This window comes from Oncorhynchus mykiss, chromosome 9, assembly GCF_057628025.1.
Source record: "Oncorhynchus mykiss isolate SJ-2025 chromosome 9, ASM5762802v1, whole genome shotgun sequence".
NCBI classification, from domain to species: Eukaryota; Metazoa; Chordata; class Actinopteri; order Salmoniformes; family Salmonidae; genus Oncorhynchus; species Oncorhynchus mykiss.
This window is the reverse complement of record NC_143030.1, coordinates 43,951,798-44,240,155: the sequence shown is the minus strand read 5'-3', so window position 1 is coordinate 44,240,155 and position 288,358 is coordinate 43,951,798. Positions and strand designations below refer to the sequence as shown.

Here is a 288,358-nt window from a genome sequence, read left to right as displayed (position 1 = left end):
AGACCAGTTGGGCAGAACTCTTCCCCTAAATCACCCCCTCTCCGCTCGTAATTCCCCCCTGCCAGGTCCCCCACCTCGGCTAACCCCTCACCGCCTCCCACCAACTTTCGCCTCTCTCTTCCATCCACGTGGAAGAAGAGTAAATTGCCCTTTGTCAAGACTTCATAGACCAGTTGCTGAAACATCCGGCCAATCCCTTTCTTTTATATTACTGTATATATATGACCATTGTCATATACAGCTCTATTTCTTACAATGCATCCATTCACAATGGCTGGGGGAAAATGAAAATAAATAGCATATTTATGGTCATGATGATTGGGCCTTTATCCAATGTTGATGACACGTTTCAGAAATGTGCTAGATTATTTTTTTTAAACAAACAGGTTGATTTATGTTAGGATATTTTGTCATCATGATGTTTGGCTTTGTACTCATGAGTCTTATCCAACAATACAATGCAAATTCCTTATTTACGGGCTACTAACCAACTGCTATTTTATTTGTTTTTTCGCATTGTTTGTAACTTATTTTGTACATAAAGTTTCTGCTACTGTCTCTTATGACCGAAAATAGCTTCTGGACATCAGAACAGCAATTACACACCTCAAACTGGACAAAGATTTTTTTCTTTAATGAGTCCTGGCGCAAAGGATATGCTGCTTTCCGGAGACCAGGCCTAAATCCCCGTCATTTGCATGAAGAAAAGGCGGAGATACAGCGGGAGAAGGTCGTGATGACTTGTGAGGATTCGGAGGCGAGTGAGTGAATAGCCACTACCATCGGTTCTATTGGCCAACGTGCAATCACTGGAAAACATACTCGATGATCTAAGGTCGAGACTATCCTACCAACGGGACATTAAAAACTGTAATATCTTATCTTACGTCATGGCTGAACGACGACACGGATAATATATAGCTGGCTGGGTTTTCCATGCATCGGCAGGACAGAGAAGCTACGTCTGTTAAGACGAGGGGCGGGAGTGTATGTCTATTTGTCAATAACTGCTGGTACGCAAAATCTAGAGGTATTGCTCGCCTGAGGTAGAGTACCTCATGATAAGCTGTAGACCACACTATCAACCAAGAGAGTTCTCATCTGTATTATTCGTAGCTGTCTATTTACCACCACAAACCGATGCTGGCACTAAGACCACACTCAACGAGCTGTATAAGGCAATAAGCAAAGAAGAAAATGCTTATCCAGAAGTAACGTTCCTAGTGGCTGTATAATGCAGGCAAAATTACATCCGTTTCACCTCATTTCTACCAGAAAGTCATGTGTACAACCAGAGGGAAAAATTTGCCCTCAATTTGGCAAATCTGACCATAATTCTATCCACCTGATTCCTGCTTACAAGGAAAAACTAAAGCGGGAAGAACCAGTGACTCGCTCAATACGGAAGTGTTCAGATGACGCGGATGCTACGACAGGACTGTTTTGCTAGCACAAACTGGAATATGTTCTGTGATTCGTTCAATGGCAATGACGAGTATACCACCTCACCTCAGCTTCATCAATAACTATGTGGACGACGTCCCCACATTAACCGTACGCACATAACCCAACCAGAAGCCTGTGCATTGACTCGTTATTGCTATGTAATTTTATTCTGTTACTTTTTATCAACATTTTACTTTAGTTTATTTAGCTAATTAAAATTTTAAAAAATTAACCTTTAACTAGGAAAGTCAGTTACGAACAAATTCTTATTTTCAATAATGGCCTAGGAACAGTGGCCTGTTCAGGGGCAGAACAACAGATTTGTACCTTGTCAGCTCGGTGGTTTGAACTTGCAACCTTCCAGTTTCTAGTCCAACGCTCTAACCACTAGGCTACCCTGCCGCCCCAGAGCAAAAAATATTTTCTTAACTCTATTTCTTGAACTGCATTGTTGGTTAATGGCTTCTAAGTAAGCATTTCACAGAAAGGTAATACCTGTTGCATTTGGAGCATGTGACAAATACAATTTGATTTGATTTAAATAAATCACAAGGCAGATCCCTTCTGGGAACTTCTTCAACACCAAACTAGAGGTGCTGTATTTGGATCCAAACATTTCATACAACAATAACAACTGTGAAAACAAAATGTCCGCCTTATTAAACGGCTGCAGTCTATGGCAGAAGAGCTCATCAATTCACCATATGCATGGCCTGGAGCAAACTTCCACAGCTCACTGGCTAAATGAACATGCTGTGTCTGGCCAGATGTTTGCCTAATTTGCCAGGACTCCTATATGCTAGGCATTTTTTCCAACCCTGTGTGTGTGTGTGTGTGTGTGTGTGAGTGCGTGCCTGTGTGCTTTTGTGTGTGCGTGCGTACATGCATTATAATGAGTGCTAGGCCTATGTACTGCATATCCTGTAGAAAGAGACAGACAGACATGGTAAATCTTTAGTGAATCACCACAAACGTTCTATCTTCACCACTCTGCCCATTAGCACTGAGGTCAATTGTAATGTAAAGAGTAAAAAAAAACTTGCAGGTGACTATCATGTTGTACAGGCTCTTCAGAAAGTATTCAGACCCCTTGACTTTTTCCACATTTTGTTATGTTACAGCCTTCTTCTAAAATGAATTCAATATTTTTTCCTCCTCAGTAATCTACACACAATAACCTATAACCTACAAGGTGCACACAGATTTATAGAAATGTTCGCAAAGAAACAGAAATACGTTATCTACATAAGTATTCAGACCCTCTGCTATGAGACTCAAAGTTGAGCTCAATTGCATCCTGTTTCCATTGATCATCCTTGAGATGTTTCTACAACTTGATTGGAGTCCACCTGTGGTAAATTCAATTGATTGGACATGATTTGGAAAGGCACACACCTGTCTATACAAGGTCCCACAGTTGACAGTGCATTTCAGAGCAAAAACACAGCCATGAGGTCAAGGGAATTGTACGTAGAGCTCCAAGACAGATCTGGGGAAGGGTACCAAAAAATGTCTGCAGCATTTGAAGGTCCCCAAGAACACATTGGCCGCCATCATTCTTAAATGGAAGAAGTTTGGAACCACAAAGACTCTGGCCTCCCAGCCAAACTGAGCAATCGGGGGAAAAGGGCCTTGGTCAGGGAGGTGACCAAGAACCTGACAGAGCTCTAGAGTTCTTCTGTGGTGATGGGAGAACCTTCCAGAAGGACAACCATCTCTGCAACACTCCACCAATCAGGCCTTTATGGTAGAGTGGCCAGCCGGAAGTCACTCCTCAGAAAAAGGCACATGACACCCCACTTGGAGTTTGAAAAAAAGGCACCTAACGACTCTCAAACCATTAGAAACAAGATTATCTGGTCTGATGAAACCAAGATTGAGCTCTTTGGCCTGAATGCCAAGTGTCACGTCTGGAGAAAACCTGGCATCATCCCTACGGTGAAGCATGGTGGTGGCAGCATCATGCTGTGGGAACGTTTAGTCAGGATTGAGGCAAAGATGAACGGAGCAAAGTACAGAGAGATCCTTGATGAAAACCAGAGTGCTCAGAACATCAGACTGGGGCGAAGGTTCACCTTCCAACAGGACAACGACCCTAAGAACACAGCCAAGACAACGCAGGAGTGGCTTTGGGACAAATCTCTGAATGTCTTTGAGTGGCCCAGCCAGAGCCCGGACATGAACCCAATCAAACATCTCTAGAGAGACCTGAAAATAGATGTGTAGTGACGCTCCCCATCCAACCTGACAGAGCTTGAGAGAATCTGCAGAGAGGAATGAGACAAACTCCCCAAATACAGGTGTGCCAAGCTTGTAGCGTTATACTCAAGAAGACCCGAGACTGTAATCGCTGCCAAAGGTGCTTCAACAAAGCACTGAGTAAAGGGTCTGAATACTTATGTAGATGTGCTATTTAAGTTTTTTAAATATTTAATAGATTTGCAAAAATCTCTAAAAACCTGTTTTTGCTTTGTCATTTTTGAGTATTGTTTGTAGATTGATGAGGGGAAGAAACAATTTAATCAATTTTAGAATAAGGTTGTAACGTAACAAAATGTGGAGAAAGTCAAGAGGTCTGAATCATTTCCAAATGCACTGTATATCTAGTGTGCAACATAAGGCTGGAGATGCAACACCTGTCCCCTGATCCACTGATCCAAGGATTATTGTCAGGATCTGGCAGAAGAGGAGATCTGTTGTAGATTGGTAACAGCAGTGTGTTCCCACCTCGGCCACTTTCTGCTGGCTTTCCCTGTGTCTCAGACACCCCCACAAGCACAGACACCACCCCAGCCCAGATGCTCTCTGAGCCTGGACAGATGTGCCTCTGCCCCTCTGTCACTGTTGAGGAGATGGAGAAATGTGTGTTTGTTTGTACGTCTACGTGTATGCGAGATGTGTGTGTGTGTGTGTGTGTCACTTAGGATAAGGTAGTCTTTCTATGTAAGCTCAGGAATCCCAAACTCTCCTCCGCTCCCATGTGTCCATCATGGCACAGAGAGTGACAACAGGACACAGACCGAGACACAGCGAAGGACAAACATCGTTAGAAGGAAATATATCAAAACAGAGGGGGAGAAGGACAGCTTTAAGTGAAGAGGGTGAGAGGAGGGAGCAACAGAGAGAGAAAGAGAGAGACGAGGGTGAGAGGAGGGAGCAACAGAGAGAGAAACAGAGAGACGAGGGGGAGAGGAGGGAGCAACGGAGAGAGAAAGAGAGAGACGAGGGTGAGAGGGGGGAGCAACGGAGAGAGAAAGAGAGAGACGAGGGTGAGAGGAGGGAGCAACGGAGAGAGAAAGAGAGAGACGAGGGTGAGCTAGAGAGTGACTGTATAAGAGAGAGATTGAGAGAGAGAAAGAAAGAGAGAGAGAGAGAGAGAGTTACTGAGGTTGGACACAGACCAGGGCAGTTCAGAGATGCTTGGATGTTTTTTGGTGCTGGGTTTGCCTAATAGGTCACTTCTGCAGTGAGCATTACCACAGGGTAATGGTACATGACTAAAATACTAAACCTGTGTGTGCGCGTATATGCGTGTTTTTGGGGAGGGGTGGCACCAAGGCCATATGAGCTATACACATTTTGGTTACATTTCCCACCATTTCAATTTTTCAAATAATCTCAATATTACTTAATATCAGTAGACACAGAGGCCAAACATACAGCTCACAGACTATTGGACCCTGGAACCTGGGATAAAACAACCACGTCACTCTTCTTTGAAGACAAAACACAACAAATAGCTGTATCACTATCTATCCTACATTCCTTCGGTGTAAGAACCTTAAAGTAAGCTTAGTTGACCCAACACTTTAATGTTAATGTTATGGTTAAGACACACAAGGATTGATTGCATTTGATTTACCCTACATCATAGCTCAAAGTAAAGCTGAAAGACAATGCATCGATATACTTTTCTACTTAACAAATGCTATGAAGCTGCAATCTTACTTAGGGCAACTTGTGTCTGCCATCACAGTATAGCAGAGCATGAAGTGTCGGAAGTGGTTTCTCTACAGGTGGATGTGATGCATTAGCGTAATAGCCCTGTTCGCTCTCTAATAGCCAAAATGATATCCTTCTGAGGTGCAGTGTGGGGATCATTCATATCATTATAGCTCTCAGTGTCACCGGTGCTCATGTTGTTTTTCGGTTAAAGATGATCAAATCGGGCATTTAATGTGGACTAAATTACAACACACCCTCAGCAATTTGATCACTTATGCCCCGGTACTATTAGGCTGATCCTTCTTTAGTCCTAGCACGTGTGTATCATCCGTTAACATGATCTCAAAGTAGGCCCAAAGGTAAGAGGCAATTAGCTATATTTGTGAGTGGCTCTTAACTCTCAAGTTATTCTTTATGGCGCACGTTTTGCTGCAACATCTTCATTAACTTCAAGGACGTGATTTTAGCCAAAGACTCCTCAACAGAATTAAGATGAGAGCTTGATGAGCCCAACAGGGCTGCTAGTGCCCGAGAGTCTTCCTCGTCACAGGGAGTGTGACGGTGCGTTTGAGGGTGTGCTGATGACACGTTACGTATGCCACCACCATCACATGTTATAATGCCTCATAAACATTCAAAACAACTTATAGATGTTGCTTTCCCCCGTAACCAAACCAAACCTTAACCACACAAAAACTCGGAAACATCTGAGAGTATGATGAACAAAAGCAAACTTTATTCAGATCCCGACAGAAAACGGGCGGACCGAAATCTCAGTGTCCGTTCAAATTAAAAATGTCAAAAGATAAAAATGACAACATTGAGCAATACAGTATCTCATTAATAAACAAAGGTCAAGCCATTTTACATATCCCAAACGCTTTGTTTCGTTTCAACAACATGCTTCGTCACTCACTGCTAAAAAAAAATAGTGTTTTGGTTGGAACTCAGTTTGGAAAGGTACTCACATTGCTTTTTGAAAATCCCTGTGTTGTTCTTACACCTGCCACTGAGCTGGAGGCTTCAAATGAGCTTTTTCAGATATTTTTCAGCAGTGTTCTACTTACTGAAATGTCCAGCCGTCACCTTAGTAGTGGTCTCTGTCTGGTGCTACAAAGTAATGGTGAGGAGCCCAGTTGACAAGACATCTTTCTTTTCTCCCAGAGACAGGAACTGCATCCCAGTCACCGCAGCCCTGCTCACGCCTGCCCCTGCTCGCACTGTTGCTAAGCAACATGTTAAATTCCAGTGTTCTATATGTCCAAACAAATCATGAAGTCCTCCGTTAGCTGAGCCGTAGACAGCTCCTAATACAAGATGACGTCAGTAAGCACAACAACAACAAAAACAGCAGAGAACAATAAACAGTTAAAAAAGGACTGGGCAGAAAGCAGATTTCAAATTAGAAGAAAACAAAAAAAATGAAATTAACTTATACTTAAAAGATTTGAATACAAAGCAGAACAAAAATGGAAAAATAACTTTCTTCAGACAGGACCAGCCTGTTAGTTCTGTTTCGGCACAACCCAACCCATCCCACCCACACCCCTTACCACACCCAGGACCCTTTACCCCATCTACATTTCTTAAGCTCTTCTTCACACAGTATGAATGAGATACCCAGCTTTGTAAAGGCTCTGATCCTGTACTATCATGACTAGCCACACTACAAGAATGACGACTCCAGAGAGTCTCATCTCAGGTGACCAATCGTGGAGCAAGGAGACTTCTCTTTCAACCCAGTGTTGACAATGACATGATCAGCTTATCCCTGCCACCGGTAAGCTTCTCGAGGCGTAGTGAGTGAGCTCCTGACTCCTTCAATGCTACGGTTAAAAGCTCATAGTGAAGAATTATTGACCTTTTATGTGTTACGTAAACACAAGGTCAGAGGATTTAAGAATGATCCAAATGAGGCTTAGAGGAACCAGGGGGGACTCTTCTCCTTCTGTTAAATCAAATATCAAAGACTGTTGGACAGTAAAAGTGGCCTTATAAATATCACCCCACTCCATCAACGTCTGAAGTTAAACACCTTGAGATGAAGAAGAGAGTGGCTGACTAAAGGAGGAAAAAAAAACAAGTCTCTCTCTCATCCTCAGTTCTTTTTCTTCTGCTCTCAGCACAGCATGTCCCCAGTCTTACTGTTAATGGCCCGTGTGAATGTTTAGTCACATAGCACTCCTTCAGACTCGCTCAGTCTATCCTCCCCACGACCTCTTTTAAGAGCGGTGTGCTTGCCATATCCCTCCTCCAGACCCTGTTTCATTGCTGACAGATTTAATGTCCTAAAAAAAAAATACTGTAGGGGTCGCCATGGAAATAATTTCATTTAAGGCCCACTCTCTCAAACCTCCCCAGTTGCGTCACACTGGGTACTCTGGGTACCGTTCCCTCTCATTGCCAGGAAGGTAGAGGTTGGCCACCTCATCCTTTTTTTTTTAGCAAAGATCCCCATTTTAACGTTAACATTTTCAAGTTTAATTTAGGGCAAGGATGATGGATGGTACACACATCAACATTACAAAGAGGTGAGATGCTGTGTTTACAATTGATGTTGTTTTCTTATATCATTTCGCTCTCACTGGCATTATAAAAGGAAGTCTGCACTAACCTACAGTATGCTGGTGAGGTGTGTGTCTGTGTGGGTCTGTTGTGTATGTGTTTTTGGGGGATGGGGGGGTCATGAAGAAGACCAGTATAGACTACACAGAGTAAACCATGGAGGGGTAGCATTCTTTTTTAAAGGGGGCCGTCAGTGGGGGTGGGGAGGATGTTTGGGGAGGCCAGAGGGATTAAACAGAAACCCCTTCCTTCCCTCTTACTTTCCCTTCCCTTCCCCACCCCACACCCCCCTTTATCAGCTGGACCGGTCAATGGAGTGCCTCTCTGACCACCACTGTCTGGGTTCTACTCCCTTCCCTCACATGATGGAGCAGCCCTTGGCCTTGTCCTTGCCGAAGGTGGAGGAGAGGAGGTCAGACTTGCCGGGCAGAAAGAGGAGTCTCTTGGAGAGGCGTCGGGCGGGGCTGGGCTTGGTGGAGGGCTGCAGCTTGTTGATGCAGGCCAGGGCTGCAGTACGGAACACACTGTGGATGCTCTTCTCTGAGGTGAAGGCTGAACACTCCAGGTAGGCCTCCGCACCTAGTTGCTTGGCCATGGAGGACCCCTGCAACACGATGGGGAAGAACAAGAGTGAGATGGGGAGAGAGAGAGAGAGCGAGAGAGAAAGGGAGAAAGACTCACTTGCTCATGTGAGATGGGTGTCTGCTTCTGATTGGACAGCTCCATAAGCGTGCACACGTCCGTGCGCAGGTCTGTTTTACAGCCTATCAGGAGGATGCGTGTGCTGGGGCAGAAATCCAGGATCTCTGTCTTCCACTGCAATGAAAAGGACATATGACTGTTATAAGGTTGTTGTAATGTATCATAACCACAGCTGTAATGTACATTGTATACAGAGAGAATGATCACGATGATTGTGACGATGACAATGAGGAGGAGGAAGAAGAAATTGACAGCGGCAATGATGATGATGACGATCACAATGACAAGATCCTCACCTTTTTCAGTGCACCGTCAAATGAGTCTGGGCGGCTGATGTCGAAACAGAGGAGCACAGCGTCTGAGTCGCTGTAGCACAGGGGTCTGACGTTATCGTAGTACGGAGAGCCTGTAGGGTCAAACAGATCGGCTAGGGTCAGTCACAGGGCTTTCAAAAGGACAGTACCAAACTAATAAGGCTCCATTAGTTGCAATAAGAATGGTTCGTACCAGAACAGTATAAAGACTAGCGATGGGAGAATTTTTTGCTTGTTGATACAGTTACCTATTGGGATAATATTTTTGACTAAATATCGTATCGTTTTGACAATATTATTTTTCTGCTAGTTTGTTGTACCTGCACCAAAACTTTAGTATTTAAATAGGAAGCCAATTTGTTTTCAGCACTTTCCATGACTGATCGTTTTCTCATGGCTCTCTTGTCCCTCTACAGCAGACATCCGGTGTGCAATATATTTGGAACATCGAATCGCAATAAAAATCAGTGTATCCAATTGCAATACACATAGACCTGTGAGAATCGCAGTAAGCATCGTATACAGGCACTTAAGTATCATGATAATATCGGATCGTGTGGTCCCTGGGGCAATTTTCATCCCCACTAAAGACCAAGAACGAGGAGTGTTAGGTGCTTGGTGTATTGCAGGGTTGGGTGCTGGGATGCTATAGTAAAGGCCAGGGCTGGGTGCATGGATGCTATAGGCTAACGATGGCTGCTGGGTGCAGTCAGACAAAGATGCTTGAGTACTGCTCTCAGACTATTAACACAAGGAGTCAGTCCCCCCACACAGCACCGGACACCACCCACTCCCCCCCGGTAACTACGGCAACAGCCTTGGTAGACAATGCTTGAATCCAACCCTCTATTTTACTACCCCCCCCCCCCCAACCCTCTTGCACCCAAACCATTCTCCGCACACACACACACTCCAATTTTCCTCCTCCCTCACCCTCGGATCTACAGTAAGTCATTTCACTAAAGCCCCACGCCTTCCCACTCAGTAGAAGAACTCGCCAATAAATCACATGAACACACAAGCAGACTGTACACTATAACTCTATCCCAATCACACCCCTGCGTTACCCAAAAGGTTTATATTGAACCCTTTGTCTGTGCAGAAATCCCACTTGAAATCAGATAGAAGAAATAAAGATCTCTCTGTCAAGGGAGACACTTTCATAGATTGTTGTTCTAAGAGTGTATCGTATATGAAGCAACACACTGACATGATTCAATACACATGCTGTATGTATGCACAACGTCGTTAGCAAGGACCGCTAAGCTAAAAAGTAAATGCTTCTCGTGTTAGAAATTGAAGACAATTGCGAAGAAAATCTGTGTGTTGTGAGCGTTGTGTGTGTGTGCATGTGTGTGTGCGTGTGTGCGTGCCTATATGCTTTATGGGGCTACACATCGAAGTGTAAAAGTATGTTAGTATGTTATTGCTGCAAAGGGAGGTCCCTGTGGCTAAAAACAGATGCTTCACCGAATGTCCGTCCTCTGTTGTGCTCCCTCGTCGCTTCGCACCCCAGCCACAGATTCAGTTTCCTCTCCCTGCTCCGGAAACGTATTGAACACGAACTCAACCAGGTAAGAATGAATTAAGAAAAGCTTCACATGTGGATGTATGACCTACGTATGCCTCTATGGGTAGTGCGAAATGCATTTGGATGATATAGGATCCCCTCCTGCTACTGTCAGCGTGACACCGTCTTCAGATCCAATCCATTACTAAAAGCCTAACAAACGCTCTCCTGTGAGGGAGACAATTGTCTGACGTTCACAGGGAATGACTGTATGGACAGTCAAGTGTGTCGAGGCAAGGAACGAGGCAACTGATTAGTAGCGATTTGACTTGTTTTTCCAGTAGGTGACAACGTCAGCATTTGGCAGAGAGGAGCCCAGGGTGATGCAACACTGGGGAAACAGACATGATGATGGCTCTGAGCCCTGGAGCTGAGAGAGAGGATACAAGCCGTGATACACCTCCCACACACACACACCTCCCACACACACCTCCCCTACCTGGACGTGGACTCACACACACACAACACTGGGAGAAGGAGGAGTCTAAAAACCTAACGATAAACTGGTTGCTTGTTGATGGAGGCTGGAGAGGCAACGGGAAAGAGAACTAAACGAGTCCGATCCCTGAGAGAGAGAGAGACGGTGAGAACAGGCCGCCGCAGAGCTTGACCATGAACTCAGAGAGGAGCGGCACGGGGGGGGAATCGTTAGGCACAGCAACTCTGTTACACAACAACACAGCCCACTCCACAGCAGAGCACAGACAGCAGCCTGACCCTAAAGGGGACACACTGCCTCTCTTCACACACCCTCAGTCAAGGAAAAGAGAGAAATAACATGAGAATAAGAGCAACCTCAGAGAAAATAATTATATTATATATTATTAACCTTATATGCCGGGCAGAGCTTTAAAACAAGGTGTGAAAAATGTAAATGGTAATTATGTAACGGGACTTTCGCTACGGAGTGGACGAGCATCCAGCTCGGTCCATCTCTTTTGAAGTGAAACAGACCAAGCGAAAGAATGAAATCCTGTGATGTTTTCTATTATATATGGCATTTTGTACACGCTTTCCACTGGGCACAGACGTCAATTCAACGTCTACTCCACATTGGGTTCGACGTCAGCCGCCCAGACTCATTAGACGGGGCACTGAAAAAGGTAAGGACCTTGTCTTTGTGATCACCATTATCATTGTTGTTGCACACACACACACACGCACACTCTTCCCACCACTCATGCAGAGGCAACCCCCTGGCCAGCCCAACAACATGGAACTGGTTGGGAAGGTGTGAAGGATCCTACCCTTGTCAGTAGGTCACCACAACACTGTGTGTGTGTGTGTGTGTGTGTGTGTGTGTGGGCGTGCCCGCTATAGGTGTCATATTTGATGTAGAGCCAACAGGTTATTAGACATTCCTCTAGTAAGGGGGTAGGTGGTGAGAGGGGGATATATTTGTCTCCTGGGAATGAGATCCCTGTAGTGTCAAATGAATTAGGCCTGCATCATTCTATGCCTTCTAAACATAAATTGAAGGGAGAGGAGACCGAAACAGAGAACAGGCAGGCACACAAATGGTCATTTGCATTCAAATGTTGTGTCACTGTCTGAGAAAACTTCTCAAACCTCAGCAGCCTACCACATCACTCACTACCTGTGATAAGCAGCAGGACAACAGTACAGATCGCAATCTTAAAGGAAAACAATAACAAACAACTAACAACCATACAGTATACACTATGATGTTAAATAAGACTGTGAGACAATGGCCAATGGGCCTTTAGTTAGCCTACTGTTGTTTACGCAAACTCTCTGATTGCATTGTTTTCAGGGCGGGTGGGAAAGGAAATGTTAAACTGGAAAGAAATGACAAGTCAGGTTTTACAGTACAATTAGTCTGAGAACTTGAACGTTGACACAAATTTCAAATGGCGTGCTTTTGGACTTGAACTTAATTTCCCGCATCATAAACCTGCTACACAGGTAGAGCATATTGTATAGAGAGACACGACATACTATAACCTTTGGTATAAGCCGTTATTAAGGCTTATTATAACCTGGATGTGCTCAAATCCATGCCTCAATGACTGTAAGGTATATTGGATGTGGGCATGGGGGGTGCAGAGTGTAATGCTCACCTGACGTGTCCCAGAGACTGAGCTCTACGCGCTGCTCCTCCAGCTCCAGACACGCTGTGTAGTTCTCAAATACTGTTGGAACATAGGTCTGTGGATGCAGAAAGGAGCGAGTTCATTAGCTACGCATTACAGTACGGTCAGTCGTTGTGAAACAGTCACCCCAGTAATCATCAGTAGATCATCATTAGATTGACACAAAATTATCATCCCAGTCTGTAGCTAATGTCCTGTCTGTCTGACCAAATAAGGCATCTGAACAGTTGTACTGTTTAGAAAGGAAAACATTTCAAACATCTAGTCCTGCCCCTTGGTATTTGGACCTATTCACTTGTATGTGTATTGAAGTAGGATAAAGTGTAGCATTTGGTCCCATATTCCTAGCAAGCACTACATTAAGCATGTGACTCTACAAACTTGTTGGATGCATTTGCAGTTTGTTTTGGTTGTGTTTCAGATGATGTTGTTCCCAATAGAAATGAACGGTGATTAAATTATGTATTGTGTGATTTTGGAGTCACTTTTACTGTAAATAAGAATAGAATATGTTTCTGAACACTTCTACATTCATGTGGATGGTACCATTATTACGAATAATCATGAATGAATCGTGAATAATGCTTTCATGACTCCAACATGACACAATACATTATTTAATCACCGTTCATTTCTATTGGGAACAACATAATCTGAAACACGGCCAAAACCAACTGCAAATGCATCCAACAAGTCTGTAGAGTGAGCTCTACGCGCTAAGCACTCCATTTGAAATTAAGCACAATTTGACATTTCTTTCAACATTGAAGTTCTCAGAGGAATTGTACTGACTTGCATTTCCTTTCCAGTTTACTCAATCAATCTTTCCAAGTCCAGAAAACAATGCAATATTAAACTTCTATTCGTTATTATCATAGAATTAGAATTACATTTCTATTGCTATTGTCATCTCTTTATAGTCTGTGTATGTAGCCTATTCCGCATGTATTTAGGATATGGGTATTATAATTCAGTCAAACGTGCCAGCTGTAGACATTGCATACCTCAGGATAGGAATCCTTGGCAAGGACTTGCAACATCGCCGTTTTTCCGCATTGAACATCCCCAACCAACACCAGTTTACATCTCGCCACCAGAGGCTGGGTAAGTCTCCTTTCCTTCATTGTGAATACGATTTGGTTGACGAACACAATAAATTGATATGCGAAATAAAAACACGTGTAAATCCTCTGTGAGTTATCAGTGCATTCCGCCGGGATGCTGTACAGTAAGTACACCTTCGATGGAGCTTGCTGCCAGCGGTATGCGCCGAGTTATGACACTGCTGAACTTTATATTGTCGCGTCAGCCAATGAAAATTTGCGTTCTGCTCATTGTTGCGCAGCATGCGTTTCGGACCGCATAGGCTATGCAAGATCAGGGTTGGTAGTCAGTCAATTTTGTTCTAAAGTATACAATTACATATAGTCTATCTATGTCCAGTGCATGATGTGTAACAATGCTACTTCACCGCTTTACCAGCTTCAGTTCCATTTTATAGATTTGATTGACACCTTTATTTCACCCTAGCCCTCTATCTCACACACACACGCACACACACCAAATCATCTGAAGTAACCCTGCCATGAATAAATCAATAGAAAGTACCTGCTCACTTCTTCATGCCCAGCGGTAGCTTTTTCTGCGTAAATTTATACGAAAAATGCTGTTGTGTGGATTTCGGAAACAACGTTTCCTGACTCAAAGTTCAAGGGATCACAACCTCGGCAAGCAACTTTGGAAAGTGTTGCCAACCCTTGTGGCTTCGCAGACATGTGTGGACCCAACTCCACTACTTATATTTCACCCAGATCTTGAACAGGATTTTTAAAATGAAGAAGAATTACATTTATTTGTCTTCTCATCAAGTTCTATACATTTGGCAGGAAACCAATCGTTTGGACAGAGAAAGTGCTCTATGTAACAGAGATGGAGTATGCAATGGCTGACTGGGTGCAATGTGCAGGTGCAGCCAGTGTGCTGAAAAACACGTTTGTGTGGGAGTGTGTCATCAGTGTGTGTGTGTGTGTGTGTGTGCCTGTGAGTGAGCATATGTTCATGTAAGAGTTAGCGTGTGGTGACAGTAGCACAGACAATCAGAGCACACTTACTGCCAAGCCTGAACAGACGAAAGATGGCTTCATGACTCTGAAACACCACAGAACCTACAAAGTCTGCCATTTGGGGGGGAAGTGGAGCATGCCAAGTTATACAGAACATGAATGGGTATACACACAAACAGCCACATAGTGTTATGGCATGAAATGCCATAGTATAAATCAGCACATTATAGCAACTTGGATGGTCTTGTGCACACGGAAATTTACAGCACCGCTCGAAAGACTGGGCCGCAGAGAACCATTTCCATTTTAGTCACTGAGCGGACGCTCTTATCCAGAGCGACTTACATGTACATACTTTTTTTGTACTGGTCCCCCGTGGAAATCGAACCCACAACCCTGGCATTGCAAGCGCAATGCCCTACCAACTGAGCTACATGGTAAAATCCCACCTTTGAAAAAAGGACACACCGAAAATAGTGGACTGTGTTAGAATAACACATAGCCAAACATGTTCTTAAAATTGTCCCTGTTTTGATGTATACATTCTTATCATGTTGACTGTTTCTTTTCAACTTTAACACGGCACTTTCAACCTGACCTCTTTTATCCGTCTCTTTGCACCTCTCTCTGTGTGTCAGTGGGCTGCCCAGGAGGGGGTTGTCACAGGCTGCTGTGAAGCTGGTTTTACCCTGGCCAAGTGTCACCAATGTCAGGCAGAATGTGTAGCGCTCCCTCTGGCAAGGCTGCAGGACCGAGAGGTAATTATGGAGCCCAGAAACCTCCTTCCACCAGGGATACAAACCCACACTGGGGCTCAGGCAGACTCCCAGGATTTTAGGAGACAGAAAGAAAGATTAAAGGGGGAGAGGGAGCGAGAGAAGGAGATGGAGTGGGAAGGGAGGAAAGGAATACCCCCTTTTTCAGAATTTGAAATGTTCCAAGTGACTAGGTGAAGTAAGGACAGCACAGCACACAGGCACCTCAGCTAGTGACACCTTTTCTCTTCTTCCCAATTATTCCTGTCGGTGGCCGGTAGCATAGCAGATAAGCACGTTGGGCCAGTAACTGAAAGGTCACTGGTTTGAATCCTATAATTGACTAGGTGACAAATCTGTTGATGTGCCCTTGAACAAGGAACTTAAACCTAATAACTCTGGATAAGAGCATTTGTGAATTGTAAAAAAAGATTTACAATGGGCCTATATATGGTGTTGCCAAGGCAATCAATTTAGGTTGGCAAAGCCTCGAACATACACTACATGACCAAACGTATGGGGACACGTCGAATATCTTGTTCCAAAACCATGGGCATTAATATGGAGTTGGTTCCCCCTTTGCTGCTATAACAGCCTCCACTCTTCTGGGAAGGCTTTCCACTAGATATTGGACCATTGCTGCGGAGACTTGCTTCCATTCAGCCACAAGAGCATTAGTGCCGTTAGGCCTGGCTCGCAGTGGGCATTCCAATTCATCCCAAATTTGTCCGATGGGGTTTAGGTCATGGCTTTGTGCAGGCCAGTCAAGTTCTTCCACACCAATCTCGACAAACCATTTCTGTATGGACCTTGCTTTATGCAAGGGGGCATTGTTATGCTGAAACAGGAAAGGGCCTTCCAAACTGTTGCCGCAAAGTTGGAAGCAAAGAATCATCTAGAATTCCATTGTATGCTGTAGCATTAAGATTTCCATTCACTGGAACTAAGTGGCCTAGCCCGAACCATAACTAACAGCTCTAGACCATTATACCTCCTCCACAAAACTTTACAGTTGACACTATGCATTGGGGCAGGTAGCGTTCACCTGGCATTTGCCAAACCCAGATTCATCTGTAGGACTACCAGATGGTGCCGCGTGATTCATCACTCCAGAGAACGCATTTCCACTGCTCCAGAGTCCAATGGTGGTGAGCTTTAAACCACTCCAGCCAACGCTTGGCAGTGCGCATAGTGATCTTAGGCTTGTGTGCGGCTGCTCTGCCATGGAAACCCATTTCATGAAGCTCCAGACAACAGTTATTGTGCTGACTTTTCTTCCAGAGGCAGTTTGGAACTCTTTAGTGAGTGTTGCAACCGAGGACAGACAATTTTTTATGCGCTATGCGCTTCAGCACTCAGCGGTACCGTTCTGGGAGCTTGTGTGGCCTACCACTTCGTGGCTGAGCTATTGTTGCTCCTAGACGTTTCCATTTAACAATAACAGCATGTTCAGTTGACTTGGGCAGCTCTAGCATGGCAAAAATTTGAAGAACTGACTTGTTGGAAAGGAGGCATCCTATGACAATAGAAAGTCACAGAGCTCAATTTTATACACCTATCAGCGGAAGGTAGCTTAGTGGTTAGAGCGTTGGGCCAGTAATCAAAAGGTTGCTAGATTGAATCCCTGAGCTGACAAGGTAAAAATATGTTGTTCTGCCCCTGAACAAGGCAGTTAACCCACTGTTCCTAGGCTGTCATTGTAAATAAGAATTTGTTCTTAACTGACTTGCCTAGTTAAATCAAAATAATTTAAAAAAAAATCAGCAACAGGTGTGGCTGAAATAGCTGAGTTCACTCATTTGAAGGGGTGACCACATACTTTTGTATATAGCGTGTACGTTATTTATTCTGCATGTCTATTCCTCCTCTTTAAAACTGCCTTATTGCTCTTGCTTTTTATTTTCCCTATTGAACTTTGTCCTCCTCCCTGACCCGCTTGTTGACAACGCATGCACGCGCACCAGGGCACCGGAAAACGTGTGGCGAGGTAGAATTTTGCCACATCCCTTTTGATTTAGTTTAATAAAATATATCGACGCAAATTGTTAAAACGAGAAGTGCAGGTAAAAAATGTTTTTATTTGATATGTCTAATGACTTGTCAACACGTGCACAATTTCTCTGTCCTTCACATCCGGAGTGTTTCTGCAGATGCTTTGCGTATCTTGACCAATCAGATTCACGGAAATCGCAGGTCGGCCACAATGCAAAGCTCAAGGCGCGCTTTCCACTTCCCTCCGGTATTAAGAAAGTGTGATAACAAGTATCACTCCCGACCGACAAAAACAAAAACTCTATGTGCCTAAAGCAGTAGCGACCGGTCATGCTGTATTGCACAGAAACTATACAATTTTTCAGTCTGATCAATTGTAGGCTACTACAGTTTTTTTAATCGCTTTGGTACTATTTTCACAAGTTTGTGGTGAATTTTCAAAACTCTTAGTACAAAACTCAAAACTGGTAACGTGAGCACTTTCATTGGTTCATTTTGTTTGTACATCTTTCACCATCCAAAATATAAGTTTACTGTGAACTATAATGACTACATTGGTTTAATCACCAAAACACAACATAATGATATCTTCTCAATTTAGTTATTTAACAACCAATTGAAAAAGATTTAAGATACATGTTTCAAAATTGCCCTTTGAATGTAGTATGCTACAGTACTGTACATTACAGTACATTACACTGTTTTCACATTAGGCAATACACTTGCACTACCCATTAAAATTGACAGATCACATTTCCATCATTTCTATCCCATGTGTGATCAAAGGTGTGATCATTGAAGGAATCTTTCACAATATAATCAAATGAAATAAGCTGTCTTGAGCGTTTGGCCATACATAGGTTCTCATCGAAATCAACGTAAATATCATATAAATTGTTCATGCACCCGGAGAAAAACCTTTTGGCATGACAAAGCCAAGCCTGACATCGGTCTGTATTGAAATCATTGCATGCCTCATACATGGCCTGAAGGAGGGTGATACACTCATGGGGTACAGTGCATTCGGAAAGTATTCAGACCCCTTGACTCTTTCCACATTTTGTTACATTACAGCCGTATTCAAAAATTGATCAAATTGATTTACCCCCTCATCATTCTACACACAATACACCATAATGACAGTTCCTTTGGGAAAGTATTCAGGTCCTTTGACTTTTTCCACATTTAGTTACATTCCAGCCTTGTTCTAAAATTGATTAAATAAATACAAATTCCTCAGCAATCTACATACATACCCCATAATGACAAAGTGAAAACAGGTTTTTAGAAATGTTCGCAAAATTATAAAACCTAAAAAACATAAATACCTTATTTACATAAGTATTCAGACCCTTTGCTATGAGACTCGAAATTGAGCTCAGGTGCATCCTGTTTACATTGATCATCCTTGAGATGTTTCTACATCTTGACTGGAGTCCACCTGTGGTAAATTCAATTGATTGGACATGATTTGGAAAGGCACGCACCTGTCTATATAAGGTCCAACAGGTGACAGTGTATGTCAGAGCAAAAACCCAGCCATGAGGTCAAAGGAATTGTCCGTAGAGCTCCGAGACATGATTGTTTCGAGGCGCAGATCTGGGGAAGGGTAGCAAAACAATTCTGCAACATTGAAGGTCCACAAGAACACAGTGGCCTCCATCATTCTTAAATGGAAGAAGTTTGGAACCACCAAGACTCTTCCTAGAGTTGGCCGCCTGGCCAAACTGAGCAATCGGGGTAGAAGGGCCTTGGTCAGGGGGGTGACCAAGAACCCGATGGTCACTCTGACAGAGCTCTAGAGTTCCTCTTTGGAGATGGGAGAACCTTCCAGAAGGACAACCCTCTCTGCAGCACTCCACCAATCAGGCCTTTATGGTAGAGTGGCCAGCCGGAAGCCACTCCTCAGTAAAATGCACATGACAGCCCGCTTGAAGTTTGTCAAAAGGCACCTAATGACTCTCAGACCATGAGAAACAAGATTCTCTGGTCTGATGAAGCCAAGATTGAACTCTTTGGCCTGAATTCCAAGCGTCATGTCTGGAGGAAACCTGGCACCATCCCTACGGTGAAGCATGGTGGTGGCAGCATCATGCTGTGGGGATGGTTTTCAGTGACAGGGACTGAGAGACTAGTCAGGATCGAGGGAAAGATGAACGGAGCAAAGTACAGAGAGATCCTTGATGAAAACCTGCTCCAGAGCGCTCAGGAACTCAGACTGGGGCAAAGGTTCACCTTCCAACAGGACAACGACCCTAAGCACACAACCAAAACAATGCAGGAGTGGCTTCCGAACACTGGAGAGAGCTGAAAATAGCTGTGCAGCAACGCTCCCCATCCAACCTGACAGAGCTTGAGAGGATTTGCAGAGAAGATGGAAGAAACTTCCCAAATACAGGTGTGCCAAGCTTGTAGCGTCATACCCAGGAAGACTTGAGGCTGTAATTGCTGCCATAGGTGCTTCAACAAAGTACTGAATAAAGGGTCTGAATACTTATCTGAATGTGCTATTTCAGTATTTTTTTGTTTAGAATTGTGTAAAAATCTATATAAAAAAAACATTTTTGCTTTGTCATTACGGGGTATTGTGTGTAGATTGAGGGGGGGAAAAAAACATTTTTATCAATTTTAGAATAAGGCTGTAACCTAACTAAATGTGGACAAAGTCAAGGGGTCGGAATACATATATATATATATATATATATATATATATATATATATCATACTTTTTATGTTTCTACTTTACAGACGAGGTTCTCAAAATCTGTAGTAAACAAACCTGTGGACATGTAAAATCCTCAATTAAGAGCAGTCGGATTAAGTAATAGTAAAATGTATTTTAACAAAAGAAAAGAGAGTCATATCTGAAGTAATGTGAGCAGTGCATTGTGGAAGGCAATTACTTTATATGAACATGCATTGCAATGTGAAACTGATTAAGTGTGATGAAAAAAGTGACTGTATGATTTTGTGTGTTGTACTTAGTCAGCGTAAAATGTACTCACCGTTTTGAAACAACTGCCTTTTTGATGATCTGTTTTGAGTTTTCTACTAAGAGTTGTGAAAATATATCATATACTTTATCACCAAAATTATTTTTAAAATCTGTGACAACGGCAGCTGCATAGTCTAGCCTACTATGCTCCCTGTCCCTCTGGTCACTGGACAGGGTTAACAAAGGGGTAACGTTGTGTATTTATAGCCCATTTAGTTGTGAGAAAATGTGAATGGGATCAAATTTGCTTTATATTCAAAGTTGCTGGCTAGGCTATCTAGACTTTTTCAATCCAAAATTATTAACTGGAATTAATCAGTAAACACGATATCGGACATAGACTGTGAGTACACTTTTTATTAGGCCTGCAGTTGCATATGGCAGGACTACAAGATGCAAACCTGTATAAAGCAATCTCAGCCCTGTGAATTTTATTGTCCAATCATGTTTCTTTCTCTCTGTCTGTGTAGAGGAACCCCCCCTAGTACTTTAAAACATAATTCAGATGAACAAGTATAAGGTTGCCTCAGTTTGACAGTGTTTTCATCCTCCCCAAGGCCAGGAGTTTTTCCAGTTTTTTTAAAAAGCATGTGACCTGATTAAAAAAGCTCTGGTCCCATCATAGCCCATAATAACCCTTTTTACAACATATTAGTCACGCCATCACCTTATAATGTCCAGAGTTTTTCCTGGTTAGGTTACCAGGTCAGGAAAAACTACAGGCCCCAGATTTTGTTTTCTTTCGCCACACCACTTGGGGGCCTTTGGTGCCACCTCACACACACAACCACACACACACACACACACACACAAACACACACACACACAATGTCTCTTTCCCTGTCTCGTCATCGGCTTGGGCACCTCTGTGTGTTAGTTTCGTAATGATGTGTTGCACAACCTAGTCTGTTCCAGGCATGATGTGGAGAAGATCTTCACTGGGACAGTCCTGAGACTGTTTTATGAATCAATATCAGAGAAGATTTCTTCTTTCTTCTTTTCCCATTTAATGGATTAGATTTACCATAGTCATTTTTGCAGCCAGTAGTACTATACCTCTAATGCTATAGTAATAGTGGGGTGCACCTCTGTGGTAAGGCTTACACTATGGTCAACCCATTCTCTGGAACCCCTACAGCTCTTTGACCTGGAATGTCCCATTAGATAACACAAAGTGAAGGGGCTGTATACACAGCAGTGACATGTTCACCCACTGGGTTATCTTACTTATCAGACTCCACTGTTGTGTGTGTGTGTGTGTGGGGGGGGGGGGGGGGGGTGTTTGAGAGAGAGATACACTAGTATACTCAGGGAGCGAACATGTATAAAGCATACAGTCCAGTATGTGATATTTAATATGTGAGAAACGTAGTATGCTTTATATGACATCGTCCACGAAGGGCTGTAGATACTAATACTGTATATCAAGACGCCAAAGAGAGAAGCAAAGTTGAGGTTTTCCTGAATCAAAAAAAAAACCTGTTGTTTCTAACATTGGTAAGTGCTTATTTCTTCAAAATAGCCACCACCGCCACAATAAACTGTGTCGCAAGAAAATTATATTCCATAAGTCGCGCAGTAGGATGGGCACGACCAATAAGCAGAAGAAATCACATCCAGCATGCCTTGCAGCCACGGAATTTGCATAATATAAACAAGACGTGGTTGAGGGGGTTGCATTATGCAAATAAGGTATTGATTAAATGATATTCTATACACAAATGTAATCAGAAATTCAGAGGAAATGTTTAGCATTTATTAATTGCCTTTGAACATGCTACAGTTTTTACAGTAATTAAAACCTGTTATGAATAAAACAACAAGTCTATTTGCATTATGTTAGATTACTTCAAATATTGTAAAAAGGATGGACTGTGCACTACCTATTTGATGTGAAGTGGAATCTTTATCACTTTCCAGATTCAGACCTCGTGAAAATTGTCACTTGTTCAACAAACAAGTCACAATTGTTCACATTAGCAAATACTAATCAGTTTAGTGTATACTAATATGTGGGTGTGTTTCCCGAATAAATAAATGGCTCTCCAAGAGCAGGGCTGTAAACCACAATATTGGAATATGAACATCAAACTAGGCTGTTGCGTACCCAACACCTGGGTTGTATTCATTAGTCAGATTCCGTTGCAAAACATTTTGCGATGGGAACCAAATGGAAGCAAACAGAGCAAACGGAACGAAACGGGGAGGGACCTGACTTTGTCCAATAGAAACCTACGTTTTCGCTGCAATTTTTTTGTTTGTTTGGAGTTAACGGTTTCTGTTGTCCGTCTAATGAATACACCCCTGCTTTTTAGGGGTTGGGTAGGTTGTTGTTAGTGATGACTGGGGTTATGCGGAAGTCATTATGGATCAATTTTAGAATCCCAGGGAGGAAGGAAGCTTTCTGCGCACACTAGTGCCAAAGGCAGCGGCAGGAAGTCGTCCAAACAATGGAGTTGCACTTGCTGGTGTTAGGCTCTGTGCTGTCTGTCTCTCTGTCTGAGGGGGGGAAAGTCCCACATCACCTCTTTAAAACACCACTCCCATTTCCTCACAATGCCACCCCCTCCATCCTCCTTTCAAAACTATAAACCATTGTTTTTGGCAAAACAGAGCATGCCTATTTTTTTGGGAGGTCGTGTCAAGTAAACAGGCTGTGGCAATTCTAACATTTACATTTTAGACATTGAGCAGATTCTCTTTTCCAAAATGATTTACAGGAGCAATTAGGGTTAAGTGCATTGCTCAAGGGCACATCAAAATATTTTTATCCTAATTCGCTCAGGGATTTAAACCAGCATCCTTTCGGTTATTGGCCCAACACATTCATAATTTATACATACTGTGTGTGTTCTTTTAACCCATAAAAATCCCCCCCCCCCCCCCTAAAAATAACTTTGGTTTCTGACTACTATGATTTCCCATTGTAGACAATTCAATTGCAGTCAAATCAAATCACATTTTATTTGTCACATGCGCCGAATACAACAACCTTACCGTGAAAGGAGTCTTATGGCTTAGGGGTAGAAGCTGTTAAGAAGCCTCTTGGACCTAGACTTGGCGCTCCGGTACCGCTTGCCGTGTGGTAGCAGAGCGAACAGTCTATGACTAGGGTGGCTGGAGTCTTTGGCAATATTTAGGGCCTTCCTCTGACACCGCCTGGTATAGAGGTCCTGGATGGCAGGAAGCTTGGCCTAGTGATGTACTGGGCCGTATTCACTACCCTCTGTAGTGCCTTGCGGTCGGAGGCAGAGCAGTTGCCATACCAGGCGGTGATGCAACCAGGATGCTCTCGATGGTGCAGCTGTAAAACTTTTTGAGGATCTGAAGACCCATGCCAAATCTTTTTAGTCTCTTGAGAGGCAATAGGCATTACCATGCCTTCTTCACGACTGTCTTGCTGTATTTGGACCATGATAGTTTGTTGGTGATGTGGACACCAAGGAACTTGAAGCTCTCAACCTGCTCCACTACAGCCCCATCGATGAGAATGGGGGTGTGCTCGCCCCTTCTTTTTCTGTAGTCCACGATCAGTTCCTTTGTCTTGATCACGTTGAGGGAGAGGTTGTTGTCCTGGCACCACAATTCCAGGTCTCTGACCTCCTCCCTATAGGCTGTCTCATCGTTGTCGGTGATCAGGCCTACCACCGTTGTGTCGTCGGCAAACATAATGATGGTGTTGGAGTCATGCTTGGCCACGCAGTCATGGGTGAACAGGGAGTACAGGAGGGGACTAAGCACCCCCCCCCTGAAAGGCCCCCGTGTTGAGAATCAGCATGGCAGATGTGTTGTTGCCTACCCTTACAACCTGGGGGCGGCCCATCAGGAAGTCCAGGATCCAGTTGCAGAGAGAGGTGTTTAGTCTAAGGGTCCTTAGCTTATTGATGAGCCTTGAGGGCACTATGGTGTTGAATGCTGAGCTGTAGTCAATGAAAAACATTCTCACGTAGGTGTTCCTTTTGTCCAGGTGGGAAAGGGCAGTGTTGAGTGCAATAGAGATTGTGTCATCTGTGGATCTGTTGGGGCAGTATGCAAATTGGAGTGGGTCTAGGGTTTCTGGGATGATGATGTTGATGTGAGCCATGGCCAGCCTTTCAAAGCACTTCATGGCTACAGACGTGAGTGCTACGGGTTGGTAGTCATGTTGTGGAGCCATAAACACTGTTATTCTCTACTAGACACTGTTATTATGTTATGTATCCTGGCTGAAAGCAGCTTTCTGAATGACTGGAGCCATGAAATAGTTTGCTGTAGAATTGTGCAACATTGTATGGTAACATCGTGTACTGTACACTATGTGACATGTGCCCTCTCTCTCTCTTTCCCTTTCTCTCTCTTTTTCCCACTCTCTTATCCCTTTCATACGCAGATAAAAATACCACTATTTTACCATGCCTGCTTTTTTATACCAGCCTTTTGGTATATCTGAAAGGGGTAGGGGGTAAAATAAAACAAGGAAAAATAAAAGCCACCTAAAGAGCTAGCCATGATTCCTGCATTTTCACAGACCCTGTAAGCAAAATACAGGAATCAGGTCTGTGTGAATGGTTCTCTGCTTTTTTGCAGGTAAACCCATTAACACTTATTTGTTTAACACCTCCCTAATTTGAAATGCAAACACACCCCATGGTTTTACAACACCCCCCCAACTCCCACCCCTCCCAATTAGCCCGTTTCTACTCACTGTGTAAAAGGGGTATACCTGCAAGAAAGTGGTAAATAAGGTTCTATTTTAAAGGGGTTATATAAACATTGCCTCATATCTTTTTTTGCAGGTAATATACCACATCTTCTGTCTGAAATGGGTATCTCTGTCTGATTCCATCTGGTTGTAAAGATCCTCCTGGATGTTCTAGAAGATAACCTTCAACACAAGTTCACTTTCTCACTTCTCACATGGATTCCATAGACCTGCACAGCTTTGACGCATCAAAGGTGGGAAAGGTGCAGTAATGCGAAATCAATCAAGGTCCACTTCAAAGACAGCCTAGGTAGAATGGCTGTTCCAGAGCAGCAGTGCTCGAACAGAAGCACACTCACAGTAGAGGAGAGAGCACTCAACGCTGCAGAGCAGAGAGGGATGGACAGTGAGCTGAACAAGTCTGTGTTGTGATGTGATAACTCAACTCTCACTCAGCTGCTCTCAACCTTCAGCACATCAGCACCACTTCAGTCAGGTGCAGTCTACGACATGTACACCTGAAGGACAACATACTCAGGGTATAGAAAACAAACATGAGCCACGCTCACACGCACGAGAACACCAACAGTGCATGGGGGGCTATAGATAAGGGAGTAAAAGTTACTTGGCTTGGCTCAGAATGAGATGCCTGTTGGGTTCTGAGGAACCCCTGAGAAACACCAGTCATTCCGGTAACAGGAGCACATCTACCCAATCGATCTCCTCTGCTGAGAGACTGCAGTGTGGTGGGCATGGAGGAGGAGGGGTGTACAGAGGGCAATCCTGCAGGGATAGATTATCTGATGTTGCATCGCCATCTGATGGTCATAGAGGAAAAATTATTAAAGAACAGCAGTAAATAAAAATAGCGGGGATATATACAGGCGGGTACCGGTACTGGTTGTTTCCGGAATTTCCGGTCTAATTTCAGAGTTTAACGCGCGCTCAAACGTCAGTGAAACAACTGTGGTTGTACAGTCTCATCTATCTGTGGTACAGTCGGTTATCAAATGTAAAACATAATATTTAGCATAATAGCTTAAGAAATGTTAGCTGCTGATTATGACCAGGCCTCTCTACCGGAACTAATTGCCCCTCTACTACTGCCGACTTTTCCCCTTTCTCTCAATATTACCGGTGGCTGAACCATGGAGGAGGTGAGTAGTTAGCTAGCTAACGTTAGTCTGCTATTTAACTTGAGTCTGGGTTTATAGAAGAAGTTGAATATGGCGATTCTCCAAGCCCAGGAAGCAGCCATTCAATTTATCATTCACCAGCTTTTTCAAGCTTAATAATGTCAAAATTCGTTCGATACTTACCGAAGAATGGCGTTTCGCTCAGCAACGATCGTCACTACTGAGTTAGTGAACTGTATTTCCAAAAAAGGTCTAAATAAAGATGCATGTATCAGAAAAATGGAAACAATCAAAAGTATTGTTTTTGACCAAGTGAGCATGCATCTTCTGCAATTAATCATTACTGCCATGCACGGGTCGGATGCACTTGGTAAAATAAACTATAACGTTACTTAGATTCACCAAAAAGTGTTGTATTCTTCACACAACACACTATGACACCCACCATCTCAGCTTGTTCTAAAATAATTCAAGTAGTTAGAAAAACAAGATTAGCATTCCTGCAACATTCCTTTGTTTTAATATACTTTGATCTGAGAAATGAAGCTAATTGGCCAGTTTAATTTATAGGATTCAATAAATATAGTAACCAACAAATGATATGGACAATTTATTTCTAACAGTGAGTTAGACATGAGCCACCCACGGCAATCTCTCCCCAACAACGAGTTTATAGTATTGGTTCTCTGTCTGACAAGTAGTATGGAGCCGAGTATTGTTTTCTTCATCCTATGTAATGTAGTCCCAGTGAATTTGGTTGTTTCCCCCCCCCCCCCCCCCCCCGTACAGATAAATTATTCATTGAAGTTGTTAGGTTTATGTCCTGTCCTACATCCAGATATTACTATGTTCTGACCACTAGATTGTGTTGTTCCATTCCCCCCCCCCCCCCCCCCCCATGTTAAAAGGGATAATTGCATTGATTTCCTTACCCTGTAGGCAGTTTATGGACATATGACAGTAACCCATGCTTTGGTTTTGTTTACCAGGACACTGTAAAGTCCATTATGCCTCTGAAGAGTATGAATTCTTAGCAACTGAGTCGCTGTAAAATAAATTATCGTTGGCAACTTCAGGTTTTTCGGGAATACTTTGAAAAATAACTTGACACTTAATCGGTCGGATCTGCTGGCTAGGGGCACTCAACATAAGGCAATGAAAAAATTGCCAAAACTTGTAAATGATGGTTATGAAGTAAACCAAAACTTGTTTCTCACAAGTGTAGCAGGTTGTGAACTCTGCAAACAACATTTCCACTCAGAATGAGAACAGTAAATTACTGTAATTAATACATGCATTAACAGAAATGTATGTAACCAAATTATGAGGATTAACGGTACATTTACTACTGGGGACAAATGTAATGGGGAATTGATAAAAAAGAAACAAATTGCAAACATTTCACACAAGTAAGTAATGAATGTGCAAGAATTGGTGGGAGAAAGCTGAGCACATTCTGGAGAGCTGAGCACATGCATTCTGGAGAGAAATGCCCAATATCTTCGTGCCACACCGCTTCCCTTCTTGTCTCAACGTTGAAAATTATACTCAAGACACTATCGAAACACACATTTTGGATGCTTTTCACTGACAGCCGCAACTCAATCAGCTAGGCCTATTGCAACGTGCTCTGCCCAAATAGAGCTTGCCAGCTTGTAGTCCTAAACCCAAAATGAGTTACCTGGTTCGTTCAGCCATTCCTATGAAGAAATAATAGGGTTTTGGATTAAATGGCAAAAAGAAGGTTTGAGGTTAACATAGGCTTTGAAGATTTTATACGTTTTGTTCTATTACTTAAAAAAAAAAAAACAGAGTTACAGGAGAAAAGAGGAAGGATGAATGAGCTAATTGGAAGCTGGGGATGATTAGGTGACCATGATGGTACAGTGCCTTGCGAAAGTATTCGGCCCCCTTGAACTTTGCGACCTTTTGCCACATTTCAGGCTTCAAACATAAATTATTCAGCCCCCTTAAGTTAATACTTTGTAGCGCCACCTTTTGCTGCGATTACAGCTGTAAATCGCTTGGGGTATGTCTCTATCAGTTTTGCACATCGAGAGACTGAAATTTTTTCCCATTCCTCCTTGCAAAACAGCTCGGGCTCAGTGAGGTTGGATGGAGAGCATTGGTGAACAGCAGTTTTCAGTTCTTTCCACAGATTCTCGATTGGATTCAGGTCTGGACTTTGACTTGGCCATTCTAACACCTGGATATGTTTATTTTTGAACCATTCCATTGTAGATTTTGCTTTATGTTTTGGATCATTGTCTTGTTGGAAGACAAATCTCCGTCCCAGTCTCAGGTCTTTTGCAGACTCCATCAGGTTTTCTTCCAGAATGGTCCTGTATTTGGCTCCATCCATCTTCCCATCAATTTTAACCATCTTCCCTGTCCCTGCTGAAGAAAAGCAGGCCCAAACCATGATGCTGCCACCACCATGTTTGACAATGGGGATGGTGTGTTCAGCTGTGTTGCTTTTACGCCAAACATAACGTTTTGCATTGTTGCCAAAAAGTTCAATTTTGGTTTCATCTGACCAGAGCACCTTCTTCCACATGTTTGGTGTGTCTCCCAGGTGGCTTGTGGCAAACTTTAAACAACACTTTTTATGGATATCTTTAAGAAATGGCTTTCTTCTTGCCACTCTTCCATAAAGACCAGATTTGTGTAATATACGACTGATTGTTGTCCTATGGACAGAGTCTCCCACCTCAGCTGTAGATCTCTGCAGTTCATCCAGAGTGATCATGGGCCTCTTGGCTGCATCTCTGATCAGTCTTCTCCTTGTATGAGCTGAAAGTTTAGAGGGACGGCCAGGTCTTGGTAGATTTGCAGTGGTCTGATACTCCTTCCATTTCAATATTATCGCTTGCACAGTGCTCCTTGGGATGTTTAAAGCTTGGGAAATCTTTTTGTATCCAAATCCGGCTTTAAACTTCTTCACAACAGTATCTCGGACCTGCCTGGTGTGTTCCTTGTTCTTCATGATGCTCTCTGCGCTTTTGACGGAGCTCTGAGACTATCACAGTGCAGGTGCATTTATACGGAGACTTGATTACACACAGGTGGATTGTATTTATCATCATTAGTCATTTAGGTCAACATTGGATCATTCAGAGATCCTCACTGAACTTCTGGAGAGAGTTTGCTGCACTGAAAGTAAAGGGGCTGAATAATTTTGCACACCCAATTTTTCAGTTTTTGATTTGTTAAAAAAGTTTGAAATATCCAATAAATGTCGTTCCACTTCATGATTGTGTCCCACTTGTTGTTGATTCTTCACAAAAAAATACAGTTTTATATCTTTATGTTTGAAGCCTGAAATGTGGCAAAAGGTCGCAAAGTTCAAGGGGGCCGAATACTTTCGCAAGGCACTGTATGAGGGCCAGATTGGGAATTTAGCCAGGACACAAGGGTTAACACCTCAACTCTTACGATAAGTGCCATGCGATCTTTATTGACCACAGAGTCAGAATACCTGTTTAACGTCCCATCCAAAAGACAGGACCCTACAGAGGGCAATGTCCCCAATCACTGTCCTGGGGCATTGGAATATATATATTTTTAGACTGGAATATATATTTTTTTAGACTGGAGGAAAGAGTGTCTTCTACTGGCCCTCCAACAACACTTCCAGCAGCATCTGGTCTCCCCTTCCAGGGACTGACCAGGACCAAACCTGCTTCGCTTCAGAGGCAAGCCAGCAGAGGGATGCAGGGTGGTATGCTGATGAATTATGAAGCTTTTATGTGTTTTTTTATTTATTACATAAATGTTTAAAAATTCAGTGACATTAGCTGATGAAGATTCTCAGAACAAAACATATAAAATGTCTTAAGCCTGTTTACCACAGACTTTATTTTCTGTGTTTTATTTGTAAAAATCCATTAAATTCCCCGTAGGCTTTTCCCCAAATGTATTTCAATTTACTTTAAGCCTATTGGATGTGCCACCTATTGAAAAAAAGTGGGTTACCTTCACATGTTCGTCCAAAATAATTCCAACGTCCGAGCATTGCGCTATGCACCCGCCAATTCGCATGGTTGAAACTATCTCACCGGAGAAAGCATCCGAGCCATACTCTTTTAGCCCAGACAGCATCAGATACATGGGCACACATACTGAGACAGTGGAGTGCTATTTTGCTCGTTGGGCTGCTTTATCTGAGATTGATGCAGTTTTCTGTCGGTGTGCGTCTTGGTCAAATAAATTATCAATATTTAAATGTTTTATTTGGATGGGAAATGAGGTACGGTAGGGCGTGCCAGGCCAACTAAGGCCCGCCCATAACATTGTCCCTGTATCCTACTCTAAATAAAAGGTGGTGGAAAAACATCATGCACTATAAAAAAATAGACACATTTAGAAAGCCCATCCCACACATTGTCATAGTCCAAATCAAATCCCTACAGGTTCAGGCGTGTGAGGGTAGAACATTCTTCGACAGGATTCTTTGCAAGGCCTCGGCTGTAGAAAGGCGTAGAGCCGCACCCAATTTTCTGATTTCTACTCTGTTTGTGCCGTTTATGACCGTGTCCAAAGCTACAGCCATAATTGGTAGACGGTTCCGATTGGAGAATCGCTGTTTGCGTTACTGAGCAGTAAACCAAACTATTAAATCCAGTTTTTAGATGTTAATCCTGTCTCCCCAAATCAAAACCAAACAGATTCCATGTTCTCACTTTGCGCGCACACGTGTCTGTGTTTCAAACCTATTTGTCTAGCTAATCCGCCTTGCAGTATGGGCACAATGCTGCCCCAGGCGGGAATGTAGAGGAAATGTGCCTGCAAAGTCCGAACAAGACATTGCCAGCCATATTACATTTAGAATTTGTTTTTTTTGGGGGGGGGGGGGGGGGAACTGCGATTCTCCAATCGGAATCGTCAACCGATCATAGATGTAGTTTCAGACGCGGAACACGTGCTGCTAACAGGTACAGTGATTGGACCATGTGTTATCTCAAACGCAGTTGCTTTGGAATGCCCCTCCTAGTTTTTCTCATTAATTAAATATTGGGCTACTTTTTCTCATTAATTAAATATTGGGCTACTTGCTAGCTAACCTTTTAAAAACGAACCTCGGCGGCAGAGCTAAAGCTTGTGACCGAGGTCGGGTACAGGCTGCTGTAAGCAGCAGATTTCCGGCCCACCTTTACTTGCCGATACTTTCTTTGTTCTCGATTCAGAGTTACCGGTGTCTTCTTAAAACCCTTGCATGAGGCTTGGAGCTCAATTGAAATCGGATGGGATTACGGAATCAGTTTTTAGCAAACACAAAGAAATGGGCTACAGCAGTGCGATCTGTCTTATTTCTGAAGATATGGATGTTTTATAAAGCCCGACACGTTCAACAGTTGTTGATCATAACTACGGTAGGTTTTCCTCTACTCACTTTTCTTATAAAATATACTTCTCAAAGGTCAATGTAGCCCACTGGTGAAATGTTATGCACAATGGTAACATGGACTGGGTAAAGGTGCAACCATTTTCTAGAAATCAGGTTTTCTTTCGGGTTCGGGCTCATTACATTTCTGTGACATTGGACTTGAAATAAGTTTGGCTCGGGCTAAGCCGAACCGGACAAATGTTTTCAGAACGTATTTTGACAACCTTAGTGTAGAGGTCGACCGATTTATGATTTTTGAACGCCGATACCGACTATTGGAGGACCAAAAAAAGCAGATATCGGCCGATTTGTTAAAAAAAAAAAACATGTATTTAATTTATTTGTAATAATGGCAATTACAACAATACTGAATGAACACTTATTTTAACTAAATATAATACATCAATAATAACAATTTAGCCTCAAATAAATAATGAAACATGTTCAATTTAGTTTAAATAATGCAAAAACAAAGTGTTGGAGAAGAAAGTAAAAGTGCAATATGTGCCATGTAAAAAAGCTAACGTTCAAGTTCCTTGCTCAGAACATGAGAACATATGAAAGCTGGTGGTTCCTTTTAACATGAATCTTCAATATTCCCAGGTAAGACGTTTTAGGTTATAGTTATAGGAATTCTAGGACTATTAATCTCTCTACGATTTGTATTTCATATACCTTTGACTATTGGATGTTCTTATAGGCACTTTAGTATTGCCAGTGTAACAGTATAGCTTCCGTCAATCTCCTCGCTCCTACCTGGGCTTGAACCAGGAACACATCGACAACAGCCACCCTCGAAGCATCGTTACCCATGCAGCGCAAGGGGATCAACCACGCCAAGTCTCAGAGCAAGTGATATTTGAAACGCTATTAGCGCGCACCCCGCTAACTAGCAATTTCACATCGGTTACACCAGCCTAATCTCGGGAGTTGATAGGCTTAAAGTCATAAACAGCGCAATGCTTGAAGAATTGCGAAGAGCTGCTGCCAAACGCAGGAAAGTGCTTTTTGAATGATTGCTTACGAGCCTGCTGCTGCCTACCATCGCTCTATCAAATCATAGACTTAATTATAACATAATAACACACAGAAGTACGAGCCTTATGTCATTAATATGGTCGAATCCGGAAACTATCATTTCGAAAACAAAACGTTTTCTTTCAGTGAAATACGGAACCGTTCCGTATTTTATCTAACGGGTGGCATCCCTAAGTCTAAATATTTCTGTTACATTGCACAACCTTCAATGTTATGTCATAATTATGTACAATTCTGGCAAATTAATTATGGCCTTTGTTAGGAATAAATGGACTTCACACAGTTCGCTAAGAGCCAGACGGCCCAAACTGCTGCAAATACCCTGACTGCTTGCACGGAACACAAGAGAAGTGACACAATTTCCCTAGTTATAAGAAATTCATGTTCGCAGGCAATATTAACTAAATATGCAGGTTTAAAAATATATACTTATGTATTGATTTTAAGGAAAGGCATTGATGTTTATGGTTAGGTACATTGGTGCAACAACAGTGCTTTTTTTTCCGCAAATGCGCTTGTTAAATCATCACCTGTTTGTCGAAGTAGGCTGTGATTCGATGATAAATTAACAGGCACCGCATCGATTATATGCAACGCAGGACACACTAGATAAACTAGTATATCGTCAACCATGTGTAGTTAACTTGTGATTCTGTTAAGATTGACTGTTTTTTATAAGATACGTTTTTAATGCTAGCTAGCAACTTACCTTAGCTTCTTGCTGCCCTTGCGTAACAGGTAGTCAGCCTGCCATGCAGGCTCCTCGTGGAGTGCAATGTAAGGCAGGTGGTTGTGGGTTGGACTAGTAACCGGAAGGTTGCAAAAACGAATCCCTGAGCTGACAAGGTACAAATCTGTCATTCTGCCCCTGAACAAGGCAGTTAACCCACCGTTCCTAGGCTGTCATTGAAAATAAGAATGTGTTCTTAACTGACTTTCCTAGTTAAATAAAGGTGTAAAAAAAATTAAAAAATCTGCCAAATCGGTGTCCAAAAATATAGATTACCGATTTGTTATGAAAACGTGAAATCGGCCCTAATTAATCGGCCATTCTGATTTAATCGGTCGACCTCTACTTTAGTGGACACCCACCTGTCTCGATCAATGAGGGAAGATCAGAAGCGGACTAGATGGCAACGTATACATAGTTGGATTACTTAATGGAGCAAAACACGATTTAATTGAATCATGTTCTAAATTCAAACGTTCTCCCTGCAACTGGCCATGGGCGTTTTAGAATACACAGGTGACTTCCGTATCGGCAAGTAAAGGTTGGTCAAATCTGCTGCTTACAGCTGAACAGCAGCCTGTACACGACCTCAAACTCAAGTTTTAGCTCTACCGCAGAGGTTCGTGTTGACAACTTATTTTGTAACCCCCCCCCCCCTTCCAGTGACAAAGAACTACATCCAAAATCAAGAGTTATCCTTCACGTTGAAGGATGACATCTACGTACGGTATCAGTCGTTCAGCACGCAGAGCAAGCTGGAGGAGGCGACGCAAAAGATGGACCCGTACAAGATTGACATTGGAGCAGTCTACTGTCACTGGGTGGGGCTCCGTTACTCACCGTGTTTATCTGACCACCTGTTACACACATTCTTGCTTTCTTCTCCATCGGCCTAACTCGATCACATGCATCTGTTGTCCCTCAAGTGTCCATTTTTATTTATATATATATATATATATATATATATTTTTTTTCCATTCCTCCTTCTGTCACCCTCAGCCCAATCAGCATAACACAGTGAAGTCTGGATCCTTCCAGGCTCTTGAGAAGGAGCTGGTGTTTGATATTGATATGACAGACTATAATGATGTCAGAAGCTGTTGCACGTACTTGGATCACAGCCAGAAAGTGTATTTGTAGTTCTACCATCTTTACTATTATACAGATGTAAAGTATGTTTGAATGTACAACAGACTAATTCAGGGACGGTGCCTTTTGACGTTTTGTTGGGGGTGTGGGACTGTTGTCTTGTTTTGCAGTGCTGCAGACATCTGCCCAAAGTACTGGACTCTGATGACTATTGCTCTCTGTATCCTGGACAGGGCACTTCGAGGGGAGTCAAAAGAAAAAAAAGGTGATTTAATTGCCATTTAGCAGATGCTTTTATACAAAACCAGTCACGAATGCATACATTTATTTTATGTATGGGTGATCCAACTTTCCCCAGTATGCTCTAGTAGGACAGGACATACTGAGCAGCAAAGAGGCTGCGGACAAAGTGCTGGCCCTTGTGCCTGAAGATATCCTTTTCCTCTGCCGATTTTTATTACATGACACTATATGAAATGTGTGTGTAGCCATACATGTACTGTAGATTTGTCTCACACACACACAGCGTTCCGTATCTTAACGTTTAGCAGGTTTTTGCGATAAAATGCCTATCCTTAACGTAAACCACATGTCAGAAAGGAGCTGCTGCAGTGCTTCCAGACTGAAAAAACCCTGAGAAGCGCTGGTGTATATTTAAGACTCTGGTCCAAAACAAACGTGTAAGTCGCCATGCCCACACAACAGTGAAGACTGACATAAGCCTTGTTATAACACAATACAACAATGTGGTGATGTCATAAGCGCATGCTTGGCTGCCATTAACAACTCTACTTTCTACCACCAGACGACTGCCAAGGGCCATTACTTTGAGAAGGAGATCATGTGGCAGTACTGTTACCCTTGGGTTGATGTGAACGTCAGTAAAGGAGTCAACCACTTGCTGAAGAGCCCCTTCAGCGTCCATCCCAAAACGGGTAAGGGAAAAACTAATGAAGTGCATGAGTAATGGATGAAACCTGAGAGAAACGGTCAAAAGACGCTCTCATCCAACTGAAGGAGATACTCTTAGGATGTCATTAGCTCAACAACACCTTTTCTCAATTATCCTTACTTCCCCAAAGGGCGGATCTCTGTTCCTATTGACCTGAGAGAACTGGATCGCTTTGACCCCTGTGATGTGCCCACTATCAGGTAAGCCCTCAGTCAATTTTTCATAATAAGAACTTTGTAAAGAGAGAAATTCAAAATGTATTCCCAAAGCCTTACAAACTTTGTTTATGTGTGGCGTCCCTAGGGTTCTTCTCAGTTGGTACACTCACCGGTCCTGTTATCGTTTCTCCCTGTAGTCTGATCTGTGAGGAGCTGGATCGGCCCAAGACAGCAGGAGGAAGAGAAGGAAGAACCCAAGGAAAAGCAGGAGAGCGACGGAAGAGAGGTATTCAAAAAAGACAAGTGCAATTAATCACTAAGAACCAAGGGATCTAATATTGTTTTGTTCATTGCATGTTGATTTGACTAACAAAAAACGTTCTGGTTCCATAGACTACAAACGAACAAGCTTGGGGAAGTATGTGAAACTGTTAGATGAATTCCTGGAAGGGATGGCTCGCTCAAGGAAAGGGGAGTATCTTAAAAAGAGTGGTGGGTGTAATTTAAAGTCCTTCGTGGAAGAATACAATTGTTAGTATGAACATTTAGATCTAAACGAGTTGATGATCATGGATTTTTTTCTCAATTTCTTTTCACAGATCTTCAAAAGGACTTCTAGCCCTTAGCGGTGTCCAACGGAATACTGTCTGATGCTGGGATTGGTACCTACATTGGTTGGCTAATCTTAAACCATCCCGTCATCAGTTGTTTATAATATGACAGTTAAAGATGGAGAACACACATTAGATACACTGTAAACAAATGGTTTGTTTGAGAATTGTCATGCAAATATTTGAAATCAACAATTGAAAAATCAGTTGTGCAAAACTTTTATATTTTTATTTTATTAGGCAAGTCAGTTAAGAACAAAATCTTATTTTCAATGACAGCCTAGGAACAGTGGGTTAACTGCCTGTTCAGGGGCAGAACGACAGATTTGTACCTTGTCAGCTCAGGGATTTGAACTTGCAACCTTTCGGTTACTAGTCCAACGCTCTAACCATTAGGCTACCCTGCCTCCCCATATATAGCCTATTGTTTTCTAATTAAAATGACTTTATACTACAGTTTGTGTCAATCTATGTTGTGTCATGAGAGTCAAGGATAGAACAGGTACAATCAAGTCACATAACAGTACATGCCAGGGTATCAATGTAAAAATGTCCCATCATAGGGTCTTCACTTTTCCAATTATTGGGTTGAAAATGCATAAAGTAACTATCTAACAAGAAACTAATGCAAGGATACACCAGAGATGTTTTTTTTTATTTTTTTTAATTTTTTGTAAAACGACCCGGAAGAAGTTAGTGCAAAATGTGATATCGGGAGACCGAGGTCAGAAATTCTCTCTCACAACCATCTTGGATATAGAATCCTAACTCGGTGAGTGTGTCTGCCGCGAATCTAACTTCATCTAACCATTTATCGCAGTTTAAATTATTTAAAACAGGGCTCTGAAAGTACATGAGAAGTGTGGCATACCCCTCATGTGGATATTTATCCGTATCATTATCTGTACACAGAAATATTCACTGTTTATGTTATCGATCTCTGGTACAAAATGGGGGAACACGACTTTGCCCACATTTGCTAACGGGTATAGGCTTGGTTTCATGTGACACGACAGTTGAGAACACAGGACGAATTATAAGTTTTACGGATGGGGCAACTTGTGTAGTGTTCAGTGGAAGTTGTCAGTGAGCCAACCTATGAACATATCTTTGACAGCGCACATCCAGCTAGCAAGATTCAAGCGAAGCTTGTTCGGAAGTGAGTGTACCGTTAGCTAACCATCTACCTAATCTTTTACTGTTTTCTTGGACTATACAAGTTGGTAGCTATGATTGTTATTGCTGTGACGTTATATTAAACAGCGTTTTCGTCCAGTGTCCATTTGTCTCCTGATTTGCAGCTTGCCAGTATTAACTATCTAGATAACGTTAATCCATTTAAAGTGGCTAGTTAGCTTGCTAACTAGGGAATGTATCATTACATTAGCAACACGTGAAACACAGTTAACGCTTGAGTTCGAAATTAAAATGGCTTGTTGGATAACCACTAATTTATCCAGTTACCCTCACTGTCAGTAAGTACCTAACCAATGTTTGATAGTATGAGTCGGTCACATTGAGTATAATCTGCCGCCCTAGAATTTCGCTTCATCCGCAATAACATGTTGATTTAGTATTTAGCTGGGAATGATATGGATTTGAACACAGTGGGAGAACCTCAATTTCATACTTTTCGCGTCCTCTTTCTCAAAACCAATTGGATGAGAGGCAGAGGTCCCTACCATCTGACTTCCTTCAATGGTGTTTGAGGTGATTTTACTGAGACATTGAGTCCACATGCACACAATGCGATTATTGTGGATAGATTAATATAATAGTTTGATTAAAACCTTTACATGCTTTGCAAGAAGAACGATTCCCTTAATGTTTTACATGAGACACATCTGAAATCGGGCTACATGATGGCACTCTGATAAATGGAGAGAATCCCCAATCAAAATAAACGTTCTACCACAGCGAGCATGCTTTTTTTGACATATAAAGTTTGTGAACTACTTCTATGCATTAATTCAGTTGTTCTGAACGCACTTCACCCAGCACTGAAGAGGGAGGCTAGCTCAGCTGGTGTTAACACATACACAATCAAATACAGCACTGGGAATGCCAATTAAGGTGTTTACATGTGCAAATAATTAGAAAGATTGCACAGAAAACCAGGTGCATTAATCGGTGTATGCTTACTTTGATTTTGACCTAATGCCGATTTTAAGATGAACAGAGTAAGGTGTTTACATGATTGCATAATCTGCCTACTGCCATAATCAGTTTATCGAATTACTACTGTGCTGGTTAATGTACTCATTGAATCCAATTCCTACTACTACATTTTTTTTGTCATCTTCTCTTTATGGATTTACCTAGTCAATGGGAGACGTGGAAAAGTATCTAGTAAGTTAGTCTGTGTTTTATTCATGCCATGTCAGTTATTCCTGGTGAGTCATTCCTTGATTTCTCATTTCAGACACAAGCATGCCTGGTGAAGCCACAGAGACAGTCCCGGTCACTGAGCAGGAGATGCAGCAGCCACAAGTTGAGACTGGTTTGTATAGCATTATTACATCACACTTGCATGCTAAGATACTAAACTGCAAGGCTAATGGGGTCCTGGAACTCAAACACTGCAGTAGCTAATTCAAAAGTGCTTGTTGGATGTAGTGACTGAAGTCATATTCCCCCAGTGCAGTGGTGGCTGTTATTTGAGAGCTCTATATTAATTGAACTCACTCAGGAAGTGTAGCACCCATCAGTTGACACTTAGATAATCGAGCAGGTGATACTGCTGTAGAATGACACACTGTTGGGGACGCTCACTTGGAACCGTTTTCTCTGCGTCAAGTACAGCTTTACACATATTCTCATATATAGGGATATGTGGTGTCAGGTTTCCTTTAAGGGGAAGGGTGGGCTGATCAGCTGAATGATCATGTATAGTGAGGTCCAAAAGTATTTGGACAGTGAAAAATGTTTTGTTTTGCCTCTGTACTCTAGCACTTTGAAGTTATACAATTGCTGAGGTTCAAGGGCAGACTGGCTTACATTTGAGGGTATTTTCATCCATCTCTGGTGAACCGCTTAGAAATCACAGCACTTTTTGTACATGGTGTCCCCCCCATTTTAGGGAACCAAAAGAATTTGGACATCATTTATCATTTTTTTTTGGGGGGGGGGGGTGATATTTATGCCTCTAACTTTCTCTCTCAACATTATTCACAATTCAGTCATGATTATCTGTAATAATGGTAGCATCCACATTAATATAGAAGTGTTTAGGAAACATTTACAGTAAAAGTGACTCAAATGACACTACATTATTTACCATTTCTATTGGGCACAAATACTTTTGGTTCCCTAAAATGGTGGGGACTATGTACAAAGTGCTGTAATTTCTAAACCGTTCAACCAATATGGAGGAAAATACCCTCAAATTAAAGTTGATAGCCTGCACTTTAACCTCGTATTCTTGGTATCATTTCAAGTACAGGGCCAAAACAACAAAATGTGTCAATGTCCAAATACTTTTGGACCTCCCTGTATAAACCATGGCCTGTAGATTATAATCCCGGGGGGACTCTCTTTTCCTTTCTTTTTTTTACTTTGAAGTGAGTAGCCCTCAAGGATTATGTTTGGCCAGTCATCGACTCACTTTGCATCAATGTTGAAAAAAGGGTGTGGGAACAATTTTAGGGATTTGAGATGGCTTAAAAAATTATGGTTGTCTTGAATTTCACTGCAGGTCAAATGGGTTATCCAGGACCCCTTATTTACTGAAACCCACTCACTCACAACCGCATGTGTTGAATGTTACTGTACCGACAACTGTGTTGTAAAACACTTTCTAATGCATGGGTATCGCTGTAGTGGCATGTGCATGGACATTTTTTAAAGAAACATCCTGCACGCATTAATTATAACTGAACAAAAATATAAACGCAACATGCAACAATTTCAACCATTTTACTGTGTTACAGTTCAGTCAATTGAAATCAATTCAATAGGCCCCAATCTATGGATTTCACATTACTTGGCATGGGTGCAGCCATGGGTGGGCCTGGGAGGGCATAAACCCACCCACTGGTGAGCCAGGGCCCAGCCAATCAAGAGTTTTTCCCAACAAACGGGCTTTATTACAGACAGAAATAGTCCTCAGTTTCATCAGCTGTCCGGGTGGCTGGTTTCAGATAATCCCGCAGGTGAAGAAGCCAGATGTGGAGGTCCTGGGCTGGTGTGGTTACACAAGGCCTGCGGTTGTGAGACCTGTTGGATGTACTGCCAAATTCTCTTAAATGACGTTGGAGGTGGTAGAGAAATGAACATTAAATTCTCTGGCAATAGCTCTGGAGGACATTCCTGCAGTCAGCATTCCAAATGCATGCTCCCTGAACTTGAGAAATCTCTGGTGTTGTGTTGTCTCAACTGCAATTTTTTAGTGTCTTTTTGTCCCCAGCACAAGGTGCACATATGTAACGACCATGCTGTTTAATCAGCTTCTTGATGATCCACACCTGTCAGGTTGATGGATTATCTTGGCAAAGGAGAAATGCTCACTAACAGGGATGTAAACACAATTTGAGAGGAATAAGCTTTTTGTGCCCATGGAACATTTCAGGGATCTTTTATTTCAGCTCATGAAACGTGAGACCAGCACTTTATGTTTCATTTTATATATATATTTTTTTTACGTGTTTCATTTTATATTTTTGTTCAGTATATGTGATACTATTTTATTAGCAACCTCGGCATTAAAAAGTGTTACTGACTTATCATAGAGCATTAGGAATTCCTTATGCTTCTGGAAATATATATTTAGTTTTTAGACCAGCTTTTATGTTATTTACATTTTTTATATTCACACCTACATTCTCTTTGACCATGTTAGTGATATGGTTGGTAATGTTATGCTCACAATTGCGGGCCTTTTTATGGCATTGATTTGACTAAATGTTTGATGGCAAAGGTAAGCTGCTTCTGTGAAGTATCTTATGGCGCTTTATTTTCAAGTCATTTAAGAAACATTGGTTTTAAATGCAATTAGTATTGATGGTTTTCTTAAAGCATTTTCTCATTTCATTTACATGCTGCAGAAAACAAAATTCTGATTAGTATAACAAAGATGCGCCAATATGCAAGTGGAGATAATTGGTGACACTTTTGGATTTCCTCACTACCAAGCCCTGAACCAGAAGATTGAAGTGTTGAAAACCATGACGGTTATAAGCAGATGAATCGCCATGTTTCCTGAAGAGACAATGAGTTGGAGCTGGTGAAGGCCACAGATTTGCTTTTGAAGACCACTGGTCATGATGGCAGCCGAAGAAGGTGCTGAACAAGTGAAGACGATTGGAGAAGATTCTGGATGTTCAGTACCACAGGTGCCTGTTAATGAAGTGAATGAGAAACTACAGTACAGGGTTTATGGAGCGAGCCCACATAGTTTTGCAGGTGATTACTTAGTGTTGCTAGTGGAAACACCATAGGTGTTGGCTGATAAATGGGAACTGTTAGCTATGACCACAGGAGAAGACTTTCGGAATTCAAGTTAGACTGTTGGGAAAGCGGTAAATTGTTTTTGTTCAGCAAGGAAGACTGCGTTGTTCCAGAAAAGTGTTGAAAATCCACTTGGGGATTTGGGTTAAATTGCATGAAGTGGATGAGAAAATGTTTACATTTTGCTTTTCAGTTCTAGTTATTTGACTGTAATTCAGGTAAGGTTATCAAATTGCCTCATCACATCAAACAGAATAGCAACCTGTTAAATCAAAATTTTCTAATTCAACCGTTTTCACTAGTGGTTCAGTGTGCATGTGGTTCTCTGTGGTAAGATTCTTTTCACTCTGAAATATTGTGTCATTAAGGTTTGTAGATGTATTGAATGCTGCTCGCTCTTCAGAGGGTTTCTACCCACTTTCGGTCTCAAGGTTTTTCCAGTCACAATCTTGTGCATTTAGGCACTGCATGGTAACTGGGACATGGGCTCAAGTTTGGTTTTGTGGGTACACACAACATTCACCCATTCTTGGTTCACTTGTAGCAAACGGAAGGCTGATGTCTGCATCCTTGAACAACCTCACAAACACCTTGGTTCAACTGAATTGATACACTACATGGCCAAAAGTATGTGGACACCTGATTGTCGAACATCTCGTCCCAAAATCATGGGCATTAATATGGAGTTGGTCCCTGCACTTCTGGGCAGGATTTCCACTAGATGTTGGAATATTGCTGCGTGGACTTGCTTCCATTCAGCCACAAGAGCATTAGTGAGGTCGGGCACTGATGTTGGGCGATTAGGCCTCGCTCGCAGTTGGCATTCCAATTCATCCCAAAGGTGTTCAATGGGGTTGAGGTCAGTGCTCTGTGCAGGCCAGTCAAGTCCTTCCACACCGATCTCGACTGACTATTTCTGTATGGACCTCGCTTTTTGCATGGGGGCGTTGTCATGCTGAAACAGGAAATGGCCTTTCCCAAACCCATTTCATGAAGCTCCCGCCAAACCGTTCTTATGCTGATGTTGCTTTCATACAGACAGTTTGGAACTCAGTAGTGAGTGTTGCAACTGAGGACAGGTGAGCTTGTGTGGCGTACCACTTTGTGGCTGAGCTGTTGTTGCTCCTAGACGTTTCCACTTCACAATAACAGAGCTTACAGTTGACCAGGCCGCTCTAGCAGGGCAGAATTTTGTGTATTGAGATTGTATGGCTGTGTGCTCGTTTTTATACACCATGTCAGCAACGGGTGTGGCTGAAATAGCCGAATCCACTCATTTGAAGGGGTGTCCACATACCTTTGTGTATATATAGTGTAGATCTAGATCACAACCCCAATTCTAAAAATGTGCTCATTCAATTGTTTCCTCTTAATATTTTGTGTCATATAATCAAAACATTTGTACCCCAACTTCCTCATGTTGGTAAAAGTACCTGGTATAGGAGAATACCGTTACTGTAGTTAGATTTTATTAAACGAGGGGTTAAATCATTTTGATCATATGCTTCAAAAAAACGTTATTGTAAGCTTATCAACCGCTCCTCACACTTGCTGTGACTACCCCTGCCGCTCCTTCCGCTCCTCCTTTTCTTCCTATCAACTCCAGGGGTGTTGAGTTCCTCTGCTCCCCCTGAGATGGCTGTGTCTGACGTGACCAAGTCAGCCGCTTTGGAGAGTCCTGTGCCTCTAGGATCCGCCACTGTTCTTCCAGAGATCGAATCCCAACCGGTGTCAGAAATGGCTTTAGGAGAGGCATCTAGTGGACAACTTAATGGTGTAGAAGCAACACCTGAAGTTGAAGCAACCATTGTTGAAGAACGTAAAGAAACTGCTGAACAGGTCACCCAAGCACCAGAAGAGGTCATCATTCAAGATTCTGCTGAAGTTATAGAGGCTACCGTGGCAGCCACTCAAGATGCAGTGGCTGCAGAACCCGTGGCAGTGGCTGAAGAGACTCCGGTCCAAGAACCAGAACCTGCTGCTAAAGAGCCAATCGCAGACACTATTGATGGGATGGCACGTGTAACTCCAGAAGTCACCCCCGAGCCTGCAGTCGAGATGATCACTGAAGAGTTGGAGACTGTGAGTCTGGATCCATCTCTTGATGATGCCGTACTATGCACTGAAGTGGCCAGCTCGGACACTGGGGCCCCAGAACCTGAAGCACTGCCTGCTGATATGACCATTGACACGCTAAACGAAACTTCTGTTGAGAAAGGACCAATTGCGGCCTTCTCTGAGGCCGTCCAGACGAAGGTGATGTCAAATCGCGCAGGCCCGACCGTCTCCACCTGTCTCCTGTCAGGTGGGTCACTTTGTGTGCAAAGTTAGTTGCTTTTCCCCTCTTACAGCAGCTCCCCCTTTTCAGACATTTTGTCTCTTTTTTTTATACTTGCAAACTTCTGCGCCAATGCTGGGCCTATATTTGCCCTTTCAAATGTTATGTTTTGCCCCAAAAAATAGTAAAATGTTATTATGCTTGATGAAAAGGGCTTATGTTTAGAGAAATGAAGAGATTTTCAATATTACATTTTCTTTTTTAGGGCTTGTTATTATCTCATGAGTATCCATTGGCTCTCAATTTTCTCTTGCGTCACTGTTTAAACACAGCGTTTCACCTTGAAACAGGCCAGTCCATTTAGGCACTTAATGTAAAGAACTGACTTCCAGCAACTTCTTTGTCTTTTGTCATCAGATGTGGACTGTCCTTTGACTGTACTATTTCAGTCTCTCTAACTTTCTCTGGGCTTATTGGTGTTTATCAGGAAGAATGCCTCCTAGCCAACTGTGTTAATGTGCTCTAACTGCAGTATCTGTTTTTAACACTGGTATTTGTAGCCAATGGGGGTAGTTAGGGAGTGGTAATAGTTCCAGTTATGGCTTTTTGGTCATTGCGGTACACCTTTTTACTACTCACTAGCCACATTTAATCCATTGTGGGTTGTTTTTTAATTTAACATATGAAATTGGTCATGTTTCTATTAAATAACAATTGCATTTATTTGTCTATACTATAGCCTGACTTTTAAACTTTTTTTTATTTATATTTTTACCTCCAAAATGAACAACATTGCACCTCATCACTGCAAAAAAAAAAAGTAACGAATTACAATCTCATTCAGTCGATTGAACAATTTTGAGGTTATGGATGTTAGTGGGCTGAATTTGCCTTTTAAGTGTGAACCCATTAGGGGACTTAGGTCAAACAATGCATAGCATTGTTTATACCCACTACAGTTACTTAGAATTTGACCTGTCATACCACTGTCACAAATGTATTTTAGTGTAAATAGTGCCACGCTTTCCTCTGCACTGAGTGGGCCCTCACTTTTGCTCTCTGGTTATGAAATTGGACTAACGCTGTAGAAAATGTTTTGTGTGTGGGTCTGTGCTTGGACCAAGTAGATGTTGGTGTTTTAACTTTAGGTTGTCAGTTGTGGTTTTGCCTGAATACTTGAATTGTAGTGTGCATTGAGTTTGCTGCCCTGCAACAAATCCTTCCATTTTGGAAATAAGGTTGGTGTGGTGTTCATTTTCCTAACCCTGGAGTTATGATGTAACATTGTCTTGTGTGTTCTGATCTTTTAACCCGCATGGTTCAGGCTTTGACTTCCTTCCAAATTTTTAACAAACATATTTGTTTCATTCAGCCGCACCCTCTGCCCCTGCAAGTGTGGCTACCTCCCAGGAACCCCAGGCTGCTTCTGGCCCTGCCAAGCCCAAAGGCAAAGAGGCCAAGGGTGGCTCGACCCCAAAGGCTGTCCCTGGCAGAAGAAAAAAGACCTCGATATCTGCCTCCTCCTCTTCTCCTACCTCCCCAAAGCAAACCTCCTCAACACCCTGTTCCCCCTTAGCTACCTCACCTGGGGCATCTGGAGCTCCCAGCCAGGGCAACCGTGCTGTCCCAAAGGTTGTAAAGGCTGGCAAACAAGGAAAGGCTAAGAAAGGAGAGGCTTTCAAGCCTGCTGTTGACCTGCCAGCCCCAGCCCAGGCTCCTGCCCCCACAGAGGCCAAACCTGTTCCTATTGAGCTTAAAGCTGCTCCTGCACCAGTAGTGGCCATGCCAGCACCTGTTGCTGCAGATCCTGCACCTGCCTCACCCGTCTCTCCCAAGCCTGAGGCTTCCCCTGTGGCCTTCAAAGTGACCTCAAAGCCTGCTGCATCAGCCCCTATGTCATTTGCTGATGCTGTTGCCTCTAGCCCACTTAAAGCTGCCCCTGAAATGCCCAATGCCAAGCCTAAGCCTGTGCCCAAAGCTGAGGTGAAAGAGGTCAAGGCAGCCCCTGCACCAGCTAAGCCTGCTCTGGAGGATGATGACCTTCCACCTCTCATTCCACCAGAGGAGCCAGTAAAGATGCCAGTCTACTCACCCCCTAAAGTAGTAGAGGCTCCTAAGCCTGCCCTAGTTGCTTCTCCAGCTCCCCCTAAACCAGCTCCAGTTGAGCCTGTTGTAGCTGCACCAGCTCCGCCCAGGCCTGCGCCAATTAAGCCCGTTGTAGCTGCACCAGCTCCACCCAAGCCTGCGCCAATTAAGCCCGTTGTAGCTGCACCAGCTCCACCCAAGCCTGCGCCAATTAAGCCCGTTGTAGCTGCACCAGCTCCGCCCAAGCCTGCGCCAATTAAGCCCGTTGTAGCTGCACCAGCTCCGCCCAAGACTTGCCCAGTTGAGCCCGTTGTAGCTGCACCAGCTCCGCCCAAGCCTTGCCCAGTTGAGCCCGTTGTAGCTGCACCAGCTCCACCCAAGCCTGCGCCAATTAAGCCCGTTGTAGCTGCACCAGCTCCGCCCAAGCCTTGCCCAGTTGAACCTGTTGTAGCTGCGCCAGCTCCACCCAAGCCTGCGCCAAAAAAGCCTGTTGTAGCTGCACTAGCTCCGCCCAAGCCTTGCCCAGTTGAGCCCGTTATAGCTGCGCCAGCTGCACCCAAGCCTGCGCCAAATAAGCCTGTTGTAGCTGCACCAGCTCCGCCCAAGCCTTTACCAGTTGAGCCTGTTGTAGCTGCACCAGCTCCGCCCAAGCCTGCGCCAATTGATCCTGTTGTAGCTTCCCCTAAGCCTGTTGAAGTAGCCATTGTACCACCACCACCTCCAGTTTCAAAACCTGCCCCCACCACTGCTAAAATCCCAACCAAACCGGAGCCTGTGACCAAGAATGAGGGTATTTCTTCTTCCTCCTCTCTGTCTCCTGTGTCCCCTCTGTTTGCCTGCCAATGTTGAGTTCTGTGGCCCATTCACTGGCTTGCTCAAGTGTCTCTTCCCTTTTTCTTCTGGTTTGAGTTGAAGAAAGTAGAGATGGTAGTAGTCGGTGTATTAGGTTCGCTTCAAATGTAACCTCAACTGGCCTGTTTCAAAGATTACATGTAATTGGAGCTATTGATTGGTGAAATCAGTGCTCCCACTTTAGTGCCATTTTTGTTATTTTGGATTATAATTTCAGCGGCAATCAACAGTGGTCTCCCCACCCCTGGTTTGGTAAAAAGCTGAGAGGTGGGGCAGGAGAATGTAATCACTCAAATTAATAGACTGTGCTATGGATGCAAGGATTTGGCAATCCATGATATCAAAATTATAGTTTTAACCATGTTTTGAGGCCAAATAGTGTTTATTTACATTTTCTTGTTTACAAATATTGGAGTAAAACAAGCTTAATTTGGGTTCTGATGGGGTACGACAGTTGAACTAAGCTCATGAAGCATTTATAAGTCAAATTGATGTAGCAACTGCTGATTTCCCCTTGAACTGTGTACTTTCAAACCAACCGAAGGTTCCAGTTGGCATGTTTTGCCTCCCATCAAGATGCATGTTAAGTTCAAATCATGTAAATGTTCTCAAATTCCCTACTATTTTTAGACACTGTTTGGTGGCTGTTTTTCCCCACAATGATAGTTAATTGAGCCATAGTATGGAATTCTATAAAATATCCTTGGGGGGGGGTCATGTCATAAGTTCGGAGAGCCATCTTAAATCTGTATGACTAGGGCAACATTTTACCATAAGAATATTTTAACAGGGCCTCCCGGGTGGCGCAGTGGTTAAGGGCGCAGCGCCAGCTGTGCCATCAGAGTCCCTGGGTTCGTGCCCAGGCTCTGTCGTAACCGGCCGCGACCGGGAGGTCCGTGGGGCGACGCACAATTGGCCTAGCGTCGTCCGGGTTAGGGAGGGCTTGGTCGGTAGGGATGTCCTTGTCTCATCGCACACCAGCGACTCTTGTGGCGGGCCGGGCGCAGTGCGCGCTAACCAAGGTTGCCAGGTGCACGGTGTAGCCTCCGACACATTGGTGCGGCTGGCTTCCGGGTTGGAGAAGCGCTGTGTTAAGAAGCAGTGCGGCTGGTTGGGTTGTGTATCGGAGGACGCATGACATTCAGCCTTCGTCTCTCCCGAGCCCGTACGGGAGTTGTAGCGATGAGACAAGATAGTAGCTTGGATTGGATACCACGAAATTGGGGAGAAAAAGGGGTAAAAATTCAAAAAAAAAAAGAATATTTGAACCTTTATTTATAAGCAGGTCTGTTAGTTTGTACACTGACTTTCTTTTTTTTTTTTACCTCATCCACATTTAACCATTATTCTTTTAGTGCCTCAAATTACTAGGTTGAATTAACTTACCACCAACAAATGTTGGGGTCATTTTACATCTGAATTTGTATTGGTCTCGGTGCCTTAAACCGACTTTGCTCAGTTAAATGACCCATACAATTACAATTCTCCGGTCTTACACAGGCGCTACTGTAAGAGAACTGGTTATCTGCTGCTCAGGCATCTGCCTGTGACAGCCTGTATAATGTGACTAATGCTTGTTTCTCTGTGGGGTGCTTATAGGGTCTGGCACTGAATCGGACAGCGATGAGTCTGTACCAGATCTGGAGGAACAGGACTCCGCACAGACACAGCAAGCACAGGTAAGACCACCTGAGTGATCAAGTGCCCAGGTAAGACTGCCTGAACAAGGGTCTGGTAGGGCACAGATTGGATTAACTGCTTATATATTGTGTATACTGATACAGAAACAGTCCCTCCAGGATTCTGCAATCACAATTTTATTTTATTTATTCAACAACTTCCCAACGCATATTGTGAGGGATTTCAAATTTGACCAATTGCCACAATTTCTGCATTGAGTCAAATCGTCGCAATATTATTGCATAAAACTTCAATACAAAAAGAGGACTCGCAATTACAACCAATCACTGCTAAGGATGCACCGATATGAAATGTTTGGCAATATCTGGTACTTTCCTTGCCAAAAACCTGATACTGATTATTTAAAATTTTAGCGGCATTTTAAGCATTCTAGTACAGTTAAATAGTTGAAACACACAAACACTGACCAATAAGTTATTTTGTTGGCATTTATGTCCCCATTACCAGTAAAAAAAACAATCAAAACCTATTTATTTCACTTGCTGTGCTGTTTCGTTGTTCAGTCGTTTCATTCTCAGAGGATTTCATCATGCATGTCAAGCAGTGAAGTTTCAGCTCAGTTGGCCCGTGGCCTCTTCTATCGTGGGTTCTCTTCATCGGTGCGCACTGTCTGTTTCCATCTTGTCCAGCTGTGTCTAACATTTTACGTAAACCCTGTTTCTTGTCTGCATCGAAGTAGCGGTCCTTGTACCTAGAATCGAGAATGGTGGCGACACAGTAAAGAGGCTGAGAGAATGCCACCGAATCACTTGTTCACAGTCTCTAGTAGAGTACTTTTACAAGATTTAACCCCACGGTCTGTCGGCAGTTTTGTTGAGCATGTGTTTCAATGCCATGACAGAGGGTATCACGTCTGCTGCAGACGCAGTTGATGAGCTTATTTCTCCAGTCAGTTGTTCAAATGGAGCTAGGAGTGTGTTCATGTTTCCAAGTTTCAAACATGTTCTCAAATGCCATTGAAATGGCAGCAGCGGTATGAGAACCAGCACATTATTGAGCGTGCAATACGGCTTTCCTCAGTACAAAATCCTCGTCCACCCACTGTGCTGTCACTCAGCATGCTCATGGGGCTGACATCGCTGGTCCAAATGTCAGTCGTGAAGCTAATAGCAGTGACGCCCATAGCAAGTAGTTAATGGATGTGCTTTTCAACGATACTGTGTAACCCCGGTAGTGTGTACCAGTCGGCGAAAGCCAACATCATCCACAACAGAGAACGATTGTTGATTGTTGTCATGGGTAATGAATTTCATTATCTTGGCGTTGATGAATTTCGCCTTTTGAGTTGTCTCGCTTTAATGTTCTTAATCTTTCAAATGACTGGTCGACTTGAACTTGTTTAGTTGTTGGAAGCTTTTTTTTCCCCTGCTTTTGTTCTAGGTAGCCGCTGAACGTCTGGGGGTGATGCACGTTCAAATGAGTAATTAGGTTTGTGGTATTGAAAGATTTCACTTTCTCCCCTCTGGAAATAATACCGGCACAAACGTTGCATATGGCCTTTCTGTTATCTTCCTTTGAAACGTCAAAATAGATCCACCCAGCAGACGTTGTGGGCTAGGTTAGGAATGCTGTGTTGTACGCGTAGCTCTGTATTTGTTTGTGGCGTCATCACGTCATGTCTGCTACCTACGTAATATAGGTGTGCACGTCAGCTTTGACATCGGCGTTGAACTAGACATCGGGCCGATGTTGCCATTTTTAGCTAATATTGGCTGTTTCCGATATGCTTACCGATATATAGCGCATCCCTAATCATTGCACGTTTACCACATATGGTCCAATCTGTTAAATTCTTATTTTTCAGAGTAAATAACTCACGGACACTAGAGAAGCTTTAACCAAGTTTAATCATTCCCCAAAGGTTCTGTACAGCTGAAAACAGACAGCAAAAGATTTGACTTCACAGTTTTATATGCATCCTAATTAAAACACTCCCCTTTCTCTCCAATCCTTAATTTTAAGGCTCTACAGGATGCTAATAAAGAGGGTAACAGGATTCCAAACATTTATTACTCTCAAGAGAATGTGTCCTCATCACCTGACCTCAACCCCTCTCATCTAATACACATTCCAAAGCCTTTCTTCTGAGAACCATTAACTTCTAACATAACCCAGTCTCTTTTAATTTCCTATCTTTTATTTACGACGTCAATTATCAAAGTTTAGCACATTCCAACAAATGAAACCAGACGTCAACAATACTTTTCCCTCGTCAGCTCATTTTCGCCACAGTGGACAATCATTACATATTGCCATGCAAATATCACAAAGAAATCCCAGCGACATCCTGGGGGGACTGAGTAAACACTTGAACTGCACTCACAACATGATTAGAACCCCTGAGTATCTGTTTTAAGAATAGATCCTTGACTCTTCAGTGATGATTGATAACAGTGACTTTCGTTCTTCTGAGTCTACTGAAGCCAACCCCTCTGTCCTGAGAAGAGCAAAGGGATACTCTAATTTGTTTTGTTTTCACCATTCATGCCATATTCTTACATATGGGTAGAATTTTTGCTCGCACTCTGAAACCTTGACTGCCGTTAAAGGAGGATAAATGTATTTTTTTCCCCCCGCAGCTTGCAGCTGCTGCAGAAATAGATGAGGAACCCGTTAGCAAAGCCAAACAGAGCCGTAGTGAAAAGAAGGCACGAAAGGTAACTAGCTTTTTAAAAAACTATCTGGACTCCATCATATTTTCATTAGACATTCCCATCTTAAAAGTGTACGTTGACTTAATTTAAATGACTATGCCACCTTTAACTATCCGTATAAACAATGGATAGTCGAGGAGTACGGTTCCAGTCAAAATATAACCCATGATTTGCTTTTCTTCAGGCAATGTCAAAGCTGGGTCTCAGGCAGGTGACGGGGGTCACCAGGGTTACCATTCGCAAGTCTAAGAACATCCTATTCGTCATCACCAAACCAGATGTCTACAAGAGCCCTGCATCAGACACTTACATTGTCTTTGGTGAGGCTAAGGTAAGATCGATCCAGGATACCATTATAATTGTATTTTCTGGTCCCCTTTTAAATCTGAAATGCTATTGGCATTGTTCCATCTAGTTTAGACTGTTCTTTCACGATAGTATGCGGTTATCAGTCAAATATGCAGTGTAATATCCTTCAACCAAGGTGTTGGTGTTCTTGCTAAAGGATACCGCACTGATATCTCTGCCCGTTTCTCTCCCTTTGTGTCTCAGATCGAGGATCTCTCACAGCAAGCCCAGTTGGCAGCGGCAGAGAAGTTCAAGGTACAGGGAGAAGCTGTGTCGAACATCCAGGAAAACACACAGACACCCACCGTACAGGAGGAGAGCGAAGAGGAAGAGGTGAGGGCAATGAGGGGTGAAAAAGTTACTATGTAATAGGCAGGAGTTAATTTCTCTTCAGTGATGATTGATACAGTGACTTTCGTTCTTCTGAGTCTACTGAAGCCAACCCCTCTGTCCTGAGAAGAGCACTTAACTATGATAGGGTTTAGTTTGTACATTATCAAAAATCGGGCACCGTATGTTTTGTTGTACATTCGATTGTATAGTTCTGAGCCTAGTGGTTAGAGCGTTGGACAGGTAACCGAAAGGTTGCAAGTTCGAATCCCCGAGCTGACAAGGTAAAAATCTGTCGTTCTGCCTCTGAACAAGGCAGTTAACCCACTGTTCCTAGGCAGTCATTGAAAATAAGAATTTGTTCTTAACTGACTTTCCTAGTTAAATAAAGGTAAACATAATTTCCATGTAGTTTGATTGTAGTAGTCTCCCTTGCTTAATGGGGTAATTTATGGGCCCAATCCAAAAGCCCAATTCCCCTGGAGATGATAGTGAATTGCAGTGCGAGTTGACTGTCAAATGTATATATACTAACGTTTTGTCTCAATGCATAGGTTGACGAGACCGGGGTCGAGGTGAAGGACATTGAACTTGTGATGTCACAAGCCAACGTGTCGCGAGCGAAGGCTGTACGCGCCCTGAAAAACAACAACAACGACATTGTCAACGCAATTATGGTAAGTAATTTTTACCACACAATTCCCCTTGTCGCCAGACAAAATCATATCTGGCACAGGGTTCCCTTCACTCCAAATATTTGTAGATTTGAATTGTGTCCTGTGTCCAAGTTACCATGGGATCTACCAGCAGGAGATAATTTCTCTTCATTGATGATTGATACAGTGACTTTCGTTCTTCTGAGTCTACTGAAGCCAACCGTTCTGTCCTGAGAAGAGCAAAGCAGTGTTAACTATGATGGGGCTTAGTTTGTACATGCATCAACACATTGTTCTTATATTCACAGGAGTTGACGATGTAGGCTGCTGGAGTCGACAGGGTTCTGAAAAGTTGCTGATTTTAATCTATCGTTGGTACAATTTATACCCAAGATAGAAATAAAGATGTGGCTTGGTAAATCGATGCGGTTTCCCACTGTTGTCTTTCATTTTGTGAAATTATGCATCTGACACGTCGTCTCCAAGGAACACTGGTCTCCAAAGGATTTGTCTGAACAGGGATATTGAATACAGTTGAGTCCTTTATAGGTGTAAACTCTGCTCTGTTTTACTGAACTTTCAGAAGTCCTTTGTCTTAAATAATATTGTAGGACTGGATATCTTATCATTTCGGTAGTTCAATAGACATTCTACACAGAGGAGTGCACCACAGATTTAAGTCGGAAGGGTGGAGTTTTCATGAGCTGGTGCTGGAAATCTATCTACTGTTACTATGACTCATCAGAAGACGTCAAGTGAAAACTGCCCCTCTTGAGTTACTGATGGATCAAGGAAGCTGTGGCATGCACTCGGAAGGTTGGTAAATGGGAATACAAAGTGTAGTGTCTGATATTTTGGGCACCAAACCATTTCAAGCATTAGTATGCAATTAATTTGATACCCTAGAAATACCTGACTGATGCTTATGATAATATACCAGGCATCAACCCAGAGTGTTTCGAAGAGTAGGTATGTTAACCCCTGATACAGGGTGTTTCCCCATCATGATAAAGGCTAGGAAGAGCAACCGTAGATATGTGGTCAGACCAGGTCAACCACTTATTTTTTTAATTAAACTAGACAGGTCAGTTATGAACAAATTCTTATAATGACGGCCTAGGAACAGTGGGTTAACTGCCTTGTTCGGGGGCAGAGTGACAGATTTCTACCTTGTCAGCTCTGGGATTCGAGCTAGTAACCTTTTAGGTTACTGGCAAAACGCTCTAACCACTAGGCTACCTGGGGTCAAGTATGCTGCTATCTAGGGTTTGGCATTTTTCTTAATATACACTGCTCAAAAAAAATAAAGGGAACACTAAAATAACACATCCTAGATCTGAATGAATGAAATATTCTTATTAAATACTTTTCTTTACATAGTTGAACGTGCTGACAACAAAATCACATTATCAATGTATATCAAATTGATCAACCCATGGAGGTCTGGATTTAGAGTCGCACTCAAAATTAAAGTGGAAAACCACACTACAGGCTGATCCAACTTTGTAATGTCCTTAAAACAAGTCAAAATGAGGCTCTAGTGTGTGTGGCCTCCACGTGTATGTATGACCTCCCTACAACGCCTGGGCATGCTCCTGATGAGGTGTCGGATGGTCTCCTGAGGGATCTCCTCCCAGACCTGGACTAAAGCATCCGCCAACTCCTGGACAGTCTGTGGTGCAGCGTGGCGTTGGTGGATGGGAGCGAGACATGATGTCCCATATGTGCTCAATTGGATTCCGGTCTGGGGAACGGGCGGGCCAGTCCATAGCATCAATGCCTTCCTCTTGCAGGAACTGCTGACACACTCCAGCCACATGAGGTCTAGCATTGTCTTGCATTAGGAGGAACCCAGGGCCAACCGCACCAGCATATGGTCTCACAAGGGGTCTGAGGATCTCATCTCGGTACCTAATGGCAGCCCCCCAAAGAAATGCCACCCCACACCATGACTGACTGAATTTGCCAATCTTGGTGTTCTCTGGCAAATGCCAAACGTCCTGCGCGGTGTTGGGCTGTAAAGCACAACCCCCACCTGTGGACGTCGGGCCCTCATACCACCCTCATGGAGTCTGTTTCTGATCGTTTGAGCAGACACATGCACATTTGTGGCCTGCTAGAGGTCATTTTGCAGGGCTCTGGCAGTGCTCCTCTTTGCACAAAGGCGGAGGTAGCGGTCCTGCTGCTGGGTTGTTGGCCTCCTCCACGTCTCCTGATGTACTGGCATGTCTCCTGGTAGCGCCTCCATGCTCTGGACACCACGCTGACAGACACAGCAAACCTTCTTGCCACAGCTTGCATTGATGTACCATCCTGGATGAGCTGCACTACCTGAGCCACTTGTGTGGGTTGTAGACTCCGTCTCATGCTACCAGTGAAAGCACCGCCAGCATTCAAAAGTGACCAAAACATCAGCCAGGAAGCATAGGAACTTAGAAGTGGTCTGTGGTCACCACCTGCAGAACCACTCCTTTATTGGGGGTGTCTTGCTAATTGCCTATAATTTCCACCTGTTTTCTATTCCATTTGCACAACAGCATGTGACATTTGTCAATCAGTGTTGCTTCCTAAGTGGACAGTTTGATTTCACAGAAGTGTGATTGACTTGGAGTTACATTGTGTTGTGTTCCCTTTTATTTTTTTGAGCAGTGTATATATTTCACTGTGACCTGCTGCTGATTATCAGGCAGAGTGAGTGAGATTTCAGACACACAAAGAATTCGAACACATCCAATTTTGATAAACTCACATATACTGGGTGAAATACCACAGTGTGCCATCACAGCAGCAGTATTTGTGACCTGTTGCCACAAGAGATGGGCAACAGTGAAGAACCCATATTTATGTTCCCTTTTGTGCTTTAACTATTTGCACATCATTATATAGCCATAATATGACATTTGAAATGTATTCCTTTGGAACTTCTGTGTGTGTGTGTTTACTGAGCATTTTTTGTTTACCTATTTCACTTGCTTTGGCAATGTAAAAACATATGGTAGCTGAGTCACGTGAGTGAAGAGGCATTTTATTTAACTTGCCTAGTTAAATAAAGGTTAAGAACAAATTCGTATTTAAAATGACTGCCTACTCTGGCCAAACCATTCCCTGACCCGGACGACGCTGTGCCAATTGTGCGCTACCCTATGGGACTCCCGATCAAGGCCGGTTGTGATACAACCCAGGATCGAACCCGGGTCTGTAGTGACGCCTCTAGCACTGCATTGCCACTCAGGATCCCCAAGACAGAAGCACGTCATGACAACAACGTAGCAGTTGTAGGTATGCTATTTAGGTTGTCATTATGGAGACACCGATTTCCTTAACCTTTTCCATAAAATATTAACGCGCTGATGTGCGTCAAATACCGCGACAAAGCACAGGAAAACGACTTTAGGCGCCATAGAGCGCAGGAGATAAATTGGTTGAAACTGCCTTCTAATGTCGACTTTGCTTATGGAAAACCATATCAAGCAAAACATGCAGTCAGTCATTGGTAATCGAGCGAGGGACATTTCAAATTGAAGTTAAGTTAGTTCTGTTATGGGGAGAAGTCCACAATGAAACTGACATTACATGTTGAGAAGGATACATATGTTGGCCATTAAGTAGCCTAGTAATTTATATGCCTATGTAGGTTACTGTATCCAACCATTTAATTCAATGAATATGTTGAAATCACGGGCGGCATTGCAAATAAACGTGTGCCACTTGTGTAGCCTACCTGGTGCTGGCAAACTATTTAATAATTAGCCTCCATATTATTAATATGATTCAGTGATTGAAATTACAACCCGATCCTCAGTAGCCTATTCCAGCAAGCGTTTGGGCAACAGGAGCACTTCTTACCTCGTTATTTACGTTAAATGAGTCTCAATTTGAACTAAGCAAGCTGCTAAATCGTCCATTTTACATCTTGCCTAGGCTATCGGGGAAATGTAATTAGCCTATGCCTATTGAAATGACAAGTCAATCTCGCAAATATGCCACCTATAACGGTTTGTAGTTTTAACATCTGGCACAATTGACAAAAAATAGCCTAACATTTGTTATTTTTTAAATTACGTCAATAGTCCTTAATTCGCTCGATAACGTTATGTAAAAAATATATATATTTGGGGGGCTAATTGTGGCAACTCCCCTCTTGCTGCAGAAAAACAAAACATTTGGGCTAGTGTTCAGGCCTTGCCGTAGAATGTTGAGTAGTTCACTGGGCTTAAGAAAATGTGACTTGACCTGGCAACCCTGCTCGTGAAGGCTCTAGAAACGTCGAAGGCGCGGTAGCTGCGTCACAGCGTCAGGTCTGATTCGGAGTCCTCGAGGTGTAAGACAGGGTGGCCTTGCAGTGTGTAGAATACAATACACAGTTCTGTAGTTCGCGCACACTTTTCTACAGCCCATTGAAACGAAATCCCCACAAGGACAGTATTCTAAATTGAATTGTGTATCCCCAAGGAGACGGCGATCACAACGGCATTTGACATACAACAAGACATGTAAGTTTGAGGAATGGCGAACGCGTGCTCCTGTACAATTTTAGCCAGCAAAAGGACGCTAGCGCCAGTAGCTAGCTAACGTCGTTGGGTTCGTTATGCTGCTAGCTACCTAGCATACCAACATGCTTTTGCGAAAGACGGGAGGAACACCTAGCGATGATGGGCCTTCTTTCATAGCTATCTGTTAACTACCAAGCTAATTTACAATGCAAGTTCATGAGAATGCCAATGACCATCATTTGATAACTAGCGCTAGCTACTAACGTTAGCCAACTTAATATTTACTAGTTTTCTGTTTACTCAGTCCCTTTTGGCTAATGGGAATTTTGCCCATTAGTAGAAACTAACTAGTTAACTGGCTAACTATCTAGCTTACAGTAACGGAAGTTGGCTGGCTAGCTAACGCGTTAGTGTGGTCAAGTGCATGGCTCCGCATGGCGTGTTTTCCTGTCCATGTTCCAGTGAGCTAACGCTAGCTAACTAGCCAGGTAGCAAAACATATTCTACAACTGATTAACTTTATTAACTAGCTAGATTAGTTAGCATATAGATAAATCACCATGGGTTGGCCTTACCTACCTAGCTAGTTAGCTTACGTTAGCCACAGAACGGAAATCCATTCACGAGATGTAACGTTAGCGTTCAAAGAGCTCTATCTAGCCTAAGTAGTTAGCCAGCTTAAGAGGATTTATAGAAATAATGAACGATGCATCGTTTTGCTGGGACGAAATGTTTATTCATACCGTGCAAATGGTTAGATAATGTCCAGTTGCTCTCAACAAAATGAAAGACTGTTTATCCTACTGCTGACTGTAGCTGTATGGAAGCCAAGCGAGATTGCTATACAGCATGCTCATTGTTGACTGTCCTTAATAGTAGCTAACGTGCATTCGGAAAGTATTCAGGCACGTTGACTTTTCCCACATTTTATGTTAAAGCCTTATTCTAAAATGAATGGGGGGGGAAATCCCCCTCACCTGTACACACACTACTCCTTAATGACAAATATATAACTTGTCTGTAGAAATGTTAGCAAATGTATTTAAAATAAAAACAGCTGATTCTACAACTTCATTGGCATTCTCCTGTGGTAAATTCAATTGATTGGACATGATTTGGAAAAGCACACACCTGTCAACAAAATGAAAGGTCTCACAGTTGACAATGTCTGTCAGAGCAAAAACCCAGTCACGAGGCCGAAGGAATTGTCCATAGAACTCAGAGACAAGATTGTGTCAAGGCACAGATCTGTAGGAGGGTCCCCAAAAATGTCTGCAGCATTGATGGTCCCCAAGAACCATCAATGGGCTCCATGAACCATCAATGGTCCCCATCATTCTTAAATGAAAGAAGTTTGGAACCACCAAGACGCTTCCTAGAGCTGGCCGCCCAGCCAAACTGAGCAATCGGGAGAAGGACTTTGGTCAGGGAGGTGACCAAGAACCCGGTGATCACTCTGACAGAGCTCCAAAGAACCTTTCAGAAGGACAACCATCTCTGCAGCACTCCACCAATCAGGCCTTTATGTTACTATCCAGACAGAAGCCACTCCTCAGTAAAAGGCACATGACAGCCCGCTTGTAGTTTGCCAAAAGGCACCAAACGACTCTTAGACCATGAGGAACAAGTTACTCTGGTTGGGTGAAACCAAGATTGAACTCTTTGGCCTGAATGCTAAGTGTCACATCTGGAGGTAATCTGGCACCATCCCTAAGGTGAAGCGTGGTGGCAGCATCATGCTATGTGGGTGTTTTTCAGCGGCAGGGACTGGGAGACTAGTCAGGATCGAGGCAAAGATGAACTACGCAATGTACAGAGAGATCCTTGATGAAAACCTGCTACAGTACTCTCAGGACCTCAGGCTGAAGGTTCAGCTTCCAGCAGGAGTGGTTGTGCGACAAGTCTCCAATGTCCTTGAGTGGCCCAGCCAGAGCCCTGACCGGTCGAACATCTTTGGATAGACGTGAAAATGGCTGTGCGGCGATGCTCCTCCAACCTGACAGAGCTCGAGAGGATCTGCAGGGAAGAATGGGAGAAACTCCTCAAATACAAGTGTGCCAAGCTTGTGACTCGGCTGTAATCGCTGCCTAAAGTTCTTCAAAGTACTGAGTGCTTTGTCATTATGGGGTATTTTGTATCGATTGAAGGGGGGACAAAAACAATTGAATCCATTCCAATAAGGCTGTAACATAACAAAGTGTGGGGGGGGGGTAGTTAAATTAATGAAAAAATCAAATGTTTTTAAATGATCACAGTTGAGTTTGCACAGTGAACTTTGCATATGTGATTGGCATGACATAATGCCAGTTTTGAAGAGCTATAGATGTTTCAATCAGCTTTGACAGAGCATCAGTATTTTCCATCCTCTTTTGATATGATCACCGTGAATCTGTTGACAGCCGGGTTGCTTTTTAATAAATGCTCAGCCGTTTTCCGTTTTGGAACCATCTTGCCTTTACTGTACTTGCAGCAAATTGATTCCTTATTGGCAACCTGATACACCTGTCTTTGACGGTGAGCCTTTGTGTCACAACTCGCAACTGTGTCCCACCTGCTCCATGCAGGTGCTTCACAGCCGTTTGTCCCCGCCTCCCACTATTAGTATCACTGGGGTAGGAGTTACCCTTGGGTACAGCTGTAGGATCAGTGTAATGATTTAGGGTGATTTGCATGCAGTTTGCGATCCAAGACAACATTGCTGGAATATACCAGCAGGAGATTCTCCCTCTCCAGTGATGATAGTAGATACAGTAACTTTTGCTATTCTGATTCTACTGAAGCCAACCATTCTGTCCTGCGGGGGGGGTGGGCTTTTCTCAATTCACAAAATATTATGTAGTACGTTGGCATTCATTGAGTTTCTTGATCTGTGTTTCCAGGCATCCAGCGACTGCTAAGTGGTATGACAGACGGGACTCTGTCTACATCGAGTTCTGCGTAGCGGACAGCAAGGATGTCAAGATCAATTTCGAGAAAGCAAAGTTTGCTTTCAGGTGAGTTATGACATCTGTCAATGGAGTTTTAAAGAAAAAGTTTGCCGAACTGCTCTAGGCATCTGAAAATCCTTCTAATTCATTTTAAATATGTGCTCCGGGACTTTAGCAACTACTAAGTATATTTTAACCCTCCCACTTTGGGCTGGATGTGTCGGGGCCCACTTTGGCTTGTGAGTGCTACTTTCATAACTACTGGTTAAAAAGTATACATAAGTACCGGAGAATCCATTTTAAGTCAAATTTATGCTGAATTCTTTTCACCCCTCCCTTTACCAGTTGTCTTGGAGGAACTGACCAAGTCAAACACGAGAATGAAGTAGACCTTTTCGAAGCCATTGATCAAAATGTGAGGCACTCAATCACTTCATTACATTGTCACCCTGTCCTCAGATTGCATGAGGTATAAGTAATGGAACTTTATTTTGCGGAATAAAAGTGTTCGTGTCTCTTGTACCCACACACACAGGAATCCATGCACAAACGCACAGATCGGTCAGTGTTGTGCTGTTTGCGAAAAGCAGAACCTGGGAAGCCGTGGCCGAGGCTAACAAAAGAGAAGGCTAAGGTCAGTTCTAGTGTCTAATGTATTTGCCATATATAGTTAAATAAACATTCTGTGCTTAAGTATTGGTTGATAATTGATTTCGGAACACGCTGAATTCTAAATGCATGTAAGGAGCCAGGAAGATGACCTCCAAACGAGCATCTGCAAGCCTTTTTGTCATACGTGTTATCCTTCAACAGCTAACTTGGCTCAGCGTCGACTTTAACAACTGGAAAGACTGGGAGGACGATTCGGATGAGGAGCTAGGCAACTTCGATCGTTTCTCAGAGGTAGGAGATGGGGATATGGCGTTCAACACACAAGAAGCAATGGCTAAAGTAAGGGCCCTAGGGCAACTGGTGAACTTGCTCTTGATTGCTGTATGGACGGTTGGGCCAAGACTGTACAAATGAGTACATGGCAACATGATGATATTTGGCTCAGACTGTTCTTTGTGATTCTGATTGCAGATGATGAACAACATGGGAGGGGAAGATGACCTACCTGATCTAGATGGTGCTGATGATGTAAGAGCTACTCTGTGGAGTTAATTCTCTTTTTCTCCGTTTCACTTTACTTGACTTTGTACAAAAACACAATATGTTCACAATATGTTCAAATCTTAATTGCGACGGTCATATCAGCGAGTCACACAAATTTCCCCTGGTGGCACTGTTGCCACTAGGTTTCTCCAGTTGGTTGCATCAGCCCATGATTTGGTTGCACCAGTTTTTCCTGCGGCGGCATGCAATAGAGAAAATGAGTAATCGTCTTTATAAAGATATTCAGTGCTTTATTAACCCTTCTACAATTTCCGTGGCCCTGTGGAAATCAAATTAACGAAGAAAAAAAATCCATCATAATCCCTGTTTTAAGATATGTTTTTTGAGTGGGGTGCGTCTCAATCCGCCAATATCGGTCTTCGGCATCTGCCATGGTGACACTGCGAAAATCGCCCTTATCACAAATCGTTCAGTTTGGCCAAACTATTATGACCCCTCTGTGGAAAGATGAGACTCTCACGGAGTCACGGGACTTGTCTGAGGTCAGTACAACTACTGATGCCAATTTCTGTATGTATCGTCCAAACAATTTGGCCGACACACTACGAACACGTACATGTGGTTGTTTTGCTCTAGGACAACCATAAGGCTCATAAGACTCGTCTGAAGGTCCCTAGTACCAGTTTAAGAACTGTATGGAAGTACAGTACCTTCGGAAAGTTTTCAGGCCCTTTGGCTTTTTCCAGATTTTGTTACGTTACAGCCTTATTTTAATCTACACACTACCCCATAATGGAAAAAGTGAAAATGGGTATTACTGTTTTTATTTCTAAGAATTCAGACCCTTTGCTATGAGACTTAAAATTAAGCACAGGTGCATCCTGTTTCCATTGATCATCTTTGATATTTCTACAACTTGATTGGAGTCCACCTGGGGTAAATTCAATTGATTGGATGTGATTTGGAACGGCACACACCTGTCTATATAAGGTCTCACAGTTGACAGTCCATGTCAGAGCAAAAACAAAGCCATGATGGCATGGCACAGATCTGGAGAAGGGTACCAAAAAAATTATGCTGCATTGAAGGTCCCCAAGAACACAGTGGCCTCCATCATTCTTAAATGGAAGAAGTTTGGAACCCACCAAGACTCATCCTAGAGCTGGCTGCCGGGCCAAACTGAGCAATCGGAGAAGGGCCTTGGTCAGTGAACCAAGAACCTGATGTTCACTCTGACAGAGCTCTAAAGTTCCTATGTGGAGATGGGAGAACCTTTCAGAAGGAGCACACCACCAATCAGGCCTTTATGGTAGTGGCCAGACAGAAGCCACTCCTCAGTAAAAGGTACATGGCAGCCCGCTTGGAGTTTGCAAGACGGTACCTAAGACTCTCAGACCATGAGAAACAAGACTCTCTGGTCTGCTGAAACCAATATTAAACTGTTTGAACTGAATGCCAAGTCTCACGTCTGGAGGAAACTGTCACCATCCCTACGGTGAAGCATGGTGGTGGCAGCATTATGCTGTGGGCATGTTTTTCAGCGGCACGGACTGAGAGACGAGTCAGGATCGAGGCGAAGATGAACATAGGAAAGTACAGAGAGCTCTTTGGTGAAAACCTGCTCAGGACCGCAGACTGGGGCGAAGGTTCACCATCCAACAGGAGAATGACCCTAAGCACACAGCCAAGCAACGCAGGAGTTGCTTCGGAACAAGTCTCTGTATGTCCACATGTTAGCTTAGTAGAACCCAGTTTTCAGATTTGTTTGGCAAATAAATCTCTATTGAACAAATCTTTACGCACTAATCTAGGTTCAATTCACCACCTGAGTAAGTACAAACTCAAATGCTAGATTGCTAACTAATACCCAATGCTAGTATCCATGTATTAATCTAACAGTAAATGTAATCTCCTAAAAAACTTTGCAGTTGTAGCCTACTTCCCAGTGAGACTTATGCAATCACAATGGCGGATGTGCATTTCGCACGCTCTATATCTCAAAAGCCATAGGCCTTTAAAATATCTTTGTTTTAAAAGGGTGCTATTGAGCTCAATATTGAGAGTTGAGAAATGAATAAGAAAGCTGTGAAATGCCTCTTCAATAGTGACAACCGTATATCAGAAGAGATTCTCCCAGAGCATTATTCCCCCCCCCCCCCCCCCCCCCCGGGAAGGGCAGTGAGTGGCCCACTTGTCACCGCAGCAGTCCCCAGCCAAACAGGCACTGGGCCATGGCAGATACTTTCATTGCAGGAATCATGAAGATAATACTCTTAACTGTTTTTGAGCAAATCATGGTTTTAACCTAACCCCTTAGAAAAATAGGAAGTTTTGCATGTAGAATGTGCAGCTCGCATCCATACGACCAATTACAAATTGAACTTCCACAGCCAAGTAAACGGGTCGCAAAATGCGACTAAATTGTCAGTCAGGAGCTTTTCATATGCAACTTCTCATGCTTATTTCTATTCCTGTTTAGGATGAGTCTGCAGATAGTGACGATGAAAGTAAGTGAAATGTTTTCTCATCACACTGAGATTTCTAATAATTTTTATACTCTGACATCCCTTAACCCAGAAATGTTAAGTGCTATCCGAAGTATATTGTTGTTTTTATCACATGGCCATTTATTTACTTTCCATTATTAATATTTTTTTTTTCTCCCAGAAATGCCTGATTTGGAATGAAAAAACTCAAACCTGGAAGAGGGATGGAAGGAAGAATCAAACTATCTTGAAATTGAAGACTGGGGGAAAAAAATCTGTACAGATATGAGTCGGTAGCCATGTTTAAATCCATAGCCTCTGCTCCAGAGCTAATTTCCAATCAGTCCACTTAAGGTTGATATGCATAGTGTTGTACAGAGTAGCAGTCTCCACTTCCATTTGCAGTGCTGCACTCTTGGCGTGTCCTGTTTTTACTATTATTAGATTAAGTATTCATGATTTGTTACGGATGTACTGTATAGTCATCCTCAACCTAGAAAGCAATACATGTGAAGAGATTGTCAAGTGTAATGAAAAGTAATTAAACATCTCTTTTATCCTCCCCCACAAGGTTCTGTGTTAAGTTAGTTGAGCAGTGTACCAGAACAGTTGAACATTTTCTGTTTGGTTCCCACTTGTGAGCCTCCCTCCCCTGTGGCATATAGATAGTGATCAGAGAAACGGTTCCGTGTTTCAGTAGCTTAGCCTTTACGCTTACATGTTCCCTTTCTTCCTCACCTGTTATGTCGCAAACAGTTTATCAATGTTATGTTCATTTAGATTTGAAATGTTCTGGAATTCATTACAGGCATCTGACTTGATATGTTGCTCCCCACTTTTTGTTATTTGACTAATCCTGTATTACTATTTGCGATCCAACAGCAGTTGAGTTATTCATCACACATTTACGCAGGAATAGAGCATACACATTCCTATCTGTTTTAGGCCTTTGTAAACATCTGGATTTGTCTTGTACCCTAAAGAATATTCCATCTGTTTAGAGTTATGGCAGTTAAAATATCCCTTGTGTGGGGAGTGGGTTGTTGATATGAGATGGTAAACTTGTATAATGACCAAATTATATTTGCACTGTCAAGAAAATGTAAGTCTGGGGAGATGAATAGAAGCGTCGTTATTGGTGTGTATGTCAACTTGTCAGGTTATCACAGGCTGAAGAACTTAAATTGATGTTGAATTGCAGTGGATTTTTTTTATTTTTTATTGTCTGTCTTTTTAATAAACTAAGACTCATGTTTCACACGGTGTGTGTGTGTTTTGAAGACTGTCTATGCGTGTCAAAGCAGTTTTAGGGTGCGACATGGCTACTGAAATACATGAATCACTGTTTTTCCAAAACCATTTACCAAGAACAGGCTACTGTATAAAGCTGTATGCCTCCAGACATATTTGGACAGCTGTTCGCTGAAGAAGGAAAATAAATATCCTAGAAATAATTCTGCTCCGTGTTCAATATCTATCACCAATAATGTCATGAGCGCTTGGGTGCACGCTTGTTTCCCCCCCCAACCTTGCACTTTTAAATAGGCTACAATAGCCTGTACTAATTAAGCAAAAAAAGGTACAAGGGAGTGTGGTACATTGGTGATATACCATGGCTATGGGCTGTTATTATGCACAATGTGGAGTGCCTGGAAATGGCCCTTAGCCATGGTATATTGGCCATATACCACAAACAGCTGAGGTGCCTTATTGCTGTTATAAACTACTTACCAATGTAATTGGAGCAGTAACACATTTGTCAGCCAATCAGCACTCGTGGCTCGAAACATCCAGTTTATAATCAACATTTTGAGGATATGTTGTATCATCTGTTCTTTCGGGGTGAAAAAGTGAAATGATGGAGAGGAGAGTGACATGTCTGAGCAGCGGATGACCACCGGGTATAGGGGATGGGGAGGCCACTGAGAAAGATGGCCACTGAGAACTATGCTTATCTACAACAAGCATTAAATGTCAAAGTACATATAGAATCAGTATCTGTCTAATTACACTAAATGAGAATAGGGCTATATATAAACATTTAAAAAAAGAAAGCATACTGCGTTAAATTCCAGTGTGATGGGTGAAAAGTGTCACTAAAAATATAAATGTTGTACATACAATATTAAATCATTTTCAATTTCTGTAGGTATTTTTGTAATTGTAACTTTAGGGATGACTAAATTCATGTGAGTTGTCTGGATGTAATACTAATTGAAAACAAGTCTAAGTGTGTGTTAGTAAATTCACTCTGGAGATCTTATCAGATTTCAGATGTCCAATCATCTGACACGCAGAATACTTGATGCAATCAATCATCAAGTTTGCAGACTACACAAAAGTAGTTGGCTTGATTACCAAACAACGACGAGACAGCCTACAGGGAGGAGGTGAGGGCACTCGGAGTGTGGTTTCAGGTAAACAACCTCTCACTCAACATCAACAAAACAAAGGAGATGATCGTGGACTTCAGGAAACAGCAGAGGGAGCAGCCCCCTATCCACATCGAAGGGACAGCAGTGGAGAAGGTGGAAAGTTCCTCGGCGAACACATCACAGACAAACTGAAATGGTCCAACCACAGACAGTGTGGTGAAGAAGGAGCAACGGCGCCTCAACCTCAGGAGGCTGAAAAAATGTGGCTTGTCACCCAAAACCCTGACAAACTTTTACAGATGCACAATCAAGAGCATCCTGTCGGGCTGTATCACAGCCTGGTACGGCAACTGCACCGCACTCAACCGCAAGGCTCTCCATAGGGTGGTGCGGTCTGCACAACGCATCACCGGGGGCAAACTACCTGCCCTCCATGACACCTACAGCACCCGATGTCACAGGAATGCCAAAAAGATCATAAAGTAGGGTTGCAGAGGGTTGGAATCTTTCAGGGAAAATGGGAAGCCAGAGAATGAGGAATTTTGCTGAAATTCATAAAAAACTTTAGCTTATAACAGTGAACCTTTTTTTATGGGCTACTCATAAGGCAATTCTAGGTCTTGTGGCATATTTTGGTTAAACTATCCCTAATTCAATGGAATTGCAACCCTCTGCATGCACAGTGAATTTTTCCATCATGTGCATTGCACTTTTCCATCACATGTACAGCTGATTCTCAAGATCTTGCACACTAATGAGATGCTATTGAGGCCACGCTACTACACTGTCTGAGCCAAGGACAACATGCTTTCTGGTAAGTTTTGATTACAATACTGGGTGGGGTGAATATATTTTATTTGACATTATTTTTTTGTTAACTAGTAAATAATAGCCTACAGCAACGTGTGTTTCAATCCTTTCTAATTTAATAATTTCTGCAAGTTCGTTTTTGCTACCATGTGGGTTTTAGCTTGCTTGAGCCCGCTAACTGAGGAGTGTTAATGTTTCATAAAAAAATGTATCTTACAAAGGAGTTGTTTAATCTAACTGCTTAACTATTTGTACATGGAATTGTATGGTTTTTTTCTCTCTAATCCCCCCCCCCCCTAATCTTTACAGAAAATTGCCACGGGCACTATCTGATGTGTGGAGACATTTCGCTGCAGCTAATGTAGAAGGAAAGGCTGTGTACATTTGCAAATACTGTGCCAAGTAATATGTGAAGAATGCAACAAAAATGCAGAATCATCTGGCCAAGTGCATAATGTTCCCTCAGCGCTCACAACAAGCAACCTCTGACAAAAGTCCCTCTGCTTCTATTCGAGGTGAAAATTATGAATCAGACACCTTATCGATAGCAACAGCTCATGGTCCTCCTGAAATCGTATGTTTTTTTGCCTCAATGGAGGAACGTAGTCAGAGAAATGCTGATGAATGTCTTGCTCGAGCTGTGTATGCAACTGGTTCACCTCTGATGCGCACAGGCAATGTGCATTGGAAGAGATTTCTGAAAGTTCTTCGCCCAGGATACACCCCCTCCAACCATACATGCTTTATCTACTCATTTGCTGGATGCAGAGTTCAAGTGAAGTTCAAGCAAATCATAGAGATAGCAGACTATTGCGATCATCTCTGATGAGTGGTCGAATGTTTGTGGGCAAGGAATAATTAACTACATCATCTCCACCCCTCAACCAGTATTCTACAAGTGCACAGACACAAGGGACAACAGACACACCGGTCTCTACATTGCAGATGAGCTGAAGGCAGTCATCAATGACCTTGGACCACAGAAGGTATTTGCACTGGTGACAGACAATGCTGCGAACATGAAGGCTGCTTGGTCTAAAGTGGAGGAGTCCTACCCTCACATCACACCCATTGGCTGTGCTGCTCATGCATTGAATCTGCTCTTCAAGGACATCATGGCACTGAAAACAATGGATACACTCTACAAGAGAGCCAAGGAAATGGTTAGGTATGTGAAGGGCCATCAAGTTATAGCAGCAATCTACCTCACCAAGCAAAGTGAGAAGAATAAGAGCACCAGTTTGAAGCTGCCCATTGGGGTGGTGTTGTTGTCATGTTTGACAGTCTCCTGGAGGGGAAGGAGTCTCTCCAAGAAATTGCCATATCACAGTCTGCCGATATGGACAGCCCCATGAAGAGGATCCTCCTGGATTATGTACTTTGGGAGAGAGTGGTAAACAGCCTGAAACTCCTGAAACCTATAGCAGTAGCCATTGCACGGATTGAGGGAGACAATGCCATCCTGTCTGTTATTCAGACTCTGCTTGCAGATGTAAGAGAAGAAATCCATACTGTCCTGCCCACTTCACTGTTGTTTCAAGCAGAGGAAACTGCAGTTCTGAAATACATCAAAAAGTGTGAAGAATTCTGCCTGAAGCCCATACACACTGCAGCTTACATGTTGGAGCCTAAGTATGCTGGCAAGAGCATCCTGTCTGGTGCAGAGATCAACAAGGCCTATGGTGTCATCGTCTTGCCACCTTGGCTTGGATGAGGGCAAGGTTTTTGGCAGTCTGGCGAAGTACACTTCCAAGCAAGGGCTTTGGGATGAGATGCAATATGGCAGTCAACATATCTCACCAACCACCCGGTGGAAGGGACTTTTGTGGATCTGAGGCTCTTTCCCCTGTTGCCTCTATCATCCTCTAAATCCCACCAACATCAGCCGCCTCAGAGCGCAAATGGTCCTTGTTTGGGAACACACACACACGCCAAAGCACACAACAGGCTGACCAATACAATAATTGGTGGCCATCCGGGCAAATTTGAGCCTGACAACAAGCCATCCTCAACAAGGTTGGAAAGTGACCGTGAAGATGAGGCCTCAGAGTCTGATGTTCAAGAAGTGGACATAGAGGTCTAGGGAGAAGACATGGAAGCCTGAGAGGAACACAACCAAAATTGTAGTTTCCAGACTATCATTTTACAGAAAAAGTTTTGGGTAGATGATCATTGGGGATCATTCAATATTCCCTTTTGTTGTTCAGTGAAATGATCCTATGTGAAGAGTCAACTCATTTAATTAAAGTTCAATTCGTAACGAAATTGTTGTTTTTATTTCTATTGGACGGATTTAATCATTTGCAATTATGTCTACTTATGATAAGGTAAAATGTTTATGTTTCTGTCTCCATACAATATGGTAAATATATCCAATGCAAAAAACATTACATTTAAATTATATTCATATTAATTTGCATATATTCCCGTTAATTCCCACGGAAAGTTTCCACCTCTGAATATTCCCCAAAATGTGCAACCCTATCAAGGACAACAACCACCCGAGCCACTGCCTGTTCACACCGCTTACCATCCAGAAGGCGAGGTCAGTACAGGTGCATCAAAGCCGGGACTAAGAGACTAAAAAACAGCTTCTATCTCAACGCCATCAGACTGCTAAACAGCAATCACTAACTCAGAGAGGCTGCTGCCTACATTGAGACCCAATCACTGGCCACTTTAATAAATGGATCACTAGTCACTTTTAAATAATGCCACTTTAATGTTTACATATCTTACATTACTCATATCATATGTACATACTGTATTTTATACCATCTATTGCACCTTGCCTATGCCACTCATCCATATACTTATAAGTTCATATTCTCATTCACCCCTTTAAATATGTGTATATTAGGTAGTTGTTGGGGAATTGTTTGATTACTTGTTAGATATTACTGCAGTGTCGAAACTAGAAGCACAAGCATTTCGCTACACTCTCATTAACATCTGCTAACCATGTGTGTATGACCAATAAAAATGTGATTTGATTTGCGAACACGCAACACCCGTTGAATATGACAGGTCTCAGTAATAGTCGGCAAGAAAACGTAATTGAATTGTTGCCAGCAGCACAGTAAGTCACCATTGCTCTAGATAACATAAAAACAGCCTAACCAACTCTGCTAGGGCAAGTAAAATGGTCATAGTGAGGTGTTCTCTCATTTGTATCTGGAATTAGCTATCCAACTTTGCTTGGGTGCTTGACTGCTGTTGTGAGGTCAGAATGCTCGGATCAAACCTACAACCCTACTCCTCAGACAAACGAGATAGTGATCTGAACGCTCTGAGAGCGAAAGACACTGAATTTACGAATGGACAATCTGACAGCACTCTGAATTCACGAACGCCCAGAGCACACTTGCACTCCAGGGTGAATATACAAACACACCCAAAGAAGCGGTTGATGTGTTCAATGTGAGCTATTTTTATGCCTCCCTTGCTTAAGTTCCGTTTCAGCTTCTTTTACTTTCGGTTTTGTACACCAGCTGAAAATACAATACTTTTTTGGTTATGGAAAATATATTTCACTGCGGTTTAGATGGTACAATGATTCTCTACACTATACTTCCTTGTTTTGTGACATTAACGGAAATTAGGCGAACTATTAGAATTTTAGCAACCAGGAAATGGCGGATTGATTTCTGCATAGAGCATCTTTAAACGACAACCTCCCATCTCAATACTATCTCATCATCACTTCCTGTTGCATTCTGACCAGACACACTTTGCGCTCTAATGATTCCGAGGGAGACATCCCGTCGGGTCCTAGAGCCGCTGTTTGTATTCGGTATTGAATGAGAGTAATTAAATAGTTATGCCATGAAAGCTGTGGAAGACGATTAGGAAGTGTGAGACGAGAGGAGGTAGTGCGTTGAAAAGGGTTCAACAATAAAGGGGATAATGGGAAATGGCTTAACGAGAAAGCAATAGTTATCGATTAAAAATCAGTTTATTTTGAGTAAACAATATTATCAAATCAATTTTTATTTGTCACATACACATGGATAGCAGATGTTAATGCGAGTGCAGCGAAATGCTTGTGTTTCTAGTTCCAACAATGCAGTAATAACCAACGAGTAATCAAACCTAACAATTTCACAACAGCTACCTTATACACACAAGTGTAAAGGGATGAACAATATGTACATAAAGATATATGAATGAGTGATGGTACAGAACGGCATAGGCAAGATGCAGTAGATGGTATCGAGTACAGTATATACATATGAGATGAGTAATGTATGTATGTATGGTATTTGTTTTATGCTTTTCTTGAATGTGCCCATTTTGTGAAATGAAACTCTGGCTAAATAAAACTGAACTGAACACGGCATTTGGAAAGTATTCAGACCCCTTGACTTTTTCCACATTGTTACATTACAGCCTAGTTCTAATTTTTTTTTTTTTTTTTATCCCTCAATCTACACACAATACCCCACAATGACAAAATCAAAACAGGTTATTTGACATTTCTGCAAATGTATTAAAATGAAATATCACATTTTCATATGTTTTCAGGCCCTTTACTCAGTACTTTGTTGAATCATATTTGGCAGAGATAACAGCCTTGAGTCTTCTTGGGTATGACACTACAAGCTTGGGACACCTGTATTTGGGGAGTTTCTCCCATTCTTCTCTGCAGATCCTCTCAAGCTCTGTCAGGTTGGATGAGGAGCATCGCTGCACAGCTGTTTTCAGGTCTCTACAGAGATGTTCGATCGGGTTCAAGTCCGGGCTCTGGCTGGGCGACTCAAGGACATTCAGACTTGCCCCGAAGCCACTACTGCATTGTCTGTGTGCTTAGGATCATTGTCCTGTTGGAAGGTGAACCTTTGCCCCAGTCTGAGTTCCTGAGCGCTCTGGTGCAGGTTTTCATCAAGGATCTCTCTGTGCTTTGCACCGTTCATCTTTTCCTCGATCCTGATTAATCTCCCAGTCCCTGCCACTGGAAAACATCCCCACAGCATGCTGCTGCCACCACCATGCTTCACCGTAGGGATGTGCCAGGTTTCCCCCAGACATAACACGTGGCATTCAGGCCAAAGAGTTCAATATCTTTGTTTCATCCGACCAGGGAATCTTGTTTCACATGGTCTGAGAGTCCTTCAGGTGCCTTTTTGCAAATTACAAGCGGGCTGTCATGTGCCTTTACTGAGGAGTGGCTTCCGTCTGGCCACTCTACCGTACAGGCCTGATTGGTGGAGTGCTGCAAAGATGGTTGTCCTTCTGGAAGGTACTCCCATCTCCGTAGAGGAACTCTGGAGCTCTGTCAGAGTGACCATTGGGTTCTTTGCGACCTCTCTGACCAAGGCCCTTCTCCCCCGATTGCACAGTTTGGCCAGGTGGCTAGCTCTAGGAAGAGTCTTGGTGGTTCCAAACTTCTTCTATTTAAGAATGATGGCCAATGTGTTCTTGAGGACGTTCGATGCTGCAGAAATGTTTTGGTACCCTTCCCCAGATCTGTGCCTCAACACAATCCTGTCACGGAGCTATAAGAACAATTCCTTCTACCTCATGGCTTGGTGTTTGTTCTAAAATGCACTGTCAACTGTGGGACCTTATATAGACAGGTGTGTGCCTTTCCAAATCATGTCCAATCAATTTAATTTACCACAGATGGACTCCAATCAAGTCGTAGAAACATCAAGGATGATCAATGGAAATAGGATACACCTGAGCTCAATTTCGAGTCTCATAGCAAAGGGTCTGAATACTTATATATTTCTGTTTTATTTTTTACATTTGCAAAAAAAATCTAAAAACCTGTTTTCACTTTGTCATTTTGGGGTATTGTGTGTAGATTGATGAGGAACATGTTTTATTTAATCAATTGTAGAATAAGGCTGTAACGTAACAAAATGTGGAAAACGTCAAGTGGTCTGAATTTTACTTTCCAAATGCACTGTATATTATGTGGTGTAACTTGTGTCCTACAGAGCAGGCTTTTGCTGCAGGATTGGATAGTCTTTATAAAAGTTCAATGATGTTTTGCACAATGATAAAGTGTGTGTGTCTGTTCAAATGTAGGCCACTGTAGAACACACTTCCAAGAATTAGACAGGTGCAGGGTTCAACAAATGTCATATGAAATTAATAGAAACACCTGCACGCAGTTATGTTACCATGAATTTTATTGCACTAAAATAAATTCATGAAAGCCTAGAATGTAGGTTGTTCTATTCCTTTAATATAAATCTATGTTCTCATTCTGGAAATGTGCCTAATTCATTATAGGAGATGTAGTAGCCTATACCACAATATTGCAAAATTAAAACATTAATTTAATTAAAAGTGATTTGCTTCGGGATTTTGGCAATGAAGCCCTGTATCTACTTCCCAATAGTCAGATGAACTCATGGATACCATGTCTCTGCATCCAGTATGAAGGAAGTTAGAGGTACTTTCGTGAGCCAATGCTAACTGGCGTTAGTGCAACCATTGAAGTCTATAGTATCTACTAGCATGCTAGCTGATACCATAGACCTCTGGGCATTGCGCTAATGCTAGTTAGCAATTGCACTAACTCTCGTTAGCAACTTCCTTCAAACTGCACGAAGATACATACATTTTTTTTATTAATGAGTTCATCTGATCCTGGTGAAGTAGATAATGGGCTTCATTGCCAAAATCCCTAAGTAATCCTTTAACAGAATCATTTACCATGAAATGTTAGACTTTATAACAATGTAACAGGAAATGAATAGGTTAAAATTGTGGCAGTGTATAAGTATATTAAAAGTAGCAGAGCAGCACACATATGCACTACACTGAATTTGCAGGCCTTCAACACAAGAACCATATGGTGTGAGAGACCACATCCCTACTTTGTAGTGGGCTATCTTTATAAAAAATGGCACAAACTAATCTCATGATGTCTATACTCGAGACAGTCAAGTTTCAACTTTATTTCTCCCAAAGGACAATTTATTTTGAAGCAGATGAGCACTAGACAATAAAAACATAAAATCCACATGGATCTGAATGAGGGTAAAATGAAGATGTCACAGCGGTCCACCCCTTAATTTCAGGCAAAGGAAGCTTCAATCCAGTTGTAGGAGTAACATGTTTCTCCAGACAAAAACTTAAAATGTAGATGGTTTCAGTGTTGCTGAAATGTGTTTTGCATGTAGCTGAACGTTTCAGGCCATGCACTTTTAGCTTGGAAAATGCTCAATATGGTCCCTGATGACAGTGAATTGTGTGAGACGATAGGCCAAATACATTTGTAATCTGAAATAACACTGTGATAACTATTTTCAGTACCAGTAGGTTATGTATATACTCTGTGTCTAGTATTATACCAAATATACTTATCTAACTCGGTTTCCCATACTCATGTGTTTATACTCAAATTCATACGTACTTTTAATTACATTGTATTGATCCATACCTTCATTTTTGTGTGTAGCCTAAGTACATCAGATGACAAGTGTAATTGTATGATAGTTCGGCGGTAGGACCCAGAGCTCACCAGGCTGTGTACCCTCCATTCACTTCCTCTTGCGGCTCGATTTCTTTCTCTTCTGTAATCATGGCTGCGCTCAAACACCAGCCATGTTTGCTAATTTGAAACCCAAAGGTTAGCGAAAACCTGTTTATTATTTACATCGCCTGTACCGTCTCGAACCATATTTGTTCAATCGGAGGATCAAAGGCACCGGTGCCTTTGAAATCCAAGGATTACAAGGTTAGGCAGTTTTAATGTCATTTTATGGCGAAAACTTTTGTTTGTGAGGATAATGCTGTCTCACAATTTCTAAGGCAACTAACGTTAACGTTACAGCAAAAACAATGAGCTTATTACCTTGCTAACAAAAGAGCATCCAAAATGTTCAGTAACGCAAACAAGAATGAGACTCCAAGACGACCTACTATGTTTCGATTCTCCATAAGTTTTATTAGCTAATGTAGCTAGCTACCCGCTGTGACTGTTAATAGCTAACTAGTTTTACACTACGGTGTAACTTCAGTTGCTGATTTATTGTAAATAACCTTGAATTTAGCGGTATCTTATAGGGTGTCGATTGTTGAAACAACCAGCAAATTCTAGAATGTAAACCCGATTGCATTGAATGTAACTAGCTAGCTATATCTCACCTCACGGCATCCTTGGAGGATTGTTTTTGTTGGAGAGAAGGACATGAAATCAGATGTTAACTGCGCCCGGTGTTGCTAACCAGATAGGCCTATCTCGCTGGTTGGAAATTACGTTATTTAATGAGCTTTAGCCACTTATCTACTAGCGAGTTTTGAATTAAAGTTAATTTGAAAATATGTAGATACTGTTGTACACACATGAACAAACGTTAGCTAGTCAATATATCGACAATACCAAAACGAAACGTGCTTAATGCAACTGCTCGAGCAATTTTGTTATTGAATTTCACTAACATTACAAGCCCTGTTAAGCCCTTTTTTGTTTTCGTTGTTGACCGTTTTGATAAGCAACTGGATAACGTTAGCCACTGTAGCTAGATGGTTTAGCTATATTGACCTAGCTTAGCTAACAAGCGAACATTTACATGAATCAACTTCAACTGGACACGTCAAAGTAGCTAATGTTATCATGAAATAAATGTACAACAATAGTTTTTTTAAATTAAACATAGCCATAGTGAGAAACCAATTATTATTATTTTTTTAATCAGAGGGCTACATTTTGATTTACGTCGACGAACACTTAGCTAGCTACACAGATAATCTAGGTAGCTAGTTGATCTGTGGATGAGAGAAATTCATGGTCCATCCAAGGGGGTGATATCCGCGAGCGCATGGTCACGTGTGGCAGTTAGCCTAGCCAGTGTGAGATGGTAAGCAGAATGATGTACAATCGAATTACATTTTTATGTCATTCGAAAGTAACTAATACATTACTAACTGCTGTTTGTTATTGCATTACCCACATATTTGTGATATGGCCCAAGCATGTCGGTTGCAGTGAGCTACGGTAGTATAGAACGCCAATGTTTTCAGCTAGCTACTAGTGTTAGTTAGCTCTTCGTGCTAATGTTACTGTTTATCGTGGGATGGATGTTGAAAAACGCAGTTAAACATTTGGGTTTACGAATGGTTTGACGTTTCATACAATATGTACTTGTAATCTACGACATACCTTTTTATCAACTTGTGGTTATCTTGAAAACATATTTCTCAAACCAAAATATTGTTTTCCCGTTATCAAAACGGGTCCGTTGTGCTTTAGCTACGGTGGATCAATCCGTGGCGTTCATTGTCCATTATTTTGTTGGCCAGGGCATCCCCTTCGCTGCTCTAACTGCGACATTTTTAGGGAGCTATGGTAGGGCAATGTTTGATAATTAATTCCACACCGTGTCATCCATAGTAGTCCATCTCAGGCTTGCCAACGCCTGCAGTTCTAACCAAGTAATATTAGTGTATGGATCTAGCTAGCTACTTTGTTTTTAAAATAACATACAATTTTCTATTTATTTTATACTACACACATTTTATTTATGAAAACCATCCATTGCGTGTGTATTCTGCTTGCAAGAATAGCCTGTTTATGAGACAGCTGCATGGAATCTGTGTGATTTAAAAATACATTTTTTTGATATGCAGGTAAAATATTTTTTTCTGGTTTCTTTGTTTCTCTTTATGACTTGTGGTCTGTGCTACTTGTCTTTCTCAGATGGAGTCAAACAACCATTTCAACTATGGCAGCCACTCCTCCGTGTCTGCTAACTCAGGACTGAAACTCTCCTCAGGGGATTCTCTCTATTCTAACAGGTCCTCCATGAGTTTCCCTCCACAGGGGAAGAGTGAGTACCCCTCTAACCACATTTGCTGTGGTTACTTTCTGCCTCACTATTTCTATATCAATAACTGATTTATATTTCATCTCTCTCTGCCCTAGTCTCGTGACCCTTATAATGAGCAAAATATTGTATGTAACTCTAGACCAGGTGTTCAGTGCAAAAGCAATCAATATCTTGATCATACCACAACAAATTGATGTAACCTCACCTTAAATTCACTGGACATTTTATGATTACAGGATGCATGACCTGTGGATGCTGTGTGATTTGAACACACTGAACAATTAATAATCTGATTCACCCCTGACCACCTTTGCAGATATGAATGGCGAAATGAATGTGAATGGCGTCACTACTGTAATTGGGCCTAGTGTGCCTGGCTCCCAACTTCCAACAGCGTCATACCCCCACATGAGCAACCACCACCAGAGTAGCATGGGCTACGACTACATGTGGGGAGGACAGCCACAGTACAGCCCAGCCATGGGCTCGTCTCCTGGGCATGGTATGCACCAGAAGCAGCCTCCACCTGGGGGGATGCAGCAACAGAGCCAGCACCACTTCCAGGGTCATGGACAGTACCAACTGAACGGGGGCATGCCTGGGTCCCGTCAGCCACCCGTGGCTGCCCCACCAAACGTGACTCTTACAGGGGGCCAGTACTGGAACAGGGGTAACCCGGGGCAACAGCAGAGCAGCACAGCCATGGCAATGGGGTATAACTCACAAGGTGTGTACGGGTCCTACCAGAGCCAGGTGCACCCTGGGATTGCACCCTCACAGCATCACCAGCAGCAGCCTCCACAGTCATCCCCTCACCAACAGACACAGCAGCACCTTCACCCGCACCACCACCCACACCACCAGCAGCAACACCAGCAGCAACCTCAGCACTACAGCATGGTACCCAATGGGATTCCCTACTACCAGCCCCAGCACCCACCTCTTCCCGCTCCACAACCCCAGCCCCCATCCCAATCTCAGTCCCAGGCTCAGATGATGCCCCCTACCTCCCAAAATTTCACCCCTCCACGGGGCAGCCCACAGCACCACCACATTGGCCGGGGAGGCACTGGCAGCCCTCTCCCCCTGGGGGTGTCCTCTGTCCCAATGATGTCACCCTCGACAATGGCGGATAGTGGATCGCCCCAGAGCCAGACCAGGGAGAGGAGTCCCCATGGAGGTACTGTGGGGATGCCTGCTGTCATGCAAGGTAAGATTTAAATATTTACACAGGTGGCAAGTTTTCAGAGTAACCTAGTCCCTTTTTTTTATGGCACTACGGAAGTAAGTATCTGTTTCATTTTCATATGGTCACTAGAGCCAGTGTCTGTGGAAACGGCACCATAGATCACTGGAGTTCGAAATACCTATTTCAAAGCGATTTTTCTTTCCAAACGATGACTCAATTAATTCAATTAGGCCTAATCAGTGTCTCAGCTGTCAGTAATTTAATTTGCTAAGCAGATTTAATTAAAACACTGTTTCCATGACAGAACTGAAAACCTTTGCTGATATGAAAACATATATTCCAGTGTTTTCTCAAAGCGTCTACTTTTTCCACTTCATAAGTTAACTAAGCAAGTTTTCATTAAGAGGAGAGTGGGGTAAGTTGAACCGCTCTAGGAAACCATACACAAAAATTAATAATGCATCTAAATATCTCGGAAGCAATCACAAAGTTAAACTTATTTCCATTTTGATCCTCTTAAATAAATGCAAAAAAAAAATTAACAAACAGGCTGCACAGTAGACCTAGCCTACACAGCATTAAACAGTTTTTATTTCACCTTTATTTAACCAGGTAGGCTAGTTGAGAACAAGTTCTCGTTTACAACTGCGACCTGGCCAAGATAAAGCAAAGATGTGCGACACAAACAACAACAGAGTTACACATTGAATATACAAACATCCAGTCAATGACACAATAGAAAGTCTATATGTCTATATGCAAATTAGGTAAGATAAGGGAGGTAAGGCAATATATTTTCCATGGTGGCAATATAATTACAATTTAGCAACTAACACTGGAGTGATAGATGTGCAGTAGATTAATGTGCAAGTAGAGATACTGGGGTGCAAAGGAGCAAAAAAATAACAGTTGGGATGAGGTAGTTGGATGGGCTATTTACAGATGAGCTATGTACAGGTGCAGTGATATGTGAGCTGCTCTGACAGCTGGTGCTTAAAGTTAGTGAGGGAGATATGAGTCTCCAGCTTCAGTGATTTTTGCAAAACGTTCCAGTCATTGGCAGCAGAGAACTGGAAGGAAGGCGACCAAAGGAGGAATTGGCTTTGGGCGGTGACCAGTGAAATATACCTGCTGGAGCGCGTGCTACGGGAGGATACTCCTATGGTGACCAGTGAGCTTAGATAAGGTGGGGCTTTACCTAGCAAAGACTTAGATGACCTGGAGCCAGTGGGTTTGGCGATGAATATGAAGCGAGGGCCAGCCAACGAACATACAGGTTGCAGTGGTGGGTAGTATATGGGGCTTTGGTGACAAAACGGATGGCACTGTGATAGACTGCCTCCAATTTGCTGAGTAGAGTATTGGAGGCTATTTTGTAAATTACATCGCCAAAGTCACGGATCGGATGATAGTCAGGAGGATAGTCAGTTTTACAAAGATATGTTTTAGAGGTTGACCGATTAATCGGCATGGCCGATTAATTGGGGTCGATTTCAAGTTTTCATAACAATCAGTAATTGGCATTTTTGGATGCCTACACAGCCTACTTCGCCAAACGGGTGCTGATTTAACAAAAGTGCATTCGTGAAAAAAATCACAGTCGTAGCACCAATGTACCTAACCATAAACATCAATTCATTTCTTAAAATCAATACACAAGTATATATTTTTTAACCTGCAAGAAATTCATGTTAGCAGGCAATATTAACTAAGGAAATTGTCACTTCTCTTGCGTGCATAGTCCGGGTATATGCAGCAGTTTGGGCCGCCTGGCTCGTTGCGAACTATGTAAAGGCCATTTCTTCCTAACAAAGACCTTAATTAATTTGCCAGAATTTTACATAATTATGACATAACATGGAAGATTGTGCAATGTAACAGCAATATTTAGACTTAGGGTTGCCACCCCCGTTGGATAAAATACGGAACGGTTCCGTAATTCACTGAAAGAACAAAACATTTTGTTTTCGAAATGATAGTTTCCGGATCTGACCATGTTAATGACCAGTGGCTTGTATTTCTGTTTGTTTATTATATTATTAAGTCTATGATTTGATATTTGATAGAGCAGTCTGACTGAGCGGTGGTAGGCAGCAGCAGGCTCGTAAGCATTCATTCAAACAGCACTTTCCTGCGTTTGCCTATCAACTCCCGAGACTAGGCTGGCAATACTATAGTGCCTATAAGAACATTCAATAGTCAAAGGTATATGAAATACAAATGGTAAAGAGATAAATAGTCCTATAATAACTACAACCTAAAACTGGCAATATTGAGGACTCTGTGTTAAAAGGAACCACCATCTTTCATATGTTCTCATGTTCCGAGCAAGGAACTTAAACGTTAGCTTTTTTACATGGCACATATTGCACTTCTGCTCTTTTACACTGTGTTTTTGCATTATTTAAACCAAATTGAACATGTTTTATTATTTATTTGAGACTAAATAGATTTTATTGATGTATTATATTAAGTTAAAATTAAAATGGTCATTCAGTATTGTTGTAATTGTCATTACAAATATATAAATAAAAATCGTCCGACTAATCAGTATCGGCTTTTTTTGGGCCAACAAAAATCTGTATCGGTGTTGAAAAATCATAATTGGTCGACCTCTAGTATGTTTGGCAGCATGAGTAAAGGATGCTTTGTTGCAAAATAGGAAGCCGATTCTAGATTTAATTTTGCATTGGAGATGCTTACTGTGAGTCTGGAAGTTTTCCAGATATTCTAAGTCAGAACCGTCCAGAGTAATGATGCTGGACGGGCGGGTAGGTGCTTGTAGCGATCTGTTGAAGAGCATGCATTTAGTTTTACTTGAATTTAAGAGCAGTTGGAGGCCACGGAAGGAGAATTGTATGGCGTTGAAGCTTGTCTGGAGTTTGGTTAAGTGTCCAAAGAAGGGCCAGAAGTATACAGAATGGTATCGTCTGCGTGGAGGTGGATCAGAGAATCGCCAGCAGCAAGAGTGACATCATTGATGTATACAGACAAAAGAGTCGGCCCCAGAATTGAACCCTGTGGCACCCCCATAGAGACTACCAGAGATCCGGACAACAGGCCCTCCGATTTGACACACTGAACTCTATCTGAGAAGTAGTTGGTGAACCAGGCGAGGCAGTCATTTGAGAAACCAAGGCTGTTTAGTCTGCCGATAAGAATGTGGTGATTGACAGAGTCAAGCCTTGGACCTAGCCTACTAGGCATAGTTGGTTTACATATACAGTGCATTCGTAAAGTATTCAGACCCCTTGACTTTTTCAATTTTTTAAAAATGTTTTTATTTGTAATAATGACAATTACATCAATACTGAATGAACACTTTAATTTTAACTTCATATAATACATCAATAAAATTTTTTAAGCCTCAAATAAATAATGAAACATGTTCAATTTGGTTTAAATAATGCAAAAACACAGCGTAAAATTGCAATATGTGCCATGTAAAAAGCTAACGTTTAAGTTCCTTGCTCAGAACATGAGAACATATGAAAGCTGGTGGTTCCTTTTAACATGAGTCTTCAATATTCCCAGGTAAGAAGTTTTAGGTTGTAGTTATTATAGGACTATTTCTCTCTATACCATTTGTATTTCATATACCTTTGACTATTGGATGTTCTTATAGGCACTTTAGTATTGCCAGTGTAACAGTATAGCTTCCGTCCCTCTCCTCGCTCCTACCTGGGCTTGAACCAGGAACACATCGACAACAGCCACCCTCGACGCATCGTTACCCATGCAGAGCAAGGGGAACAACCACACCAAGTCTCAGAGCGAGTGATGTTTGAAACGCTATTAGCGCGCGTCCCGCTAACTAGCTAGCCATTTCACATCGGTTACACCAGCCTAATCTCGGGAGTTGATAGGCTTAAAGTCATAAACAGCGCAATTCTTGAAGAATTGCGAAGAGCTGCTGGCAAATGCAGGAAAGTGCTGTTTGAATGAATGCTTACGAGCCTGCTGGTGCCTACCATCGCTCAGTCAAGACTGCTCTATCAAATATCAAATCATAGACTTAATTCTAACATAATAACACACAGAAATAAGAGCCTTATGTCATTAAAAGAAATCCAGGTTAGCAGGCAATATTAAACTAGGGAAATTGTGTCACTTCTCTTGCGTTCATTGCACGTAGAGTCAGGGTATATGCAACAGTTTGGGCCGCCTGGCTCGTTGCGAACTAATTTGCCCGAATTGTACATAATTATGACATAACATTGAAGGTTGTACAATGTAACAGGAATATTTAGACTTATGGATGCCACCCGTTAGATAAAATACGGAACGGTTCCGTATTTCACTGAAAGAATAAACGTTTTGTTTTCGAGATGGTAGTTTCCGTATTTGACCATATTAACTAAATATGCAGGTTTAAAAAAATATACTTCTGTGTATTGATTTTAAGAAAGGCATTGATGTTTATGGTTAGGTACATTCGTGCATCGATTGTGCTTTTTTCGCAAATGACCTTTTGTTAAATCATCCCCTGTTTGGTGAAGTTGGTTGTCTTGTTAGGATAGAAATAGTCTTCACACAGTTCGCAACGAGCCAGATGGCCCAAACTGCTGCATATACCCTGACCCTGTTGCACAGAACGCAAGGGAAGTGACAATTTCCCTAGTTAAAATAAATTCATGTTAGCAGGCAATAATAACTAAACATGCAGGTTTAAAAACATATACTTGTGTATTGATTTTAAGAAAGGAGTTGATGTTTAGGGTTAGGTACACATTGGTGCAACAACAGTGCTTTTTTCGCGAATTCGCTTGTTAAATCACCCGTTTGGCGAAGTCGGATATGATTCAATGATAAATTAAAGGCACTGCATCGATTATATGCAACGCAGGACATGCTAGGTAAACTAGTAATATCATCAACCATGTGTAGTTAACTAGTGATTATGTTAAGATGGATTGTTTTTTATAAGATATGTTTAATGCTAGCTAGCACCTTACCTTGGCTCCTTGCTGCACTCGCATAACAGGTAGTCAGCCTGCCATGCAGTCTCCTCGTGGAGTGCAATGTAATCGGCCATGATCGGTGTCCAAAAATGCCGATTACCGATTGTTATGAGAACTTGAAATCGGCCCTAATTAATCGGCCATTCCGATTAATCTGTCAACCTCTATTCTTAACATATGACCCCCATAGTGATTTGTTCTTGCAATTTTTGTGACATTTTAGATTTAAATATGGACTTTTTTTTCACAGCAGTTTGGATTTTAGTGAAATACTTTTTCAAAGTAACTTTAGTTACTTATTCTGAAATGGATAAAATACCCCCATCAATCTACACACACTACCCCTTAATGACAAAGCGAAAACAAGTAATTGTTGTTTACAGAAATACCTTATTTACATTAGTATTTAGACCGTTTGCTCAAAATTGAACTCGGGTGCATCCTGTTTCCATTGATCATCCTTGATATGTTTCTACAACTTGATTGGAGTCCACCTGTGGTAAATTCAATTGATTGGGCATGATTTGGAAAGGCACACAAAATCAAATCAAATTTTATTGGTCACATACACATGGTTAGTAGATGTTGTTGCGAGTGTAGCGAAATGTTTGTGCTTCTAGTTCCGACAGTGCAGCAATATCTAACAAGTAATCTAACAATTACACAACAACTACCTAATACACACATCTAGGTAAAGGACTGGAATAAGAAAGTATAAATGTATGGATGAGCAATGACAGAGCGGCATAGGCAAGACTCAATAGATGGTATAAAATACAGTATAAACATTATTAAAGTGACTAGTGATCCATTAAAGTGGCCAAGGAACTCAAGTTTGTGGGCAGCAGCCTCTGTGTTAGTGATGGATGTTTAACAGCCTGATGGCCTTGACATATAAGCTTTTTTTCTTTCTCTCGGTCACAGCTTTGATGCACCTGTACTGACCTCGCCTTCTGGATGGTAGTGGGGGGAACAGGTAGTGGCTCGGGTGGTTGTTGTCCTTGATGATCTTTTTGGCCTTCCTGTGACATCGGTGGCTTAGGTGTACTGGAATGCAGGTAGTTTGACCCCGGTGATGCGTTGTGCAGACCGCACCACCCTCAAAATCAAATCAAATTTATTTGTCACATACACATGGTTAGCAGATGTTAATGTGAGTGTAGCGAAATGCTTGTGCTTCTAGTTCCGACAATGTAGTAATAAACAACGAGTAATCTAACCTAACAATTCCACAACTACAATCGTATACACGATTGTGAAGGGTAAAGGGATAATTAATATGTACATAAAGATATCTGAATGAGTGATGGTACAGAACGGCATAGGCAAGATGCAGTAGATGGTATCTAGTACAGTGTATACATATGAGATGAGTAATGTAGGGTATGTAAACATGATATTAAGTAGCATTGTTTAAAGTGGCTAGTGATATATTTTCCATCAATTCCCATTATTAAAGTGGCTGGAGTTGAGTCAGTGTGTTGGCAGCAGCCACTCAATGTTAGTGGTGGCTGTTTAACAGTCTGATGGCCTTGAGATAGAAGCTGTTTTTCAGTCTCTCGGTCCCTGCTTTGAAGCACCTGTACTGCCCTCAACTTCTGGATGATAGCGGGGTGAACAGGCAGTGGTTCGGGTGATTGTTGTCCTTGATGATCTTTATGGCCTTCCTGTGACATCGGGTGGTGTAGGTGTCCTGGAGGGCAGGTAGTTTGCCCCCGGTGATGCGTTGTGCAGACCTCACTACCCTCTGGAGAGCCTTACGGTTGTAGAAGTTGAGTGCTTTTGGTGACAAGCCAAATTTCTTCAGCCTCCTGAGGTTGATGAGGCGCTGCTGCGCCTTCTTCACGACGCTGTCTGTGTGGGTGGACCAATTCAGTTTGTCCGTGATGTGTACGCCGAAGAACTTAACTTACTGCCCTCTCCACTACTGTCCCATCGATGTGGATAGGGGGGTGCTCCCTCTGCTGTTTCCTGAAGTCCACAATCATCTCCTTTGTTTTGTTGATGTTGAGTGAGAGGTTGTTTTTGTGACACCACTCTCCGAGGGCCCTCACCTCCTCCCTATATGGCTGTCTGGTCATTGTTTGTAATCAAGCCCACTACTGTTGTGACGTCTGCAAACTTGATGATTGAGTTGGAGGTGTGCATGGCCACGCAGTCATGGGTCGACAGGGAGTACAGGAGGGGGCTGAGCACGCACCCTTGTGGGGCCCCAGTGTTGAGGATCAGCGAAGTGGAGATGTGAAGTTCCCTAAGGGCTGTCGTGGTATCGGCTTGAGGGAGGATATACACGGCTATGACAATAACCAACAAGAATTCTCTTGGGAGATAATGCGGTCGGCATTTCATTGTGAGGAATTCTAGGTCAGGTGAACCAAGGGACTTGAGTTCCTGTATGCTATTAGAATTGCACCCTGAGTTGTTAATCATTAAAACATACACCCCCGCCCTTCTTCTTCCCAGAGACATGTTTATTTCTGTTGGCGTGACACGGTGACTGTATCAACTCCAAAAGCATATCCCGGGAGAGCCATGTTTCTGTGAATCAGTATGTTACAATCGCTGATGTTGCTCTGGAAAGCAACCCCTGTCCTAATTACCTTGTAATCTAGAGAATGGACATTAGCGAGTAATATACTCGGAAGCGGTGGGGGGTGTGTGGGCCGCCGAAGTCTGACCAGAAGACCGCTCAGTCTTCCTCTTCTGCGGCGACATTGTTTTGGGTCAGCCTCTGGAATCCGTTCAAATGCCCTGGGTGGTTCAGACAAAAGATCCGCTTCGGGAAAGTCGTATTCCTGGTCGTAGTGCTGGTAAGTTGACGTCGCTCTGATATCCAATAGTTCTTCCTGACTGTATCTATGAACACTTTGGAAACAGTTTATTTTTTCCTTAGAGATAAACTAATCCTTAATGCAACCGTTGTGTCAGATTTCAAAAAAGCTTAATGCTGAAAGCACACCATGCGATAATCTGAGAACAGCGCTCAACCACCAAAACAAGCCATACAGATACCCGCCATGTTGTGGAGTCAACAAAAGTCAGAAATAGCGTTATAAATATTCACTTTGATGATCTTCATCGGAATGCACTCCCAGGATACCCAGTTCCACAATAAATGTTAGTTTTGTTCAATAAAGTCCATAATTTATGTCCAAATACCTCCATTTGTTCGCGCGTTTAGTTCACTAATCCAAATGCACAAACCGCGGGCACTTAAGTCCAGACGAAAAGTCAAAGTTCCATTACAGTTCGTAGAAACATGTCAAACGATGTATATAATCAATCTTTAGGATCTTTTTATCATAATTCTTAAATAATATTCCAACTGGACAATTCCTTTGTCATTGGAAAGGGAACGGAGCTCGTGCTCACGGCCGCGTGCGAGACTAAACTAAACTAAAGGCTTTCAACCTGACCAATTGTTGAAACAGCTCTTATTCTCCCCCCTTTCACAATAGAAGCCTGAAGCAACTTTCTAAAGACTGTTGACATCTAGTGGAAGCCTTAGGAAGTGCAATGAATATTGGATAGGCAATCTCTTGAAAAACTACAAACCTCAGATTTCCCACTTCCTGGTTGGATTTTTCTCATGTTTTCGCCTGCCATATGAGTTCTGTTATACTCAGGACATTATTTTAACAGTTTTGGAAACTTTAGAGTGTTTTCTATCCAAATCTACTAATTATATGCATATTCTAGCTTCTGCTCCCGAATAACAGGCAGTTTACTTTGGGCATTCTTTTAAATGGACGTAGTTTGGATCCACCAAGATTCTTCCTAGAGCTGTCTCCCCGGCCAAACTGAGCAATCGGGGGATAACGGCCTTGGTCAGGGAGGTCCACAGTTCCTCTGTGGAGACGGGAAACCTTGGAGAAGGACAACCATCTCTGCATCACTCCAATCAGGCCTTTATGGTAGTGGCCAAATGGAAGCCACTCCTCTGTAAAAAGCACATGCAAGCCCACTTGCAATTTGCAAAATTAGAAACCAGATTCTCTGGTCGAATGAAACCAAGATATTGAACTCTTTGGCCTGAATGCCACGTGTCACGTCTGGAGGAAACCTGGCACCATCCCTACGGTGAAGCATGGTGGTGGCAGCATCATGCCGTAGGGATGTTTTTCAGTAGCATGGACTGGGAGACTAGTCAGGATCGAGGGAAAGATGAATGTAGAAAAGTACAGAGATCTTTGATAAAAACCTGCTCCAGAGCGCTCAGGACCTCAGTATGGCAACTGCTCGGCATCTGACCGTAAGGCGCTACAGAGGGTAGTGCGAATGGCCCAGTACATCACTGGGGCCAAGCTTCCTACCATCCAGGACCTATATATTAGGCGGTGTCAGAGGATAATAAAATCAAATTTTTAGAGACTCCAGTCACCCAAGTTATAGACTGTTTTCTCTGCTACCGCACGGCAAGTGGAACCAGAGCGCCAAGTCTAGGACCAAAAGGCTCCTCAACAGCTTCTACCCCCAAGCCATTTGACTGCTGAACAATTCATAAAAATCGCCACCGGACAATTTACATTGACCCCCCCCGTACACTGCTGCTACTCGCTGTTTGTTACCTATGCATAGTCACTTCGCCCCAACCTACATGTACAGATTACCTCAACTAGCCTGTATCCCTGCACACTGACTCGGTACCGGTGCCCCTGGTACATAGGGGTGACAGGTAGCCTAGTGGTTAGAGCGTTGGGCCAGTAACCGTATGGTTAGGTAAGGTTAGGTGAAAATCTGTCGTTCTGCTCCTGAACAAGGCAGGTTAACCCACTGTTCCTAGGCCGTCATTGTAAATAAGAAATAGTTCTTTAACTGACTTGCATAGTTAAATAAAATAAAAAGTATAGCCTCGTTATTCTTATTGTGTTACTTTTTATTATTACTTTAATTTAGCCTACTTGGTACGTATTTTCTTCTTCTTGAACTACATTTTTGGTTAAGGGCTTGGAGTAAGCATTTCACGATAAAGTCTACACTTGTTGTATTCGGCGCGTGTGGCAAATAAAGTTTGATTTGATTTGGGGCGAAGGTTCACCTTCCAACAGGACAATGACCCGACGCATACAGCGAAGACAGCGAAGGAGTGGCTTCGGGACAAGTCTCTGAATGTCCTTGAGTGGCCTAGCCAGAGCCCTAACTCTGGAGAGAGCTGAAAATAGCTGTGTAGCGACGCTCCCAATCCAACTTGACAGAACTTGAGAGGATCTGCAGAGAAGAATGGGAGAAACTCCCCAAATACAGGTGTGCCATGCATGTAGCGTCATACCAATGACGACTCGAGGCTGCAATTGCTGTCCAAGGTTCTTCAACAAAGTACTGAGTAAAGGGTCTGCAAGGAAAATGACATAACAATACCGAGGTTATATACAGGGGGTACTGATACCGAGGCAATGTGCAGTGGTGCAGGTTAGTCGGTAATTTGTTAAGTGACTATATATACATAATAAACAGCGAGTAGCAGCAGTGTAAAAACAAGGGGGGAGGGTTCAATTGAAATAGTCCTTGTTGCCATTTTGATTAATTGTTCAGCTGTCTTATGGCTTGGGGGTAGAAGCTGTTAAGGAGCCTTTTGGTCCTAGACTTGGCGCTGCGGTACCGCAGTAGAACGAATAGTATATACTGTATACTGTAGTAGAATACTGTATACTGTAGTAGAACGAATAGTCTGGCTTGAGTGAATGGAGTCTTCGAAAAAAATGTGGGCCTTCCTGTGACACCGGATGGATGTCAGGAAGCTTGGCCCCATGTACTGGGCCGTACGCATTACTCTCTGTAGAGCCTTACGGTCAGATGCCGAGCAGGTGCCATACCAGGAGGTGACACAAACAGTTAGGATGCTCTCTATGGTGCAGCTGTCAAAATGTTTGAGGATCTGGGGACCCATGACAAATCTTTTCAGTCTCCTGAGGGGGAAAAGGTGTTGTCGTGCCTTCTTCACAACTGTCTTGGTGTTTTTGCACCATGACAGTTCATTGGTGATTTGGACACCAAGGAACTTTAAGCTCTCAACCTGCTCCACTTTAGCCCCGTAGATGTTAATCAATCAATCAATCAAATGTATTTATGAAGCTCTTTTGACATCAGCGCATGTCACAAAGCGCTATACAGAAACCCAGCCCAAAACTCCAAACAGAAAGCAATGTAGATGCAGAAGCATGGTTGATAGGAAAAACTCCCTAGAAAGGCAGGAACCTAGGAAGAAACATAGATGGGAAGCACGGGGCCTGTTCAGCCCACCTTTTCCTGTAGTCCACGATCAGCTCTTTTGTCTTGCTCACATTGAGGGAGAGGTTGTTGTCTTAGCTAGGGTTGCAGATTGTCGGAAACTTTATGGTACTTTTCCTGAAATGTTCGATGGGAACTTAAGCCGGTGAATGTTGAGAATTTTGCTTAAATTCATCAAGAAAAGTTATAGGAAAATGCAACGGGCACTATCTAATTTCACTGCAGCTAATGTAGAAGGAAAAGCTGTGTACATTTGCAAATATTGCGTCAAATCATGTGAAGAATGTAACAAAGATGCAGAATCATCAGGCCAAGTGCATTTAGTTGCCTCAGCTCTCACAACAAGCAACCTCTGACAAAAGTCGCTCTACTTCTATTTGAGGTGAAAATTATGAATCAGACACCTTATCGATAGCAACAGCTCATGGTCCTCCTGGAATCAGTTTTTTTTGGCTCAATGGAGGAACATAGTCAGAGAAATGCTGATGAATGTCTTGCTCGAGCTGTGTATGCAACTGGTTCACCTCTGATGCTCACAGGCAATGTGCATTGGAAGAGATTTTTGAAAGTTCTTCGTCCAGCATACAGCCCATATTCTACAAGTGCACAGACACAAGGGACAACAGACACACCGGTCTCTACATTGCAGATGAGCTGAAGGCAGTCATCAATGACCTTGAACCACAGAAGGTATTTGCACTGGTGACAGACAATGCTGCGAACATGAAGGCTGCTTGGTCTAAAGTGGAGGAGTCCTACCCTCACATCATACCCATTGGCTGTGCTGCTCATGCATTGAATCTGCTCTTCAAGGACATCATGGCACTGAAAACAATGGATACACTCTACAAGAGAGCCAAGGAAATGGTTAGATATGTGAAGGGCCATCAAGTTATAGCAGAAATCTACCTCACCAAGCAAAGTGAGAAGAAGAGTCTGAACATCAGACAGGATGGCATTGTCTCCCTCAATCCGTGCAATGGTTGCTGCTATAGGTTTCAGGAGATTCAGGCTGCTTACCACTCTCTCCCAAAATACATTATCCATGAGGATCCGCTTGATGAAGCTGCCCAGCAACACCCATTGGGGTGTTATTGTCGTCGTGTTTGACAGTCTCCTGGAGGGGAAGGAGTCTCTCCAAGAAATTGCCATATCACAGTCTGCCGATATGGACAGCCCCATCAAGCGCATCCTCCTGGATGATGTATTTTGGGAGAGAGTGGTAAGCAGCTTGAATCTCCTGAAACCTATAGCAGCAACCATTGCACGGATTGAGGGAGACAATGCCATCCTGTCTGATGTTCAGACTCTGCTTGCAGATGTAAGAGAATAAATCTGTACTGTTTTGCCCACTTCACTGTTACAAGCAGAGGATGCTGGAGTTCTGAAATACATCAAAAAGCGTGAAGACTTCTGCCTGAAGCCTGAAGCCCATACACGCCGCAGCTTACATGTTGGACCCCAAGTATGCTGGCAAGAGCATCCTTTCTGGTGCAGAGATCAACAAGTGTCATCAATACCGTGTCTTGCCACCTTGGCCTGGATGAGGGCAAGGTTCTTGGTAGTCTGGCGAAGTACACTTCCAGGCAAGGGCTTTGGGATGGAGATGCAATATGGCAGTTGCGCCAACATATCTCATCAACCACCCGGTGGAGGCCTCCCGGGTGGCGCAGTGGTTAAGGGTGCTGTACTGCAGCGCCAGCTGTGCCATCAGAGATCCTGGGTTCGCGCCCAGGCTCTGTCGTAACCGGCCGCTACCGGGAGGTCCGTTGGGCGACGCACAATTGGCCTAGCGTCGTCCGGGTTAGGGAGGGCTTGGTCGGTAGGGATGCCCTTGTCTCATCGCACACCAGCACCTCCTGTGGCGGGCCGGGCGCAGTGCGCGCTAACCAAGGTTTGCGCGGTGTTTCCTCCGACACATTGGTGCGGCTGGCTTCCGGGTTGGATGCGCGCTGCGTTAAGAAGCAGTGCGGCTAGGTTGGGTTGTGTATCGGAGGACGCATGACTTTCAACCTTCGTCTCTCCCGAGCCCGTACGGGAGTTGTAGCGATGAGACAAGATAATAGCTACTACAATAATTGGACACTACGAAATTGGGGAGAAAAAGGGGTAAAAATTCAACAAAAAAAACCACCCGGTGGAAGGGACTTTGTGGATCTGAGGCTCTTTCCCCTGTTGCCTCTATCATCCTCCAAATCCCACCAACATCAGACGCCTCAGAGCGCAAATGGTCCTTGTTTGGGAACACGCAACAGGCTGATCAATACAAGGGTTGAAGAATTGGTGGCCATCTGAGCAAATTTGAGCCTGACAACAAGCCATCCTCAACAAGGTTGGAAAGTGACAGTGAAGATGAGGCCTAGAGTCTGATGTCCTGATGTCTCATGTTTAACCTTTATTTAACTAGGCAAGTTCATTCTTATTTACAATGACAACAAGGAACTGCCTTGTTCAGGGGCAGAACAACATATTTTTACCTTGTCAGCTCAGGGATTCGATCTAGCAACCTTTCAGTTACTGGCCCAATGCTCTAACCACTAGGCTACCTGCCGCCGACATAGAGGAGGTCTAGGGAGAAGACATGGAACCCTGAGAGGAACACAACCAAAGCTTTAGTTTCCAGACTATCATTTTACAGATGTATGTTAAATGTTTTTGGGAGATGTGATGGATCATTGGAGATCATTCAATATTCCCTTGTGTTGTTCAGTGAAATCATCCCATGTGAAGAGTCAATTCATTTAATTAAAGTTCAATTCGTAACTAAACAGTTTTTTTTCTGTACGGAAGGATATAATCATTTGCAATTATGTCTACTTATGATAAGGTAAAGGGTTTATGTTTCTGTCTCTGTATAATATGGTAAATATATCCAATGCAAAAAAAAACATCTACAGTTGAAGTCAGAAGTTTACATAAACTTTGGTTGGAGTCATTAAAACTCGTTTTACAACTGCCACAAATTTCTTGTTAAGCTATAGTTTTGGCAAGTTGGTTAGGACATCTACTTTGTGTATACCATAAGTAATTTTTCCAACAATTGTTTATAAACCGATTATTTCACTTAAAATTCACTGTATCACAATTCCAGTGGGTCAGAAGTTTACATACACTAAGTTGACTGTGCCTTTAAACAGCTTGGAAAATTCCAGAAAATCATGTCATGGCTGTAGAATCTTCTGATAGGCTAATTGACATAATTTGAGTCAATTTGAGGTGTACTTGTGGATGTATTTCAAGGCCTACCTTTGCTTGACATCATGGCCGCTCAGCATGGAAGAAGCCACTGCTCCAAAACCGCCATAAAAAAGCCAGACTACGGTTTGCAACTGCACATGGGGACAAAGATCATACTTTTTGGAGAAATGTCCTCTGGTCCGATGAAACAAAAATATAACTCTTTGGCCATAATGATCATCGTTATGTTTGAGTATTTGGCTATGGTGTATGTAAACTTCCGACTTCCACCCATTATGCCATCGTTAACTTGAGTGGGTGACACCTGTTCTATTCATTTTATTTCTATGGCAGCACATGCAGTAATGAGCGGAGGAGAAGAGAGTGTGTCAAATGTACTGTCATCCAAAATTGTATATCTCACCTACACATCCTATCCTATCTCACCTACACATCCTTATTCTCCACCGCCATACCTCAAATCTAATGTGCACCACAATGCATAATAAAAAAACTCCTCGCCCCTTGCAATGATACAGCCACTATTTATAATGCCGCCTTTGCTGTCTTACTGAGGTGGCACGCTGGCATGCAGCAGATTGTCCCCAAGGTGTTTTTTAAAAGCGCCATCTGCTCTCCAGATTCCCTCTTAGAGTTACCTTGTGGCTGCTGTGTTGTCTTTCTGTCGTTTCTAATGGTCTCACTGTTGTTTGTGTTCCTGTTCCTTAGGGCGGATGAGTGAAGTGTTTAAGGATGTGGATAAAGGCTATAATGGGATGGAGAGGGCGTCTGTCACCCAGCTGGTGCCTACGATTGACTACTGCCAGCGCTCTGAGCAGCCGATGGCCCAGCACCATGAAATGGCAACTTCAGCGAGGGAGTCTGCGCCACCTGCGCCTCCACACTCGATGTCGTCCCATCCTCCGGCTGTGTCTGCGCCTTCCACCCATTCTAGGCTCTCTGCACCTACTGCTATGTCTACTCCTCCAATGGGTACATTAGGACCTCCTGTCGTTTCATCCTTCTCTGTTAGTCCTGCGCCTCCCCGAAACTCAGCGGCTCCCATGTCCTCTTCTCCTTCTCTCCTTGTGCTTGGACCTCCTCCCGGGCTGTCTTCGCCTCCTCTGATGAGCACAAGACCTTCTCCAGTGTCTTTGTCCACACCTCCATCAGTGGCATCTCCACCCTCGTCAGTGTCTGTAACTCTTCCCAAGCCACCTGCACCACCTCTTCTCCTGGACAAATCCTCTATACCTCCAGCTGTGTCTGCTCCCCATCCAGTCAGTGCTCCTCCCCCAGTGTCTGTGGCACATCAGACTGCTCCCATGACATCTGCCCCTCCTGCGATGGTCTCTACTCCTACTATGGTGGGTGCTCCCTCGCGCTCCATGTCTGCACCCATCTCTGCACTTCAGCAGATGGTTCAAGGATCCAGACCACCGCTTTTGACTTCCTCTCCCATAGCTTTATCTGGAGCTCCTCGAGAAAAGTTTTGGACTCCATCAATATCTGCAGTTGCACCTCCCCCAAGGGTTTCTGTGTCCCCCCCAGCGGTGTCTACTACCTTGTTGGCAGTAAGGCAAAATTCCTCAGCAGTGCCCGGTCCTCCTTGGGCAGTCAGTGCACCTTCTATATCAGTGTCCTCACCTCCTCGATCTGTGTCTACTCCTCCCCCAGCAGTTTCTGTTCCCTCCACAGAGTCTGCGTCTGCAGTGTCCTCGTCTCCAAAGGAGGTATCTATGCCTCCTTTAACAGGTCAAGGCCCTAAAGCTCAAGCCCCCGGAGTTTCTTCAATGTCTGAGCCTCCTGCCTTGGTGTTTGTGCCTCGTGCAGTGATGACTGCTCTTCATATGGTCCCCTCAACCCCTCCTGCTGTCTCTGCGCCTTCCCTATCCATTCCTGCTCCTCCACAAGCCCCTAAATGCATGTTTTCCGCTGAGCCAAAGGAGCGAGACATGGGGAATAAGAAGGCCATGGGTAACAAGAAGGAACCCTCTGTAGAACCACCTGGAAAACTAGAGGCGAGTTCTCCACAGCCTAAAGTCGACCCAGTTAGAACACCATCAAAGATGGATGCCACCAAGTCTCTTACTCGTCAATCTGAAAAACACTCACACAAACCCCTCACAGATATTCCTGGGACTCCTCCGCCTCCCAAGGACCAAGAGAACTCCTTTGGCGACAAAATGTGTGGGGCGAGAATGGACACCGCCCCCCTGAGACACTCTCCCCTGGAGAGAAGAGGTCTGGATGACACCTGTGAGACGGACGAGTCAACGTTTGAGGAGTCTGCGGACGAGTCGTCGCAGGTGTCCACGTGCCTCGACAGCACCAGGATGGAGAAAACCAGCTTTACTGAAGAGGATGACGCCTGTAACGACTCGTCACTCAATGACACATCTCAGTTTGGTGACACTTCTAGACTTGGCGCTAACTCTCGAATGGATGACACGTCTCGATTGGATGACAGCTTCCGTGTAGATGGTGAAACCTCTCGGTTTGATGATACCTCTCGCATGGATGAAGACTGCTCTCGATTGGATGCCACCTCTCAATTGGATGACAGCTCTCGCATAGATGGCGGCAAATCTCAATTTGACGATACCTCTTGTTTGGATGACAGCTCTCACATGGATCACCCCTCTCGTGAGGATGAAATATCACATGTTGCTGACACTACAATAGATAGCAGCTTCTCCTCTGTGGCGGATTCCAGGGACTTGACGCTGGATGATACCCAAACAGAGGACTCTTCCCAGGCAGAGGAGACCATTGACAGCTGCCTGAGCACCGGGGTGTCCATGCTGGATTCCTCTCTGAACAACACCTCTCAGATGGAGGACTCCTGTGTTGAATCCTCCCAGAATGACGTCTCCCGGTCAAGCTCAAATGGCCCTGCCAAACCACCCCCAGCCTACAAAGGTAAGATCCTTGCCATAGTTGATATGACAACCTGTGTTTGTATTTAATTAGCTTAAAGGGTTATTTCAACCAAATTACAAAATGACACATTGGTTTCCTTACTCTGTGTAAGCTGTCTATGGACAAGGTATGAAAGCAATCCAAACGTTTTGGCATTTGTGGCACAAATCTGAATCAAGTTATGGGACCGATTTTTATTTATTTATTTAATTTAATTTTTTACATTTATTTTAAATGATTTTTTTTTAAAATAATTTCCCAAATGATCTGAAATGTATTGTGAATCCCAACATAGTCTCTTCTTGATGTTTTGAACATGTGTGAAAAATGCGGTCGCATCTAAATCGCTGTGAAATTATTTTGTCAATAACAAAGCATATGGTTTTTACAGGTGTTTGAAGTTGGTGGACCAAAACCGAAAGTAAAAGGCTCAACTTGTGTTGGAGCCTTTTACTTTGTTATTGACAAAATAATTTCACAGTGATTTAGATGGTACATTGATTCCCTAAACCAAGTGCTTGTTTTCTCACTTAAACTGAAATTGAGTGTAGAAGTCTTGCAACCAGGAAATGACAGAGCGATTTCCACTAGATACAGCCACAAAGTCAGAACAGCTTTCCCATTTTGACAACAGATGCCTCTCCAGCAGGAGAAATCAGGATGCAAAATCACAGCCAATCACAACGCTGGTGGTTATTAACACTGTGAAACACTATCATTACACAATTACTGCAGATACAGTATGTTACGGTCATTTTCTAAAATTACAACGCAAATATTTTTAAAACCCTGTGTAGCATCTTTATGTAAGATAGTGTGTGGGTAGATGGTTGAAGAGTTGTTGGTTGGAACTTGGAAATTAGAGTTGATTAATTATCAACTCATATTTATCACAGCCAGCTATGGGAGCACTTATTTTGTCAACATACAGTGACTGTCAGTTCATTTGAGGTTGTTAACCATTAACCCTTAATCTTATGACCTCTTGACAGGGTTTGAAGGGGAATGTGAGTCGGAGGGCCAGGATATACCCGACTGTGCTGGCACCACCAAGGCCAGTGCCGTTAGTATCATGGCTCCCCCTGTTATGGACAAAAGCAAGAACACAGCGGCGCTCAGTGCCCTGGTGGGGAACCTGGTTGCAGCCCCACTCCTGCCCTTAGCCGCCCCAGCCGTACCCACCACCAGCCAAAAGACACCAAGGAAACCCAGGAAGCCACGCACTCCAGCAGCCTCCACTCCCGGTAAACCAACTTCTTTGTCCCTTTTTTCCTTTATGATATTTCTGTGCAACTCCAGTTCATTTTGAGCAAACAAAGTTGTGTACAATAGCCAAGCAAGGATTTCTGACTTTCTGTTATCATTCTCTCCAGTTCCTCAGGTCCCCGGGCAAGCACAGCGGAGGTCCGCTGTTAAAACTCCAAAGGTGGATAAGATAAAGGTGGAGAGGAAGAAGAAGCTTGAGAAAGGAGAGGTCGTAGAGAAAAAGGAGAAGGGACCACCAAGAAAGAGAAAGAAGACAGAATCAGTAGCAGTCACAGAAGAGGCTGAACGTTCTGCTGAAGGCTTACTTTCTGGTCAAAGTGGACCAGTCACTACCATCAATGAACCATGTCTGACCAGTGGCGAGACCCCGCCGACCATCAAACCCAAGAAGGTTAGGGTCAAGAATCTGGAACCGATGCCACCCAAAATAGCGAAAATTGATGTTAACACTAAACCCAATGATGGCAATAACGACAATGACGGAGATGACAGTTCCACTGCTGGTAATGAACACGCTAACTATTTTGATTCTGGAAATTATAGAAATTATTGTATATATTTTTTTGTTGTTTCTCTAGATGTATACTGAACAAAAATATAAACACAACATGTAAAGTGTTGGTCCCATGTTTCATGAGCTGAAATAAAATATCCCATATAAATGTTTCATATGCACAAAAAGCTTATTTCTCTAAAATGTTGTGCACAAATGTTACAACCCTGTCAGTAAGCATTTCTCATTTGCCAAGATAATCCATCCACCTGACAGGTGTGGCATATCAAGAAGCTGATTAAACAGCATGACACAGGTGCACCTTGTGCTGGGGGCAATATGGCTACTCTAAAATGTGCAGTGCCACAGATGTCTCAAGTTGAGAGCGCGTGCAATTGACTTGCTGACTGCAATGTCCCAGAGCTGTTGCCAGAGAATTTAATGTTAATTTCTCTACCACAAGCCGCCTCCAACATCGTTTTAGAGAATTTGACAGTACGTCCAACTCGCCTAACAACTGCAGGCCACGTCTAACCATACCAACCCTTGACCCCAACATCCGGCTTCTTCACCTGCGGGATCTTCTGAGACCAGCCACCCAGACAGCTGATGAAACTGTGGGTTTGCACAACCAAAGAACTTCTGCCCAAACTGTCTGAGACCGTCTCAGGTAAGCTCATCTGCATGCTTGTCGTCCTCACCAGGGTCTTGACCTGACTGCAGTTTGGCGTCGTAACCGACTTCAGTGGGCAAATGCTCACCTTTGATGGCCGCTGGCGCGCTGGAGAAGTGTGCTCTTCACAGATGAATCACTGGTTCAACTGTACTAGACAAACGGCGTATGTGTGGGTGAGCTATTTGCTGATGTCAACGTTGTGAATAGAGTGCCCCATGGTGGTGATGGGGTTACAGTATGGGCAGGCCTAAGCTATGGACAATGAACGCAATAGGATTGAATGCACAGAGATATCTTGACGAGATCCTGAGGCCCATTGTCGTGCCATTCATCCGCCGCCATCACCTCATGTTTCAGCATGATAATGTGCAGCCTCATATCGCAAGGATCTGTACACAATTCCTGGAAACTGAAAATGGCCCAGTTTTGACATGGCCTACATACTTACCAGACATGTCACTCATTGAGCATGTTTGGGATGCTCTGGACCGACGTGTATGACAGCATGTTCCAGTTCCCGCCAAGATCCAGTAACTTCGCACAGCCATTGAAGAGGAGTGGGACAACCTTCCACAGGCTACAATCAACAGCCTGATCTACTCTATGCAAAGACGATGTCATGCTACATTAGGCAAATGGTGGTCACATGCCAGATACTGGTTTTCTGATTCACGCCGTTACCTTTTTTTAAAAGGTATCTGTAACCAACCGATGCATATCTGTATTCCCAGGCATGTAAAATCCATAGATTAGGGCCTAATGAATTCATTTAAATTTACCAATTTCCTTATGTGAATTGTAACTCAGTCAAATATTTTAAATTGTTGCATTTATATTTTTTGTTCAGTGTAGTTATGACCCAATGATTATAAACTCAAAACCAGGGATAATCAACTAGATTCATCTGCAGGACAAATTTTTTTTTCAGATCGTCAGGTGGCTGGAACATAATTACAAATCATTTGTAGACTGCAAAATTGAACACAAGAAGCCCAAACAGATATTAGAGAAAAAATAAAAAATTCATACCTTGCTTAGGTTTTTCTCTCTGCATTGTTATGAAGGACCTGTAAAGTGAGCATTTCATTCTCAGCCTACACCTGTTTATGAAGCATGTGACAAAACATTTTGATTTGATTTGTATGTGACCACATATACAGTATCTCCCTATTATGCATAGGAATACTCTGAAAACTTGGGGGAACCATGCTCTAAACCGATGTTGATGGATGAGAGTAATTCTGTACAAATCTAATTCTCCTCTCTTTGTTCCTTGTACAGGTGACACCCCCAGGAGGAGGATAGCAACAGAGGAGCAGGTCCACTTCCCTCTGCTCCATGGGTAATGATACATATCCTTGTGAAAAGCTCCCCTAATTAGTGTGTCTCTGTGCCAAATATTTCAAATGTGTGGAAAGTGCAGGTTAGTGTTCACCCATAAATACAATACTCCTCGGTTTCATCCGACTGCAGGGATACTATGATCCTTCTACTGTGTGTTGAATGTGGCTCTTAACGTGACTTTTTATTGATCGGTGCTTTAGCTGGAGGAGGGAAGTCCGAGTCAGGAAGACTGAGGACCGGCTGAAGGGGGAGACCTGGTACTACAGCCCCTGTGGGAGAAGGATTAAGCAGTTTCCAGAAGTCATCAAGGTAACTGGCAGTTAGAGTAAAACATTTTTGTCACAGAAGTTTAGCAGCTACAAATATCTCTTGATACAGTGGGATATCTTTCCCGCAGGGCATTTACCACGTCACACAGAAATTAGAAGAGGACATGTTTTTAGTATACAAACAGCAGTTGCATTTGATCTTATTTCATTAAACCGTCAGTTGCTCATACGGTGCGTGGATAACATGTGACTTAGTGACCTATGACCTGGCTTTCTCCCATGTTCCCCGGCTCTATCACTGACCCATGGTCTTGTTCTCCTTCAGTACCTGAACAGGCACAAGGACACCGCTGTGACCAGGGAACACTTCAGCTTCAGCCCCCGCATGCCCGTAGGAGATTTCTACGAGGAGATGGACTCCGCTGAGGTGTGTGTGGATCTGTTGTCTGTGCTGACAGATCTGTCATCATAAATAGCTGTAGTAATAACTCAATGCAGACTGTCATAAGCCCTATTCGGACGGGATTAGTTTTACCGGGGGAGGTTGGGTAATGTAGTTGTGTGCACGAGCACAAAACAAATCTGTATTTTAACTTGTTATGGCTGCAATCCCACTAACGGGATAAGTGTCATCAACAACCGCTGAATAGCATAGATTACTACATTCAATAAAAATTACTACAAATATTTATATTCATGAACTCACAAGTGATATATAGGAAACACAGCTTAGCCTTTTGTTAATCCACCTGTCGTGTCAGATTTTGAAATTATGCTTTACAGCGAAAGCAATCCAAGCGTTTGTGTAAGTTATCGATCGCACGAACAAAACATTAAGTACACTTAGCATCAAGTAGCTTGGTCACGAAAATCAGAAAAGCAATCAATTTAATCGTTTACCTTTGATCTTCTGATGTTTTCACTCACGAGACTCCCAGTTACACAACAAATGTTCCTTTTGTTCCATAAAGATTATTTGTATATCCAAAATACCTCCGTTTGTTTGGCGCGTTATGTTCAGAAATCCACAGGAAAGAGCGGTCTCGACAACGCAGACAAATTCCAAATAGTTTCCATAATGTCCACAGAAACATGTCAAACGTTATTTATAATCAATCCTCAGGTTGTTTTTAAATATACAATCGTTAATATATCAACCGCAAATGTCTTTCACAGTAGGAGAGGGAAAAAAAGCAATACCTATCCAGACTGTTGCGCGAGCCAAACTCATGTGACCACTTGACGCGATGTTATCGTTCTGGCTCATTTTTCAAAATAAAAGCTTGTAACTATGTCTGAAGACAGTTGGCACCTTGAGGAAGCGATAGGAAAAGGAATCTGGTTCATATCCCTTTAAATCCAGCAAAGGGAGGCTATGGAACATGGAGTTTTCAAAATAGAAGCCACTTCCTGTTTTGATTTTCCTCAGGGTTTCTCCTGCAATATCAGTTCTGTTATACTCACAGACAATATTTTGACAGTTTTGGAAACTTTAGTGTTTTCTATTCAATACTAATAATAATATGCATATATTAGCAACTGAGACTGAGGAGCTGGCCGTTTACAATGGGCACCTTTTCATCCAAGCTACTCAATACTGCCCCTGCAGCCATAAAAAGTTAAGTCCGAATCTGCCATGTCAGTCATTTTTACATGGCAGGAGAGTAACAACTCCAGCCAGAATAACCTACAGATTTTTTTGGTTAACTCCAAAATCCCTGCGAATTGACATCCCTGTGTTTTGAGAGAAATGTCTAAGTTTGACAGGTGTTTGCTCGCGATTTGAGCAAGAAAGTGCTGCGCGTAGCCTTTACGTGAAGTGCCTACACTTTCACAGTGAATGTTTTTGTTTATCAGCTTTTTGCGATTGAATTGAACATTGCCAAATGCATCATTAAAAGATATTGTATGCAACCTGTGCGGTTAATAAATCGCAAAGCAGCATACAACTCACCTCCAACGTTTGGATGCAACCTGTGCGGTTAATAAATCGCAAAGCAGCATACAACTCACCTCCAACGTTTGGAAATGACAGTTCACTTTCTCATCCATAGCCTAAAAACACGTATCAAGTGCAAGTGCGCTGTTTAGCTGACATCTGAAGGCAGGGGGGGGGGCATTTAGGACGTCTTCTACCTCGGATCGCTGAAATATCCTAATGATTATGATCACACTTCCGCAATTCAAATATTATGGCGACACTATACCGAAGATGGTTTAGAAACTTGTGAACCAGTCTCGAGATATCAGACTTGATGAAATATCTTCACGCTTAGAAGAAAAAAACTCCAGGCTTCCGTCATAACTGTCAATTAAAAAAAAAATACAATTAGGAAAAAACTAATCCTGTGGAATAGTATACATAGCCAACTTTATCTAGTTGTACAAGTCCCATGCGAATAGGGCTGTGGTGTAATATCATAAAGAAGACACATTTCCCATAAATCTTTTCATATGATCTCCTCCAGGGAGTGAAATGGTGCCTCCTGGCCAATGAGGAGGTGCCTTCCATGATCATGGCCATCACGGGCCGCCGCGGCCGACCTCCGAACCCTGACAAAGAGAAGCCCCGCCCCCGAGCTCGGCGCACCAAGGGTGGGCTAGTCCGAAAGCCCGGCAGGCCGCCCAAACCAAAGATGGTGGACCTGCTTAGCAAGGTTGACGCCAGAATGCTGGAGAGGCTGGAGGCCAAGGGTGAGTGGACATAGCCTGGTGAAATGAGCCTGTTCACTGTTTGGAATGTAGGCCACTATACAGACTGATTCAATGGCAAGACGGGATTAGTAACGTAATATTGTAGAATATGTCTGCATCAAAAAGCTTGTATTAGGTTGTGGTTTTGACGTCTTGAATGTAGCTGTCGGATCTCTATTTTTAGAAGCTCTGACTGAGGAGGACAAGGAGAAACTTGTCAAAATCAAGAAGAAAATGAAGAGAAAGGTATGGTATACCAAGTATAAAAATCTGAAGACTAAAATTGCATCTTTGTGGTGTTTCTAGGTTGCTTCCAACACACTAAGTCAAATGGTTACTCTCTTCTAGGCAAGGATGAAAAGAAAGGAGAATAACCAGAACAAGAAGATCCGACAGGAGAAAAAACAAGCGAAGGTAAGGATTTACTTTCTTTTTAAGACCAAAACACAAATCGGTCTCCCTCTTTATCTAATAAATCCCTCGCCTTCTGTGTTTCCTGTGCTCAGCTTGACAAAGCCAAGGAGACCAAGGACCAGGAGGTGGTGAAGGCTGAACCAGCCGACCAAGAACCCCCACAGCCTGCCCCCCCACAACCGCCCGCCCCAGAGCCCAAAAAGCGTGGCCCTAGGAAGAAGAAAGCTGAGGTGCCTTTACCGGTCGTGGAGACGGACCAGGAGAGGGTAGCCCAGGGGAAGAGAGTGTTGGGGGCCAGGAGTAAGGCCAAGGCCCTGGCTAAGGCCCAGGCAGAGGCGGAGGCTGCAGCCCAGGCGGCCCTGGCAGCTAAGAAGCAGGTGGAAAGGAGAGCCCAATCCCAGAGACGGCTGGAGGAGAGGAAGAGACAGCAGATGATCTTGGAGCAGCTGAAGAAGCCCACTGAGGACATGTGTCTCACAGACCACCAGCCCCTTCCGGAGCTGTCTCGGATCCCTGGCGTGGTTCTCTCTGGCGTGGCCTTCTCCCACTGCCTGACTGTGGTGGAGTTCCTACACAGCTATGGCAAGGTGCTGGGCCTCCACATCCCCATGGATGTGCCTAGCCTCAGCACACTGCAGGAGAGCCTCCTGGGCCTGGGAGACAGCCAAGGCGAGGTCCAGGATCTGCTCATCAAGCTGGTGGAGGCTGCACTACACGACCCAGGCCTGCCACCGTACTACCAGGTGTGTGTTGTGGACTCTATGGAGCTAGTTTTGCTGATGGGTGTTCCTGTTTTTATTTTCTTTATTTAAAGTTCTGGGCCTCCCGGGTGGCGCAGTGGTTAAGGGCCCTGCACTGCAGCGCCAACTGTGCCACCAGAGAATTGTAACCGGCCACGACCGGGAGGTCTGTGGGGCGACGCACAATTGGCCTAGCGTCGTCCGGGTTAGGGAGGGTTTGGTCGGTAGGGATATCCTTGTCATCGCGCACCAGCGACTCCTGTGGCGGGCCGGGCGCAGTGCACGCTAACCAAGGTTGCCAGGTGCATGGTGTTTCCTCCGACACATTGGTGCGGTTGGCTTCCGGGTTGGATGCGCTGTGTTAAGAAGCAGTGCGGCTTGGTTGGGTTGTGTATGACTTTCAACCTTCGTCTTTCCCGAGCCCGTACGGAAGTTGTAGCGGTGAGACAAGATAGTAGCTACTACAACAATTGGATACCACGAAAATGGGGTAAAATTACAAAAAAAAAAGATAAAGTTCTGTCTTCATGTTGACATTTCACTGTTAGCAATAGTTTACCATTTTAAAAATGTAGTAGCATGTTAACCCCTAGTTCAACAGATTAACCAGTTCCCTTCTCCCTCCAGTCAGTGAAGATCCTAGGGGAGAAGCTGGTGGATCTGGAGCTGACTCGCAGCACAGTGTCCGAGGGCCTGCGAATCTTCCTGGAGTCCCACGGCTTTGACATGGAGGTGTGCAACGTGCTGCGGACCAAGACCTTCCATGCCCTCGGCCCCGACACAAAGGCTGCCATCCTGGGCTTCCTGGTGGAGGTCCTCAACGGTAGCAACATCGTCATTAGGTCAGGGTGACAATACAGATAAACTAAGGAGCTATCTATCAACCTTCACGCCCTCGCTACTATTACTGCTGATATTTGTTTAATGAAGTATCCTAAGTGTGATGCAGACATCTTCCACAATGGAAATGTGTCAAAAGAAACCCCTTCTGGAAAGAATTTCCCACATTTAAGTGATGCCTGTTTGAATGTTTTTGCATTGCAGTGAGATTGACAACACACTGGAAAACATGGCTACTTACAGGAAGAACAAGTGGATCATCGAGGGGAAATTGCGCAAGTAAGGCCAGTCACGGCTCCTTTTAATTTAGCGTTTGTCTTAGTTGGTGGAAGGAGAGTGTGTGATACCACTGATGTTGTGTGGGTTTTGATATCTGATGTGTGTGATCTGACGTGCATGTGCTCCCCCCAGACTGAAGGCAGCTCTAGCACGGCGTACAGGGCGCTCTGAGGAGGAGCTGTGTCTCGAGGAGAGGAGGTGCAGTGCCAGGGTGGCAGAGGAGGAGAACCTCATTCTACAAGGGAGCAGCTCCATGCAGAGGGGCCGCCGCACACCCAAGGAGGAGCCCAATCTCGGCGACGTACGTACGCGCACGTGTGTGTGTCAAATTCAATGTGGCGGTGAGGATGTACTATATATTGTACTCACCAAATGCCCTTTCCACAGACTGACAGCCCCACCAATGACAGCGTTCCAGAGTTGGAGAGGCAGATCGATAAGCTAACGAAGGTAAGGCTAACATACTCTGCAGTTCATCCTCCGCATTCGTTTTTTTATGTCGTGTCTGTTCTAACTACATTGTGTGCGCATGTCTGGGTTGTTTTTTAGATTTGCTAAATATTTCCTCTCCTCCACAGCGGCAGGTGTTTTTCCGTAAGAAGCTGCTCCAGTCGTCCCACTCCCTGCGTGCGGTCTCTCTGGGCCAGGACCGGTTCCGCCGGAGATACTGGGTCCTGCCCCACCTGGGAGGGGTGCTGGTGGAGGGGCCTGAGGAGATCCTAGGTGAGTCACAGAGAACCTGCCCTCAACCCTCTGCTAGCCAACAAAAAAAGATCTTTAGCATATTTTTATTGACTCTAAACATATCTCTCCTCTGTCTGGTAGCGTCAGAGGATATCCTGGTGAAGGAGGTGCCTATCACTCTTCTGAAGAGGGAACCTAAAGTGGAGGAGACGCTCACTCCTACAACCCCTCCTGCCCCCCTCCCATCCCCTCTCCCTCCCAAGTCTCAGACTTCCTTCCCCCCTGAGGAGGACCCCCTCCCTGGCACTGCCTCTCTCATGAGCAGCCCCAGGGCCCGTGGTCGCCCCCGCAAGATCAAACCAGAGGTGGAGCTACACCTCCGCACTGCCAAGTGTCGCCGCCGTCGCCGTAGCAGCAAGTCCGGCGGGGAGGAGACTAGGCCAAGCGTTGCCCCAGAGGCCACCACCAACGGCTCACAAGACCTCACGCAGTCCGCCTTCCACAACTGGCTCAGCCACTTGCAGGGCGCCATAACTAACGGGACGGAGCCAGCAACAGGCAGCCAACCAGAGGACAGTGTGAAGGAGATGGCGGAGAAACAGGGGCAGTGGTTCAACTTGCTGCCCAAACAGCCGTGTGACAAAACCTCTCTGACAGAACCCCAGACCCACCCCAGCACACCCCCCAAACGCCTCCCTCTGACCCCCAGCACCCTGCCCGCCCTCGCCGCTCCACTGCTGCAGGTGAGTCCCAACCTCAGCCCCCTGCACACTCTCCAGGACCCTCATGGGAGAGAACACTCTACATGCATTTTCATATGATCTCTTATCAAACAAGCACTCTTTCTCCCTTTCCCTCTCCAGTCTGTCCCAGCCCCCTCGGACTCCCCACCCCAGGTGGCCCCTACCCAGACCCCCACCCCAGCCAAACCGGGGCGCAGGCGGAGGAGGGGCAGCAGTCCCGCCCGTAGGGTTGGGGCTAGAGGGGCTGCAGCTAAGCGTCGTGGCCGCCCTCCTTCCACGCTCTTCCAGGAGATAGAGCAGCAGTACTTTACTCAGCTCGTGGTCAAGCCCATTCCAGCATGTAAGCCTTCAATTCAATCCATTCAGTTCAAGCCCATTCCAATACCACTGTGGTTACGTGTATCAAATTTCCTCACTGCGGTTTCTGATGAGACTTGTCAGCAATGTAAACATGCTGCAATTTGAGCTGTTGATTTGGCTTGCATGATAAATGCATGGTTAGCCGAAAATACTAGCATGTTCAACAAGATCAGTAGTGGTTGACATGTTTGTGATGTGGTTAGCCGATATGACTAACATGGTTAGCTAACGTTGATATGCTAGGCGGCGATGCGGGTGTCTAATGTGTGTGCTGTTGCTGTTGCCTTAGCGATGGTGCGTGGCTGGTGGTGGATCAAGGAGCCTGAGGAGCTGACGGCTACCCTGCAGGCCCTGCACCCGCGAGGCATACGGGAGAAGGTACTCCACAAACACCTGGCCAAACACATGGAGTACCTGGCTGAGGTCTGCACACGACCCATCAACGGTGAGGCAATGAACACTGGTCACTCAGTCAGCTATAGGGGAAGATGTGATAATAAAAGGTGTACCGTGTTTCGGATTGCTTGTGTTTTATATTGAAGCTGCATTTGACATCAATGGGACTTGGTTTAAATAAGGATGGTTTTGTAATGAATGGAAACTGGATGACGACACGTCTTTCTGTTCCCTTTCTCTCTTGACCATCTCTCCCTCTCTATCCCCTTGCCTCTTCCCCTCTTCTCCACCCTGTCCTCTCACCAGACACTATATTCCAGGTGAAGGTGGAGGTCGGCGAGGCCCTGCTGGAGGCTCTGCAGCAGCCGTGGCAGGTCCAGGAGCGGGCTTTGGAGACAGACGTCAGCGCCCTCCGCTGGGTGGAGGACCTGGAGCGGAGGGTCACCGCCGCTGACCTGCACCTCAAGGTGAGGCGCCAGGGGGACAGTGGGGCTGTGTTGCAGTAGTCTAAAGTGGATTCCTGTGTTTGGTTCAATGCCTTTCCCTACACCTGGACCTGGAAATTGAATTGGGGGAGAGGAGATTCCCAAATAAGACCCCCCACGTTTACAGCGTTTTCAGATCTGGGCGGACAAAGGCGAGGAAGACACTTTAGACTGTGGAGATGCACCCAGGGCTGCGTGGGTGGTTGTTAGATATGCTAGAGCTTAATCGTTTTGTCAGTTTTACTATGGCTGCAGTTGCACTGAATGTCCAGAGGGTGGAGTATTTGGCCTGTGTTGCTGCAGTTTGTACAGAGTGACTGTGTGTCCCCCCCCCCCCCCATGTCATAGTGTCATGCAAAAAGAGGTCACACTCATCACATCACATGTCCATGACTTATATTTCAAGATGGCTCCCCAGAATGGAAGGAGTGACACTGACAATAGCACGGAAACGCCAGGCGCAGGATTCCAGGTACAAACCAGGTTTCAGATCTAATGTTCGCTCGTCGTCACCCTGTCTTAAGATCTACACTCGTTCACACGTCTTCATGTTTCCCCCTTTCCTTTATTTTCCTTTAATTGTATCTGTTACAATTCCTCTTTTCCTACACCTCTTAAAATGACATGGAGTTGTCCCAAATATCAGAACGTGTAGAATTCTCACTTTAACACCCCTGTTCCTTACTGTTAGAAATATGAGCTGTTTGTCTCTCTGCTCCTTCTATTCACCCTGCCTCTGTCCTTTTTTAGGGGCCTGCTGTTATGTTGTTAATTAGTAAACGTCGTTATACAAATGTGTTGTTTGATGTCTTCACTTGATGTCGCTTACCTTACCTCACAACCCTTTTTGAGTCTTTCTCTAGCTTCAAAGTCCTTTTGCTAACTGCTTTTTGGTTGTCGAGAACTATAATATTCTCTTTTCTGTTATTCTCCCTCCTCCCCTCCCCTCAGCCCTACACGGTCCCAGAGGCAGACTCCACACGTGACGACCTGCGGTACTACGAGCATGACACGGACCCCCGGGATGACTGGATCGTGCGGACCAAGAAGGAGTGGTCGGACCTGCCCCGCGTGGCCAGTCACCCGCTGGACCTGGCAGTGCTGCGCCTGGCCAACCTGGAGAGGAACATCGACCGGCGCTACCTGAAGGAGCCCCTCTGGAATCTGGCTGAAGTGGTACGTCTCGCCCCGCTCACCCCCGAGGAGAGCCAGATGGGCCAGATGGACGTCATGAGGTGAGAGGAAGGGACAGGGTAAAAGTCAGGCTAGGAGGTTAGAGGTTGGAAAGGATGGAGTGGATGGGAGCGTGATTTAGTCGTAGTAGGAGGGATTGGATTTGTGTAGCATTTGGTCAATTTGCTTAAAACACTTCAGTGATTTAAGCTTTTTTCTCACTTAAGCTCTTAACTGTTTCCGTAATCTCTTCCTTCCCCTCTCTCTCTCCTGCCCCCCCCCCCCCCCCCCAGCCTGGAGAGTGAGATAACCTCCAGGTTGCGGACATGGCGTCAGGCCCTGGATCGTTGTCGGAGCGCCCCCCAGCTGTGTCTGTGTCTGCTGCAGCTGGAGAAGGCCATCGCCTGGGAAAGATCCGTGGTCAAAGTGGTGAGGACAAATCCACTAGCAATATTCAATATCTACACTGAGAATAGAAGGTACTGTTATAAAGGGAGGGAGGAGGATGGATGTTGGCAAAATTAGTAGAGGTAGCAGACACTTTGATCCAAGGCTTTCGACTCTGTTAATCACCACATTCTTATCGACAGACTAAACAGCCTTGGTTTCTCAAATGACTGCCTCGCCTGGTTCACTAATTACTTCTCTGACAGAGTTCAGTGTGTCAAATCGGAGGGCCTGTTGTCCGGACCTCTGGCAGTCTATGGGGGTGCCACAGGGTACAATTCTCGGGCCCACTCTCTTCTCTGTATACATCAATGATGTCGCTCTTGCTGCTGGTGATTCTCTGATCCACCTCTACGCAGATGACACCATTCTGTATACTTCTGGCCCTTTGGACACTGTTTAACTAACCTCCAGACGAACTTCAATGTCATACAATTCTCCTTCCGTGGCCTCCAACTGCTCTTAAATTCAAGTAAAACTGAATGCATAATCTTCAACCGATCGCTGCCCACACCTGCCCGCCCACCCATCATCACTACTCTGGACGGTTCTGACTTAGAATATTTGGACAACTACTAATACCTAGGTGTCTGGTTAGACTGTAAACTCTCCTTCCAGACTCACATTAAGCATCTCCAATCCAAAATTAAATCTAGAATCGGCTTCCTATTTCGCAACAAAGCATCCTTCACTCATGCTGCCAAACATACCCTCAGAAAACTGACCGTCCTACCGATCCTCGACTTCGGCGATGTAATTTACAAAATAGCCCTCAACAAATTGGATGCAGTCTATCACAGTGCCATCCGTTTTGTCACCAAAGCCCCATATACTACCCACCACTGTGACCTGTACGCTCTCGTTGGCTGGCCCTCGCTTGATACTCGTCGCCAAACCCACTGGCTTCAGGTCATCTTCAATTCTCTGATAGGTAAGGCCCCACCTTATCTCAGCTCATTGGTCACCATAGCAGCACCCACCCGTAGCACGTGCTCCAGCAGGTATATCTCACTGGTCACCCCCAAAGCCAATTTCTACTTTGGCTGCCTTTCCTTCCAGTTCTCTGTTGCCAATGACTGGAATGAATTGCAAAAATCACTGAAGCTGGAGACTCTTACCTCCCTCACTAGCTTTAAGCGCCAGCTGTCTGAGCAGCTTAGAGATCACTGCACCTGTACATAGCCCATCTGTAAATAGCCCATCCAAATACCTCATCCCCATACTGTATTTATTTATTTTGTTTATCTTGCTCCTTTGCACCCCTGTATCTCTACTTGCACATTCATCTTCTGCACATCAATCACTCTAGTGTGTAATTGGTATATTGTAATTACTTCGCCTCCATGGCCTATTTATTGCCTTACCTCCCCATTTTTACCTAATTTGCACACACTGTATATAGAGTTTCTTCAACTGTATTATTGACTGTATGTTTTGTTTATTCCATGTGTGTGTCGAACTGCTTTGCTTTAGTCCTGGCCATGTCGCAGTTGTAAATTTTAACTTGTTCTCAACTTGCCTACCTGGCTAAATAAAGGTGAAATAAAATGTTTTTAAAAATTAAACATCCAAAGCAGCTTCCAGTAAACACATGCAGTATATTATCACTGTCTCAAAGACAGCAACAGAAATGTTTTCTTCAAGACTCTACCTGTGTGTCTGTTGTAGACGTGTCAAGTGTGCAGGAAGGGGGATAATGATGAGTACCTGCTGCTGTGTGACTGCTGTGACCGCGGCTGCCACATGTACTGCCTGAGGCCAAAGGTCACCCAGGTGCCAGAGGGGGACTGGTTCTGCCCCACCTGTTTCTCCAAGGTGAGGACTGACTGGGGATCTGCTCGGCTAGCCTTATGGATTACAGCAGTGGTCACTGGTCCCCTAAAGGTCGATCCACAGCTTACTCAGTCATTTAAAGGGCGTGCGTTTTCCGGAGTCTGATTTTTTTGGGGATCAATGTATACCTTTTGGTAGCATGATACTTTGCCGATCCTTGCGTTCCTAGACTCCCAAATAGCAACATTCAGACGGGTGATAGCAGTGATTTTCTTGTCTTCCCTTGCTAGCTTGCTTGCTTGCCAGCAAGCTAGCTAGTGTCGTGTCTTTGGCTATGCCGGATTAAGTGATATGGCATGCTATTCTATAAAATCCTTTCTCCATAATTAATATTACCGGATTGAGCTAATCATGTAAATGTAATTAACTAGAGAGTCGGGGCACCACAAAATAATATTTATAGAGCTGTTATCTTCCAAATAAACTCTTAAAGACCTAGTTATATTTTACCTCAGTAGCAGTCAATATTAATCGTCATCTTAATTCAGTCTCATCTGAAAGTTGTAAATTCTTGTTTTAACCGGAACACGCGGCAAACAACGAAATGCACCGTGGTCTACTCGCGAGAAATATATCACTGGTCAAGCTTATATCTCCTGAATTTCAATCGGCTGGCTCTTTGTCCTCGCTCGAGAAATTAGTAATGACCGAGCCTACCCGCGTCTGAAATGCAGGAGGCAGAAATAGCCCTGCGTTTGGCCAAACGCTCTATTTCTCAGATTTCTATAATTAGCTTTATCAGCCCTCATACAGAAATGTATTCACTTACGTTATCCACTGACTACGTCAGAGAACAACACTGAGGCGGGGAATCCTCAGCACACACACACACACAATAATGCTTGTCTCTAACACCCATAATGTGTATAATAAACTTGGTATATTATGTGATCTGCTTTTCAATTTTATACAGGCTGAATCAAAATGAAAGCGTCATTCTATTTTAGATTCCTCGTACAGGAGCACCAATAATGTGTCTTTGGCTATGCCGGATTAAGTGATATGACATGTTTTTCTATAAAATCCTTTCTCCGAAATTAATATTACCTGATTGAGCTAATCATGTAAATGTAATTAACTAGAGAGTATGTGCACCAAGAAATAATATTTATAGAGCTGTTATCTTCCGAATAAACTCTTAAAGACCTAGTAATATTTTACATCAATGGCAATCGTCACCTTCATTCAGTCTCATCTGAAAGTTATAAATTCTTGGTTATCTTCACGAACCCTGGCTAACACGTTGAATCAGCAATACAAAATTGGGTTAATTATTTATTTACTAAATACCTAACTAATCACACAGAATTAGATGTACAAAGAATGAATCATACCTTGATTACAAATTACGTCAGAAAGGAAAACGTCCCTAGCGGGCAGAACGGATATGACAGCTGGTTACACAAAAGAAAAGGGTCTGGGTTTGAGTGAAAGAGCGAGAAGACTGAGGGACAAAGGGAGAAGCTGTGCTGTCGTAAATACAGTATCTTATGCATTCTAAATTACCGCCCATTTGGAAAAGGAAAATGCAATAACTATTTACTCTGAGCTGCGCTTCGGTAGGTTGGTGGTAGATGGAAGGCTGTGTTGCCAAACCGAGTCCTTTGTCCTTTGAAGAATGTCTCTGGCGGTCAATTGGATACGTTGTAGTAACGTCGTTGTGTGGTAGATGTGATACTCTGTCTGTTCTTTCCTAGACCTGTTTGCAGCTGCTGTTGCTAACTCAACGGCTCTGTAGTGAATAAGAGTTCAAAGTTCATACCATTCGCAACCAAAGCTCACGCTGATGTTGGCTTCGTTCTGTAGTTATTATCTGAACCATTCTGACATCGGACCGTCATCCTCACATCCTCGGAACAGGAGGTTATATTGTCGTCAAGGCTTTATATTGGAAGGGAGAGGAGGGCGTGTTTGAAAAGTTTTATAACCCATGTCCCTTCACAGGGGCGGGCCACTGATTGAGCAGAGCCCTAACCTTATGAAAACCCAAATCTCTCATTTGGAAGCTAAAATTACATTTCATCTCTTCACCAATAATTTTATATTGAAACATTTAAATTGAGCAACAATTCCATGTGACTCCGATAACTGCAATGTGCAGACTTTCCACTGTAGAGTTTGTCATCCTATCATTGATGAGAATGTCCCAGATGACAACCGAACTGACATCATATTCATTAAGTACCACCGCATATGTTCAATTGGTCGGATTACCAGAATATAGTTAATCCCCCCCCCCCACCTTCTGATGCTTCCAGAATCTCTACGTTAACCAAGGGGTTTTCAAATTTCACATCAGTAGGGTAGAGAGAGGAAAGGGGGGGGAAGAGGTATTTATGACTGTGATAAACCTAACCCCAGGCCAACGTCATGACACTAGCTTTTTAGCTTCCCACATGTCCATGTGAAATAATCAGATTTCTAATAAAAATGATGCCTTGGCTACCCTACAATATTGTAACCTACAACAGTATACCATTTTGATATGCTGCTTGAATGCATTCACTCCCATATCGGCTAAAAAATAGAATGTAATCATTTTAGCTCATAAAAAAAGTAAAAGCACATGGCTAACACCTGTTTTTACCTTTTTAAAGTAGACTGGAATCGCATAGTTTTAGTTGTATTTAGTTGTATTTATTTACGCCAAAGAAAACAAGTGATAGACAACAATACAGACAAAATAATAATTTAAAAAACAACATGCAGGTGTGGTTGGAAGTCCAAGGGCTTATTTGAAAACCACACCACAAAAAACTATATTCAATACATAAGTACACAAAATTAAAACCGATAACAAAACCTAAGTATAAATTAATTGATCAGTAATCACACAAAAAAAACATATTTGTTTTGTTTAAATGTGTGTGCATGTGAGTGTGAGAGAGTTAGATGGAGATGACTGAGTAGTTTGGCTCATCAGGCTGACCCCCAGTCTGCGCTTGACGTTATTGAGGGATGATGTTATGTGAAGATAATAGTATAGATGTATTATCAGTATTAACTTTCTGGGAGGTGCATAACTGGCGTACATTGTTGTAAATAGACAAGATATTGACTTTCTTCAACAAAGGTATAGATGGAGCCAGGTAATTAGAGGAGGTGTCTAGTCTTGCAATGTATTTTGTATGAGTAATTATGTGTAGGTATGAGGCATATGTACTGGCCAGGAAATGAGATATGGGTAAAATGAAGCTATATTATAGAGTTAGGAAGCAAGCCTGATGAACCAAACCATTCATCTTTCTGATCATATCAACAGATTTCATCCCTTTGCTGCAGACAAATTGAATATGATCTTTCCAGGAATACTTTTAATCAATTAAAACTCAATCTAGTGGATGTAGTGTGTTCCTTTTCATTCCCACCAATTGAGATTCTGGCTCTTTTTTTTTTCAAACAATATTTTTTATTCTTACTAGTGAATACAATAAAGTTGTATTTGTTTTTTAGCATTTAAAGATCATTTGTTTTTCTGGAACTATTCAGAAAATATGGCCGTGTCTGAGTTGGCTTCATTAATTTGTGAATCAAAATTCTTGTGTGATAAAATCAAATTGGTATCATCAGCAAAGAGAATGGGAAGTACGATAGACACAGCAGCAAGGTCATTGATATTGAATAGGAATAATAAAGGTCCAATTGTTATACCCTGTGGCAGGCCACAAGATGTCTTGGCCCTGGTAGATCTGTATCATAAACATAACTATATAGCCAATTATACAGTTTGAAGTTGGAAGTTTACATACACTTAGGTTGGAGTCATTAAACTCGTTTTTCAACCACTCCAAAAATTTCTTGTTAACCAGCTATAGTTTTGGCAAGTAGTTTAGGACATCTACTTTGTGCATGACACAAGTCATTTTTCCAATAATTGTTTGCAGACAGATTATTTAACTTATAATTCACTGTATCACAATTCCAGTGGGTCAGAAATGCACATACACTAAATTGACTCTGCCTTTTAAATAGCTTGGAAAATGGATTAAATGGGATTAAATGTCAGGAATTGTGGAAAAACTGAGTTTAAATGTATTTGGTTAAGGTGTATGTAAACTTCCAACTTCAACTGGATATATGTAATATAAATAGCTTTGTTTTTAAGGAGAAAAAAATAAGAGGAGATGAGTGAGAATAAATGTTTCAGTTAATCTGGTCATATTAGAGGTAATAGTGTATATATTGTGGTAGAGGGATTTTAGTTCAACGTCGAAGGGAGAGACAATGGTTGTTGCAAATGGGATCCCAGTGCAAAGTGGCCTTTAAAACCAAAAATGGTTCCCAAATGGTTGTCCAGATTTTAAGAGAAGAAACAACAACCGGATTAGAAGTCAATTTGGATGCAGTAATGGGTCTAGTGGAGCTAACAAGGGAAGTGAGAAAGGAAAGGACCAAGCTTCTAGCTGGCACCAGTCTGTCCCAGGGGTATGAAGCCAAAATGTGAGTTTCTGAATGTTAGCAGCCCAGTAATAGAATATGAAATGAGGTAAAGCTGAACCACCTTCAGAGTGGTTTATTTGAAGCATTTGTTATTTTTATTCTGGAAGGAAGAAATCAGCTGCTCCAGAGATTTGAAAAAGTTTTTTTATTAAAAATTTGAGAGGAGCAATACTGAGTTGAAAGCGAGGTAGGCAGGCCTACGAACTTACAAGGAGCCCCCTTATTTTGTGACGAAAAACGACAGTAATGTACTGCGATGAGTTTCAATTTTCTTGATTTATTTTACCTTTATTTAACTAGGCAAGTCAGTTAAGAAAAAATCTTATTTACAATGACGGCCTAGTGGGTTAACTGCCTGTTCAGGGGCAGAACGACAGATTTGTACCTTGTCAGCTCTGGGATTTGAACCTTCCAGTTACTAGTCCAACGCTCTAACCACTAGGCTACCCTGCCGCTCAGCAATACATAGTCTGCCGAGCCTCTAACCAGAGGGCAGGGGTTCATAACATCGCAGATAGAAATGACCTGCCTTTTCAACCTAGGTTAGATTGAGAAACTGATTTACTTTTTGAAAATTCAACCAAAAAGTCACATTGATGCAATGTGATTACAATTATCTGCCCTGTCGTTTTGGCAAATTTAATTTGAAACTGAACCGTTATTAAACCGTGATAAGATGAGATCCTTAGGCCTAGTAATGCTAACACCAGCCTCTCTACCCACAGCTCGCTGTGTAGTCACGCGTCACCCAGGCTACCGTACACCCTCCTCTCCTTCCAAACCTGCTACTCTGTAAAGTGGCACCGAGTCCTCTTTAACCTTTCCCCAGGGCCTTTTTTTTACTCTCTGTCTCACTGTGTCTTGTTGTTGTTTGTAAGGCGAGTGACGGTGAGTCACCACATAGCAACCAGCGCTCCTCCAAGCAGAGGACCCGGGTGAAGAAGAGGAGGTACGAAGACGACAGTTCTGACGAGGAGACGGTGCCCAGCAGACGTAGTGGCGGTGGTGATGGCATGGCAATGCGACATAAGGACGGCGGCCCCGCCTCCTCCTCCTCCTCCTCCCGTTACTCGGGAGACGGGGGATGCACGACGGGCTTCTCGCCCGCCAAGCGCCGCCGCATGACCACCCGCAACCAGCCCGACCTCACCTACTGCGAGTGAGTCTGAACTTAGAGCAGTTATCTCCTCACTGTTAGTCGTTAATGGACCACGAGCTTCCATTTACTGACTTCGGATCACTTCTTGTTACACTGGTTTCTGTTGGACCACTTCTAACGTGTGTGTGTGTGTGTGTGTGTGTGTGTGTAGAATCATCCTTATGGAGATGGAGTCTCACGCTGACGCCTGGCCCTTCCTGGAGCCAGTCAACCCCCGCATGGTGCCTGGCTACCGACGCATCATCAAGAACCCCATGGACTTCCTCACCATGAGGGAGAGGCTGCTACAGGGAGGGTACAGGGCACTACTTCATTCTCTGTCTGTGTCCGTCTACAACATGACCCAAACTTCCTTTTAAGGAGGCCGGTTTCTCTCGTTTCCCATCATGTCACTGAAAACCTGTCACCTTTATATTTGACCTGTCTTTCTCCCCTCTCCTCCCCTGCTCCCAGGTACTGCAGCTGTGAGGAGTTTGCAGCGGACGCCCATCTGGTGTTCAACAACTGCGAGCAGTTCAACGAGGACACGTCCGAGGTGGGCATGGCTGGACACTCCATGAAGCGCTTCTTTGAGAACCGCTGGGCGGAGTTCTACGAGAGCAAGGACAAATAGGAGCCCAGGGCGCTGGGGGTGGGGCCAAGGACAGTGCCCTAACCCCATTGCCTGACGCTTATGCTCTCCATTACTACTAAGACTGTCTGGGCTGGAGTCTCCTCCAGCCCTGTATAGATATGTATAGATTTGGTTATTTGTCGTTCTTGTTTTTCCTTTTTAAAACCTCGACTCTGTTGGGTTGAAGTTCTCTGGATGACAGAGAGGGGGATGTTTGAGCTCTCCACCTCTCTTCCCTCCCATTGCACCCTCACTTCTGCACCTGCTTGGAATTCTGCTGTCGTCACGTTCTCTCCTAAGCCTCACCCCTCGTCTCATAACAATGCCACGATATTGGTCCATCCCTTGCTCTGAGGGGCTGGGGGGGGTCTGAGGCCCTGAGTTGATTGGTTCTCAAATTTTACCCTGTGTCATGGTCCCGGTCAGGAGGTCTGCTTCGCTTTAGACCGGACATGCTCTGACCTCGTTTCGACCACACGTGGATGAAAACCCTACGGTTCGCTCTAAACTCAAACACTTTGGGATTGGATCCTCTCTTAACTGTTCAATGGAAATGTAATGTGTGGTCTTATGCCTAGAAGCAATTTTTCTCAATATATTTTTATTATATATTCTATATATATATATATATACATATATATATAAAGAGTACAATAGCTGGGATTATTTAATAGCAATAGCTTGTAGTGAATATGTACAGACTCCTTAGTTGAGATGTTTAGACGATTTATGAAAAGGCCAGTAAAACAAAGTGGAAAGGATCGTTTTTTTTTCTCTCTAAAGACTGTCACATCACAACGTAACCAACCCCTAACTCACACACACACCTACACGACTACCCTGCTGCTGTGTGAAGGACACCGGTTTCAGAAACTGGAGGCTTTTTTTTTTTTTTTTTCGTTTTGTGTTTTCACTGCTTCGTAATCACAACGAAGACCGGTAGTCACAGCAATGGGAATTTTCAGGTGAGGTGTGCCCATAGACTGTGTGAATAGGACTAGTGAGGCGCTACCGCCATTTTGAACCTCTGTTTAAAACACTGTTCGCTTTGTGTTGCAGCTTACCATATTGGTCAAATTATCGGTTGACTGTTCTGTAGCAATATGTCATGTTTTGACCGACATCCTTTCGTTGGAAGAATTGTTTTGATATTTTGGAAAAATGTCACTCAATGTTTCCTAGTTATATATATATATATATATATATATATATATATATATATATATATATATATATATATATATATATATATATATATATATATATATATATATATATATATATATATATATATATATATATATATATATATATATATATATATATATATATATATATATATATATATATATCTGCATTCTAAGTTTAAAGGATCTGAACAGGTATTTGGGAAACACTGAAAATGTTCAATCGTCAATTTGATACTAACGTAGAAACATAGGCCTGTGCTTCTAAAACAAGAAATCATAAACCCCCCCCCCCCAAAAAAAAGTAGAGCGGAATAACAGGAAATGTGCGTTGAGAGGTTTTTGTGTGTAGGTTTCTGCAGCTTGGCAGTAGAGAACAGGCATAGCTTGTGTGTTAGGAGAAACTTTTTGTTCTTGACTCGTGCTGAAAAAAGGCTTCTATACAAATATGTGCACATTTAGCTAACCCCACGTTCTTATTATGAATACATTTTTTTTCTCTGTTGAAAAGGGGCCACTGCGCTCCATAGCTTGGCGTGGTTGGTGGGTTATGGGAAAGGTAGGAAGGCGACAGGGCGATACTCCACAATCCAGGTTTTATTTAAAGCTTCGTACACTGAACTGAAACCAGTCGATAGGAAATGCATTGTTGTGTTCCTTGCTACACAAAAGGGACATTGTTTTTTCTATATTTAAAAAGAAAAGACATGAAAATAAAAGCAAATGTGGTGTTAAGTGAATTTTTAATAATGTACAGTTTTTGTGACTTTAAATTTGTTCCTTTCTATATTTTTAGGACCAATCTATCATTTTTAAGAGGACGTATTACGAGACCATGTTGTATCGAGGTGATGTAACACGTGTGCATCTGTAGAATGTACTGTGAGTTGAATAAAAAAACATCTAGTTGAGAGACGACACTCCAAATGTCCCTGGGTCCTCATTTCACTCCTGTTTTGTGTTTTATTAAATCACAGTAGCAGTCTCGTATAGTAGCCTCCCCTTGAATGGAGGTGTAAGAGCAGCGCGGTGCACACTCGCAGACAACCCTATGTACATCTCAGTACCCTGGTGAGCCCTGTCTGGAGCACATGCTGCAGGGAAGGCCCTCCAGTCGGCGCCAGCTGGACTTCCTCTTCTTAAATGGGACCGAGGGGGGAAGAGGTCTCATTTATACCTTTCACACAGAAACCAAAATGGGTGAGTGTGCTGATCGTTTAGAAGTTGGTGCTATGGAAGAGGGAGAGAGCGGCGTAACCCTTCAAATACTTTCTTCTGACACTATCCATGCACTCTCTCTATTCTGGGATTGATGGATGGTCTCTATCTCCCTTGTATCCCTTAGCTGGCACTTTTCCAGGGGTTTTAGTGGCAACCAGTTAGAGGTGTGTGTGTGTGTACGCACATGGTTGTGTCAGTGTCAGCACTCTGGGTGGAGGGGACTGAAAACTCCCCAGCCAGCGGGTTCCACTGCTCGACCCCACCCATCCTGCCCCACACAGGGGGGCTTAACTCCACAAAAGGGGCATAACAACGCCCATGGAGGGGGGTAATCCACCCCATAATGGGCACGCTACCACCCCCCCACCCCCAACCAGTTAATTCTGGACCGGGTCTTGTACGGAGTGGGCCCCTGATGCCTAGGGGGCTTCTCTTGGCCATTGACCTCGTCCGGTCCCCTCTTGTCCCCCAAACACCACTTTATCAGCCAGGTCCCCACCACACCACTGGGTCGAGGTGTTATGTAATCATCTTGACATTTTTTTTAAGCCTGACCTGTTGGATTTATCAGTTCTAAACTATCACACAGCCTGTCCCACAACACGTCACAACTTGAGACTCATGGACGTGCAATTTGGCTCATATCTTGACTTTATTGCAAGGATAATGTCTGTAAAATGGTTATCAAATACCTAAAAAAAAGTAAATGCATTTGTGAGTGTTAAAACACAGCAACTCTTTGTGTTTTTTTTAGGGTGGATCTTCACAGGGGTATTTGTTTCCTATCAAAGATGATGAGAAAAAGCATCCATTGAGCCAGCATCACAATAGGCGCCATGGCAACTGCATCATGAAAGAGACCGTCTCCATGGCGATTCGAATGGTACCTCACAAGTAGGTTGATGAAAGAGAAAAAGGAGGAGGGGCTGGAGGAGATGCCATGGTGCGTGGGAGATGAACAGTTACATATTAGATCATTGAAGATAAACTTTAGATTAGATAGAAACCTTTGGCCCTTTTTAATCCCGGTAAAGTGTTCAGTTCTTTTCCGTGTGGAAGGATCATGACGTCAAGGTCAACCTTTCACTGTCCTTCAGACAACCCTGCGCTCATCCCACTGTCACTGCAGCCTCCATCTTTTTCTCTGCCTCTGTTTCTCTATGCCAACATGATAACGTTGTTACAGCTATCAATCATTCAAAAAAGTATTGATTACAATATGAGGGATAGATTGACCTTGTGGTTGGATCCAGTCAAGCTGTACCCATACACAGTTGCTGATCAGTCCATCCCATAATGTGGACGCTGTAATTGTGTTTGATAATGATTTGGCCTGTTCAGGATATGGCTCCTCTAGCTCTCGCCGTCTCTCCTCAGTAATGGGCCTCTCCTCAGTGTCATTGATATGAAAATGAGTCCGAGGAGCTATGATGTGTGCCAGGTGCTCAGGACACTCCAGCTGAGCTCAGCCCAGGAGGAGAAGCCCTCGCTTGGGGAACATAGCCTCATACTGGGGGAGGGGGAATGGTGACCAAACGCACTTGGACAATCACTCCACCTAATTCATAACACACAGGTAGGAGGGGGAGGAGGTGAAACGGAGAGGAAGGGGTCAGTAAAAAGGAGGGGTGAGAGAGGGGGGTGAGGGGGGGGGGGGAGTCCTCTTGTGTTGTGGTTGGGCCACTCAGACGCTCCTCCAGGGAAAGGCCAGTCACACAGACGTAACACACGAACAGAAGGCGAGACAGACAGAGAAAAGGATCCTGCAGATCGACAGGACAGAAGCACAGAAACGGACAGAGAGAAAAACAAGACAGATAATTACGCACTCAAGCTGTTAAACATGACACTGCGTGAGGTGAGTTTAAAAAAACATTTTTTTTTTTGTTCCTACACAACTTAGAAAGGCTTTATCGAACATTCATAAATAAAGTTTCCATGAGCCCAATGTAGATGCTTACTTTTCCTTTATCTTACTTCACCTGTAATTAACTAATGTTGGTCCAAGACAACAAATGATGATTTACAATGACAGCCTTGTGAGTGTGGCTGTGTGTGTGTATTAAAACAACACAAAAATGCTTGGTTTTACCACCGGTTGGCAAGAAGTGATTGGACATTATTAGTCAAGTTATTTTAATAACATGAGCCTTTGATCAACGTGGCAGTAAGGCCTCTTCAGACATTGATCAGACATTGATCATGATCAATCCACAGGTTAGTTCCGTAACTTCATAACTTGCTAGGCCATTTGATTTGGATTGTGCCCACATTTACCATAATGATAAGTGTTCAGGATAAGCCGGAATGGAAGTATCAGAGTGGCGTGGGTTGGTTAGCATGCTAATAAAACTCATATTTTTATATTCAAGACACTGGGTTTGATATGGTATTTACAATGGTAGGTTAATGCTATAACCTCCTGAGACCTGGAAAAAAAAGGTTTGGGATTTTTATTTTTTTGTGGGGGTATAGTGCTTAAAAAAACCTAGTTGCAGCATCCATCTCTTATTTAATGTGAACAGATTATTACACAGTCCTGACAACTCACTTAACTATCCCTGATATATTTACTTACTAGAAACAATTTGAATATCAAACTCACAAAAATTAACATTATTAATTACATACACTTCTTTTCAAATTTCCATAGAATGTGTCCATTTTGACAGAAGACATTTTTTAAAGAACTAGAGCTCAGATTCACAAAACTTCTTACGCAAAAAAATATGTAAGATAAAGAACTTCATTGATTTTCTTATGAACTTCTCAAATATCTTCTTACGAATCTTCTTTAAGATGTTTCTTGCTAGGCAACCAATTTAGCTAGCTATCTAGCTAGCAATTAGCATATTTCTTGCTGAGATTACGTTTCTAAAACCTGGGTTTGGGTGAGTGAATTGAAAATGTTCAATTGCTTTCATGAGCTTTTTCTCTCACTGCCCTGAATTTAAGACACGGGTTTAGCTGTCTTGGAATTAAGAACATGTCCAATATCAACATGTCCTTTATTTTGAAGAATCTAATTTCTTCTTGACTTTCTGCCTAAGAACATTTCCAACAACCTTTTTAAGGAATAGCAACTTTGCTTAACTTTCTTCTTAAGTCTATAGTTAAGGATAAAATGGCATTTAAGAAGAAAAGTCTTCTTAAAAAAGTTTTGTGAGTCCGGCCCCAGGAAGATAAAGTTGTCAAGATCACACCCCCACATATGTGATATGATTGTATGGCCTCAGAGATGTGTATGGCCTCAGAGATATGCACAAAGAACTGATGTCCACTAGAGAGTACAAAAATGAATAGCTTTGAATAGCTGTACTGTGCCATAGACTACTTCCTTATTCAAAGAGCATCTTGCATATCCATTCTCCGCAGCTTTAAAATTGTTTTTAAAACATGTGCCTCTGTTCCCTCTCCCTGAGGAGTTGCGTAGTCGTGAGTTCTGGCGTGCCATGCTGGCCGAGCTGCTGGGTTCCCTGGTGTTTGTGAGTGCTGTTCTGGGGGCCTCTGTGCCGGGCCCTGGAGAGGCCTCCACGGGGCCCCTCTACCCAGCCCTGGCTGCAGGCATGGTGGCTGTTGCCCTGGGACACTGTTTTGGAGAGATCAGCGGAGCACAGGTGAACCTGCCTTTCTGGACTTATGGTTGTGTGTCAGTATGCATGTGTATGTCTCTAACCTTTCTCCACAGAATGACTGTAAATTGATCACTATGATTGATTGTCAATTTGAACTCTATGCCTCTCTATCATGGTGCAGGTGAACCCAGCAGTAACCCTGTCTCTGTTGGCCACGCGGAGGCTGGACCTGGTGAGGGCCCTGGTATACGTGGGAGCCCAGTGTCTGGGGGCCTCCCTGGGGGCCGGGGCTCTCTACTTCGCCCTGCCCCTCAAAACCACCGCAGACTGCTTCGTCAGCAAGGTCAGTCTGTGTGAAAGGAGCGAGGGGGGGGGGTCTAAATCTAATCATAGACCTGTACTATTACTCTTATAGATGTTTTGTTTCATTTGGAACTCTGCCCCCCTCCAATTCTAGGTTCCTCTCGAGGTGAACGCGGCCCAGGCTCTAGGGATGGAGCTTCTGTCAACGTTCCAGCTGGTCTTCACTGTGTTCTCCGTGGAGGACCACCGCCGGAGGGAGTACACAGAACCAGGGAACCTGGCCATCGGCTTCTCTCTCAGCGCAGGCGTGCTCATCGGGGTCAGAACTGTTCACGTCTGATTCCTCTTATCTCTAATTTAGTTTAATAGTTTAGTGTAGTTGAGGGTAGTTTAGTTGAATTGTTTAGCTCATTAGTGTTGTTTAGTGTAGTTTAGTTCAGTTTACTTTACTTACTTTACTGTACTATGTTTTCATCATTGGGTATGTGTGTGTGTTGTGGTCCTCTTAGGGTCGGTTCTCTGGAGGCAGTATGAACCCGGCACGTTCCCTGGGTCCAGCCATCATCACTGGCTTCTGGGAAAACCACTGGGTAAAACCCTCCACATCTATTACAGTCACAATATCACCTTGAACTGCATACCGAACAAATTCTCTCTCTCTCTCTTGCTCTCTCTTTCTCTCTCTCTCTCTTGCTCTCTCTTGCTCTCCCCCTCTCTCACTCCCTCCCTTCAGCTCTTTCCCTCTCTTTCCCTCTTTCTTCTATGTCTCCATCAGTCCTAACCAATTTCTCCCCCCTTCCACATCCCCCCCCCCAGGTGTACTGGATTGGACCGGTGCTGGGTGCAGTGCTGGCCGGGGTGTCCCATGAGTTCTTCTTTGCCCCCAGTGCATCGAGGCAGAAGCTGGTTGCGTGTCTGACCTGTAAGGACATAGAGATGGTGGAGGCAACCAGCGTATCCCGGTCCTCCCTGTCCACCGTCACCCAGACCGCCATGAGGGCTAAGCAGGTCAACAAACAGGAGCAAAACTAGAAAGGGACACATCATGCTACACAACAATATATAGTGGGGTCTGAAATGATTGACACCCTTGATAAAGATGAGCAATAATGACTGTATAAAATAAATTATTCAAATAAGGAGCTAAATTGACTTCAGAAGGTTTTCATACCCCTTGACTTATTCCACATTTTACAGACTGAATTAAAAATGGATTCAATAGATGTTTTTCTTACCTATCTACATACAATACACCATAATGACAAAGTGAAAACCTGTTTTCAGATTTTTTTTTGCTAATTTATTGAAAACGAAAAACATAAATGTCTCATTTACATAAGTATTCACACCTCTTTGCTATGACACTCCAAATTGAGCTCAGGTGCATTCAATTTCCTTTTGATCATCCTTGAGATGTCGCTACAACTTGACTGGAGTCCAACTGTGGTCAATTCAATTGTTTGGACATGGTTTAGAAAGAAACACACCTGTCTATATAAGGTCCCACAGATGGCAGTGCATTTCAGAGCAGAAACTATACCACGAAGTCCAAGGAACTGCCAGTAGATCACCGAGATAGAATTGTGACGAGGCATATATTTGTGGAAGGGTATAAAACCATTTCTATAGTGTTGAAAGTTTCCAAGAGCACAGTGGTCTCCATCGTTGGGAAATTGAAAAAATATGGAACTACCTAGACTCTGCCTAGAGCTGGCCGTCTGACCAATCTGAGCAACCGGGCAAGAAGGACCTTGGTCAGGGAGGTGACCAAGAACCCAATGACCACTCTGACAGAACTACAGAGTTCCTTGGCTGAGATGGGAGAACCTGCCAGATCGCTAAGTCTCTACAGAACTTCATCAAGTTGGGCTTTACGGGAGAGTGGCCAGACAGAAGCTGCTCCTGACAAAAAGGTAAATTACAGCACACAAAAAAGTTTGCGAAAAGGCAAAAGAATCTGTCGTCTGAAGAGACAATGTTACTCTTTGGCCTGAATGCAAAGCGCTGTGTCCGGAGAGAACCAAACCCATCTAACATCATCCCTACCGTGAAGCATGGTGGTGGCAGCATCATGCTATGGGGATGCCTTTCAGCGGCATGGACTGGGGAGACTGGTAAGGATAGAGGGAACAATGAATGAAGCCAAATACAGGCAAATCCTTAATGAGAACCTGCTTCAGAGTGCAAACGACCTAAGACTGGGGCAACGCTGGAATGGCTTCAGAACAAGAATGTTGAAAGTCCTTGAGTGGCCCGGCCAAAGCCTAGACTTGAATCTTATTGAAAATCTGTGGAAATCTGTTCACCGCCACTCCCCTTCCAATTGAACAAAGCTTGAAAAAAAATAATGGGTGAAAATCCACAAATTGAGATGTGCAAAGCTGATACCAACATACCCAAGCTGTAATCACCGCCAAAGGTGCTTCTACAAAGTATTGACTCAGGGGTGTGGATAGTTATGTAAATGAGATATTTCTGTATTTCACTTTCAATACATTTGCAAAAAATGTATAAAAACATGTGTTTTACTCTGTCATTATGGAGCGTTGTGTGCAGATCGGTTAGAAAAAATATATATTTCATCCATTTTGAATTCAGACTGTCACACAACAAAATGTGGAGTAAGTCCAGGGGTATGAAAACTTTCTGAAGTACACATTAAAAAAAGGGAAAATGATAGTATAAAATAATAACACAATTGCACTGAGAAAGAGATTTAGTTTAGCAAGTAATATGGTTTTCCCTTTAAAAAGGTAGGGGTAAAAGTTATTGACTCCTCTAAAGACTCTTAGAAATTAAGTACTCAAAAGTTTTTTATTTTGTCCCATATTCCTACCACGCAATGATTACATCAAGTGTGGTGACTTTACAAACTTGCTGGATGCATTTGCATTTTGTTTTGGTTGTGTTTAAGATTATTTGTGTCCTATAGAAATTCATGGTAAATAATGTTTTGTGTCGTTTTGGAGTCACTTTTATTGTAAATGAGAAGAGAATATGTTTCCATTCACTTCTACATTAATGTGGATGCTACCATGATCACGGATAATCCTGAATGAATTGTGAATAATGATGAGTGATAAAGTTACATAGGGTCAAAGATCATACCCCCAAGACACGCTAACCTCTCACCTTTACCGATAACAGGGGATGTTAGCATTCCTTAGGGTTAAAGATCATACCCCCCATGTAACTTTATCACTCATCATTATTCTACAATTCACCAGAAAGACAAGGCGCTCTGGGAAATATGCAAATGACACTTTACACTAAGCAGTGTATTAATTTAACACTGAAAAGTGTGGACCTGTATAGACAGTGGACCAGTGTTTCATTTAACACTGTGTACATTAGCATAAGATAAATGCGATATTATGAACTGGGTGGTTCGAGCCCTGAATGCTGATTGGCTGACAGTTGTGGTATATCAGACTGTATACCACGGGTATGACAAAACATTTATTTTTACGCTGGTAACCAGTTTATAATAGCAATTAGGCACCTCGTGGGTTTGTGGTATATGGCCAATATACCACGGCTAAGGGCTGTGTCCAGGCACTCCACGTTGCGTCGTGCGTAACAACAGCCCTTAGCCGCGGTATAATGGCCATATACCACACACCCCCCTGGCCATATTGCTTAAATACATATAATATAAATATACATATAATGATGAAGATAACACAGTTATAGTTTCTAATTACATATGAATGTGTAGCCTTCACACTTAGCCACAACATGTAAAATTGTACATATATTTTATATATATATATATATTACACAATTTGATCAATATTCAGTGTTATCAGTGATGTTATTCTAATTTACGGAGAAATGTGATGTATAACCCAACAACCACTCAAAGAAATGTCCGTTTTGTAACACAGAATCCTTTTATTTTAGCATTACTCACCCTGTCGTCTGTGACTGCTTTGAAATGCTAAAGAGGCTAGCGTTCTGTACTCTGATCACTGACACGCTAACATAGGCCACCATCTCTGTCCTCTCTTCCTAAGGCTCTCTCATCTCAAAGCTCTTGTTATTCTGCTATTCACTGTCAGATCAGTCCCCAGACAAGAGCCCTCTAATGGCCCAGGTCTAAACAGGTTGTGGGATCAGCTTTTCACAGACGCGCTCCCTACCCCCTTCTTCAAGATTCTGGGGGTTTGTAATTAGCAATTGTAGGCGGAAAACATTTTGGGGAGATGATGTACCTTTTTGAATATGTTTAGTTTTTTTGTTACCTGAATTGCTATGGATGTCTCGTTGCAAATGTTCAACTTTTTAAATTGTTTTTGTTAACTGTATAAAGCTATGGATGTTTAAGAATTAAAAGCTGGGCAATCGTTATTGAAACCATAATGATATTTCTTTGCACACAACACAAGAGTTGCGCAAGCACACAGACACTCTCACTCCAAATGTGTGTGCGCAGACATCGTCTAACATGCACACTTTATACGAATGCACCTTCAGTTTCTAACACACACGGATCTGCTTTCTAACCTACACACATACACATACACTCTCACTCGCCATAACAAACAATAGGAAATGACTGCCTTGTGCCGCCAGCATTTTGCATTGTGTGTGTTTTTAGAGAGTTGAAATGCTGAGCTCAGCGTTCTCCATTTAAAGCCCACTCTGCCCAGTGATGGCTCTGGACTGGTCAGCTCGATGCTCCAGTGTTGGAGCCCAATAACCCCTGTTTTCCCCTGTCCCCCGCTCCTGTCCTGCCCTGTCCCTCCCCCTTTCCCCAGCCCCATTCAGGGATTTTTCAGGGCTTTGGCTGCTAGCGGGCCACCCTGCCTCTCCCCCTCTCCTGCCTGGCACACACCCTCATACACAATGCAAACCTCTGCCTAATCAATTCTCCACTGAACATCCCAGCACCTCCTAGAGAGAGGAAGAGCGAGTGAGAGAGAGAGAGAGAAAACAGCTACATCTGTCTAAAATTTACCTGACTGTTTTGGAAGGGCTGATATTTATAGTTTCGACTCATTTTGTTCGCTTTTTAAATGTATTTGTTTCCAACCACTTTGCAGCAGTAGTCAACGTTTATATGTTCATATGCATGCCTCTGTCCTGTGTCACGTATTTGTTTCCAACCACTTTGCAGCAGTAGTCAACGTTTATATGTTCATATGCATGCCTCTGTCCTGTGCTCTGGGTGTCAATGTCAAGTTCATTGCCTCTAAGAAGTACCCTATTATTGCTCCCAACCCCAATGTTAAGCTCATAGCCCCTAAGTATTTCTTATAACTACTGACGTACGGTTATTACCTCTGTCAACAACGCCGTTTGGATTTGAGGTCCGTGATTAAATGCACTGCTTTGTGTGAGTGCATTCACCTCTACACAGTAGATGTTATAGACCAGACTGAAATACCGACATGATACTAATTTACAGCTGATCATGTCGACTATTCATTTGTTTCCCCTCCCCTTCTGTGCACAACACGCGTTTCCTGACATCTTTTCAGTTGTGAATGATGGCGATGAACACATTTCTAACATCCAAGCAGCTCTGCTGTTCACATGCGGCGTACATGCTCGATGCTAAGACAACGGTTTCACAAGGTCAGGCATTTCAGTCTACATGTTAATTCCGCACACTGTTGGCATTAGGCTCTACTGTCTGCCCCCCCCCCTCCCCCCCCCCGGATCACTGTATTATCTGTGTGTGTGTGTGTGTGTGTCCGTTCTCCGCCATCAGCACTAGTCCCCATGGTTATCATGGTTATAACATGTCAACAGATGATGTACTGTACCACTATGTCAACTAGACAAACTCCCCTCATCACTTCTGTGGGGTTGATGTCCATAACTAGTTCTTATACTCACCCAGTCACTTGCTCTCTCTTGATTCCCTCCTCCCTCATGTCGCTCTCACTCTCACTATTTTTTCTTCCTCTCTTACTCTCTCACCCCCCTCCCTTCTCTCCTCACAATCACCCTCTCCCCTGATACTCCCCCTCTCTTCCCACTCTGTCTATTGTGGGGGGCGACAGTGGGGTTAAGTTTGTTTGATTTCGGGCCGTCCTGTATATCCGCCCCCCCCGCCCCTGGCCCAGAGGGGGGGATTATGGCGTCACTCGGGGCCCCTGGGGGGGTGTTATAAAGCCCCCGGCGGGCCCTCTCCCCTCCGTCAGAGAGGCTAAAACGTCCACAGGACACTCCGTCTATCCCTGTCTCTATTCTAGAACCACTCCTCTAGCATCAATGCACACCTCTTGACAACTATTCTGAGACACATACTCCCCCCCCACACACACACACCCCTATGTCTCTACGACAGGCGGCTGGCTAGTGGAGGCAAGCAAAGCTGAGTTGATGTTTGACTGCCTGCGCGCCAACTCCAGATCGCTCGTAGATTAGAAACAGATCTGTGGTGGATTCCTCTGTCGACTTTTTAAACGGTTTGTCTTCCAACTGATTGGCTCAGTGAGACGACGTTTAGGTCAGCCCAGCTAGCTGACTGCCAAAGGGAAATCACTTTTTTTTTTTTTTTTTGCATCTGAAACAGTGCAAAAAGATCACTTAGACCTTTAAAAGGTACAAGCTTTTTCCAGATTCACCCCAACAACTTTTTTCCCAAGAACATTTTCCGTTCCGAGGAGCGTCCAGTGAACGGCCAGCATGTGGGAGTTCCGGTCCATGGCGTTTTGGCGGGCGGTCTTCGCTGAGTTCTTCGGTACCATGTTCTTTGTGTTTTTCGGCATAGGCGCTGCGCTGCGCTGGACCACTGGGCCTCACCACATCCTGCACGTAGCTCTGTGCTTCGGCTTGGCGGCTGCCACCATCATCCAGTCCATCGGCCACATCAGCGGCGGCCACATTAACCCGGCCGTCACCTTCGCCTATCTGGTAGGCTCCCAGATGTCCCTGTTCCGCGCTTTTTTCTACTGGGCTGCCCAATTTCTGGGGGCCGTGGCCGGGGCCGCCGTGCTCTATGGGGTCACCCCAAAAAACATGAGGGGCAACATGGCTCTCAACATGGTAAGACACCACTCACCCACATCTCAAAAAGCACTGGGCCTATTCCCTTTATTCCCTTCATGGTGCACTGCAAAATACCTGCACTATATAGGGAATATGGTGCCATTGTGGACCCTTGTCAGCTCAAATAAGCAAAAAATAATAATTTTATATATATATATATATATATATATATATATATATATATCTCAACAACAGTCAACAATGTTGATAGGGTTTGATAATTGTTTGGTTTCGTTTCGGTAGGCTTCTTGAATGTAATTGGGGATTTAGAAAGGATAGAGATGAACAGGGATTAGGGAATCATCACGGAACCTTCTGGTAACTACGGTTGCTACTGTACAATGAGCACAATCCAAGACATCAGTGTTATGTAAAACTGAGGCTATAGCAGTGAGGCCACTGAAAGCATTGATAAAATAGTTTTTGTTTTAACCAGTTTGGGTTGATTTGTGTTGCATCTTTGAGTCATTTTACAAACCTAACTTGAAGACCACATCTAATTGCGCAAACAATATACACTTTATTAGAAAGAGGACAGACTTATTTTACAAAATGACTTGTCCACAAAGGACCTCAAGTCTGATGCATATTTTTCTTCTCTGGCCGTCTACAGCTGCAGCCTGGCATCAGTCTGGGCATGGGCACCACAGTGGAGGTGTTTCTGACCATGCAGCTGGTGATTTGCATCTTTGCCGTGACGGATGAGAGGAGGAACGGACGCATGGGCTCTGCTGCCCTGTCCATCGGCTTCGCTGTCACAGTCGGACACCTCATGGGGGTGAGCAACACACACACAGACACACACACACACTCATAAACACACACACACACTCATAAACACACACACACACACACACACACACACACAAAAAATGGCATTGTGTACAACAGAAATGCGTATTTCATTCTGAGCGCCCGGTTGTCCTTCTCTGCTGTAGATGTACTACACTGGTGCTGGAATGAACCCTGCTAGATCTTTCGCCCCTGCTGTACTCTTCAGGAACTTTGTCAACCACTGGGTGAGAAACGCACAGTCATACACCATAATGCAGCATCTGAAATATTTGTATAATAGATCAAATCATCCACCATGTCAATGGTGGATTCTATGGTCTTATGGTGTTTAAGAGTATAGTTAATACCAAAACTATATCAGCGACAACAATACAAGTCGCTCGTGCCATATCTTCATGCTAACCTTGTGTGTTGTGTTGTGTTGTGTCAGGTGTACTGGGTGGGTCCCATGATAGGAGGTGCTATGGGAGCTCTTCTGTACGATTTCATGCTGTTTCCCCGCATGCGCGGTCTTTCTGAGCGCCTGGCCACACTGAAGGGCAGCCGACCCCCCGAGACGGAGACCCAGCAGGACGCCCGCGGGGAGCCCATCGAGCTCAAGACACAAGCCCTATAAGCCTGTCCCTATCTGGGGACGGGGATGAGGGACAGGCCCTGTGTCGACCAACCCCCGTGCTACCCCCAACCCGTCAACACACACACACACACACTCACTCACACAGACTCACTAACTAACACACAGACACACACACTCACATTGAGACACACTGACTAAACATGCAGATTCAGACGTGTATTTATACACAAACTGTACACACACTCATACACACCCATACACAGACAGGTTCACAACCTTCAACCTCAACATGCAACGAGACTTCTCTCCCTCCAACCTCACTCTGTATACTGAATTGGACATTGTGTTTGATAGAGGCGAACAGGGAGGGCCCGATCCACATAGACACAAGGACCAGACCTGTCACAACAGAAGCATGTGGGTGAGGTGTAGGTGGGCACCCACTGGGCACAGACGTCAATTCCCACATTGGTTCCACGTCGTTTCATTGAAATGACGTGGAAACAACGTTGATTCAACCAGTGTTTGCCCAGTGGGGATGTAGGTATGGGTGGGGTAAGAGGTAAGGGCATGGGTGGGCTTTGGGCAGGTAAGGGTATAGGATAGAGGGGTTGGGGTGAGGATAGAGGGGCAACAGGTTTTTAGTCGGATAGGGTTGTGTTAGATCAGTGAAGATGGGCATGCTTTTTCATTATGCATCTGATTTATCGCTCTCAATTTTTTTCCAGTTGTTTTCTGCACTTCAGACACAAGACGTGGATGTATGATACCATTAGATTTTTACCAGGGTTTCATTTTTCAAATCACTTCAATTTATCTCTGTGTGCGTGCGTGTGTGTGCGTGCGTGCGTGTGTGCGTGCGTGAGTGTGGGTGCTTCTACAGTATGTGTGTGTGTGAGTGAGAGTGAGTGCGTGTGTGCCTGTTTGTGCGTGAGTGTGTTTGCCAGTGAGTGTGCGTCCGTATGTGAATTCGTGTTTAATCGAGTTCGCAGAAACAGTACTTTTCATTTTGTTTTCTTTTCATGACCACTCTCCTGTTCGTATCATGATTATCTTTCATTACGTTATCAATTTTTAAGACATATAACTTATCCTCCCCTCACTGTGGTATTTGCTATGATATTCATTTTTACACAAATCATCTGCTTTTTTGTTCAGAAAAAGAAAAAAAAAGAATTTTAAAGGAAATGTTGTATCCCAAACCGGACTGATTCCTCTCACTACAGAATGGCTGCATAAGCTTTTCATGAAGTCTCCTTTTATGATTTGATCTTTAATGTCAGCATAAGGCAGTTTAAACCATATTTAAATGAAAATAAACCAAAAAAACTTGATACAAAATGTGTGTCATCGTGTTTTGTTAACTCCATTATACCAGTACGGCATTTAATGCCCTGTGTTGCGTTGGCTTGCAGTAAGTGGGAATGACCACAAGATGATGCTCCCCACATGTTTCTGGCTCCCCTTCCCCCCCAAATTGAGAATGTTGAAAACAACAACAAAAAAGTGTTTAACCTTGTTTGCCTTGATGTTCATTAGAACTCCACCGACCTACTGTTGCGTAGTTGAACCAAGAACTATATGTGACCACTTGGTTAAAGCGACACCGTTCTGCCAAGGACACCCATACCAGAGTGGCCACCGCAAAGCCCAAGAGCCTGAGCCGATCTGGAAGTTGCTGTAGCCCTGCTTGGGATATTTAGTCTATATTGGCTATTGGGTGAGACGCAGGGTCCGTTCTAGCTTGATAGGCCATATCAGGGTGGTAAATTGGGCCGAGTTGAAGTTAATCATGCATTTAGGTTCTAGCTTATTGAGACGCATGCATGCATCGCACCAAAAGCTTGATTTTGACGGCTGTTTTAAAACGAATTTCCTGCAATTCTATGTACTAATGATTTACGTTCACCACCTGGTCAATTTATTTGGTGATTAAATCTATGCAAATAAATTAGATGAATGAATAGTTTACACCTCTGTTTTCTTTTATTCTGTAACCGGGTATATTGTAACCATGTGCTATTGTAACCAGCTTACGTTTAGAAGCACTCAAATCATTGAAAATAACACTCATAAAGATATGCTGCCTATACACCCTAATAGACCTACCCATCACGTATTATTATGACAAATGGAAGATTATCACTTAGCGCAACTGCGCTCGTTTAGTCAAGTTATATCAAAGCTGTGTTAATTGTTTTCTCTTATTTTTCTTTCCTTAATTCTGTTTTGCCCCGTCTCTCCCTGTGTTCTATGACCTCACTGGTCACAGACGTCGATTCAACGTCGGTTCAATGTCATTTCCTTGAAAGGACGTGGGAAACAACGTTGATTCAACCAGTGTGTGCCCTGTGGGAAGGAGCTAACTATAAACATGTCCAGACCATTATGAGAAAACAACAATAGCAACATAGTTTCCCCCATGGGGACAGAGAGGAGTGAGCGATTGTTTTTAGCGCCTGCCGGCTACAGCTTCTCTGTGTCCCTCGAGTGTTTCTCTGGATCTGAAAGAGTACATTTGTTCGATGCTGTTGGTGCTGTACCAACCAGGGCACCATCAGTAGGTGCATCTTGTTAGTCTGAACTGGCTTCCTCTGTCTCCTCTCGGTATTCAGCACTGATCAAAAACAGATGGTGTGTGTTTATTTTAGCCAGTGTCTGTGTCCCAATAAGTCTGTATGTGTGTGTGATGATGACTAAGTATGGCCATGAGACTCCTCCAGTTGACTTTGTTCCAGCTCTCACCAGCCTCCGGTGTTTGAGCAATACTGTCTGTGTGCTGGAGTATGGAGGGTTAAGGCTGTGGGTGTTTCCCACATCGATAAGACAGCAGCGTTTTACCCCAGATACAACAGAATTATTGTCTGGTTGAATAAAGGGAAGATTCGAAGGAGTTGGTGTAGAAATGAAGTCTGTGTGTAATCCAAGTGTATGTCTTTCTTCACTTTGAATATTTTCTCGAAATGTCTTCTTCAAAACTGATACTCCCACCACCACCACCACACACACTCAACACAGATGTCCAGCACAGATGGTAATGGTAAGCCACCCAAACACTCCAGACCTCCAGTGTCCACACACGAGCAAAAACATCATCTGTGAATAAACCAGAGCATGTAGACCAACACTTAATTCACACGTCATGACATCTTGGTTTAAAAAAAAAGAAAAAAACAGTCATGTCATTTTGTTTAATTACAAATTATTTTTATTATGCATATTTTCTTGTGGTTGTATGGCTTCATCATACATGTGAATAAGGTGGTTATATAGACAGAGACTCCTGGAGCAGCTCTGTACCCTAAACTGCAGCCGGCCCAGAGACAATGGCACAACGCTGACTCTCACAATGGGGACTGACACTGAAGCTAACAAAAACACATTCATACACTGGCACACTCACGCGTACTCACTGCCTCACACACACAGACAACTACTGAATCACCCCCCCCCCCCCCATATAGCATCAATCAGTCAAGTATGGACACGAAGGTTCTAGCAGAGATCATTTCACCTTCCCTGATAGACAACTATTGTATCGTTATAACATCGCGTTACTATTCCAATACCAAATAGTACAGCCTGTATTGTTTTCTGCATCTGCTCATGTTAAAAAATACTGAGATAGTCAGTTACCCCAGCTGCTGCAGGTCTCGAATGATGATTAATATGGAAATAGATACTTTACTAAAATCTGCTTTGACGTGAATATCTTAGGGTAACAATTATATAAAAAGCATATGTTACAGTGTTGTCTACCTTATACATATTCATCCCATACTCCATTAGAATAATAATAAATGGCATATTCAGTGAAATTGTGATTATCTCAATCTGCAATAATTTACTCACAAATATGGAGGACATGGAAAATGGGAATAGAGCAGATAGACGGACAAGCAGAGACAACAGAGAGTGCATAAACATTTTCCACTGGAGGTATGAATCTTGTAAAAATGGACATAGAACAACATTCTGAAGTAGAGAATAGAATGTACAGAGGTGTTAAGGCCACATTCAGAAAGGTATTCCTGAAGGAAGTCCAGAAGAGGATGCTGCCCATATACAGTGCCTTCAGAAAGTCTTCCCTTGGACTTTTTCCCACATTTTGTTGCGTTACAGCCTGAATTTAAAAAAGGATTAAATTGAGAATTTGTCACTGGCCTACACACCATATGGGGATAATGTCAAACTTATGTTTTTTAACATTTTCTCAGTTGAGTAGTGAAGTTCAAACACAGATTCAACCACAAACACCAGGGAGGTATTTTTTGAATATCACTTTTAGCATGGTTAAGTTATTAATCACACTTTGGAAGATGTATCAATACATCCAGTCATTACAAAGATAATTCAGTTGCCGGAGAAGAAGGAAACCGCTCAGGGATTTCACCATGAGGCCAAGGGTGAGTTTGTGATTATAGTTTGTGATCGGAGAAAACTGAGGATGGATCAACAACATTACAGTTACTCCACAATATTAACCTAATTGACAGAGTCAAAAGAAGGAAGCCTGTACAAAATAAAAAATGTTCCAAAACATGCATCCTGTTTGCCAACAAGGACTAAAGTAATACTGCAAAACATGTGTCAAAGCAATTCATTTTATGTCCTGAATACAAAGTGTTACGTTTGGGGCAAATCAAATACAACACATTGCTAAGTACCACTCTACATCTTTTCAAGCATAGTGGTGGCTGCATCATGTTATGGGTATGCTTGTAATCATTAAGGACTGGGGAGTTTTTCAGGATAAAAAAAATGGAGCTAAGCATAGGCAAAATCCTGGTTCAGTCTGCTTTCCACCAGACATTGGGAGATTAATTCACCTTTCAGCAGGACAATAACTTAAGACACAAGGCCACATCTAAACTGGAGTTGCAAATCAAAAAGACAGTGAATGTTCCTGAGTGGCTGAGTCACAGTTTGGACTTCAATCTACTTGAAAATATATGGCAAGACCTGAAAATGGATGTCTAGCAATGATCAACAACCAATTTGACAGAGCTTGAAGACTTTTGAAAATAATAAAATGGTCAAATATTGTCCAATCCAAGTGTACAAAGCTCTTAGAGACCTACCCAGAAAGACTCACAGCTGTAATCGCTGCCAAAGGTGTTTCTACAAAGTATTGACTCAGGGATGTGAATACTTATGTAAATTAGATATTTTCTTTTCTTAAAAAAAAATTTGCTAAACTTTCTAAAAACATGTTTTCACTTTGTCATTATGAGGAGTTGTGTGTAGATGGGTGAGAAAGAAAAAATATTTAATAATTTTTAAATTCAGGTTGTAACAGGCTGTAGCAGGGGTATGAGTACTTTCTGAAGGTACTGTAAATCCTACTAAATTACTAGAGGGGGCGATAAAATAGCCTCTGAAATATATGTAAACAGAAAGCTGTGAGTGCTATTATGTGATACAATATCAGTACTTGTTGCATTTACAATGTGTCTAAGTCCCATTAACTGATTGGCGCCAGTGTATGGCTGTGAATTCACAATTTTTTGAATGGAATGTTGGTATATTGGCAGTTAATTTGACAAATTTATAGAATAATTTCTCTAAACCTGGCTGGCTAGCTAGCTAACACAGTACTGATAAATTCTTCACATTCATTGCTTTACACAATACCTTATCACAGCACTGGCAAACCATGGTTGACCATCACCCTGACCAACATGGCTGACCTTTGGACCATCATAAGAAGGTTCATGTCCATTCTAGTATTCTAATTCTATCATGCTGCGTCTGTCTCACCTCGCTAATTAAATGTTCAGCAGTAACTTCTGGAAGAGTGAGGCGGAGAATCTGGTGACCTATAATGGCTATCCAACCCATCTTCGCCCAACCTTCAAACCCCATCCACTGCATTTAAAGGGCTGCTCAGAAAAGTCGTAGCTATTTGTGTACGAGGGTGGGTGGTCTCTGCGGGTAAGGAGTGGAAGGTGGTAGGTTCTCGAATGATTAATTCTCCTCTTCTTGTGTTCTCATGGTCCATTGACTCCATCACGTTTGGCATCGGACACCAGGAGAGCTCGTCAAACATTCATATAAACATTGGCGACAACAGCAATAGTAGTATAGTAACAACTACGATAACAATAATGGATAATAACCCTAATAGAAAAACAGGAAGAAATCTCAGTGTGTTTTGTTTTTCTTTGTTTTCACAAAGCCCTTTGGATTCTGACCCCACTCTCTCCTTGGTTTCCGGGAGTCTCGTCCTGATGATGTCACAGGTCATAGTGCAATAATCCTCTTTGTTCCAAGTCTGCATACATTGTTGTCATGTGTCCCCCTCCGATTACCCTCACTCACCTCCATAGCCCAGGCCCCCCTCACTGCATACGGTCGGGGTGGTGGAGGGGATATTGGAGGTAGGCTGCAGGGGGGGCAGAGAGGCCAGTGAGGGGGTTGAGGGAGAGGTGGATGGGTGTGGGAGGGGTGGGGGGGGCAGACATGGTAGGGCCTGGTGTGGCGGGGGAGTAGCTGTAGCGGAGGTAGCTAGCGGAGGGCGAGGGGGCGTAGGGGTAGTGCTCCAGGCCAGTGGAGGGGGTGGAGGTGTAGGGGGCATAGGCTGAGCTATAGTCCAGATACGGGGAGGAGAGGGAGGCCTGAGAGGGGCTGAGGTGGGACTGGAGCAACAGGCTGGGCTGGAGGAAGGCCTGGGGGTACACATACTGCTGGGCCAATCTGAAGAGACAGAGAACATTATAGATACAAGTGTACAGCATGCGGTTATACATTGGGAAGGTATACACAGGCCTGAGGACACACATACGGCTCAGCCATCGTGGAGAAAGAGGCACGTACACTAGAGTATCTACAGATGATGTACCACACCACTGTAATTACAGGGGACACACAGTACCCAGTATGCCCAGTGAATGACTGACATATGGCATGGAACACTCAGCTTTCGAATAGTGCTAGCTTTAGCATAGTATTACCCGAATACTGTATGTAAAGATTTACGTCAAGCACACACAATGTGTAGATCAGGATCCTTGTAAAATAATACCGTAGAATGTGAGATGGGCACGTGATAAAATGTCTCTGAATGTCAATCCCTTTCATCAGGGGGATTGTAACAACTGGGTTTTTATAATTGGCTATTTTAGTGGAGAGCTTTGTCTAATTACGTCCCTGGGAAGCAGAAAATAACACCTGAGGGAAAAGGACTTCACCCCAATGCTCAATAGATAGAGAGAAGAGACCGGGGGGGGGGGGGGGACGACTCAGGAGAGGCGAGACTATCTCCATGTCCAGAGGATATAGAGGGTAGAATACAGGCAACAAAGAGAACGTAAAGGAGGGAAATGTAGGGGAATGAGGAGACTGCCAATAATAAAGGAGGGAGGAGGGGAGAGAGAGAGAGGCTCAGTTTGGATGGTATGCTGTTTTACAAGAGAGGCTCAGTTTGAGCCATTCTAAAGGCGACCGCATGCTTCCCAGCCGAGACAGTTCGGAAGGCGTTGTGCATATATTATCACCTTCGGTGAGGGTTTTTCCGGTTGTTCGGGCACACAAAACTTTTTCTAGAGGCAAGCCAAAGTCGGTAGCCGAAGTCTACACCCTTTCGTCGGTGATTGGTTAACAGTAGGGATTCTTCCATGAACACTTTGCTGTCATTCAACGAGACATTGCAACTAGTTCTGATGTAATGCAATACTTCACCACACATTCGATGTCAAATTGTGTGACTAAGATCTCTTCTGCAAAAAGTTCAAAAGTAATGACAGATGTCTTGAGTTATCTTAGATTAATTCTGGCTATTTTGAGGAAGTGTATACTGCTCCAGTGTCTCGAAGCGGACAAACAGCACTATTTCTGCTTTTTCTCATTTTTCAAGCGAATGCATTTTAAGGGAGTATGCGGGCACACTCGTTGGGTTCGCCTAGTCGACTTTGGCTAGCTGCCAGCCGAACTGAAGCATGCTGACACCGTAACACTGCCACTTCAGCAAAGGACAACACAACTTCACACATGGACACACACACACACACACACCAGCCCTCAAATCCTGCCTGCCTTCCCAGATGTGTGTTTGCAGTGACTGAGCCCTATAATCCCCCCCCTCCTCCCCTCAAACCCCACCCTGTCTCTGTGTTTCAACAGGAAACACACCCCACCACACTGCACCCGCCCGGCCTCCTCCTTCCTCTCCTCCTTCAAAAAAAGAACAGAATTTGAATAAAGTGCCAAATCTCACTTCTCTGTCAGCGCCCTGCCTGGTGTCTGCCCTGCCAGCTAGCTGGACCAGATGGTGCCTCAGCGGCTGCCTTGCCAACTCTGGGTCCTACAGGCAGCCACTGGACCACATTCTGACCCCCCCCCCCCAACTTGCATTCACACACACCTCTTCACAGCCACTCCTACCATTAGTCCCCTCTCCTCTTAAACATCCATGTACACCAAGGCTGGGGACAGACGCTCTGTTTATCTTTGTTATTTGCCCTTTACAATAGGATAGACAGACAGACAGAGCCCCACAGAAGGAGCCCGACTCTATTGGTGCTTACTTACCGCCACAATTATGAGTTTGGATGGGGTTTTTTTTGGGGGGGGGGGGGGGGTAGTCAAGACTTCAGAGTAGTAGTAGTCAAGACTTCATGAAGATAGATCAATCCACCCCATACTAAGTGACTTCCGCAAAAGATTAAGAAAATAGGAAGTCCTTTTCATTGTTGTGGCAGACAGACAGCGACTTAATCAAGATCAAACCCAGTAGAAGAGAGGGTGCACTTGTGCTTTAATTGTCCATTGGTTCTCTGAAGGAGACATTCAATCAGCCCACCATAATTCATTCACAGGCTCATTTGGGTCAGCCTCAATTCCCTTACCACTCAATATATCATTCAATAATTGAAAGCCAGCGGCTGCAATATTAATAGCCCTGCGAGCCATGGGGGTTTGAAGGGCCTATCACAATCCCTGCTCCCACAGAACACACACCCCAATAAGACTGGCCTCACAGAATAGGAAAGGATCATTTAGCCTAATATAGTATAGCACTCATCAGAAACCATGGACAGCTCTGGTCATCTCCCTTCTGACCAAACAAATGCCAGAGAGATGTTTTATTTCTGGGTCAAACTAAGTTAGTTGTGAAGTACACTGAGTGTACAAAACATGCACAAAAGCTCTTTCCATGACATAGCGTTCACCTGGTCAGTCTATGATCTCTTATTGATGTCACCTGTTAAATCCAATTCAATCAGTGTAGACGAAGGGGAGGAGGCAAGTTAAAGAGGGATTTTTAAGCAAGACAAAAGATGTAAGTGCCTTTGAAAGGGGTATGGTAGTAGGTGCCAGGCGCACCGGTTTGTGCCAAGAACTGCAACGCTGCTGAGTTTTTCACACTCAACAGTTTTCCATGTGTATCAAGAATGGTCAACCACTCAAAGGACACCAGCCAACTTGACAGAAGTGTAAGGAAGCTTTGGAGTCAACATGGGCCAACATCCCCGTGGAACATTTTCAACACCTTGTAGAGTCCATGCCCCGATGAATTCAGGCTGTTCTGAGGGCAAAAGGGTGTGCAACAAAACATTAGTAAGGTGCTCCTAATGTTTTGTCCAATCATTGTAGATCACTGTAATAACTTTGGTACCAAATATTCAGAAATAGCCTGCCACTTACCAGTATGCGTGAGTTGACTGAAACTGTTTTAAGTGTCAACAGTGCTCTTTCCCACAGACACACAAACAAGCACACGCACATCCCATGCCACTGAGACTGTTCACCCATCTATCACACCCTGACTCACAGGCCAACCCCTCACTTCTCTACTCAGCCTGTTATCACAACACACTCGTTACAGAGGGTTAGGAAAGAGAGAGAGAGAAGGAAAGATACATAGGGTTAGGAAAGAGAGAGAGAGAGAGAGAAGGAAAGATACATAGGGTTAGGAAAGAGAGAGAGAGAGAGAGAAGGAAAGATACAGAGGGGGAGGAAAGAGAAGGAAAGATACAAAGGGGGAGGAAAGAGAGAGAGAGAGAGAAGGAAAGATACAGAGGGGGAGGAAAGAGAGAGAGAGAGAGAAGGAAAGATACAGAGGGGGAGGAAAGAGAGAGAGAGAGAGAAGGAAAGATACAGAGGGGGAGGAAAGAGAGAGAGAAGGAAAGATACAGAGGGGGAGGAAAGAGAGAGAGAGAAGGAAAGATACAGAGGGGGAGGAAAGAGAGAGAGAGAAGGAAAGATACAGAGGGGGAGGAAAGAGAGAGAGAGAAGGAAAGATACAGAGGGGGAGGAAAGAGAGAAAGAGAGCAAGAGAGATGCAGGAAAGATAGAGGGAGAGCGAGATGAAGGAAAGATACTGAGGGGGAGGAAGAGAGAGAGAGAAGGAAAGAAAGATAGAGGGGGAGGGAGAGCCATAAGCAGGCTAAGAATATCCCCATGTCCAAATGTATCCATGTTAGGAAACAGCAGCAGGCCCGCCAGTTAAGTGAAGCAAGTTAGTGTCTGGATATTCTCACTGAGTTGTGTTCTCTTGTAACCGATGGTAGCACAGCTGGCTGAGGGGTCATTCTCAGACTCTACGAGACCACTGGGACTGTCAGTTACAACATGTGCCGAACACACAACTAGACAGACAAATTGACAAGAGGAAAAGATGAAAGGAAGAGATTAGGGGAAGAGGCCGACAGAGACGGAGAGAGTGGTTCCTTCTTACCCATACTGCCTCTGGATCAGGGCGGGATGGACCTGCTGCACACCGATGGAGAAACCTGTGTGGCAGAGAGAACCCAGCAGGGTCAGAGACCATCAGACACTATATAAAAACAGCAGTGAGGGACATCATCTGAGAGGACAAGATGGAAATCAGACTAGGACAGACAGACATACAGAGCTTGTATAAGGGACAGGGTGCCTGGAGGAAGAGATCCTACCACTCATTTACTTTTCATCTCTCTGTCCCTCCGTCTTTCCCTCCCTTGGTGAGCTGAACAGACTCTGGCACTGTTTAAATAAGCGAAACCAAGAATCTACGGGGACACTGACGAGAAACCACACACACACACACAGCTCTGACCTCGTTGACTCCTGAGTTCACCATGAATGTGAAGATAGGAGACTCATCTCTCCTTCCTTCCTTCCTTGTATTGCGCTCTCCCTCCCTCTCAATATCTCACTACGTTCAAACTCCTTTTTCCTCTCACAAACACTTAATGTGCCTAACTCTTACACAGACACACACAGACCCCCCCCCCCCCCCCCCCCCCCATGGTAATGTTCTGTTTATCATGACTCCCTGGGTGAGTTGAGTCACACAGGACAAGGAAGAGTCAGATCTGCTGTTATTTCTCCCCCCCCCCCCCTCATGATCACCCCCACCACCACACACACAGACTCTCTCATCTCACACAAAATACCTAAATACCATGCTCTGACATCTCATCAACTGCATGTTTGGAGTGTAACATAGCAACAACACCCCAACAGAGGTACAGTATACTGCTGTGCGTCATTCACACATATGCTACATCTAAAAATGACATCCTGTCATCTATATAGTGGTGCACTAGATTTTATCCCTGTATTTTCTCCACAGGCTGAGAGGAGAGTGAGTGTGTGGAGTCAATGGGAAAAAGAGGCTAGTGGTTAACAGCCTGGTGGTTAACAAGCTGGTGGTTAACAGGCTGGTGGTTAACAAGCTGGTGGTTAACAAGCTGGTGGTTAACAGGCTGGTGGTTAACAGGCTGGTGGTTAACAGGCTGGTGGTTAACAGGCTGGTGGTTAACAAGCTGGTGGTTAACAGGCTGGTGGTTAACAAGCTGGTGGTTAACAGGCTGGTGGTTAACAGGCTGGTGGCTAACAGGTGGTTAACAAGCTGGTGGCTAACAGGTGGTTAACAAGCTGGTGGCTAACAGGCTGGTGGCTAACAGGTGGTTAACAAGCTGGTGGTTAACAAGCTGGTGGTTAACAGGCTGGTGGTTAACAAGCTGGTGGCTAACAGGCTGGTGGTTAACAGGCTGGTGGTTAACAGGCTGGTGGTTAACAGGCTGGTGGTTAACAGGCTGGTGGTTAACAGGCTGGTGGCTAACAGGTGGTTAACAAGCTGGTGGTTAACAGGCTAGTGGCTAACAGGTGGTTAACAAGCTGGTGGTTAACAGGCTGGTGGTTAACAGGCTGGTGGCTAAAAGGTGGTTAACAAGCTGGTGGCTAACAGGCTGGTGGTTAACAAGCTGGTGGTTAACAGGCTGGTGGTTAACATGCTGGTGGTTAACAAGCTGGTGGTTAACAGGCTGGTGGTTAACAGACTGGTGGTTAACAGGCTGGTGGTTAACAGGCTGGTGGTTAACAGGCTGGTGGTCAACAAGCTGGTGGTTAACAGGCTGGTGGTTAACAAGCTGGTGGTTAACAGGCTGGTGGTTAACAAGCTGGAGGTCAACAGGCTGGTGGTTAACAGGCTGGTGGTCAACAGGCTGGTGGTCAACAGGCTGGTGGTTAACAGGCTGGTGGTTAACAGGCTGGTGGTTAACAGGTTGGTGGTTAACAGGTTGGTGGTAGACTGGTGGTTAACAGGCTGGTGGTAGGCTGGTGGTTAACAGGTTGGTGGTAGACTGGTGGTTAACAGGCTGGTGGTAGGCTGGTGGTTAACAGGTTGGTGGTAGACTGGTGGTTAACAGGCTGGTGGTAGGCTGGTGGTTAACAGGCTGGTGGTAGGCTGGTGGTTAACAGGTTGGTGGTAGTCTGGTGGTTAACAGGTTGGTGGTAGTCTGGTGGTTAACAGGTTGGTGGTAGTCTGGTGGTTAACAGGTTGGTGGTAGTCTGGTGGTTAACAGGTTGGTGGTAGTCTGGTGCTTAACAGGTTGGTGGTAGTCTGGTGGTTAACAGGTTGGTGGTAGTCTGGTGGTTAACAGGTTGGTGGTAGTCTGGTGGTTAACAGGTTGGTGGTAGTCTGGTGGTTAACAGGCTGGTGGTTAACATACTGGTGGTTAACAGGCTGGTGGTTAACAGGCTGGTGGTTAACAGGCTGGTGGTTAACAGGCTGGTGGTAGTCTGGTGGTCAACAGGCTGGCGGTTAACAGGCTGGCGGTTAACAGGCTGGTGGTTAACAGGCTGGTGGTAGACTGGTGGTTAACAGGCTGGTGGTAGTCTGGTGGTCAACAGGCTGGCGGTTAACAGGCTGGTGGTAGGCTGGTGGTTAACAGGCTGGTGGTAGGCTGGTGGTTAACAGGTTGGTGGTTAACAGGCTGGTGGTAGGCTGGTGGTTAACAGGCTGGTGGTTAACAGGCTGGTGGTAGGCTGGTGGTTAACAGGCTGGTGGTAGGCTGGTGGTTAACAGGTTGGTGGTAGTCTGGTGGTTAACAGGTTGGTGGTAGTCTGGTGGTTAACAGGTTGGTGGTAGTCTGGTGGTTAACAGGTTGGTGGTAGTCTGGTGGTTAACAGGCTGATGGTAGGCTGGTGGTTAACAGGCTGATGGTAGGCTGGTGGTTAACAGGCTGATGGTAGGCTGGTGGTTAACAGGTCGGTGGTAGGCTAGTAGTTAACACGAGCCTGACTACACGGCCTCAGGGAGAAGCTGCGTGTGTCACCAAGTGTGTTGTCTGTGTACCGTATAGTCTAGAGGAATGTAGCTATAATAGTAGCCAACAGAGTGTGTCATCTGCTGCGCTCACCTGTATGTCTGTGTATGAGAGAAAGAGTGTGTGTGTGTGTGTGTGTGTAACACCTGTCTGTGGGCTGCGTGGCTTGGCTCCCAGGTAGGCCAGGTTGATGTTAGCCTTCCTACCGTCGATGATGGGGTTGGGGTCTTTACATGCCCGCTCTGCTGCCCCTCTGTCCATCATAGTCACCTGACAGGAAGAGGAAAGAACACACAGGTTTGGGTGTCAGGAATTGATCAATCCGGTAACTCCCTGTAATCCCAGTAAAGCGTATCAGTGTTCATACTGTACTCTTTGAGCTCTAGTAGATAGTAAGATCCTGTGCGGTTATAACATAGTGTGTGATGGTAAAGTATGAAACAGAGGATTTCAGGGCTGAGCCGTCTGCTGCTGTGGGGGAGTAAGTCTCTCAGGTTAGGGGGCACCGGCATCCTGACCTATCACAGGGAATAGTGGGTGTCTGGGTGTGCAGGGAGGGGGGAAGGGTATCTTTCAATTCTATCATTATGTTACTAACAATGGGATGCTAAATAAGAGCAAACAGTAACATGGTACATTGAAACACACATTCATTGTCTCTCTCTCTCTCACACACACACAGCTGTGACTGCATCTATTACAGTATAGATTCAGGCATTACAGTAAGAGTAGTCGCAAACTCTGCTAATAAATGAGGCGAAGTGAACCGAAACATGAAATTAGTAACAGTACAGGGCACTAATGGGACTGCGTTCTTTTTCTGCTTTTATTTCAAAGCATCATACTCTGGAGTCCTATGCGAACATTGTCTGTGCTCTGGACGGGTTGATTGCTGTGTTTCTGAAGGCTGCCGGGGGAATTAGACCGCTATGGTAAGTCAGGGTTGAAAACGGGAAGACTGTCCGGCCTGGGCCAGAGACAGAACACGCACTGGTTGGCTTGCTAAACTCATCAACATGAGTATGAACAGGCATGTAGGGAAAATATGCATTGCTTTAACGCAGCTCCCCTCATCTCTCTCTTGTCTTTTTATCCATCTCTCTCGCTGACACTCTCCCTCCCCCCCCCCCCTTTTCTCATAACCACACACAGCTTGACAAAGGGGGGTGGTGTCTGTCTGTGTGGAAGGAAGTCAAAAAAGAAACTGCAGCCTTATCTCAGAGCGCCAACACGTCACACCTCTGTGACCAGGGGATTACCTTCTGCTAACACACAACACACAGTCTACCCCAGAGAGGGAGAGAGGGAAAGAGAGCATTGAGCTATAAATGGGGAGGGGGAGAGAGAGAAAGGGAGTAGGAGGGGAACAAAGGGAGAGAGACTGCACGAAAAACAGTACAAACAGAAGCTCCTCAGGGACAATCCAGAGACCCTATTTGTGGACGATTACAAGACTGGGAACATAAGCACACTACCCCTCTATCAGAGGCAGAGGGTGGAAAATCTGAATAGTGAAAAAGGAGGACCCTGAAACTGAGACCGCCTGGAACAGTGGCCGTGCAGGGCAACATCAAATACTTCCGACAGGACTTTCACAGAATCAAAGAGAGAGCACAGCAGGAGAAGCTCTGTTGGTGACGACTCCTCCACCCAAAGTGAGTAGGTCCACACCCCCCACAGACGAGCAACCCCATGAGTAGGCTTTTGGCCTAAATAGAAGGAACCCAGACCCCAGCAAAGAAATCAGAAATACAGACATTGTCACCCTGCAAGAAATATGGTATAGAGGAGACGGACCCACTGGTTGCCCTCTAGGTTACAGAGAGCTGGTATTCACATCCACCAAACGACCAGGTGTGAAACAGGGAATAGACACAGAACAGTATATTTGACCTACAGTATTAGCTAACATATCAAATTCTAAAAAGTCCAGCGAAAAAACATAAGAAAACTAACAATGAGAAATGGTTTGATGAAGAATGCAAATCCAGAATTAAGAAACCTATCCAACCAAAAACTAAGAGACCCAGAAAACCAGAATCTACATCTTCACAAAAACAGAACCGAAATACGCTAAGAAAAAAGAAGGAACAGCATGTCAGAAAAAAGCTCAATGTGAATGTATAGAACCAAATCACTTCTGGGGAAATTGGAACACATTAAACAAACACAAATCGCTACAGCATATAAAACAGGCAGGCATTGAGGCATAGTGTACATACGATTGAACGTTAGGAATGGGCAAAACTTGTGACCAATGCATCGTTGAGCGTGGCATGATCGTCAGTGCCAGGTGCGCCAGATCCAACAGCTGTCTACCTGGGCTTTTCACGCACGACAGTGTCTAGGGTTTACCGAGAATGGAACGACAAACAAAAACATCCCGTCAGCGGCAGTCCTGCGGGCGAAAACAGCACGTTGATGAGAGAGGTCGAAGGAGAATGGTAAGATTCTTGCAAGCTAAAAGGCGGGCCACGTACAGAGAGATAACGCCGCAGTACAACTGTGGTGTGCAGAACGGCATCTCGGAGAACACAACTCGTGGATCCTTGTCAAGGATGGGCTATTGCAGCAAGCGACCACACCGGGTTCCACTACTATCAGCTAAAAACAAGAAGGGGCTCTGGTGGGCACACAATCACCAACACTGGACCATTGAGAAATAGAAAAACGAATCGCAGTTCCTGTTGCGTCATGCTGATGGCTGAGTCAGGATTTGGCATAAGCAGCAGGAGTCCATGGACCTTTCCTGCCTGGTGTCAACGGTGCATGCTTGTGGCAGTGGTGACTGGTGTGGGGAATGTTTTCCTGGCACACGTGAGGCCCCATGATACCAATTGGGCAAGATTGAACACCAAGCCCCAAATAATTCTGGCTGTTCTGGGTGTAAAGGGTCCAACCCGGTACTAGATGGGTTTACCTAATAAACTGGCCAGAGTCTTATATCAATGAATTGGTGAGGGCACTAGAACAATCTGCAGCACCCGGCCACACCCTACTAAACTCTGAAGTCAAATGTCTACTGTTTGCTGATGATCTGGTGGTTCTGTCCCAAACCAAGGAGGGCCTACAATAGCACCGAGATCTTCTGCACAGATTGGTTGACTTGGGCCATGACGGTAAATCAGTCAGACAAAAATGATGGCATTCCAAAAAAAGGTCCAGTTGCCAGCACAACAAACACAAATTCTATCTAGACACCGTTGCCCCAGAGCACACAAAGAATTATACCTACCTTGGCCTAAACGATCTAAGAGACAAGGCAAGAAGGGCTTTCTATGCCATCAAAAGGAACATAAAACTCGACATCCCAAGCATTAGGATCTGTTCAAAAATACTTCAAATCAGTTATAGAACCCATTGCTCTCCATCGTTGTGAGGTTTGGGGTCCGTTACAGAATAACGCCTCACCAAAGCGGAGCATCAGGGAGTTTTTTTGTGAGTCTATGTAACGTCGGGTCCGGGTGCCGCAACCGGGGATGCCTCAGCTGGCTCGTCAGGCTTCCATGCCTGAGCAGGTTCGTCAAGTAACAAGACCCGGTTGTCCAGTCAAGCATCCGTTGCCGAATCTACCGAGGATGCCTCAGCTAGCTTGTCAGGCTCCCATGCCTCAGCTGGCTCATCAGGTTCGCAAGACTTGGTTGGCTCGGCAGGCTGCAATGCCTCGGCTGCTTCGTCAGGCTCCAATGGCCCGGTCGGCTCGTCAGGCTCCCACGCCTCAGCCGGCTCCCGCGCCTCAGCAGAAGAGACTGGTCCTTGGGACCGTCCCTCTGGTCGGCGTCCTGCGGTTGGAGCCGCGTGTTAGGGAGGGGGTACTGTCCCGTATATTCCCTCTCCGGCGCTTGAGGTCACCAGGCTGCTCATTATTACGCACACCTGTCACCATCATTAAGCGCATCACCAGACACACCTGGATTCAATCACCTGCCTTATTACCTCCCTATACATGTCATTCCCTTTGGTTCTTTCACTAGGAGTTATTGTTTCTGTTCCGTTGTTTCATGTCTGCATGCTACTCGTGTTTCTTGTTTTGTCCATGTTTGTTTATTTATTAAATGATTCACTCCCTGAACTTGCTTTCCAACTCCCAGCGTATACGTTACACTGGGGCTCTATTCATAAACACAAACAGATTCCACAGAAGCCAAGGACAGCAACACAATTCGACCCAACCAAATTATGAGAAAACAAAAAGATGACTATTTGACACACTGGATAGAATCAACAAAAAAAAAAACATACCAAACTGGATGCTATCTGACCCTAAACAGCGAATACACAGTAGCAGAATACCTGACCACTGTGACTGACCCAAATTTTTAAAAAGCATAGTGAGCATAACCTTGCTATTGAGAGAGGCTGCCATAGCCTTTCTTCTCTCGAGAGCCAGGTCTGCCTATGTGCCCACTGCCACAAAATGAGGTGGAAACTGAGCTGCACTTCCTTAACTCCTGCCAAAGGTAGGCCCATATTAGAGACACATATTCCCCACAGATCACACAGACCCACAAAGAATTTGAAAACAAATTAAACATTGATAAACTCCCTTATCCGTTAGGTGAAATACCACAATTGCAATGTGCAATCATAGCAGCAACATGTGACCCGTTGCGATGAAAACAGGGCAATCAGTGGAACACAAACATCATTGTAAATACAACCAATATTTTTCTGTTTACTTATCTTCCCCTGCTATTCGTACTACAACTGTCTTTTACACATGGTTAAAAACACTGTTCTGAACTGTGTAAATAAACTTGCGTGCAAATTAGGGTGATATATTTCAGAGCAAATAAAACCCTCACGCTCACATTATACACATATATTTGATGTTGTTCATCATTGTGTGTGTGTGTGTGTGTATTTGTCTGTGTATGAGAGGAAGTGTGTGTGTGTGTGTGTGTGTGTGATTGGAGAGGGAGCGGGTTGTTATTCAGGACTCTGAGATAATTGATGTTACACTTTGTAAGAGATAATCTACTCATGATAAAACATGTGACTGCAACGCCACAAACACTGCACATCCTTGTTGGCCGAAACAAAGTGTGCAACACCAAATTAAGAACCAGTGCTCTTTGCTTTGCAGATTACACAAGCACCTTCAGCCCAATACATAAGGGAATGTCAGCAGCACATGTACAGATCCATACAGAAAATGTAAAGGAAACGTAATGGTTTTACAGTTGGGTGTGGGAAACGAGCAGTGGGCCCAGCCTACCCAGTAAAACATAACTGAAACTTTAGCCTCACTTTCAATATGTTCTCAATTCAAGGTGGTTGGGTAAGCATGAGAATGGCCTAATTCGAGGTGGCTAGGGGAACAGTTTGTGAAAGTATCCTGTGATAGAAAATCTAATCTGGGTATTTCTTATCTGCCACAAGGCACTTTCATCATTGGTTACAATGTAGTAACTTTGTTATAAGGCTTTTGTAATATAAAGTGTAATTAAAATACATATCAGTGAAGCTACATGATACCACTGAGTTTTGACACCAAAGGGAACAAAATGTCGTGCGCTCAATAACTGACACTTTGGAACGCGCTCTGTAGCGCACTACTCACACAATTTCTCACACGTTACAGTGGTCCACTTCCTGTAACCTACAATACGCTACATTTACAGTCAAATGAAATGGTTTCTAAACAAAGAACACGGGTAGAAAATAACAGCAGTCAGCCTGACATGCGTCGTGTCCCGCCAAAGGAAGGATTTGGAAGGGGGTATTGCACAGCGTGTTAGATGAAGTAGGAGACACTTACAAAGCCGTATCCTCGGGATTTCCCGGTTTGTCTGTCCGTTATCACAACGGCCTCGTCAATATCCCCGAACGTCTCGAAGTATTTTCGAAGGGATGCATTGTTGGTATGATAAGGTAAACCACCGACAAAAATCTTAGTGAAAGTAGTGTCATTCTGAATAGTGGGATGCATTGTCTCCAGACCTCCGTTAACAAATTGATGGAAAAGCATTTGTCCGGCTGCGTCCGAATGGAAAAAGTAAACCGTCTATGGGGGAAAAAAACACACAATATAAACAGTCACAGGCGGTATATCAAAGTTCCAAACAACACAACTGGTGCTGGAGAGATGGAAGATTTAAATGCGCAATGGTTTGGTTTTCAAGCGCGCAATCAGGCTTGATTCGTCCGAGCTGTATCGATGCAAAAAATACTTATTTATTCCATGCTTTGAGTTATATCGAAGCAGGGCAACCAACGTACGGGCTACACTCCAGGTCCTTCTTGACAGGTGTCTTGAATACTCCTTCGAAATATCTCACAAGAGAGGGGGGGGGGGGGGGGGGGAATATATATTTATATTAGGGGAGTTTCAGACACGCCCACTCCCCTTTTTGGCCAATACATAAGCGAAGCAACGCCCCCTGTGAACTTTATATGTGACGTCTTTCCGCAGCTCACGCCCTCCCAGCTGCACCCTTACGTTCTCCTAACACCTGTCTTTGTCTTTTGAAGACACAAAGAACACCGTTTTATGCTGCAACGAATCCACATGAACATACTTGACCGTGATCAATAGGTCATCTTAACGTGTAGGCTAATAGCCTAGGCTTTGATTCGACTCATGTAGCAGTTTTCAGCCTTTCGGGACTATGTCGAGTTCTAAGACATACGACTACCGGATAATAAACGTATTACAATGAATTGAAACGGTGTGGAGCTGGTTCCAAGTAACATGGAAACTGGCGCCCATGTTCATGGGACTGGTTTATTCTGAGTTGCTGTCATTTTATAAGTTCCAGGTTGCTGACCATAAAACATCACCTTCACTTTTGATTAAGGGCTACAGCAAGCGCAAAAGGCTTGGCTAGAGACAGTAACGCCCATAAAACGTCAGTTGAGGTGAGAGGAAATTGAGACGATTAAAGACAAAAGCGCACGCCAGGGGTGACCATTCACAGGAAAGACCAGATAAAAGGTTGTAATGTTGAGGTGACCATGTATTCTCTCCCGCTCAATTCAAAGGGCTTTATTGGCATGGGAAACATATGTTTACATTGCCAAAACAAGTGGAATGGATAAACCGAAGTGAAATAAACAACCGGAAATTAACAGTAAACATTACACTCACAAAAGTATCAAAGGTATAGATAGATACATTACACATCATATTATGGCTATTTATAGTCTTGTAACAATGTGCAAATAGTTGAAGTGCAAAAAGGAAAATAGATAGTCATGAATATGGGTTGTATTTACAGTGATTGTTTTTCACTGGTTGCTCTTGTCTTGTGGCAACAGGTCACAAATCTTGCTGCTGTGGTGGCACACTGTGGTATTTCACCTAATAGATATTGGAGTTTATCCAAATTTGAGTTGTTTTTGATTTTTTTGTGTGTCTGTGTAATCTGAGGAAAATATGTGTCTCTAATATGGTCATGCATTTGACAGGAGGTTAGGAAGTGCAACTCAGTTTCCACCTCATTTTGTGGGCAGTGTGCACATAGCCTGTCTTCTCTTGAGAGCCAGGTCTGTCTACAGGGGCCTCTCTCAATAGCAAGGCTATGCTCACTGAGTCTGTACATAGTCAAAACGTTCCTTAATTTTGGGTCAGTCACAGTGGTCACAATTTCAGGTACTCTGCAACTATGTACTCTATTTGTACTCTATTTAGGGCCAAATAGCATTCCAATTTGCTCAGTTTTTTGGTTAATTCTTTCAAATGTGTCAAGTAATTCTCTTTTTGTTTTCTCATGATTTGGTTGGGTGTAATTGTGTGGCTGTCCACACACACACACACACACACACACACACACACACACACTGGTGGCACCTTAAGTGGGGAGGACGGGCTGGAGTGGAATGGTATTTAAATGCATCAAACACATGACCATTCCATTTGCTCCGTTCCAGACATTATTATGAGCAGTCCTCCCCTCAGCAGCCTCCACTGACACACATAGGCGTCATGCCCGTAGGGGACACGTGACCCCTCAGATATGTTCTGTTAAGAAAAAAAAAAAATGTTGTTTCTCTGTAAAACTACTAGCCACCTAGGAATTTTATGAAGCTTTAGCTAGCCCAGATAGGTTACCATCTCCAAACCTCAGAACTAGCTACCAAGAACCCATTTCAGGCCATCAATCAAGTGAGAGTAGCTAGCTTGTCTAACTCTCTTCGCTGGCATGCCTGCTGGTAAGGTTGGTAGACTTCAGAAAAGCAAGCAAAAACTAAATGTACTGAATAAGACTCACATTCTTTCAATCTTTTATCCAGATTTTAACATAGATGCAGAGAAGTATATTTAGTTACAGACAGCTCAAGAGGTATGCTTAGATACGCCAAAAAAAAAAATTAATTTTTTTTTACATAGAATTAAGCACAATGATTATGCCAAAAAAAAAGCAGTTTCAGGTGTTTGAAAAATTCGAAATTCTCCAACTTCCTGGCCCCCTCCGGACCACCCCCAGGCCATTTTCAAATACTTTGTGCCCACTCAGATTTTTAGGGGTGCATGACTACCCTGCACACATTTTTGGTTCTCTCTCTCTATCTGTGTGGGAAAAGGTCACGTGGAGAGGCCAATTCAATAAAATGTTCTGACCTTCAGTAGGCCTACTAAACAATGAGACAAAGAAGGGCTGAGACATTTCGTTTTTTGATGACAGCGATAGGATCTTGGTGTGCATTTAGTCTCAAATTCATCTTTTGTTTGAAAAGGTTTGAGATTACCACTGTAGTACAGTGGCAAGGAGACCCCATATTCCAAATGACATGTGCTGGCACCTCTGTAGCCAACTGTACCCACCATCTTTCTCTTGACCCACCATACAATAACCCAACCACCCCCCCATCAGAGACAACTCTCACCTCCTCCCACTCTCTCACCTCTGGGCCCCTAGTTCACGCAGACCCTCAGTCTCCAGACGTCATTTGTACGCATATGATAAGTGGCCCTATTCTTTATCATCTAGTCCAGTGCTTTACCCTCTAACCCAAGATCTCATTCTCTTCCCTCTGGCCAAGCTATTTTGGAACTTTGAAACATACTGTTACTACAATGAAACACAACACACACACAATGTAATGTTTAAATAGAAATTTGTATTTACATCAATATTAACATCAAGAAACAAGTAAGAAAAAAATGCAACAGTAATTTACATCCTGAAATTATGACCGTATATCCCCCCCCCCCCCCCCCCCCAAGTGTTATTTTATTCCCCCATCTTTCCACTTAATCAAAGGGTAGATACATCAAGAGGAATCTTCTTTTTTTTTTTAAGCAAAAGCACGGAAAACAGTTATTTTGAATATTCAGTAGGCAAATATTTTTTAATATACTTCATCAAGACTGAAACAAAAAAAAATTCACTCTAGGCTACTCCATGATGTAATGAAGTTTCCATCAAACAGCTTAAAGATACTCTCCGTTGTGTTAAAAGATAAGATAGCATTGAAGCCATTGTAAATAGTTTTAGAGTCCATGGGATAGTCTCTTATCGTCAGACGTTCTACCTCAGGTTAGTGCCACTAAAATAGCTTCTTTTCTGAGTGGTCAATCTCATGAAACAACTGTTTCCCGCACCACAACTTTGAACTGGCCATACATTATAAGAGATAAAAAAAATCAAGAAAATAAAACAACAATTACAAACAAGATTAAAATCACTTCAGCAGAATCAGACCCATGTTAGCTCTATGTGGTGTATGAATGGGAATACACACACACACACACACAAAGAAAAACAGATTACATGTAGGTTGTGCAGCAGAGAAATACACACGCCAGTAGAGTACTTGCACCATCTACAACCGGTTTCTAAGCACTGCAGAATGACAAAACAAAAATCTTTGGATTGAGCATGTCTTAAAAGATTTTCTCACAAAGCTTCACAGAAAATACTACAATGTAAATGCAATATCAAGGTTCAACATAAAACCATGTAAAATGTCCCAAAATAACCTTCAAACCAGACAGAGAGAGAGGGAAATCCAAATAACCCTCTAGTTTACAGCCTTCCTCAACATGAGCTGACTCTTCCTATTGACAAAGCGAAGCCACAAATATAACTAACCGCAGTGTTACTGCCCACATACAGTAAAAAACCGACCACCACAAACCAGCATCTGTGCCCAACGGAAGGGGAGAAAACTAGAGAAGCAGTCTTGATATTGTAACGACTCTGGGTTGTCTATAATAGCATACCTGTGAGCACATAGTCGCTGTTAAGTAGCCTGGCCAATTATAGAGTATTGTAATGACTCTGGGTTGTCTATAATAGCATACCTGTAAGCACATAGTCGCTGTTAAGTAGCCTGGCCAATTATAGAGTATTGTAATGACTCTGGGTTGTCTATAATAGCATACCTGTGAGCACATAGTCGCTGTTAAGTAGCCTGGCCAATTATAGAGTATTGTAATGACTCTGGGTTGTCTATAATAGCATACCTGTGAGCACATAGTCGCTGTTAAGTAGCCTGGCCAATTATAGAGTATGGAATTATAAGGAATGGAACTATTTTAATTTTTTTATTTAACCTTTTAAGTCAGTTAAGAAAAACTCTTATTTACAATGACGGCCTACCCCACCAAACGCTGGGCCAACTGTGCACTCCCAATCACAACTGGATGTGATGCAGCCTGGATTTGAACCAGGTGATGCCTTTTGCACTGAGATGCAGTGTCTTAGACCACAGTGCCACTTGGGAGCCTGAGTAGTAGAGCCATTGGAGTCATAGGGCCCTATCTAAAAAATATCAATCCACACACTGGTAAGAAACATGGACCCTCATAAGTCTAACACAATCACATAAATCCTCTTCTGGCATTGTGTGTGTTTGATTGCTCTTAAAACAAAACAAATCTATTAATAGAAAATGACAGGATCACACAAGCATCTCTAAATATACACAATGTCTTTGAAAAAGAGAAATGTATGATTTATAGATCACAAATAAAAAAAAGTGTTTTCTGAGAGAACAAAAGTGGCAGTTGTAGCTTTCTGAGAGAAATCGAGCCAAAGTATTTCAGTATTGATCAGAGAAATAGCCCCTTGCTTTTCGCCCATGGTTAAAGTATTGAAAATAAAAGCTGTCTTGACCTACGACATAATAAGAAAATTATACTTTAAATATCTAGCCTGACAATCTGTGCAAAAACAGTATGTGACCTACAAAAGCATATATTTATATATATATATAATACATTTGAAGCGTATGTACAATTTATATTCACAGACAAAATGTTAAAAAATCCAAACAAGATGAGTAGTATCCTAATACTGCAGTACCATCGTTTTGACTTTGAGTAAATGATGCTTCACTTTGCCCTCACAGGAGAACCAAGACAAAATATTATTGCTAGAAATCTGCATAAACATACATTAAAATCAGGGATACCCTTTCTTTCACAGTGTGTGGATTACTTTAGGAATTAACTTATTCAATAACTGGCAAAAAATCGCTATCAAGTGTTCCATGAGGTAACCAAGAATGTAAATCTTACGAATTACTCCTTAAAAATACAATATACTCACCTTTTTTTAAATGATCATTTATGAATAGTTGTATAGATATTGAGGGTAATTTTGCCCTCTGAAATAGGTCAGCACATTTTAAGGATCGACTTTAATAATCAGAACCTTTGAAATCCACTAACTTTCCCATAATCAACACACTGCAGAAGAAAGTGTTCTATAAAATCTGTGCTTACTGCCTTTCAATTGGTTAACCATTTAGAATAATGATCGTCATGGTAATCCATTTCCAATCAAAATAGTCCCCATCCTCCGACACACACAAAAGCAAAACAAGATTTTCTGTTATGCATTCATTCTTGGGTAAAGGCCTCTATGACCAAGAAATATTTCCACAATCCTTTTGACGACAGCCTTTCCGTAAAGTGCAATCACAGCCAACTAGTATTTATTTCTGTCGTACCTTAACCCAGTCTCCTGCAGGACCACTGTGTATGTATACTGACTCTCAATTACTTACTTCGGAGTTGTTTCATTGACTATAGGCCTGCTCATCAGTATAGTAATTTATCTTATAGAGGTAGAAGTTGCCCATGACCACAGATCTAGGATCAGTGTCCCTAATATTAACTATTAGGGGGATGTGAAAATAGCTGACCCTGTGTCAGTGATTACAAGCAACTCCCACCTTCTCCAGCAATGGGACTACATCATGTGTATTATGTCATTCATTAAGAGTGGATTCAGAGACTGGATGGGATACACTGCATACACAGTGGTCCTTCAGGACCAGAACTAGGGAATAATTCCTCCAATGTTTCGAAGCAGAGAGAGAATTCCCATGCCCAGGGGTGAACAAAGCGTTAGTTACATCCCACGAGAGGATGTCTTCTCATGTCTGTCCATCCGTCCCCCCGTCCGTGTCTGTCAGAGCCAGATCATTATTAGTTGGGTGTCCCCCGCTTCAGTCTGTTTGGTCCAGCGAGCGGCGTGTGTCCAGTACAGTACAGACATAGAACCCAGAGAGAGGACTAATGAAACTACATCACTAAAGACTGATGGAGGAATGAAACAGTTGTGTATCTGTCAGTTTGTGTGTGTGTGTCACAGTGCGTCTCCGCTTTACATACGTGACTGTTTTTGAGTGTGTGTGTGTTGGTGGGTCATGGCGTGTCTCATGTAAGTGCATGTAGAATAGAGTGTGTCCTCGGTCTTGTTTTGTGAGACTGTCCTTGAGTTCAGAGGAACAGCACCCCCAACTGGTGGGAGTAGAATACCACTCACAGGTACATTTGGTCCGGCACACACTGAGCACTGCACTCCTCTCTCTGAAAGGGATCACATTGAGTCCGTTTCTGTTCCACCACACGCCTCGGTCTCAGGTTCAGCAATATTTCTGTAAGGAACAGAGGTAATGGGGTTAGTTGTGTAGACATCGAGTGTGTGTGTGTGTGTGTGTGTCTCTGCGTGTGTGCATAAATATTGACAACACTCACACATGCTTACTGTGTGTTCATGCACACACACACATACACAATCTATAAACAGCTGTGTACCTGATCAGGCCCCATCGGCATACGTCCCATCACCATGGGGTTCATCCCCATCTGGCCCCCCATCTGGCCCATATGGCCCCCTCCTCCGTTGGCAGGCATGCCCCCATTTATCATAATGCCCCCGTATTGCCCCGGGTTACCCTGTTGGGCAAACTGCTGCTGCCCAGGGTTACCCTGTTGGGCAAACTGCTGCTGCCCAGGGTTACCCTGTTGGGCAAACTGCTGCTGGGGGTACGTACTGGAGAGACAGGGAGGGAAGGAGGTGGGTTAGTTAGTTCACTGGTTGTTCTAGGTTATTTCTCTCTCTCTGTCACACACCTGTTGCGGGCCATGCCTCCCTGCGGCCAGCCCTTCATCTCGGTACTCTGGTACATGGGTCCGCCCTGGGGATGCTGCTGCATCATGGGATTCTGAGGACCCAGGCGGCCTGACATCATAGTGTTGGGGGGGCTGCCGCCCGCAGGGCCGAACGACGGGTCACCCTGCTGGGTCATACCTGAAGGAACATGTTACATGAGCTATAGCATGGGAACACACACCACCCACACACACTTCCATGTCTCACTGCAAGTACAAAAACTCACCACTAGAGAGCAGCAACACTCTGTGGCCCTGAAGGTCAAACCAACCCAAACTCACCGTAGTTTCCCCCGTAGCCAAACTGCTGGGGGCCCGGCTGGCCCATGTTGGGGCCTCCCATGGGGGTGTCCATGCCGGCGGGGGCGGTGACGTTGGGAGGGGGGCTGAATCCCCCAGCGGCCGCCGCTGCCGCCTGCTGCTGTTGCTGCTGCATTAGCATCATCATCCTCTGTCTCCTCATCTGCATGGTCACCATCTCCCTGCTACGCTGGGCCATCATCTGGGCATTCAGGAAGCCAGGCTGGGGACAGAGAAGGAGTGTAGTGAGTGTGTGTGTGTATTTACAGTTCTGGCTGTGTGTAATGTACAAGAAGGAAAGGTTAGGCATAAGTGGCTCCCAAATACTCAACAAACTGGATGCAGTCTTTCACAGTGCCATCCGTTTTGTCACCAAAGCCCCATACACTACCCACCATTGCGACCTGTACACTCGAATTGGTTGGCCCTCGCTTCATACTTGTCGCCAAACCCACTGGCTACAGGTTATCTACAAGTCTCTGCTAGGTAAAGCCCTGCCTTATCTCAGCTCACTGGTCACCATAGCAGCACCCACTCGTAGCACGCGCTCCAGCAGGTATATCTCACTGGTCATCCCCAAAGCCAACTCCTACTTTGGTCGTCTTTCCTTCCAGTTCTCTGCTGCCAATGACTGGAACGAACTGCAAAAATCTCTGAAGCTGGAGACTCATATCTCCCTCACTAGCTTTAAGCAAAAGCTGTCAGAGCAGCTCACAGATCACTGCACCTGTACATAGCCCATCTGTAAATAGCCCATCTATCTACCTACCTCATCCCCATACTGTATTTATTTATTTATTTTGCTCCTTTGCACCCCAGTATCTCTACTTGCACATTCATCTTCTGCACATCTACCATTCCAGTGTTTAATTGCTATACTGTAATTACTTCGCCACCATGGCCTATTTATTGCCTTAACTCCCGTATCTTACGTCATTTGCACTCACTGTACATAGACTTTTTGTTTTCTTTTGTTCTACTGTATTATTGACTATGTTTTGTTTATTCCATGTGTAACTCTGTGTTGTTGTATGTGTCGAATTGCTATGCTTTATCTTGGCCAGGTCGCAGTTGCAAATGAGAACTTGTTCTCAACTAGCCTACCTGGTTAAATAAAGGTGAAATAAAAAAATAAAAAATAAAAAGGTTGTGTGTATGTGGAGGAGAGGGGAGTGCCTACCTGTCCCCCCATGCCAGGCTGCATGCCCGGCCTCATGCCAGGGTTACCCGCCCCAGGGTTCTCCATCTTCATGGCCATCCCCTGCCGAGTCTGACTCATAAACTGAGGGAGGAAGGAAATAAGAACCTGTCAACATAAAGTCCTGTGTGTGTTTATCTGTATGTCTGTGTGTGTGTGTGTGTGTGTGTGTGCGTGCACATGTGTGTGTGTGTGTGTGTGAGAGTATGTGTGTGTGTGTGTGTGTGTGTGTGTGCGTGCACATGTGTGTGTGTGTGTGTGTGTGTGTGAGAGTATGTGTGTGTGTGTGTGTGTGTGTGTGTGTGTGTATGTGTGTGTGTGTCTAACCTGTTGGCCCTGTAATCTCTGTTGCAGCTGGAGCCTCATGGGTTTGGTGGCGCTCATCATCCTGGGTCTCATCATGTTGGCGCGAGGGTGACCCATACCCCCCATCCCCGCGAAGCTGCCCCCCTGGCCCATCTGGGAGAGCATGGGGCCGAAGCTCCCCTGTTGGAGCTGGCCCTGAATGGGGCTCCCCCCGTAGGCTGACTGCATGGCCATGGAGGGGGGGCCGGGGTAGCCCTGGCCGTACAGAGGCTTCTGCTCTAGCACCATGGAGGGGTCCTGGCCGGGGAAGGGCTCACCGTGCTGCTCTGGCCCCTGGCCCTGGCTGACCAAGTCGGGGATGCCCAGGGCCCGGTCGATCTCCTCCAGGGCGATGCCATCCGTGTTGTTGAGCAGAGAGTCCAGCTGGTCCAGCAGCGCTCGCTCGTCACTCTGGCCCTCGCTGGTGGTGGGCGGAGCCAGGAGCTCGTCCAGGGCGTTCCCAAACTGACGCCTGAAACACCCAGAGAACCGTTAAAAGTATGACATGACAAAACTGGCCGCCAATTGTCCTGGTATAAATCATATATTAGAACAAATCTTACTATGGAAGACCAGTTTTACCTGTTGTGGTTGCCCTCCATGCCCATCACACTGTCAGGCCAGGAGGGAGACTGGTTGGGCTGGCCCTGCTGACTGAACGGACTCATCCCCATCCCCATCTCACCAGAACATCCTGCACACACACACACACACAACACATATTAACCAGAAATTCCATCGCTCAGAATCAATTACTACAGATTACAGACACATAGACACATGCATACGCAGACAGATACACAAAGATTACATCCGACCATGTTTATTTGATGGACTAACGCATACACACGTACCCAAGTCCATCAGCTGTTGCTGCAGCATGGATCTAGTGCCAGGAACACTGTTGGACCTGCCCACCATGGGACCTCCCATCATGCCTTTGGAGTTGTAGTCCATGCCAGGGCGGATCATAGAAGGGTGACCGGCTGAGCCCACGGGGCTGGCACTGGAGCGGGGCATCCCCCAATCCCCTGACCCCCCCATGGGAGAGCGCTGGGGAACCCCCATGCCCCTGTTCATCGGCCCTGGGGAGACACAAACCACAGATTAGATTTTTCTTACAAAGCATCAACGGCACTGACTGAAACACAGACCTAGGTAGTGGAGGCGGGGGGGGGGGGGGGGGGGGGCATGACAGAGGACATAAATGACAGATCCAGAAAGAGAGAGTGAAATAACTAAATTAGTTACTTGTTCCAACGCCTCGCGGACACACACCCATGTTCCCCGGGTATCCGTCTGGGCTGCTCAACATATTCTCCTGTTTGATGAGCATGGGACGCCTCCCCGCCCCTCCAGGACCGCCGAGGGGCTTGGCGTCCACTGACATGGCCCTCTGAAAGGGCCCTCGTTGGCCAGGGGCCATCCCCGGACTCCCTGAACACACAGAGGGACACAACAGATAGAACAGGTACATAACCGTAGCCTGGAGTCCAGACTCTCTGTGTGGAAGTTACTTTGCAGCAAGGGCTAAAACGTTTTTTTTTTTTTTATGTTTGTGTGTGTGCTGCTTAATGTGACCGGTCCTACCTTGTAGGTTGTCATCGAGGCAACCCTGGGCCTTGTTCCCTCCTTCATTAGCACCTCCTCCTCCTCCTCCTCCCTGCTCTGGGTAGAACTCAGAGCCAGAACCCCTCAGACCTCCCAGGATGGATTCCAGGTTCTCCAACTGGTGAAAAGATAGATACACGTGTATCAGCAACAACACAGTATCACACTCAGACGTACACAACCTACGGAGGTTCAGCACTTCTGAGCAATGAAAATGTTCACACTAAAGGCCAATGGTGCTCAATCAATATCTTACTTATCAGTACGAATACTCATGTCATTTGAATAATCTACCAGCAAGGTAACGATCTGACCCCCACACTGTGTGGTTACCTCATCAGGTGGCTCTGACTTGATCTTGCTTTCTGGATGTTCAGGGGTGGGTCCAGGGCCTCTGGATGGGGGACCGGCAGTGGCTCCTGGGGGGCCCTTTCCTTCCAGCTCCTCAGGCTTGGGCTTCACGTCCACGGGCTCTTTAGTGTCGTCCTTGTTGAGGAGGTAGTGGAGGAGCGCGTGGGTCTTCTCCTTCTTGGGGCTGTGCTGCTCCTGCTTGGGCTCAGTCACTCCTCCTGCTCCTCCTCCCCCAGCCCCCGTCTCCCCTGGGACCTCCTGGCCCCCCAGGGTCACCTTCCCAGTTGCCTCGGCTGTGATCTTGGCCACCTCGTCGGGAGTGTTGCTGTTCTGCAGCAGCTTGTGGAGGATCTTGTGCTTCTCCTGCAGCGACGCCGTGTAGTGGGCCGAGGCCAGAGCATTGGCCAAAGCAGCGCCACCTGGGCCTGACGCCGGGCCCTGAATGGTGGAGGCCGAGGAAGAGGAGGAGACTCCGGTAGAGGAAGGGCTGGTCATGCCTCCTGTGGGGTCCTTAGTGTCAGACCCTGCTGGGATGTTGCTGCTGCCTGGTGGGGGAGGTACAGATGGCAAGGCCGGACCGGTTCCCCCTAACCCCAGCTCCTCAGTGGGGGAGGTCAGCAGCTGCAGCAGCTTCTTATGGCCCTTACTGTCTGGGACTCTCCGGGTGGGTTCTGAGCTGGCCACCCCAGCCTCGCTGGCCCCCTCTCCAGGCTCCTTGCTGCCTGCCATGGCCTGGCTGTCCAGCCGGTCTCCGCAGCCCTCTGCCTGGGTGTGTGGGTGGTGGTGGTGGAGGGGGTGGTGGTGCTCGCCGGGCCCAGGTGGGCTTTTGGAGCCGTCCGGGCCTGGTTTGGCCGGCTGGCTTGGCTGGGAGGACTGAGAGGAGGAGTGGATGCTGGGGGAGCTGTCTGGTTTGTGGGCCGGGGAGGGGGAGGCGAGGGTCGAAGGGAGGGAGCTCCCGACCCCCTCGCTGATGGCCTGGAGGGCGTTGAGGGAGCTGCTGGAAAAGGAGGTGCCACCTCCTCCCACACCTCCTCCTCCATGAGGGCCTATGGGGGAGTGCATGCCTGGGAAAGAAACAAAACACACTGCTAGAAACTGTACTACAACTTCTACATATAACAAAACATCACAAAATATCTAAAACCTAAAATGGATTATCTTGTGTTTTATGAAGCACAGCAAAACTGTGCAAATGTATAGTGATTGACCTACCTCCAGGAGAGAACTGACTGGCGCCCATCTTGGGGCTGCCTCGATTTCGGGGGGACATCAGGAACCCCTGCTGAGGGCCACTCATCCGGGGGCTCCCCAAGGGGCTGCTCATACCCCCAAGTCCGTACCCCCCACTGCTTTGGAAGGGGTGCTGCTGTGGGTGCTGAGGATGCTGCATGCCTGGGTGGTTCCCTGGACCCGGGTGGTTCATCTGATGACCCATCTGATTCATTTGGTTCATCTGGCCCATATGGTTCATTTGATTCATCTGATTCATCTGCATCATTCTGTTGCCCATGCCTCCACCGCCACCCCCACCCCCACCTCCATTTCCTCCGTACATTGAGCCCCCTCCCATCTGTCCCATGTGGCTCTGTTCATTCATGGGCCCATAGCCCCGGTTCATACCCCCCATCCCCATCCCTGCGCCAGGGGGCATGTTCATCTGGGCGTTGGGGTTGGGGCCCCCCATGCCCTGCTGCCTCATAGCCCCAGGCATCATGCCACCAGTCTGGGCAGAGCGATAGCCATTCTGCTCCCTGGAAGAGAGGATGAGGAGGAGAGAAGGAACAGGAGGAGAAAAGAGCATGTGAGGGAAGTGCGGTTATCATGACATCCTTGGCGCTTTATTCTTGTAAACACAGATCAAGTCTAGCAAAAGAGTCTCTTGAAGAGTCCGAAGATGGAACTGAAGGGCATAAGAAATTAAAAAATATTCACAATGAGAATGAGGCGTTCCCTAATTCATTACTGGCTGTGGCTGTCAAGCACAATAATTCAACCTTTTCCTTTTACTGAAGAATGAAGAATGAACAAACCCACTAGGAGGCCTTTAAGGCCTTCCTCACTGTCTGAAGCATCCGTATAAGCAGTCAGATCTATCTGCTAAGCCCAGAGAGGATATTGTGGATATCAGCTACCTCAACTGTGTGTGTGTGTGTGTGTGTATTCTGTCTCTTGCAAAGGCTGTTGTGCAACTTGTTTTCTACCTCATAGCAGCAGCAGGTGTGTGTGTGTACCTCTGTAGCAGGTGAGTGGAGATGAAGCCCTGGGGTTCATTGCTCATGGGGTGGCGGTACAGCTTGCTCTTGGTCTGGGCCGTGACAGGGGTGCCGTCTGACAGGGAGAAGCGGTATAAGGGGGTCTCAGCGTGACCCTGCAGGAAAGCTGGGGGGGGGGGGGGGGGGCGAGGGTGCAAATACAATGGGTTCAGATGAAGATATGGAAGTGAAATATATATCAAAGATGAGGTATAGGGTCAGTGGTCTCCTGACAAAAATGGCTCTTAGCGATGCCATTCATGTGTGTTTTAAGACAGGTGTGTGTGTTTTGGGACAGGAGGGTGTGTGTGACTCCGCATGTAACAAATGTGTGTATTGATACAGGTGTGTGTGTGGGCGTACCCTCGTGGTAGTGCCGTTTGTGGGACCAGGGCTGTCCGTCGCTGTGCTGTAGGAACATCTGGATACAGCGCCTCAGCAGGTCCTCCCAGCCAGGACGCATTGACGCACGCAGAGAGTTCTGGTCTATCTGGATCAGCTTACCTGGACGGGAGGAGAGGAGACGAGATGGACATTGTTGAACGTGGATAATACACCCCTATTAAAGGATATTGTACACATTTCTGTAAATGTAAAAGGGTATTGTACCCTTTTTCCTACACACAAGGCCCTATGAAATCAAATTATACAGCCAGGTTTGCGGCATAAGTAGCAAAAGTCAACTACGCCGCTGTCAATTATGTTGCTGTCAGTCTCACCTGTGAGCTCGTGTCGGGTGTTGAAGCTCTCTGTTCTCTCCACAGCGGTCACACGACGGGCCACACAGATCATACACGACTGCAGGTCTGAGGAGGATGGGAAATAATGACTTAACCTACACATACACAGACATACATACTGTGTGTGTCTGTGAGTGTGTGTGTGCCATATGTTTGTCGTGTGTGCGTGTGGATGTGTGTGTCAGAGTGTGTGTGTCATATGTGTGTGTGTGTGTGTGAGATTGTGTGTGTGTGGTGTGTGTCGGTGTATGCGTCGGTGTGTGCGCCCGTGTGTCTGTACCTTCCCCGTCTTCGATCATGGCCTTGGGCTGGGTCAGGGCGAAGCATTGCATGGTCTCGTAGCGCGGTCCTCCGTGCCCCTCCTCTACAGGCCCGTGGGTGTTGCCAAACTTGACCAGCATGCGGCAGTTGAAGGTGTGGCTCTTCTGCCGGGGCGCCTCCCCCCCCCAGGACACCCCATTCACTGAGGAGAGAAGACACACGCCTCAATATACATGTAGTACATTCAAATATATAGTCAATTCAAATTGACTATATATTAGAAATAATTAAAATATATATATATATATTATTAAAATAAACATGTAACTGACAAAATAATGTAACTGCTTGAGTAAATGAGGGACACAAGGTATATTGAAGTTAGGCGCTTCCACACAGTTGAGGTTCCTGAGTTAATTAAGCAATTAACATCCCATCGTGCTTAGGGTCATGTATACAAATGCTGGGCAGGCCATTATTTTGGCCCAATAGGATGACAATAGGATGACATCACAGAGTGGTCACCGAATGGTTTGATGAGCATGAAAACGATGTAAACCATATGCCACGGCCGTCTCAATCACCAGATCTCAACCCGATTGAACACTGGAGCGGCGCCTGAGACGGCGTTTCCAACCACCATCAACAAAACAACAAATGATAAAATTGCTCGTGGATGAATGTCGTCACATCCCTCCAATAGAGTTCCGGACACTTGCCAAGGTGCATTGAAGCTGTTCTGGCTGGTGGAGGCCCGACGCCCTATTAAGACGCTATATGTTGGTGTTTCCTTCATTTTGGCAGTTACCTGTACATGTACAAACAACCATGGCTAGAGAGAGCCATGTATACTGACAAACACTGTGTGTGTCCGGTATACACACAAACATATTTAGTCAAGAGTCACAAATGACATGAGAAAACAGGCTTATCCAGAGTGACGAGCATATAGCAAAGACACCCCAAGCTAGAGACGGACATGAGATTAAATCAAGAAAGGTGCATGTTTGAATCTTTTGATCATGACATTTCAAATATCCGGACACACACGGCAGATGAACCAGCATTACTACTTTCCCTCATATCTAAAAGCAAAAGTATCCCCTTTCGTTCTGATTCCCGGCTAAATGGACCATGGGATTAATGTAGCCGACGTGTCGATTTCCAATATCCCTCCAGCCCTGTGCTGCTGCCGAGGTCAGGGGAGGAGCAGAGCAGAGTGGCCAGGTAGACAGGGACACCCAGCCATCTATCCTCATTTGGGCCCTGACTCCTCATCAGAGAACAGACAGAGGGTCACCTTCACATGGAAGGGGGTGAGGTGGGGCGGGGTGTTGAACTAAACTTCAGAGAGAGCGAGAGGTCCTACAGTAGCTTGCATCCTACATTCTCTTTTCTAGGAAATGATCCAAGGACACAAACACAATTAAATAGGTGTTACAATAGCACAGGTGCCATTCTCCTTTCCAGTCATGTGAGATCAGTGATTAGGACGCGAGGGAGGAAGGTTTGGAACCCCACTCTCCCCCCAACGTTTGTCTGAAGCCTCTACAGGGACCAAGCCCCCCCCCCCCCCCCCCCCCCCTTCAGACAGGGCAGGTGGAGGGAGAGAGGGAAGGTTTGTCTGTACGGGGAGCAGAGGAGGCTGGTGGGAGTAGCTATAGGAGGACAAGGCTCAATGCAATGGCTGGAACGGAGTTAATGGAACAGTATCAAACACGAACATATGAAAACCACGTTTGACTCATTTATTTCATTCCAGCCACTAGAATGAGCCTTTCCTCCTATAGCTCCCCCCACCAGCCTCCACTGGGATGCCCTAGGGCATGTGGGTTTCGTAACTGATACTGAATGGTGATTTTAAAAAGGTCTTAGACGGTTAGGATCCAATCTTCAGCCGGACAGAGACAACCCAGCCTTTGCCGCGAGGCCCGACATTTCCCCTCAGACACAATTAAACAAGCGCAGAGGCTGGGCAGAACGGTAGACAGGGAGAAAAGGGGAGAAAATACAGGAGGAAACCTCCCGCACTCTAGACACACACAGGGGATTGTGTGAGTAAGAGAAAATGTGTGTGTGTGTCTCGGTGTCTGCGTGCATATGTGGTGCAAGTCCCAGTTGGCGTGATCAGTGGTCATCCCACAGGAATGTGCAAAGAGAGCGTATTTCATTCATGGAGTAGGAGGTAATGATGGGGGAGAGGCGCGGGAAGGAGAGAGAATTAAAAAAGGAAACCGGGAGAAAGGACCAGCGAAATAAATAAACTATAGTTCCTAGCAACCACATTATTCAACAAAGCAGGAGTATAGAGAGTACGAGACAGAGAAAGAGGTGGGAGACGGAGAGAGAGAGAGAGAGAGTGTCAATGACACATTGTTAGTTAAATCGGGGAGCAGGTTCAGCAGAGCACACATATCCATAATTAATTGGCTTTAGAAATAAACACACACACACGTACACACACGTACACACACACACAGCATTGAAGCACGGGGAAACGCAGGGGTGCATTATTCAATAGTGAGCCATTTCCAGATGGCTGCCATGGGATCTGAATGGAGCATAGGCCTGTTTTACACTGTCTGGACCACTGAGTGTGACTGACAGCTCTGCCACGCTCTGTCTGCTTAGCACTAGCTCTGTGTGTATATTTGTGTGCTCCTGGGTGTGTGAGCAGGTGGGGCTCTGTGTGTGTGTGTGTGTGTGTGCGAGGGGGGGGGGGGGGGGGGGCCTCCGGTGTATCAGAGAGGATCTTGCGCACTCAAGGAGGTTGATGAGAAACCGCTCATTATTGGGACCGAGCGAGAAAGGCAGGATCTGAGGGAAGAGTAGGTGTTTGTATATGTCTATGATAATGTGTGTGTGTCTAACCACATCTCCTAGCTAAGGTTTTGAATCATCTTCACCCTGTCTTCCTACTGCAGAATGTTGAGAGACATGCAAAGAGAGTGGGCCTGTGTGTGTGCGCATGTTCGCATGTGTGTGTGTGTGCATGCGTGAGTGTGTGCGTGCGTGTCGTACCGTTGGTCTTGGGCAGGTTCTTGTGGAACTCCTCCCTGTCGTCCTCATGGAGGATGTTGTAGGCGGAGGTGTTGATGAGCTCCTCCTGTTTGTACTGCAGGTACTGGGTCACGTTGTCAGAGACAAACACAATGCTGCCCTCCCGGTTCACCACAAATAAAAAGCCATCCAGGGCCTGAGGACAGAGGGTGAACACATGAAGAGTCAGTACAACAGGCCAATAAGAGGCCAGACGGTACAGACAGCCAATCAAAGAGGAGAGTCGTGACCTTTGACCTCACCTGCAGCAGGAGCGGCCCCAGGTGGTCCTTGTCGATGACCCCCTGTCCCGTGGAGGACACATCTGACTTCTGAACATCGTCATCGTTGGAGGACGCTTTGCCTGGACGAAGGAAGGAGAGCGTTCAGTCAGATATACACTACCGTTTAAACGTTTGGGGTCACTTAGACATTTTCCATGAAAATGAAAGAAATGAGTTGCAAAATGAATAGGAAATATAGTCAAGACGTTGACAAGGTTATAAATAATGATTTTTAATTGAAGTAATAATTGTGTCCTTCAAACTTTGCTTTCGTCAAAGAATCCACCATTTGCAGCTATTACAGCCTTGCAGACCTTTGGCATTCTACATTGTTGAGGTAAACTCATGCTTCCTGAAGCACCTCCCACAAGTTGGATTTGCTTGGTGGGCACACTACCATACGGTCAAGCTGCTCCCACATCAGCTCAATAGGGTTGAGATCCGGTGACTGTGCTGGCCACTCCATTATAGACAGAATACCAGCTGACTGCTTCTTCCCTAAATAGTTATTGCATAGTTGGGGGTGCTGTGCTTTGGGTTGTCCTGTTGTAGGAGGAAATTGGCTCCAATTAAGCGCCGTCCACAGGGTATGGCATGGTGTTGGTGTGGTGTTGGTATGGCATGGGGCAAAATGGAGTGAAAGCCTTCCTTCTTCAAGATCCCTTTTACCCTGTACAAGTCTCCCACTTTACCACCACCAGAGCACCCCCCCCCCCCAGACCATCACATTGCCTCCACCAAGCACTCCTCCAGCATCTTTTCATTTTTTCTGCATCTCACGAATGTTCTTCTTTGTGATCCGAATACCTCAAACTTAGATTTGTCTGTCCATAACACTTTTTTCCCAATCTTCCTCTGTCCAGTGTCTGTGTTCTTTTTCCTATCTTAATCTTTTATTTTTATTGGCCAGTCTGAGATATGGCTTTTTCTTTGCAACTCCCGGAGCATCCCGGAGTCTCCTCTTTACAGTTGACGTTGAGACTGGTGTTTTACGGGTACTATTTAATGAAGCTGCCAGTTGAGGACTTGTGAGGCATCTGTTTCTCAAACTAGACATTCTAATGTAGTTGTCCTCTTGCTCAGTTGTGCACCGGGGCCTCCCACTCCTCTTTCGATTCTGGTTAGAGCTAGTTTGCGCTGTTCTGTGAAGGGAGTAGTACACAGCGTTGTACGAGATCTTCAGTTTCCTGGCAATTTCTCGCATGGAATAGCCTTCATTTCTCAGAACAAGAATAGACTGAGTTTCAGAAGAAAGTTATTTGTTTCTAGCCATTTTGAGCCTGTAATTGAACCCACAAATGCTGATGCTCCAGATCATCAACTAGTCTAAATAAGGCCAGTTTTATTGCTTCTGTAATCAGCACAACAGTTTTCAGCTGTGCTGACATAATTGCAAAAGGGTTTTCTAATGATCAATTAGCCTTTTAAAAGGATAAACTTGGATTAGCTAACAAAACGTGCCACAGGAGTGACGGTTGCTGATAATGGGCCTGTACGCAAATGTAGATATTTCATAAAAAATCTAGTTTCCAGCTACAATTTAAAACATTAACAATGTCTACACTGTATTTCTGATCAATTTGATGTTAATTTAATGGACGAAAAATGTGCTTTTCTTTCAAAAACAAGGACATTTCTAAGTGACCCAAAACTTTTGAACGGTAGTGTACCTCAGTTTACAATCAAGTACAAAGTAACAAACATCTTCTGTATAAGTGTGTGTGCGAATAAGAAAACATTTCAAGTGTGAAGAGCAGCGCTGTGAAAGGCGTAAACACTAAACACAGATCTGTGTCACTCAACATTCAAATCCACTTATTAGAGCTCCAACAACCACCAGGGGTCAGCGTTTCTCATTTTCCCCTCCGCACAAAGCACCAGGTAAGGGGAGCAACATCCATATGCAGGCTTCTCTAAGGAGCGATGGGGCTGAGACCAGGCCATGGCTGGGTGTAGACCAGAGCAGTGTAGTGTAGTGTACGCTGTGCACTAGGTAAAATCCTTCCTTCCTTCCCGCCTCCATGCTTTATATTCAGCGGGAGACTCTAGAGGGACTCGCTGAATGGCATGCATGCAGAGACCCAGGCAGGCACCAGGCAGCAGCAGTATTAATGCTGAGGCTGTCTGGAGCTGGGCTACAGGAATCATTCCATCTGATTAGGTCCCAGGGGGGAGAGAGAGCCAACACAAAGAAACACAGCCACTGCTGCCTGCCTGCCGCCAGCTCCGCTCTGAAGGTAGAGAGACAGAGAGAGAGAAGAGGGGGGTGGCAGAGTGAGGGGGAGGTGGGGGAGAGATAGAGACAGAAAGGTAGAGCAAGGGAGAGGGGGGGGTAGACAGGGAAGAGGGGTAGGGCAGAGGGAGGGAGGGAGAGAGAGGAGGATACGCTCCAGTGGTTTCCTCAATATCTTAAGATGCTAGGAGCAACCTGAGGATGCTACACTTTATTGGACTGAAATACAGAGGAGGCCAAAATGGCAAGCTGGAAGGAGGAGGGAGGAGGAGCGAGTGAACTAGTGCAGGATAACGTCGGAGAGAGGAAAGACAAGGGTAGAGGTAGACAGAAAGATAAAGCGATTGAGAGAAAGTAAGAGACAGAGAGAGAAAGAGTGTAAGAGGGAAAGGAAGAAAGAGAAAGAGGACAAATAGAGAGAAAGAAAGAAACAGACAGAGGGGTAAAAAGTGAAACCCAATGCCACTTCATTATTCACTTCCGGTAACTATGGCAACCAGTCTCCAGCAAGTCACCGCCAGCTGTACCCTCTTCCCCTTTCTGTCGAGGTGGCAGAGACCAACTGTCACCTCCCCCAGCCTCAGTCTCTGTCTCAGTTCATGCCACCTCCCACCCACTCCATTAGGCTCTGATAGATCTAGGACACTAAACTGACCTCAGATCAGTGTCTGCTTGGACCAACTTCAGCCTGCTACTCCATGCTGGTACCCCAGCCAGTGCCAATCTAATGGGGGAATGAAACGCGCTCAAAAGTACAATAAAAGTCAGTGTTGTAGTACTCGAGACCAGTCTCACACATGAGTGTCTCGGTACTCGGTATTGACTTGAGACCAGCCGAGTAAAAAACATAATTATCAGCTTCCATTCAATCATCGCAGAAAACCACTTCGCCAGGCCAAATATACAGCGCATTCGGGGAGTATTCAGATCCATTCCCTTTTTCCACATTTTGTTAAGTTACAGCTTTATTCTAAAATTGATTAAATAACACATTTTCATCATCAATCTATACACAATAACCCATAACGACAAAGCAAAAACACATTTTTATTCATTTTTGCACAAACAAATCTGAAATACCTTGTTTAAGTAAGTATTCAGAGCTCAGGTGTATCCTGTTTCCATTGATCATCCTTGAGATTTCCTACAACTTGATTAGAGTCCACCTGTGGCAAATTCAATTGATTGGACATGATTTGGAAAGGCACACACCTGTCTATATAACGTCCTACAGTCGAAAGTGCATGTCAGAACAAAAACCAAGCCACGAGGTCAAAGGAATTGTCCGTAGAGCTCCGAGACTGGGTTGGGTCGAGGCCTAGATCCGTGGAAGGGTATCAAAAACTGTCTGCAGCATTGAAGGTCCCAAGAACACAGTGGCCTCCATCATTCTTAACCTGTCTAGGACTGGGGTTCCGCTAACCCCGTTCCACTAGCGGAACCCCTTGCCAACAGCCAATGAAATTGCAGGGCGCCAAATACAAATCAACAGAAATCTCATAAATCACATTTCTCAAACATACAAGTATTAGGCACCATTTTAAAGATACAATTCTCGTTAATCCAGCCACAGTGTCTGATTTCAAAAATGCTTTACAGCGAAAGCTCCACAAACGATTATGTTAGGTCACCACCAAGTCACAGAAAAACCCAGCCATTTTTCCAGCCAAAAAGAGGAGTCACAAAAAGCACAAATAGAGATAAAATGAACTAATTCACTAACCTTTGATGATCTTCATCAGATTTTTTGATAAAGTTCATATTTATATCCAAAAATCTTATTTTACATTGGCGTTTTATGTTCAGTAGTTCCAAAACATGCAGTGATATTGCAGAGAGCCACATGAATTCACAGAAATACTCATTATAAATGTTGATGAAAATTCAAGTGTTATGCATGGAACTTTAGATACACTTCTCCTTAATGCAACCGCTGTGTCAGATTTCAAAAAAACTTTACGGAAAAAACATAATCTGAGTACGGCGCTCAGAACCCAAACCAGCCAAAATAAATATCTGCCATGTTGCGCAGTCAACATTAGTCATAAATAGCATTATAAATATTAACTTACCTTTGATGATCTTCATCAGAATGCACTCCCAGGAATCGCAGTTCCACAATAAATGTTTGTTTTGTTCAATAATGTCCATCATTTATGTCCATTTATGTCCAAATAGCTTCTTTTGTTAGGGCGTTTGGTAAACAAATCCAAAAAGTTCAAAAAGTTATATTACAGGTCGAAGAAACTTGTCAAACTAAGTATAGAATCAATCTTTATGATGTTTTTATCATAAATGTTCAATAATGTTACAACCGGAGAATTACATTGTCTGTAGAAAAGCAATGGAACGAGAGATACCTCTCATGTGAAATGCACGTGACTGAGTACGAGGCTGCAGGCAGACCCCTTAGTCAAACAGCTCCCATCCGGCCCCCCTTCACAGGAGAAGCCTGAAACAACGTTCTAAAGACGGTTGACATCTAGTGGAAGCCTTAGGAAGTGCAACATAACCCATATCCCACTGTGAATTCGATAGGGGCTGAGTTCAAAAACTACAAACCTCAGATTTCCCAATTCCTGTTTGGATTTTTTCTCAGGTTTTTGCCTGCCATATGAGTTATGTTATACTCACAGACATCATTCAAACAGTTTTAGAAACTTCAGAGTGTTTTCTATCCAATACTAATAATAATATGCATATATTAGCATCTGGGACTGAGTAGGAGGCAGTTTACTCTCGGCACGCTATTCATCCAAAAGTGAAAATGCTGCCCCCTATCCAAAAGAAGTTAAATGGAGAAAGTTTTGAACCACCAAGACTCTTCCTAGAGCTGGCCACCAGTCTGAGCAATCGGGGGAGAAGGGCCTTGGTCAGTGAGGTAACCAAGAACCCGATGGTCAGCTCCAGAGTTCCTCTATGGAGATGGAGAACCTTCCAAAAAGGACAACCACCTCTGCAGCATTTTACCAATCAGGCCTTTATGGTAGAAGGGCCAGATGGAAGCCACTCCTCATTAAAAGGACATGACAGTTTGCTTGGAGTTTGAAAAAGGCACCAAAGGACTCAGACCATGACAAACAAGATTCTCTGGTCTGATGAAACTAAGATTGAACTCTTTTGTCTGAATGCCATGAGTCACGTCTGGAAGAAACCTGGCACCATCCCTACGGTGAAGCATGGTGGTGGCAGCATCATGCTGTGGGGATGTTTTTCAGCGGCATGGACTGGGAGACAAGTCAGGATCGAGGCAAAGATGAACGGAGCAAAGTACAGAGAGATCCTTGATGAAAACCTGTCCCAGAGCGCTCAGGACCTCAGACATGGGCGAAGTCTCCGAATGTCCTTGAGTGGCCCAGCCAGAGCCCGGACTTGAACCCAGTCGAACATCTCTGGAGAGACCTAAAAATAGCTGTGCAGCAACGCTTCCCATCCAACCTGACAGAGCTTGAGAGGATCTGTATCGAATAAAAGGAGAAACTCCCTAAATACAGGTGTGCCAAGATTGTAGCGTCATACCCAAGAAGACTCAAGGCTGTAATCGCTGCCAAAGGTGCTTCAACAAAGTACTGAGTAAAGGGTCTGAATACTTATGTGAAAGTGATATTTCAGTTTTAGATTTTTTTATACATTTGCAAACACTTCAAAAAACCTGTTTTTGCTTTGTCATTATGGGGTATTGTGTGTAGATTGATGAGGGAAAAACGATTTAATCAATTTTAGAATAAGGCTGTAACGTAAGAAAGTGTGGAAGAAGTCAAGGGATCTGAATACTTTCCGAATGCGCTGTATACACTCCTTTCCTGAAACATGAATATCTTAACAGCCTTTATGTCTATTATAGACATGTTTCTGCAGTGGTGAACCTATAGGTCTTCAGTGAGACAGGTTAGTAGAGTGGTGAACCTATAGGTCTTCAGTATGTGACAGGTTAGTACAGTGGTGAACCTATAGGTCTTCAGTGTGTGACAGGTTAGTACAGTGGTGAACCTATAGGTCTTCAGTATGTGACAGGTTAGTACAGTGGTGAACCTATAGGTCTTCAGTGTGACAGGTTAGTAGAGTGGTGAACCTATAGGTCTTCAGTGTGAGACAGGTTAGTACAGCGGTGAACCTATAGGTCTTCAGTGAGACAGGTTAGTAGAGTGGTGAACCTTTAGGTCTTCAGTATGTGACAGGTTAGTAGAGTGGTGAACCTATAGGTCTTCAGTATGTGACAGGTTAGTACAGTGGTGAACCTATAGGTCTTCAGTGTGTGACAGGTTAGTACAGTGGTGAACCTATAGGTCTTCAGTGAGACAGGTTAGTAGAGTGGTGAACATATAGGTCTTCAGTGTGACAGGTTAGTAGAGTGGTGAACCTATAGGTCTTCAGTGTGAGACAGGTTAGTACAGCGGTGAACCTATAGGTCTTCAGTGAGACAGGTTAGTAGAGTGGTGAACCTATAGGTCTTCAGTGAGACAGGTTAGTACAGTGGTGAACCTATAGGTCTTCAGTGTGTGACAGGTTAGTACAGTGGTGAACCTATAGGTCTTCAGTGAGACAGGTTAGTACAGTGGTGAACCTATAGACCTTCAGTTTGTGACAGGTTAGTACAGTGGTGAACCTATATGTCTTCAGTGTGTGACAGGTTAGTAGAGTGGTGAACCTATAGGTCTTCAGTGAGACAGGTTAGTACAGTGGTGAACCTATAGACCTTCAGTGTGTGACAGGTTAGTACAGTGGTGAACCTATAGGTCTTCAGTGTGACAGGTTAGTAGAGTGGTGAACCTATAGGTCTTCAGTGTGTGACAGGTTAGTATAGTGGTGAACCTATAGGTCTTCAGTGTGTGACAGGTTAGTACAATGGTGAACCTATAGGTCTTCAAGTGTGTGACAGGTTGGTGATTCTGAAAGGACAGCAACCGTAATACTAGGTCACTCATGTAGAGTGCACTTTTTGTAAAACACAAAGAGCCAGTGGTGTAGTGGAGGGTATACGCAGGTATAAACACTTGTTTTTCAGTGGGCATTGCGTATACTTCCTTACTGATGCGTATCAAAGTAGTGTAGTGGAGGTATACAACTTAATTTTGAACCTTTATTTAACTAGGAAAGTCAATTAAGAAATTCTTATTTACAAGGACGGCCTATTATGCAGTACAATAGAGAATTATTGTCAGACAATAACAGAGACTGAGCAGTTCACTTTAATTACCTGTAACAGTTACACAACCACAGTTTCTGTCATACACAGAGAGACAGACACAGCCAATGACATGCACATAATGCCATGCCAAAGTTCCCCCAAACAAATACCAACAGCAAAGGCTGTGAAATAAAGTGGGAGATATATGAGTGATGGATGCTCTGTGGCTCAGTGCACCTGGGCCCTGGGAGAGAGACACGTGTGAGATCTGTACAGCTCTCTAGGGAGACTCAATTGCATACTCCTCACGTCCTCTCTCCTCGCCTCCTTCTCGAAACCCATTGGAGGAGAAGGTCAGAGGGAAGGGACCTCTGGCTTTCTCATCCAATGGGTTTTGAGAAGGAGGCGAGGAGTATGCAATTGAGCTTCTCCTCTCCTCTCCTCTCCTCTCCTCTCCTCTCCTCTCCTCTCCTCTCCTCTCCTCTCCTCTCCTCTCCTCTCCTCTCCTCTCCTCTCCTCTCCTCTCCTCAGGCCCAGCTGCTCTGGGGGAGAGACACAGCCAGGGCTCCAGCCCTCTTACAGACTTGCTCTACACTATCAGTTCTTACTGCCTCCCTCATAGACCAGCTGGCTTTCCAGTGCTACTCCAGTGCTCACATCTGTTCACATCTGCAAGGCTACCATCAAGGCCAACAACACTCCAAAGGCTTTACATGCACTAACAACATTGGGAGCCACAGATTTCGGATGACATGATAGAAGTAGTGGTAATGGTTTTAGTATTAGTCCAGTCCACATGCGCTGACCAAAAGCAGTACACTACATAGGGAATAGGTGCCATTTCTGACATAGCCACAGTACTGTTTCTGAGATAGCCATGTCTAGCAGTGGTACTGTGTAGTCAGTGAAAGTCCAAACACACCAAGACAGTTGTGAAGAGGGGACGACAAAGCCTATTCCCCCTCAGGAGACTGAAAAGATTTGGCATGGATCCTCAGATCCTCAAAAAGTTCTACAGCTGCACCATCGAGAGCATGGTTGCATCGCTGCCTGGTATAGCAACTGCCCGGCCTCCGACCGCAAGGCACTACAAAGGGTAGTCACCGGGGCCAAGCTTAATGCCATCCAGGACCTCTATACCAGGCGGTGTCAGAGGAAGGCCCTCCCTAGTCATAGACTGTTCTCTCTGCTACCGCGCAGCAAGCGGTGCTGAAGTGCCAAATCTAGGTCCAAAAGGCCATAAATCTTCTTATGGCTTGGGGGCAGTATTCGACATCTGGATGAGAAGTGTGCCCAAAGTAAACTGCCTGTTACTCAGTCCCAGAAGCTAGGATATGCATATACATCTTGGTAGATTTGGATAGAAAACACTCTAAAGTTTCCAAAACTGTTAAAATAAGGTCTGTGAGTATAACAGAACTGATATGGCAGGCGAAAACCTGAGGAAAATCCATCCAGGAAGTTTTTTGTTTTGTTGATGTGGTATTTTCAATTGAATGCCTATAAAGTATCTAATGGGTTAGGACCCAGGTTGCATTTCCTATGGCTTCCACCAGATGTCAACAGTCTTTAGACATTGTTTCAGGCTTGTTGTCTGAAAAATGAAGAAGAATGGGACCTTTCTGTCAGTGGACTGTAAAATCATGCAGTGCTGGTTTGCGCGCATGACTGAGTGCGCGCCCTTCGTTGTTTTTCATTTCTATTAAATACACTATTGTCCGGTTGAAATATTATCGGTTATTTAGACAATTGACAACCTGAGGTTTAATTATAAACATCGTTTGACATGTTTCGACGAACTTTACCGGTACTATTAGGATGTATTCGTCTGCATGTTTTGACCACCTTTGAGCGCCAACAAAACTGAGTTTTTGGGATATAAAGAGGGACTTAATCGAACAAAACAAACATTTATTGTGTAGCTGGGACTCTTGTGACTGCAACCAGATGAAGATCTTCAAAGGTAAGTGATTAATTTTATCTCTATTTATGACTTTCGTGACTCCCCTACTTGGTTGGAAAATGTTTGTATGCTTTTGTAAGCGAGACGCTGTCCTCAGATAATTGCATGGTATGCTTTTGCCGTAAAGCCTTTTTGAAATCTGACAAAGCGGCTGGATTTACAAGAAGTTCATCTTTAAGCCGATGTACAACACTTGTACTTTTATGAATGTTTATCATGACTATTTCTGTATTTTGAATTTGGCGCTCTGCAATTTCACCGGATGTTGTCGAGGTGGGTCGCTAGCGGAACGTCTGCGCCAGAAAGGTTAACAGCTTCTACCCCCAAGCCATAAGACTCCAGAACACCTAATCAAATGGCTACCCAGACTATTTGCATTGTCCCCCCCCCCCCCCCTTTCACGCTGCTGCTACTCTCTGTTTACTACCTATGCATAGTGACTTTAACTATACCTACAAGTACAGAGGGTTCAATCAGGACTCATTTGTGGATGAGATTAAGAATGTGCAATGGTTATAAGTGTGTAGTAAGGATGATCCTGAAATGTCACTAAGTTTGTTTATGAAATCATTTCTGAGTATAGCTGATAAGCACGCCCCTTTAAGAAAATGCACTGTGAGGTTAAATGGTGCCCCATGGATTGATGATGAGTTGAGAAATGTAATGATTCAACGTTATGATGCCCAAAAAGTAGCAGATAAATCTGGTACTTTGTTTGATAACCAAAGTTATTGTAAATTAAGAAATCTTGTGACCAATCTAAAACAAAGGAAAGAAGAAGGGATTCGATCAGCACAAAATTGAGGAAGTAAAGGGTGATGGGAAAAAGCTGTGGAGAACGTTATTATGGGTAGGAATTCAAACATGTCCGCCTCTTTTGTTGAATCAGAGGGTATATTTATTACAAAACCACATGACATCGCAAACTACTTTAATGAATATTTTACAGGCAAAGTGGACTTGTTGAGGAATGCTTTGATTCCAATTGATGGCTCCATGTCATATACCCTTATAAAATATTGTATCATGAAGGAGAGGCAATGCAGGTCCAAATTTCATCAAGTAGAAAGGGAAGAGATAGAAAGGATGCTGCTGTCTCTTTCGGATGACAAGTCACCTGGTACAGATAATCCGGACACCAAAATACTTCGTTACCGCTAACCAAATATCTACAACAATCTCTCATATTTTTTATAAGTGCTTGATGTATGGGGTGTGCCCAGAAGTCTGGAAAGAGTCAAATGTTTTTCCACTACCTAAGGATAAAAAAATATGCATTCACTGGTCCTAATAGTCGTCCTATAAGCTTGCTGCCAGTGTTAAGTAAATTATTGGAAAAAATTGTATCTGTACAAATCAAGGATTATTTCTCATGTAATGGTATGATAACGGGTTTCCAACATGCATACAAAGAAGGGCATTCTACGAGTACAGCCTTAGCACAAATGACAGATGATTGTTTAAGAGTATGGATGCTAGGAGGTTAGTTGGTGCAGTGTTGCTGGATTTCAGTGCTGCTTTTGATGTAATTGGTCATGAACTGTTACTAGGAAAAATCAAATGTTATGGTTGTATGGATACAGCTCTATCCTAGATGGAAGGCTATCTATCCAGGAGAAGACAAAAAGTGTAGTAAATATATACATTGTGGTGTTCCTCAAGGAAGCTGCCTAGGCCCACTGCTCTACTCTATCTTTACTAATGATTTACCTTCAGTAATGAACAAAGCAAGAGAGGTCATGTATGCTGATGACTCAACAATGTATAGTGCAGCATCAGAATGTAATGAGCTAACAGATGTCCTGAGCAGTGAACTAAGAATGGTGTCTGAGTGGGTTGATATGAACAAATTGGTGTTGAACATTTCTAAAACTAAATGTATTGTATTTGGTTCAAGGTATATGCTTGCTGATGACCCCCAATTGAATTTGTCGATGAATAGAATACATATAGAGCAAGTGAAAAAAAAAACTACTTGGCGTCATATTGGACGCAGCTTTATCATGGTCAAAATACAAAGACAATATTGTTATTTAGATGGGTAAGGGAATTGCTGTTACAAGAAAATGTTCAGAGTATGTAACATCTAGCACTCTGAATCAGGTGATTCAATCCCTGGTCCTATCACACTTAGAGTACTGTCCGGTTATATGGTCAATCCCTGGTCCTATCACACTTAGAGTACTGCCCAGTTATATGGTCAATCCCTGGTCCTATCACACTTAAGAGTACTCTCTGGTTATATGGTCAATCCCTGGTCCTATCACACTTAGAGTACTGTCCGGTTATATGGTCAATCCCTGGTTCTATCACACTTAGAGTAGTGTCTGGTTATATGGTAATCTGCAGCAAAGAAAGATCTGAAAAATCTCCAAATGGCTCAAAACAGGGTTGCCAGATTAGCTCTTCATTGTTCTAACCGAATGAATATATTAAAATGCATCAGAATCTCTCATGTCTTCACGTTAAAAGCAAATTACTATCTAATCTTCTGATTTTCTTTAGGAATGTTATATTTAAAATTAAAATACAAGTATTTTTCAGTCCAATTAGTACATATTAGCAACACACATAACCACCAAACTTGACAGGCAAATTCAGGGCAGCTAAAACACCTTAAGCCAAGGACAAATCGCCTTAAATCTACAGTTTATATAGAGCTATAGCTGAATGGAACTCTTTACCAATCCATATTTCTCAGGCAAAAAGTAAATCCACCTTCAAGAAATTTTTTTAATTAAATTAAAAGAACATCTAATGTGATAGACCATATACCTGGACAGGAAATATAAATAACATCTAATGTGATAGACCATATACCTGGACAGGAAATAGAAAGAACATTTAATGCGATAGACCATATGACTGGACAGGAAATAGAAAGAACATCTAATGTGATAGACCATATACCTGGACAGGAAATAGAAAGTATCAACTGAATGTTAAATGTGTTTCCTGTCAGGTATTTTAATTATCTGTAGTCTACTTGTTGAATGTTTGTGAAGTCTTGATAGTGGTTGTTTGTAATTTCTTGTTAATTGGTGTTGGACCCCAGGAAGATTAGCTAGCGTTATGGCATTAGCTAATGGGGATCAAATAAAATGACAAAATTAAAAAAATATTACCTCAATTACCTCGGCTAACCTGTGCCCCCGCACATTGACTCTGTAGCGGTACCCCCTGTATATAGCCTCGCTACTGTTATTTTACTGCTGCTCTTTAATGATTTGTTTTTTTTTACTTATCACTTATTTTTCTTAAAACTGCATTGTTGGTTAAGGGCTTGTATAAGTAAGCATTTCACTGTAAGGTGTACACGCATGTGACAAATAAAATGGGATTTGATTTGAAAGTGATAGATATTACTAATGGGTTAGCCACCACTGCAGTGTGTGTGTGTGTGTGTGTGTGTGTGTGTGTGTGTGTGTGTGTCTACTCACCCTGCTCCTTGATCTGTCTGATCTGGCGCACCGTCTCCTTGAGGATAGCACACTTGTCTGGCTTGACGTTGAAGCTGTCGATGTCACTGAGATTGGCAGAGATCAGTTCGGCCAGCTCCTCAATGTATTTACTCTCCTGCTCCCGCCGCCTTCGCTCACACCTACAGGGGGTGACACTGTTTTACTACCGGCATTCACCAACATTATTTACCATTGTTTTATCAGGGTTGTATTCAAACACAAGAAAATGGACTGAAACAGGGAGGGGCTACCTGAAACTGTCCAATGAGAAATACTTGTTTTTGTTTTCCATTGCAAAACGTTTCAAGAAAGTTGGCCTATTTCCAAATAACCTGTTGTTACATGTCCATGGTTAGCGAATCTGAGCAGTCATTGTGTTATTTACAATATAGCATTCTGGGGCATGTGGCTCATTCCGCGTAACCACCATTCTCTAGTTCAGGTATGATTGTATGCATTAATCCTCACACACACACACACACACACACACACACACACACACACACACACACACACACACACACACACACACACACACACACACACACACACACACACACACACACACACACACACACACACACACACACACACACACACACACACACACACACACACACGCACACACGCACACACACACACACACTATACCTGTCTTGACTTTGAGGATGCGTTTTCAGACTATTTAAAAATAAACAGATTTCCAACAGGTCAATGTTGAGCTTAACTCAATATCCCAGCCAATAATCAAAATGGTCAAACATTGTGAAACCGGTTGTAAACTGGATCAAACTTTAGTGTAGACTAGATACTTTTAATGTGAATGATTACAACTACTAGAGATCTCCAGATTCAGAAGTCAGGGTTGACTTACAGTAGGCTACATTAAAAAGACTATACACCCTGTTTTAATGTAAATTTGGAAGTTGATTCATAAAATGTATGAACAAAAATGTATCTGACTTGTCAAAATAGATTTGCACTTGTATGTTGTTTTTTTTACATAAAAAAAAAAAAAAGAAAATCCCCAAATACCCCCATCGCATGGCCTCACGCCAGCCCCCTACTCACCCCAGACTGGGCGTGTCGCAGGTGGAGAGCTTGCGTTTTCGGTTTTCCGAGCTCAAAGGCTCCATGGAGTTGTCCCCCAGTCCACTCATCGTGTACACATATCAGCACCTGACAGGGACAGGACAAACACACACGCTTAGCCACAGGTCAGATAATGGGAGGGATGGTCAATAAGATGTTGTTAATGTAACTGGGTGGGGAAGAAATTAGAAGGTGTGGAAACCTCCATATATAAACACATCTAACCTTATGGCTGTGGATAATACTCAAACTCAGAGGGAGACACACACACAGACGTGTAGGAGAAGCTTTATGCTAAATATCCAACCTCCAGGGTACTCTTATGCAAATCACGCTATTGGCACAATATGAAAAATCTATATTGCATCGTCTGCCTCCTCCTCTCGGGGTAGAGTGTGTGTATGACCTCGCGCACACACGCAGACACACAAGGATTAGCAGTGTCTCCGACAGTAAGACACGCTGCACGACTAACCCTGTTAGACTGCAGTCTGTCTCCTACAATGCATCTCACTCGGTCTACAGGAATGTAGGCTGTCTAAGGTGGAGAGGGGCGGGGAGGGTTGAGGAAGAGAAGTGAGGAAAGGAGAAGCTGGCAGCATGAAGTCCACGCTGATTGGTCCATTTATTTACCAGTGACGCTGGAGAAAGGTAGGAGGGAGGGAAAGAGAGAGAGAGAGAGAGAGGAAGAGGGGGCAGAGGGAGAGAATGCAAAAGGAGGGGAAGTGAATGAGGTGAGAGAGAGAGAAAGGATGAGAGCAAGAGGATAGAGAGTGAGATCAGTGGCGATCCCCTACAAACACACCGCTTCGATACAGCAGGTCAGGAGTATTAGGTTAAGGCTACAAAAAGTCACTTGTGGTCGGAGCGGTGTGTTTTTAGGGAGTCCCAAGCAGTGGAAACAGAGGAGAGGAGAGAGGGAAGCAGAGAGGGGAGATGGAAAAGTGTAGTGAAGGGGAGGGAGCAAGAGGGAGAGGAGGGAAGAGAGTGAGAGAAGGCGTGGAAGGGATATGGAGGAGAGAGAGAGAGAAGAAAAGGAGGGATGCAGTGCACGATCAGGAGGAGAACCACACTCCAGTGCCCTTCTTAACCTTCCCAGCAAGTGCATCATTTTTATTCCATTGATTACATGGTTACCCTCTGACCGACATGCATGAAGCCTCTACTGAATAGAAAAGCAAGCCACCAGACGGAAAGGAACAGTGTTGCCATTCTATAATTCTATCCGTTTGTTTTGCAGATATTGTTTGTAATATTTCTTAGGAGTAATCTTTATCAATCAGTTGGATTTCAATATTTTCAAGGACATTCGATTGGCATGACAAAAAGAAAAGAAAAGAGTGCGTTTATTGCCTCGTCATCCCAGCTGTGCCAAATAGTGCACTGTAACGTTCTAAAAGATAGCCCACTAAAATGGCTTGTGAACAGACGTTCTACCCTGCCTATTCATTCGATCATGCCCGCTGGTCTGACATCATCACTTAAATCAGGGATGGACAACTTTGATGGGGGTGGAGGCCACATAAAAAAATGGCTCAACTCATAATTAGGGGCCGCAGTGGCTTGCGGGTCTGCGTACCCACATCCATAACCGCCCACCTTGCCAGCAAAACATTTGAGCAACCCCCCTCTTGACAGCGGAGAGACATATTGTTGTCGTTGTTCATTTCCTGCAATTCTACACATTTTGTCATAGGGCGGAGAGACATTTTCTCCAGTTTTAAATATGATATCTGAGTGAGAGTGACTAACAAAATCAATGGGGGCCCCCGGTCGGTATTTCCACGATTAAGACTACTACAAGTTTAGATAGCGGGCCGCTAAACTAACTTACCAATCTAAAAGACTTTAGCTGACATGGGCTAATTGAGTGACTATCAGCGACTGATATAAGAGAAAAACTGATGATGCACAATCAAATTTCAAAATCGCACCTTGCGGGCCACAACCACCCAACCAGCCAGTTGCCCATCTCTGACCTAAATGAACATGTCTAAATGTGAAATCAATCAAATGGAAAAGCAGCCAATGGAGCTCCATGACGTTGGAAGGTGGTGTGATGCTCCTCCTCCCTCAGTACTATATTGGTTTCCACTCCAGACAACAACATTGACCTTAATTGGGAAGCGTCATACTGTAGCTCTGTATGTAGGGAAACACGTGATTATGTGGCAAAAAAAAAAGGTTTCACTCTGAGGAATTCACAAGCAGCTTTGTTTAGAACACGCTCACTCAGTCCCACCCTCGGTCTCTCCCTCCCTCCCTCCCTCCCTCCCTCCCTCCCTCCCTCCCTCCCTCCCTCCCTCCCTCCCTCCCTCCCTCCCTCCCTCCCTCCCTCCCATACGTGTTTCCTTCAATCTATCCATCCCCGTCAACCCTTCCCTTGTCCTACCTGCTTTCCTATCTGTCTGTCTGTCTGGGAGGTGGAGAGGAAAGGGGGAGGGATTAAAGAGAGGCAGTGGAGAGCTCAGAGGAGGCGCTTAGAACTAGAGCTAAAGGAAGGGTTTAACTGAAGCCCTCTTCCATCAATCCTGATCATGCCTGCCTGCATGCCTGCCTGCCTATTGATAGAGTTCTCAAAGAGAGAGAGAAAGAGACCGAGAGTGAGAAAGAGAGGGAAAAGGGGGAGAGAGAGATGGCTCCAGCGTTCTAATTACAGTGAATGAGGCGGCCCCAGAGGATGACTGATTAGGAGGGCTGCTGAATGCCCCAGGGAAATGGGTCACCTCCAGTGTGGCGTGAGACACCCATCCACCCGCTCTTCCAGAGGAGTGCAGGGAGTAAAGTCAATTACACACCAAAGACACTGGGGCCTGGTGGCACACTGGGAAGCAGGGGGGCTGTGGTGGTTACTGGGTATGGTACAGGGGGGAAGAGAGGGTGGGATGGGAAGGGGAGGACGATTTTGGGAGAAACAGGCCACGACTCCAGAGAGCTACAATGAATGTAAGTAAACGTTGATGAAGTTGTCGTCCACCTCTCTCTCCGAGTGAGCCTCCCTCCATATTTCCCCTGTCTGTCGTTCATCCATTCCACATGCTCCTACTGTAGTTACTGGCATGTGGGCCTTGAGGTCTCCCACATGAGAGTCCAAGGTTAAACTCTGTTTTTTCTTTTTTCAATTAATATTCTGCTCACTTCCATTTGCCCCCCCCCAAAAAATCTAAACACAACAAAATAATTTGTATTACATGTTTTTATGTATAGTATTCATACATAGAACATGAATAGGACATGAGGATAGGACATTAAATAATAAATCCCCAAATACAAGGAACTGAAACACAAAAGTACCCAAGGCCCGAAATTTGGCAGGAATCAACAAGGTAGAAATAAAAACGCGACAGAGGACATAAAAGGCACAGTATGTGAGTATGCAAGGGTGTATATGCGAGGGGAGTGCGGGTGTGTAGGAAGATGGGGTGCCTGTGTGTTTTTTGTGATTAGAAGTGTGATGAGTTAAGGGAATGAGAAAGGAAAATGGTTGCTTTTGCGCAGATATGGAATGTACATTTTCAAATAAAAATATATAGTTGGTTTATTTTTGTCCTATCATGATGACATGGTGCCAACCCTACATCCTAGACACCAACCTGAGCGACCCACCCACTAAGGAGAAGTTTTGTTTCATAGGCCTACTTGCAACTAGCCTACGCAGCCATGACAGAAAGATGAAGGTGGTCAGAGACCCACTAAAGCCGTATCGTCCAGTCAATAATTTGAGGGTAGGTCCAAAAGCCAAAGCCCCGGATGGGTGAGCATAATATACAAGGATGTTCTCAAAGCATCTAATGAGAACCTTGACGACCTCGTACCTAGCCGGTTGGAATTCTGGTGGAATACCCCACCCAGGGGGTGGCAGTGCTGAAAACACTGGCTGCAGTAACCCATGGGAAGGGAGTTATTATTGTGGCCCTGCCTTCACAGAATAATCAAAAGGCCTGACACACAGAGGTGCTTGGGAAGATGGGTCACAACAGAGGACCAGCGTATGTGGGTGTTGGGGGAAGGGGTTTATCGGAGCTCCATTAGCTAGGACTAGATATTGGTTAATTAAATCTGTAGGTCGATCTATAGGTGGAAGGGGAGTAAGGGGCAGAGCTGTTTGTTTGAGAGGGGTGGGGTGAGTCGAGTGTATGCATCCCACATCTGTTGACAAAATCTATGAATTCCTACTGCCAGTCCTTGTTATAGGTAACGATCCTTCGTAGAAGTGCTTATATTATTATGCATATTAATCGTCAATTGTGGGAAGAAATTAAGATATGCAAGATTTTAATATGTATAGATATTTTTCAACAATGTTTTTTAATAATGATGCAGTACAACCGAGGTCAAAACATTAGAAATGATGTTTGCTGCAGATGTAATGGTCGTCGATGGTGGAAGAAGGAGAGGACCAAGGTGCAGCGTGGTATGTGTCCATATTTATTCAAATGAACACGGAAATAACAAAAATAACAAAGAGAAACAACCGAAAACAGTTCTGGCTGGTGCAGACACACAACAGAAAACAATCACCCACGAAACACAATAGGAGAACAGCTGCCTCTGATTGAGAACCATACCAGGCCAAACACAGAAATAGCAAATCATAGAAAAACTAACATAGACAACCCACCCAACTCACACCCTGACCATACTAAAACAAAGACATAACAAAGGAACTAAGGTCAGAACGGGACAGCGGAGCTGGTTCTGTACTGTAGGTGACACCATGTGCTCTTTTTAAAGGATGGGCCCCTATCTCTTAACCTTTTCACATGTGAGTTCCAAATATCTCAAAAGGCCCCAGAGTGAGTTTTTTTAAGTGCATGCTGTCAGAATGCACTCACTGTTCCAAAATGTGATTGTTACGCAACAGGAGAGTTAACCTGCGCTGTCAATTTGAAATTATTTTCTAACAATGTTTTTTTTCTAACAACAATTTGAATGGAGGTGTGTTCCACCTCCTCGTGAATTCACAATGAACTAGCCCATTTCACTGTTGCGGACAATTTATGTTTGAGGATTTACTGAACCGGACAAGCTTATCTCTTCGATGAAAGCCCAAACACCTCCCCAGATTAAAGTATGCAGACATTTGCCCAGTCTAGCACAAACTATTCCCCCCCAGCTAAATTTGACCGCTTGTTTTAGATCAAATCTTTCCTCAGTTAGCTCTAGGACTAATGTAGCCTACATTTTCCAGGTTTGGATGATTGTGTTATGCTGTCGCCACTTCTGTGAACGTCTGAACATTGCATACGTAAACAAACTGGTCACATTCAGGACGTAAAGTCCGAAGGATTGTGTCTGTACATAAGGTTTCTGTGTTTCCAGCTCAAACGTTGACTGTTGCGTCAATCGTAACTGGACGTTCCAAATAAGCGTTCTAAATCACACCGGAGGTTTTAGCAGGTGGAATATTAAGAGGACAAGTAGAGGTTTACTTAGTTGCAGCCACAGTATGCTTAACAGTGTAAATATGGTACGGCTATATGGACGCTCAATTATCATGGTACTTCTTAATAGTAAGTTGACAAACATTTATTATGCTAAGTATAATCAAAACTTGCATCTCATTATGATAAGTGGTAAAATAAATATAGCTAGTTAGAATTGTAGTGGCTTAGCAGATAAGAAATCGCAGTCTTAAATCTTGACTACAGATAAGAAAAGACAATCAGTCTTTACCTGGCTAAAAGAGAAGGAATATAATATATATTTTGTTTACAGGAAACTCATTCTACACCTGTAGACAAAGTTGTATGGGAAAATGACGGGGAGTGGGGGTGAAATATATTTCTCCCATGGGCAAAGAATCCCAAAAGGGGTGATGATATATTAATTAACAATCATTTTGATCCGAATTTGAAAACTGTTGAAACAGATCCACAAGGAAGGTGGATCCTTTTAAATATGCTGTTGGACTATAAATACATTTGTCTTATTAATCTATATCCAAACGATGAAAATATAAAAAAATGTATTGAGCTTACATGACTCAATTAATATGGTGGGAGATTATAATACGGTTTTGAGCACCTCAGCGGAACCGCAAAGAAAATCACACTACAAACCATCACCCTTTTACGGTTACAGAAGTCAACAAATGAGAGCACCAGGGGACACGCAGGGCATGGGTTAACCTCCACATCACCCGAGGAACAGAGGAGGAGTAGGATGAGGGTACGGCGAAAGGCTATCAAAACTGGTCGTCAAGTGCGTTTGGGACAGAGAATAAAAGGAGCAGATCTCTGGGCATGGTAGGATATATTCAGGGCATAATGTACAGACAGGCGTATGGTAGGGTACGGGTACAGTGGAGGTAAACCTAGGCATTGAGTGACGATAAGAGAGGTTGCATCTCTGGACGCACTAGTTATGCTGGGTGAGGTCAGCGCATGTGTTGGAGGTGGGACAAAAGAGGTATCTGAGGCATGTTGAGTGGGACTAGGGGCTCTGCAGTGAACTAAAACAATGATAACTATCCTAAACAACAGAATACAAGGCATATTGACATTAGAGAGAGACATAAAGAGAGGCATAAAGCAATCACAGGTGTTGATTGGGAGAGTTAGCTAATGAACAGTCCAGCAGGCATCAGCCAAGTAGTCAAGTGATCATAGGGTCCAGTGAACAGCAATAGATGAAACAGGGAAGCCGCTAGGTAGTCTTTACTACGCTAGCAAGCGGGAGACATAAAGTTTTTTTTTAAAAGTCAGCAGGCGGGGCTAGTAGAAGCGCCTGCGCCGACGTCCGGAAAAGGCCGGTTGAGGGCACAATGGATGGAATTACGTCAGCAAACCAGTCGTGATGGAAAGGCGGGGCTCCGTGTCGACAAAGGTTCCAGGCCAGTTGGCAAAATAGGTAGTGTAGCTGGAGTAATTTTGTTTGCTAGCCGGGAGATGAGCCTTGCTTGCGGCTAACTGGTGCTAGCTTCGGGACAAGGGCGTTAGCCACTATAGCCACTCGGTAGCAGTTAGCTAGCAGTGATGATCCGATGCAAAGGTCCAGAGCTTACGGCAAGAATCCGGTAGTGTAGTGGATTCTAGTCGTGTTAATGAAGAATCCGGGAGGCATCAGCTGTGTAGCCGAGTGATCATAGGGTCCACTGAGCAGGCCGGGAGGTGGGCCTGGCTCAAGGCTAGCTTCGGGGCTGGGCCACTCGGTGGCAGCCAGCTAGCTGGGATGATCAGGAGTAATGGTCCAGGGCTTACAGCAGGAATCCGGTGTTGTAGTGGAGAAAAACAGTCCGATACCGGCAGGCTGGCAAGTATTATCCAGTCTAAAAGCGGCTGGTGTCTGTGCAAAAGGTAAAGGCCGCTAGCAGTGGCTAACAATGACTAAATAGCTATTATCTAATTAGCTGGTTAGCTTCTGATGGCTAGCTTCTGATGGAGGTTCTGGCTATAAGGTCTAAAAATAGCAGATCCGTATGACATTGGGTGAGGTCGGTTGCCGGAAGGTATATTTAATTTAAAAATGGAAAAAGAGATTGAAAATATATTTAAATATATACATAAAAAAGACAAAAAATACAAAATTTACACAGGAGAAAGACAAACAACGTCTGCACTGCTACGCCATCTTGGATACAAAATTATTTATTATTATTTTCAAAACACAGTTTGTGCCTGTATTTAGTATTCATGCTAGTGAGGGCTGAGAATCCAATCTCACATAGATACATTGTTGCAAAGGGCACCAGTGTCTTAGCGCGATTTGCCAAGGCAGCATACTCTGAGCGCAGCCCAATCCAGAAATCTGGCAGTGGCTTCTGATTAAATAAAATTTTCACATAACCACATGTTGCAATTTCAATGAGACTCTCTTGTTTAGATATGAGTAATTTTCGGGAAAAGTACCTGCGTAATTGCGCACCTAACTCACTCAGGTGCTTAACTATATCACATTTGACATTGTCCGTAAGCTTGAGGTCATTTGCACACAAAAAAATCAGACAATGATGGAAAGACCTGTGTGTTGTCCTGTTAATGCAGACAGAGAAGCGCTCCAACTTCTTAATCGTAGCCTCAATTTTGTCCCGCACATAGAATATACTTGCAGGGGGTCCCTGTAACCCTGTAAAAAATTATCCAGATAGGCCAGTCATGTGAGAAACTCGTCATCATGCAAGAGGTCAGACAAGTGAAAATTATAGTCAGTAAAGGAAACTTTAAGCTGGTCTCTCAATTAAAAAAATACTTTGCCCCTTGATAACCAGCGCACTTCGTATGTTGTAAAAGCGCTACATGCCCATATCCTTGCATAGTGCAGAAAATATACGAGAATTCAGGGGCCTTGCTTTGTCAAAGTTAACCATTTTCAATGTAGTGTCCAAAACGTCTTTCCAGCTGTCAGGCATTCCCTTGGCAGCAAGAGCCTCTCGGTGGATGCTGCAGTGTAGCCAAGTGGCGTCGGGAGCAACTGCTTGCATGCGAGTATCCACTCCACTATGTCTCCCTGTCATGGCTTTTGCTCCATCAGTACAGATACCAACATGTGCGGCAGCTACGTTTGGCTACATACGTTAGTGGAATTTCCGCGAGAGCGCAACGGTTAATGTGATTGGATGTTAATTATTTGACTAGGCTACCTATATTTGACAATTTGTTGTTATTTCGCTGAACACTAGATGGTTTCATTTTATTTTTGGCAGCGAAACGAGGCTACTCAGGCGAGAAAAAAACCTCACCCAAATGTATAGCCCCATTGGAAAATATCATTGTACTGGTTGAAAATGTGAAGAAAAAATATATTATAATAATAAATATTATATATACACAGTTGAAGTCTGAAGTTTACATACACTTAGGATGGAATCATTAAAACTCTTTTCATCCACTCCATAAATTTCTTGTTAAGAAACTATAGTTTTGGCAAGTCGGTTAGGACATCTACTTTGTGCATAACACAAGTAATTCTTCCAACAATTGTTTACAGACGGATTATTTCACTTATAATTCACTAATTCACAATTCCAGATCATTTAAACAAGTATTGGAAAAAATAATTTAAAAACAATTTAAACAAGTATTGGAAAAGATAAAACACTATGAAAAATCTGGGAAACCAGGCCTGGTATTCATAGCTGACTTTGAAAAGGCCTTTGATAAAGTACAACTTGAATTTATATAAAAATGTCTGGACTATTTTAATTTTGGAGGATCTCTTATACAATGGGTTAAAGTTATGTACAGTAACCTTAGGTGTAAAATAGTAAATAACGTCTACTTCTCAGAAACAGGAGTAAAACACGATATGTATTATGGCCATTGAAATGTTAGCTATTAAAATCAGATCCAACAATAGTGTCAAGGGGCTATAAATCCAAGGTTTAAAAACAAACGTGTTCTTGTACGCTGATGATTCGTTTTTTTAAATTTTAAATCCGCAATTTTTGGATCCCTGCACAGCCTCATCAAGAATCTAGAAAATGTTTCTATCCTCTCTGGATTAAAACCAAATCATGATAAGTGCACCATATACACGTATTGGATCTCTAAAAAATACAACTTTTACATTCCTGTGTAGTTCAACAATAAAATGTCCGAGAGTGAAGTGGACATACTCGGTATTCATATCCTGGAAGAAAGGATCTCACTGCAACACATTTTTATTGAAAGTTTGCCAAATCAGATAAGATTTTGCTACCATGGATAGACAACACCTGTCTATTTGTGGAAAAATCACCCTGATTAATTATTTTGTCATATCCCAGTTGACCTATTTACTTATGGCCCTGCCTCCACCAAACGACTTGTTGTTGTTTTTTTAATTATGTGAACAAAAAAATACTTTATTTTATTTGGAACGACAAGCCAAACAAAATTAAACCGACCCAGTTATATAATGAATATGAATTCAGAGAGCAGAAATGAAATATTAAAGCATTGGACCTCTCACTAAAGGCTTCAGTCATACAAAAACTATACTTAAATCTGAACTGGTTCTCTAGCAGATTAGTAATAATGGCTCACCAGGTGTTCAAGAATGGCCCTTTTCCCTTCATTCAGATTACAACCTTTCACTTTCAGTTATATAAAAATGAAATCATCTCTAAAATATTGCTATTTTTAAAACAAGCAACAGAAAGCTGGTTGCAATTTCAGTTTAACCCACCAGAAAAGAGAGAACAAATATGATAAGAAAACTGATGGTTAAACTCAAATATACTTATTGATATAAAAATATTTTGTGAAGAAAAAAAAAAAAAGTATAATCTTTGTAAATGATATCATAAATAGGACTGGTGGAGTTGTCACACATGCATCTAACAGAAATATATGGAAATGTTTGCTCTATCCAAAATTACAGCCACCTGATTGTAGCAAAAATTGAGGAGGCAAGTGGAAAGGAACTTGTCCGTCAACTCCATGGTACACCCAACTAGTTTTTCAATTTAAAGGACTATACAAAATTATTGCAACCAATAAAATGTTATATATAATACCAGTCAAAAGCTTGGACACACCTATTCATTCAAGGGGTTTTCTTTATTTCTACTATTTTCTACATTGTAGAATAATAGTGAAGACATCAAAACTATGAAATAACACAGGAATCATGTAGTAACCAAAAAAGTGTTAAACAATTCTAAATATATTTTATATTTCAGATTCTTCAAAGTAGCCACCCTTTGCCTTGATGACAGCTTTGCACACTCTTGGCATTCTCTCAACCAGCTTCACATGGAATGCTTTTCCAACAGTCTTGAAGGAGTTCCCACATATCCTGAGCACTTGTTGGCTGCTTTTCCTTCACTCTGCGGTCCAACTCATCCCAAACCATCTCAATTGGGTTGAGGTTGGGTGATTGTGGAGGCCAGGTCATCTGATGCAGCACTCCATCACTCTCCTTCTTGGTCAAATAGCCCTTACAAAGCCTAGAGCTGTGATGGGTTATTGTCCTGTTGAAAAAAATTATAGTACCACTAAGTGCAAACCAGATGGGATGTTTTTATTTTTGTATTTAACCTTTATTTAACTATGCAAGTCACTTAAGAATAAATTCTTATTTACAATGATGGCCTACACCGGCCAAACCCGGACGAAGCTGAGCCAATTGTGCGCCGCCCTATGGGACTCCCAATCACGTCCGGTTGTGATACAGCATGGATGGTGTATCGCTGGTGTATCGATGGTGTATCGCTGCAGAATGCTGTGGTAGCCATGCTGGTAAAGTTTGCCTTGAACTTTAAATAAATCACTGAGTGTCGCCAGCAAAGCACCATCACACCTCCTCCTCCTGGGAACCACACATGCAGAGATCATCCATTCACCTAATCTAAATTTTGACTCATCACACCAAAGGACAGATTTCCACCAGTCTAATGTCCATTGCTCGTGTTTCTTGGTCCAAGCAAGTCTCTTCTTCTTACTGGTGTCCTTTAGTAGTGGTTTCATTGCAGCAATTCAACCATGAAGGCCTGATTCATGCCGTCTCCTCTGAACAGTTGAGATGTGTATGTTACTTGAACTCTGTGAAGCATTTATTTGGGCTGTAATCTGAGGTGCAGTAATGAACTTCTCCTCTGCAACAGAGGGAACTCTGGGTCTTCCTTTCCTGTGGCGGTCCTCATGAGAGCCAGTTACATCACAGCACTTCATGCTTTTTGCAGCTGCACTTTAAGAAGCTTTCAAAATTCTTAACATTTTCCAGATTGACTGACCTTCATGTCTTAAAGTAAGGATTGGACTGTTGTTGCTCTTTGCTTATTTGAACTAAATATGAACTTGTTCTTTTACCAAACAGACCTATATTCTGTATGTCACCCCTACCTCGTCACAACACAACTGATTGGCTCAAACACACATCAAGAAATAAACTCCACAAATGATCTTTGAACAAGGAACACCCGTTAATTGAAATGAGTGTGCAAAGCTGTCATCAAGGCAAACGGTGACTACATTAGATGTGTTTAACACTTTTTTGGGTTACTACATGATTCCATGTGTTATTTCGTAGTTTTGATGCCTTCACTATTATTCTACAATGTAGAAAATAGTAGAAATAAAGAAAAAACCTTGAGATTGCTGATGACACAACAGTGGTAGGCCCGATCACCGACAACGATGAAACAGCCTATAGGGAGGAGATCAGAGACCTGCCTGTGTGGTGCAAGGACAACAACCTCTTCCTCAATGTGATCAAGACAAAGGAGATGATTGTGGACTACAGGAAAAGGAGGACCGAGCACGCCCCCATTCTCATCGACGGGGCTGTAGTCGAGCAGGTTGAGAGCTTCAAGTTCCTTGGCATCCATATCACCAACAAACTAACGTGGTCCAAGCACACCAAGACAGTTGTGAAGAGGGGGCGACCAAACCTATTCCCCTTCGGGAGACTGAAAAGATTTGGCATGGGTCCTCAGATCCTATAAAGATTCTACAGCTGCACCTTCGAGAGCATCCTGATGGGTTGCATCACTGCCTGGTATGGCAACTGCTCGGCATCCAACCGCAAGGCACTACAGAGGGTAGTGCGTACGGCCCAGTACATCACCGGGGCCAAGCTTCCTGCCATCCAGGACCTCTATACCAGGTGGTGTCAGAGGAAGTCCCGAAAAATTGTCAAAGACTCCAGCCAACCTAGTCATAGATTGTTCTTTCTGCTACCACACGGCAAGCGGTACTGCCAAGTCTAGTTCCAAGAGGCTTCTAAACAGCTTCTACCCCCAAGTCATAAGACTACTGAACATCTAATGAAATGGCTACCTAGACTACTTGCATTGCTACTCTCTGTTATTATCTATGCACAAGTCACTTTAATAACTCTACCCACGTATGCTAACCGGTCGACCCCTATATATAGCCTTGCTATTGTTATTTTACTGCTGCTCTTTAATTATTTGTTACTTTAATTTCTTATTTTTTAACTATCTTTCTTAAAACTGCATTGTTGGTTAAGGGCTTGCAAGTAAGAATTTCGCTGTAAGGTGCATGTGACAAATATAAGTTGATTTGATTTGATTAGATCACTTGTTTTGATACTGCCCATATGTAGCTTGTTTTTGGTCACAGGTTCAGGAATGGCCGAAAAATTGCAACATTTACATGGAGCTACTGTATATTTACAAACACTTACAGATGGGGGATTGGAAATGATGCAGACAATTACATTGATAGAAAGCACAATCTGTCTTCAATATTTAAGCTGATCAACCCCCTAAATAAACACAAGTAGAATAATAAGACTTGCCCATGAACTCACCGCTTCAGCAGTGTATAAACAATGCAAGCCAAAAAAAGAGAAAGAATGTGAGATATGGCATGGAATATATTGATTTACAGTAGCAGTACACTGATAGGTTATTGATACAGTTTAGAGATGGCATTTGCAGATCCAGAGAGAGAGGGAGCGAGAGAGAGAGAGAGAGAGGGAGAGGGAGAGGGAGAGAGAGAGAAAGAGAGAGGTAGACATGTTGTCCGGGGCGAGTATTGAAGATGCAGTCAACATGGTAATAGCACGGCCGTGTGTGTGTGTGTGTGTGTGTGTGTGTGTGTGTGTGTGTGTGTGTGTGTGTATTGAGAAAATAAACATGAACGATTTAAGATGGAGGATGGGTCCAAAACGAGCAGCTCTCTCATGACTGATGATGTTTGTGTCTTTGAGAGCCATTAGGCAGCTGTTTTCAGGCATGACGCTAGGCAGGCACAAGAGGGAGAGGGGGAGGAAGAGAGGGAGGGAGGCAGGAAGTGAGAGGGGAAGGGAGGAAAGGAGAGAAGGAAGATAAAGACAGAGGGGTAGAGTGAGGGACGGCAATAGGTAGAGGGGATGATATAGAGAAGGAGAGAAGAGAGAGGATCAAGAGAAAGACGGGCAGAGGAGAGTGAAGGGAGAGAGACTGAGGAACTGTGACACGAGATGGAGTCCGGTGCACAGGTAGGTCTGACTGTACCTTGATCATGTGTCTGTGTATGGGAGGCAAAATGTGTTACTGTTTACCCAACCCATGTTATATCACTTTGCAATGAAGACTTTGTACTGAGGAACATTCTCTCACTTTCCACTCAAACAGATCCGTAACACTAGCTTTGTGTGTGTGTGTGTGTGTGTGTGTGTGTGTGTGTGCGCGCGCGCGCGTGCGTAAGGTAACACAACAACTTCAGTTACACCTCAACTAACACAAGTGAAATGCACAACACACTCAGGAGGGGCAGACAGAAATGAGAGAGAGAGAGAGAGTCTATCTCAGTTCTCTGACTCAAAACGGAGAAAAAAAATCAAGAAGAAAAAGCCTCCCACGATAACATGAGTCATACTAGAGAAAAACTCAACAAACAACAAACAAACAAATGTCTAAAAAGGGTTATTGAGCGGAGACAGACAGGCTGGTGCAACAAACTGAGGCAGAAAACAAATACTAGTTCATGAAAATAAACTATAGACTTTGTATGGAGAATTCTCTTTGGCCCGTCTACGTTGATGTTTCAACAGCATTTGACTAATCTCTCTGACGCGATTCTCCAACGTGTTATATCTGTACTAAAAAGGTTTTTGTAACGGAGTCGAGCAATCTCCAGGGTTATCCACATACTTTTGCATTTATAGTGCATGAGTACGTTTTCTATACCTGTTCGCGCCTCTCCCTGTGGAATTCCTGGTCCCCGGCAGCGTTTGGAACTGCCGATCTACATGCAAGAACGGCAAGTTCATCTCAGCCTATGCTACCCTTCAAAACCCCTGACTTTTTGGCCCTGACGGAGACATGGATCACCCTGGAGCACACTGCTACTCCAGCTGCTCTCTCTTCATCCGATTACTTTTTCTCTCATAGTCCGAGAGCATCTGGTTCTAATTCCTCCTAAACTGAGATGATCTTTTCTCCCTCTCTCACCTGTCCATCTCCTCATTTGAATTCCATGCTGTCACTGTTCCAACTCAAGTCACTCACATTGTCATCTATCGCCCACCAAGGTGCCCTTAGAGAAATTGACACCTCGATAAGATCATTTCCTGAAGATGGCTCACCACTCTTTGTACTTGGCGACTTCAACCTGCTGACGTCTGCCCTCGATTAATTTCTTTCTGACTCTCTCCTTCCCCTCCTTGCCACAGTTGACCTCACACTTTCCCAGTCCCCTTCCACTCACAAGGCAGACAATACGCTTGACCTCATCTTAACTAGAGTCTGTACTCTTACTAATCTCACTGCAACCTCCATCCGGGTTTCTGATTACTCATTTGTTTCCTTTTCTGTCTCCCTTTCCTCCAACCCTAGCTACTTAACCCCTACCAAGATGGTAATGCGGTTTTGCAATCTTTGCGCTCCTCTTCTACCTTCGCTCCCTTCTGCTAAACGAAACTTCCGGAGGACCTATCATCCTTTCACCTCTTCCTCTCTACCTTCACCTGTATCCGCTGCTAAAGCCAGATTCCTTCACTCAAGCTTCTGCCTCTAAGCCTAGGAAAATCTTTTCCCACCTTCTTCTCCTGCCTTAATTCTCCACCTTTCCCCCTCCCCGTGGACGACTTTGTCAACCACTTTGAGAAGAAGGCTGACGACATCCGACCCCATCCCCTCCTCCCTTCCCCCAGACCATCTCTGGAGACCTTCTCCCATTCCTCACTTCCCTCATCAACTCATCCCTGACCACCGGCTGCGGTCCCTCTGTGTGCCTGGCAGATGTCTCAGCGTGGATGTCGGCCCACCACCTCAAGCTTAAATTTGACCAGATAGAGCTGCTCTTCCTCTCGGGAAAGGCCTCTGCCCACTCAAAGACCTCTCTGTCGCGGTTGACAACTCCACGGTGTCCCCCTCCCAGAGTGCAAAGAAGCTTAGCGTGACCCTGGACAACAAACACCCTGCAAAACATCAAAGCAGTGACTCACTCCTGCAGGTTCATGCTTTACAACATCCGTAGAGTACGACCCTACCTCACACAAGAAGCGACGCAGGTTCTAATCCAGGTACTTGTATTCTCCCGTCTGGACTGCTGCAACTCGCTGTTGGCAGGGTTCCCCGCTTGTCCCATCAAACCCCTGCAACTTATCCAGAACGCTGCAGCCCGCCTGTTGTTCAACCTTCCAAGTTCTTCCATGTCACCCCGCTCCTTCGCACAATCCACTGGCTTCCAGTTGAAGCTCGCATTCCACTACAAGACCATGGTACTTGCCTATGGAGCAGCAAGATGATTTGCCCCTCCCTACCATCAGGCTATGCTCAAACCTTACATCCCAACCCCAGCACTCCGTTCTGCCACCTCTAGTCTCTTCGCCCTTTCCCGATCAGCCCAGTCCAAGCTCTTCTCTGTCCTGGCACCGCAATGATATCCTACTTTATTGAGGAGAAATGTACTTACCATGACCGTGACATGTGGTTGTCCCACCTGTCTGCTAAATGACTTAAATGTCAAATATAACGCTGGGAGAGGCAGACAGACGAGACAGACTCAGGTTTCCTGTGTCAGATAAAAGTCTCTCTCCTCGTTCTTTTTCGGGTGCGAGAGAGGGGGCAAGCAGGGAGGCGGGCGGGCAGGCGGGGGATGGGGAGGTGGTTGTCTGGTGAGCGAGGGGAGGGAGTTGTGAGGCTAGGCGATACAGACAGCGGCGGCTGTTGCCCAACCAGCCAGCCAGCCCCAGTTTCATAATCTCTGTTGACAAAACAGAAGTGCAGCGCGCCCCGGTCAGATCATGTAAACACCCAGTAGGAACATGAGACAGTCAGACCTGCCGTCTACAGCCGTGCTGATATTTAGCTCACTGCTCTGACAATGACTGGCTGTAGTCAGGTTGGTGAACTCCACTATAATTAGCCCAGTTAGGAAAAATCCATAATCCATATTGCATTGGGTTGACACTAGAGAATGGTTGGCATGCAGGACTGACTGAGGCATTATGGGTAGAGGAGTCTTTCTGGTGATCTAAGTCCGTGTGACACGATGCGGCAGAATCCCAGAGTCACCTGCAGATATCCCACTTCTCCACTCTACCCCCTCCTCTCCATAACCATCATTCTCTCCTCCCTCTCTTCCCCTGATCTACTCCTCTCCTCCCCCTGCTCTCTATATACCACCTCTAAAGGCATACTCTCTCTCATATCCACCCCCACCTCTCTTCCTACACCACCACCATCCCTCTCTTCACTTGAGTGCGGGTGTGTTTCTGTCACCTGCAGACTAAGGTAAAGATTAATGCTTTATTTCTGTCTCTATGGCAGGCAGAGCAGGGAGACTAATTAGATTTCTCCTGCTGCCTCCCCAGCAGCCTCTCTCTCTTTCCACCTTTCTCTCAAACCTCCCTCTCTCTACCACAAAATCTGCCCTCCCTCTCTCATCCCTTCCCTCTTTCGGCCTCTCTCGCTACCCTCTGTATCGCTCACCCAATTCTTCTTCCTCCCTCTGGAACCTGTACCATCTCCCAGGGGAGAACGCTTTGAAACAAAACAAATCCAAAATGGCTCCTGGAGTAATAGCCCATCGGTCTAAATGACCATGTCCTCTCGTGTCGCTCAACCTCTATGGTCTGGCCAAGGGGGTCAGAGAGAATGTTGTGCTGCATAACAGATGAGTAAAAAGTCAACAATAGAGATCCCACTCCATTCTCACTCTCTGTCTACAACAGATTATAGGCCTAGTCCACCTAAACAGGTAACCATGCCAACGGCCGTGTGATGACAAGTGACCCACCTTGTGATGGAGCCTGGAGTGGACGAGACGAGTTCTCTCTGGGAGATAATGGTCCTATTCTGGACTGGTCTACTGGTCTTCTACGCTGGTGTCTATAAAACACACACACAATAATAATAATAATAATAATAATAAGCACTTTTGCAAGACATTTTATATTCTGTTATGTTGTCAAAATGATGTTTATACGTTATTAAATCAAGTTGTTAATGACCACCCAGGAAACATCATTCACATGGTAATGAGGAGCAGGAGACATGAGGCAGGAAGCCTGGAGCTTTCGGTAAACGTCGGACGCTTTGTGGGAACGCGCTCACACACACACAACTTCTGAATCCCGAAAAAGGGTGTGACATGACTTTGACAGCAAGTACAGAAGTATTAGAGAGAGACCGAGGGGTGAGCGGTCGAGTGCCTGTGAAACCAAGCCAACACGCACAAACAGACCACTGGCTTAGACTAGACCGTCATCCTAACAATGTTGCCTTTTCATTTTTGTCCTGGGCTGAAATACAGAGAGGAAGAAGCGCCTCGGAAGAAGAGAGTACTATCCTCTTGGGGTAAGGAGTGTGTAACCATGGTGAGAGGTAGGCGTTTCCATGACACCCTGCCTTCAGCGTGAGCGAGCAAGACGGCCAAGCCACCTCATGTTCCTCTGTGTACGCGCATTGTGAGTGCATGTGCGTACGTGTGTGTGTGTGCGCATTTCACTCTTAGTCTACACCTTGTTGTTTACGAAGCATGTGATAAATAACATTTGATTTGATCTTTGTTGTGCTTTAGAGTGTGTAATGCACGAGTGTATGCATGTGTGAGAGAGAGAGAGAGAGAGAGAGAGAGAGACAGACAGAACATGTGCCTGCATGTGTAGGTTTGTACATCAGTGTGTGTGTGTGTGTGTGTGTGTGTGTGTGTGTGTGTGTGTGTGTGTGTGTGTGTGTGTGTGTGTGCCTGTACGTGCCTGTGTGCCATACAGCATCCAGCCTGACCGTTGGCGGCACCACTTGATGAGGACCAGATGGGGGCTGTCAGGGGGTCTCTAGTTATGGTGACGTATGGATCCTCAAAACCAACAAAAGAACCACCGTCAGCCGATGGGTTTCCTATTAATTGAGAGGTGGGAAATAGAGAGAAATAGAGTGAGAGAAAGAGGGACTGGTTAACCAGGGTGGATTTATAGCATGTCCGTGACCAAAGGGGAATCGACTCGTTTTTTGACCAAACATTCTCTGCTACACACGCACACACACACACATAAACAAAAACGGACTTCCAGTGAGTGTTTAAGCATTGGGGGAAAAGAGGGGACAGAGAGGCCTTCAGTGGGATCATTAATGCACCATTGTGCTCGACTCGCATCAACTCTGAGCTTTAGCAAAGCCCTAAAGAACAGCACCAATAAATGCTACAGTAGCTGGCTGCATGTGTCGCTTCTGTAGACATGTTGGGCCTTGAAGAACAGTGAGAACGAGCTTAAGATGCATCGAGTGTGTGTTCAGCTTACAGGCACGGAGGCACGCTCTCTCGAAGGCTTTTCCAGACCCCTCTTCTCATCTCATCTACGCTCTCTGTTTAGCCCACTCTGCTCCTCAATTACACTTTGCACAAAAAGAGCCTGTGCTTTAACTATAAAAGAGACTGGGGGTGTGCGTGTGTGCGCGCGTCCCTCCCTTTATGCGCATGAAGCCGCCGCCGCGGCATATAACCACACAAATCACTAAATTATTCACATCGTCTCACCTTGGTCTTGTTAAACAAACACCATTAGAGTCCAAAGTGATTTGAAGACAGATAAAGGATTGCTCCCCTTAATAATTACAGTCTTTAGTTCCATTCTGCGCTCGGCGCACCCGGTGGGTCCTTCTGTCATCAATGTCTGGCCTCAACAACACAGCCCGAGGCTCAGCTAAATAATGGAGAGAATGTGGAAGAGGAGGGAAGGAGGAGAAAGAGATGACTTGGATCTCAGACTGGGACTGCGGGGGGGGGGGGAATCTGGAGAGTCAACTGGCGAGTCAGACAGTATGGAGGTAGGGAGGCTACAGGTGCAGTAGGAAAGCATGGTCCGCCTGCCTGTCTGTCCCTGCAAAGGACTGCCACAGGTAGAATGGGGAGATCAGCCTCAGTTCAACGCAGGGCGAAGCCTATGTGTTCGTCTGTCCATCGGCCTGGCCTGTCTGTCTGTTTGCACCTGGAGATCTGCCTGATGTTTCATACGGGCAGGCAGCCAGCAGACACACCTCGATTCAGAACACATTCATACCATAACGGACAATCAGGACAATGCAACTGCAGCTTTGGGGCAGAGCACATTTGTGTAGTGAGCAAACGACATACTAAAAAATGGCCAATGATATACTCTCACACATACAGTAAGAATCTCTCTCTCTCTCTCTCTCTCCCTCCCTCTCTCCCTCCCTCCCTCCCTCCCCCCTTCTGTCTGACTCTCTTTTTCTTTGTGTGTTCTGGCACAGAATAAGGGAGACTGTTTCTGCGTTAGCCAGCACACACAAACAGCCCAGTGAGGCCCACATAAAGCTACATTATATGTGTGTTTGTGTGTGTGTCCTCCTCAGTCATGGGTGCGCTCTGGGTGACTCTGCTTTAGCTGAGCCCTATTCCCCTCCAACAAAACCGGCACTTACAGACTAGTAGAATAGGAGCCAAGCTACATGTTGGCACCTGGCCTCCCCTTAAACAAATCACACCACAGAGGCTAATAATAATGTTTTTTTTTTAAATAAAAAAATGGATCCACAGCCCAGCTCAGCTCCAAAAAAGAGGGGCTACCAGAGAGGGGGGAGTGGGGGAAGGCCATCATACAATCTATATTCTCCCCAAGTTCATCAACAACAACAAAAAAGGAGCTTGTACAAAAACGGACCACTGACTCAATTTACGACATGAGACGCGGGTGACCGTCTCCGCTGTCATAGGTCCCTAATTCCAGCCAATCAGAAAGGGAGTAGCAACATTTGGCCATTTGGAGACACAGTAAGTGCCTTCATTGGATGCGTTCCTTGACTAACACTTGTGTTAGGAACAAACACCATCACCACACAGAGCCGCGGCTCCAACTCTTACCAACAATACCTCCACAGGCAGGGACAACTTAACAAACAGAAAGAGGAGGGTGAAATAAATGGACTGGTCCCAGATCTGTATGTGCCTTAGGGGCAATTCCACGGTAACGGAATTGTGCATGAGACTCCGATTTTTCACTTTCAAATGTATGCCAAACAAAAACCATTGATTCCAAAAGTGCTACAAACCATACAACTCAATGCACAATGACTCCTTTTAACAATTTACACGGAACATTTTACAAAAACACATTTACTTTATTGGTCATTGAACTAAAGTAAGTGGATTTACACCCAGTAACGGAATATTATCATGGGTCGCTGATCTGTACTACACAGAAATGCATAATTCTAGATATGAATATCATTCCCTTCATGTTGATGTATCCTAATAGCTCCTTTGCATAGTTGGGTATTATTTGACACACAGGCTAATTTAATGAGCCCCGCCCCCCCCCCAAACAAGACCAAATTTGGTTGGTCCGAATGGGACCAAATCTGAACCAATCATAGACGTTTGGCTTGGGAGGTATACCGAATATACAGTGCATTCGGAAAGTATTCAGACCCCTTGACTTTTTCCACATTTTGAAGTATCTTTGGCAGCGATTACAGCCTTGAGTCGTCTTGGGTATGACGCTACAAGCTTGAGACACCTGTATTTGGGGAGTTTCTCCCATTCTTCTCTGCAGATCTTCTCAAGCTCTGTCAGGTTGGATGGGGAGCGTTGCTACACAGCCATTTTTTAGGTCTCTTCAGAGATGGTTGATCGGGTTAAAGTCCAGGCTCTGTCTAGGCCACTCAAGGACATTCAGAGACTTGTCCCGAAGCCACTACTGCGGTGTCTTGGCTGTGTGCTTAGGGTCGTTGTCCTGTTGGAAGGTGAACCTTCTCCCATGTCTGAGGTCCTGAGCGCTCTGGGACAGGTTTTCATCAAGGATCTCTGTACTTTGCTCCGTTCATCTTTGCCTCGATCCTGACTAGTCTCCCAATCCCTTCTGCTGAAAAACATCCCCACAGCATGATGCTGCCACCATCATGCTTCACCGTAGGGATGGTGCCAGGTTTCCTCCAGATGTCACATTTGGCATTCAGGCCAAAGAGTTCAATCTTGGTTTCATAAGACCAGAGAATCTTGTTTCTCATGGTCTGAGAGTCTTTAGGTGCATTTTGGCAAACTCTAAGCAGGCTATCATGTGCCTTTTACTGAAGAGTTGATTCCATCTGGCCACTCTACCATAAAGGCCTGATTGGTGGAGTGCTGCCGAGAGGGTTGTCCTTCTGGAAGGTTCTCCCATCTCCATAGAGAAACTCTAGAGCTCTGTCAGAGTGAACATTGGGTTATTGGTCACCTTCCCTGACCAAGGCCCTTCTTCTCCCCCGATTGCTCAGTTTGGCCAGTCGACTAGCTCTAAGAAGAGTCTTGGTGGTTCCAACCTTCTTCCATTTAAGAATGATGGAGGCCACTGTGCACTTGGGGACCTTCAATGCTGCAGAAATGTTTTGGTACCCTTCCCCAGATCGGTGCCTCGACACAATCCTATCTCTACGGACAATTCCTTTGACATCCTGACTTGGTTTTGTTCTGACATGCCTGTTTTTGATTTGTCATTATGTGGTATTGTGTGTAGACTGATGAGGATTTTTTTTATTTAATCCATTATAGAATAAGGTAATGTAACAACATGTGGAAAAAGTAAAGGGGTCTGAATAATTTACGTATTGTAGCTACTTTTTAAGTTGATACCTGCAGTCAACTATCTCCTAATAATATGTTAAGAGATAAAGCATTCTTACAATTCACCGGTCACATTATTTTACGATATGAAGCTTACCGTAGTTCCCCAGAACAGTTGAGTCAGTTATGTGTTTGTTTGTAAACAGCACAACGGGAGACGGCGGGAGCTGGTGAGTCTATAGCGTTCTATATCTATTGGAGAGTCTCCGTTGTGCAGCACACATGAGGTAATGAAGTTACACTTGTGTGCAATTCACTGCTAAAATGTTTGATAACTTGTTTGATCCAGAGCTGTGGATGAGTTGTCTGTACAGCAGCCATTTTTCCCCTCTGCTTCCTACTAGCGTTTTTGTTCCTACTCCTTTCTGCTCTGTGTACACGTGCTGCTCTTCTTCTTCAGAAAAGCATGCATCACAGCTTTGTTCACGTGCACAATTTCTCTCGTTCACTTTTGCTTGTAAATGTCCACACCCACCGACAATGGCATTCGGTGGCTACTAGCTATGCTTGTACAACTTTATAAGATAGATTTGCATGTTTTTGCAATTAGTTTGTTTGTTTTTCGCTCATTAGCATTTAGATAACAGCGCCGATTTTGCAATTTGTTTGTGCTAAATTAGAATCTGGTAATAGAGGCCCAATCAACTTTTCTTGCATTTTTAGCGCCCACTTGTGTGCTATGCTGGTAATACTGTAAATACCGGGATAAGAGAAGGGCGGTATGACAATTTGAAAATCTGGACACCTCCCCAAGCCTAACAGACATCTATGTTTCGGACATCAAATTACAGCACAGTAGAGATCAGTGCATTGCACAGCACAGTAGAGTACAGTATAGTTCAGTACATTAGTGTAGTCAACTCGTGTGCTCTGCTGTGTACTGTACTCTATTGTGCAGTACAGTATTATACTCTACTATTTTTACTTCACTGTACACTGTCTGGCCTGGACCAAATCATGGACATCTATGTTTGGACCAAACATCTACATCTGTAGACGTTGAAACGAAAGCCGGTCCGGACCAAATAACTATGTCTGTGGACGTTGAAATCAAGGCCAGGATGGACTGAACACATTTTCAACATCCATGGACACCCGGTGTCAGTCGGTGCTCAGTGGGTAAGGATGCTGGTTAGAGTGAATAAAAGCGGGGGCTTATGAGTAGGTGTCAGTAAGAGCTGGGAGAGACATTAACTGGAGAGAGAGAGAGAGAGAGAGAGAGAGAGAGAGAGGTTGTCCAGACCGTTTTCACACTTGCTTTGACCACGCAGAAAAAGAAAACAGTTATGAACATAACAGTATACCAGTGGAAGGGGAAGACTGTAGCATGTGACCCAATTCTGGTTTGTGACGACTACGATTACCCATTGTAGCCAATTCAATTGCAGTAATTTCGTTAATGATTTTGCAGAAATTCTGTTACCAATTTGTATACCAAATAGGTGCACTACATGACCAAAAGTATGTGAACACTTGCTTGTCAAATATCTAATTCCAAAATCATGGGCATTAATATAGAATTGGTTCCCCCTTTGCTGCTATAACAGCCTCCACTCTTCTGGGAAGGCTTTCCACTAGATGTTGGAACATTGATGCGGGGACTTGCTTCCATTCAGCCAAGAGCATTAGTGAGGTCGGGCACTGATGTTGGGTGATTAGGCCTGGCTCGCAGTCACCGTTAAGATTTCCCTTCACTGGAACTAAGGGGCCTAACCCAAACCATGAAAAACGTCCCCAGACCATTATTCCTGCTTCAACAAACTTTACAATTGGCACTATGCATTGGAGCATGTAGCGTTCTCCTGGTATCCACCAGACCCAGATTTGTCCGTCGAACTGCCAGATGGTGAAGCGTGATTCATTACTCCAGAGTCCAATGGCGGCGAGCTTTACATCACTTTACGTTGACGCTTGGCATTGCGCATGGTGACCTTAGGCTTGTGTGCGACTGCTCGGCCACGGAAACCCATTTCATGAAGCTCCTGACGAACAGTTCTTGTGCTGACGTTGCTTCCAGAGGAAGTTTGGAACTCGGTAGTGAGTGTTGCAACCGACAGGCTATTTTTTTACGAGCTACGCGCTTCAGCACTCAGAGGTCCCATCTGTGAGCTTGTGTGGCCTACCATGTCGCAGCTGAGTCGTTGTTGCTCCTAGACGTTTCCACTTCACAATAACAGCACTGGGGCAGCTCTAGCAGGGCAGAAATTTGACGAACTGACTTGTTGGAAAGGTAGCATCCTATGACGGTGCCACGTTGAAAGTCTCCGAGCTCTTCAGTAAGGCCATTATACCGCAAATACCATTCGTCTTTTTTCTGGAATAATTTTCTAAGATTCCTTTTCCATCTGTTTGACCAGAAAGCAAAGCATTTGCCTATTCCCAATATTTAGGATATAAAATGGTTGAAACATTTATCTATGCCTTATTTTCTAAAAAATATAGATTCAGCTTTCAATCACATGTTGGTGCTCATGGGTCCTTTTACATGGAAATGCCCTTTGTGAACTTCTCTGACTATCATTGCCATGCCGTAAAATCTGATCTAGGACCTGGTTAAGATCACTCCTCACTGCCGTCCTGAGATCAGAAATAACTCTGCTAGCAGGCAGCAGCCCAGGGTGTGTCTACCGTGGCTGCCACCAAACCCCCATTTACATATTCAAAAAATAAGGAAATAGGCGTTCGCATGAGTCATCCCTTCCAAGAACCTACAGTACCTACTGCAACTCCAACATCCCTAACCTTTACTCAACAGTCAAGTTTATACACACACACACACACACACACACGCGCACACACACGCACACACACACACACACACACACAGGGAAGACTCAAAGTTTCTACGTCCTACGTAATGATGAAACAGTTTGGTGGTAGGAACTCTCTCGCAGAACTGAGTAGTTTTGTAGTCAGACATAACTGTTGTCATCCTACACAAAAGTTCGCCATACACAATGGGATAAGTAAGTCGTTGAGCTAATCTACAATCCGATTAGCTAGTTTACCACCCACCTTCCCTAGAATGGGCCAACCGGAGTTCAACCTTCCCTAGAATGGGCCAACTGGAGTTCAACCTTCCCTAGAATGGGCCAACTGGAGTTCAACTGGCACTAGAGTTGCTGAAGCCACGGACTGCGGTCCAAACTGATCCAGTGTGTGTAGAGTAGAGCAACAATAGAACTACACTGAGCCAAAGCTGAGGCCAGCCATGTGCTGAGCATGTGTGTAAATGTGCACAGAGCTGCTAGTGTCAACGCCTGCACTGTTATAGACTGAGGAAAGGGGGGGAGGGGAAGAAAAGGGAGATGGAAGAGGGTGAGTTATTTTGGAACTTTTGTGAGTGTAATGTTTACTGTTAATTTTTTATTGTTTATTTCACTTTTGTTTATGATTTACTTCACTTGCTTTGGCAATGTAAACATTTGTTTCCTATGCCAATAAAGCCCCATATATTGAAATTGAGAGAGGTCATGAGCAGATGAGCTCCTGCATTTTTCATGTTCTTAAAAAAAGATTTAGAGTTAGATAAACTTAGATTTTTTGTCAGGGACATATACATTGTAACATAACATTCACTCCAAATCAAAACTCAAAACCTGATTTTGTATGGAATTACAGAATCACTTAAAGGGCTTATAACTACCAAAGATGATTATTCCAAAGCTATACAGCAAATGCTCTGGAAAACAACAGAAACCTGAAAACACCATCATGCCTGGAACTGAGTGAGTCATGTTTAGTCTGAAGCTATATTTTATTTCCAAAAGCCAAGAAGATAAATACATTACATTACTTTATAAGGACTGAATGCTAAATTAAGGCTGCCAAGCTTGATACAACCTCAATTAGCACTGACATGTCAAGTGAGAGGTGACAAAGACCTTTAGCCCAACAATGGCAGGAGAGTCACACAGTCTGCTCCAACCAAATTAGAGGTAATTAAAATACAGTACCCTGTGTATGTAAAGTATGATAAGACACGAAAAGAGCACAAAATGAAGCTCCTTATGGAAAATAAAGAGACACTTTTTGCTGACTATTATAAAAATGGAAACATCAGCAACCTCATCTTCCACACAGACCATCCCCTGGTGTGGCACAGTGCTATATTAGCACACTACCCCTCTGTTAAGAGGGGGGGGGGGGGGGGGGGGGGAGTGTTAACTTCATTGGGATAGGGGGCAGCATTTTCAGTTTTGGATGATAAGCATGCCCAGAGTAAACTGCCTCCTACTTAGTCCCATATGCTAATATATGCAAATGATGTATATATTAGTAGTATTGGATAGAAAACACGCTGAAGTTTCTAAAACTGTTTGAATGATGTCTGTGAGTATAACAGAACTCATATGGCAGGCAAAAACCTGAGAAAAAATCCAAACAGGAAGTGGAACATCTGAGGTTTGTAGTTTTTCAACTCAGCCCCTATTGACGATACAGTGGGATATTGGTTATGTTGTACTTCCTAAGGCTTCCACTAGATGTCAACCGTCTTTAGAACGTTGTTTGATGCTTCTACTATGAAGGGGGGCTGAATAAGAGGGGAATGAGTCAGAGGTCTGCCAGCAGCCACGAGCTCAGTCACGCGCGCATTCACATGAGAGGTAGCTCCTGTTCCATTGCTTTTCTACAGACAATGGAATTCTCCGGTTGGAACATTATTGAACATTTATGAAAAAAACATCCTAAAGATTGATTCTATACATCGTTTGATATGTTTCTACGGCCAGTAATATAACTTTTTGGAATTTTCGTCCGACCTTTCCGCTGGATTTGTTTACCAAACGCCCTAACAAAAGGAGATATATGAACATAAATTATGAACTTCATCGAACAAATCTAACATTTATTGTCAAACATTCATTGTGGAACTGGGATTCCTGGGAGTGCATTCTGATGAAGATCTTCAAAGTGAATATTTATAATGCTATTTCTGACTAATGTTGACTGCGCAACATGGTGGATATTTATTTTGGCTGGTTTGGGCTCTGAGCTCCGTACTCAGATTATTTAATGGTATGCTTTTTCCATAAAGTTTTTTTGAAATCTGACACAGCGGTTGCATTAAGGAGAACTTTGTCGAAAGTTCCAAGCATAACACTTGTATTTTCATCAACATTTATAATGAGTATTTCTGTAAATTGATGTGGCTCTGCAAAATCACCACATGTTTTGGAACTACTGAACATAACACGCCAATGTAAAATGAGATTTTTGGATATAAATATGCACTTTATCGAACAAAACATACATGTATTGTGTAACATGAAGTCCTATGAGTGTCACCTGATGAAGATCATCAAAGGTTAGTGATTCATTTTATCTCTATTTGTGCTTTTTGTGACTCCTCTCTTTGGCTGGAAAAATGGCTGGGTTTTTCTGTGACTTGGTGGTGACCTAACATAATCGTTTGTGGAGCTTTCGCTGTAAAACATTTTTGAAATCAGACAGTGTGGCTGGATTAACGAGAATTTTATCTTTAAAATGGTGCCTAATACTTGTATGTTTGAGAAATTTGATTTATGAGATTTCTGTTGATTTGTATTTGGCGCCCTGCAATTTCATTGGCTGTTGGCGAGGGGTTCCGCTAGCGGGAACCCCGTTCCCAGACAGGTTAACAAGGGGTGGAAACTCAGGATATTAGACAATAGCTAATATAAATCTCTATAAGTCGAACAGTATTGGTACAGGGCAACCCCAAACAGTTTCAGCTGAACTTTCACATAATCAAAGAATTAGCTCAGCAGGAGAAGCTCTCCCTTGAAAAAGATACCCCCACCCCGAGCGGGTCAGACCAGACCTCTTCATTATTTAACCCCACAGACGAGCAACCCCAAGCGGAAAGTCAACCTCCCTGCACAGAGTACTACCCTCTCATTGAAATGAAGGATACATTTGCCCAGCTGGAGGTAAGGCAGGTGGAGCTGGAACAGCAGGTGATTACACTCCAGGCAGCACAGACCCAGACAACAGTCCAGCACAACAACACCTCCTTAAAAAGACCCGGAGAGCTGGAGGTGGAGAGAGACATATCTGCACTCTGGACTATGGTGAGACAACTTCAACAGGAGAAAAAGCAGGAGCAGGAGAAGAACAGAGCACTAGAAGAGAGGGTCAGACTCCTGGAGGAGAGGTAGAAGGGGGATGGAGTGTGACAGAGAACAACCCACTAGAGAGGTGGCCACCCCCGCAGAGAAGCCAGCAGAACAGCCCACCTCAGCTCCCAACAAAAGTCTCGCCACCACAGGAGAACAGTCCACCCCAGACCCTAACCATGTCGACATCACAGCGGGACAGACAAATAAAGAACCCCAAGCCCAGGGGATCTCACCCCCTCTGAGCACCCCACCTGTCAGCCCTCCTGACAACCCCCCCACACCCACTGAGGACATACACAAGACACAGATTGTTCTCCTTATGGCCTCAAATGGGAAATATATACAAGAAAATAAACTTTTTCCCAAACACAGTGTGTCTAAACTCTGGTGTCCAAACACCCAGCGCGCCCTAGACCTTCTGTCTGAGGACCAACTAGGTTCACCTAGCCACATAATAATACATAATAATACACACAGGCACAAACGACGAGAACACAGCAGGAAAGGGTGGCCACAGCACTGAACGGAGTGATTGAAAAAGCTTCTACTACTTTCCCCAATGCACAAGTGGTTATATCCACCCTGCTACCACGAAAAGACTTCCACCCTGATACCATACAGCGGGTAAAAGCAATTATTTCCCATGACTGTGCCTCAAAACCAAATGTTTAACTGGCCCACCCCTCCACCCTAGACTTGATCACCCTTTGTGACCAGGTCCACCTATACAAGGCAGCAGTGCCCACCTTCGCCTGGACCCTAAAGGACATCGCTCTCAAACGCAGTCCCAACACTTCATACAGGAGCAACAGATCAATAGACACCCCGCCCAAACAAACGAGACACTCTCCCAGACCCCTTGACATACACATACAGGATCCACGCCGAGAGGACCTACATCCAGACCACAACACCCCCAGCCACATCCAAACCCCCACCCCCACCCCAACCAATCAACACTCCCCCATGTCAACCATGCCCACACCCCATTTAGGCCCCCTCAGATCAGACCTATGCCCCTCCTGCCCACCCCATGCACCCCACCCCCGCAAAGAGGGCCTCAACATGGAAGTCACACATACGCCCAAGCCATGAGCGGGGAAACAGGCCCAACCCCCACTCTTACACTAGCCCAAGCCAATGGCATGTACCAGATGCTCAGCAGGATCTGCTCACACTTACTGGCCTGATGCAAAACCACACGACCAACAACACTGGACAGTTTATGGAACACAAAGCATTCACTATCTCATCCTGGAATATCCAAGGCCTGAGGTCAACTGCCTTTGGCCTAAAGAGCAGGAACCTGGACTTCATCAAAGAAATCGGAAATACAGACATTGTCATCCTACAAGAAACATGGTATAGTGGAGACAGACCCACTGGTTGCCCTCTAGGTTACAGAGAGCTGGCAGCCCCATCCTCCATACTAACAGGTGTGAAACAGGGAAGGGGCTAATTTGGTATAGAGCATAACTAACTCTATTAAATTAATCAAAACAGGAACATTTGGCTAGAAATTCAAAAGGAAATGATCTTAACAGAGAATAATGTCCTCCTGTGTGCTACCTATATCCCCCCACTAGAATCCCCATACTTTAATGAAGACAGCTTCTCTATCCTGGAGGGGGAAATCAATCATTTCCAGGCCCAGGGACATGTACGAGTCTGTGGCGACCTAAATGCCAGAACTGGACAAGAACCTGACACCCTCAGCACACAGGGGGACAAACACCTGCCTGGAGGTGACAGCATTCCCTCCCCCATATGCCCCCTTAGGCACTACTATGACAACATAACCAACGAAAATGGGTCACAACTCCTGCAGCTCTGTCGCACGCTGGGAATGTACATAGTCAATGTTAGGCTTCGAGTGGACTCCTATGGTAGGTACACCTATAGCTCATCTCTTTGCAGTAGTACTGCAGACTACTTTATCACTGACCTCAACCCAGAGTCTCTCAGAGCGTTTACAGTCAGCCCACTGACACCCTTATAAGATCACAGCAAAATCACAGTCTACTTGAACAGAGCAATACTCAATCATTAGGCATCAAAGCCAAAGGAACTGAGTAATATTAAGACATGCTATAGATGGATTGAATGTAGTGTGGAAACTTACCAAAAAACAATTAGGCAACAACAAATCAAATCCCTTTTAGACAACTTCCTGGACAAAACGTTCCACTGTAATAGCGAAAGTGTAAACTTGGCAGTAGAAAATATTAACAGTATATTTGACCTCTCAGCTTCCCTATCAAATAAAAAAAAATCAAAACAGAAAACTGAAGAAAATTAACAACAATGACAAATGGTTTGATGAAGAATGCAAAAACCTAAGAAAGAAACGGAGAAACCTGTCCAACCAAAAACATAGAGACCCAAAAAACCTGAGTCTATGTCTTCACTATGGTGAATCACTAAAACAATACAGAAATACACTAGATTTGATTCTCCAATTACCTTGAATGAACTACAGGACAAAATAAAAACCCTCCAACCCAAAAAGGCCTGTGGTGTTGATGGTATCCTCAATGAAATTACAAAATATACAGACAGCAAATTCCAATTGGCCAAATCAAAACACTTTAACATCTTCCTTAGCTCTGGCATCTTCCCCAATATTTGGAACCAAGGACTGATCACCCCAATCCACAAAAGTGGAGACATATTTGACCCCAATAACTACCGTTGGAAATGTGTCAACAGCAACCTTTGGAAAATCCTCAGCATTATCATTAACAGCAGACTCGTACATTTCCTAAGTGAAAACAATGTACTGAGCAAACGTCAAATTGGCTCTTTACCAAATTATCGTACGACAGACCACGTATTCACCCTGCACACTCTAATTGACAAACAAACAAAACAAAACAAAACAAAAGCAAAGTCTTCTCATGCTTTGATTTCTAAAAAGCCCTCGACTCAATTTGGCATGAGGATCTGCTATACAAATTGATAGAAAGTGGTGTTGGGGGAAAAACATACAACATTATAAAATCCATGTACAAAAACAACAAGTGTATTGTTGAAAAAGGCAAAAAAATACACGCATTTCTTCCCACAGGGCCATGGGGTGAGACAGTGATGCAGCTTAAGCCCCACCCTCTTCAACATATAAACTCAGCAAAAAAAGAAACGTCCCTTTTTCAGGACCATGTCTTTCAAAGATCATTCGTAAAAATCCCAAAAACTTCACAGATCTTCATTGTAAAGGGTTTAAACACTGTTTTCCATGCTTGTTCAATGGACCATAAACAATGAATGAACATGCACCTGTGGAACGGTCGTTAAGACACTAACAGCTTACAGACGGTAGGCAATTAAGGTAGTTATGAAAACTTAGGACACTAAAGAGGCCTTTCTACTGACTCTGAAAAACACCAAAAGAAAGATGCCCAGTGTCCTTGCTCCTCTGCATGAATGTGCCTTAGGGCTGCTGCAAGGAGGCATGAGAACTGCAGATGTGTCCAGGGCAATAAATTGCAATGTCCGTACTGTGAAACGCCTAAGACAGCGCTACAGGGAGACAAGATGGACAGCTGATTGTCCTCGCAGTGGCAGACCATGTGTAACAACAACTGTACAGGATCGGAACATCCGAACATCACACCTGCGGAACAGGTACAGGATGGCAACAACAACTGCCCGTGTTACACAAGGAACGCAAAATCCCCACATCAGTGCTCAGACTGTCTGCAATAGGCTGAGAGAGGCTAGACTGAGGGCTTGTAGGCCTGTTGTAAGGCAGGTCCTCAACAGACACCACTGGCAACAACGTCGCCTATGGGCACAAACCCACCGTCGCTGGACCAGACAGGACTGGCAAAAAGTGCTCTTCACTGATGAGACGCGGTTCTGTCTCACCAGGGGTGACGGTCGGATTTGCGTTTACCGTCGAAGAAATGAGTGTTACACCAAGGCCTGTACTCTGGAGCGGGATAAGTTTGGAGTTGGAGGGTCTGACATGGTCTGGGGCAGTGTGTCACAGCGTCCTCGGACTGAGCTTGTCATTGCAGGCAATCTCAACGCTGTGATTTACAGGGAAGACAACCTCCTCCCTATGGTACCCTTCCTGCAGGATCATCCTGACATGACCCTAAAGCATGACAATGCCACCAGCCATACTGCACATTTTGTGCGTGATTTCCTGCAAGACAGGAATGTCGGTGTTCTGCCATGGCCAGCGAAGAGCCCGGATCTCAATCCCATTGAGCACGTCTGGGACCTGTTGGATCGGAGGGTGAGGGCTAGGGCCATTCCCCCTAGAAATGTCCAGGAACTTGCAGGTGCATTGGTAGAAGAGTGGGGTAACACCTCACAGCAAGAACTGGCAAATCTGGTGCAGTCCATGAGGCGGAGATGCACTGCAGTACTTAATGCAGCTGGTGGCCACACCAGACACTGACTGTTACTTTTGATTTTGACCCCCCATTTGTTCAGGGACACATTATTCCATTTATGTTAGTCACATGTCTGCGGAACTTGTTCAGTTTATGTCTCAGATTTTGAATCTTGTTATGTTCATACAAATATTTACACATGTTAAGTTTGCTGAAAATAAACGCAGTTGACAGTGAGATGATGTTTCTTTTTTTGCTGAGTTTATATTAACGAATTGGCGAGGGCATTAGAACAGTCTGCACCACCAGGCCTCAACCTAGTAGAATCTGAAGTCAAATGTCTACTATTTGCTGATGATCTGGTGCTTCTGTCACCAACCAAGGAGGGCCTACAGCAGCACCTAAATCTTCTGCACAGATTCTGCCAGACCTGGGCCCTGACAGTAAATCTCAGTAAGACCAAAATAATGGTGGTCCAAAAAAGGTCCAGTAGCCAGGACCACAAATACAAATTCCATCTAGACACCGTTGCCCTAGAGCACACAAAAAAACTATACATACCTTGGCCTAAACATCAGCGCCACAGGTAACTTCCACAAAGCTGTGAACGATCTGAGAGACAAGGCAAGAAGGGCATTCTATGCCATCAAAAGGAACATAAAATTCGACATACCAATTAGGATCTGGCTAAAAATACTTGAATCAGTTATAGAGCTCCATTGCCCTTTATGGTTGTGATGTCTGGGGACCCGCTCACCAACCAAGAATTCACAAAATAGGACTAACACCAAATTGAGACTCTGCACGCAGAATTCTGCAAAAATATCCTCTGCGTGCAACATAAAACACCAAATAATGCATGCAGAGCAGAATTAGGCTGATACCCGCTAATCATCAAAATCCAGAAAAGAGACGTTAAATTCTACAACCACCTAAAAGGAAGCGATTCCCAAACCTTCCATAACAAAGCCATCACCTACAGAGAGAAGAACCTGGAGAAGAGTCCCCTAAGCAAGCTGGTCCTGGGGCTCTGTTCACAAACACAAACAGACCCCACAGAGCCCCAGGACAGCAACACAATTAGACCCAAACTAATCATGAGAAAACAAAAAGATAATTACTTGATACAATAACAGACAAACAGAGCAAACTAGAATGCTATTTGGCCTTAGAGAGTACACGGTGGCAGAATACCTGACCACTGTGACTGACCCAAACTTTAAAATTTTTTTTTTATTTTTTAATTTTACCCCTTTTTCTCCCCAATTTCGTGGTATCCAATTGTTGTAGTAGCTACTATCTTGTCTCATTGCTACAACTCCCGTACGGGCTCGGGAGAGCCGAAGGTTGAATGTCATGCGTCCTCCGATACACAACCCAACTAGCCGTACTGCTTCTTAACACAGCGCGCATCCAACCCGGAAGCCAACCGCACCAATGTGTCGGAGGCTACACCGTGCACCTGGCAACCTTGGCTAGCGCGCACTGTGCCCGGCCCGTCACAGGAGTCGCTGGTGCGCGATGAGACAAGGAGATCCCTACCGACCAATCCCTCCCTAACCCGGGACAAGGTACAAATCTGTCGTTCTGCCCCTGAACAGGCAGTTAACCCACTGTTCCTAGGCCGTCATTGAAAATAAGAATTTGTTCTTAACTGACTTGCCTGGTTAAATAAAGGTAAAATAAAAAAAATAAAATAAAACCCGGACGACGCTAGGCCAATTGTGCGTCGCCCCACGGACCTCCAGGTCGCGGCCGGTTACGACAGAGCCTGGGCGCGAACCCAGGGACTCTGATGGCACAGCTAGCGCTGCAGTACAGCGGGAGGCCCGACTGACCCAAACTTAAGGAACGCTTTGACTATGTACAGACTCAGTGAGCATAGCCTTGCTATTGAGAGAGGCCACCGTAGGCAGACCTGGCTCTCAAGAGAAGACAGGCTATGTGCACACTGCCCACAAAATGAGGTGGAAACTGAGCACTTCCTAACCTCCTGTCAAATGTATGACCATATTAGAGACACACATTTCCCTCAGATTACACAGGTCCACAAAGAATTCGAAAAACAAACCCGATTTAGATAAACTCCCATATCTACTGGGTGAAATACCACAGTGTGCCGTCACAGCAGCAAGATTTGTGACCTGTTGCCACAAGGGCAACCAGTGAAGAACAAACACCATTGTAAATACAACCCATATTTATGCTTATTTATTTTCCCTTTTGTACTTCAACCATTTGCACATCGTTACAACACTGTAACTGTAACACATAAGACATTTGTAATGTCATAATTCTTTTGGAACTTCTGTGAGTGTAATGTTTACTGTTGATTTTTATTGTTTATTTCACTTTTGTATATTATCTACTTCACTTGCTTTAGCAATGTTAACATGTGTTTCCCATGCCAATAAAGCCCCTTGAATTGAATTGAATTGAGAGAGAGAGAAGGAAAATAACTGTTGAAGGCTGGGACACATTCCAGTGTGTTAGCTACGACTGGCCGGCTGTGAAGCTGCTCCCGAGACACAAGCAGAGCAGAGATAAGATAAGGAGGTGGGGAAATAAACACACATCCTCAGCTAAACCCCGAAGAACAATAACAGAGTGTGACGGGACACGTGTGGAGCGTGTGTGTGTGATATATCACACATTACCTTTATCACCTAGGTGAGGCTGGAGGCAAGAGACACTTCACAACAACACGTTCTACGGGTAACTGCCAAAATGAAGGAAACACCAAAGTAAAGTGCCTTAGTAAGGCGTTGGGCCACTACCAGCCAGAACAGATTCAATGCAGTGCCTGGAACTCTACAGGTGGGATGCGACACCATTTTTTTCAACGATAAATTCCATCATTTGGTGTTTTGTTGATAGCGGTGAAAACCGCAGTCTCAGGCGCTGCTCCAGAATCTCCCAGAAGTGTTGAATTGGGTTGAGTGACTGAGACACACACACACACACACACACTTTAAACCCCCTATGCTCATTTGAGGCCCCTCTTTCAAACCTATGAGATCTCCTCTTCTAGCCATGGTAGCCACAATAACGGGCAATTTGGCATGTTTATACATGACCCGCAGCATGACGGCATGTTAATTGCTTATTTAACTCAGGAACCACACCTGTGTGGAAGCACCTCAAATCAAATCAAAGTTTATTGGTCGCGTCGACAAATGTTATCGCTGGTGCAGCCAAATCCATGTGTTTCTAGCTCCAACGGTACAGCAATAATACTAAGCATTACAAAACAATACACACATAATCCAAAAAGCATATAGAAAGAAATGAAGAAATATCAGAACGCGCAATGTCAGAATCCGGAAAAAAATGTAGACCTGTATACATACACACACACACACACACACACTGGTGTGTACAGCAGTAGTCACATAGGATCATTCATAACTAAACCTGGCACCATGCGGAGGGGATTTTTTCAACAGCAACAGCAGGGACTGGGAGACTAGTCAGGATCGAGGGAAAGATGAACAGAGCAAAGTACAGAGAGATCCTTGATGCAAACCTTCTCCAGAGTGCTCAGGACCTCAGACTAGTGTTAAGGTTCACCTTCCAACAGGACAACGAACCAAAGCACACAACCAAGACAACGCAGGAGTGGCTTCGGGACAAGTCTCAATGTTCTTGAGAAGCCCAGCCAGAGCCTGGACTTGTCCCCGATTGAACGTCTTTGGAGAGACCTGAAAATAGCTATGCAGTGACGCTCCCCATCCAACCTGACAGCACTTGAGAGGATCTGCAGTGAAGAATGGGAGAAAGTCCCTAAATACAGGTGTGCCGAGCTTGTAGCGTTCTACCCAAGAAGACTCGAGGCTGTAATCACTGCCAAAGGTGCTTCAACAGAGTACTGAGTAAAGGGTCTGAATACTTATGTAAATGTGATATTTCAGTTTTAAAAACCTGTTTGTGCTTTGTCATTATGGGGTTTTGCGTGTAGATTGATGAGGATAAACACCTATTTAATCCATTTTAGAACAAGGCTGTGATGTAACAAAAAGTCGCACTGTACATACTGTAGACGTTATTAAAGTGACCAGTGTTCAATGGATCTATGTACATAGGGCAGCAGTCTCTAAGTTGCAGGGTAGAGTACTGGGTAGCAGGCCTACAGTAAAGCAGTGTCAAGATATGACCAGGTAACAGTGTTACACATTGCTTTTCTTTCTGTCTGCACAACAGGGGGAAGAAGGGAGAGGTTAGAAAGTAAAAGGGGAGTGGGAGAGAGAGAACACTATAATTTAGAGTGAAAAATATATATATAATTATATCCCTCCCTGGGAAAATTACATAGTTTCCAAACATTCTGGTGGGTCTATTTATAATATAATTACGCATATGCGGGCGGGTGTTTTATACCTCCCTGGGCCATTGTGTGCGTGCGTGCGTGCATGTGCACACAGGAGGCTACTCAGACCTCATTACTGTAATAGGTCAATCAATAAGCCCCGCCCCCTAACCCCGCCCTGAAAGTCACTCTGCTGCCATGGCAACAGAAGGGAAGCGCCATGAAAAAAGCATCAGAGAGACAGGAACCATGACACACACACACACACACACACAACCATCCCTCCCTCTCACCCCCATTCTTTCACAGTGTCTCGCTCTCCATGTATTGTCTTACTCGATCACTTTCAGCTAACCGCTAAACCAAACCCGAGTCACAACAACTTTAAGAGATCAGAAATCTGCTCTCCAAAAAAAACGACACACCATTCCACCTACTGTACGTTACCACTACACCCGAGTGTGACGTGAGAGCGCATCAGACAGCTACGTTGATTTAAAAATATATACTTCAATTAGCTTAGCATAGCCGTGTCACTGATGCAACTGCTTAGGGATTTCCCAATGATCCAAAAAGGTTCTGAGAACGTGGTTTATTTAAAGAAACAGTGAGCTACACTATATCTTTCTATGGGATTAACAGAGTATCCTACCCAGTCCCAGTATCAAGTGTTGAACTTGGACAACAGGACAAACACTGAAAGGTTTGATATGCTATCGCTGAATGCGATCGGACATGAGGCTTCACGGTGAAATGTGAAGCTAACGGGAAGCTTGCCTTTCCACCGGCCAATCATCTGCTCCTGTTCTCCCTCTGTCCTCACCTGGTAACCTAACACACGCACATTCCCCATAAGGACATGTTTCTCCCCCTTAGATTAGAGTATTAAAAACAGACCAGGTTACTTATCCAAATACAATAATAAGACCTCTGATCTGCCAGTGAGACACCATGATCTGTCCTGAATATAGCGGCAGTCATAAAAGCAACAAGAAACACCACAATGTAGTGTAAATGCTAGCTCAGGTCAGAAGGAAAAGCTGGAGCTCACAGTAGAGTTCAGAGAAAGATAAAGAGAGAGGGAGAGAGAGAGAGAGAGAGAGAGAGAGAGAGAGAGAGGAACAAAGGGACCGAACGAGAGAGAAAGAAAAGGGGGTTCAGGTTGGGTAAATCGGCTCCATCTGACAAATGTCGAGCACGCCAGACCAGCGTACAGAACTCTGAGCCATCCGTTCAGACACTGGGTCTAATGTATAGCCTACGTGACTACACTGCAACACAACAGTCAAGTGACATGGGTTGTTAAGGACAGACTGTATACTGTATCCCTTTCCTACAGGCGGAGTGTGAAATGTAGCCGTTAACGCCGAGGCTCTTGATAGTTGCTCGGTAGTGCCAGTTAACCATCCATCTGGCAATTTAAGACTTTGCAAGGCTTCGCCCCATCTCTTCGCGTCGCCCCGCCACTTAAGCACGCACTGTTTTCTTAACCCTAACTACCGGTTAGGCTACACCTAGGCTGGGGGGGGAAATGTTAGCCACGTTGAGGTAAGTGCTGCTCGGATCATCCTGTCTAGTTTAGATCATTGTATTAGAACATTTTGTCCCGCATGTTATTATTGGTCTTAGGACTTGCCTGAATGAACGAATGATGGATTGAAATGTTGATGGTGTATATCAAATGTATTTATTCAAATAGACAACCACCCACATCAACACAACTATACTCCCACTCATCAACAGGCATGCACACGGGAGGTATGAAAGGCATATGTGGGGCAGGAATGTGGTAAAAATGGGCCTGATTGTAGGGGGTCATATAAGCATTGCCCTTTTTTTTTTTTTTCACATGCAAAATAGTTCCTATGTGAAAGCAGTAATACAGTCCAATAGACTTACGCTAAGAGCATGTTGGACAAGAGAAAACTTTCAGTGCTATAGTTTCAATTGCTCCGGATAACTGCATTGTCCAGTTAAGTGTGCAGCGCACATTGTGACGACAGACCAAACGCCACGCTTGGGAACTACTAGTAGTACAATCCTCAAACTTCATCCAGGTCCACTGCTGAAAACATGAGACGAGACCACACAGACGTAAACTGGCTCACAATAACCGTCACCGAGAGAGCTCCCTCTTGCCCATCCGTCCTTCCTGCCTTTAACCCCTCCCTCCCTGGCTGTTCCAGCTTCCTCCTCTTCTCTCCTTTACTAAAACACACACACCCTCCTCCTCTTTTTTTCCTCCATCCAAAAACTGCAAAGCACAGTGAAATAAGAGGGAAAGAAAAGGGCGGAGAGAGGGAGGAAGGGAGGGAGAAGAAGGAAAGAGTAGAGAGATAGAGGGAGGTAGAGGAAGGTGCACATTGCAGATTCAGCTATCTACAGAGGTAGGGCAGAAAGCCTTCAACAGCCTGACACACTCCTTGTGGATAATCTTAAAACGCCACACACACACACACACACACACACACACACACACACACAAACACTGGCAGACAGGCGCACACACACACACACACACACACACAAGCATGCACACACGCACACAAACAGGCATGCACGGATGAGTACCGACACACAGTGAGGCGCACAAACAGAGGCTCTCACTCACAACGAACACACACTCTCTCCTGGTGGCATATCCAAATCACATTAGCTCCCTGCCTGCCATCCATCACTCCCACAGACAAAAGCACACACTGGAGAGCCACACAAACTGCATGGCAACACGCAAAACCACACGTAGCGCCTAGACACACATAGGCGAACACACACTTTTGGAAAATCAATAGCCAAAACAGCAGTGTACACACACACACAGACACACACACACACACACACACACCAAGAGAAAAGAACACACACCAACCTGTATTTAAAAACACAAAATCCCCTACATGCATGCATTTACCTTTTCCCCTGCTCTACTGTCTGAGCATACGCACATCAACATCAGAGAAAATCAACAGATCCATGACTGCACAAAGGAAAGAAAAATACCATCTTGGCTTTAAATATTTCAACCGGGCCGAGCTAAGCAGAGGGAGAGCGACATCTTGAGAAGTATTTTTTTTCTGTCTATATCAATCTCCTTTCCCATTAGAGGGGGATGGGCCCTTAACTAAGAGGCTGTGTGTGTGTAATATATGTTTGTGGGGGTGCGTCTTATCTCATGGGGGCCACGTGTGCACGCGTGTCGGGGGTGGGCGTGCTGCTTACCTAATGGGATGTGTGCGTGTGTGTTTTGCCCTTACCTAATGGGCTGTCTCTTAAGGGTGAGGTAATTGGCTGGGAGAGGGGGAGCGGTAGAGGTGGAGGAGAGGAAAACAGAGAGAGAGAGAGAGAGAGAGAGAGAGAAAAAAAAATGTGAGCTATACGTTGTGAGACCATATGTGACCGACTGGCTGGATTCGGTCCTATGTAGAAAAGTTTGAAATTGTGTTATTTTTACATTGGATAAAAGTAGAGTCTGAGAGCTTGACAATGGTAAATCATAAACTACAGTCGAGGAACAATGGAAAAGTAATTCTGCTTTGAAAGTTGATAGTTTTTAAGAAAATGGCCCTTGAATATTTTGGTACACCTACTAGAGAGCTCTTCTTTGTCTACACCCATTCAGCATCGTTCAAACACTCTTAAGCCCCACCCATCTCTTTATTTATGTTTTTTTATATTTTTTGACTAGGGAGAGACGAAGGTCGAGAGCCGCGAGTCCCCCGAAACACAACCCAACCAAGCCACACTGCTTCTTGACACAATTCCCACTTAACCTGGAAGCCAGCCGCATCAGTATGTCGGAGGAAACACCGTACACCTGGCGACCGTGTCAGCGTGCACTGCGCCCGGTCCACCATAGGAGTCGCTAGTGCACGATGGGACTTGGACATCTCTGCTGGCCAAACCCTCCCCAACCCGGACGGCGCTGGGCCAATTATGCGCTGCCCCATGGGTCTCCCGGTCGCGGCCAGCTGCAACAGAGTCTGGACTTGAACCCAGAATCTCTAGTGGCACAGCTAGCACTGCGATGCGGTGCCTTAGACCACTGCGCCACTCGGGAGGCCGCATCTCTTTAAGGATTCACATGTGAGACCAAAAATGTCAAGACTAAAGGTCTATTGTCGCCCAGCATCAAACTTGTTGTTGTCGTTAAGCAAAAGTATTAGGGCTGAACTCATTTAGTTGACTGGTCGATTGTTTGGTCGACAGGCTGTTAGTCACCCTAGATTTCTTTAGTCAAGCAGTAGCAAAATAATCTAAATAACATGGTGTACAAGACACCTGTCTGATTTGCACCGAGTGGACTGATCCATTATGGAGGCCGTGGGCACAGTCCATCAGTTTAAGACATGTGCTACTGAAATTGTATATGGTTATATTACATAAGAACAATGATGTAACACTAATAAAATAAATATTATTATATAACAAATGTTCTTCCTCCCTCGTTCGATAGCGGTCGCTGTCCACGGTTCTGAAACGCATCAGTGTGCTGTTGAATTGCCGTCAATTTCCTAGACCTTGTTGCTATGTGCATAATAGCAAAGTTAACTAGCGTATAGGACAATGCCGCGGAGGCAGCAGCAAAGTTAGGAGATGAGAAAACAACCCTTGCCTTATTGTCTAAGAAAACTGAGGAGAGGAAACCCAAACTTAATTAGGTCTGTAATCAGTAGTCTAACTGTTAAATGTGTGTGGCTTTATAAATCCTCAATATATCTACAGAAATAAGACAGATCCTGCTTCTGTTGCACCAAGCCTCACACAACGAGTAAAGTAAACAATTTCACAAATTTGGCTGTTTTGAATCTTTGCTTTGCTGTAATAAAGGCTTTATACTTTTTTCCCCTCGTTAGAACAGCCTCTGGTATTATTTATTGAAAAGAAATGGTGTTTACACTGTTACAAATTGTTGGGAAAATTATGTATAATAATAATAATACCGCTCTTTTTTCCTGATCTCCTTTTTATGGTTATTATTACTATAATTATTATTATAATAATAACTAACGTCATCATCATTAGTAGGCTTAGTATAGCAGCCTTGTATAACCACCATTGAGCTGTATGCCAAAGAACGCATCCTGTTTAGTCTTAATACCGTAACTTACTTAAGCCTATATTTCAATAGGCCTATAGGCTACTGTATCAATTAATCATTCATTCACGTCATCACACAGCATACGAGTTTTTCATGATTTGAAATGAAATTAAGCATTTTAGTTTTAAAATAAAGCAAGCCTTGAATAATTAGCTTAAACAATAAATAAACTGTTCAATTTCGGGAAATTGCATTCATGACTGAATACGTCTGTTTTTAGTCTTTGCTGTAATAAATTCTTAACAAAAAAAAGGTTACAACAGACTCTCTCGTACGCTTATACTTTATTTAGTGTTGTTTACATTGTTCCAAATCAGCAGCCTGGTGGTCTAAAATAGAATAACTGGTGTATTTTAACACCAATAAACCCATCTGTAAAAATGAATTTAGTGTTTGTCAATCTAGCAAACCAGGCAACTAAAAGGAACTTTCGAAACAATGTTAGTTTCTAGCTTGTTAGCTAGCTAGTTAACGTCAAGTTAGCTGGCTAGCCAGTTTAAATAATAACCATATCATATAGCTGACAATGACATAACTTTATCTCATTTGTATTCATTATTACAGGAAAATAAACTCACAACAAGATCATTATTTACAAGGGAATTATCTTAATAACAGAAAATAGCTTACGGTTGTGAGTGTGACGAAATAAAAGCTGGGCATTCTACCTGTGAATTTTAGAACTTGGACACTCTCATTGGCCTAACGTTATATCCTAATTTGACTTTGGTGCAGGTCATGTTGTTCTTCACATTACGGTCTCTGGTAAACACACACTATATCAAATAAAATCAATGTTTATTTGTCACATGAACAGGATGCAGAAGGTGTTTAGATATGTAGCTAGCTAGCTAGTTAGCTAGCTGGCTAAACAATAGACCATATTCCCAACTCATGACATTACTATCCTGCATGAGTCTGCAGGTAGCTAACCAACTAGGTGCAATGTTAGCTAGCTAGCTTACATGTGGCTATAACTAGCAATGCAAATGGCTCTGGGATCTGAATAATATTACTACACAGATCATACACATTAACATTAGCTAGCTAGCCAGCTAACATTAGCTAGCCAACAGTACGCTTTAACTTGCAATGAAAATGACAAAATTAGAAACATATAATATTGGTAAATTGAGTGTCTTATCTGTATACATGGATGAATGCTTGTCCCTCTCTGTCACGGATGCCATGGTTGCACATAGTTTGAAGATGTAATCCGGAGACCGGTGTTTTATAAAACAGCCTTCTGTGTTCTCCATTTCGACTCCCTCCGCGTATTTGCAATCAAACGCCAGAATTTTCTCCATATCCTTTGCTATCATACTCTGCTTCCACCAGGCATTCCACTGATTTCAAAAATCTTTCAAAAAAGCCATGTAAGAAAGGATTACCTACACATACTGACCAGCTCATTCTATAGACAGAAAGAAGCGTGCTACATGGCAGACCAAGCCGAACTCATCTCTCGACATATCCAGCCCAGCCATTACCTCAGCCAATCATGGCTAGCGGGAAGGTTCCTGTCTTTTTCCGTGGCAGTGTCAACTAGGCTCAAAATGTAACAATTTTATTCGTATTTACAGATGGCACAGTTCACATGTTCCAGAAGGCATTTTTGCCAAAAAATGCAATCTGATAAAAAAAATGTATGTTTATGTTCAGATACCACTTCTGTGAAGTTGTGATGTGCGACATACACATAGTTCTTGAAACGAGTCACCTATGGTACCTAGTGGTTAAGAGCGTTGGGCCAGTAACCGAAAGGTTGATGATTCGAATCCTGAGGCGGTAGGGTGTGAAAATCTGCCATTTTTCCCTTGAGCAAGGCAGATAACCTCCCAGCAACACTTGTTCCACGGGCGCCGATGACATGGGCGTTGATTAAGGCACCCCCCACACCTCTCTGATTCAATGGCTTGAACCAAAATCTAAATCCCGTCCATCTTGTGCCCCCCACATACCCTCCCCCTCGTCATCACTCTGGCCTCCCTTTCCTTTTGCATATCCCTTCCTCCTACCTGTACAAATCCCCATGCTGAACAGTGAATATCACAACAATCCTCAGGTCAAATTACTACTTCATCCATCCCAAAATGGATTACTTCAAATCACCCGATAGACCTGTCAGGGTGCCAACCTCCCTGTGCTGATAGCTAACTGAGCCATGTTTCAGGTGTGTGTGTTTGTTTGACACAAACTCTTTTCCAGAGAGAAAGAGGGGACGCGCTACACTAACTAAATAAACTATTTTAGATGCACTAGAGTGACTCGGCTAGCAGAGATGAGAGACAGAACGCCTGAAAGCAATTAGCTACGACTAAGCTAGCGCGGCACAGCAGACAGTTAAGTCCTCTGCCTGCCAGCCTACCTGCCCGCCTGTGTGCGCACGTGTGCGTGCGTGCATTTGCACATGGAATCAAAGTAGCCAGCGAGAGAGAGGGAGGGAGAGGGCTGCTCTTCTAGTTAGCTCATGAAAGCTTGTTAAATCGGCAGACTCGAGACCCCCTCAAACCGTTTGATGTGTAATGAGACAAAGCATTAGCAGTAAAAAAATAAATGGGCTCCCCCTTCCGCCCTGACGCTCTGCACGCTGGAGCCTAGACCCTCAGTTCCACATCTATTTATACATTCCTTCCCTTCTCTTTCCTTTGGATTCTCTGTCTTTTAACAGGGAGCAGTTTGTGTCATTATGGTAAACAGTCAAAAAGGCTGCATTCCTCTTCTCTGCCTCGCTCGGTCCTTTCTCATGCTCTCAATCTCTCTACCTCCCCACCCCCCCCCCCTCTCCTGCTGTCTCCTCCCTCTCTACCCCTCCCCCTTTCCTTCTCTCTGTGCCTCTCACTCCCTCCCTCCCTCTTGTTCGTTGGGCTACATGCAGCGTGGCACCAATTCATGGGAGTAGAGAGGGACAGAGAGAGAAAGAGAGAAGCGAGAGGAAGACAGAGGGATGGGGGAGACTGGAAAAGAGCAAAGCCAGAGAGTCAGAGAGTGAGAGAACAGAGAGAGAAATGAGAGAGAAAAGGAATGTGAGGAAGGGACAGCAAAAGAGGAATGCGCGCTCCCGATTCAGCGATGGGCGTTCCCTCCCAATCTCCCGCGGGGTCAAAAGTTTACTGTGGTTTAAATTTCACCTTTCCGCAGCCAATCAGAACACAGCGATAGCTGCTGGTGAACTTTGACCCACTCCAAGAACGACTGTATAGATCTGAGGTTCGCCTCTCCATTTCAAAGGTTTTTCCCTCTCTTTTTTCCACCTATTCTCCACAGCTTTTATTGTTTTTATTTCTTTCCGTGTTTATTTGAACGACCCAGACCATATAGGACAGAACAACAGTGTTGCTGATCTAAGGCAGAGTGTGTATTTATTCGGATTTCATTATCCCCGTCTCTAGATAAGTGTTGTGTTCAGAGAAAGAGAGAGAGAGAGAGGGAGAGAGAGAGAGAGTGCGAGAGAGAGGGAGGGAGGAAGGAGAGGGAGGGAGGGTAGAGGGGATCAGAAGCACAAGATCAAAAACCCTTCCTTCTTCTCTCCCCTCCTCACCTCCCTTCTGCCAGAACACATGCCTTGGTATTGACACAGCCCCTGTCTTCATGTTCCTCTTGTGGTCGTTGATAAAAAAAAAAAAACACACACACACACACAACAACTGCAAAGGCACACCCATATCTCTATGCAGAGCAGAGACTGCTGAACGCTGTGTGTGTGTGTGTGTGTGTGTGTGTGTGTGTGTGTCAGTGTGTCCCCCAGCCACATAATACAAAACAGGCACAAACAACCTGAGGGCCCAGCAGGAAAGGGTGGCCAAAGCACTCAAGAGAGTGATTGAAAAAGCTTCTTCCACTTTCCCTAACACACAAGTGGTCATCTCCACCCTGCAAGAATTTCACGAGACTGTGCCTCAAAACCCAATGTCTACCTGGCCCACCACCTCACCCTGGATTTGTGAACTGCCCCTATGACCAGGTCCCCACCTTCAACAGGACCCTACAGGAGCAACAGACACCCCGAGCAGACCAGCAAGACCCCCTTCCGGACCTGCGAGACCCCCCCCCCCGCACCTAGAAGACCCACGCCAGGGGGACCTAAACCCAGACCACAGTATCACCAGCCACAATCCCAAACAGCCTAGACCCCCCCCCCCCCCCAAACAAACCATGGCCACACCCAAAAGTATCCACACACACGTTGACTTTTTCCACGTTTTGTTGTGTTAGCGCCTGAATTTAACATGTAGATTTTGTGTCACTGGCCTACACACAACACCCCATAATAGCAAAGTGTAATTATTATTGTAGATTATTTTTTTTTTTACTATTAAATGAAAAATGAAAAGCTGAAATGTCTTGAGTCAAAAAGTATTCAACCCTTTTGTATGGCAATCCTAAATAAGTTCAGGAGTAAACATGTGCTTAACAAGTCACATGATGAGTTGCATGGGCTCACTCTGTGTGCAATAATAGTGTTCTTTTTGAATGACTACCTCATCTCTGTACCCCGCACATCCAGATAATTGTAAGCTCCCTCAGCTGAGCAGTGAATTTCAAACACACAACCACAAAGACCAGGGAGGTTTTCCAATCCCTCGCAAAGAAGGGCACCTATTGGTAGATGGGCTAAAAAAAAAAAGCAGACATTGAATATCCCTTTGAGCATGGTGAAGTTATTAATTACACTTTGGATGGTGTATCAATACACACAGTCACTACAAAGATACAGGTGTCCTTCCTAACTCAGTTGCCGGAGAGGAACGAAACTGCTCAGGGATTTCACCATGAGAGGTAAACCTGGTTCAGTCTTTTTTCCAACAGACACTGGGAGACAAATTCACCTTTCAGCAGGACAATAATCTAAAACACAAGGCCAAATATACACTGGACTTGTTACCAAGACGACATTGAATGTTCCTGAATGGCCTATGTTAGGACTGTCTAGCAATGGCCAGAGTATTATTTCTTCATCCTATTCTCAATTCATTTGATGATGTTTTTCCCCCTGTTCAGAGAAATTAGTAATTGAAGTTGTTAGGTTTATGTCCTATCATACATCTTGACATGACTAGGTTCTGACCACTAGGTGCTGTTCCTACAATTATTATTATTATTTAAAGAACTCCCCTCCAAATTCACCCATATTGGTTTCCTTACCCTCCAAGCAGTTTATGGATACTGTATTTGTTTGTTTAACTGGACATTGTTTCAAATGCTAACTTGTTAGCATTTGTGGCACAAATCCAATGCAAGTCAATGGTAACTATATTAGCATGTTCAAGCTTCACATCCATTGGCTCTATAAGAAAGAACAAACAGCAAAAACACATACATTATCAATTAAAAATCTTAGAATCAGCTTTTAAAGACTACCAGAACCCACTGGATTCTCCAATTACATTGAATGAACTACAGGACAAAATACAAACCTTCCAACCTAAAAAGGCCTGTGGTGTTGATGGTATCCTAAATTATATGATAAAACATAAAGAACACTAATCAAAATTGGCTACATTTAAACATCATCCTCAGCTCTGTCATCTTCCCCAATATTTGTAACATAGGACTGATCACCCAATCCACAAAAGTAGAAAAATTATTAACTTAAAAATTATTTTTCAACGCTGATACCGATACCGATTATTGGAGGACCCCAAAAAAAAGCCGATACCGATTAATCGGCCGATTTTTAAAAATGTATTTGTAATAATGACAATTACAACAATACTGAATGAACACTTATTTTAACTTAATATAATACATCAATAAAAATCAATTTAGCCTCAAATAAATAATGAAACATGTTCAATTTGGTTTAAATAATGCAAAAACAGTGTTGGATAAGTAAAAGTGCAATATGTGCCATGTCAAAAAGCTAATGTTTGAGTTCCTTGCTCAGAACATGAGAACATATGAAAGTTGGTGGTTCCTTTTAACATGAGACTTCAATATTCCAAGGTAAGAGGTTTTAGGTTGTAGTTAATATAGTATTTATAGGACTATTTCTCCCTATACCATTTGTATTTCATATACCTTTGACTATTGGATGTTCTTATAGGCACTATAGTATTGCCAGTGTAGTATAGCTTACGTCCCTCTCCTCGCCCGTAACTGGGCTCGAACCATGAACACATCGACAACAGCCACACTCAAAGCAGCGTTACCCATCGCTCCACAAAATCTGCGGCCCTTGCAGAGCAAGGGGAATAACTACTCCAAGTATCAGAGCGAGTGACGTTTGAAACGCTATTAGCGCGCACCCCGCTAACTAGCTAGCCATTTCAAATCGGTTACACCAGCCATTAGGCTGATAGGTTTGAAGTCATAAACAGCGCTGTGCTTGCGAAACGCATAAAAGTGCTGTTTGAATGAATGCTTACGAGCCTGCTGCTGCTTATCATCACTCAGTCAGACTGCTCTATCAAATCATAGACTTAATTATAACATAACACACAGAAATACGAGCCTTTGGTCATTAATATGGTCGAATCCGGAAACTATCATTTCGAAAACAAAACGTTTATTATTTCAGTGAAATACGGAACCGTTCTGTATTTTATCTAACAGGTGGCATCCCTAAGTCTAGATATTCATGTTACATTGCACAACCTTCAATGTCATGCCATAATTACGTAAAATTCTGGCAAATTAGTTCGCAATGTTCCAGGCTGCCCAAACTGTTGCATATACCCTGACTCTACGTGCGATGAACGCAAGAGAAGTGACACAATTTCACCTGGTTAATATTGCCCGCTAACCTGGATTTCTTTTAGCTAAATATGCAGGTTTTAAAAAATATATACTTCTGTGTATTGATTTTAAGAAAGGCATTGGTGTTTATGGTTAGGTATAGTCAGTCGTCCAACGATTGTGCTTTTTCGCAAATGCGCTTTTGTTAAATCCTCCCCCAGCGTTGCATCGATTATATGCAATGCAGGACACGCTAGATAAACTAGTAATATCATCAACCATGCGTAGTTATAACTAGCGATTATAATTGACTGATTGTTTTTTATAAGATAAGTTTAATGCTAGCTAGCAACTTACCTTGGCTTACTGCATTCGCGTAACAGACAGTCTCCTTGTGGAGTGCAACGAGAGGCAGGTGGTTAGAGCGTTGGAGTAGTTAACTGTAAGGTTGCACGATTGGATCCCCCGAGCTGACAAAGTGAAAATCTGTCGCTCTGCCCCTGAACAAGGCAGTTAACCCACCATTCCTAGGCCGTCATTGAAAATAAGAATGTGTTCTTAACTGACTTGCCTAGTTAAATAAAGGTATTATTATTATTATTATTTTTTAATCTGCAAAATCGGCGCCCAAAAATACCGATTCCCGACTGTTATGAAAACTTGAAATCGGCCCTAATTAATCGGTCGACCTCTAGTGCACACTACCCACAAAATGAGGTGGATAATGAGCTGCAATTCCAAACCTCCTGCCATATATATGACCATATTAGACACATACACTATATATACAATAGTATGTGGACACCCGTTCAAATTAGTGGACAGGTTTAAAGGTATAAAATCAAGCCCACAGCCATGCAATCTCCATAGACAAACATTGTCAGTAGAATGGCCTGACTGAAGAGCTCAGAGACTTTCAACGTGGCACCATCATAGGATGACACCTTTCCAACAAGTCAGTTCGGCAAATTTCTGCCCTGCTAGAGCTGCCCCGGTCAACTGTTCATCGGGAGCTTCATGAAATGTCCGAGCAGCTGCACACAAGGCTAAGCTCACCATGAGCAATGCTAAGCGTCGGCTGGAGTGGTGTAAAGGTTGCCGCCATTGGACTCTGGAGCAGTGGAAACGTGTTCTCTGGAGTGATGAATCACGCTTCACCATCTGGCAGTCCGACGGACAAATTTGGGTTTGGCGGATGCCAGGAGAACACTACCTGCCACAATGTATAGTGCCAACTGTAAAGTTTGGTGGAGGAGGAATAATGGTCTGGGGCTGTTTTTCATGGTTCGGGCTAGGCCCCTTTGTTCCAGTGAAGGGAAGTCAACGCTACAGCATACAATGACATTCTAGACAATTCTGTGCTTCCAACTTGTGGCAACAGTATGGGGAAGGTCCTTATTTTGGAATGAGATGTTTGACGAGCAGGTGTACACATATGGTCATGTTGTGTATTTCCCTCAGATTACACAGACCCATAAAGAATTCGAAACCAAATCGAATTTTTTCCATATCTGTTATGTGAAATACCTGAGTGCCATCTAGTGTCGCATGGTACACCAAAACGTCTGTACTTTTTCGGTACTAGAACATGAAATACGGTTTGGTACTAGAATGTATTACTTTAGTAATAATCTCACCCAGTCTACTGACTGACAGGGCAACAAGTCTGTCATTCAGAGCAGCCAATGTCCCCATAGTGCTAGAGCACCGTGCCTGCTCCACTTACTCATTGCTAGCTCTAGCCTGCCATGAGCAAACACTGAACGCACTGGGAGCCTTGGCTGCATCGCCACTTATGCTGCAAATACGGTTACATTTTTTTTTTTACCATTGACCTGCCACTGGCATTACACAAAGCCTGTTTGTCCATGTATGCTGATGATTCAACCCTATACACGTCAGCAACCACAGCTAGTGAAGTCACTGCAACCCTAAACAAAGAGTTGCAGTCAGTTTTAGAATGGGTGGCCAGTAATAAACTGGTCCAGAACATCTCTAAAACTAAAGTGCATTGTATTTGGTACAAATCATTCCCTAAGTTCTAGACATCAGCTGAATCTGGTAATGAATGGTGTGGCTGTTGAATAAGTTGAGGAGACTAAATTACTTGGTTTTTACCTTCGATTGTAAACCGTCATGGCCAAAACATGTCGATTCAACGGTTGTAAAGATGGGGCGAGGTCTGTCCGTGATAAAGAGATGCTCTGCGTTCTTTGACACCACACTCCACAAAGCAAGTCCTGCAGGCTCTAGTATCATCTTATCTTGATTATTGTGCAGTCTTTATGGTCAAGTGCTGCAAAGAAGGACCTAGTTAAGCGGCTCCTGGCCCAAAACAGAGCGGCACGTTTAGCTTTTCCTTGTAATCAGAGGGCTAATATCAATACTATGCATGCCAGTCTCTCTTGGCTAGGAATCGAGGAAAGACTGACAGCATTGCTTCTTTGTTTTTATTAGAAACAATGTGTTGGAAATTCCAAATGGTTTGCATTGGCAACTTACACACAGCACTGACACACACACACCTACCCCACCAGACATGCCACCAGGGGTCTTTTCACAGTCCCCAGGTCCAGAACACAAATTCAAGGAAACTTACAGTATTATACAGAGCCATGACTGCATGGAACGTTTTCCACATTTTGTTACGTTACAGCCTTATTCTAATTCTATTATCTTATTCCCCCCTATACACAATAACCCAAAATGACAAAGCAAAAGCAGGTTTTTAGAAATATCATATTTACATAAATATTCAGACCTTTGCTTTGTTGAAGCACCTTTGGCATCGATTACAACCTCGAGTCTTCTTGGGTATGACACTACACCTGTATTTAGGGAGTTTCTCCCATTATTTTCTGCAGATACTCTCAAGCTCTGTCAGGTTGGGTGGGGAGAGTTGCTGCACAGCTATTTTCAGGTCTCTCCAGAGACATTTGAATGGGTTCAAGTCCGGGCTCTGACTGGGCCACTCAAGGACATTCAGAGACATGTCCCGAAAGCCATTCCTGCATTGTCTTGGCTGTGTGCTTAGGGTCATTGTCCTGTTGGAAGGTGAACCTTCGCCCCAGTCTGAGGTCCTGAGCGCTCTGGAGAAGGTTTTCATCAAGGATCTCTCTGTACTTTATTCTGTTCATCATTCGCTCGATCCTGACTAGTCTCCCAATCCCTTCTGCTGAAAAACATCCCCACAGCATGATGCTGGCACCACCATGCTTCACAATAGGGATGGTGCCAGGTTTCCTCCAGACGTGATGCTTGGCATTCAGGCCAAAGAGTTCAATCTTGGTATCATCAGACCAGAGAATCTTGTTTCTCATGGTCTGAGAGTCCTTTAGGTACCTTTTGGCAAACTCCAAGCCAGCTGTCATGTGTTATTGAGGATGGGCCTCCGTCTTGCCACTCTACCATAAAGGCCTGATTGGTGGAGTGCTGCAGAGATGGTTGTCCTTCTGGAAGGTTCTCCCATCTCCACAGAGGAACTCTAGAGCTCTGTCAGAGTGACCATCGGGTTCTTGGTCAGCTCCCTGACCAAGGCCCTTCTCCCCCGATTGCTCAGTTTGGCCAGAGGGCCATCTCTAGGAAAAGTCCTGGTGGTTCCAAACTTCTTCCATTTAATAATGATGTAGGCAACTATGTAATTGGGGACCTTCAATTCTGCAGAAATGTTTTGGTTCCCTTCCCCAGATCTGTGCCTCGACACAATCCTGTCTCAGAGCTCTACTCTAATTCCTTCAACCTCATGGCTTGGTGTTTGTTCTGACATGCACTTTCAACTGTGGGACCTTATATAGACAGGTGTGTGTCTTTCCAAATCATGTCCAATCAATTGAATTTACCACACGTGGACTCCAATCAAGTTGTAGAAACATCTCAAGGATGATCAATGGAAACAGGATGGACCTGAGCTCAATTTCAAGTCTCATAGCAAAGGGTCAGAATACTTACGTAAATAAAGTATTTATGTTTTTTACTTTTAATAAATTGTAAACATCTCAAAAAAACTGTTTTCGCTTTGTCATTAAAGGGTATTGTGTGTAGATTGATGAGGGGGAAAAAAGTAATTCATTCCATGTTAGAATAAGGCTGTAAAGTTACAACATGTGGAAAAATGAAAGGGGTCTGAATACTTTCTGAATGCACTGTGGTGTAAGTGAACAGCAAACCTGGTTTCTAAAAAATGAATAAAGCAACACCTCACGGCACAACGCCTCTCCCACATGTGACTTACTTGTTGTGTGTATGTACTGACATGTACAGTGCCTTCAGAAATAATTCATACCCCTTGACTTATTCCACTTCGTGGGGTTACAGCCCAAATTCAAAAACGAATTAAATATATATTTTTCCTCACCCATCTACACACAATACCCCATAAGGACAAAGTGAAAACATGTTTTTAGAAATATTTCATTTAAGTAAGTATTCAGGAAAGGGGGATACCTCGTCAGTTGTCCAACTGAATGTATTCCATTGAAATGTTTTTTTCACATTTAACCCAAACCCTCTGAATCAGAGAGGTGCGGGGGGGCAAATAACAATAGCGAGGCTATATATAGGGGTTAGCGGTACAGAGTCAATGTGCGGGGGCACCGGTTAGTCATGGTAATATATACTTGTGGGGAGAGTTATTAAAGTGACTTATGCATGGATAATAACAGAGAGTAGCAATGCAAGTAGTCTAGGTAGCCATTTCATTAGATGTTCAGTAGTCTTATGATTTGGGGGTAGAAGCTGTTTAGAAGCCTGTTGGACTTAGACTTGGCGCTCCGGTACCGTGCAATAGTAGAGAGAACAGTCTATGACTAGGGTGGTTGGACTCTGACAATTTTAAGGCCTTCCTCTGACACCGCCTGGTATAGGGGTCCTGGATGACAGGAAGCTTGGCCCCAGTGATGTACTGGGCTGTTTACACTACCCTCTGTAGTGCCTTGCGGTCGGAGGCCAAGCAGTTGCAATACCGGGCAGTGATGTAACCAGTCAGGATGCTCTCGTTGGTGCAGCTGTAGAACCTTTTGAGGATCTGAGGACCCATGCCAAATATTTTCAGTCTCCTGAGGGGGAATAGGTTGTCATGCCCTCTTCACGACACTATTAAATGAATACTTTTTGACTGAAGACATTTCAGTTGATTTTTTCTTTCATAATTTGAAAAAAATGAATCAAAAAACATAATTCCACTTCGACATTATGAGATATTGTGTGCAGCCTAGTGACTAAAAATCTCTATTTAATCCATTTTAAATTCAGGCTATAACAACAAGTCAAGGGGTTTGAATACTTCATGAAGGCACTGTATGTGTAACTGATACATGCACACCCACACGTTAATGTTTTAAATGTATGTCAATTGTAAAGTCTGTAATGTATTTTTTAGTTATGTGCCGGACACTTGTAAGACTAGCTGTCACCAATGGCGTCGGCTAATGGGGACCCTAATCAAATCAAAATCTAAGTTAACAAACTTGAATAACGTAACACGGCATGTACAGTCGTGGCCAAAAGTTTTGAGAATGACACAAATATTAATTTAAGTCTGCTGCCTCAGTTTGTATGATGGCAATTTGCATATACTCCAGAATTTTATGAAGAGTGATCAGATGAATTGCAATAAATTGCAAAGTCCCTCTTTGTCATGCAAATTAACTGAATCCCAAAGAAAACATTTCCACTGCATTTCAGTCCTGCCACAATATGCCAGTTGCCATCATGTCAGTGATTCTCTCGTTAACACAGGTGTGAGTGTTGACGAGGACAAGGCTGAAGATCACTCTGTCATCCTGATTGAGTTCAATTAAGCGCCAGGACCGTCTCCTAAAGTTGATTCAGCTGTGTGATCAGGGCACCACCAGTACAGAGCTTGCTCAGGAATGGCAGCAGGCAGGTGTGAGTGCATCTGCACGCACAGTGAGGCGAAGACCTTTGGAGGATGGCCTGTTGTCAAGAAGGGCAGCAAAGACGCCACTTCTCTCCAGGAAAAACATCAGGGACAGACTGATATTCTGCAACAGGTACAGGGATTGGACTGCTGAGGACTGGGGTAAAGTAATTTCCTCTGATGAATCCCCTTTCCGATTGTTTTGGGCATCCGGAAAAAGCTTGTCCGGAGAAGACAAGATGAGCGCTACCATCAATCCTGTGTCATGCCAACAGTAAAACATCCTGAGACCATTCATGTGTGGGGTTGCTTCTCAGCCAAGGGAGTGGGCTCACAAGAACACAGCCATGAATAAAGAATGGTACCAACTCATCCTCCGAGAGCAACTTCTCCCAACCATCCAGAAACAGTTTGGTGATGAACAATGCCTTTTTCCAGTATGATGGAGCACCTTGCCATAAGGCAAAAGTAAGTAAGTTAAGTTCCTCGGCGTACACATCACGGACAAACTGAATTGGTCCACCCACACAGACAGCGTCGTGAAGAAGGCGCAGCCGCGCCTCTTCAACCTCAGGAGGCTGAAGAAATTTGGCTTGTCACCAAAAGCACTCACAAACTTCTACAGATGCACAATCGAGAGCATTCTGTCGGGCTGTATCACCGCCTGGTACGGCAACTGCTCCGCCCACAACCGTAAGGCTCTCCAGAGGTACGGTCTGCACAACGCATCACCGGGGGCAAACTACCTGCCCTCCAGGACACCTACACCATGTCACAGGAAGGCCATAAAGATCATCAAGGACAACAACCACCCGAGCCACTGCCTGTTCACCCCGCTATCATCCAGAAGGCGAGGTCAGTACAGGTGCATCAAAGCAGGGGCCGAGAGACTGAAAAACAGCTTCAAGGCCATCAGACTGTTAAACAGCCACCACTAACATTGAGTGGCTGCTGCCAACACACTGACTCAACTCCAGCCACTTTAATACTGGAATTGATGGGAATTGATGTAAAAATATATCACTAGCCACTTTAAACAATGCTACTTAATATAATGTTTACATACCCTACATTACTCATCTCATATGTATATACTGTACTAGATACCATCTACTCCATCTTGCCTATGCCGTTCTGTACCATCACTTATTCATATATCTTTATGTACATATTCTTTATCCCTTTACACTTGTGTATAAGGTAGTAGTTTTGGAATTGTTAGGTTAGATTACTCGTTGGTTATTACTGCATTGTCGGAACTAGAAGCACAAGCATTTCGCTACACTCGCATTAACATCTGCTAACCATGTGTATGTGACAAATACATTTGATTTGAACTTTGATTTGATTTGATTTAGTATCCAGCTTTATAGGCCAACTTAACTTGCTAGCTTACAGCTGAAGCCAACATAAATTCACTACACTAGTAGCTTGTTTGCAAACCATAACGCAAAAGATCTACAAGATCTTCAGTTTCTTGGCAATTTCTAGCATGGAATAGCCTTCATTTCTCAGAACAAGAATAGACTGACGAATTTCAGAATAAAGTTATTTGTTTCTGGCCATTTTGAGCCTGTACTCGAACCCACAAATGCTGATGCTCCAGATCCTCAACTAGTCTAAAGGCCAGCTTTATTGCTTCTTTAATCAGGACAACAGTTTTCAGCTGTGCTGACATAATTGCAAAAGAGTTTTCTAATGATCAATTAGCCTTTTAAAATGATAAACTTGGATTAGCTAACAAAACTTGCCATTGGAACACAGGAGTGATGGTTGCGGATAATGGGCCTCTGTACGTCTATGTAGATATTCCATTTTTAAAAATCAGCTGTTTCCTGCTACAATAAAAAGTGATTTACAACATTAACAATGTCTACACTGTATTTCTGATCAATATCATGTTATTTTAAAGGACAAAAAAAAAATTGCTTTTCTTTCAAAAACAAGGACATTTCTAAGTGGCCCCAAACTTTTAAACGGTAGTGTATATATTCAAAAATATAAATAAAAAGTAATGATATTGAACTGAAAAGACCTGTCTGGAACAAATGCTATTCTGAAGGCTAATTAACCCTTCTTTTTTTGCCGTAGTATCATTTTGGTATTGGGTATCGTGACAGTATCGAGCATTGTGATACTTAACCTGGTATCAAAGTCAAACGTCGGGTATCGTAACAACACTAATGCCACCACAGCTGCACCATTTGTCACCTGTTGCCACAAGAAAAGGGCAACCAGTGAATCACATTATTTTTTTATTTTTTTCCCATTTTGTACCTCAACTACCTGCACATTGTCACAACACTGTACATAGCCATAATATAACATTTGAAATGTTCTTTATGTTCTCTACTCTTTTGAAACTTATAAGAGTGTAATGTCTACTGTTCATTTTTGATTGTTTATGTCCCTTTTTCTTATCATCTATTCACTTTCATTGACAATGTAAACATATAACATTTCCCATGCCAATAAAGTCCTTTGAATTGCCAGAGAGAGAGAAAGACGAGTGGGGGAGGATCAGAAGCACAAGATCAACAACCCCTCCTCCCTCCTCCTCTCTTCTGCCAGAACACATGCCTTGGTATTGACACAGCCCCAGTCTTCATGTTCCACTTGTGGTTGTTGATAGAAAATACATACATAACAACAACGGCAGAGGCACACCCATATCTCTATGCAGAGCAGTGACTGCTGAACAGTGTGTGTGTGTGTGTGTGTGTGTGTGTGTGTGTGTGTGTGTGTGTGTGTGTGTGTGTGTGTGTGTGTGTGTGTGTGTGTGTGTGTGTGTGTGTGTGTGTGTGTGTGTGTGTGAGAGAGAGAGAGTGAGACAGAGAGAGAGAGAGAGAGAGGGAGTGAGAGAGGAGGAGAGAGGCTGGCTGCAGTTAGATTATAGCCTCAGTAAAGGAAGGGGAGGGGCAGCTTGGCAAATAGAGGGAGCAGAGCATACAGACAGACAGGGAAGAGTCAGGAATGGCTGGGGCTAAGCAGTACGCCTACAAGCCTCATGAAAGTGGGAGTACAGGAGTTGTGTGACTGTGTGTTTAATGACCATGCTTAGTACTAAGCAGGGTTGAGCGATATTACGATAGCATAGTCTGTCGACGATGATTGACAGCCATTGTCGATGGTGATGACATCGTGATGTGACAGACAATGCTTTAACCACTGTAAAGAATGGATTCTCGCAACACACAGCAGGGCAGCACACAAGTGACATTGAGTAATTTGCCGATTCCTATAGCCTATTTCAATTAATATGTGATACAGAATGCAAAAGAGGAATGTAGGCCAGACTACGATGGTATTTGACAGTCTTTTATGTTTTTTAATAATAAAGGTTCTACATTTGCTTTATGAGTAGTGCGTGGCCCTATGGTGGCAACACATACATTCTAAGTAATTTCAACGGGTCTTTCTCCATTCTGATTGTTTTAATCTGTTCAATTGAATAAAACAAATCTTTTCACCATTTTCATCAATTTTCGCATTTCAAGCACTCATTTCAGATCATTACCACACTGCCACGTTGGGGCAAACAATCTATTTCTAATCGAATGTTGCAATTGCGATTTGACTTCGAATAGTTGTTCTAATTCTATAGTTACAATATAATAGTGGGTACTTTGAATACAGTGTTGTTTGATATGACAACAAATTAAAATGCCAGAGTGGAGTTATTGTGACAGGGTAGGAATCAAAGTGTTGATAAGTGTTTCCTGTTGGACCCTATAATCTTTGGCTACATTAAATGTTTTCACTTAGCTACTTAATGTAGCTAACATATTCATGCTTTGTGTATCCCGCTTTGATTTAGATGATACTATTGCAACATGCTGGTTTAGGTCTACACCATCACGGGTGTTATCAGACTGTATAGGTAATTAAGTTGGCTCTGACTCAGTACATGTATTAGCTAGCTAGCTAGATAGCGAGCTAGCCAGCTAACTAGCGATTAGCATTAGCGGCTAACAAGATTTTAGGCCCAACTTGCTAAGAAATGACAAACTAGCTGTTTACAGATGTAAGAAACACAAACTAATAGTGTAATTATATAATGCTAGTAGATGTATATTAAGAAGCAACGTGAAAAGAGCATCCTTGTTATCAACATTGTTGCATTCGCTGCATTGACCATGCAGACTGAATATAGGTATCTCGTGGTCGAGGAACAATAAATGCGCTCCTTGAGTGACAGGGATAGTTCTGTGTGGAAAGCGGCAGGGAGAGAGAGAGAGAGAGAGAGAGAGAGAGAGAGAGAGAGCGAGCAGAGTGGTGACAGCAAAGTAAACTATAAAAATGGATGTTACACAGCGTATCACATTTAACCAAACGTTCAAATACCGTTACAGAAGGTAAAGTAAAAACCCAAACCGGTCCGTGCATCAATTCCTTTGTATATCGTAAAATACGGTATACATCCCAGCCCTATGCCAGACAGAGCGGAGAATTTTACCAAAGCAGTGCAAAATCTACAGTCAGAAAATATTTTCGCTCTCCCTCTCGCACCCTCCCCATGCTCAAACAAGCCCTGCTCAAACATATCAGAGCCAGTTTATCAAGGTCCGGTTGAGCAGCTCATTTCTAAAATGTGGGTTGTTAAGAGGCGGGCTGGAATAAAAGCCTGCACACCCATTAGTTCTCCTGGAGGATAGGTTGACCACCCTTGATGTAAAACATTGTAAAATTACAACCAAAAATGTTTTATGCCTTTTGAAATAATTCACTTATTCAATATATCAAAGAGCAATTGCTTATGTTAGGCTACAAATATATAACTTAAGCAAGCCCACACATTTTCTTCAGGAAATGTACCTCTTCGAGATTAGTCATATTTATTTTAGCTACCTTGGAAGTGTTTACTATGCAGGCTGACTAGCATGTATTGAGTAGCAATGTCCCATACATTGGAAGCCTCATTCGTATGACTCACCGTCACCGTGATTGAACTAAATCCCAACAAATACAATGTCGAAGTGAATCGTTCATTTAGTAAAAAAAATAAAAATGTTTAAAGAACATCCACTTTGTATGGCCTTATTTGCAAGTGTGGGTGGAAAGTTTTGAATTGCCTACCAAGTTATTAGTCTGTTCTCTGTTCATGACCGTACGAACCGTGGAAACGTTTGATCAAAGACAGTACAGTATGAAAATAGGCTGAAACTGCTCCTCCATCAGAAATCCCAGTTCACACTTGGTAGGCGATGTCATGGCGACGTTGGCGAGCTAAGCTCATGCGTAGTAACACATCATTGGGTCTAACAGTCAAGTCAAAGGCTCTCCTTTGGAATATAGTTGTTTGTGACAAATAAAAATGAGTCAGTTTTTCACTTTGGATAGACTTTACTTGACAACCAGGGTCATAACATGTTATGACATAGTCATAAACGTGTCGCAACAGCTGACAAACTGTCATAATATCATCATAATACTGTCATGACCCATATATTTACACCTGTTGTGACATACGCTACACAGTGTATTTCAAAAATTCTAGGAATTCTATAATGGTTTAAAAAACTATTCAGTGTTTTGTTGAAGCACCTTTGGCAGTGATTACAGCCTTGAGTCTTCTTGGATATGACGCTACAAGCTTGGCACAGCTGTATTCTTCTCTGCTGATCCACTCAAGCTCTGTTAGGTTGGATGGGGAACGTCGCGCACAGCTATTTTCAGGTCTCTCCAGAGATGTTTGAATGGGTTCAAGTCCAAGCTCTGGCTGGGCCACTCAAGAACATTCAGAGACTTGTCCCAAAGCCACTCTTGCGTTGTCTTGGCTGTGTGCTTAGGGTCGTTGTTCTGTTGGAAGGTGAACCTTCGCCCCAGTCTCAGGTCCTGAGAGCTCTGGAACAGGTTTTCATCAAAGATCTCTCTGTATTTGGCCGTTTGTCTTTCCCTCGAGCCTGACTAGTCTCCCAGTCCCTGCCTCTTGAAAAACATCCCCACAGCATGATTCTGCCACCACCATCCTTCGCCATAGGATTGGTGCCAGGTTTCCTCCAGACGTGACGCTTGGCATTCAGGCCAAAATTGTTCAATCTTGGTTTCATCAGACCAGAGAATCTTGTTTCTCATGGTATAAGCGTCCTTTTGGTGCCTTTTAGCAAACTCCAAGCGGGCTGTCATGTGCCTTTTACTGAGGAGTGGATTCCGTCTGACCACACTACCATAAAGGCCTGATTGGTGGAGTGCTGCAGAGATGGTTGTCCTTCTGGAAGCTTCTCCCATCTCCACAGAGGAATTCTGGACCTTTGTCAGAGTGACCATCGGTTTCTTGGTCACCTCTTCTCCCCCGATTGCTCATTTTGGCCCCGCAGCCAGCTCTAGGAAGACTCTTGGTGGTTCAAAACTTCTTCCATTTAAGAATGATGGAGGCCACTATGTTCTTGGGGACCTTCAATGCTGCAGACATTTTTGGCACCCTTCCCCAGATCTGTGTCTCGACACAATCCTGTCTCGGAGCTCTACGGACAATTCCTTCGACCTCATGGCTTGGCCTTTCCAAATCATGTACAAACAATTGAATTTACCACCGGTGAATTCTAATCAAGTTGTAGAAACATCTCAAGGATGGTCAATACAAACAGGATGATCAATAGAAGCAAGATGCACCTGAACTCAACTTCGAGTCTCATAGCAAAGGTTCTGAATACTTATTTAAATAAGGTATTTTTTGTTTTTCATTCTTTATACATTTGACAACCTGTTTTCGGTTTGTCATTATGGGGTATTGTGTGTAGGTTGATTGGCGTCACCCCAGGTGAGATGGCACCATTCTCACCCAGAGTCCTCTGTTGTACATGTGTTTGTGTCTGTCACTTTTCCTGAGTTTTCCCCGCATTCCCAGCATAAGGCATAGATTCAGGCGCGGCTGGGAATTTCATTGATAGAGCGTTAGCTCATAGTTTAGAGACCCCTATTGTTCCCGTGGATGTGCCTTTCCCCGTTCACGCCTTAGATTGTCGACAATTAGGGTCAGGGTTAATTCAGGAGGTCACCGCTCCTTTGGGTATGGTATCCACTTCACCCGTCTCCTCTAATTTATTTTTTGTGAAGATGAAGGAGGGAGGTCTGCGTCCGTGTATTGACTACCGGGGTCTAAATCAGCTCACGGTAAGGTATAGTTACCCGCTACCGCTCATAGCCACAGCGATAGAGTCAATGCGCTTCTTCACCAAACTAGATCTCAGGAGCGCTTCCAATCTGGTGCGTATCCGAGAGGGAGACGAGTGGAAGACGGCCTTCAGTACCACCTCTGGGCACTATGAGTACCTCATCATGCCGTACGGATTGATGAATGCATGAATGATGGATTGTAGATGAGAAAATTTCAGGGACCTGCACGGGCAGGGTGTAGTGGTGTATATTGATGACATTTTGATATACTTTGCTACATGCGCCGAGCATGTGTCCCTGGTGCGCAAAGTGCTTGGTTACCTGTTGGAGCATGATCTGTACGCCAAGGCTGAGAAATGCCTGTTCTTCCAACAGTCCGTCTCCTTCCTAGGGTAGGAGCTATGTGTCTGTACCCAGCTGTCTGTACTCATGCTGTGGGGATGTTTTGTCTGCTATCGGCTGATCTATCTACATGTCACCCTCCCCTGGTCATCCTGGGATCGGTTGGACGGTGCTCTGTTTTAGTGGGAAGTACTGGTGGCCCACTTTAGCTAAGGACCCAGCACCCAGTGCAAGGCTCCTAGACACCTGCCCCGAGGTAAGTTACAACCCTTACCCGTTCCACAACGGCCATGGTCGCACCTGTCGGTGGATTTCCTAACCGATCTTCCACCTTCACAGGGTAACACCACGATCCTGGTCGTTGTGGATTGTTTTTCTAAGTCCTGTCGTCTCCTCCCTTTGCCTGGTCTTCCTACGGCCCTACAGACTGCGGAGGCCCTGTTTCCATACGTCTTCCGGCACTATGGTGTGCCTGAGGATATAGTGTCTGATCGGGGTCCCCAGTTCACGTCAAGGGTCTGGAAGGCATTCATGGAGTCTGGGGGTCTTGGGCAGACTTACCTCAGGGTTTCACAGGTGGAGAGAATAAACCAGGATGTGTGTAGGTTTCTGAGGTCTTATTGCCAGGACCGGCCGGGGGAGTGGGCGGCGTTCGTGCCCTGGGCAGAGATGGCCCAGAACTCGCTGGGTCACTCCTCCACTAACCTTTCTCCCTTTCAGTGTGTATTGGGGTATGAGCCGGTTCTGGCTTCTAGGCATCAGAGTCAGACCGAGGCTCCTACGGTGGACGACTGGTTCCAGCGTGCGGAAGAAACATGGGACGCCGCCCATGTCCACCTTCAGCGTGCCGTACTGTGCCAGAAAGCGCAGACCGTCACCACAGTGAGGCCCCGGTGTTCTCACCGGGGGACAGGATCTGGCTCCCGATCCGAAACCTGCCCCTCCACCTGCCCTGTCGGAAGCTGGGTCCGTGGTTTGTGGGGCCACTTAACGTCCTGAGGAGAGTGAACGAGGTATGTTATAGGTTACAGCGTCTCTCCTCAGGCCGGTGGTGGCTGGCCTGCTCCAGGAGTCTGAGGTTCCTGTGCCCCTCTTGGGGGCCCCAACGTACTCCGTTCGTTCCATACTGGATTCGAGACATTGAGCGAGGGGCCTTCAGTACCTCGTGGACTGGGAGGGGTATGGTCCGGAGGAGAGATGCTGGGTTCCAGTGGAGGACGTGTTGGATCCCTCCATGCTGCGAGATTTCCACCGTCTCCATTCGGATCGCCCTGCGCCTCGCCCTCCAGGTCGTCCCCGAGTTTGGTGCCGACGAGAGCCGCGCATCTGTCACGACTTCCACCGAAGTCGGTCCCTCTCCTTGTTCGGGCGGTGTTTGGCGGTCGACGTCACCGATCTTCTAGCCATCACAGATACATTTTTCATTTTCCATTGGTTTTGTCTTGTCTTCCTTCACACCTGGTTCCGATCCCATCAATTACACATTGTGTATTTAAACCCTCTGTTTCCCATCACGTCCTTGTCGGGGATTGTTTGTTTGTATGTTTGTGTATTATGTATTGGTGTGCGACGGGTTCTTGTACACACTTTTACTGATCTTGTAATTTTGGTTTTGGCGTTTTGTTAAGTCTTTTAAACAACTCCATTTATACCAAGTTCGATTCTCCTGCCACCAACACACACGCTATTACAACATTTGCTCGCAGGCCAGGTAGACTGGGCCTACATCTATGCATAATCACGTGCGCGTCCTTACTCGACATTGTCAGGAGCGCTGCAAACAAAAGACAATGAATAAATGGAATGAGATAAACCAAAAACGTGTTCCTCACAAGTGTAACCTAGGCTGTGCGGTCCGCAATGAACGTGTCCACTCCAACAATGTCAACGGCGAAAGACTGGAATAATAATATATTTCACCCATCAACAGAAATTACCATAAGCAAACAAACATTGTAGATTAGAAATGATGTGAATTAATGGTACATGTAAAATTGGTGATACTGTTGTGCCAGCCCCGCAATGGATTAGTCCCCTGAGACAGGCGTCAATCAGACAGGATGTCCCATGTGCCATATATATATATATATTTGCGACTGCTTGACCAACGGCCGATCGACCAAACAATCGACCGGTCGACTAAATGGGGTCAGCCCTAATGCAGTGACAGATCTCCTTACAACACCTCTCCTCACCGAGGAGTGCTTTAAAATGGTGGCTCCCCACCCCCCCTGTTCACTCTCAGTAGCCTCTTTCTTTTCTTTTCTCTCACTTTTCTCCTCATTACAGGATAGCCTTTGCCCTGCTCTGGTGTCAGGCAGAGTGTCTGTGGGTTGTTTTTGTTCCAGCGTGGAGTTTAGGAGAGAAGGAAGGGGTGGGGGTGGGGGGGGGTGAAACAGTGTTGTCAGTCCGAGCAGAAACAAATGTAAGTGTGTAAAGGTACGTGTGTGTGTGAGAGTGAGTGAGTGTGTTGCCATTGCTACTCACCCTACAAACCCACACTTACACAAAGTCCCTTGACCACTGCCAGTTGCCCACTATCCTGTGAGGTCAAACTTCCTGCCCAATGCAGCAGATGCAGTGTGGACATCTGTGCAGAATGGTGTGTTGGTATGCGTGTGTGTTGCCAGTCCAGACAGAGAGTAATGAGAAACACACACACACGCACATAGAAAACAATGACATACTTAACCCCACAAACATGGCCAGAACGACAACCAAATAAAAGGTGTGCTATTGAAACAGTTATTTGATCTTTAACTGATATGAACATGTAATATCGTCAAACAGTGAAGGGTGTAAACACACACACACACACACACAGTTCAAAATATGAAATATTAATTTAGGACATGCTTGAGCAGCCCCACCTCGAACGGCCAAAATAAAGGGGTGTTTTGCAAAAGGCCTGTTTGAAAATGCAATAATTGAATGTGAAATGGATCACCCATTCTTCCTGTTCCTTCGAACTTCAGACTCCAAGCCCATTACCTAAAACCAACAGCTCCTTCTCTACTTTCCTTCCCCGTCAACCCCCCCGTCAACCTCTCCGTCAACCTCTCCGTCAACCTTCCCGTCAACCACCCCGTCAACCTCTCCGTCAACCTCCCCGTCAACCTCTCTGTCAACCTCCCCGTCGAGCTCCAATCTGTCCATTAAGTAGAAAAATGTATAGAATAGAATGACAGTTCTATGCAGCCTATTTCTACAGTCAGAGCTAGAGGTCGACCGATTAATCAGAATGGCCGATTAATTAGGGCTGATTTCAAGTTTTCATAACAATCGGAAATCTGTATTTATTTATTTATATTTTTTATACCTTTATTTAACTAGGCAAGTCAGTTAAGAACACATTCTTATTTTCAATGACGGCCTAGGAACGGTGGGTTAACTGCCTTGTTCAGGGGCAGAACGACAGATTTTCGCCTTGTCAGCTCGGGGGATGCAATCTTGCAACATTACAGTTAACTAGCCCAACGCAATAACGACCTGCCTCTCTCTCGTTTCACTCCACAAGGAGACTGCCTATTACGCGAATGCAGTAAGAAGCCACTGTAAGTTGCTAGCTAGCATTAAACTTATCTTATCAAAAACAATCAATCAATCATAATCACTAGTTAACTACACATGGTTGATGATATTACTAGATATTATGCTTTTCAACCAATCGCTGCCTGCACCCGCATCCCCGCCTAGCATCACCACCCTGGATGGTTCCGACCTAGAATATGTGGACATCTATAAGTACCTAGGTGTCTGGCTAGACTGCAAACTCTCCTTCCAGACTCATATCAAACATCTCCAATCGAAAATCAAATCAAGAGTCGGCTTTCTATTCCGCAACAAAGCCTCCTTCACTCACGCCGCCAAGCTTACCCTAGTAAAACTGACTATCCTACCGATCCTCGACTTCGGCGATGTCATCTACAAAATGGCTTCCAACACTCTACTCAGCAAACTGGATGCAGTCTATCACAGTGCCATCCGTTTTGTCACTAAAGCACCTTATACCACCCACCACTGCGACTTGTATGCTCTAGTCGGCTGGCCCTCGCTACATATTCGTCGCCAGACCCACTGGCTCCAGGTCATCTACAAGTCCATGCTAGGTAAAGCTCCGCCTTATCTCAGCTCACTGGTCACGATGGCAACACCCATCCGCAGCACGCGCTCCAGCAGGTGTATCTCACTGATCATCCCTAAAGCCAACACCTCATTTGGCCGCCTTTCGTTCCAGTACTCTGCTGCCTGTGACTGGAACGAATTGCAAAAATCGCTGAAGTTGGAGACTTTTATCTCCCTCACCAACTTCAAACATCAGCTATCTGAGCAGCTAACCGATCGCTGCAGCTGTACATAGTCTATTGGTAAATAGCCCACCCATTTTCACCTACCTCATCCCCATACTGTTTTTATTTATTTATTTTTCTGCTCTTTTGCACACCAATATCTCTACCTGTACACGACCATCTGATCATTTATCACTCCAGTGTTAATCTGCAAAATTGTAATTATTCGCCTACCTCATGCCTTTTGCACACATTGTGTATAGACTCCCCCTTTGTTTTCTACTGTGTTATTGACTTGTTAATTGTTTACTCCATGTGTAACTCTGTGTTGTCTGCTCATACTGCTATGCCTTATCTTGGCCAGGTCGCAGTTGCAAATGAGAACTTGTTCTCAACTAGCCTACCTGGTTAAATAAAGGTGAAATAAAAAAATGTAAAAAAATAAATAAATAAATAAAAAAAAATTATCTAGCGTGTCCTGCGTTGCATATCATCTGACTGAGCATACAAGCATACTAGTATCTAATTATCTGACTGAGCGGTGGTAAGCAGAAGCAGGCGCGTAAACATTCATTTAAACAGCACTTTTGTGAGTTTTGCCAGCAGCTCTTCGTTGTGCGTCAAGCATTGCGCTGTTTATGACTTCAAGCCTATCAACTCCTGAGATGAGGCTGTTATAACAAAAGTGAAATGGCTAGCTAGTTAGCGCACTAATAGCATTTCAAACATCACTCGCTCTGAGCCTTCTAGTAGTTGTTCCCCTTGCTCTGCATGGGTAACGATGCTTCGATGGTGGCTGTTGTCGTTGTGTTGCTGGTTCGAGCCCAGGGGGGAGCGAGGAGAGGGACGGAAGCTATACTGTTACACTGGCAATACTAAAGTGCCTATAAGAACATCCAATAGTCAAAGGTTAATGAAATACAAATGGTATAGTCCAATAATTCCTATAATAACTACAACCTAAAACTTCTTACCTGAGAATATTGAAGACTCATGTTAAAAGGAACCACCAGCTTTCATATGTTCTCATGTTCTGAGCAAGGAACTGAAACGTTAGCTTTTTTACATGGCACATATTGCACTTTTACTTTCTTCTCCAACACTTTGTTTTCGCATTATTTAAACCAAAATGAACATGTTTCATTATTTACTTGAGGCCAAATTCATTTTATTGATGTATTATATTAAGTTAAAATAAGTGTTCATTCAGTATTGTTGTAATTGTCATTATTACAAATAAATATATATATATATAATATACAGTGCCTTGCGAAAGTATTCGGCCCCCTTGAACTCTGCGACCTTTTGCCACATTTCAGGCTTCAAACATAAAGATATAAAACTGTATTTTTTTGTGAAGAATCAACAACAAGTGGGACACAATCATGAAGTGGAACGACATTTATTGGATATTTCAAACTTTTTTAACATATCAAAAACTGAAAAATTGGGCATGCAAAATTATTCAGCCCCTTTACTTTCAGTGCAGCAAACTCTCTCCAGAAGTTCAGTGAGGATCTCTGAATGATCCAATGTTGACCTAAATGACTAATAATGATAAATACAATCCACCTGTGTGTAATCAAGTCTCCGTATAAATGCACCTGCACTGTGATAGTCTCAGAGGTCCGTTAAAAGCGCAGAGAGCATCATGAAGAACAAGGAACACACCAGGCAGGTCCGAGATACTGTTGTGAAGAAGTTTAAAGCCGGATTTGGATACAAAAAGATTTCCCAAGCTTTAAACATCCCAAGGAGCACTGTGCAAGCGATAATATTGAAATGGAAGGAGTATCAGACCACTGCAAATCTACCAAGACCTGGCCGTCCCTCTAAACATTCAGCTCATACAAGGAGAAGACTGATCAGAGATGCAGCCAAGAGGCCCATGATCACTCTGGATGAACTGCAGAGATCTACAGCTGAGGTGGGAGACTCTGTCCATAGGACAACAATCAGTCGTATATTGCACAAATCTGGCCTTTATGGAAGAGTGGCAAGAAGAAAGCCATTTCTTAAAGATATCCATAAAAAGTGTCATTTAAAGTTTGCCACAAGCCACCTGGGAGACACACCAAACATGTGGAAGAAGGTGCTCTGGTCAGATGAATCCAAAATTGAACTTTTTGGCAACAATGCAAAATGTTATGTTTGGCGTAAAAGCAACACAGCTCATCACCCTGAACACACCATCCCCACTGTCAAACATGGTGGTGGCAGCATCATGGTTTGGGCCTGCTTTTCTTCAGCAGGGACAGGGAAGATGGTTAAAATTGATGGGAAGATGGATGGAGCCAAATACAGGACCATTCTGGAAGAAAACCTGATGGAGTCTGCAAAAGACCTGAGACTGGGACAGAGATTTGTCTTCCAACAAGACAATGATCCAAAACGTAAAGCAAAATCTACAATGGAATGGTTCAAAAATAAACATATCCAGGTGTTAGAATGGCCAAGTCAAAGTCCAGACCTGAATCCAATTGAGAATCTGTGGAAAGAACTGAAAACTGCTGTTCACAAATGCTCTCCATCCAACCTCACTGAGCTCGAGCTGTTTTGCAAGGAGGAATGGGAAAAAATTTCAGTCTCTTGATGTGCAAAACTGATAGAGACATACCCCAAGCGACTTACAGCTGTAATCGCAGCAAAAGGTGGTGCTACAAAGTATTAACTTAAGGGGGCTAAATAATTTTGCACGCCCAATTTTTCAGTTTTTGATTTGTTAAAAAGTTTGAAATATCCAATAAATGTCGTTCCACTTCATGATTGTGTCCCACTTGTTGTTGATTCTTCACAAAAAAATACAGTTTTATATCTTTATGTTTGAAGCCTGAAATGTGGCAAAAGGTCGCAAAGTTCAAGGGGGCCGAATACTTTCGCAAGGCACTGTATATATATATATTTTTTTTTTAAATCGGCCGATTAATCAGTATTGTTTTTTTTGGTCCTCCAATAATCGGTATCGGTGTTGAAAAATCATAATTGGTCGACCTCTAGTCAGAGCACTAGAAGTCCATAGAGGACAGTACATTGAGCAGCATATCTCTATGGCCAAGCAGAGCCATCCATTAGCTGATCAAACTTCAGGTGAATTATAGATGAGATATGTTATTTTTTGTGGACCTCTTGCCCCCTTCCATCACCTCCTCTGTGTATTTCTCTCTTCCTTCTCCCTCACTTTCTCTGCCCTCTGTATGTGTGTCTCTCTCTCTCTGCCCTCTGTGTGTGTGTGTGTGTGTGTGCGCGTGTGTCTCTCTCTGCCCTCTGTGTGTGTGTGTGTGTGTGTGTGTGTGTGTGCGCGTGTGTATCTCTCTGCCCTCTGTGTGTGTGTGTGTGTCTCTCTCTGCCCTCTGTGTGTGGGTGTCCCTCTCTCCGTCTGTGTGTCTCTCCCTCTCCGTGTCTCTCCCTCTGCGTGTCTCTCCCTCTCTCCCTCTGCGTGTCTCTCCCTCTGCGTGTCTCTCCCTCTCTCCCTCTGCGTGTCTCTCCCTCTCTCCCTCTGCGTGTCTCTCCCTCTGCGTGTCTCTCCCTCTGCGTGTCTCTCCCTCTCTCCCACAGCTCTCAGCGTCCTCCCCCAACAGGACGGGTAGCCTACTCTCATCAGAGAGGTCTTTGGGTTTCAAATTTGGGGAAATAACACTAATTGTTTAACATTTTGTCAGGAAATGCATCTCTGTCTCAGGTTCTGCTGTTGTGCAATGGTTGCACAGCCTTTCCTCTACACGGCGCCAGGTTTTCCTGTGTCTACCCTTCTGAAAGGCAAGGCTGTGCTCACTGTGTGTGTCTCTCTCTCTCTGCCCTCTGTGTCTCTCTCTGTGTGTGTCTCTCTGCCCTCTGTGTCTCTCTCTGTGTTTGTCTCTCCCTCTCTCTCTGCCCTATGTGTCTCTATCTCTGCCCTCTGTGTCTCTCTCTCTCTGCCCTCTGTGTGTCTCTCTCTCTGCCCTCTGTGTGTCTCGCTCTCTCTCTGCCCTCTGTGTGTCTCGCTCTCTCTCTGCCCTCTGTGTCTCGCTCTCTCTCTGCCCTCTGTGTCTCGCTCTCTCTCTGCCCTCTGTGTCTCTCTCTCTGCCCTCTGTGTCTCTCTCTCTCTCTGCCCTCTGTGTCTCTCTCTCTCTCTGCCCTATGTGTCTCTCTCTCTCTCTGCCCTCTGTGTCTCTCTCTCTCCCCTCTGTATCGCTCTCTCTCTCTGCCCTCTGTGTGTCTCTCTCTCTGCCCTCTGTGTCTCTCTCTCTGCCCTCTGTGTCTCTCTCTCTCTGCCTTCTGTGTCTCTCTCTCTCTGCCCTCTGTCTCTCTCTCTCTCTGCCCTGTGCCTCTCTCTCTCTCTCTCTCGCTCTCTCTCTGCCCTGTGTCTCTCTCTCTCTCTCTCTCTCTCTCTCTCTCTCTGCCCTGTGTCTCTCTCTCTCTCTCTGCCCGGTGTCTCTCTCTCTCTCTGCACCCTGTGTGACTCTCGCTCTCTGCACCCTGTGTGTCTCTTCACTGCCCTCTCACTCTCTGCCCTCTCTCTCTCACCGCCCTCTCTGCCCTCTCTCTCTCTCACCGCCCTCTCCGCCCTCTCTCTCTTCCCGCCCTCTCTGTCTCTCTCTCTGTCTCTCTCTCACATTTTTAACCCAGTGTGAGAGAGCGAGTGAGATCGTGCTTGGCTAAGCACATACTCTCCACAAGGACTTTCTGGAGACCTGTCACAGAAGTGTGAGTGACAAATGGTTTCTTTTCCTGCTAACATACATGTGTATGACAAGTAGCAGTAGGGCTATTCCACGGTAATGGAATTGCGCTGAGACTACGATTTTTCACTTAAAATGTATAACAAAAAACACTGATTTCAAACTTGAACAAACCATTAATCTCTATACACAAGGAATCCTTTTAACTATTTACACTGTGTGTCCATGTTTTCCAAAAAATCTTAATTATGTGCTCTGAATTAAAATTAAACAATGTCTGCAGAAAGAATGGGGTGCCAGCTATGACATGACACTCTCCCTCTTCGTGAGGGCGAGAAATTTGAAAATATATCTTAAAGACATGGATTTTTTGGTAACAGAATTTCAAATGCACAACATGGCAATGTTTCTTAAGCTTACTAAACTAAATATAAAAGTGTTAGTTGGCTGGGGTGTTTACGTCAACACGATTGTGTTTTGATGCATTTCTAATACCTTTCTCAAGTTTGAGTTCCAAATATCTCTAAGCCCCAGCATGAGTTTTTTTTATGTGAGTGATGTCACAATGCACTCACTGTTCCAAAATGTGATTGTTACGCAACAGGACAGTTAACCCGCGGTGCCTTCAAACAAAGACACGCTGCCTGCTAATTATCTATAGGCTGTGTTTCAACTTGTCAATTTCAAATTATTTTCAAACAAGTTTTATTTTCTTACAACAGTTTGAATTGAGGTATGTTCAGCCTCCTCAGTAATTCCCATAGAAGTAGGCCATTTCACTGTTTCAGGCAATTTAGGTTTGAGGCTTTACCGAGCCGGACAAACTTCTCTTTTCGACGAGAGCCCAAGCACTTCCCCGGTGTTTCCCCAGATCAAGTATGCAGGCGTTTGCGCAGTCTTGCAAAAACTTTTTCCACCTGGCACATTTTTCATATTTTCGTAAAATTTTCATTTTCGTATTCCTTGCAAATAATAACTTTGGACATGTGTGCGTTCCCATCAAAGAAAGTGTCTTATTTTCTGGATATCGTGTTGTCGTTTCTACTGTAGAATACCGTATATATGGAGCATAATGTACTTCATTTTTTATTCACGTCTATTCAGTACGGGTGACAAATCGTTAGGGCTGTCCCCAACTTTAAAAAAAAATATTTTGGTAGACCGAGAGTCGTCTGTGCTTTCGACCAATCGCTTGGTTGAAATTTTAAAATGTGTATTTTTTCATATATATTTTTTCATATACCTTATGTTAGAATAAAATCAACTATATGTAGGCTACTGAGCTTGTCTGATGCTTTAAGCACTGCGATTAAAAATTAAGACACACAAATTACTAAAGAGGGAGCCAGAGATCAATATAGCCTAACCAGAATAACAATAACTGTTCCCACTGCTGCTGGCCTTAGCAGATTTCTGCCGTTATGCTCCTGAAGTTGCCAGTAATAGGCTACACCAGGGTTTGGCAACCTTTTTCCATTTGGAGTGCCAAGTTATCGTACCATTTCTACTGATCCGCGTGCCAGTTATGATTTTCATATGCACATTTTTCATATCGCAAAATCAATGTCATGTGGTTAATCAAAATTCAATCTAAATGAAAGTGACACAAATCTAAAAGTAACTTATATTTCCATTTCCAATATGTAAAAATAGCCTACATAAAGCCAACAAATAAAAACATTGCAGCCCGCAGGTAGAAAATATCTTGATTAAAATAAATATCCTATAAATCACATTGGCTACGCATGGCCTGTCTGCAAGGAACATTCCATCAACTATTAAACTTGGTCCGGTCCAAAGCTCGTGCTAGCAAACTTGCTCCCGCCAATGAGAAGACAGCTGTAGGCTATTTGCCCAAAGAATAAGAAGTAAATCGGGTAGACCTATTTTAGGACGTTTCCAACAGATCAGAGCATGACATTTTTTCCCCCTTTCATGCTGAGTGGTTATCGAAAGGTTGAGAGCTGGAAAGATTGATGGGGGGGTAGCTATTAGCTAATTCATATTACGGTTTGAATGAACACACCCGTGTGTTGGTACTAGAGCTCGACCGATTCATCGGAATGGTATTTTTGGACACAGATTTGGCCGATTTTTTAAAAATGTATTCATTTACACCTTTATTCATCCTTTATTTAACTAGGCAAGTCAGTTAACCTGTTTGGGGTAGGGGGCAACATTTTCACATTTGGATAAATAGCACTCCCAAACTGAACCTAATATATGCATATTATTTTTAGTATTGGATAGAAAACATTCTAAAACTGTTTGAATCATGTCTGTGAGAATAACATTACTTATTTAGCAGGTGAAACCCTGAGGACAAACCATTCAGATTTCTTTTTTTTTTGAGGTCACTGTCTTTTCAATACGTTTTCATGGGGAATCCAGAATTCTAATCGACTTTCCTGCAGTTCCTACCGCTTCCACTGGATATCACCAGTTTGTAGAAATTGGTTGAGGTTTTTCCTTTGTGTAATGAAGAAGTACCATAGATCAGAACGAGAGTCATTTCATGTGTACGCGTAACCAGAAAAGTAGTGTTTGTTTTGCTCCTGTAATGAAAACAGATCATCCCGTCTTCAATTTGATCGATTATATACATTTAGAAATACCTAAAGTTGTATTACAAAAGTTTGAAATGTTTTGGCAAAGTTTACAGGTACATTTTGAGATATTTTGTAGCGGTGTTGTGTAAGTTGGAAGCAGTGTTTTTCTGGGATCAAACGCGCCAAATAAATTGACATTTTGGATATATATCGACGAGATTAATCGAACAAAAGGACCATTTGTGATGTTTATGGGACATATAGGAGTGCCAACAAAAGAAGCTTGTCAAAGGTAAGGCATGATTTATATTTTATTTTTGTGTTTTGTGTCACGCCTGCAGAGATGAAATATGCTACTCTCTCATTGTTTACTGTTGTGCTAACATCAGATAATAGCATCTTATGCTTTCGCCGAAAAGCCTTTTTGAAATCTGACATGTTGGCTGGATTCACAACGAGTGTAGCTTTCATTTGCTATCTTGCATGTGTAATTTAATGAAAGTTTGATTTTTATAGAAATGTGTTTGGATTTGTTGCTCTGCATTTTCCCTGGCTATTGGCCATGTGGGACGCAAGCGGCCCTCCTACCCCAGAGAGGTTAAGAACACATTCTTATTTTCAATGACAGCCTAGGAACGGTGGGTTAACTGCCTTGTTCAGGGGCAGAATTAAAGATTTTTACCTTGTCAGCTCGGGGATTCAATCTTGCAACCTTTCAGTTACTAGTCCATCGCTCTAACCACCTGATTACATTGCACTCCACGAGGAGACTGCCTGTTACGCGAATGCAATAAGAAACCAAGGTTAGTTGCTAGCTAGCATTAAACTTATCTTATAAAACAAAATCAATCAATCATAATCACTAGTGAAATACACATGGTTGATGATATTACTAGTTTATCTAGCGTGTCCTGCGTTGCATACAATCGATGCGGTACGTATTCACGAAAAAGGACTGTCTTCCTGCAATGTGTACCTAACCATAAACATCAATCCCATTCTTAAAATCAATACAAAAGTATATATTATTATAAAAAACGTTTGACATGTTTCTGTGGACATTACGGATACTATTTGGAATTTTTGTCCGCGATGTCGTGACCGCTCGAGCCTGTGGATTTCTGAACATAACGCGCCAAATAAATGGAGGTATTTTGGATATAAAAATAATCTTTATGGAACAAAAGGAACATTTATTGTGCAACTGGGAGTCTCGTGAGTGCAAACATCCGAAGATCATCAAAGGTAAGCGATTTAATTTATCGCTTTTCTGACTTTCGTGACCAATCTACTTGGCTGCTAGCTGTTTGTTATAATTTGTCTACTGAGAGAGATGTCCTTACATAAAGGCTTGTTATGCTTTCGCCAAAAAGCTGTATTGAAATCTGAGGTGGATTAACAACAAGCTAAGCTGTGTTTTGCTATATTGCACTTGCACTTGCAATATTGCACTGCTGCTATTGCAGCGGGTGTTGGTGAAAATTATCCCGCTAACAGGATGGGTGCATCAAGAAGTTAAAATCAATACATTGAAGTATATATTTTTAAACCTGCATATTTTGCTAAAAGAATTCCAGGTTAGCAGGCAATATTAACCAGGTGAAATTGTGTCACTTCTCTTGCGTTCATTGCACGCAGAGTTAGTGTATATGCAACAGTTTGGGCCACCTAATTTGCCAGAATTATGACATAACATTGAAGGTTGTGCAATGTAACAGGAATATTTAGACTTATGGATGCCACTCGTTAGATAAAATACATAACGGTTCTGTATTTCACTGAAATAATAAACGTCTTGTTTTCGAGATGATAGTTTCCGGATTCGACTATATTAATGACCTAAGGCTCGTATTTCTGTGTAATTATGTTATAATTAAGTCTATGATTTGATATTTGATAGAGCAGTCTGACTTAGCGATGGTAGGCACCAGCAGGCTCGTAAACATGAATTCAAACAGCACTTTTATGCGTTTTGCCAGCAGCTCGTTGCTGTGCTTCAAGCATTGCGCTGTTTATGACTTCAAGCCTATCAACTCCCGAGATTAGGCTGGTGTAACCGATGTGAAATGGCTAGCTAGTTAGCGGGGTGCGCGCTATTAGCGTTTCAAACGTCACTCGCTCTGGGAGTGGTTGTTCCCCTTGCTCTGCAAGGGCCTCGGCTTTTGTGGAGCGATGGGTAACGCTGCTTCAAGGGTGGCTGTTGTGATGTGTTCCTGGTTCGAGCCCAGGTAGGGGCGAGGAGAGGGACGGAAGCTATACTGTTACACTGGCAATACTAAAGTGCCTATAAGAACATCCAATAGTAGTATACTAGAGGTATATGAATTACAAATCGTAGAGCGAGAAATACTCCTATAATTCCTATAATAACTACAACCTAAAACTTCTTACCTGGGAATATTGAAGACTCATGTTAAAAGGAACCACCAGCTTTCATTTGTTCTCATGTTCTGAGCAAGGAACTTAAACGTTAGCTTTTTTACATGGCACATATTGCACTTTTACTTTCTTCTCCAACACTTTGTTTTTGCATTATGTAAACCAAATTGAACATGTTTCATTTTATTTGAGGCTAAATTGATTGTATTGATGTATTATACTAAGTTAAAATAAGTGTTTATTCAGTATGGTTGTAATTGTCATTATTACAAATAAAAAACATGTAAAAAATCAAATACAAATCGTCCCATTAATCGGTATCGGCTTTTTTTGGTCCCACAATAATCGGTATCAGCTTTGAAAAATCGTAATCGGTCGACCTCTAGTTGGTACGTGTCAAAGGGTTAAGACTTTTTCTGGTAGATGTTTTCTAAAACCCCTTTTCCATTTGTTTGACCAGACATCAAAGCCTTTGCTTATTCAAAATTTTTTAGGAAGGAAAATAGTTGAAAACTTCATATGTCCGTTTTTTAAATTTTATATATCGACTCTTAGCGTTCATTTGATATGCTCCTATGAACTTCACATTGGTACTCATGGGTCTTTTTTTTACATGGAAATGACCAGTAGCATTCTCCACCTGTGCCACCCAACCCTCACCCAGTACTCCAGCCAGCCCTCCAGCCAGGGCTGTGACAGTTGAGAGGGAAGTTGGTTGACTTGGTTAGCATAGCGTTAGCTGGCCGGTTTGTTTACTTGGTTAGCATCGTGTTAGCTGGCCGGTCTTGTTTACTTGGTTAGCATACTTGGTTGGTTGCAGAAGAGCAAGGTGAGGTCCATTCAGGCAGGCTACACAGAAACGCACACCAACACGGACACACACAGACTCTTAGATAGTTGATGACAGACACGACCCGCCACCCCCTCAGCTGTACATCTGGCCTTAATGGAATGCACTTAACCATTCACAATAAAAACTGAAACCTAGAAAAGCCCCAAATAAAAAAGTAAGGATGAGCGCCGTTGTCTTGAATGGCATGAAATCAATATTTCAATTCTGTCCCCTTTCTCTCACTAAAGAGTGAAATTCTGTTGTCACTGCCTATTTAATATAACTCGGAGCGACTCAGGGGAATTAGGCCTACTAGTTTAATCTAGCAAGAGAGGAGCGAAAGCTGATGCTACAGAAGTGGGTGTCTACTGTATTTATCAACTCCCAGCTGTACAGTAGAGTAGTTCATGAAGCAGATTGAGGTTAGGTTGATTAACGACACCCACAAAACCACGACAGTGTTCCCCTCCGCGATTAATCTAGGCAAGAGGCTCAGCGCAAAAGCGATCCTTTTGAGTTCTATATGTACTGTTGTCCATGCTCAGCCTAGCCATTTGGAGAAGGAAGAGCCGTGGCTACAGCTGTCCTGTCCACGGGAGAGTTTGGAATCCACCAGCTTGGCAGAGAAGCTGGCATAGATCAGAAATACAATTCTTTACAGTTCGCAGGGAGTGGGGTTATGCACTGAACAGAGGAATAAGGATCTTCCCTCGCTATGAAAATCAGCAGAGTGCTCATCTACTAGATGGCTCTATTTGCTAGAAGACACCGAGGAGAGGAAGAAATGAAAGGACCAGGATGCATAATAAGGAGTGTTTAATTGCCAGTCTCCTGCAGCATTGTAAACTTGTAGAAGAGGATACACAAGTAACTGCCCTAATAATGGAAACACTTGAGTAAATGAGGGATACAAAGTACATTGAAATCAGGTGCTTCCACATAGTTGTGGTTCTTGAGTTTATTAAGAAATTGATATCCCGTCACGCTTAGGGCCATGCATAAAAATGCTGGGGTGGCCTACTATGGCTATAGGATGACAACACCCCCATCCACAAGACACAAGTGGTCACTGAATGGTCACTGAACGGTTTGATGAGCATGAAAACGATGTAAACCATATGCCATGGCCGTCTCAGTCACCAGATCTCAAACCAATTGAGTACTTATAGGATATTCTGGAGTGCCGTCTGAGACAGTGTTTTCCACCAAACGATGGAATTTCTAATGGAAGACTGGAGTCGCATCCCTCCAATAGAGTTCCTGACACTTGTAAAAATCTATGCCAAGGTGCATTGAAGCTGTTCTGGCTGGTGGAGGCCCAATGCCCTATTAGGACAATTTGTTGGTGTTCCCTTTATTTTGGCAGTTACCTGTACATCGCCACACTGTTGCCAGGGTTGGGGCCAGGTAAACAGCGTCTCTGTGACATCACTACGACAACAAAATGACCTCCAAAAGGGGAGGGAACGAGAGACCCATGTTGGATCATAGCACGCTCGGAGGGTTGAGGCCAAGGTAACGAGAGGTGGGGGTGGAGACAGGGAGGGGTGTAGGATCCTGCAGAACCTCGTCTCCCTTCCCTGATGATGATGGATGCTGGTGACAAGATGTACCCGTGAATGGGATGAGGAGGTGGTCACATAACAGCTGGGTTCAGGCAGAGTCAAGTCACTCGCTAGCTGTGCTCCAACCCTTACAAATGTGTGTGTGCGTGTGCGTGTGTGTCGGTTCTTCTATCCTTGTGGGGACCAACAATTTCCAAGGAAAATTATCCATTGTGGGGACACTTCCCACGCTTAGAGGTTAGGTTAGGGTTATAATTAGGGTTAGGGTAAGGGGTTAAAGGTTAGGTTTAGGAGTTAGACTTAGGGTTTGGGTTAAGGTAAGGGCTAGGTTTAGGTGTTAGGGAAAATAGGATTTTGAATGGAAATTAAATGTAAATACCCACGAGTATAGAAGAACATAACGTGTGTGTGTATATGTATGTGTGTATGTGTATGTGTGTGTGTAGGGGATGGAGCTCTTCAACAGATAAACAAGACTCACTCTTTAACAATGGAAATAAAGTTTTTTTTAAAACAGAACCCACTTACACACGCCCCTTTCCGGACTCCTTTAACAAGCATCAGTGTCATACTCATGAAAGTGACAAAATGTGTGCATGTGTGTGTGGGTTGGTTCTTCTATCTTTGTGGGGACCTAAAATCCCCAAATGTCCCCACAAGGATAGTAAAACAAGGAAAATTTTCCCTCGTGGGGAAATTTCCCCACTCCCCTTTGGGACAAAGCATTTTAGCAAAATTTCCACAAAATTGTCATTTATTATTATTATTTTTTACCTTTATTTAACTAGGCAAGTCAGTTAAAGAACAAATTCTTATTTACAATGACTGCCTAGGAACAGTGGGTTAACTGCCTTGTTCAGGGGCAGAACGACAGATTTTTACCTTGTCAGCTCGGGGATTCGATCTAGCAACCTTTTGGTTACTGGCCCAACGCTCTAACCCCTAGGCTACCTGCCGCTGCAACAGTCCCAAAAAGTAATAAACAAAATCCATTTCTAATATTTGTTTCCATTGATCCCCTAATGTAAAGGCCTGAAAAAACATAATTATACAATTATTATAACATTTAATTGGACTTTTTCCCAATTTGATCTTTTTTAGCTATTTCGGTAATGAGAAGACTAAGTGGGGTAAAGGGGATGTTTGAGAATAAGAACCTCATTATGAACATTACCAGTCAAAAGTTTGGACACCTACTCATTCAAGTGTTTTTCTTTATTTTTTACTATTTTCTACATTGTATAACAATAGTGAAGACAGCAAAACTATGAAATAACACATATGGAATCATGCAGTAACCAAAACAAACCAAAATATATTTTATATTTGAGATTCATCAAAGTAGCCACCCTTTGCCTTGATGACAGCTTTGCACGGTCTTGGCATTCTCACAACCAGCTTCATGACCTGGAATGCATTTCAATTAACAGATGTGCCTTGTTAAAAGTTAATTTGTGGAATTTTTTTCCTTCTTAATGCGTTTGAGCTAATCAGTTGTGTTGGGACAAGGTAGAGGTGGTATACAGAAGATAGCTCTGGTAAAAGAACAAGTCCATATTATGGCAAAACAGCTCAAATAAGCAAAGACAAACGACAATTCAACATTCATTTAAGACGAATTTAAGAAATGAAGATCAGTCAATCCGGTAAATGTCAAGAACTTTGAAAGTTTCTTCAAGGTCAATCGCAAAAACCATCAAGCGTTATGATAAAAGTGGCTCTCATGAGGACCGCCACAGGAAAGGAAGATCCAGAGTTACCTCTATTGCAGAGGATAAGTTCATTAGATTTACCAGCCTCAGAAATTGAAGCCCAAATAAATTATTCAGAGTTCAAGTAACAGACACATCTCAACATCAACTGTTCAGAGGAGAATCAGGCCTTCATGGTCGAATTGCTGCAATGAAACCACTACTAAAAAGGACACCAATAAGAAGAAGAGACTTGCTTGGGTCAAGAAACACAAGTAATGGACATTCGACCGGTGGAAATCTGTGCTTTGGTCTGAAGAGTCCACATTTTTGATTTTTGGTTCCAACCGCCATGCCTTTGTGAGATGCAGAGTAGGTGAACGGATTATCTCTGCATGTGTATTTCTCACTGTGAAGCATGGAGGAGGTGGTGTGATGGTATGGGGGTGCTTTGCTGGTGACACAGTCAGTGATTGATTTAGAATTCAAGGCACACTTAACCAGCATGGCTACCACAGCATTCTGCAGCGATACGCCATCCCATCTGGTTTGCGCTTAGTGCGACTATCATTTGTTTTTCAACAGGGCAATGACCCAACACACATTCAGGATGTGTAATGGCTATTTGACCAAGAAGGAAAGTAATGGAGTGCTGCATCAGATGACCTGGCTTCCACAATCACCCGACCTCAACTCAATTGAGATGGTTTGGGATGAGTTGGACCCCAGACTGAAGGAAAAGCAGCCAACAAGTTCTCAGCATATGTGGGAACTCCTTCAAGACTGTTGGAAAAGCATTCCAAGTTAAGCTGGTTGAGAGAGTGTGCAAAGCTGTCATCAAGGCAAAGGGTGACTACTTTAAAGAATATACAGTGCCTTGCGAAAGTATTCAGCCCCCTTGAACTTTGCGACCTTTTGCCACATTTCAGGCTTCAAACATAAAGATATAAAACTGTATTTTTTTTGTGAAGAATCAACAACAAGTGGGACACAATCATGAAGTGGAACGACATTTATTGGATATTTCAAACTTTTTTAACAAAACAAAAACTGAAAAATTGGATGTGCAAAATTATTCAACACCCATTGGGGTGGTGTTGTCCTCATGTTTGACAGTCTGCTGGCGGGGAAGGAGTCTCTCCAAGAAATAGCCATATCACAGTCTGCCGAAATGGACAGTCCAATCAAGAGGATCCTCCTGGATGATGTATATTGGGAGAGAGTGGTAAGCAGCCTAAAACCTATTGCAGTAGCCATTGCACAGACTGAGGGAGACAATGCCATGCTGTCTGATGTTCAGACTCTGCTTGCAGATGTAAGAGAAGAAATCCATACTGTCCTGCCCACTTCACTGTTGCTCCAAGCAGAGGAAATTGCAGTTCTGAAATACATCAAAAAGCGTGAAGACTTCTGCCTGAAGCCTGAAGCCCATACACGCCGCAGCGTACATGTTGGACCCCAAGTATGCTGGCAAGAGCATCCTGTCTGGTGCAGAGATCAACAAGGCCTATGGTGTCATCACTACCGCGTCTTGCCACCTTGGCCTGGATGAGGGCAAGGTTCTTGGCAGTCTGGCGAAGTACACTTCCAAGCAAGGGCTTTGGGATGGAGATGCAATATGACAGTCGTGTCAACATATCTCATCAGCCACCCAGTGGAAGGGACTTTGTGGATCTGAGGCTCTTTCCCCTGTTGCCTCCATCATCCTCCAAATCCCACAAACATCATTCGCCTCAGAGCACAACTGGTCCCTGTTTGGGACCACACACTCCAAAGCACGCAACAGGCTGACCAGAACAAAGATAAAAAAATTGGTGGCCATCCGGGCAAATTTTAGGCTTTGTGAGCCTGACAACGAGTCATACTTAACAAGGTTGGAAAGTGACAGTGAAGATGAGGCCTCAGACTCTGATGTTCAAGAGGTGGACATTGAGGAGGTCCAGGGAGAAGACATGGAAGTCTGAGAGGAAGACAACCAAAGCTTTAGTTTCTAGACTATAATTTTACAGATGTACATTGAAACGTTTTTGGGCGATTCGAAGGATCATTGGGGATCATTCAATATTCCCTTTCTTTTGTTGTTCAGTGAAATCATCCCATGTGAAGAGTCAACTCATTTAATTAAAGTTACGAATTTAACTAAATAGTTGTAAAAAATTATATTGGAAGGATTTAATCATTTGCAATTATGTCTACTTATGATAAAGTAAAAGGTTTATGTTTCTGTCTCCATATGCTATGGTAAATATATCCAATGCAAAAAACATCTAGATTTAAGTGGTATTATTATTAATATATTTCCATTAATTCCCATATATTCCCTTTAATTCCCACGGAAAGTTTACACCTCTGAATATTCCCCAAAATGTTCAACCCTAGTTACTACATGATTCCATATGTGTTATTTCATAGTTGTGATGTCTTCACTATTATTCTACAATGTAGAAAATTGTAAAAAATAAAGATAAACCCTTGAATGAGCATGTGTCCAAACTTTTGACTGGTACTGTATGTGAATAAATTAACTTATTTATTTAAAAACAAATTTGAGTTTTTACAGGAATTTGAAAAAAATTGTTACGGTAAAGAGATGTCCACAGACACTGTTTGTACATTAGGTTTTTCTATCGTAAGATTTTAGAAAATTGCCCGAGAATTTAATCCGGATGCATTTCGGTAATGAGAACTTGGGGTGAAAGTGTACAAAATAAAGCCCAAAACTGGACATCTTTATCCTCAGAATACCAGTTGATTTCTGGAGATACACCATGGCTTCTTAACTCAATTTGCTACAGACAAGTTTAAAATGGATTTAATGAGAATCACCCATCCATATTACCCTACAGTCCAGAAACGAAGGACAATTGTGAAACTCTGGTTCCCCCAACAACCCCTACCTTCTCCCTGGGGCTCAAAAGGGGATGACAGCCTGGGGTTTTCTGACTCTCCACTCTCCACCCCCCCCCCCCCCCCCCCCCCCTCCCCCATCCACCCAACAGGACGCAGCCAGCACTAACAGAAAGAGACCCCACATATCACTGACACTCACAGGCTCATCACTAAGTGGATCTGAATGGAGAAACACACACAGGAACAGACAGTCTCACTCACACACAAACTGTGTCGATTTTACTATATACCTGTATTGATGCACGGACCGGTTTGGATTTTTACTTTACCTTACATAAAAAATATTTCAATATTTGTTTGTTAAAAGTAATAACTACATGAGGAAACTCAAAAAAAAATATTGACAATCATCCGGTCTTACCATTAGTAAGAGACTGACAAAAGTTGAGAACTGCTCATTTGCTAAGAGCTTCCAGTGAGGACATGTACATTTTTTGCCATGAATCTTCCCTGTGAGACAGCACAGGTTCCAAAAGCACCTTAGAAATCGACACAATGTCCCTTGTGGAAAAAGTAATAGCAGCCATTGAGTTTACGTTTATCGCCATGAATCTTGCCCTGGACGGAGAACTGAGATCGATTTCCACTAGATGGGCCAGCTGCAAAGTCAAAATTGGCTATATCGTAAAAATGAATTTAAATCAAAAATAGGTTAGGCATTAAGAGTTAGCAGTGTGGTTAAGGTTAGGTTTAAAATCTGATTTTATGACTTTGTGGCTGTGCCAGCTAGTGACCACTCTGCAGAGCTAGCTCAAGGGCAATAAATGCCAATTTCCTGAAAATAGATGGTCACTAGCTAGGTTTCCATCCAATTGGCAACAAACTTTCATGTGAATTTTCTAGAATACGCATTAAGAAAATATGCTAATCTGCCCACCAGTGGTGTGTTTGTTGCAGTTCAAAAAAAATCGGTGCGAGATGACAGTGCAACAAAATGTACTTTTTCACGTACGCTTTCATGTACCGAATACAATCTAAAGTTCTATGAGTCTCCATTGCATTTTCAACTCTACTGATTTTGTTTTGTCAAAAGGCATCGATCATCATGTCACCTGACTAAGACCCTCAATATTTATTGGAAAGGAGCATCAAGATCACCATGCACTTTCACCAGCCTGTGAAGTTCATCATAACTTACAGTATATCAATATTTTCGCACAAAGGCTTTTCCACCGCCATTTCTCACATAATTACAGTGCCTTGCGAAAGTATTCGGCCCCCTTGAACTTTGCGACCTTTTGCCACATTTCAGGCTTCAAACATAAAGATATAAAACTGTATTTTTTTGTGAAGAATCAACAACAAGTGGGACACAATCATGAAGTGGAACAACATTTATTGGATATTTCAAACTTTTTTAACAAATCAAAAACTGAAAAATTGGGCGTGCAAAATTATTCAGCCCCCTTAAGTTAATACTTTGTAGCGCCACCTTTTGCTGCGATTACAGCTGTAAGTCGCTTGGGGTATGTCTCTATCAGTTTTGCACATCGAGAGACTGACATTTTTTTTCCCATTCCTCCTTGCAAAACAGCTCGAGCTCAGTGAGGTTGGATGGAGAGCATTTGTGAACAGCAGTTTTCAGTTCTTTCCACAGATTCGCGATTGGATTCAGGTCTGGACTTTGACTTGGCCATTCTAACACCTGGATATGTTTATTTTTGAACCATTCCATTGTAGATTTTGCTTTATGTTTTGGATCATTGTCTTGTTGGAAGACAAATCTCTGTCCCAGTCTCAGGTCTTTTGCAGACTCCATCAGGTTTTCTTCCAGAATGGTCCTGTATTTGGCTCCATCCATCTTCCCATCAATTTTAACCATCTTCCCTGTCCCTGCTGAAGAAAAGCAGGCCCAAACCATGATGCTGCCACCACCATGTTTGACAGTGGGGATGGTGTGGTCAGGGTGATGAGCTGTGTTGCTTTTACGCCAAACATAACGTTTTGCATTGTTGCCAAAAAGTTCAATTTTGGTTTCATCTGACCAGAGCACCTTCTTCCACATGTTTGGTGTGTCTCCCAGGTGGCTTGTGTGGCAAATCTTTAAGAAATGGCTTTCTTCTTGCCACTCTTCCATAAAGGCCAGATTTGTGCAATATACGACTGATTGTTGTCCTATGGACAGAGTCTCCCACCTCAGCTGTAGATCTCTGCAGTTCATCCAGAGTGATCATGGGCCTCTTGGCTGCATCTCTGATCAGTCTTCTCCTTGTATGAGCTGAAAGTTTAGAGGGACGGCCAGGTCTTGGTAGATTTGCAGTGGTCTGATACACCTTCAATTTCAATATTATCGCTTGCACAGTGCTCCTTGGGATGTTTAAAGCTTGGGAAATCTTTTTGTATCCAAATCCGGCTTTAAACTTCTTCACAACAGCATCTCGGACCTGCCTGGTGTGTTCCTTGTTCTTCATGATGCTCTCTGCGCTTTTAACGGACCTCTGAGACTATCACAGTGCAGGTGCATTTATACAGAGACTTGATTACACACAGGTGGATTGTATTTATCATCATTAGTCATTTAGGTCAACATTGGATCATTCAGAGATCCTCACTGAACTTCTGGAGAGAGTTTGCTGCACTGAAAGTAAAGGGGCTGAATAATTTTGCACGCCCAATTTTTCAGTTTTTGATTTGTTAAAAAGGTTTGAAATATCCAATAAATGTCATTCCACTTCATGATTGTGTCCCACTTGTTGTTGATTCTTCACAAAAAAATACAGTTTTATATCTTTATGTTTGAAGCCTGAAATGTGGCAAAAGGTCGCAAAGTTCAAGGGGGCCGAATACTTTCGCAAGGCACTGTACCAGTGGTAGAAAAAGTACTTATTGTCATACTTGGGTAAAAGTAAATATACACTACCGTTCAAAAGTTTGGGGTCACTTAGCAATGTCCAATGTCCTTAGCAATTTTTTTGTAAATTACTATTGTAGCTGGAAACAGATTGTTTTAATGGAATATCTACATAGGCGAACAGAGGCCCATTATCAGCAACCATCACTCCTGTGTTCCGATGGCACGTTGTGTTAGCTAATCCAAGTTTATCATTTTAAAAGGCTAATTGATCATTAGAAAACCCTTTTGCAATTATGTTAGCACAGCTGAAAACTGTTGTCCTGATTAAAAGAAGCAATAAAACTGGCCTTCTTTAGACTAGTTGAGTATCTGGAGCATCAGGATTTATGGGTTCGATTACAGGCTCAAAATGGCCAGAAACAAATAACTTTATTATGAAACTCGCCAGTCTATTCTTGTTCTGAGAAATGAAGCCTATTCCATGCGAGAAATTGCGAAGAAACTGAAGATCTCGTTCAACGCTGTGTACTACTCCCTTCACAGAACTGTGCAAACTGGCTCTAACCAGAATAGAAAGAGGAGTGGGAGGCCCTGGTGCACAACTGAGCAAGAGGACAAGTACATTAGAGTGTCTAATTTGAGAAACAGACACATCACAAGTCCTCAACTGGCAGCTTCATTAAAAAGTACCCGCCAAACACCAGTCTCAACGTCAACGGTGAAGAGGCGACTCCGGGATGCCGGCCTTCTAGGCAGAGTTGCAAAGAAGTCGCCCCATCCCAGAGTCGCCACTTCAATGTTGACGTTGAGACTGGTGTTTTGCATTTACAACATTAACAAAGTCTACACTGTATTTCTGATCAATTTGATGTTATTTTAAAATGGACAAAAAAAAGTGCTTTTCTTTCCAAAACAAGGACATTTCTAAGTGACCCCAAACTTTATAACGGTAGTGTACTTAATAGAAAATGAAAGTGACCCAGTAAAATATTACTTTGAGTAAGTCTAAAAGCATTTGGTTTTAAATATACTTAAGTATCAAAAGTATAAATCATTTCACATGCCTTATATTGAGCAAACCAGACAGTACGACTTCCATTTTACTTGTATTTATTTTTACGGATAGCCAGGGCACACTCTAACACTCAGACATAATTTAAAAACTAAGCATTTATGTTTAGGGAGCCTGCCAGATCGGAGGCAGCAGAGATGACCAGGGATGTTCTCTTGATAAGTGTGTGAATTGGACAATTTTCCTGTCCTGCTAAGCATTCGGAAACGTAAGGAGTACTTTTGGGTGTCAGGGAAAATGTATGAAGTAAAAAGTACATTATTTTCTTTAGGAATGCAGTGGAGTAAAAGTGAAAGTAGTCCAAATATAAATAATAAAGTAAAAATTCCCCACAAAAACGACTTAGGTAGATGAGAAACATGTATTAGAGTTTGAGGTTGGAGCGATGGCATATGGTTTGGTGCAGAAACCTATTGTTGTGCATCTCCAAGGTAAAACGTTACTCTTCCTAACACGTATAACAGTTCCAACTGTGATGCGAACATGTTTATCAAGAGAATTAGGTAAAGCTGTAGAAATGTAAAGGATTTACCTTGTTTCCCTCTGTGATTGAAGAGGGGTTTCTGTTCACTTCCTGTTCGGAGAATTGACAGGCAAATGAGGCCCATTAGAGCATGGTTTTTCCATTGACGGGTAATGCGGTAATAGGTTATCCTGGAGGGACGTACAATGTTCATAGCCCAAAGTGTATCTATGCTAAGGAAATGTTCGAACCTTTATTGACATGTGTAACTTAAGGTTATTAATGTGGGTTTATCATCTGAGGATGTGTATTTTGAAATTCATGCAATTGAATGTTAATTGGGTACCCTGACGCAAAACTGATTCTCATTGGCTGTTGCATCATGGGTATATGTATTTAAGCACCTGTCATTTCCTTATTTGTTGGACAGGACAGGTGGGAATGCTGCTGGGTTACAGGCATATTTGCAGCCTGGGTTTTTCTTTTGATAGAGCTCTACATATTTGGATCCAGATGATCTTTGATCAATGACCAGTTTGTTATTTTCTTTTGTAAATATCTGTACGGCTTTGGCCAGTGTATTTTGTCAGGCTGCAAATAAAAAGCCTCACCCTGTGCAAGAAAAGTCAACATTTGCCATTGCCTCCTCACTGTAAAAATCCAACCACTGGGTCAAACTTCACACTCAAAAATATTGTGGAGCTCCTGCATCTAAATACAAACAGTATCGGCACCCAAATTGAGTACCGGCCCCTACTTCAGTCCAAGTCAAGCACTGATCATATTTAGAACTTTGATGATTCAAGAACATAAAATGCCATTAACATACGGACATACCTTTAACGATGAGAAAAATATTGTGATATGATATTTTGGCCATATCGTCCAGCCCTATACACATTTACCCCTCAGGGAGGCTAACAACGCCCTGGGCTTGGGAGAGAGAGGCTTTGAAGAAGACTCCAGGTAGCAACATCAGCTAGTAGTCTCAGAGCAATGCAACATGTAGAGAACACAACACAAACCCCTTTCACCACTCCTCTGCATCTCCCCGGCTCTCCTCTCTTCCAACTATCCCCCTCTCTCCATTCCTCCCTCCCTACTTCTGACCAGCTAAATATTTTATCAACTGGCAGAAGAACCTACAACCCCCAAGGCCAGGGGCTCTCTTTTTTTTTTCTTCCTTTATAGAGGAAAGAGGGGGGCAGTGAAGTGCTTGTGATTGGTCACATTGAAGCGGTTCTCTTCTCTTTCTCCGTTCGTCTCTCCCATTCTCCTCCCCTCCTCTCTCGCTCTCTCCATCCGTGTGCATAGCATTGTGTGTGTGTGTGTGTGTGTGTGTGTGTGTGTGTGTGTGTAGCACGCTGCTCGGTTCAGAACTGGATGAACGACCTTGAGCGCAGGGCTGAGTTGCCGTGGCAACGAAGCTTCGCCCAACCAGTAACAGCTGGATGCAACAGCACTCCCTGAATTTTAGCGGGAGTCGCCACGTTAATAAAAATGACACTCTCCTCCTCCCCCCTCTTCTTTCTCCTATTTATCCCGCCCTCCCTCCCTCCCTCACACGTATGTAGACCTGTACTCTCAGACAAAAGAAAAGAGCAACTCTGTCCAAACCATTGACTGATCGTCCACCAGTGAGTCAGAGTAGGAGGTAATGCATTGGTTCCCGTGTCTATGAATTGGTTGCATAAAAACATTTTTAAAATAATCAAATACGTAGTCATTAAACGGTAATACATGCCACTTATTTTACCTCGATTAAAATATTCATGGGGAGGAACCGAAATGAGGGAAACGCAGGGGGGAACGTAATTAGGTCATGCATATATTAATGAATATTATTGAGTAACTGAATCATTTATTGTCAATCAAAGCGGTCCTACAGCCCTTGGCCATTAAAATATGTGTCATTATTTAGTGTTGTGCTGTTGGTCTGTGGACAGGCAACACGGAGCTGACAGGAGAGTCGAGCTGGAGGGAGCAGGACATGGTGGAGGATGTCACAGACTTGGTTCCAACCAGCTCCATCTGGAAAGCATTCCAGCAGAGCTCGCTAGCTAGCGTCACACAACACACCCGCACCAGGCAGGCAGGTACAACACCCACATGAGACAATGCCATCCCATCCACACACACAGTCGCATACATTCACACGCAAACATGTGCTTACAAAACACACACACACACACATCCTTGCATGTGCAAACACACGCAGGCACACACGCACCCCTCCCAAAACACACACGGATGCACAATACATACTTGGAAAAACACAAAACGTCCTGTACATTCAAATCACCTTCTCACCTCCCAGTCATTTAAGAGCAGACAACGTATTTAGCCTGAATTCTGCGATTCAGCCTTAAAGGGGATTAAGACTTAGAATTAAATGAATTATGAGTAATGAAAGAGAGAGAGGGGAGAGATGGAGTCTGGGATAGCGAGGGAGAGAGAGGCAGAGCAAAAGAGGGAAAGCAAGTGATGGAATTGGTACAAGAGAGGGGGTGGGAAAAGAGAGAGAGAGAGAGACACTTGGCATTCCTCTCACAGGGGAGACAGACGGCTCAGTAAAGATCAGAAACCTGAGGACATGAGGTGTACTGGAGGCACTGGCTGGAAATAAGGAGAAGAGAATCACATACAACAGCCTTTCCAACTGTCCCCTCTCCTCCTGTCCTGTTTCCTTCCTCCATCTCAATCAGTCCTCTCTCTCTCTCTCTCTCTCTCTCCTCTCCCCCTCCCTCCTACAGGGGCTTCTTAAGCGCACCACATTTTAAACAGCAGCGATCAACAAAACAGGCATTTTTGGAAACCGGAAACGAGTTGTTAAAGATAGTTCTACTTCCGACCTTAACCGGCGACACTCAAGTGCATGCTGGTCTGCCTTCCGTGAGCTTTCAAAACCGGTTTACCAGAAAAACCTACTTTCAAAACCACACGCGCACAAACACACACACACACACACACACACAACTCCGTCGGCAACCTGACACCTACTGCTTCTGTAAGCCGTAAGCACACACATACCGCAACCATTCAAATGGACAAATATTCAACTGGGCACAGAGACTTTCATTGCGGCTGTGCTCAGACTCCACACGCAATCTTCTCTGAAACAACCCGTAACGGTCCAGCCCGTGCCAAGCAATCTTCTAACTTCAGACCTGATCGCAAGAGCCAGCCACTAAAATGTCTTCGGTACAGAAATGAGTGGCTAGTTCAGGGTTTGTCAGTTTAATGCTGCTCACTTAGGAAGTGAATGACTTGGCAGTGACGCAACAAGTAGTCTTTTCTCTTCTGTGCTAGTAGAAAAACAGGGAGATAAAGGTCTGCCCTGGGCATAGACCTCAACGTTATACACCACAACTAGATAGAATTAGCTGCTACTGTTGTCAGTCTGTCAGTCTGTGTGTGTCTGTGTGTATTGTGCATCCCAGACTAATCTGCATTTAAGCAATAAGGCATGAGGGGGTGTGGTATATGGCCAATATATACCACGGCTGTCAGCCAATCAGCATTCAGGGCACGATCCTCCCAGTTTAATTGAATGCTGATTGCCTGACAGCCGTGTTATATCAGACCGTATACCACGAGTATGACAAAACATTTATTTGCACTACCTTAATTACGTTGGTAGCAGGTTTATAGTAGCAATCAGCCACCTCAGGGGTTTGTTATATATGGCGTAGTGCCTGACAACAGCCCTTAGCTGTGGTATATTGGCCATATACCCACACCTCCTCGGGCCTTATTGCTTAATTAGAGGTCCAAGTGACAGGACAACCCAAAAACCTGTCCTTATGGAGAAGGGTACACTGCCTGAAAATACCCAAAACCTCAGGCATCAGGACGGCCACCTCTCTCTGGTTTAGAGAGAGGCAACGCAACAGATCAGCTCATCACACTGCAGCTGGGGGAGACAGGGGCACTGTCACACACACCATAGTGCGAGCAAGAGAGAGGCCGACACATACAAACTGAAAAGAAAGAGATGTGATGAACAAACTTGCAGCAAAAAGAGCAGGAGGAAACAGACAAAAAGGCGAATAATGAGGTAAAAAATTCCAGCAGGTAGTGTCACGCTGGAATAAAGGGTCGGGAGACAGGCGCAGGAATGCGTAATAGTTTTTTTTACTATACACAAATTACGGCGTGCCGTGTAAAGGCACGGGGATGAAGACCAAACAAACACGTAACAAAACACAGGGTTGAAACCCAAACAAAAGAGCGAGGAGTACCTCGAATAAATAACACAAGGGCACAATGATTAACACACGGGACAAGACCCGTAATCATCTGCACAATCCACAATGGCACGAAAGCCAAAGCACAGGTACTCACACGAACCAACGGACATTGGAACAATAATCGACACGACAATGGTAAACCAAGGACACACTTATACAATTACTAATCACTGGGAATAGGGGCCAGGTGTGCGTAATGAAAGTTCCGGAGGGATCTGTGACAGGTAGCTTAACCTGAGCCACTTCCCTGCAGGGACTCCAAATACAAACACCCCCCCCCCCAGCCCCGAACCAACACACACACATCCCCCCTTGTCTCCTCCCCATCATCCCAGACTAGTGTAGGAGGTCCCCACTGCCTCCTCTGCTTAGCACCCATTGCCTATCCTCCTCCTTCCACCCCTCACCCCCACAGCCGGACCCAGTCACTAACATCACCCCTGCCCTCGACCCCCCTTCTTCTATTTAGCAAACACCATGCATCACTGTCACCCCCCCCCCCCCCCACCCCCCCACCCCCCATCCAACTACTATCCCCAACCCCCATCTGGGGGCCTATAGGCCCAGCAGCCTGTCTATGTCCAGTCTCCCTGCACCACCTCAATTTAGGAGCCCTCTGTAAGCCAGCGTGGAGGGGAGAGGTGGGGCAAGTGTGTGTGACTGCGAGGGTGTGAGCGTGTGTCTGTTAATTGAAGGTTTGGCCACAGAGAGACATCACTGTAAAATCTGCCAGCGGGGCGCTGAGGAAGAAGACGCTGTCTGCCCGGCCGCCACACCCTCTACTCGGCCCTCTACCCAGGCAACACAGTCACACAGCCAGGTCATCCGGGAACAAAGCCGGAGACACAGAGCTAAATTTAAACCGAGGCTTTTATAATTAACTCAACCTTATTGCCCTGGCCCTGCTGCCTGCAACACACCTCATAGACTCTCTCTTTGACACATGGAGACACTATATTAATAAGCAGAAGGACAATATATAAGATCATAGATGTTTCTATAATAATTCAAGTAAGATAACTATGCAAGGGGATGGTTATATAAATAGGGATTGGGGGAGGGTCATGAAAGACAGGACCTTTAGAGTAGATGAACTATTTCACACACACACACACACGGCAAGTTGCAGCAAAGTCTAAGATGACACTGACATACATGTGAGACGGGAAATTAAACGAACCACGTTGGGCTCGGGTAAAGGAAACATCGACACTATCTGCACATTGTCTACTGTATCCTGGGAGAGCACTGTCTGACTTGCACGCCGCACGTCTGTCCCTTATTGGCGTTCGGACCCTTATCATGTGAACCAGAATCACATCTCTGCACAGTGTACACCTCCTAAAAGTATCCATGTACAGAGTTATGACCTATCACAACCCTTCCCCGTCGCCCCTTCTCCAACAGCGATGGGCTTCATGGACTAAATGACGGAGCAACAATAAACATTAAACATTAAATTCACTAGAATGTACTCCCTTAGTCAACATTTGACAACACACACAGACTAGCGACATTGTTTATTTTTTATTCAAATCATTCCGTTGATTCTTCAAACATTGTGCAAGGAACCAGTGGGGGGCGGGGGATAATTTGCCGTTTTATATGGAAACTCGTGCTATTCTACACATTTTACCAAAATGTTGCCTTTTTTTAAAGCTAAAATAGGCCATAACTCTGTGTGATGGCTGTGACAACGGAACTGGATTAAGAGCTGTCTTGTTTGCTAAATGAACAAATGAAACAGTCCGTGACACGGTGCATAACGCCATAGAAGCACTGTGACATACGCCTCAGTGCAGTCATATTCGTGGCTTATTGGGGGTGTCGCTTTCAGTTCAATATTTTTGGGCAACGCCAACCTGTAAGAGAATTCATCCCAGTTCCGTTTCATCAAATCTGACGAACCCAGTGCACCACTTGCTAGAAATTCTATCTGATGATGTTTGCATGTTCAGGTAAAAAGACAAATCCTTCCCTGTTTGGAACAATGACAATTAAAGAGCACAACAAATTCAATCTGATTGGGTGGCCCTGTATCTAACTTGAACATAGACGAGCAACATTTGCAGCTGGCTACAGTGTATCAATAGTAGGATGGGTATCACACGTAGGCTGCGACGTACCGACATACACTGACACCATGTAACAAACTCGAGCAGCAATAACAATGTAATAATGGAGCAACACACAGCAAGGCTTCGCTGTAAAGTTAAATCTCCTTCGGTGAAGTAAACCTTGACTAGAGGTGTGTGAGTGAGAGAACTAGAGAGAGAGAGAGAGAGAGAGAGAGGGAGAGAGATAGAGCGCATTTACATTTGACTTGGTTAGACTTTACCCCTGCGCCGCCGGGCGACATGAACTTACCGAATGAAAGCAACATGTCCTAGGCTAGTTTACGAGTCAGAAAATACTGTCATTTATGTCGTGTCGTCCGCGCCAAGTGTGCCAGAACATAAACAGCACTTTTTTTCTCTCTCAACCTTGTCCTCTTAGTAAGTTAGAAAATGTGTCCCTTCAAGTTCCAAACTAAAGGGCACTTTATTTTCAATTCCTCGGCTATGACCATTAATAGGTTCAAAGCCACTATGCCAGAGACCATAGGGTTCAGCGCGCTATACCCAAACCAAAATCCATGACCTTGGCTTGGACCTGGAGTTATACTTTTCATTTGCTGTCAAAATAAACGGGAATATGCACAGTGCCCGTGTGTGCGGCGCACCAACCTGTATTGTGTTATGAAGAGTGTATAGAGTCCTACTACACATTAGTGGACAACAAAGTCCGTCCAACCGAACGACGGACAATGCCATTCGTGCGCAAAACCGAGCTTGGTATAGAAGGAACGTGTAAAGGGGAAAACGTCGTAAACTCACCAAATCGATGTATCTCTGTGAGCGCACCGATATCTTCTTCGTTTCGCTATTAACTCTCCGCCATCTTCAGCGCTGTGTTTGTTTAAATGGGAAACACTCCCGAAGCCCAAGAAGCCAGCTTGTGGCTGAGCGTTGGGGTTTCTGGGTAGAGTAGTTTTATTCCCCGTCGAACACTGTTCTTTTCGCTAGGGCAGACCTCCCGGATACGGACTACAACTACGTATGCCCCCAAGAGGAGCTCTCGAGTTCTGGTGTAGACGGCTGACAGCGACGATATTAGAGCAGAAAAATGCCATGGTGTTTATTTTTAGTTAACATGAGGAGCACTTGAAAAGCAAACAGTGACTTGTTGTGTGCAAATGCCTGTATTACCTAATAGGCTGTTCTGCTATCATCTGCTCTAACATGGTCATGACGATTTGCAGAAGGGGTGTGGATTGGTCATAATGTCTAAGTAAAACTTATAACATTTACAGCAGGGATCATCAACTAAATTCAGCCGCTGGACCGATTTTTTCATGAGCGGATGGTGAGGGGGCCAGGAACATAATTGCTAATAATTTGTAGACTTCAAATTGACTGCAAGAAACTCAAACATTATATAATATTTCACTAAAACATAATCATTTCAAACCTTGCTTGCGTTTGCACATGATCACGTATCTCTCTATTTGTTATGAGTGGTAATACTTTGCGAGGTGCCATATTCAATCAAACCACTTTAACCGTGATTTTGAGTTTGATTGAACTGCTATTAAATAACATGATGCTTTGATTTAGTCTGGCAGTCTTTACGCCTTAGTGAGAGCTAACTCTGAATTGCTAGCTGTACTAATATTTTCTGGACCTGGAAAGGGCTGCGTGGTTTCATTTTGTATCTGTAGAACAGTGGGACCTCCAGGCCTGTATGTCTTATAGATGAGGCCCATATGTGGACTCAATATGGGGAAGCTGGCAGGGTCAGTGTGGACCGGTGGCGTCAGAGCCTGCATGGTGGCCTGGGGACTGGGGCACAATCTGCACAGTCGGCCCAGAACCTGTACCCCTGCCAAGAAGAGACAGGGTAGGATAGCACCAACCCGTCACCATGGTGATACCAGGCAGGCAGGGGAGTAGGCACACACACAGGCAGAGCAGAGAGTAGGGTTTCAGCTGTGCCAGGGAGGGGTAGAGATTGAGGGAGGGAGAGCGATAGGAAGAAAGTGAGAATCAGGTAGAGAGAAGGAGAGAGTGTAAAAACAGATATGGAGTGGCAGAAAGGCTGGAAGATGGGTAAAGAGGGACACAGATGTATTGCTATAATTGAGTATTTAGTATATTGTATTTACTAGGATCCCCATTAGCTACTGCCAAGTACTCTTCCTAGCGTTCAAACAGCGATAAAACAATTACATCACAATAAATCAAATGAAACAGCCTGCATCCTACGTAAAACAACGCATCATACAAGACGTAATTATATTATTAATCTATTAATACACATGTACAATATAAAATCCACAATACCACAACATTACAATGTACAATCTGATTTCACTGCTCGCTTGAGTTACTTGATGTGGAAGAGAGTTCCATGTAGACATGGCTCTCTGTAGTACTGCACATTTCCTAGAGTCTGTTTTGTACTTGGGGACTTTGAAGAGAACCCTGGTGGCATGTCTTGTGGGGTATGCATGCATGTCTGAGCTGTGTGTTAGCTATTTGAACAGACAGTTTGGTGCTTTCAACACGTGAATACCTCCCACAAAGGCAAACTAGTGATGCAGTCAATCTCTCCTCTACTTTGAGCCAGGAGAGATTGACATGCATGTTATTAATATTGGCCCTCCGTGTTGATTTAAGGGCCAGCCGTGCTGCTCTGTTCTGGGCCAACTGTAATTTTCCAGTAAGACTTGTTTTGTTGATTGAGTGAGTGTGAGAGGAGAGGGAGAAAAATGGTTGGAAATACAGAAAACAAGGCAAGGAGGACAATGAGAGAAAAGGAGAGAGAGAGAGGGCAAGAGAAATAGAGGGAGAAACAGTGAGTGATGTGAATGTGCAGGGTGGGTGAAGATGAGGAGGGAGAGAGTGATAGAAAACATTAAGCAGAGCCAGTCAGAGAATTACCCAGAGAGAGAGAGAGAGAGTGCTAAAAGAAAGAGAGTGAAAGAGAGGCGACAGAGAGCGAAGGGGGAGGAATGAGCAGGAGGAGAACAGGACTTTGCAATTAGCCTGGCCTGGGCATAATCCACCAAGTCAAGGAACACGACCAGAGGAAAAGAAAGATGCTTGTACTATGTGTCCTTTCAAACCTTTTTTTTAAGAGAGAAAGAGAAAAGGGGTGGACGACTGACACTGCAGAAGTTACATCAAGTTTTTAGTGATGAAAAGTGTCCAAGTGAAAACTGCAGCTCAAGCAGCAGCAGCAGGCTGGCAAGCAGCACATTTTCTGAACATGTCCCAAACAGCTTCGACAAACAAGACACACGCTATTTATACCGCCGGAGAAAGGCCTTCAATTATGGTACTTCTTTTAGGAAGCAGTGTCAGCACAAACAGACTGGTACTTGATAGCTTCTCGGCGTTGAGGATTGTGTTGCCCGGCGAAAAGTGCCTCAGGAACATCCTGATTCTAAAGTTAGTTTTTCTTTGGATTGACCTTCTCTATTGGTTCCCATCTATATATGTGAATGAATCATTGCTCGTGTGAAGTTATTTGGTGACAACTCTTCAAGCCTAAAAGTATATTTTATTGGATTTGCTTTGATGAGGTTTGTCATCTGTTTATGTGTGTAACTGTGTGTGTGTGTGCTCTCCTCTCCATTTTCTCTACAGAACTAGGGGTGGGCTTGAGTCTTGTCTTCCCCCCCCTCCCCCATCACCACACAATGCAGAAAGCCAAACCACTATCAGTGCTTTTGTCCATACTCCCCCATTAAAGCGAGAGGGCACAGAGAGGGGGAGAGGAGGAGGAGGGTGAAAAATAGTCATCTGTCATGAAAAAGAATATGTCTGAGAGAGGTTGAAAAAGATGTCCTTAAACCCAAACCCCTAACCCTAACCCTAATCGTAACCCTGACCCTAAACCTAACCCCTAAGCCTAAAATAGCCTTTTTCCTTGTGGGGACCGGTGAAACGTCAGCACATTTCCCTGTTTTCTCCCTGTTCTACTATCTTTGTGAAGAATTCTGGTCCCCACAAGGACAGTAAAAATCAAACAAACACGCACACATACACACACCTCCTTCCTTTAGGATCCCTCGTAGTCGAATATGAGATATCACGGGTCCGGGTTGTGGTGTGGGTCCGGCTGGCCATGGGTCCGGAAATGGCTAAATAGGCCAACCCGTGGCCTGCAGATCTGGTCGCAGTTGGTACAGCGATGGTTCCTCTTGTGAACAGGGATTGTTGTTACTGGCAAATGTGTCTGTGTTTTAATGCATGCTCTTTTTCCAGATAAGTGCTGCCTTCTTTCGGCCTCCAAGAGTTGGTGATTTTGGTCCTGACATGAGGATCCCCCAGTTGTTTTGATCTATATTGCATTTCTTGAGGCGTGCTTTGAGGTCGTCACGGTAACTCTTCCCCCCTGACCTCCAGGGGCACGGGATCTATCCCTGAGCTTGGGATTAGAAAACTTGTTTAGGGAGCCTCGATTTTCTCATCCTCACGAGGTGACCGGCCCATCGGAGGTGATGTTTCCTAGTGGTGACTTCTATACAGGGGGAGTTGGTTTTCTCCAGGACACCGATGATGGTTTGTCTGTCTTCCCAGCTGATGTTAAGCGTTATCCTGAGGTGGCGTTGGTGAAATGTTTCGATGGAGTCCAGGCTTCCAAACTGTATAGCAGGGTAGGAATGATCGCATGCACGCACGCACGCACGCACGCACGCACGCACGCACGCACGCACACACACACACACACACACACACACACACACACACACACACACACACACACACACACACACACACACACACACACACACACACACACACACACACACACACACACACACACACACACACACACACACACACACACACACACACACACACACACACACACTGTGGTGGAAAACTGTCCTATACCCCACCCTCCTTCATAATCACATACGCGCATGAAACTGAACAGGCAAAGAGCCCGGGTCTGTATCAAACACATGTAGAGCAGAATAAGTCAAAGAGCAGTAATTGGATAGAGATGTCCCGGATGTTACTGAGACAGAATCCTGGAAGTTTTCAGTACTGCAGTGACAGTGAGAGGGAGGGAGGGGAATAGACAGAGAGAGGCTGTTTAACATTCCAAACAGGTAGAGAGAATTCAGGAGCAGCAGAGCAGCCAGTGGCACACACAGGTATAACGCACAGGGGCTCAGTGGGAGGGAGAGGGGGAGGCAGAAAGAGAGAGTGAAAGTACAGAGGAGATGGATGGGTTTGGAAACGTCCACTTGCACACAGGTGTCGTGTAGGGAAAAAGAAGGGGAGGGGGTAGAGAGTAGTAGGAGATTGGTAGAGAGAGGTGTTAGGCGCTATTGAAAATACATGTACTAGCCGATTCTACACCACCCCAGGTTTAAACCAGAGCAAAGGGAGCTCTACCTAACATTACAATACAGGTTCTTAAATCTGGTGGAAACTCACACTGTTTACCCAGGGAAGAGGCTTGAGACCAGAATAACATTATGATATTTTTTGGGGGAAAAGTCTCTTTTTAAACAGGTATCAAATAATAAAAAGTGATAAACAAATTAAATTTAAAATGAAAAATAAAACAATGAAGGTACAATATACAATAAAGATAAGTCCTTAGATTGTTGACGCTGACGCTCTCACAGTAGTATGGGCCCGTAGTGCAGATCAGCAGTAGTGCACTTGATAATTGGACCGTGGCGAGAGTTCAGAGTTCTAGGGGAGTCGCGTCAAGGCCACCCACAACATCCGCATAGGAACTGCGAGACAGAGAAAACTGGTGACTGTATGACATCTGAATCACTGAATAACTCTGTCTGTCAAATCGTCAGGAACACTAGCAAAGCAAAATGCCCTCGGACTAAACCAAATAAATATAGTAAGGGTGCCACAAAGAGAGGAGACAGTTCAAACAATAACACAATCAAAAACCAAACAGTCGCTCCAGTGCTCACTCCCTCCGCGAGTCGACACGCATTCAAAACGCACACACCTGTAATTCTACCACCAGCTAATAGTAGGCTACTTCAGCAATTTTTGGCCTCATCTTCTTCTATTACGTTCGCCTCCACACTTCAACACACACAACGTTATCTTGGTGTGGTAGCTAGCTGGCTGCAATGTTGTAGTAGCGTTTGGTATCGTAATGGCTGTGCCGGAGCGTGGAGCGGGAGCTCGGGTTGGTAGTGAGTGCGGGGGGAGAGAGAGAAAGGTTTTGTCCATTCCTCATTATAAGGGGCCCGCTCAGGACGGACTTAATAGCATAAGATTGTTATATCGTACCTTAATCACAATAACCCTCTTTTGCCACATATGACAGAGGGACAGGTACACTCTTAGATAAAAAGGTGCTATCTAGAACAAAAAAGGGTTCTTTGGCTGTCCTAATAGGATAACCTTTTGAAGAACCCTTTTTGGTCCCAGGTGGAAACCTTTCGGATTCAATGTAGAAGCCTTTCCACAGAGGGTTCTACATGGAATCCAAAAAAGGATTCTAACTGGAACCAAAAAAAGTTATCCTACGGGGAAGCAGGAGACCCCTTTTAGAGGCCATTTTTATAAGAGTGTAGAGGCGGAGAGAGAAAAAGAAAGCGAGCGTGGGGTGAATAGAGAAGCTTGCAGGGACTCAGGTGTATCATTTTGAGGGAAGGAGCTAGATGAGGGAAGAGAGAGGGTAGATGAGGGAAGACACAAAAGGGAGAGGTGAAAAGCAGGGGGTGGGATAGATAGGAGAGTGGATAGGAGTACAGAGGAAGAGAGAGAGAGGCTGACAACACAGAGAAAAAGATGGATATAAGGATGGGAAGGTGTTGTGCGAGGGGTGGGGGGGTGCGAGGGGTGGGGGTGAGTGCGAGCGAGCGGTGGGGGGGCAAAAAAAATCACCTTTCTAAATAAAATGGGCTAGTACACCAATGTGTTTGACATGGGCAGGAGCAGGCCTGCGAGCTGAGGGGGAGAGAATGTAATCTTCCTTATGTGATATTTTTTCCATTACCTTTTCGCCAAGTTTAGAATTGTAAACTATTGCGAGCACCGCTCCACATCACGTGATATACACCACAAGGGGAGAGAAGAGAAGAGGGAGAGAGAGAGAGAGGAGAGAGGAAATGGACAGAGGGGGGAGGAGAGGGACCTGATTAACTCAAGCTAAACTGTTTATCGTACAGCAGTGTGTCCAACTCCAAACTCCCACAACAGAATAGATACGAGTGTACAATGAGTGCACCGCTCTCCAAGAGCTCTCCCATATATAAATATCCTATGTTTTTCTATCGCTTCCACCCCAATCCCATTATCTTTTATATCAATAATGTAACAGAATTTTTTAAAAGATTTTTGTTATTTAAACAACACAAATTATTGCAGTTTTACCATCTCACCACCAGGGGATGCTGCAGCACCAGCAGCACCTGTACTTCCCGCCGCTGTGTGGAAGGAGAGACAAAACAAGGAGGGCTGATCATCTCTCTGTCACCCATCTTTTCATAGTCTCAGCTACCATCCCACCACTGCAGGCACCTCTTACTGCAGGCACCTCTTACTGCAGGCACCTCTTACTGCAGGCACCTCTTACTGCAGGCACCTCTTACTGCAGCCACCTTTTACTGCAGCCACCTTTTACTGCAGCCACCTTTTACTGCAGCCACCTTTTACTGCAGCCACCTTTTACTGCGGCCACCTCCTGTTGCAGCCTGTAGAGCTCCCATCAGCACAACAAAGCCAAATCAATAGGACTTGATGATTATAGCAGATCAATCAGATTATTTTTATTTTTTTTCATTTAACCTTTATTTTATCAGGGAGTCATACTAAGACCAAGGACTCCTTTACAGATGAGCCCTGAATTACATAAGTTACACACATCAAAATAGAACATACAAAATGTGAGCAGAAAGCAAAACAAGGTCTTAAAGAACAAACCCATTCATCAGTAATAAGGTCCTCAATCAGATTTCTAAATTGACCTAGAGGCACCAGAACATCACACTTAAGAACGTTTTGAAGATTGTTTCGCAAATAAACTGATTTACCAAAATCAGTAGAGACCAAAGGGAATTTCAAGACTTAGCCAGCCCTGAGACCCGGGTGTGGTAACTCGTATGTCTAAAGTGTCGTTATGACGTTAGGTGCAGTGGGACCTCTTGTAAAAGGGTTTAAAATGAAAACATAGCCATGTATCAATCTAGGTGACATCAAAGAGAGCCAACCAACTTCCTGGTAGAGAATGCAGTGATGAGTACTAAAATTGTTGCCTTTAATAAAGGGCAGTGCGCCATCGTCTAACTGCTTTAATGAAGTGGCAGCTGCGTTCATATAGAAGACGTCGCCATCGTCTAACTGCTTTAATGAAGTGGCAGCTGCGTTCATATAGAAGACGTCGCCATCGTCTAACTGCTTTAATGAAGTGGCAGCTGCGTTCATATAGAAGACGTCGCCATCGTCTAACTGCTTTAATGAAGTGGCAGCTGCGTTCATATAGAAGACGTCGCCATCGTCTAACTGCTTTAATGAAGTGGCAGCTGCGTTCATATAGAAGACGTCGCCATCGTCTAACTGCTTTAATGAAGTGGCAGCTGCGTTCATATAGAAGACGTCGCCATCGTCTAACTGCTTTAATGAAGTGGCAGCTGCGTTCATATAGAAGACGTCGCCATCGTCTAACTGCTTTAATGAAGTGGCAGCTGCGTTCATATAGAAGACGTCGCCATCGTCTAACTGCTTTAATGAAGTGGCAGCTGTGTTCATATAGAAGACGTCGCCATCGTCTAACTGCTTTAATGAAGTGGCAGCTGCGTTCATATAGAAGACGTCGCCATCGTCTAACTGCTTTAATGAAGTGGCAGCTGCGTTCATATAGAAGACGTCGCCATCGGTCTAGGACCGATAGAAGAGTCGACTGAAAAATCTGCTTCCTGCTGTTTAGCAAGAGGCAGGGCCTAGTTCTATAGAAGAAGCCCATTTTTATTCTCAGCTTCTTAGCTAACTCATCAATATGCTTTTTAAGAGACAGCTTTTCATCTTTCCAGATGCCCAGACATTTGTAAGCAGGGGCACCATCAATATGGACACCATCCAAAGTACATATGCATAAATCTTCAGAGTTATTTTGATGTGCTCTAGAGAACAACATATACATCGTTTTTTTCCTGTTTTCAATACTCATTTCTGGTCAATTAAGTTTTCCTGTAATCCAACAAAGGCAGACTGTAGTTCAGATAGAGCCTGGTCAACCATGGGGGCAATAGCATACACCGTAGTTCAGGTTGCAATTTTTCTTTTTTACAGACAAGTTGATATTGTTAATATAAACAGTAAACATGAGAAGATGAATGTTGCAATAGGTCCATCCTCAGAAACTGCCTCTAGGGACTCCCATGCGCTTGTTCTCTGTGAAAACACACTAAACTAAATGTACAGTATGTGAACAAGTTGGATTCAAGGTTCATCCTTACTCATGGAATTTTAGGCATCCGTTTGTCACAGGATATTATTACACGGATTTAAGGAGTTAAAATCAACGGAAAATATAAAAAGGGCACAGCCAAACAAAACAGCACACATAGAAGCAGTGAGACTGGGTCTAAAACCAACACCTGACCTTACTGGTGCCGTCAGCTGCCAACGCAGCTGGCCATGCCACTGCTGTGTGTGTTGTGTTGTGTTTGTGGTAAATATTCACGGTGCCAGACGCACAGTTTGTTATTGATCCCAGCTGCATGGACATGATCACACACACTTGCCGGCACGTACATAGACACACGCACGCACGCACATGCACACACACACACACACACACACACGCTCACAAACATACACGCACAAAACAGACTTCCCATGGTGCCAAGTAATTAACAGTGTCTGTTTTTTTGTTTTTTTGTTTTGCTCTACTTGTCAGCATTCCAAACAGGACATTATTTGTTTTTGAACCTAAGCACTGGTACTTGACTTGGGCAGGAACTCACCGGAACTGAGTACCTGGCAACTCACATTTTCTTCCGCTTGAGTTCCTGCACCTCCCATAGAATATTAGCTCAAATGCATTGAGGAGTTCCTGCACCTAAATATAAATGGTACCGGCACCTATTTCAATCTAGCCAACTTGACACAACTGTGGGAAGAATTGGAGTCAACATGGGCCAGCCTCCCTATGGAACGCTTTCAATACCCAATCCATGCGCCGACGAATTTAATTATGCTTGATTATTTACCCTGAAAAAAAAATTCTAAAGCAAAAACAATCAGCTTATCAATTTCAAAATAATGGGCAGGTCTTGGCAAGTGTCACTTCGCACGGATACTATGTGCTATCGCTGTGTAGGCTAAGCTACACTGTGTAGGCTACTCACCGTTAGCAAGGTAGTTCAGACTCACTAGCCAACTTGGCTGGCAAAAACAAGTAAAATTGCAAACAATTTTTTTTCAAGAGACAGTGATTTTGCCATGAAGGGCCTCCAGTCCCCCTCTGTATCAATCACTGATTACATTGACCTAATCGAGGGCCTTAAAGACAGTTTTAGTACATTAAGAGACAATGATCAGCACCACAACAATGTTTTATTTCAACACTTTTAGAAATCATGAAGCATGCTTCTCACTTCAACTCGCTGAGACACGATTATCAGTCCAGTGAAATAAAAAATCAAGTTATTTCAATTTATTCTCTGATGTGCCTCGCAAGTAACAGGCTACAACAACTGATCTATTACGTTTCATCATATAGCTTAGCTTGAGACACGAGTTTTGAAATATAAGGAACTCTACATTAATTACAATAAGGGGTAGGCCTACTTGGAGAAAAGCGGATTTCTCTTCTTATATCTGGAAATAGGCAAATGCAGAAAAACTATATTTATAGCAGAGTGCCTGGATACAGCCCTTTAGCCGTGGTATATTGGCGATATACCACAAACCCCCGAGGTGCCTTAAAAATATATGTAAAAATATATGTTTTGTCATACCCATGGTATATGGTCTGATATACCACGGCTGTCAGCCAATCAGCATTCAGGACTTGAACCACCAAGTTTATCATTGGAAATATAACTTTAGCCTGTGCTTCTACTCCCATGCACTATAGTTAGGCCCTATAACCAGTCTATTGATCATTTAATTGATATCACACAATACATTGTAGGCCCACTTGATCCCCCGCACCCAGCAGAGAATTGCACTTGGCTTGCATTTCGACTCATAAAGTGATCTCAACTAAGAAGGATGATTTGAGTGCCCAAATTTTGGTCAACCTACACTTTTGCTGGCCCTGTCATCAATGGATTTCTGCCTACACCACTGACACACACAGTGCACAAAGGCACGCTCGCGCACAAACACACACAGTCATAATGTAATGTAAGCTCTAGATTGAGGAGAGTTGCTCATGCAGTTTTGGAGTGGTGGTGTCCTAGATTCAGAGCACTGCCATGCTCCCACCCCTCCCTTCTCCTTTCCCTCTCTTCCTCTCCTCCCTCAACTAAACTCGTTCCGTCCTTCCCCTTCTTTCCACCCCCTCATTTCTTCTCCTTTACTGTGGTTGGTTACATGATAAATAACCTCTCCTCACAGTTATTCTATCCCTGCCTACCTTCCACCCACCTTTCTGTTCTCCTCTCCTCCTTCATTTTAGTTCTCCCTCATTCTCTCTCTCCCATTGGCTTGCTGGCTGGACATTGACACTGATTCGCCACATCCCCCTCCTCACGGCACACTGGAGCCTTAAAGGAAAATTCCACCCCAAAACGATCTCTTGGTATTTGTTTTATTAGTCCATTGTTGATATAGTCCCAAAATCTTTTGCATGTCAGCAATCAAGTTTTGAAGATATATAACTTTCAAAATACAGAAATACAGCCGGTATACACTCTTAGAAAAATAGTTCTAAAAGGGTTCTCCGGCGTGATAGTGATCCATAGTGATCCACTCTTACATGCTGACTAGACCAGGCACGTACATCCGCGTGCGCATGTTGATTTTGTCTACCCACATCAGAGGCGATCAGGACACACAGGTTGAAATATCAAAACAAACTCTGAACCAACTATATTAATTTGGGGACAGGTCGAACATTTATGGCAATTTAGCTAGTAAGCTTGCTGTTGCTAGCTAATTTGTCCTGGGATACAAACATTGGGTGTTTATTTTACCTGAAATGCACAAGGTCCTCTACTCTGACAATTAATCCACAGATAAATTAGTAAACCAAGTTAGTTTCTAGTCATCTCTCCTCCTTCAGGCTTCTTCTTCTTCATCTTTGGACTTTATATGGCGGTTGGCAACCAACTTTAAGGTGCATTATCACCACCAACTGGACTGGAGTGTGGATGGCAGTTCCTCTTTGAATCACCCACGTGTGTA

The 288,358-nt window shown here is 43.9% G+C and overlaps 8 protein-coding genes, 2 long non-coding RNA genes, 3 other non-coding genes and 1 pseudogene across 28 annotated transcripts; 10 read left to right on the top strand and 4 right to left on the bottom strand.

Annotated features, from left to right (window-relative positions):
• Positions 1 to 6,105: 6,105 nt before the first annotated feature.
• Positions 6,106 to 17,228, bottom strand: LOC110532026 (rho-related GTP-binding protein Rho6). Its single transcript, XM_021615615.3, has 5 exons — positions 13,661 to 17,228; positions 12,624 to 12,711; positions 8,955 to 9,064; positions 8,638 to 8,772; positions 6,106 to 8,560 (listed from the first exon to the last, which is right to left on the bottom strand). Exons 1-5 carry the CDS (start codon positions 13,778 to 13,780, stop codon positions 8,315 to 8,317), a joined length of 699 nt encoding a protein of 232 aa, XP_021471290.3. The 5' UTR covers positions 13,781 to 17,228; the 3' UTR covers positions 6,106 to 8,314.
• An 8,758-nt stretch (positions 17,229 to 25,986) lies between these two features.
• On the top strand, positions 25,987 to 34,957 carry LOC149981221 (uncharacterized). 2 transcript variants are annotated; one of them, XR_016483272.1, is made up of 4 exons: positions 26,042 to 26,299; positions 34,096 to 34,253; positions 34,692 to 34,786; positions 34,880 to 34,957. It is a non-coding gene; the product is annotated as an uncharacterized LOC149981221 (long non-coding RNA). The 2 variants fall into 2 exon arrangements; XR_016483273.1 differs by lacking the exon at positions 34,096 to 34,253 and having other exon boundaries at positions 25,987 to 26,299.
• Positions 34,958 to 34,982: 25 nt separating this feature from the next.
• Positions 34,983 to 36,698, top strand: LOC110532028 (DNA primase small subunit-like; annotated as a pseudogene). The gene is made up of 7 exons (XR_016483553.1): positions 34,983 to 34,999; positions 35,118 to 35,201; positions 35,327 to 35,456; positions 35,604 to 35,673; positions 35,829 to 35,917; positions 36,025 to 36,123; positions 36,231 to 36,698. The product of XR_016483553.1 is annotated as a DNA primase small subunit-like (transcript).
• Positions 36,699 to 36,978: 280 nt separating this feature from the next.
• Positions 36,979 to 53,015, top strand: LOC110532025 (nascent polypeptide-associated complex subunit alpha). 7 transcript variants are annotated; one of them, XM_090184265.1, is made up of 10 exons: positions 36,979 to 37,401; positions 38,665 to 38,742; positions 45,338 to 46,657; positions 46,703 to 46,840; positions 48,502 to 48,581; positions 51,183 to 51,260; positions 51,442 to 51,588; positions 51,810 to 51,938; positions 52,490 to 52,612; positions 52,900 to 53,015. In XM_090184265.1, exons 1-10 carry the CDS (start codon positions 37,341 to 37,343, stop codon positions 52,912 to 52,914), a joined length of 2,169 nt encoding a protein of 722 aa, XP_090040391.1. In that variant the 5' UTR covers positions 36,979 to 37,340; the 3' UTR covers positions 52,915 to 53,015. The 7 variants fall into 7 exon arrangements, with proteins under 7 accessions (XP_090040391.1, XP_036843842.2, XP_021471287.2 ...); XM_036987947.2 differs by having other exon boundaries at positions 36,979 to 37,014; positions 45,338 to 46,840; XM_021615612.3 differs by lacking the exons at positions 45,338 to 46,657; positions 46,703 to 46,840 and adding an exon at positions 43,294 to 43,992 and having other exon boundaries at positions 36,979 to 37,014.
• On the top strand, positions 50,975 to 51,049 carry LOC118966241 (small nucleolar RNA SNORD59). The gene has a single exon (XR_005053500.1). It is a non-coding gene; the product is annotated as a small nucleolar RNA SNORD59 (small nucleolar RNA).
• Positions 51,993 to 52,066, top strand: LOC118966242 (small nucleolar RNA SNORD59). Its single transcript, XR_005053501.2, has one exon. It is a non-coding gene; the product is annotated as a small nucleolar RNA SNORD59 (small nucleolar RNA).
• On the top strand, positions 52,757 to 52,830 carry LOC118966240 (small nucleolar RNA SNORD59). Its single transcript, XR_005053499.1, has one exon. It is a non-coding gene; the product is annotated as a small nucleolar RNA SNORD59 (small nucleolar RNA).
• A 3,975-nt stretch (positions 53,016 to 56,990) lies between the features above and the next one.
• On the top strand, positions 56,991 to 64,871 carry LOC110532024 (prostaglandin E synthase 3). 2 transcript variants are annotated; one of them, XM_021615610.3, is made up of 8 exons: positions 56,991 to 57,084; positions 59,964 to 60,077; positions 60,357 to 60,426; positions 60,547 to 60,645; positions 60,825 to 60,914; positions 61,095 to 61,151; positions 63,607 to 63,634; positions 63,795 to 64,871. In XM_021615610.3, coding segments are annotated over exons 1-8 (480 nt in total). In that variant the 5' UTR covers positions 56,991 to 57,082; the 3' UTR covers positions 63,815 to 64,871. The 2 variants fall into 2 exon arrangements, with proteins under 2 accessions (XP_021471285.1, XP_021471284.1); XM_021615609.3 differs by having other exon boundaries at positions 60,825 to 60,962.
• A 9,455-nt stretch (positions 64,872 to 74,326) lies between these two features.
• On the top strand, positions 74,327 to 117,354 carry baz2a (bromodomain adjacent to zinc finger domain, 2A). 4 transcript variants are annotated; one of them, XM_036987945.2, is made up of 29 exons: positions 74,327 to 75,614; positions 76,454 to 76,583; positions 76,900 to 77,793; positions 92,868 to 95,060; positions 96,053 to 96,304; positions 96,434 to 96,829; positions 98,777 to 98,837; positions 99,040 to 99,148; positions 99,434 to 99,535; positions 101,577 to 101,802; positions 101,987 to 102,048; positions 102,151 to 102,216; positions 102,309 to 102,959; positions 103,584 to 103,798; positions 104,001 to 104,075; positions 104,208 to 104,376; positions 104,463 to 104,525; positions 104,654 to 104,798; positions 104,901 to 105,502; positions 105,623 to 105,842; positions 106,152 to 106,307; positions 106,565 to 106,725; positions 107,150 to 107,215; positions 107,695 to 107,978; positions 108,210 to 108,345; positions 110,032 to 110,178; positions 115,515 to 115,795; positions 115,947 to 116,090; positions 116,249 to 117,354. In XM_036987945.2, the coding sequence occupies exons 1-29, from the start codon at positions 75,612 to 75,614 to the stop codon at positions 116,406 to 116,408; spliced, it is 8,169 nt and encodes a 2,722-aa protein (XP_036843840.2). In that variant the 5' UTR covers positions 74,327 to 75,611; the 3' UTR covers positions 116,409 to 117,354. The 4 variants fall into 4 exon arrangements, 3 of the variants coding, with proteins under 3 accessions (XP_036843840.2, XP_090040388.1, XP_090040389.1); XM_090184262.1 differs by lacking the exon at positions 107,150 to 107,215; XM_090184263.1 differs by lacking the exon at positions 110,032 to 110,178.
• A 3,154-nt stretch (positions 117,355 to 120,508) lies between these two features.
• On the top strand, positions 120,509 to 123,821 carry LOC110532022 (aquaporin-4). Of its 2 annotated transcripts, none has more exons than XM_090184260.1 (6): positions 120,509 to 120,674; positions 122,239 to 122,433; positions 122,573 to 122,734; positions 122,849 to 123,013; positions 123,204 to 123,284; positions 123,511 to 123,821. In XM_090184260.1, the coding sequence occupies exons 1-6, from the start codon at positions 120,660 to 120,662 to the stop codon at positions 123,724 to 123,726; spliced, it is 834 nt and encodes a 277-aa protein (XP_090040386.1). In that variant the 5' UTR covers positions 120,509 to 120,659; the 3' UTR covers positions 123,727 to 123,821. The 2 variants fall into 2 exon arrangements, with proteins under 2 accessions (XP_090040386.1, XP_090040387.1); XM_090184261.1 differs by having other exon boundaries at positions 120,520 to 120,674; positions 122,242 to 122,433.
• Positions 123,822 to 128,837: 5,016 nt separating this feature from the next.
• Positions 128,838 to 132,409, top strand: LOC110532021 (lens fiber major intrinsic protein-like). The gene is made up of 4 exons (XM_021615605.3): positions 128,838 to 129,693; positions 130,310 to 130,474; positions 130,635 to 130,715; positions 130,922 to 132,409. Exons 1-4 carry the CDS (start codon positions 129,334 to 129,336, stop codon positions 131,105 to 131,107), a joined length of 792 nt encoding a protein of 263 aa, XP_021471280.1. The 5' UTR covers positions 128,838 to 129,333; the 3' UTR covers positions 131,108 to 132,409.
• A 1,836-nt stretch (positions 132,410 to 134,245) lies between these two features.
• Positions 134,246 to 151,399, bottom strand: LOC110532020 (RNA-binding protein 38). Its single transcript, XM_036987944.2, has 4 exons — positions 150,365 to 151,399; positions 144,750 to 144,873; positions 141,747 to 141,801; positions 134,246 to 137,764 (listed from the first exon to the last, which is right to left on the bottom strand). The coding sequence occupies exons 1-4, from the start codon at positions 150,572 to 150,574 to the stop codon at positions 137,410 to 137,412; spliced, it is 744 nt and encodes a 247-aa protein (XP_036843839.1). The 5' UTR covers positions 150,575 to 151,399; the 3' UTR covers positions 134,246 to 137,409.
• On the bottom strand, positions 139,800 to 140,819 carry LOC149981220 (uncharacterized). The gene is made up of 2 exons (XR_016483269.1): positions 140,714 to 140,819; positions 139,800 to 140,594 (listed from the first exon to the last, which is right to left on the bottom strand). It is a non-coding gene; the product is annotated as an uncharacterized LOC149981220 (long non-coding RNA).
• Positions 151,400 to 153,642: 2,243 nt separating the features above from the next.
• LOC110531165 (nuclear receptor coactivator 3) lies at positions 153,643 to 277,193 on the bottom strand. Of its 3 annotated transcripts, XM_036987940.2 has the most exons (23): positions 276,839 to 277,193; positions 200,789 to 200,930; positions 199,828 to 199,919; positions 182,192 to 182,299; positions 181,100 to 181,260; positions 168,315 to 168,415; positions 168,034 to 168,208; positions 165,032 to 165,214; positions 164,731 to 164,817; positions 164,375 to 164,515; positions 163,991 to 164,138; positions 162,972 to 163,510; positions 161,742 to 162,823; positions 161,388 to 161,526; positions 161,049 to 161,234; positions 160,652 to 160,882; positions 160,380 to 160,491; positions 159,780 to 160,269; positions 159,435 to 159,536; positions 158,237 to 158,477; positions 157,916 to 158,093; positions 157,598 to 157,835; positions 153,643 to 157,437 (listed from the first exon to the last, which is right to left on the bottom strand). In XM_036987940.2, the coding sequence occupies exons 4-23, from the start codon at positions 182,278 to 182,280 to the stop codon at positions 157,426 to 157,428; spliced, it is 4,635 nt and encodes a 1,544-aa protein (XP_036843835.1). In that variant the 5' UTR covers positions 182,281 to 182,299; positions 199,828 to 199,919; positions 200,789 to 200,930; positions 276,839 to 277,193; the 3' UTR covers positions 153,643 to 157,425. The 3 variants fall into 3 exon arrangements, with proteins under 3 accessions (XP_036843835.1, XP_036843837.1, XP_036843838.1); XM_036987942.2 differs by lacking the exon at positions 200,789 to 200,930 and having other exon boundaries at positions 276,839 to 276,976; XM_036987943.2 differs by lacking the exons at positions 199,828 to 199,919; positions 200,789 to 200,930 and having other exon boundaries at positions 276,839 to 276,953.
• Positions 277,194 to 288,358: the final 11,165 nt, after the last annotated feature.

Bases quoted from the DNA above. Each gene is read 5' to 3' on its own strand.
- LOC110532026 (XM_021615615.3), bottom strand. From the start codon at position 13,780: ATGAAGGAAAGGAGACTTACCCAGCCTCTGGTGGCGAGATGTAAACTG. The intron at 9,065-12,623 runs GTGAGCATTACA...TTGACCCTACAG, and splicing joins CAGTCTCTGGGACACGTCAG to GCTCTCCGTACTACGATAAC. The intron at 8,773-8,954 runs GTGAGGATCTTG...TTTTCATTGCAG, and splicing joins TTGACGGTGCACTGAAAAAG to TGGAAGACAGAGATCCTGGA.
- LOC110532025 (XM_090184264.1), top strand. From the start codon at position 37,341: ATGAACATATCTTTGACAGCGCACATCCAGCTAGCAAGATTCAAGCGA. The intron at 46,841-48,501 runs GTATTTCTTCTT...GGGTGCTTATAG, and splicing joins GCCTGTGACCAAGAATGAGG to GGTCTGGCACTGAATCGGAC. The intron at 51,261-51,441 runs GTAACTAGCTTT...GCTTTTCTTCAG, and splicing joins GTGAAAAGAAGGCACGAAAG to GCAATGTCAAAGCTGGGTCT.
- LOC110532024 (XM_021615609.3), top strand. The intron at 61,152-63,606 runs GTAAGAGCTACT...ATTCCTGTTTAG, and splicing joins ATCTAGATGGTGCTGATGAT to GATGAGTCTGCAGATAGTGA. The intron at 63,635-63,794 runs GTAAGTGAAATG...TTTTTCTCCCAG, and splicing joins TGCAGATAGTGACGATGAAA to AAATGCCTGATTTGGAATGA.
- baz2a (XM_036987945.2), top strand. The intron at 104,526-104,653 runs GTAAGGCTAACA...TCTCCTCCACAG, and splicing joins AGATCGATAAGCTAACGAAG to CGGCAGGTGTTTTTCCGTAA. The intron at 107,979-108,209 runs GTGAGAGGAAGG...CCCCCCCCCCAG, and splicing joins GGCCAGATGGACGTCATGAG to CCTGGAGAGTGAGATAACCT.
- LOC110532022 (XM_090184260.1), top strand. The intron at 122,434-122,572 runs GTGAACCTGCCT...ATCATGGTGCAG, and splicing joins GAGAGATCAGCGGAGCACAG to GTGAACCCAGCAGTAACCCT. The intron at 122,735-122,848 runs GTCAGTCTGTGT...CTCCAATTCTAG, and splicing joins CAGACTGCTTCGTCAGCAAG to GTTCCTCTCGAGGTGAACGC.
- LOC110532021 (XM_021615605.3), top strand. From the start codon at position 129,334: ATGTGGGAGTTCCGGTCCATGGCGTTTTGGCGGGCGGTCTTCGCTGAG. The intron at 129,694-130,309 runs GTAAGACACCAC...GGCCGTCTACAG, and splicing joins GCAACATGGCTCTCAACATG to CTGCAGCCTGGCATCAGTCT. The intron at 130,716-130,921 runs GTGAGAAACGCA...GTGTTGTGTCAG, and splicing joins GGAACTTTGTCAACCACTGG to GTGTACTGGGTGGGTCCCAT.
- LOC110532020 (XM_036987944.2), bottom strand. From the start codon at position 150,574: ATGCTTTTCCATCAATTTGTTAACGGAGGTCTGGAGACAATGCATCCC. The intron at 141,802-144,749 runs GTGTTACACACA...TCTGCCACACAG, and splicing joins GCCACGCAGCCCACAGACAG to GTTTCTCCATCGGTGTGCAG. The intron at 137,765-141,746 runs GTAAGAAGGAAC...CTGTCTCTTCAG, and splicing joins CTGATCCAGAGGCAGTATGG to ATTGGCCCAGCAGTATGTGT.
- LOC110531165 (XM_036987940.2), bottom strand. From the start codon at position 182,280: ATGAGTGGACTGGGGGACAACTCCATGGAGCCTTTGAGCTCGGAAAAC. The intron at 181,261-182,191 runs GTGAGTAGGGGG...CACCCCCTGTAG, and splicing joins TGCGACACGCCCAGTCTGGG to GTGTGAGCGAAGGCGGCGGG. The intron at 160,492-160,651 runs GTACGTGTGTAT...GTGTGTGTGCAG, and splicing joins GCAACAGCTGATGGACTTGG to GATGTTCTGGTGAGATGGGG.